The sequence below is a fragment of the Ammospiza nelsoni genome, chromosome 1 (genome assembly GCF_027579445.1).
Source record: "Ammospiza nelsoni isolate bAmmNel1 chromosome 1, bAmmNel1.pri, whole genome shotgun sequence".
Classification (NCBI taxonomy): Eukaryota; Metazoa; Chordata; class Aves; order Passeriformes; family Passerellidae; genus Ammospiza; species Ammospiza nelsoni.
The window spans coordinates 17,657,231-17,945,588 of record NC_080633.1 but is presented as its reverse complement, the minus strand read 5'-3'; the positions used below and the strand labels follow the sequence as shown (position 1 = coordinate 17,945,588).

General features: G+C 40.3%; 3 protein-coding genes across 8 annotated transcripts; 2 read left to right on the top strand and 1 right to left on the bottom strand.

The window, feature by feature from the left end:
- Positions 1-3,335: 3,335 nt before the first annotated feature.
- Positions 3,336-16,892, bottom strand: ENKUR (enkurin, TRPC channel interacting protein). Its single transcript, XM_059479600.1, has 5 exons — positions 16,735-16,892; positions 13,231-13,376; positions 11,087-11,307; positions 9,204-9,350; positions 3,336-5,796 (listed from the first exon to the last, which is right to left on the bottom strand). The coding sequence occupies exons 1-5, from the start codon at positions 16,875-16,877 to the stop codon at positions 5,623-5,625; spliced, it is 831 nt and encodes a 276-aa protein (XP_059335583.1). The 5' UTR covers positions 16,878-16,892; the 3' UTR covers positions 3,336-5,622.
- Positions 16,893-17,168: 276 nt separating this feature from the next.
- On the top strand, positions 17,169-22,467 carry THNSL1 (threonine synthase like 1). Of its 6 annotated transcripts, none has more exons than XM_059484094.1 (3): positions 17,169-17,224; positions 18,942-19,033; positions 19,531-22,467. In XM_059484094.1, the coding sequence occupies exon 3, from the start codon at positions 19,579-19,581 to the stop codon at positions 21,802-21,804; it is 2,226 nt and encodes a 741-aa protein (XP_059340077.1). In that variant the 5' UTR covers positions 17,169-17,224; positions 18,942-19,033; positions 19,531-19,578; the 3' UTR covers positions 21,805-22,467. The 6 variants fall into 6 exon arrangements, with proteins under 6 accessions (XP_059340077.1, XP_059340121.1, XP_059340086.1 ...); XM_059484103.1 differs by having other exon boundaries at positions 17,209-17,224; positions 19,528-22,467; XM_059484112.1 differs by having other exon boundaries at positions 17,211-17,224; positions 18,942-19,054.
- Positions 22,468-82,687: 60,220 nt separating this feature from the next.
- GPR158 (G protein-coupled receptor 158) lies at positions 82,688-265,717 on the top strand. The gene is made up of 11 exons (XM_059481523.1): positions 82,688-83,559; positions 97,692-97,797; positions 161,456-161,558; positions 169,136-169,353; positions 186,934-187,002; positions 215,066-215,175; positions 244,165-244,403; positions 255,469-255,607; positions 259,628-259,733; positions 261,555-261,701; positions 262,456-265,717. Exons 1-11 carry the CDS (start codon positions 82,688-82,690, stop codon positions 263,905-263,907), a joined length of 3,561 nt encoding a protein of 1,186 aa, XP_059337506.1. The 3' UTR covers positions 263,908-265,717.
- Positions 265,718-288,358: the final 22,641 nt, after the last annotated feature.

The window sequence follows — 288,358 nt, the reverse complement described above, 5'->3', positions numbered from 1 at the left end:
ATTTTAGAGGAATTGGAAAGTTTAGCTTTGAAGCAATTGCAGCATTTAAGATCTACAAGGGAAGCTTGGTCACAGTTAACCTGTACTGAGTCTGTGAGACTGACTTAGGCTTTGAAAATTAGCTGGAGTAACTTTGATATCAAGAAAATGGCTAAAAACTGCCATTCAAGATGCTAGTCTATTTTTTCAAATATTTATAACTTTCAGATCACTGTTAGGCGCTGCTTGACAGAACCCTGGGCTTTGACTTATTTGGTCTATGATAAACATCTTTAATACAAAACTACATTTTTGTTTGTTATTAATCTCACTGTGCCAAACTAGAGCAGCGAGCTTTGCTTTGCAATTTCCTGGCTCCTGAAGATACCCTTCCTGCTTTTCAGGTTCATGTTATTAATATAAAGTCCTTATAGCTGAAAGAAATGCAAACAGAAATTTCCTCTTGTCCTTCAATACTAGAATAAACTTTATATTCTTTATAATATTATGGAAATATTTGCCCTACCCAGCTATTTAGAGGTATTGACGTTTGAATGATAAAGCACAGTTGAAGGAATGCTGCTCACATCATATCCTATGACAAATTCATCATGCATGACCATGAAAACTAGTCAGGGAGTTGTAACTATATAGTAGGTCACACCCAATGTAATGTATTTAACTGTTAGAGTTTGTTTTCTTTTTAAAAGAGGTTGTTCACTTGGCTTCATCCCTCTTTTAAAATTATTTTTTCTTAATTAAATAAATCTAGAAAAGTCTGCCAGACAAAAGAATTCAAAATGTCTAGAAAAGAATTCAAAGTGTCTAAAAAAAACTAAACAAGAAGAGTTTAAGGCCTTTTTCCCCCCAGAATAGCTCAGTTATCTTTGATATAATTTTGTATACTTCACAGCTTGCCTAGAATAAACAGTGCAGTAACAAAAGTTATTGAAAAACAGAGTCTCCAGGGTTCTCCTGTAGCATAGGACAGTGAATGTTCATGGCTGGACAGCCTCTGTGTTTTGTTGCAGCACAGAATGACCCATAACCCGAGGGTGCCGAAATGCTGGATCTCGACCATTTACTAATTTTATTGTTTGTGTAAAAGACGAATCATTCCTCCTGATAAAACAGCAAAATGTGGTTGTTTCTCCCTTGTGCAGTGCTTGGGGCCACATGTTGAACACTACTGGAGGTTTTTTCCTCCAAAGAGAAATTACTACATTGCTTCCTCAGCTTGAATATGGACCTCTAAGCAACATGAGATCCTTTAGAATGGACCTCAAAGAACAGTTCTAGAGGTACTTGTCCATTTTTACAGCAGCTATTTGAATCAGAGGATTGAGTCACCTGAATTTTCCATATGAGGGCTCTCACCTAGCAAGACTAAACTAATCATTAATTTTATGAGTTTTGATTAACTGATAGCTTTTAAACTATTCCATAGTGCTGTTTAGGCTCAAATCATAGTTCTAACTTTAGGCACACATATCCTGTATTTAAAAGAGATGGGCTCAAATTGCATGTCAGAAATCCCAAAAATAAGAAATGCAGTATTAATTAACCAGTGAAAAAGCCAGGTATAAGTCATTTACATTGCATTTCAAAAACATGCTATGACAAAGACATGAATAAATCATATTGCTCCAGGGAATAAGTTAAGTGCTTTAAATCTCATTTCTCTTCCTTCAACTCCTACTTTCCAGTTGCTGAAACAAATGAAATGAGGGTTCTTGGAAAACAGATCCTTTTTGTAAACAACAAGAATCTTATTGCATGGTCTTCATGCCCAGATGATCATATTTATTATTACTGTTATTATAAGCACACAAGAGCTCTACTAACAGACAAAATTGTGTCAGCCACGAAGCAAAGAGAGAAAAACACAACCCATATGACAGATAGCTTAACAATCTAAGACAAGAAACAACAGGCTACAGTGCCAGGGGGGTTCAAGGAAACTGCACAGGTCAGCAAGATAAAGCCTTATTTCAGCTCACTAACAGCTCAGCTGCTGTTAAATTCTTGGTGAGCACCACTGCAAAGGACATTTGAGGAAAGATTTGAATACAAAGTTATTCCAGTGTTTGCATGTTTCTATAAATTTCTTCATGCTGTGGAGTCAGTGTGGAGGCTGGCATGGCATAATGAATTAACACCACAGGCTGGTACTGTGACTGAACAGAAGTTCACTCTCCTAGCAGCATCAAGACCAGCATACAGCTACTATTTGGCTATGTCTGCCTGTCTACAACTATTTGTGGAGGTACAGTCTATAAAAAATAGTGTTTCATAACTTGCTGAAATATAAGTCATATTTATATCAGCACCTTTTAAACAGTAAAGAAAAAACCACAAGAAATCACTCATGCTGCATTCCTACCATAATGCCACTTCTTAGCCTGGAAGGTGAACACTGTGAATTTACTTGTATTTTATTTACATAACTTTGCATGACAGGAAGGAGCAGGAGGAAAATATAGTATGAAAAATCCTACAATCTAGACATTTATGTGGTGATGTGTACATCACCACCTTGGATGGCCACTCATGGAAGCAAAGGCCATTCCCCCTTGGCTTAGTCATGCTCAATACACACCTGGGGTGGACAATGCTGTGGGGCTCAGCAGCTGCCTTCCTTGACTATGGGAAATGTCAGACAACCTTAATAACAGGGTTTGCCACCTGTCTCTCCTCTCATTATGTCATTAATATTATAAGCATCCTAAAGCTGAGGATGAAAGTGTGGACTAGGGCTAGCATTTATCTAGGATGCTATTAATCTGCATATATGTGAAATTTTCTTATCTGAAAGATGTCTGCCTTCATGAAGTCTAAAATTGTTAGATATATTGTGTTGCCTGAAATGTATGCCAATGAAAGGACTAGATTTTAGCTTCATGGCAGAGCCATCACAGCAGCAGTTTGCTGTACCAATTTTCTACAAAAATATACAAGGGGTCAGAACATACTCTCCCACAAAAAAAAACCTGCCTACAGAGACTATGGAAAATGAATTCAGTGGTGAATTTCTCCCATTTTTCCCACTGAATTTTGTGAGGGGAATGAGGTTACCTCTCTAGGTTTTGAAGAACTGTCCCAGACTTAGTCTCCAGGAATGCATACAGAGCCCAAAAAGCCATCATGGTCTAAGATCAGCCACATGGAGCCCACATGCTCCTGTCAGAGCTGATGTTTGCTCGAGGCAATCAGGAACTCCCTCTGTTTGTGACGATGCCATATCTGATCCCTTCCTTCCTGAATATAAATAGTTTCATTCTCAAGAAAAGCCAGTGAGATATTCATCATAATTTCACGTTGCTATTTTTAAAAAATAGATACACAGCTTTGTCATGCACAACTTCCAACAGGAAATATTTTCAGTTTGTGGGAATGTAACTCTTACCGAGTTACAATAGATTATTCATGCCCCATTTTTCATGTTTTATTATGGTTATCCAATTTAATATGGACAATTTAAAATTACCAGTTTTATAATTATGAAGTACTGAAGCAGTTTGATTATAGTCTTTGTTACTTCATTGATTATTAGTAACTGACTAGTGAATTTAAAGGATGTTTCAAATGGTAATGCTTCTTTTTAGCCTGTAGACAGACTTGTTTCTGTTAATATTTAATAGCTTTTATGGGGGAACAATTCCATCAGAACAGTTGAGTTTATCCACCTTTTTCATTTTGTTATATCAATGGTACATATAACTTGATTCACGAACATCATACTTTCAATTACTGGCATTTCCTGAACATATAAATACAGAGTTACATTCTTTGGATTCTGTAAATTTATTTTGTCAAATTTCCCAGAGAGAGCTAAAGGGTAAGAACACTACCCTTCTGTGTGCATTTTCAATGATTTTCATTATATTTTTTCTCCATAATCAGAGGTATAGGCAGGTCCCATGGAATACACACCAAAAGCCTCTCCATAGGATGACAGAAGCAATTCACATGTCTCATGATCTACCTGCAAAGAGCTGTATGAGGCTCAGGAAAAAAATGCCACAGCATTGTTGAAGGACACTAGTGACAGTCCACTCAGCTACAGAAGGACACTGGCTTTTGTCTCTTCCTCTTCTGTTAAGCAGGAATACTTTTTGCATCTCTTCCCATTCACTTCCTCATTTCCCAATAACGGATTAACATACTTCTTACAATGTTAAAAACCAGTCATTTCTACTGGTAAATGATGAATGTTTCTAAGTGTGGCCTAGCTGCTCATCCCAAGTTTTGGGATAGGCCACCACCGATTTTGTATTTCCATAAAGTTAGCACTGATGATAAGTGGAAGAACCAAATGCTGATCCTAAACTAAATTAGGCAGTCTGCAAATAAATAAAGGCTGACAGGGAGGCAGTGGGAATGCATGCTCTTGTGGAGTCAAATCCCTTTTTTTTAAATTTCAAGCTAAGAAACAGCCTTTTCTGATGACACTGAATTTCTTAAGAGGGGCATCAGGTACTTTGCTAGAAGATAATGCCACATATTATTAAGTGCTAACAATTTAGTGTAGTTTTATTAAAATATACAGTGTGTCATTCTTTTCAATGACACATTTATTTCTTTTAAATCCATATTTTACAAATCTGCAGCTTTCTTCCAGCTTATATCCTTCAAAAATAAACACGATTGCTTAACAATAAGTTACAAATAAGAAAATTCACATTCCTGCTCACCCACCTGTTCCTAGTGCATGTCATAGACAAGTATAACATGCACAAGAAACAGAGCTAGAATCACTGTGAAGCCTTCAAAGCCATCCCCTGAAAAATTTAGGAAAGGAACTCAATGTATGGGAAAATTTGGATTTTCATAGTTAATTTCAAATTTTTGACTTTATCCTTTGCTGATGTCAGATATGATGATGTCACAACAGCTGCTGGTGGTAGTGATTGACACCATACAGAAAAAGCTGTGTTCTGCTTTCATTCTAACAATACACACATAATTCCAGTCAAAACACATTTTTCTAATTTAACTGTAGATTTACTATAGCATTACAGAATTATGTACTTGTAAAAACACACATGTGGTGTCTGTATTGTGTAAAGTCTGTATTATTGCAGCTTTCCACATTAAAAATTGGTTTTGGTAACAAAAAATAAGTACACAAAATGTTATACAGAACCCAAGCTGTTTAGAAATACAATTACTCAAGCTTTTAAGTAAAGCACATCTTTAACATCTTTAAACATCTCTTTAATATATAGTCCAGAAGCCATTCCATCCTGAAGTTATATTTACCAAGCTGTCTTCAGCAGCCAATTATTTCCCTTTGTTTTGGCTAGGCAAGGAAAGATGTACTCCAAATATATGAAACAGTGTTTTACATGCTTTCTGTATGATGTTTATAGAAATCTTAGTAGTTAATAAAAATTACAAAGAATAAAAAATTAAATTCATTATTCATACTCAAAGTTTAGTTAAGCATTTTATTTCAAAATGTTTGGGGAATGGTATAGATGAGAGTTATATGTAACAACTTTTCTAAGATGCTACATGCTTAGTTGAGTATTTCCTTCTAAATAGTTGACAGTAGCATCTTCTGAGAATTTAGAGAGGCATTTCTTGGAGATGCATGGACAGGGGAAAAGGAGAAAAGAGGCCATATCTGAACAACAATCCTTACATGTTTGCAATGTAGACACATTTGTGCTTCTCAATTGCTGCTATGTCATGCTCCAGTTGTTTCAGCTTTAATTCCAGCTCTTCTTTATGCATCTGCTTGTACCTGGTGTCTGTTACTATTGGAAGACCTTGATATGCACGATTTATTTCCTCCCAGTTCTTTTTCAGTGCCTGGTGCCATTACATGAAAAGGAAATATATGAGAAAAAGTAAGAACAATATGTACATAAACTACTTTTTTTTTCAATTTATATTACATATGCTAAGTGTTACTGGAATGTAAAAATAATAGATAAGTACATGAATAATGTGTAGTCATCTTAATTGGACCAAATCAATTAAATCCTTAAGAGTTATGATACTTGGAACTCCAGTGATATTCAGCAAAATTCAGCAAAGTTTCAGGCCATGTCACCACCAGCTTAATTTTCTGTAATTGAGACTTTGTTCAGACCATGGTCACCAAACTGACACTTTAACTTCTATAAACTACTTTGAAAAAATACTGAGTAATTGCACTCCCCTTCTAATCTGCAATTACAGTAACAACTATGGGCAATTTTTTTATCATTTGGAGTAAAAACCCCAACTGTCATTGACCCTATCAACAATAATTTCAATAACTACTACTTTCTTGCATGCTGCTGTGCAAAGAATTACCTTTCTAGATAGACCATATCCTCTATATATAAAACCTTGAGAGTAAAATTCTACATTAAAAAATTAAAAGTGCTATAATCAAAACTTATTCATAGAGACGCAGAGACACCACAGACAACACTTTTATCCACCAATATACACTAAAAGGAACCAGACAGTGGTAGAAAAATAAAATTTACATCTTGTCTTTATATCTTTCTTCCAATTACCGCAACCATTGCTCTTCCTTTCTCTCCTCAAAAATATAATCAAAATCTACACATTCTATCCACATGTATGTGAGGATTTAGTAGAGTTTACCCAGTGCATCAAACGCTCCCAAGAAAACTATATGGGTGAACTTAACAATCACAACTAATAAGGAACTGAAAGAGCAATCAGAAAATAACATGCCTCTTGGTGAGAAAACAGCTCTCCAAAATGTTTATGGCTCTCAGTTCTGCCACCTTAGAGGATATCAAAATGTATCTTCACAAATAAAGAAGTGAAATTACTCTCTTGGGAACCAAAGTTTTCAGCTCTTCTCCCTAACCAAAACTGGATTCAATTGGCACACTGATTTTATGGCACACTGTGATTTCCGAACTCATGTCCTCCATTATTATTAAACATTTTTCTCACAGTCTGGCTAACTGATTAACATACTGAAGTTAAAGTTAGAGGGTTTATTTTTATATATATTTAGCTTTGAAGACTGTTGTTTCTACTTCAGAACTCAAAGGCTCTTGTGCTTAAAAACTTGTCTTTTGTTGACTCTATAAATTGATTTAGGAAAAAAAATGAACTCTCCTGACAACACTAAGAAAAATCTAATCTTTATTATGAACTAATATTTTAACAATTCAAATCAAAGTATTTATTGCATGGCAATTCATGATTTTTGCATATTCATATTAAGCATCTAAGTGTTGTTCATAAAGGTCATTATAACAATCTTCATAAGCTTAAAAACTTTACTGCTGCATGTGAAACTTAGAGCAACAAGGATATTTACCTACTGTCTGGTAATGGTTCTTGTTTTTGCTATCCAAGGCTGTAAAGTACTTTGGTAGGTTTCATAGTCTACCAGGCATCAGGTACAGTTTACAAATATATAGGCATAAAAATAAATCTCATCTTTTCAAAAACTTTCATTAAAAAGTCATTCATTGATTCTTTAAACAATTCTTATTTGTGTACATTAGTAAGAACTGGCTTGGAAATAATTGAAAACACTGAATTTTAAAACATTATAGCATACATTCATAAAAATTGCTCTATCCCTACAAAGTGGAGAGATCAAAAGCAGATCATGACTCTATAAAAATCTCCTTCACAGCTCCTCCAACAATGTAATTTTCTGACTACTATTCCTACTGCTAGATCACAAACTGAATATCCAACTCTATATATGGAATTCTAATACATGCTGGATTAGTGAGAAATATGTACTGCATTTATCAACATTCTCTTTTATTATCATAAAATCCCAACCAAAGTAAGCACAATGAAGAGTTCAAAAAATGTTGGCACAAATTACTTCCCTTTATTTTTGTAAGGTCATGAGGCTTGCTTTTGGTCTCAGGCAGCCATTGCCACGTATTCTTTCAAATCAGACAGTGCACATGTGCTCACTAGCAATGTCAATTATTTTAAAGGACAGAAGTTCCCATATGTCTACAGCTGAGCACTGGGTAGAAGCCACATACCCTAGGGACACTAATTCCTCCTGACAATATAAATGCAGAAATAAGCCCATGGAAAGGTAAATGTTTTTGAAAAAAAAATTAAAAGAAATACTGAGTTAATAAAAACAATCTAAAAAAATTAAAAATGAAAAAAATATTCCAGTACATTCCTCTATTTGAAAAATATAGAACATCATTTTAATCAAACTAAATGCAGAATGGTGAACAGCTGAACTCACATGCCTTTTTTGCACATATATTTTTGCTGCATTGTTAACTTGTTGGACCATCAGCTTGTCCTATGCCTTTCTCACCATAAAAATATGTTTTGTTCTTTATATTGCTGTCAGTGCAATACCCTCACCTCTCTCCCATACTCCTTCCTAGCTTCTACTGCCTGTTGTATATGCAAAAGACCTCTGTGCTGGACATTTCAGACCTTGCCAATTAACCAGTTTGCCTTTCAGACAGGCAAGTTAGACATTGTTTTCTCTCTAGATATTTTTTGGTGGGCATTTAGCATCTTTGAGCTGTCCATCTATCTATTAATTTGTTTCAGGTGAATGCTAAGATCAAGTTATTAAGGGACAGACTGATATACAGACATCACAGACATATAAGCTTCATTTTCATAGGAAATTTGTCTAAAAAGTGGTCAAGAAAAATTCCAGTTCTAGGTCAGATACTGGATATCTGTTTTATGCTCAACTTCTTTTATACTATAAATTCTCTTTTAAAAGTCTTGTGCAATAAAAACTGTATGAACAACTTGACAAAATACAAAATTTTCAGTCATAGTTCTATGACTATACTGCATTTTAATTCTGGGGTTTTTTGCCACATTTTAAAGCAAGTCACTATGCTTTAATCAGTGAGGTCACAATGTGAAGACAGAAACTGCCAGTAAAAGAAGCAATATTCTGCATTAGGAAAAAAAAATTTCTCCATTAATAAGTGTCACTAAATCCATATTAGTGATTTTCTGCTCTTTGAAGTTTCACTGAAATTTCAACTCATTAATGTGAATAAGATCCAAACGGAATTGAAAACTATTAAAACTGTAGCTAAATAAGTTCCTTTCAGTTGTATACAACTGTTCTACAGCTCCATCTAGTGAAAAAGTAGCCAACTGATTCATTTCACTTAAAAAACCAAAAACCAAAACCAAAAAATTTACTATTTATATGGACCTACATTACTGCATTTAATCTTTTGGACATTATACTAATTAAACTAAATCAGAATATGCACCTTCAGAATATCTGTCCTTTCTTCTTCAGATAGTACTTTCATAGCTTTCTTCTTGAGTTGCTCCAAAACATTGGCTTGGTATTCTTCCTCCTCTCTCTTCATTTCTTCATTTCTCTGTATCACATATTTTGGTAAAACGCCATAATTCTATAAGGAGAAGGAAGAAATTCCTTATATGTGCTTTTAAGAAGGAAACAAAGAGATACTTGTCATCCATCCATTTGCAAAAATAGCTTGAAATGACAATTTGTGCTACTGAGCACTAAAATCCTAAGTCACCACGTTCTTAAAATTGTCAAACATGATAATCTTTTTAGCTTGAGAAAAACATATAAATAATTCCCTTTAATTTATTTTCACAACTTTAGAAGACAACAGAATCCAGAATCCAAAATGTCTATTCATAAGAAGAGATGGCTGAGCAAGGAGTTTGAAACCTGCTCATGATAGTGAGCTATTTCACATTTTTATACAGTGTCAGCTTCTATGATTGGAAACATTCCTTAGAGAATGTCTTTGAAAGGCCTTCCTGTATCCTGATTTTTGCTGAACATTGCAACATACAAGAACACATACATGAAAATTGGACTAATTAAGAAGGATAAACTATCCCACACTGATGTGTTTCAGTGAAGAAAAAAATAACTTCTGAATATCCCAGACATTCTTGGGGAAACACACCTATTTTGCCTTAACCTTTGAAAATGAAGCTCCTCTAGCCAAAAGATATCAGAATCTACCTTCTTTCTACTAAATGCAAAATTATTCACTAATCTTTTAGTGTCAGGTAGCACCATGACTAGTATTGTTTATATACATTTTTAGCCATGGAAAAGTACTGCAAGGCCTTCAGGTTCTTTTTGGCATCTTTTCTGTCATGAGTTTTGTCATCTCTTAATGCTCTGTCATGGGTTACATGTTTAGATAAGCCAGACTCTTGACAGATCTTGTTTTCCTGGGCAAGGGATGGACTGTTCCTGTGGACAGAGGAGGTTCTCCTTAATAGCATGTCAGCTCTCCCAAGGTCTTTGCTTTCCAGAGCTGTCTCCCATGGGTTACCCTCAATAGGCTGCTGTTTGCTTTCCTGAGCAGTCAGTGCCCACCTGGCTCCCTGAACAGGAGGGGTCTGCAACTGCCACATGGTCTGTGCCTCCCAGACTACAGCTGATTATCACACCCCTGAGCAATTCTTCCTGGTTTGTAAGCAGCAGAAGAGCATGATCATTGATTGGCTCATGCACCATCTGTGAAGAAAGATGTTGCTGGCATACTTCAGGAAACTTTTTTGATTGCTTTCATGCCATTGTGTTTGTTATCCTTTCAGCAGCTTTCAAGGAGAGTGAAGTCTTCCATAAGAAGCTACTTTGTGACCTGAAGATTTCCTCAAGTTGCTTAAAGAGATTTTCATCCAGCTCCTCACCTTTTTGGGTGCTCCATTAAAAACACACTTTTGACAGTTGCTGGCCTTTCCTCTGATTCTGACCCACAGGCTCAACCAGCCTGTTGCCAATTTCGTAGAAGAACTCCATATATTTGAACAGCTCCTTCATTCAAAGAGCAACCCTCCTTCTCTTCTTCCCTGCCTGTCTTTTCTGAGCAGCAAACATTCATTCATCACAGAGTTCCATGTCTCCCCATTATACGCTCCCTGGGTTCCCAATGCAAGACATATGCCATTGCCTTAGAACAATCATTCTGCAAATTTTTTTGGCTGACAGCATAAGCAAATGAGAACAGAGCAAAGCAAGGCACAAATCTAGTGCCAGTGATTTCTTCTCCATGAATTCAAGAGATCTAACACAAACAGCCATGGTATCTATGCAACAGTGAAACTAAAATAGGCATTATGAATAGTGTTTCCAATATAATTTAATAAAACATACCTTTTTGTTAATGTATTTTGGAAAAAGTCCTGAAGGTTCAAGGAGATATTTATCTCCCTGTCTTGTATCAACACAAAAATGTCGAGGCTTTTTAGGCTCCCCTGTCATAACAGCAAGTGCATTTTTACTTATAAAATTCTTTTTAGTGCGAGTAACTGGGTGGTATGTCCTGGGTGGCACTGATAATGGGAGCAATTTTTTACCATCCTCTTCTTTTTTTTCTGTGAATAGAACATGTAAACATTCTCAGCAATAAATTTGAAGAGGTTTGCTGTTTCATATTATTACACTTTTCAAAAGGGAAAAACTATGTACAGAATTACATAAAAATAGAACCCAACAGTATCTACAATGAAAGAACTGCCTGTCAATGAACTGTGAGGTATGTTTGCTTGGCCTAACAGAAGTTTCATAACCTAGGAAATACTATGGTGTTTCAGATGGGTTTTCCTAATTTGTCACTCATTTTCTCTTAACTGCAGTGGTAGTTTTTTCAAATGTAATTATAACTACTTTTAGTAGAGGTGCTCACTATCAGAGCCCTTGGGCAATAATGGTCCTGACCGGTCTCACCTGGGGCATCCACCCCACCCCCTTGGGCTCAGGAGCCCCATCTCACCTGTCAATACCTGGATGAGCTCTCCCAGCCATGTCTGCCCCAGTCCTGCTCCTGATGGGCTGTATGGAATCAGTGAATGGACCCCAGTCCTGCTCCTGAGGAGCTGTATGGAATCAGTGAATGGACCCCAGTCCAGCTCCTGAGGAGCTGTATGGAGTCAGTGCAGGGACCCCAGTCCTGCTCCTGATGGGCTGTATGGAGTCAGGGGAGGGACCCCAGTCCTGCTCCTGAGGAGTTGTATGGAGTCAGTGAATGGACCCCAGTCCTGCTCCTGAGGAGCTGTATGGGGTCAGTGCAGGGACCCCAGTCCTGCTCCTGGATGGGCTGTATGGAGTCAGTGCAGGGACCCCAGTCCTGCTCCTGAGGAGCTGTATGGAGTCAGTGCAGGGACCCCAGTCCTGCTCCTGAGGAGCTGTATGGAGTCAGGGGAGGGACCCCAGTCCTGCTCCTGAGGAGCTGTATGGAGTCAGTGCAGGGACCCCAGTCCTGCTCCTGAGGAGCTGTATGGAGTCAGTGAATGGACCCCAGTCCTGCTCCTGAGGAGCTGTATGGGGTCAGTGCAGGGACCCCAGTCCTGCTCCTGAGGAGCTGTATGGAGTCAGTGCAGGGACCCCAGTCCTGCTCCTGAGGAGCTGTATGGAGTCAGTGAATGGACCCCAGTCCTGCTCCTGAGGAGCTGTATGGAGTCAGTGCAGGGACCCCAGTCCTGCTCCTGGATGGGCTGTATGGAGTCAGTGAATGGACCCCAGTCCTGCTCCTGAGGAGCTGTATGGAGTCAGTGCAGGGACCCCAGTCCTGCTCCTGAGGAGCTGTATGGGGTCAGTGCAGGGACCTGGCCTGTAACTCAATTTTGCCAGATGGTCAGTGGGACACACTGACAGGACAGACTTTGCTCCCCACCCTGCTCTGCTGGCCTGCCTGACATAGTGGGACTGCACTCTCTTGCTGAGGTCTTTGCCCAGTGTGCATGGTGGATACCCTCAAAGTCTGACACATCTCTCCTTAGGGAAGAGCCCTGCTCTTGCTGCTTCCTAATCCTTGTAAACAACTTCTCATAGTCCTTTCTCCAGAGAATGTAGACTCTCTTCCATTTCAGTGTAATCTTTTCTCCAAGGCACCAACAGAAATTCAGCAGTATCCTAAATAGTCTCACTTATAGTAAGCAATTAAGAATAATTATTTCCCATCATATTTCCCACTAGACGTAACTCTAATTCATTATCACTACCAGAAATAATGATTTGATCCAAGTCATCTGAGTTCATGCTCTTCTTTGGCAGTAAGTAAGTGTAATGTCACAAGTGACAAAGCCCATTCCTACAACAGCTGTGTCCTGATACTGACCCCACAACAATACAGGTACTGACTCCAACAACAATAGGGGTCCTGGTACTGACCCCACAAACCAGTACTTCTGTTTTTACAACCCAATAGTTGCCCAGAACATAGTACTGTAGGACAGGAAGATATAACTCTCTACTCTAAAAAATACATTACACTGCATATATTTTCTGTCTGCACTTACTTGGTGCTAGCTTGGGCTCCTTGGAACGTTTCTGCAGAAAATCATTTGGAGATGGCACTGCAACTTTTGCTGGCCCCATAGTTTTGCACTGAGATTTATTTTTGTCTGCTTCATGTTTCACAAGTTCTCTAAGTTTGGATAGATACCTTAGAGGTTAAAAAATATCCATAAAGAAGGGTCAGAAAATGTTCTTCAAAGAATATACTTTTTGCAGTAGCTCATGGCAAAAGCCTACTCTGTTTTGTTTTGTACTCTCTCCCAAATAAATACCATCATTCACACAGCCTCCATGCTAAGGCTAAATCTAGCAGTGCACTGATAAATCAGCTTTCTGGTTCTGAAGCTAGCTTGCTTCTTCCTTCTGCTCTTGTGTCTCTGAGGTCAGGATTATCACACTTGGGGAAATAAATACCAAATATGTATGCTGAACACAGACATTCTGAATTCCAACAAAACCTTAATTTTGTAAATAAACTTGAGTATTGCTTGCATGAATTCCTTATGCAATGATGTGATTCTTGGGGTGTCCTGTGCAGGGCCAGGAGTTGGACTCAGTGATCCTAATGGCCCCCCTTCCAACTCAGCACTATCTATGATTCTATGATTTATGCTTGAGAAAAGATGTCAAATGCAGTCAAGAATTGTACAGGATGTCCTTGATCATCAGTTTTCCTTATTAGTGTCCACTGTATCACTGTCTCAGTGTTCCAGCTGAACCATCTGTTACAGACACTTATGAGAGATGAGGGGGTGACTGCTCTGAAATAGCACAGCACACTGCAGATTCCTTATGTTACACAGACAGGAGCTGTGATCCTCTACAATGGTAACCAGGGGTGGGTCTGGCACTCAAACAGCTGATGTGAAAATCAGGGAGGGCTCAGACATGAAAAGCTGTATGAACATGGTATGCACACACTGCTGTTTTGATCTAATGTTGCATATGGCATGATAACTTCTGCTTTAATCAAAATCTCCAAAAGCAGCCAAATGCTGATCATTAGCTGATTGGCAACATCTTGCCTCTATCTGAAGGACTGAGCTGCCACAGATGTTTGCCTGAGGAAGCAGAACTCCCTGCTCCTGAAGTGAAGGCTCCCTCACTGTACTTTTATCATCTGCCCATCTTTAGAAAACATATCATGTGTGGCAGACAAAAGCTTATGAAAAATTGTGCTTCTTTTACAGAAAAAAACGTGTTTGTGAGAAAAACAATGTCATGTTTTCAAGTAAGGATAAAAAAGAACAAAAAAAGATTACATATAGTGCAGTCCACTCTATGGAAATAGTGAAATAGGAAGAAAGAAACGATGTAATCCTGGGTCACTGAACATGTATCACAGCAGCAACACTGATAAAAGCTCTTGTCCATGAGCTGCAAATGTCCCATGAATGTATTTGTACTTGATCATAACATTAGAACATGTCAGAGGACTTCATCAAAATTGTGGACTTATTTTGTTTTTTGGCAATTTGGTCTCCAAAATCAGAGAGAGGATTATCTGCATAAGATCATATATACTTCCTGAAATACTTCTAATTATAAGGAATAAAGGTTTTTTTCTTTTCATGTTAAATTTATGGCAAACAGCTATAGACACTGCACAAAGCCACCAAATTGATAAATAACAGTATTCTTCACCATTTTCTAGAAGTGGCATCATGAGCACAGGGGAGTGAAAGGCACTGGCTTTATGCAAATTTTGACCTAGTGAGGTGCACAGTCTTGGAATGAGAAAATGCATGAGAAGACACTGAGTTTCTTACATACTGGCATGAGGTGAAGCCATCATTTGTAGACAGCTATAGACACCTTTGGGCAAAGAGATGGGGGATCTTTTATCTTTTCAGTGACCTTCCAGATCAAGGAAGTGGCTCAATATCACAGGGTTAGAGAGGGTTGCAAGGAAAATACCATGGTTATGAGCAACTCAGAATCTAATCTGCTCATCATTCAGCAAGGGAAAAAGAGACAATACATCTGTAAGAAGACAGAAGATGATACCTATTCCTTAAGTGTCAACTTGAGATATCAAAGCCGGGGAAAATGAGGATGCTTGCTGTGGTTTCATAAGCAGTAGCAGTCAGTTGAGAGTGAAATACATATGATTTCATTTGGGAAAAAAACCCATACAAAAAAAGTAGATTTTGTATGCATTAGTTAAAACTGGTCAAATCATGCTATTAACCAGGTTCGATAGTCCTGTTACCAGCTGAATATTTGACACATTGTGAACCTAAGCTGCAAGTGTGGTGACAATAGAAGTCAATGGGATCAGAAGGGGATTTAGTCAGATTATATCTAAGCCAAGGAATCTCTTGCCTAAACTGAACCTAATGGTCATGGAGTATCCAAATCTCTGAACGGTATTAAGGCAGGAATGGATTTAGTGTTCATGCCTCAACATATTGTCCTTTCACCTTCCTCTGTCTTCAAAAGTATCTGCTCAAAACTATATCCATTCACAATGAAAATAAACAAAATTTAAAGACCTACTTTTACATGGGAAAGATTCAGAACTAGGAATCTCACAAGTCTGAACCTTTAACCTGAAACAGGATAACTATCTTTCTTCTAATGAGTGTCACTGATACATCTGCTTGTTCTAAAGCTATTGAGTTACAACCTACCCTTTCGCTAAAGATGTTAAGCATAACAGCCTTTTATATAAATAGGGACTTGAAAAAAAACAACACGTCTGCATAGCTCTTGGCAAAAGGCCTTTTCTTACATTTTTAAGGCAAGAGGTAAGAAAAGGAAGCAAAAGAAACAATGTCAGAGGATACAGCTGAAATATGGTAAGCATGGAAACTGGAAAGCCCACCTTTTCAGCTGCTCACTAAGTGCAAATAACAAAGATGTCATGTAATTCCTGAACACAGAAGGGGTGCTTTGTAAATTATGAACTAACAAGATGTCACTGAAGACACCAAACTTAAATCATCACTTCTTGGAGCAGACTGTAAACCCTCAGATCACAGAATCAATTAGGCTGATAAAGACCTCTGAATTATCAAGTCCAACATCATCTTGTCAACTAGACTAAACACCACATCCAGTATTTCCTTAAACATCTCCAGGGACAGGGACTCCACCACCTTCCCGGGCAGCCCACTCCAGCACCTGATCACCATTCTTGAGAAAAATCTCTTCCTAATGTCCAATCTAAACCTGCCCTGGTGCAGCTGAGGCCATGCCCTCTTGTCCGGTCGCTAACTGCCTAGGAAAAAAGTCCAACCCCCCCCGGCTACACCCTCCTTTTAAGCAGTTGTAGAGAGAGAGAGAGATAAAATCACCCCTGAGCCTCCTTCTCTCCAGCTAAACATCCCCAGCTCCCTCAGCTGCTCCTCATCGGACTCGTGCTCCAGACCCTTCCCCAGGTTCGCTGCCCTTCTCTGGACACACTCCAGTACCTCACTGCCCTTCCTAATGCTAGTGATTCCTTAGGAGGCGGAGTAACTATGCAAAAACTAGTTTGTTTGGGGGTTTTTAAAACCTGTTACCCGTTAGATGCGTTGCCTTGCCAGGAGCAGCCACCCTTGCCCGCAAGCAGCTCTGTGACACCCACATACCCGTCAGATTTGGCGGGCGGCTTCGGCTGGGGCGGCGACTCACAGGCGCCCTCCGGGGCGCTCTGCGTGGCCATGCTGCCGCCGCGGCAGCCCGGGACAGGGGAGCGCTCGCCTGCTTGCGGGGCTCTGGACGCGGGGTACCCACCCCGCTGGGGGGTTCGGACCGGGGAAGCGCCGCCTCGCCGAGGGGCTCGGGGCTCGGGGCGGGCCGGCGGCTGTTGTCGGTTACCGGGGAAACCGCCGGGGAACGGCGCCATGAGGGGCGGGGCCACCCCCGCCACCCGCTCCGGCGCCCGGCGCGGAACGGCCGCGCAGGCGCAGCTGCTGCCGGCACCGCGCGGCGCGGGGGGAGGCGGGGCGGGGAGGGCCGTTGGACTGCGCGTGCGCGCACCTGTGGCAGCGGTAACCCCCGCCCCCGCCGGTACGTGCGCGCGCCGCGCTGAGGGCGCCGGGGGGCGGGGGTGGAACCCGGCCGGGAGCAGGGGAACGGGGGTGGAACCCGGCCGGGAGCGGGGGAACGGGGGTGGAACCCGGCCGGGAGCAGGGGAACGGGGGTGGAACCTAGTCGGGACCAGGGGAATGGGGGTGGAACCCGGCCGGGACCAGGGGAATGGGGGTGGAACCCAGCCCGGACGAGGGGAATGGGCCGGACAGGACAGGACAGGGCAGGGCAGGGCAGGGAGAGCGCAGGTGGCAGCCCGCAGCCTGGGGGGACAGTGCCAGCCGGCCGACTGGGTGGGTAGGTGAGTGAGGTCCGGTCCGTCCGCCTCCCTCCCTCCTCGTCCTCCCTCCTCGTCCTCCCTCCTCCCATCCGCGCTTTGACTCCTTCAGGGAGCCGCTGCGGGAGCTTGGTGCGGGGGCTGGTCTTGTGTCTATGCAAGTAGGAAGGCCCAGTTTTCACTAGAGCACCTGTCACCCGCAGTGGTTGTTAAAATTGTGGGTCACGCCTAAAGATATATCGGTGCTGTCTATGTGGAGCTGAATAGCCAAAGCAAAACGTTACTGGAGGTATGGGTGTAAGCTCTGCCGCAACAACCCCACCCTTTTGGCGTGGAGTTTGTATCTAAAGTGGGGTGGGTGGATCATTTGGCTGCTTCTACTGTTGAAGTTTTGCCAGTGGACAAAAATTAATTTCAAAAAATGGGTTGCTTTCAATGCTTGCGGTCTTCTATGTACATGTATTTATATGGGTGAGTGCAAAACTCAAGTTGATTTTAAACTATCTATGGCCAAAATTCATAAGGCAGCCCAGATGTTACACCCATTATCTGAGTAATGCACACCAACTGACTGCAGCTCAAAGTTAACGTGAAGTGGAGCAGGCCATGGCAGGCTTGGCATGGTTTGTGTGGTTCTCACTCCCTTAGTTCACACACACAATGCTTGAAGTGATTCTTATGTTCAAGAAATAAAGTCACTAAAATCTACTGGTTTTGGGTTTATTTACTCCTGAATATAACTTTTTTACATCATGCAAGTTTAATATGAAGATCTCTTTCTGTCCCTAAAAAAAAATAAAAATACATATTTTTATATGCACCAGAGCGCTTACTATTGCAATACACTTTTAGAGCAATACTGGATATTACAATTACTCTTTGCAGTTTGTTTTTACTTTTATTAAGGGTTTATAAAGATTTCTAAAACTCTTTTTTTATTAAAGATTTATAAAACCCTTATATTGCATTTACACAGGATGCTCCCCTTATACTTTACAAGGATTGAAGAAAAAACCTGGATAGCATTATATGCCCATCTCTGCTCTGATCTTTGCCTTGTAATTACAGCATATCCTCCAGGTCACAACACTGGGTGCAGACACAGAGATTTACTGTTTGCAAACTCAACTCTGCATAGTAGTGAGCAAATGCTCTTCCCCCTGCCCCCCTCACAGTTTTAGGGAGATTTTGAGTCTTTTCCCTTTTGCTCTAAATATTGCAGACAAATCATGTGCTCCAATTAGTGCTGATATTAGTGTTTATTTCTCTAAGTAAAAAGCACAATGTTGGGAGTCTCTTACTTTGTTGGAAATCCATCCTTCTTAGTTACTTTTTTGTTAGAGAGTCCTCATGATTTCTCTCTGTCTGTCTCTTTCTCCTCCTCTTTCCATTCCCAAATTACATTCAATACAATTCCAGTATAGGAGTTCTTCAAAAATCCCTTGCTTGGTTTCCATCCCTTCAGAAGAGATTTCAATGCAACTCATCCAGCCTTGCTGTTGCACAGGACTGTGAGTTATCTGTGTATTTAAGTGAGTCTTGCATTTGCTTTTTTTAAAAACAAAGGATTAAAAATAATCAAAGTTTCCTTGGGAGGTGGGACAAATGCATATTTTGGTAACATTTTGATTACAAGAAGGTAACCTAGTTTATTGTTACTTATAAATGTGTAGTTAAAAGCAAGTCTTCTAGAAGAAAAACAAATTGTTTTTTAATTCCTATGAGCAATATTATTTGCGAACAGTATTGTAGTGTTAGGCTTGGATGTCTTTTTTTACCTTGAGGACATGGACTTTTTCATGTTGGGTTTGTCAGTGGAAACAAGCTGGAATTAAGCAGGAGGGGGAAATGAGTCTTACTCTGAAAAATACCTCCTTGGCACTGATGAGGTCATTGCTGGATTTATATTTGATCTCTTGTTCTGAATTTTATATCCTCGAGGGCTTTTTCTTAGATATTTGCTGAAGGACTAGTTACTGTTTGTTTTTTTGTTTTCTTTCTGAAGCAGTTAAGTGGATTGTCAAGTTGGAAAAAACCCACAATAACTCATCAGAAGATGTTTCCCGTTTTTCAATATCCGCCTTTAAGACTAATAACCCAAAACAGTCTTTCTAGCATGTGTTTAAAACTCACGTTTTCAAGACCTGTTGCATTTGCACAAATATGGAAGTCATGGTTCTCAAGTCATTCTCTTCTTGGAAAGAAAAATATTATCCTGATGGGACCTCCAGGTGCTGGGAAAACAACGACTGGGAGAATAGTGGGCCAGAAACTGGATTGCCCTGTCATAGACATAGATGATGATGTCCTTGAAACAACCTGGAACATGAGCGTGTCACAAAAACTGCAGGACGTGGGTTATGAGGAATTTCTAGAGGAGGAAGGAAAAGCCCTGTTGAAGTTCTCAGCATCTGGAAGTGTCATTTCCCTTAGTGGATCCAATCCAATGCATGCTGCTGGCATGCAGCACATCAAGAAGAATGGAATAATTGTGTATCTGGATGTGCCCACATCAGTCATTATGAGTAGGCTGAAATCAAAGCAGATGGATCGCATCGTGGGGCTGTCTCCTGGTGTTTCTCTCAAAGATGTGCTCCAGTTTAGGAAGCAGTTCTACAAAAGGTGGTTTGACATTCGTGTTCTTTGTGGTGGGGATGTTGCTGCAGAGGTCGTGGCAGAAAAGGTACTTGATGCTGTGAAGAGATACCAAGACTCAGAACTGGAAACTTTCATTTCAACAAGGTCTAGTAGGTCTGGAAGGAGTACAGAAGAAGACTCTAATAAATTCTATTTCAGTGATGTTGTTATTCAGGGCTTAGCCCTTGATGGGGGACTCTTTGTTCCTGAGAGAGGACTCCCAAAATTCACTGCTGAAGAATGGCAAGGTCTGATAGAAGCAACTTATGTTGAAAGAGCCCAGGTGATACTAGAAAGATGCATACATCCTGCTGATATTCCTGCTTCTAGGCTGGCAGAAATTGTTGAAACTGCTTATGGAGAAAACTTTAGTTGTTCTAAAGTTGCCCCAGTTAGGCATCTAGCAGGCAATCAGTTCCTTCTTGAGTTATTTCATGGACCAACAGCATCATTTAAAGATTTTGCATTACAGTTGATGCCACATTTATTTGCCTACTGCATTCCCAGAAGCTGCAATTACTTGATTCTGGTAGCTACTTCTGGGGACACGGGGAGTGCTGTTCTGGATGGCTTTAGTCGTCTCCATGACACTGACAAACAGAGAATTGCTCTGATGAATTTTTTTCCTGAGGATGGAGTAAGCCCAATTCAAAAATCACAAATGATTGGCTGTCAGAAGGAAAATGCTTGGTCAGTGGGTGTCAAATCAGATTTTGATTTTTGCCAGACAGCTATAAAGCAAATCTTTACTAATTCTGATTTTACTGGCTTTCTTACAGTAGAATATGGAACAGCTTTAGCTGCAGCAAACTCCATAAACTGGGCACGACTGCTTCCTCAGATAGTTTATCATGCCTCTGCGTACCTTGATCTCGTTCATCAGGGTATTATTTCTTTTGGAAGCCCTGTAGATATTTGCATTCCTACGGGAAACTTTGGCAACATCTTAGCTGCTTTCTATGCTAAAATGATGGGAATTCCTATCAGGAAATGTATTTGTGCTTCCAATGAAAACAATGTTTTGACTGAATTCATAAGAACAGGTGTTTATGATTTGAGGGGAAGAAAATTAATTTCCAGTTTTTCACCAGCGGTAGATATTTTGAAGTCCTCCAATCTTGAGCGATACTTACACCTGATTGCTAATGAAGATGGACAACTGGTGACACAATTATTTAATCAGCTGGAAAATCAAGGCCACTTCCAGCTGCAGAAAGATCTACTTGGAAAGCTTCAGCAGGACTTAGTGGCTGGCTGGTGCTCTGATGAGGACTGTCTGGCTGCCATTCACTCTGTGTACAGTACTACAGGATATATTTTGGATACACACACAGCTGTTGCTAAAGTAGTTGCAGATCGATTACAAGATAGAACTTGCCCAATTATTATTTCATCTACAGCTCATTATTCTAAGTTTGCACCTGCTATCTTGAGGGCCTTGAGGATTGCAGAAATAAATCAGAATCCATTAAGTCAGCTTCACTTGCTGAGTTCTTACAGCGCTCTGCCTCCAATCCACTGGGGCCTATTGGAGACCCTGAAAAAGACAGGAAATGGGGATCACCAGGTCTGTGCTGCTGATATGAGTGTGCTGATGTCCCATATAGAAACCTTAATTCAAAATCATTTTATGAAAGTTTTTTGAGCAACTGATCCAATGAACACAATTGCAATTCCTTCTTAACAAGCTGCATGCTTTATGAAAGCCATCATTCATCTGGCCTGTGTCCAGTCCACAGCACATCTCACAGTTTTATATTCAGTTGTCAAGTTTTCAACAGTATTTGTAAGTAACATGTGTGAGATTTCTAGTGGCAGTGAAAGGTTGTGAATCTAGAGTGTAAAAAACTGGAATACCACTTTGCAAATCATACACAGTAGAGATGCCAGCACTGCTGGCTCTCCTTGGCAGTGCTGAAGCATCCTCAATGGAAAGAGACAGATAATGAAGTCTGACCTTTCTGGAACTAATAGCTCTGGTTTTGCTGCAACAATGATGTGAACCTTTGGTCAGTGGATGTTTAATTAAACTTTAACTCATTTCACTTAGGGCACTGAAACATAATGATATAATGGTGTTCATATGTTACTAATGACAGTTGATTTCACTACAAAGATTAAAATACCCTTGTATTGTTAATCCTTGAACCATTGAATTTTGTGATCTATTACCTTCTTGTATAATGTTTTTTATGTATTGTGTTGCCAGTGTCTAAATATAAAATCTGGTAATTTTGTTTTTAATGCTTTTTTTTCACAAATATTTTCCTGTGTCAAATAGAATGCCTAATTAAATATTTTTAATATATTTGAGGTGTGCCTCTTTCTCAAACGTCTTGTAGTCTCTTTCCTAGACGTTTTTTATTTGAACTTTCAACTTTAAAATCCTTTTTTAGTACTATAGAAGAATCTGATAGTGGTAACAGCTGTCTTCTTAAATAAGAAACAGACTTCACTATTTATTTAGATATATTTTTTTTGTATTATGTTTTATCTTGGAGATCATATAGCTTTTCTTGTTCTAATTACTTATGTTTTCATACTTTTCTTAAGTTAATTTCCTTGATGTTCTATTCTATTTGAGCTTTGCATGAATTAATGTAAAAAAGAAGCTTCCCAAATTACTTGGCATCTCATCAAGGAAAGTGAAGGATGAATTCCAGTCTGATAGCATCAGAAGTGTTCATTATGTAACCCAAAATACATTTGTGTGGTTTTGCTAATGACAGGCACTTTGCTGTTTGTTTTTTTTTTTCTGAAGAAAAATTAGACTGGATTGTCCTAGGAGATCATGTGGTTGTGGACAAATGTATTCTACTAATTGAAGATTATATTTCACAAGGACATTGACTACATCTCATACTATGAGAAATGGTAAAATGATGTATTGAAAGGTTTAAGTGGCATGCAGTTAGAGGTAAAGAGCTAAGAGTCTTCAGATGTAAGGACATATAGCTATGGGAAGTTATGTTTCCCACTAAGATTCAAATAATCTGGTAATTGATAACCTTTTTTTGCTTCTTCAATAGGCAGCATTTCCTACATGTCAGGATTCACTTGAGGCTTTGAACTATTATCATATCTGACAGCTTCCTCTGTGTGCCTGCTTGTACTTTTTGCCACACTGGAAGTGAACAAGACACCATCTAGCAAACTGTTTTAAAGAATTGTCTTTTTTTCCAGCTGAAGGTAAAAGTCCCCAGCACGATATGCCTTTGCCACAGTGAATATGTATGGAGTGTTATTAAATGTAGCTGAGAACAGGGGTGTGATACAGTAGCTTTCTAGATTCCCCCATTCTTAGATACTTTTTTAGGACCATTGTAGTTCTTTGCTAAAACCTTTTTCACTATTTCTGCAGTAACTTTGAAAAATAACTTTTTGTTTTTATGGAATTGTGAACAGACCAGGTTGGAAGTGACCTGAATAAGTCATCTGGGCCAACCTTTTGTGACAAAGGGAGCCCAGATGAGATTATCTGGCATCCTCTCTGGTTATGTCATAAAAACTTCCAGCAATGGAGACTCTCCCACATCCCTGGGATATTGTTCCAGTGTTCTCACTGTAAAAATTTCTTTCTTATACAAAAATGAACCTCTCCTGGTGCAACCTTCTCCTCTGCCCCTTGTCATTTCCATATGGCTCCTTGTGAAGAGAGAACCTCCAATCTCTTCCTAACCACCACTGAAGTATTGGATAACTGTGCTGAAGTGCCCACTGAACCTCCTGTAGTATGAAAAGATCAGACTCCATGTCCTCATAGGGCAGGGGAATTTTCATCATTTTCCAAATACAACATGGAAAAGACCATGATTATGTAATTTTTAAAAAATCCAAGTCCTTACATAAGCACATTGCCAAGAAAGGAGCACTGCTTGTATCAGTGATGAGTGAGCATCCACCTTGTATTTCTCTGTTTCAATTTGATTCTTACAGTAATTCCAAGTGGGAAAAAATTTAATGCTTTCTCTAGACATGCTCAGTACAAAACCAGAATTCTAAACCTTGAAAATAAAAACCCAAAACCAAACAAACCCAACTGCCTGGACTGAATTACTGGGACAGGGCTTGGTTTCAGCATAAGGACTCTGTGGAAATCCTGCAGTACTTGGTTCCCTGGGGCTTATTGCCATTTAAATCACAGGGCTGTTTGTCACAAACTGCTACAATACTTTATAGAAACATCTTCAAAGAGCTTGTTTTTGTAGAAGAAAGGGAAGAGCTGAGATTCTAAACAAGATAAGACTAGAAGCCAACATCCTACCCTGAGATAACTCAGTGTTAGATAAACTGGTCAGAGCTAAACTAGCAGGAGATTTATTTTGGCATGACTAAATTATTTTAAAGTTTGTGGCAGTAGCCCAAGCATGGTTTGAATTTCTGGTTGCTGCTTTCCTATCACATGAGCCATTATAGCAGTCAATATAAACTAAATAAGTAAAAAAATGAGCACTTGTACTTAGGTAAGGGCTTTCACTGGGGACTTAGAGTGTCCAAGGGCAGTGGTTAATGAACACATACAATATTAATACATTTCTCAGAATGCCTAAAGGCTTTTACAATATAGTATTTACTAATTTAAAAAAATAATTATTTTTTGGACTTCAGTAACTTCAGTGAACTATTTTCCTGCACTACATCTTCTTGTGGATCCTAGTAATGAACATTATAAAATGTTGCAGTAGTGTTGTGATCCTGGATGTACACAGTATTTGAGCTGGTGCTAATGCTGTGTTCTGGTAGCTGTGGTGTACAATCTTCTGTCCTGCAGGGCTTGCAGCAATGGAAGAGAAAAAAATTTCCAGCATGCTCAGAATAGCTGGCTGTGGGTACAGAGGATAGTGAGGGAAGCAATCCTCCTTTCTTCCTAGCCCAGATTTTCTTAGTGTCAGTGATATACTGTGGCTCAGCAAATCTGCTACTGATATGGTCCTTTTTTCCCCCACCATCAAAATTATGAAAGATTCAGAAGGCATTAAAGACTCTGCATAAGTGCCCTTTTTTCATCCTGTGTGTTGAGCGTGCAGACACTGTGCACCCTGGATGCTGTCATACATTATTTCCTATTAACTTATTAAGGCAAAGTAGTGTGCCAATGGTACAGAAAAGCAAATCTACATTGTGCTGGTTAGTAAGATTCCTTAAGCCATTTAGGTTTGCTGTATACACAGTTTGCTCCTATTAGTCTAGCAGGATGTTGCAGTATCAATTGATAAAATCCAATTTGACAGAGAGTGTGAGCATGCAGAGCTACACATTTCCACTTGCTTTGTTGACCCAGAGTAAAAGCATTGCTTTAGTTAAGCTGGTATTCTTCTGTATAGATAAATCTTGGCTGAACACTTCCTACTATATGAAAAACCTCAGGGACAAATTTAACAAATGTAAGGAGAGACACAACATATATATTTACACTTTTTATTATAAGAATATTTATGTGGAAAATACTTTGTTTTGTTTACAGATGTACCAGGTGCTCATTACTTGCCTTTAGTCACAGCCCTTCTTGTCAGGGAGAAGACATGAGGTAAAGGATGAATAGAACATCAGAAGATAATTCTGTTTTCTTAGTATTTTATGATATAAAAATAATTGCTATTTACACTTTTGAGGTGATGAAATATTTTATCTGATGGAACTCTAGAGGGAAGATTCTTGTTTTTCAAAAGGTCAGCTTTGCTTTCAAGGACATCAAGAACAGATATTGCTAATAAGTGTATCATATTTGGCATACCTGAAATACACATTACTCATTTCTATCCACTGTATTTTTTCCTAAATAAACACTGCAGGATTTATATAGCACTATAGCTCTTTGTTTGCAAATATGTTTGAAAGTTCTTACCAATCTGCTATAAAGAAAATCCACTAAAATAAGTGGTTTCAGAGTTTGATATTTTTAAGTCTTGAAAGATGTGTTTCCTTGAAAGTTGGGGTATAGTTGGTGATAATGTAGTAATTCACTTTGCTGAGACTAAGATTTTAGTGTGATAATGTGCATCATTCTGGAAGGAAGGATGTGTAAAAAAGGAAACACAGATCAAATCAGCAAATGTCTAAAGACTGTTTACATTGCACCACAGACTTGTCCAGTGCTGCATGAAAGGCCTGTATTCTGAGGATTAGTATGGAAAAGGAAATCTCTGATAGTTTAATGTTTTTTATTCATGTTTAGTTCTGTGGAGAGATGAGCTAGTTGTCTGTTAGCTGATGTGGAGCAACTTTGGTACACTGCTAACATCATTTCAGGATCATGGGCTTAAAAATTACTTGAATGGTTGAAACCCCAATGAGCAGTTAATGTCAGTGAATTAATGTGAGTGGGCCATTGATTCTAAAATGTATTAGCAGCTTAAGGAGGATTTAAATGTCACTGTGTTTTCACAGCAGCTACAAATGTGCTCAGCTTGTTTCTTCAGATTTTTTCAGAATGTAGAAATCTAAAAGACAACTGTCGTGGTCTTGCTCTCCAACTTAGAGAGAACTAAATCTTTCCAAGATCTCTCAGTGTGGGCCAAGTGTCTCAGTGTGGATCTCTCAATGTGGACCAAGATCTAAGCTGTTTGCTCAGTTTACTTGAGAAGACTTTATTTCCTGATAAGTGTTTAAGATGCTGTCTGGTCTCCTTCTTGGCAGTATAGGAAAATTATTCAGTAGAATTAAGGTAAAACCTGATTTACTTGCATGTGTCTGATATTATAAAATTTAACCAAGGGGAGCAGCCACTCTGTTTTCCTTGCACAACATAGGAACACATTTTTCATAAAAAGTGTATCTCAAGTTTCACAAAATCAGTTACATAGCACAGGAATTGTTACTCTAGCATTTTATTTAGATATTTTGTCACTGGTATTTGGAATAGACTTAGATTTTTAAATAGTTCCTTTTATTTTAAAGAGTTGTTATTATAGAAACATGGAGGGTATCACCCCCAGATTTAAAATTCATTATGACAATAATTGAGTCAAGCCTGAAAGAACTCAAAATGTAAATTAGAAAGAAAAGACTGAACAGATTTGTTATGTGAGTTCACACAAGATTTGGCTCTTAACCATGAGTTTATTAAGAACATAGGAGGAAATAAATTAATGACTGTTCAAATCTCCAGATGCCACAAAACTTAAATACTAAGGAGCCACTTAATCAGAGCAAGATTAATTGCTTGGTTAGGAGCTGTAAGCAATTTGCATTTCACTCTGGCCTAAAGTAGACCTGTGTTTTTAGGAGAACAGAGGTTTGAGAACATACTTAGCAAGTTGAAATAATTTGTGATAGGAAATGCTGACTTTGAATGGTGTCTGGAGATGATGTGCATTCTCAACTGAGCATGAAATTTCAGCATGCCTTGTGGCCAAAAGGACCAGTGAGATCCTGAGGTTAGAAGTGGGAATATTGCCAGGGAAGAAATACTGCTGTCTGTATTTGGCTTTGGTGTAACCTTTTGGAAGAATATTCTGTTCAATTTCAATAGTCACAATTTTCAGTAATGCTGGGAAGCTGGACAGAAAAGTCATGAGAGCAATAAAAGTATTAAAAAGAACCACTGGCATGAGAGACTCAAAAACCAGAATCTGCTTAATTTAGTGAAAGAAGAATCAGCCTAAATGAACCATCTTTGGAGAAAAATTGATAATAAAGAGCTGTTCCACGTAGCAGAGGAAGAGTGATCCAGCAAGTCTAAGCAGAAGGACATGTTACAAAAAGAGATAAAAGTACATAACAGAACAGTAAAGGCATCCCTAGTCTGATGATTTCCTGAAAAATGTGATTTGATAGAAAGAGGACTAATTCAGACAAGTCAGACCCATGCTACAAAAGAGGTGAAACCAATCACAAGTCGTGTTTGGCTGCCCCAGGAGTAACTTGCCTTTAACAAAAGCATGAACAGCATTTCACAGAGATTTCAGAGATAGAGATTATGAGCTAATTTCAGTTCTGCTGTGGTGTGATCAGTACACAGAGCAAAATAGGCTACTGGATATGTTTAGCCTTGTTCTTTCTGTCTCTAGAGAATTGCAAATGGGCTACTAATGCATACCCTGACTTGACTCATGGCTATTAGGATATGGCTCATTAGTTTTAAATTTCATTATACAATACGCCTTGTGATGGTTTGGGCTGTATATACTTTCATTATGAAAATGAGGTGAACAGCACAGGAGGAAAGTGTCTGTGTAAATGTCAGCTTTATTGAATGTAGCTAATTATTATTTATTTTCTCAAGCTTTTAAAAGTTGGAGGTCTTTTGAAATTTATTAGATGCTTTTGGGCCCCTTTTTTCTCAGCTCTTACAAGCAACCCGCAATCCAATGGCCATTTAAAATTCATCTTCAGCTCATAATAAAATTTATATGACAAATGAAAAAATCCAATAGTTCCTTTTTATAGTTAAACTTGAACTTTTATATACCAATTAAAGCTTAGAGAAGGTAAAATGTACTAACAGGTTCTGCTCTAGCAACATATTTTGATTTAAGTATTTTTTCATTACATTTTAAACTAATTCACTAAATTATATCTAAATAGAGCAGGCATTTAGTGGACTTCTTTTCTAAGTATCTGTAGCAATCTGATTCTGTTTAAAATGCTAATAAATGCATCCCATCTCCTAATGAAACCAGTGCTCCCTGCATAATTAATTAGCATTTTATACAGATGAGCCATATTCACAGTATTTTTCTACCAGAAAGGTTAATAAAAGAATTTGATGCAGTTTTGAAACACCACAAGAGCAGCTTATTTCTGTAAAACCAGTTTTTTGCAAGTAAAAATTTTAGTGACATTTACCTGGAATCGTTGTTCCATACATCTTTTATCCACAAGGTGGCATTCCTAACAGGAGTTTGATAGACATGGTCACTTCTTGCAGTTTTTGAAGAGCTCTGAGAGGCAGTCATAAGCATTTGTAATATTATATGAGCTTTATATGATTTCATTTTTATAAAGTGTAATTAAGAGTAATTTAAGAAACCTTAATTATAATTAGGTTAATACTCATTGGTGAGTGGAGTATCCAGAAATACCTGATGGTTTCAGGTTACAAAACAGCACATTTATTCATGGCATTATATGCTACTAGACACTTTTCAACTGTAAAGCTGGAATCAATTTTGCTTTAGTGAAAGAGTCTAAAATAACAATTTAAAAATTCTTTAAATCAAGAGCACGAATAATACCATGGTCTTGTATGCAAGCCCCAGTGTTTGGTGTTTTGAACATGATGCAGCCTATGGAGCTTGTGGTGAGTTCTGGGTTAAGGAAGGGCAGATAACAGTGTTCATGGGGAAGAGCTGTATAAATTATGTCTTGCTCTGCAGGGGAGGATTTTTCATAGTTTAATGTTACAATGACCAAGCAACTTATTTTCATATGCCTGTCGTCCAGGTTGATAACAGAGCCAGTGGGCAGCTCTGCTTTTCTTCAGGCTTTATATCTTTTTCAGTTTCTTGTAGTCTTTGTATGCTAAATTCAAATACCTCTTGTTACTCTTTTTCTTTAAATACAAGCATGAAGGGAATATAATACAGCCTGCTAAACCAATACCAGTGCACTGGATTTTATATAGCAGGGACATGCATATTATACTTTTCTCCCCCATGGTTAAGGTCCTGATCTTACTTTGCTTTTTTTGCTGATTCTGTAAGATCAGACCTTAGCTAAATAATAATTTATATTTCCATTCTAGCTGGTGCCCTACTTGCATTTTGGTTTGCAGAAAAAAAGGCCTAACCTAAGGTTTGTGCTGAAACTGTAATCCAATGTAAATTGTGGAATTTTTTCCAAGTCTATTTCAAGGCAACAGAAAGGGATATGAGTTGTTTGGTTTTTGATTTATTGTTTTGTGGTAGCAAAACTTCTGTGGAGTCTTTTCTAATGTGTGTGTACATTTCCTGCTAATCCCTCTGCTCCCTGTGCTGACCCCCACTGATGCCTCAGACCTCTGGGTTTGGTTCCTTTCACTGAACACAGCTGAAAGGACAGAGCAGTGCCTGCACCATGGCTGGCACTAATGACAGTCTTTGCTGAGGTAGTGGGCACTGTTCTGACATTGAGCAGATGTTCTTTTCCCTAACATTCTCTTGTACCTCTATCATCTCTCAAAGATGGCTCTACAAGACAGAGTATGAATTCCTGTTCACTGAAAGCAATTGTCAGTCAGGAAACCCCACTTTCAGAATGATCCAGCTGGTAGAACCTACCTGCTGCTTGAATCTGGCAACAAGGACTCTAGAGGCAAACCTTCTGAGTTGGTAGTATCTCATGCTGAGTGCCAGTAAAATTTGAGGGCCTGAACATCTCCCACATGCTGCAAATTTTAAAGAAATGTGGTGAGAATTACTATTTCCAGGATATGGAAATGGCCAGACAAAGAAAGTTATATATAATAATTATGAAGTGTTAACGAGGAAGTAAATTATTTGTTATTGTTGCCTTTCAACTTAAGCTACACACTGAGTTTTCTTTACAGTAGTTAGGCATAGCACTAGGTGAATAAATGAGGGCAACATTCCTCTGAGAAGAGCAATAAATCTGTCCCACAGAGGAGGTTTAAATATAGGAAAAACCAAATGTACAAAAAAACAAATGGAAAGAAATATTCTCTGCCCTGGTGGCTGCCATGTGAAAGGGCTCATGGTCTGTAGATAGAACTGAACAGCTAGCAAGGGAACAGGTTAGTCAAGGTAAGGGCAGGGTTCAGGGTCCCCAAAAATGCTGTAATGTGTAGGGGGTGATGGACATCACCGGGAGAAATTGGAGCATCGCTGATGTTGCTTCTGGGACATCTCATGGTGTTGGATCAGATGGAAAGGTACTCCAACTCCCAGAAATGGGGTTTGCTGAGTTATCCTTTTGCCTCAGGGTGTCTCAGTTATATGACAGTAAGTTCACATAACCCAGCACTTGCAGGTAACACTGTCAGAAAAAAAAAAGTTTTACTGACTGCACACAAATAATAGTCCTGATACTTCATGATGGATCTGCAAATTGCTTTGATAGTACAAAGCACATCAGGGGCTAATTTGATGCAGTTTATTGTTTGCAAGAGGTGGATTATAAATGTTTGGAATTGCATCTTATGTAACTGCTGCTGGATAAGCATATGTATGAGTAAGTGTGAGCTGGGAAAGGAAAATGTGATACTGGGAACTGTAAGCACAAGTATTATCACTTCCCATATGTAACAAACTCATGCCTAGGGCAAGGAAGCACAATTACTGACAGAAGCTGTGTTTGCTCATGCAGGTGATTTTATTGTTCTAAGTGATTTATCACTCTGGCTAACATATTTTGATTAAAGACTTTTCTGGAATGATTGTATTACAAAGGAAAATTGGAATTGTTTACCTTCAATAGATGACCAGGTCTGCCTATTAAAAATGTTAGATTTATAAAGTACTTTTATGTGGGTTTTAAATTGGTGGAAGACAAAGGGTCAAGGTTTGCTTCCCCAAGTTAGTCACATAATCTCTTTCAGTCTCTCCCTTTCACTTTGTCAGTCTCAGAAACCTACAACTACACATGTGAGAAACTTATCAGGTACTTAAATATTTAATGTACTTCCAAATTATTTTATTTTATCTGTTATCAAAAGCATGTGCTGGATTCTCAGAATTTATATTGGGTGCTAATGATACACTGATGATTTCTGAAAATGGAAAAACTGTTCTCACTTCCTTTACAAAAGGAAAAAAGATGTTACATTTTCAAACTGTTAAATCTTGCTTTTAAGTCCTGATTCCAGGAAGTGTGCAGCACCTGAATTGCCAACACCTTTGTGCTCCTAGGTCACTGATGGTAGAGTTCTTACTTTCTTATGCATTTATTACTGTGAAAAGAGATGGTTATAAGTCCAGGTCCCTTCTTTCTCTGAGGAATCTGAGTGCTAAACAGAGTTATCCACTGTGTTACTTTGACACTAGATTTACTTTCAGTAAAGACAAATCAAACCTAATACTCAGTCAACCCCTGTTCAAAATGCAGAGTGGTGAAGCTGAGCCAGAAGGCATTGAGTGCAAAGTGAGCTTTTCAGCCCTGTATAGAGCCAGTATAAAAGCTAGCTGAAAACTACTTCACAAACTACTAAGATGTCCCAATATCAAACAAATTGTTACTAATTTCTGCAAGGCACAGCTGACAGCTGATGGAAGAAATAGAAATCACTTTTTTTATATCTATCCAAAATAAAATTTGCCTTCTGTGAGAACTTAGCTTATTGTGCTAAGCCTCAGGGTGAAGAGTGGATCTCCCACCCCCATGGTGGTGGCTCTTCAGTCAGTTCAGGGCAGCAGAAGCATCATCTTCATTTGTGAGGATTTTTTCCCTTGTATTAATTGCATGATCTGCTTCATAAATCAACTTACATTTAAATGGAACAGCTTAAAAGTAATTGTGCAGCTGAGCAACTGATGAGTTATTGTGCCTCATGGCTACTGTGGCTGTGTGGGTAGGGCCCAAAAAGACAAAAATTGGTCTCTTTAACCTCCAGTGTCCCTTAACTCTCCTCCAATGAGTTTCCTGTCACTTTAATTTAAGAAGTATTTTGATCAGCTTATGAAAGCAATTCTATGATGCATTTGTCTCCAGTTCCCCAGAAACAATGGCCCAGTCCTGTGTCCCTAAATTCCTTCCTGTACATTCCCTTTCCTTTTTTCCTTTTTTGATAGCTGTATTAAATGTTGTTAGGGATGATGCTGTGTGTAGATCTGGTTTTAGAAGATAGACAGATGAAATAGGCAACATTTGGAGTGTCATTGAGACCACTTCACTAATTTCTTTTTGTTTGCAAAGCAGATGTCTCTGTTATGCACTCAAATTCTTCACTGTCACCCATTATCATAAAGTCATTTTAGCATAACTGGTTTTTAATTTTCTAAGCCTTTTCATGGGATATTTTAAAATCAGTCTTTGTAGGATAAATTTCTCTTTATATTACAACTCAAAATACCAGAATCTTAAAAATAATCTTATAATAAGCATTTTGTAGTTAATGTAATTAAGTTCCTTTTAGGCTGGTACTTGGAATGCAAATCAAGAGTTTTATTTCCCTTTTGGAATCAGGTACCCTTTGAAATGTTCATGCTGAAGTTCTGTAAACTGTGTTGTCATTCTGTGCTGTGACACTGTGTTGTCACTGTACTTATTTCAGCAGAATTTTAAAAACTGCCATGAGTACTGACTGGAAGGAAAAGTGTATGTATGCAACAATTTTCAGTGGAAAGGAAAACCAGAAGACATTTTTTTGTTATTATAACTTAAGAGGAGAAGAGGTGCATATATGAGTGTGAGGATATTTGAAAAATTTACATCTTTCTCAGAAAGTTTGAAAGTGGTGATTTTTGCAAGATTTCAAATTGATTAGGGGATGCTGGTTTTTTTCCTCCACCTTACTCCTATCCAAATTCACAAATGAATGATACAAAAATTTTTAAAATCAGACTTCACTATGTAAAAGTCAATATGAAGGGAAAGAGTAGCAAAAATCAGATCCAGTGAATACTCAGGAGCTGGACACAAATCTGCTGAGTGTCTGTAAATTAAAACCCTAGACTGAAATTCTGACCCTTTAAACAATTCCTTTAACCATGGCCATGACTAAGGCTTCCTAGCCCTAAAATCTTACTATAAAAGTGGAGGAAGTGGAGCTGTGGTTTTCTTGAGAGATTTGTGTAAAAGCCTGCTGCAGTGAGGGTACAGTTTGCTTTTTGAAGGGGGGGTAGGGGCTGACAGGAGTGGTTCTACTTTTTGTCTGCCAATAATTCTGAGCTAAAAGAGGAAGAAAGAATTAAAAATTTTATTTAAACTTCTTTTAATTCAAAAATTGTCTTTAACATGGAATGAGGATTTATGGTTTAGCAGTCTATCTGGAGTTGTATGAATTTATATATATGCACATGTGTATATAATGTACATGCCCACAGATTGTATATGTATTTCAGTTTGTTGTGTGTGTGGAATATCATGCTTGCTGGATCAGTGTGAGACATCTTGACTGGAGCATCTCAGATCATGTATTGAAAGAGATGTGCATCCCAGCGAAGAAGAGATCCCTGTGGCTACCAGTCTGCTGCATCATCACTCCAGATGGGATCTGTTGTCCTACTCAAAGGCAGTTTGATGTCCCAGAGGGACCACAGGACTTCCCTGAGCTGTGCTGTCAGGTTCAGGGTTTCTGCAGCCCAGGGCTCAGCTGCCCTTGACCCTGCGCTGGTTTTTGCAGCTCTGTTGCCTGACCTTGGCTCACTGTCACTGAGGAAGCTGTCACTGAGCTCTGAGAGTCTGTAAACTGAAACTGTGCAAGATAAGAAAAGTAAAAACAAGCAGAACTGAGTGTGCTGAGCTGGAAACTGTCTCAGGGATTGGGGACAAATACTGACATGGAATCTCAAAATCTAAGGGAGAAAGCAAAGGCTTAGAAAATGGCACCTCTGCAACTGTGAGGACTTGTACTGATTTACTGGGGTATTTTGACATGAATCAAAGACATTTTTTATTAAATATAAAGTGTGCAACACCAATAAAAAGCAACAGAAACGACTTCATATGCTTTTCTTTTCTCTTCTCCCTTTTCCTTTTCCATATGGATCCTCATCTCATCAGCTCCTTCCTGACCTGTCTGAAGGATGCTTCTCTGATCAGCCTCTGGTCAAAAGTGCCTCTTGATAGTTTTACTGTTCTCATTTCACTCTGTGAATCACACAACCCCCAAGGCACACTTGGCATGTGGCACAGTTCTCTCCCTGCTCTTGACCCCAAGGTCCACACTGGCATGGTGTGGTGGCCCTGGAGTGGCTGCAGTGACCAGCCAGCCCTCTGGCCACCCACAGGTGCCCAACTTGGCATCAGGGCTAGAGAAGCAAGAGCAACATTCTCAGCCCTGATGTGAGCATCCAGGGCTGGGATAGGGACTGGGGACACAACATGCTCTGCACTATTGCTTATACAAGCCAGGTGAAAATAACTTTGGTTTCCAACCACAGCAGTCACCAGTCACTCCTGGGCCCTGGCAGAGGTTCCCCACCTTGAAGTCACAGCCAAAGTCACCAGCTGTCTCCAGAAGCACACTACATTTATGCATAGCAGACTCTCTGCTGCCTTCATAACCCTCTGATTAAAGAAATCATCTCATTTTGGGAGTGTCATTTTGGGAGTAGCCTTTAGAGGCTTCATGTTTGGATGTACTATTTGTATAGATGGCATTGATATGCAGCCAAAGCTTTACTGAATTCTGTTGGTTTTCCCTTGGTCTGCACATGGAGGAAATATGTGTGTGGCTTCTGGCATGTGCTCTGCAGCTCCTCAGACCAAGGAGAGATGCTGCATCTCCTTGTCTCTCGTGTCCTTTAGACCAGGCCCCTTTCTACCAGCACCGTGCTTCTTGATGCCAGTCTCTTCATCTCACTTCTGATGCCAGGTATTTAAGCAAGCAGAAGGGCACTGGACAAAACAGATGACTTGGGCAATTTAGGCTGGACTGAAAGTATACCTTGATTCCCTATGTTTTAATCTGAGGGGGTTTTGTTTAGTTGGGTTTGTTATTTCTTGACTGTTGTATTTGTTTGTTTTTAAATGAAGATGCTAACATAAAATGTTTGGCAATTTAGCTGTCCCTGAAATGTCAGTTCTGAGGACCAGATTTGGTATGGGATTTATGTTTGATTAACAAAATCAGAGTATCCATTTTGGCATACAGTGGAAGTTACATCTACTTCACTAGTTGCAATCAGACCAATCAATACCAACACCAATCAAATTTTTATTAAATCTGCATTGTGTGGATTTCAGCTGTAGATTTAAATGCATGAACAATGCCTGCTAATTGCCAACTGACATTTAAAGAAAAACCTTGGAGGTTGTAAAATAGTAACATTCAAAGAAATTAGAGATATAGATTTTACTTAAAGTGGTGAAGAAATTCCTTCTGTGTATTCTTAACTAAAGAGAGGAATAAATGAGTGATGGAGAATCAACCAAGAGGCAGAGGCAGAAGACAGGGAAGTAGTTGTAGCATTAAGAAGGAAGTTCATAACTCAGTAATGTAGGGGAATTATTTGAAGATATTAATGTTATGGTTTACAAGGGAAGTGCAATAGCTTTCTAGAGCTTTGGCAAAATTTCAGATGCGAGTACAATGGCTGCAAATAAATGGAAGTTTTTTCATTAAGTTGATAATTAGGCAAAAAACAGGGTGAAAAGCTGTAAAAAGGAGCTTCTTTTATCTGGAAAAAAAAATACAGTCATGTAGAAAGCTGTTTATTACAGAGAAAGATATTACCTCAATCTGGCCTATAAACCTTGTGCTTGGATGACTTTCTATACAACAAAAACCCCATGAATGTTAACTCCAAAGTAGCAGTGAGACATGATACTATTGAGAGGTCTCCAAAGCTGCGAAGTGTGAACTAGATACAGACAAAATATAAAAATATATCCAGTGAACTAAACTGCCCACATGGTTAAATCACTTGGGAACCTGGAGAAGTAGAATCTTGTACACCAGAAAGACACAAAGGTGCTCAGGAATAAAAGGCTTCCTAGTCATACTGTGAGCTTCTACTCTGTAGAAACTGCTGCAAACTCCTCTAAGGCAAGCAGTCTCTGGTGTAAGCTGAAGGCAGAAATGTTATTTCATGGTGTACAATAGCCTTTACCTTTGGGCATTTGCTAAAGAGGCAAAAGATACATTTGGAGAGAGACTCACAGCAGTCTATCAACTGGAAAATAAATTATCCTCTACTGCAGCCCACTCCATTATACCCCTCTGCCCTTAGCTGCCTCCTTTGAACTTGGATTCACTACATTTCCAGGCACATCTGAGCTTAGAGAACATATTATGTAGCACAAGGGAGAGCAGGTGGTCCTGTGCAGCCCTGTTTGTGTTCTGCCTAATCTGAAAGATTGGCTTTTGGAGGAGGGGCAGGGATCTGGGGGCAATATATGCAATTCATCATCACTCTTTTCACTGACTGTGAGAAACTGCTACACCTGCTGCTCTGCTTCAGATGGGCTTTGAAATACTGGCAGGCTGAAGGACATAGGAGTTTTTCTTTCATGATAAGAAAAATAAGCACTTTGTTCTGGTATCTGTAAAGCTAAGGCAGTTTCCTACAAGCAGTGATAATTTGAGAGCAGTTTCTGGCTTGCAACTGATACATAAACAAGGGTATTTTTGGAAGTGCTGGTTGCTTTTATTATTAAAAAAAAAAAAGAAAGAAAAAAAATGAAAATCACTGCTAATTTTCAGTTTTCTGAGTCTTTTAAAACATAATTTCCAAAAGAAACACTTTGAATTATCAGGCAGAATGGAAATAACTCTTTGCTGTGAGACAAAATCAGCAGTGCTTAGTATAGCATGATTACTAGAAACCATTGTGCTCTCAGAAGGAGTCTGAGTGCCTTTATGCCACAAAAAGTTCCAACACTGTTCATCTGTGAACCAGAACCCAGAATATTGATGCAAAGCAAATGCCTACTGATGTACATAACCTGTCCAAGGGGAATCAGAGTGTGTTAGAGGACTGGCATGATGCCTAAAAGTAAACTGCTGGTATGGACCCATTACACAGTAGCTCAGAGTCTGGGTTGGAAGCTCTGAGTGCATTTTCTGCATTTGCCAGGCACTTTTAGAGAAAACTGGGAAAATTCACTCCTGATTCATTGAAGGTTTTCACAAATCTGCAGATGCCAGGCCTGAGTCTGAGGTTCAGGAGAAGCCCCATGCCACATGGGTGACTGTTGTGGCAGCAAAACCAATGCGGCCCCCCCAGTGTGGAAATTGGGGAACTCAGCTGCCCTGCTGAGGGTGTCACACCCGGGGCCAGCACAGGGCTCTGGGTCCTGCTTTCCAGTGCTGCCTGCCCCATCCCATCCTGCCTGCCCCATACTGTCCTGGCCCACTGGCTGACAGTGTCCACCCAAACATCCACCCCACTGTGGTATTCACACGCCCTCTGAACAGAGAGAAGCTGTGAGACAAGCAGAGAAGAAGGAAAACACAATTCTTATCTCACTTGCTGTCCCTGTGTTGTGCTAAAGGAGAATGCAACATGGAGATTGTTTACCCCAAGGGAGGATGTTTTGTTCCCTTGGCCTATCAGGGCCTAGGTGTGTGTGTGTGTGTCAGACTGTCACAGGACAGTCACCAGAGAATCAGAGATGAGTGCAGTGTGAACAGTGGCGAGCAAGAGTGAGTGCATGGCAGATTCAGTTTAGATACAATGTACATAGTAGAGTATAATAAAGTAATTCATTAGCCTTCAGATAAGCTGGAGTCCTCATCATCATTCTCTCTCCCCTTCTTTGGGGACGCCTTGCTTCGATACCCCATCACCCACCAACCAACCAACCAACCCATCCGTTCATTCACAGAGCATGCCACACACCTTTCCTTCAACTCCTTCTTTAATCTCACCTGGCACTGGGACATCCAACCACCCTCTTCCCTTGCTCCAATGCCTCAGCTGCCTGGTCCACTCCCTGCAGTGAGTGGTTTTACCTGCACTGCTGAGAGCCTTGGGGCTACTTTGGGTGTTTAGGGAAGACAATAACAGATATGCTAACTGCGCATATAGATAAGGTAACATTATATTTGGGAAAAAAAATGCAGTTTCCAAACAGCATTTAAAAATGGATTGCAAGAAGAAGCTGAACATCTCTTGTAAATAATAAAAATTAAAAATTGTCCACTGTAAATACAACCTGTAACTTCATTGAAGTTCATTTATTTAAGCAGGTTATGAAGTATTTTGGCTTTGGCTCATCACCTGGCTGTATGACTGACTGTGTAACATTAGCATTTACATCTGTGTGGGAGAAATATTACTGTGCATCTTTGAAGATGTCAACCCTGGAATGTCAGAAAAAAGGGTTTAATTAAGTGTTGGATTTTACTTTATGGCAACTCTGCAACCTGATTCATTTCAAGTGAATCACAGAAGTGCCATGGAGTCCAGTGGGAGCAAGATTGGATTATTGCAAAATGCAGGCTTAAAATTAATTATATATTTATTAGCTTTAAAACAATTATCTATGACATTCCCTCCTAACCTTTTCATTATGTTTTACACAGACTAAAATAGCTACACATGAAGTGGCTGTAAATGTGAACATGAACAGGACATCATGCTTTCCAAAACAATTAAAATTCTCATTCACTCTTTCCATCTCCATCATGCTTGCTGTGTGTAATGAAGCTGAAAGACAACAAGGGACATGGTCACTGGAGATACTTGTCAAGTCTGTGATTGAAGCTACTGAAGTTCCCTGATAATATGGCACGTGAAAACTTAGCTGAAGCAGTGTTACAGTTCCAAACTCAAAACATTCAGCTACTAGAAAATAAGCAAGTCATACCTTCCAAGGCAGCCTTAGCTCAATTTCCCTATATATACCCTTTATAATATAGTATTTCATTACATCATCACAGAAAAGTTACTCCTGAAATTTCCTCCTAATACCTTCTCTGAGCATATGTAGCCCTATGAGCTGGGACTTCATTTCTTCCAGAGAGGGTTGTCTTAGAACCTAGCAGACAGAGATTTGATCTAAAGTCTTGATTTCCTAAAGTTTCAAAGGCAAAGTTAACCTGGCATGGCTACCTTGGTTGAGGAGAGCTGTGGGTGGCCCACAGAGGAGAGAGGAGCCCCAGGGTCTCTGTCCCACCCAGTACTCCTTATATTTTACCAGAAGTACAGTTTACTGATCAACTAAAGAAAAAGCCCCTTGCCCAGCTGGAAAGCTCATCCATGCCAGCTGAGCATTCAGGGTTTTATTTTGCTCTAGAGACAGGGAAAATGCAGTGTGGTTTTAAATTCGAAGGGTACACAGAAGATAGGCAAACATTCCAAGGAGGACTTTGGAATCAGGTTGGTCAGAGATTGGAAGGTGTCAGGAAACATCTTGCAAATCACTGGGCACGAGAGCAGAGGAGCAGCTCTGCAAGTCTCCCTTTTCCTTTGGCAGCAGCTAATTAGTCTCTAAGTCAGGAACAGATTTCCAGTGAAGAACAAAGCCCTGCACTGGCTGTTACCAAGAAATTATTCACTGCCATTCAAGCTGCCTCTGAGACAGCAGCTACTTTCTTTGAGAAACACAGGAGAAGACTTTCCATTAAGTAGTCAGTCTTGTTTACAGGAAAATTCATAAATAAATAAAGAATAGAAATAATCTATCAAGGCAAAATTTAATCTTTTTGATTTTAAGGTGAAAAATCTGAGGGAAGCCACTGATGTAGAAAACAGACAAGTTTTTTTACTCTACCTGAGGAAAAATAAAAGAAAAAGTCCAAATAATGTAAAACCTTTTTAGTAGAAGACTCACCTTATGTTTTCAAAAATTATGGTAACCTCTCCAGCTGGTAAAAAAAAAATAAAAATCACAGCTCCCAAGTTGGTGGGGGAACAAAGAGTTTGCATCTTTACTATCAAAGACTTAGTTGGTTTCAAGTGTTTCATTTCCTGATTATTTTGATAGGAAGCTTGAAAGCATGAATGTGTCTGTCCAGTGCCAGGTGACACTCTAGCTGGTCTTGCTGTGCAGCCTCAGGGTTGCTGAGAGAGTTGCTGCCTTATCTGAAGGCACGTGAACAGCAGCCAGGCTGCACATCCAGAACCACACAGACCCATGCACAGTTTAATGGGCATTTCTTTATCTGGATATGAGCACTGTGCATGCCTGGGTCTCCACTGTGCTCAATGTCAGGGTTTTTGCAGGACGTTGATTTATAAAAAGCTGGTTAGAAACAATGAACAGGACCAAGTGGAAGCGAATGGCACAACAGTGAGAGGGCCTGTCCTTGTAGAAGCGGTGGCAGTAACAGATGGAGCAAACCTGGCCTTCCCTGGCTCCGCAGCTCGGCTGGGGAATTACCCTCATGAGGAGCCAAGCCCATGATCCCGCGGCAGCACAATCGCTCCTGAACTCGATTGCTGCTCTCCTTACATGGCACAGCGTGGCACAGAGCTGCAGGAATAACCAGCCCTCCAAGAGTATTAGTAGGCTTATTTTCCGGGAGTTTTGCCACTTGTCTCACCATACTTTAGTGGCCTGAGGCAGGCTGATGGCCAGGACGGCGGCGCGGCAGCCCGGGCGGCGCTCGGGAATGTGAAAAACGCCGATCACTTGTTTTTAAAATTTTAAAAATTTAATAGTAATAAAATGGTTATAAAAATAGTAATACAATTAGAGTAATAATAATTTGGACAATTTGAATTAGGACAATATGAGACAATAGAAACAAAGAGTTACGGACATCCGGGTACCTTTTTCTGGGCAGCACAAGCCCGAAAAAAGGACACCTGTTAACAAAGGATTAACCCTTAAAAGCAATAGCCTGTTGCATATTCATACGCTTCATACATGATGCATAAATTCCATTCAAATACAGGATTCTGTCTGGTCATCATCAGCTTCTTCCTCTGAATCCTAACAGCGCCTTCGAGGCAGGAAGAAATTTGTTTCTTCTGATAAGAGGGCAATAAATTCTTTTTCTCTGTAAGATTTCAGTGTCCCGTGGCTGCTATTTCACTGCAAGTCCTTTCTTTAAAAAAAAGTATCCTACATAGCATAGTTTATATTTTAACAGTTTTTTATAACCTAAACCTATATTTAACACATTATTTAAGAGAATTAATCCAGCATTACTTTCTAACACAACACATATAATATTCATTTTAATATCTGCGAAAAGCCAATTATAAAATACGCATTTTTCACAGGAAGCAAAGGCGGCTCTGGAGCGGACACGGCCGGGGCTGGGGCTCGGGGCCGGCTCGGGGCGCGCTCCCTCCGTTCCCGGCCCGACTCTGGACAGAAGGGTGTTTGGACAGAAAGGTGTTCTGGACAGAAAGGTGTTCTGGACAGAAAGGTGCTCGGGACGGAAAGATGTCGGGACAGAAAGGTGTTCTGGACAGAGAGGTGTCGGGACAGAAAGGTGTTCTGGACAGAAAGGTGTTCCGGACAGAAAGGTGTTCTGGACAGAAAGGTGTTCGGGACGGAAAGGTGTTCGGGACAGAAAGGTGTTCGGGACAGAAAGGTGTTCGGGACAGAAAGGTGTTCCCGACACAAAGGTGTTCCGGACAGAAAGGCAGCCCCAGCACCATCTGCCGGCTCCCCCGCCTGCCGGGCCATGGCTCCAGGGCAAGCATCTGACTCATTTCCCCGGCGCTGATAACATCCTGCGGGCATTCTGCAGAGAGCAGCTGAGCTTTGCGGTGCCTCCCGATTTGTTCCTTTTGCCTTCACTGCCTAGGCCGGGTCCTCCCTGATGTTTTGGAGGGCAGAACCTGTCATCCAACGTGATGTTACTTGCTTTGCTACATCTGCCTCGTCTGAGAGAACTGGGGTGTTGCTCCTGCTGAAGACATCGGAAAATCGTCTGTTAAAGGGGCCCTACTTGCCAAATAAGATTGCACAACCTGCTATAAATGTTCATAAAACTTTGGATTAATGCCTTAAAATCATCTAACATTACTTTATTGTGGTTCGATTTTAGCCCACTACTTTCAATTATTTTATTTTATTTTATTTTATTTTATTTTATTTTATTTTATTTTATTTTATTTTATTTTATTTTATTTTATTTTATTTTATTTTATTTTATTTTATTTTATTTTATTTTTATTTATTTTATTTTATTTTATTTTATTTTATTTTATTTTATTTTATTTTATTTTATTTTATTTTATTTTATTTTATTTTATTTTATTCTTCAGCTTGCTTGTTATACTCCACCATTGCTCTTATGCATGCACACATGTTGCTGCTATTCGTACACCAGGATCAAAGATAAAAAGAAAGACACTCTATTGCTATCTCTTTTCATCCTCCCCTGAGGATGCTGTGATTTAGTCTCTGATCTGGAGGGCACTGTCATTGGGAACAATGCCAAGTGCTTTTTTCCTGGCATGTATGAGACTGAAATTGCTCATTAAAATTCTTCCCCACCTTAGTGCTCAGTGTTTGCTGTGGGCTGTGCTGCTGTTTGACTGTGTCAATACCGTCTGGCCACTCAGCTTCTGTGGCCTGGGACTGCCTTGTTATCCCTTTCTGACCCTGACTCGAAATACTTGCAGGATTGCATTCAGATACCTTCCAAGTTTCAGCATCTTCTTTTTATAGATTTAATGGCCTCACCAGTTTTGTCTACTTCTGGTTTTTTCAGCTCATTTATCCTGGTTACATTTTGTTAATTGAGACTAATGTTTTGTTGGAAAATATCTCTCTTGGTCCCCAAGCTGAGCTTTTGAAGTGGGTAAATTTGAGTAAAAATGTTCAAATGAGCTATTAATATCACCACTGTAAAGATGCTCTCTCTTCACCCATCATTTCCACATTGGCCTGGAGGGGATTCTCTTTCCTGACTGGTAGTCAAACAGTTGCCAGCATGTCTGTAAGCCTAGGCTATTGCTGACTGCTCTACTAGAGCCAGTCTTACTCCTGAAGGTGAGGCTGGTTTATATTACATTTTATCCCAAACAAAAGGAAAATAAATATTTTATCTTCAACTCCTCAGAATAATTGTATAAATTAATCTGAATTCTTGTTTGGCTACTAAGTTTGAGTATCAGCTGATGCTGCCTGGGAGCAGGAGGTAGAAGCAGTTACACATGCTGGACCAACCTCCCTCTCATTTACCATGCCTAGGAACATGTGAAAATGTGAGAGCTGCTTGGGAGATCCCAGCCCTGCCAGAGGGCACCTCCTGAGAAACACAGTTCAGCAACCTGGAAGTCTTTTTGGAGTTTGTCTGTCCTCTTGCTTGTAAGAGGACCTGCAGTTTTCTCATGTTTACAGGCTTAATGTTGCAAAGTGCATAAAAGTGTGCCCATTTTTCTGTGTTAGAAGTAGTTCTTGGCATTCCGTCAAAATGGGAGGAACTTGAGTCTGTCTAAACTCCAGATTTGTGTGGCTGGGGATGCCTCTATCACTGCCCTTTCCAGCCTGTCACTGTGACACAGAGCCACTCTCCAGCCCCTGTGGCACACACTGTGCCAGCTCCCCATGGCCCAGGCACCACGAGGGTTGGTTGCTCAGCTGCTCTACAGCTGCAGCACTCTCTGTCCAGCTGGAGAAATGCCATGTGTACCAGCTAAAGGTCTTTCTCAAATATTTAGTGGTCACATCTTTCATAGCTCCTGCTCATTTTTGTATCCTTAATGATGTGGTAGTGAATGATTAAAACTTTTCTACTAAAAGTAGAAAGATGTTTGGAAAAAGTTGAATCTACACCCCACAGAAGGAAGAATATTGTCATAATGTTTGGTCTTGCATTTGGACTGAGAAACTGGTCAAATTCTCAGAGATACAGATCAAGCTGAAAACCAAATCTAATTTCCTAAAACTGGAAGAAAACTCAATAGACTGTATTTTAAGCCAAGAAGTCAAACAAGACCCAAGTGCACCTTCAACTACCACCTATTAGAGCAAGACAGTTATGTGAGAGACCAGTCTGGAAGCGAGTTTACTGCTCTTCATGATTATATCCTCACCAAAGACACATTAGCTGAAAAGCTGTGAGGCATTTCTAAAACTTTTATCATGACTTATTATCATAGCTGCTTTCTGCTGGATATTCCTAGCTTCACAGGCCTCTTAATATTTATAGCAGCTGTCACCAAAAAGAGTGCAATGTGTCTTCAGTCTCTTAGTCCAGGATAGATGGGATGCAGAGAGCAGGGAAGGGGAAGGTGTTTCTCCTGGAGACCCTCATCTCCTGTGGTGATTTAACCTGTACTAAAACTAATCAAACAGGTTGTGTCATTTAAAAAGAATACTCCCAGGTGGAAAGGTAAACACATGCTTCAGAGTAAGGCTGGATTAGGAGGTAAATAAACATCCCTGATACTCAGGGGCATTTAATGGGAAATGTTAATTGTGTTACAGAGGGCTTAGTTTTGGCAGCATAAAATGACCAGCCAGCACTTCTAGATTGCATAGGCAAGTTGATAACAGGTATTTTACTCTGTTAATTGTCATGGATTACCATCCAGTGACATCAAATTACTGCTAATAATGCTAATCTGTGGCAGGGAGTTCAGAAGCACAGCATTGCACAGGCATGCACAAGAGAAGGGCATCCCAGGACTTGTGCTTGGCAGTGAATGCAACACATGTTGGCACAGGTGGAAAGTCTTCAGGACAAAACATTCTTCTTTCCCTTTGCAAAGTGCTTTCTCCAAAAGCGCTGCTTTGCCTTTAAGCCAAAATTTGACTCCATGTTGCTAGGAGGATGTGCTGAATGAACAGAGTGGGATAACCATGTTATTATTGGATGTCTTGGTATGATATTTATAAGGTAACATTGTATGATATGAATACCAAGAAAGCTCAGGGTCAGTGCTCCCTCATCTTGCCTTCACAGCCATGGAAGAAAGCAATCCCATGAATGACACTTGACAGAAAATAAATCTCAATATTCCCCTAAGAAACTTGTGACTGCTTGGATTTGCTTTTTAGTGCCCAAAATTAGACATCACAAAGATTTATTTAGAAATTGTTGATCATAATCCAGCTCTCAACATAAAGGCTCCTGGCAATTCTACCATGGTCAGTATGCACAGTTATATATTTAGGTATCTGAATGTTAGGACCCTGGCCATAATCTCCAAGACAACTTCATGAAAGCACACAGAATGGCTGCAGCTCAGCTCAGTCCTGCTATTTTCATGACCTTTTGTGCTCCGCAGGTATATTTGTAATGACTGAAGGAAAACAACCCTGTTTTATGGAAACTTCGGGAATGAAATAGCCTTCCTTAAATAAGACTTCAGTTTTGTTTTTTATTTTAAATCTGAACAGAGCACTGAAGCTTTTGGCCTCCACAAGTTCAATAAAGTGTTTAAATACTGAAACATTTTCACTCTTGGCTCATTACATGGGGCTTTCAGCATTGTGTTTGAAAAGGAGCTATTTATGGGTTATCAAACAACTGTGCTGGGAGAAAGGAATTTAAAGAATGTCCTTGAGCCTTTGGGGAGCTTTGCAGAACAGGAACAACAAAAACTTGTGCCAACCCTGTGTGCCTCCCCAGGCAGGGTGCCCTTTTGCACCTGCCTGCTTGCCACAGTGGGATCCTCTCCACAATGAATGGGGACAGGGTTCAGGAATGGAATCACTATATCCCTTTAAAGATAGCTCAGGTGCTGTTCCTGAAGGGTTTTAGTTGGGATGGATTCTATATAAGACCAAAATAAAGAGTAGATGTCCCACAAGAGAAAATTCTGATCAAAACAGAGCCCTGACATTATTCCTTCATACCGGGACAATATGCAGTGATGTTTAAAGCATGTAATGAAATATTTGTATGAAGCTCTTTTAAACACACCATATTTTGTAGATGACAATGACAACAAGAAATCATAACAGAAAACTCACTCATTTCAAACCATTAACTTGAGTGGCAGGCAGAAGGAAAGTGCCTCAGCTGCAGTGCAGGCTCATGTCCTATCCTGACCCTCTTCTGGCTCCTGCTCTCTTTCCCCATTGGGGCAATTTCATCAGGGAGACACAGATTGTGTCCCATCATCATGGACAGGAGAGCAAGGGTGCTCTGCCATTTGACAGATGTCTGCACAGACTCCTTGCAGAGCTGTTAGCAAATCTCAGGGACGTGTCAAGTGCAGCAAACCACTCTCCCTACCTGCTGATACATGAAAGGGAAAACAATGAGAAAGAAGAGATGTATCTATTGAAAGAGCAGTACCAGCCCACAAACTGGCATTCAGACAGGTCATACACAGAATACATTTCAGTCAGAAACCTCCTAACCCCCAGACACTGAGATTTTGCAGAAAGCTCTCTAAGATTTTCACAAAGCAAATGCTTTGTTATTTTGCCAAAGAAAAGGGGCTGGCATCTGGAAGGTATGACACAAGCTGGGCTGTGGGACAGCAGGGGATGAGACTTAGTGACCTGGCTGGTTGTTCTAGCTCTCCATTGTTCTCTGCCTTCAAGAACTTTCCCTCTCTGCTCCCCCAGTTGCTAACATTTCTAAACGCATTTATCCTCACATAAGTGCAAATCCTACACTGTCTGTATAACTAGAAAAATCATTATCCTCATCAAAACCAAGTAAATTAGTATCTTATTGCAGCACAGCAACCTAAACTCTGACGCAGACAGTTGGTATTTGTGTTATCTTGGTGTTTTGTGGCACAGCAGGAAGCAGCTACTGTATAAAGCCCCCTCTATTGAACCCAGTATCTACTGCTTTAAATATGCTCAGCAGTGCCTGAGGGATGCACTTCCCACCTTAAACTCCTCCACCCTGGATAATCACTTGTGGACAGCCTGGAAAAGCAATAGCTGCTGGCAGAAATCACCAAACCCTGCAGTCCTGCTGTAAATCTGAGGAGATATAAGAGGGATATGTCAAGAGCTCTGCTTATGTCCTAAGTCATCTACTGACGAATAACAACAGAAGACCTATCTCCCATCTCCTGCCCAGCCAAAACAAGACACCAAGGAAGGGCTGTAAATCTAGTACATGAATTTTGAATTTGTTTTACCAGCAATTACAAATACGTCTCTCCTGAGTAGGATGTGACAAACTAGGAAAAGAATTTGAACTCCAACTGGCTTCCCATGAGCCGGGGAGACCATAGAATCATAGCATGGTTTGTATTGGAAGGGACCCAAAGATCATCAAGTTCCAAACCCCCTGCTGTGGTGAAGGACACCGTCCACAAAACCAGGTTGCTCAGAGCCCCATTCAACTTGGGAACACTTCCAGGGATGGGACATCCCATCTTGTCTAGGCAACCTCTTTAGTCCCTCTCAAATCTCACAGACAAGAATTTCTTTCTACTATCTAATTTAGGTCTAGTCTCTTTTAGTATGAAGTCATTGCCCTTTGTCCTGTCACTACATGCTCTTGTAAAAATTCTCTTTCCATCCTTCTTGTAGGCTCCCTTCAGGTACAGGAAGGCCACAATGAGGTCACTCCAGAGCCTTCTCTTCTCCAGGCTGAACAATCCCAATTCTCCCAGCCTTTCCTTATAAAGCAGAGGAGCTCCAGCCTTATGGTCAAGCAGTGGCCCTCATCTGGACTTGCTCCAACAGGTCAATGTCCTTCCTGTGCTGGGAATCCCAGAGGTGGATTCAGTGCTCCAGGTGGTTTCTCACAAGAGTGGGGGGGGCAGAAACAAGTGCCTTGACCTGCTACCCATGCTGCTTTTGATACAGAGATGTACTGGAGAAATGCTGCCAGATGGAGAAAATAGGCAGGCTGTTCCTTTAAGGGCATAAAAAGATTAGTGTCTGAAAGAACAGATCTCCTGACACTATAGGGATGGCATTTGCTGTATGACATTACATGAATTTTAAGAGCATTTGGAGTGAGGTCTCCGCTTGGCTTTTACACTTCCACAGCACAGTGAGGTATTTAAAAGATGTGTAGATCTGGCACTTAGGGACATGATTTAGTGTTAGGCTTGGCAGTGTTAGATTTAACACTTGGACTTGATGGTCTTAAAGGTCTTTTCCAACCTAAATGATTCCATGATTCTATACTTGCTCAGTTTTTCCTATTGGACAGGAGGGGCACTGCCAGGGTCACTGCTGTGCACACACAGCTGACAGCATTCACAGGCATTTTCCAGCTTTCCTGCCTTAAAGCAACCTGAATTTATCACCTGGCAAACTCGGCAGTGAAGTGTAGTTTTTATCTGTCACAGAGCAGACAGCAGTGCAAATGAAGGTTCATTACTTTCTCTCCAGGACTGCAGTGCTCCCCGTTTCAGCACCGGCTGCCGTCTGACAGACTGGTCCCTCTGTTTTCAGAGCTGACAAGGGCTGCTGCAGACACCACCTCGGCACGGATCTGATTATGTCCAGATGAGGGAGGATGTGGTTCTGAAACCTTGAACGCCCTTCATCTCGCCTGCTCTGCCGCGCGGCGGCTGCTGTGCAGCGTGGGCTCTCCAGTCGTCTCCTGGATGAAATGATCTCATTAGGTGATTTCAAAGAGCTGGATGGAGCACAGCCACTTGCTTTCTCAGAAGGAGACTCTCATCAGCTCTCCTGGAATTGATAAAGCATATGTGAAAGGGATGTCTGCATCCCATGAAAACCTTACTTTAAAGACACAGCTCCAAGATTTTTCTGTTTGGAGAGCAGTGAAACAGACCAGCCCTTTGCCTCTTCTCCTTCCAATCCTTTCTCTCCCTTTTACCCAGGCTCTTTTGCTTACATTATACTTCCAAACAGCTTAGGGATATTTATCAGTCACCAATATTTTTATTCTAGCTTCTTCTATTGTATGAAGCCAATATGGATACACAGAAATAAATCCCCACGTGGAAACACACTTCTGGGAAAAGGGGATTTTTGATTTCTAATCCACAGTGGTAAAATAAAAAACAAACAAACAAACAAAAAAACCCCAAACCAAACCAAACCAAAACAAAACAAAAAAACCCCACCAAAACCAAACCTTCATCCTGGAGTAAGACCCTGTCTAGGGGTACGTGGTTGTAATCATATGCAGTGCCATGTCAGCACATGCTGGTGCAGCTCTTCTACCAAAAAGAGCTGCTGCATGGTTAGAAGTGCTGCTCCTGAGACTCCAGGAGGGTGAATTCCTGTGCCTGCCAGTGAAGTGGAATGGGTACGGCACTTGAGGAGTGCAGACTGGGCATCCACATTCCTGTCTGTCCACAGGCTGCACAGAAGGACCATTTCTGGGAACAGATGGAGGTTTGAGACTAAATTGCCTCCAGTAAGAAAAATGATAGCTCTGATGGAGATTTTTCTAATGGGAGTATCTACTGCCTCCAAAGTGGGGTGATGTTAGCAGCTCATTTAATGCAGATCATAACGTAGCTACCTAATCTGCCTTTAGATGGTGGCCTGCCCGGTTTTGTGTTGCAGTACCATTTCCCAATTCCCTTCTGTTCTGTAAAACAAGCAGTATTAGAGCTGTAACTGAAGCTACCAATTGTGGGGTGGCCTCTTATCTTTTTAATAAACACCATAGACTATTTGCTCAGCTTACAACTGACATTTTTTCACTGCAATCCTTTTAAACATCACCTGTATTCTGGAAAGCCAGGCTGGCTTTTTGCAGTGTGTGCACATCAGTAGCTGAAAGATAGAAGGCAGCATTCAGTTTTCCTGAGGATGCAAAGGGCAGACAGAATCTGCTGCTCTCCTCTTGTGCTCTGCCTTTGTGGGGCTGGCAGATGAAGCTTTTTTGGGTAGGAAAAGTGGCTGGGTAAATCAGGAGAGATCATGTACATGCAGAATGAAAGTGCCATTTCATGAGGTTTTTTATCTTAATGGAATTTTTAAAATTACAGTTGGTTTAATCTTCTATATTGCTTTTGCTTGAAAACTGAGGGGTTACTAGTTAGATTATGGAAAACATGCACTCTCATGAGATGGTTTTCTAAGACATTCTCAGAGCTATTAGAGAAAAATACCCTTTTCTCTCAGCATCATAAGTATAGTCTGCTGTCATCTCCTGTGATCTTCAGAATGGTTACTATTTAATTATTGATATTTACAACATGGCAGTAGTTAAATGTGGCTGCTGTTCTGAAGGTAATCTTCATATGCCTACATTCAGCTAGAAAAATATTTGTATTATGATGAGTCACAGGAACTGATTTAAAATGCTGCATGTAAACATCTAGACAACCTCTATCTGCAGCCTGAAATTCTTGGCGTAAGCAGCGGGTGCTGACTGAAGTCTGCAGGGTTTAACGTGGCTGTTGTTTCCCTTTGCTGACACGCAGGGAACTGTGTGCTTGCTCCTGCCTCTCCTTGTCTGGCAGTGGCTGTGCCTGGATCAGTGCAGCAGGGGAGCCCCTTGGCAGCTCCCCTGCAGCCAAACCCTCCTGCTGCCTTCACCAGATGCATGAGACACTCCTTATGGTTGCCAAACCCACTTTGCTTTTCTGCCTCTAGATTTTGGTGTGGCTTCCCTGAGGGATTTGCTTGCAGAAAAGCTCTCTGCAGTGACAGGAAAGGCACTGCTTTCCTCCTGAAAGGCATCCCCAGCCCTGGCCTTTGCTGCTGGGATTTCTCAGGGTGCTTGTACTTCCTCTATCATGGGCATTAGCAGCAGTGCTGGAGAACAGCAGCTGAAGGCACCAAGGACAGACATGTTGCTGGATGGGGCACACATCTGGGGAAATATCAGTGGCAGCAGCTCAGCCACTGCCTCTCTTCAGAGCCAGGTGGCTCCAGCAGCAGGCACTGGGGTGAGGATGATTTTGCCCTCCCTTCTGCTGGAAGCATTCTGGCTCTGGCTGCTGACAGCTGACATTCCTCCAGTTGACATTCCTTCTCCCTGCCCATCCAGCTGGTTTAGCTTTCAGTAAAAATCAGACCAAGAGACCAATTAAACAATCTCACATTAGGGCTCAGCGGTCTGTGTAGTCCCACAGGCAGGTTAGTGATGCCAGGTTTTTACACTGGTGGATGGAAGGGGACTCATTCCCTAAAACTGCCCTGGGTACCAGTGCACAGTGGTTCATGCTCTGGAAAGAGTGGGCTGTTGTTCAGAGCCTGGTGACCTCTGCTGATTCACTGCTCTGGGGACAGGCTGATGAGGATTAATTCATTCATCTGGGGCCACCAGCTTTTTCAGCTGGTTGCCACTTCCAGAGAAACGGTATTTTCTTTCCTATCAGACTTGACTAATTGAAAGCCTTTAAAAATGGCACTTCTAAAATAGAGGGACCTGCTGAGTGAGTTATTAGTCATCCTTATCTGGGAGGGAAGCAATGGCTGCTGCAAGAGCTTCTTTATCTCTGCAGCACCATGTTCTCCAGAGAGGGGGCTGTGGGACACCAGGTGCAGGGAGCTGCCAGACACCTTCCTTCAAGGGGAACAAAGGATAGAACAATCTGTTTCTGAAGGGCTTTCTCTGCACTCTCCAGATCATGGCTTTGCTTTTAAAAGCTGCTTATTTTTAACAGATTGTAATTAATAAAGCCACCTGTATTTTTCTGTTGTGTCTGACACAGGTTGGGTTTGGGGGTTTTTTATGCAAGTAGAGGAAGCTCAGTGGATGGATGATCCAGCTCTGTGTCTCAGAGCTTGCAGCAGACTCTGAATGTCTGACTGGGAATATTCTCCCTCTGCAGAAGTGTGATGCTCTGTTTGCAGGCACAATGGAGCCCAGAACACATTCTGAAGAATGCTGTGATTTAATTCACTTTGGTACGTCCTCTGATGCCCTTCCTCTTGGGTTTAAAATGGTTTCTCACATACTTTCCAAGCTTGACTGTGTTGTGACTCCTTTTCTGTGCTGATGAAGAAGTCTCCAGAAAGCATATTGAGCATGTTATATACTACTCATATGTGCAATCCACTGCTGGGAGATGGTTAGGGCTGTACCAAACTGGTCTTGTCCTAAATGAGAATGTGAGAGCATCACTTGTGTCTTCTCTCTTTAATCCCCATATGTCTCAAGAAAGAAGAAAAGAGCCTTGTTCAAAACCTCTCAGCTATGCCCCCTCACCCTGTCCCTCCCACAGCAGCCCCAAGGAACCCCGAAGAACACTGCCACCACAGCCATTCAGTGTTACTGGGAGATGCCTTCAATGGAAGTTTTGAGTTTGGTCTGTGATTCAGAGGTTCAGTCACTGGCATTTCCTATCAATTAGCAAAATAGTTGTTCTCCAGAAAAACTGGGCAGTGATCTGCCTGTCTGAAGTAACTGAATTGCTGTCAAACTGTCTCTTCCCTCCTTTGCATAATGCACTGTGATACAGAGCCTGTTTAATACAGCAGCACTGCCTAAGAAATGACATTTGGCTTTTGCCTTGACAGGGCTTTGACAGTATCTCATCTTTCCCATTATTTTCCCATTACAAGTTTTATTCCTAATGAGGCTGAGAGCAGGGGCTGCTTTGCTTTTCTCACAGAGATTGGCACAAATGAATTTACCCCCAGTCTCTTGGAAGGATCCATCAGCACCCAGTTCACCGATTAGGCTCTGGGAGTCTAATCAGCAAATTCCTCTGGTGCAGCACAGAGATGTGTCTCTGCCAAGCCTCGGCTTCTGCAGGATGAGGAGCTGCTCTGCTGTTTTCATTAGCTGTGATATCCACATAGGCATTAATGGGTCAGGTTTTGCTCCTTATCTGTGACCTTCAGTCCTGTTTGTTAGGACACTTTTTTGTTAAAGGAGTGCACCTCCCAGGTCGATAACATGGTTTGTTTTTCATGAGACATGTACTTGCATACCAAATACACAGTATTACTTGAAAAAAATTAAAATAATTATAAATTTAGTATCTCTCTTGTGTTTAAAACATTCCAGGCAAACTCTGTATAAAAAGTATTCACAATTTCTGTTTCAGAAATTTTCTTTTTTCTTCTTCCATCAGCAGAATTGACCTCATCTGGGCACACAAAGGGGACGATGTCATTGTCACAGGCTAAGGTTAGCATAAGGCTCCTCAGGCTGTTATCCTGTATGCTCACTTTCTACTGAAAGAAAAAAAAAATGCATTAAACTGGTTTAAAAATCTAATATCTAATCCAATCCCTTCAAGCCCCTCACTACAAGAAAAACATTGAAGTGCTGGAGCGAGTCCAGAGAACAGCAGAAAAGCTGTGAAGGGTCTGGAGCACAAGTCTGATCAGGAGCAGCTGAGGGAGCTGGGATGCTCAGTCTGGAGAAAAAGAGGCTCAAGGAGGACCTTACTGTTCTCTACAAGTAACTGAAAGGAGGTTGAAGCAAGTTGGGAACCAATGTCTTATCCCAGGTAACAAGAAGAAAGAGGCTCAAGTTGTTCCAGGGAAGGTTCAGACTGGATATTAGAAAAAAATTTCTTCCCCAAAAGGGCTGTCAAGCACTGGAGCAGGCCACCCAGGAAGGTCATGCAGTTACCATCCTGGAAGAATTTAGATCTCATGTAGAAGTGGCACTGAGAGACACATTTGACTGGTGACTTAGGCAGTGCTGGTTACTGGTTGGACTGGATGAAGCTGAAGGTCTCTGACAACCTAAACCATTCTATGATTCTATGAAAACTCTTCTAATTCAGAATACACCACCCACTTATTGATCATGCTACAGAGTTTATTAATTTCCATACGTTGCAAAAGGTTGTGAATAACTGATGATATAATAAATTTTGCTTCAGCACATGCTTCTGGTTAAAGTCTTATATGAAAATGCTCACAGTTTCCATTATGGTTTACAAAACAGGACAAAATGTTTAATGGAAAATTTAGAGCACTTTGCTCAGAATTTAGCTAGCTTAAGAAGTTGCTGAAAAAATACCTTTTTCATTTATACACATATAAATTCAGAGAGATTTCCATTTTAATGATAGACCAGATATGTGTCATCACAGTGACAGCTAGCTAAGTCCCCTGGCTGATACAATACTGTTTGTCAAACAAATGGCAAGGAGAGCAGGTTGCAGGAGCCCCTCTGCCAAGGAAATGCCTCCTGCCAGCACTGTAGGTGGCTGATGGACAGCTCCTTCCAAAGAGGGACAGTTATGTAATAATAACTCCACTCTGTGTCAGTGGTGATGCTAATGTAGGCAAATACTGCTATAACGAATCCAATCAGATTTCTCTGTATACAGAAATATGCCAGACTACCTGTATCTGATATCATGATAAGGAGAGAGAAGGGGACTTCAGCCCTGGGGACATCACCCCTGTCTCTGCTCCTGGAGCTGCTCTGCACTGGGTTGGGATCCTGGTACACAGCAAAACCCCCAGCTCCTGCTGAGTCCTGGTGGCTGCTGCAGCTGCCTGGGAAAAGAGGCATTGGAGCTGAGGGGATGCAGGGGCTGGCATTGCCCTCTTCACCAGGCTGCAGCAGGTTCAGAGGTACAGCTGGTGAAGGCCAACAGAGTAACAGAAACCTGTGGAGCCTGATCACCTGCTTTATATTTTCAGGACCTTGTATTTACTTCTGTTACAGAATCATAGAAGAGCCCATGCTGGAAGCAGCCACGAAAGATCTTCTGGTCCAACCACTTATGGGAAAAGGAACCCTATCTAGCACCCTGGGACTGGCCCAACTTGAAAACCTCCCGTGGTGGGGACACTACCATATCCTTGGAAAGGTTGTTCCAGTGTAAAAAATGTCTTTATTCTATCATGGATTTGTTATTGCTTTCTCTTGGTTTCATGATAAATCTCTTTGAGTGTTTCCAGCATAGTGAACAGACTGCTGTGCCAGGAGGCTGGAGGGGAAGCTGTTGGCTCAGTAGTCATGAATGAGACACTTCCAGACTTCATGAAAGAGAGGTTGTTATTTATTAAGGAAAATTTTCTTTAGGGCCTCCTGCATACTTCCTATGTTCTGGTTCCTGCTGACCAATGTTGCTGTTGTCCTGATTAATCAACTGATCTTGTGAAGAGTTTTAATCAGCTTCAATGTTCCAGGAACCAGCCCCACTTCAAGGGAAGGAAACATGACTGTCAGCAGCTGACAGGACACACAGCTGCTCATTGGGTCTGGGGTTGGATGCTTGGCATGGTACAAAGGCAGATTCTGGGAGAAGGTAAAAAGGTGTTGGGAAAGACAAGAAAAAAAAAAGGACAGGTAAAACCCCAGGAGACCATTGCTGTGAGCTGCGACTGTGGACAAGGCACTGGCACCATGAGCATGGCAACATGCAGGTAGCCAGAGGGCTGTCCAGTGAGAATATCTACTGCTTGGATTTTTAGGTCATGCAGTGAAAAGGGAGCAAACACTGCATGGACTTAATTTAGCTGTATTTATGCCATTGGCCCTGATCCCTAGAGGACAGATTCACTTAAAATCACAAGATTCTCTATGTAATATATTTGTATTCCTTTTTGTTTGTTTTACAAGCTGTGGATTCACCCAAACTCATATGCTAATATTTTCCCCTTGTGATGACAGGAGCCACAGCCACAAGCACTGTGCATGTGTGAGTTTGTCCAGCTGTTCTAAATTCAGTGAACCCGTGGGCACCGCCTCAGAGAGCCAGAACATGGTGCTGCAGGCATCTGGGCAGGGCAGCTGGCTCAGAGGTGGCAGTCAGTGAGCTGTGGCCATGCTGTGCCACACAGGCCAAAGCAGTTGTGGGGCACCCAGCTGAATGCAGCCTGTGCCCCTTTAGACGGGCACTGCTTCAGTGCTTCATGTCACATTCCTGCTCCCCGTTCCCCCAACACAGACATCAGGCTCCATCTAAAAGACCTGTTAGTTTCCCTGCTCAAATGGAGGGCAACATAAACGGGATCAGGTTACCCAGGTCCGAGCTGCACCGAGCTGCTGGAAATATTTGCTCTGATCCCCACAGGTGCAGGGTTTCTGCAGCGCTTCAGGGCATGCTGGAGCTGTTCCCCTGCACTCCCACACCCACTGGAGGTTCTCACCCCATCCACTGATCCTGTCCTAGCACTGATGCTGACCTGATGGGTGCATTTGACAATAAGATTTACCTTCTTTGTGCTGGCAGAGCAAATCCACCTGGTCTGGCTGCAGCTTTCAAGGCACAGACTGTCTGCCTCACACATCTCTTCCCAGAACTTTAACTACTGGGTGGTTAAGTTTGTCTTTCAGGGTCAATGCATTTGCATCTCTGGCTGCTGGGTACCAGCCAAGGAGGTGAAGTGGTTTCTTCTCACCCTCCTGAGTAAAAAAATGCCCCTCCCAGGGCATTCTCCCCATAGGGCTGACTCCCCATACAGCCACCAGTGACAATGAATGCTGGTCACCATTAGCACTGCTCTCCCACCATCACAGGCAGCTGTGCTGGAGCCTGCCCTAAAGCCACATCTTTCTAGGACCAAACTCCCTCTGCTTTCCTGCCTTCAGCCTGGCACAGAGTTGCAGTGTAGATTTCTTACCCTGATGAGAGCAGGAAACTGATCAGCCATGAGGTGCAGCCAAGGTTCATCCCTTCTACAATCCAGTTCCCAATACATTTTTATGATTTTTCATATTCCTAAAATGCATTTTTCTAATTACTTAATTATATTATCTGTATGCTAAATATGTTCTAAGTGGGGTCCTATTGTTTACAGCTGTTGATCTGTAAACATGAGCCAAAAGGAAGGAAGTATAGGAATGCCCTCCACAGAAACATTACACTCAGAGTTGCAGATGGAAAACAGTAGAAAAAAAATTATCTGCAACTGCTAAAACAAAAGACCTTCTATAAGGCTTCAGTACTAAATTTCTGATAACAGGCCCAGGAGTGAGACTTACAGCCAGAGGTTCTGAGCCTTACCTTCAAGATCATTCACTGATAAAGAGGCCAGTTCTCAGGCAGGGGAGAATTCTTACTAGAATTTACCTGAGCTCTGAGGAAGCTCTGAAGCAGTTTGATGATAGGAATCTTCACTTGAACACGAGCTGAGATATGGGTTGATTCCTTCCTTTTACGGCTTACCTCTAATAAGAAATTATCTCTCTTTTTAAGGCCAGCAGATATCCCTCCTTGCTGTTTGCAGTCCAGCTTCTTTCTGTTAATCTGGCAGATAGGATGTCATGGCTTACCGCTCACATCTGACACTCTTTGCCTCTAATGCCTTCCTGTTAATTTATTTCCCATTAACATTAATTAGAATGATCAAAGTCAGGCTGAGGCTTGTGGTATCATTCACTCAAATTCTTCTACCTCTCCTTCTTTAAACTGCATCTAGATTGCTTACTATGACTTAACAAACCAAGGCCCACAATAATGTTGAATATTGAAATATATTGAATAATTAATATTATCATGCTGCACATCTTTTAATGCCACACGTAACCATTTCCTGGTTTGTGTGTCCTGCTCAGTGCTCATGTGCCACAGTTGGCACACCTCAGCCTCTGCCAGCTCTTTGAGGGATCACAGACAGGCACAACACCTGGGGACTGACCTGCCCCATGCTCGAGCACACCACTGCCTCAGTGGCACACGTGCAACAACAAAGCTTCACAGATTTAGGGCTTTGAGGTTTCACTTTAGCTGATCATGTAACCCTTGACCAAGGCCACCAGATGTTTCAAGTCACCACAGTGTTGAGTAGACACTAGCTAGTTTTACTCACGTGGCCACATTCTCTGCTGGAGAAGGTTTCCTTTTGAGTAGGAGGTACATAAGGCTTTAGCAAATTTGGAATTTGCCATTTGTCATTAATGTTGGCATCTGCTCCCCAGCAGAACTGGAAGGACAGTGGCAAGAAAGGCACATTAACCTCACAAACTGAAGTTTGTGATTAAATATGTAGTTGCCACTGCATACATACTGTGGATTAATATGTACTGCCACTGCATGAGGGTTTGTAATAGAAGTTTTTAATTGAGAATAATGAATTGCTGATAGACAGATTTCCAAAACTATTTAACTTACCATCAATCTGCCAGCGTAAATGACTGACAAGGTACACAGTTGGTATAAAATTCCTTCTTATATCCCTTTTATCAGGCTTAGCTACACAATTCTGTCCATTTTCCCCAGAAAATCAATAGCAATAAATAGTTGTCACATTAGGGCCATCACAGTGTCACTAATACAGATTCTTTGCAGGGCCAAAACATTGGCTGCCCTATTTTTTCTTTCACAGAGACCATGTAGGGATTTAGAAACACCAGAAATGAGAGAATTGTTCAAATTGCTTTTGGAAGATTTCTTCAAAAGAAGTCACGGCCTTTATGAGGAGCTGGGCTAATCTTCCAGAGAACAGTCCAGCAGATCAGCATCTGGTTTTGTGCAGAAATAATTTTCTATCTAGAGTCTGGCATTTCAATTATCTTGAGATTTGCCAAGAAAATTGATGATAAAATTAAATACATTAATTTTCCTGTTTTATCTATTAAATACTCAGGCTCTATAGCTAGGCTTCTTATAAACTAAAAAACATCAAAACAAGCCTTTCTTCTCTATGCCCAGTTGGGCTGTGTGGAAAAGCCCGTGGGTAGGACTGTGCATCTTGAATGTTTCAGTTATCCCTGTTCCTTGGTGGGGAATTAACCTCCCTTTGGGCCCTGGTGCTGTGGAAGCCCCATGTTGTGGCACTGCCTTCCCTCAGTGCCTCCTGTCCCAGGTCCATGGGGTGTCTGTCTGTCCTTGGAGAAAGTTGCTGCGCAGGGCTGGTTGAGCCATGAGGTGCCTGCAGCACCCTGGTACCGCCTGCTCTCGCGGTCAGCAGCTGCCACCAAGGCAGGATTTGACTTCATTTCAGTGGTGCCCCAGGAGGATCAGTGAAGGACCTGTTCTGAGCAGGAGTGTCCTGGCACCGCTCCACCGACCTGACACAGACCTGGAAAGTGTTCTGGCTCAGAGGGCTGAGAGGTTTTGTGTGGAGACAAGGAGATAAGCCAAGCAGCCGAGAAGTAAACAGTTTTCTGGAAGGAGTTGCTGTCAATTAAATTCAGATCTAAGAATAAAACCTAGAAGTAATTACAATTGTTTTGAAAAGGCTCTTTTTCAAAAGGATACTGCAGTTTTTAAGTTGGGTGATTTAAAGGCTCTCTGGAAGGCTGCACTGGAGCTACCAAAGGGTTCAAAATGAACAGTCCTCCTGGGAGACTCAGTCATATCCTCCCAAAGATCAGCTTGCTTCTAAGTGCCATTAACATGAGGCTGGTCCTGAACACCACATTAGAGAGGTCAGTGTTGAAAGATCTACAATAAAGAAATCACATATTATTGTTAGTTTTTTAAAATGCTCCTGCCCTTCTTAGAGAGCTGGCAGCAGGCAGAGAACAAAATAGGCCTTTGGCCAAGGTCATCCAGAAAAGCATCCTGACAGTGGACTGGGCAGAAGAACCATGCCTTGCCACCTCAGTCTGAGCCCTGCAAGTGCCCTCAGCTTCCACAGGGCTGGAGAGGTCTAACTACACCAACTGCCTGAATTTCACTGACACAATGAACCTCAGCATCCTAACTCCAAGCACACAAATCTTTTCTCCTTTTCCTGTTCCTTTATGTGTAGGCAGAACCACACTACAGGGTGGTTTTGATTGTGTTTATTTGACTCCATTTGATCCCTGTAAGTCTATTTTATATTCCTCAAGTAAAGCACTGTAAGGCAAGAACAGCTTTTTGTCATTTATCACCTTGCTCTTTTATAAACAGACTCTGTGTTAGTGCTAAGTGGAATAGGAACAGCTCAGGAGAAACATCTATTTTCATGAGGGATGAATCTGAGATTCTTCTAGACAGGGTCATTGGAAAGCCCAGAAGTCCCTGCCTCAGTGCAGAGATGTGCTGTGTAGACATTTAATCTCCCAACATTTCCAACTTGTGCTGCCTGTCAGTGATGCTGATGCTTCCAACTTTCCCACAAGTGTGCAAACTGCTCAAGCTATTAAATAACTGCTGCATTTCCACCCCATACTGGCTTGTATCTGTGGTGACAGGGATATTTCCTAGGACTATAAGCCTGTGATGTATTTTTGTGCCTGTGGGTCAAGGGCAGAGGTTTCAAACTGACTCTGGCTACTGATAAAGAAGGGCTCCCAGAGACACTGCCTCCTCCTTTTCCCCAGCAGCTCATAAGCACAAATTACACAAACCAAACAGATTTCCTGGGAAAATGAATGCAGGAATATCTCACTTTGCTGTCTGCCTCTCCAGCTCCTGTCCACCTTCTTAAGGGATATGGACTCTGCAGAAGAGTCTTAGTCTGTGACTTCTGCAAGGACAACAGAACTGGAGGGGAGTGAAACTCCTGGAACAGATTATGGAGAAGCAGCACATCCGTGTGGCTGTCCCTCGACTGCACTGCTCTCTCATTGCTGTGCAGATGCTACAGGACATTGGTGGTGGCCTTGCTTGTCTTGTTCCTGCCTTGTCCTTGGGAAGAAAAGAGATAAGACCTGTTTGTATGGAGCAGGAAGAAAGGATAGGAGGCTGTGAGGAGAAACTCACTGACTGCAGTGTACTGTGGAGGAGTGACCAGACATGGAACACTTTCACACTTTACAGACCAGGCAATAATTGGTAAAGCTTCTGTGGATCCTTCAGTGCCAAGGTGCCAACAAATGAGTCAAGACTACAGGTGGTGAAAATAATTAGGAAGGCAAGACACCTCACTTTGATAATCTCATTTAATAACAACAACAACCTCCATTTCATCCTAAGAGCTAATCCAGCAGTTTTATTTCTGAGCACTCTTGAGTGTGACTTTTAAAATCTCTTCTTTTAAAATTCACTGCCTTCTATTTGTGGAAAAGCCTTGTGAGGTGCTGCTAATGAAGACAAATGAAGGAAAAGGAACTTGACCCCAGAGTATGACATTTTGCTCATTAACTTGCACTTCCAGTTAGCTGATTGATATTACTTGGATATAGATGGAGTAATTAATGACAGGAAGTAATGCAGGAGGATATGAGTTGTGCAGAATGCATCTCACTAAATCTACCTTTTATTATGTCTTGCCTTATTTATGTGCAATGTATTTGTTGTGCCACTGCCTGATGTAGTTACCACCTTCATTTGGAATTTCCTTAACTTAATGGTTTTCTTCATTCTTTTATGCTATTTTGGGAAATTTTTTTGTTTATGTTTCTGTAAGTAAGAATTTCCTAGTCTGTTTTTAGTAGCATGAGGATGCATTTTCATGGTCATATGGAACATTTCAGCATGTGAAACACTTCTTACAATAGGAATTGCTATTGAGATGAACTATACTTCCTTCCTTCTTCACTGGACAGGCTATTGGGATTGCCAGTAAATTAATGGTCACAAATCTCCTGTGTACTCTCATTCACATTATTTCTCTACCCCAAAAGGAAATGAGCTAAATATTAAATTTTTAACATTTTTGAGGAGGGTGGAGGGTGAAAGAACTTTTTTTCAATGACACATTCTCCTGGGAAGAAAATTGTCTTATGGTTTAAGCCAAAGGCTTTAAAACCTGTAAAATACCACCATAGTTTTGATTTAGCTTTTTGATGTATGAACAATATATATCACCAAAGAAAAAGATGAGCTTAGAACAGTGAATGATGTGAAATGACCTCTGGTAAAGCTCTGTAAGTATTTATGCATGGGAATAATTTTACATAAATTTACTGGGGTGATAAGAGAATCTACCCCAAAAATCTAGTTGACTTTATTTTTGTCTGAATGATCAGGCTGTTGTTATGAGCATTTTAACCCAGATTTCTCAAAGGATACTATGTTTTGTATGTTTGTCTGTCCACATGTCTTTTACCACCCCAAACTGTTTTGAGTCCTTTGACATAAACCTGGTACTTCCACTTGAGATCACACAATGAAACCTTTTACATAATGAATAGCTCATAAAATTTAAAAAATTGAACAAAAATTAACATTCTTTTATGCAAGATGCATAGCAGAAGATGGAAAAAAGTGCGTGGACAGATTAAGAATCTGAAATTAAGAATTAGTGCATGTGTAAGTAGAGGTTGTATGGTCATTCAGAACATATCAGCAGAGATTCTTAGGAGACAAAACGGGAGTTAGATCTTGGGGCTACACAGCAATTGTTTGAGCCTGCCTCTGGATTAAGGGGACTGAGACTGCTTATCTGGAGCTGAAGAGGGAAAAATGACTCACACGTCCTGTCCTGCAAGGAAGAACATTCAGATGAGCAATCATCAGACAATAGCTGACACTCTGGAATTTCCTCTAGTAACAATAACTTGATTGCTTGTATATTCTCACAGGCACTGGGTAGACAGGCAGGGAGAACCAGGTACTCCAACTACTTTAGTAGTCCCCATGATTTTATTTAGGACACATTGAGATAAAAAGTTGGAAGTGGTGTTCTAGAATTGCATTTCTGCTGAGTCTGGCCGTGTGGTTCGGGTCTGTGCTGCTTTTAAATTACAAAAGTATCTTCCTCCGTGCCAGATATGCCGTGCTCCATCCTGCTCACTTAAAACATGGACATCTAGATGTCCGTGGATGATGAGCATCATCACCGACATAAAACTGAGATCTTTCCCCCTGAAGACACCCACTGTTGTATCTAGGTACAGTCCTGTACCTAGATATGGCATTTGCTTGTCATTTTGGATTATTATGCAGTGAAGGTAGTGCAAAGTTTGCATTTCACCCCAGAATTGTCTGCATTCCTCATCCTCACTTTCTATAAATTAAACACATTAGGAAGAAAAATCCCTCTTTGAAATTACTTTATTTATTGGAACATGCTCAGAATAGTTCAAGTATAGGCTCGGTAAGTGATCTTAAAGTGATCTTGTTCTTTAGTATGCTTCAAAGAACTAATTACACCTTTACAGTTCATAATAAAACATCCTAATAATGAATATTAATCCATGAGGGCTATTTTTATGACATAGTAACAATCTGAAGTGAAAGTTCATCTTGCTGGAAATATGTAACATGGCCAAGAGAAAAAAAAGCGCTCACCATCTCCAGTGAGAACTGCAGAAAGGAAAAAGCAGGCTTCTATCATTCAAAAATTACTGAAAACATGTTGAATGTTTATTTGAATTGAGAGGAATGGCCAGCCAGCTGGCAGCCTTCTGAAAGTCTGTGTGTCTCCTCTCAGCAGATGGTGCACACAGAACCCAAACACAAAGCCTCCTCCTTTTGTCTGAGGTGCTTCAAACGCGCTTCAAGGCAGAGCTGTGGGCTGCTGTGCGACCTCTGCTGCTGTCTGCAGGGGATCGTGAGGGTAGGAAGCATTTAAAGCTGAGTAAAAGACCATTTAGTGTAGAGCATCTAATTGTTTTCCTGTTGAAATAGCTTAGAGTTGGTCTTTTTGTCCCATTAAAAAAAAAAAAAAAAAAAAGGAACAGAGACTTAATAATTCTTCTGTGTAATACTAGCAGTCAATTGCACAGTTTGTCTCTTCCAGTCTCTTCTCCATTTCCTTCGAACATCCATCTTTGCCCTTCCACACAGCTGCTCTGCTGTGATCTGCCCACATTCATTCTCTGTAACTCAAATTCATTCCAACTCCTTTGAATCAGAACTTTTACTTTTTCTCAATTTCTTCTCTAATGATTATTTATGAAATAAATTATGCACATTACAGCTTGTATGAAAATAATAAATGTTCTTGCATAATTACTATAGTAAACTGTCTGGGTAACAAGCCCCGAAAATTGCAGGGAAAATGCCAAAACATTTCATTGTATAAGCGCCACAACCTGGGAGCGTGAAGTGCCCATGCCTAATAATTGGTCTCATTAACTAATCCGGTGGTGGATGTAAAGACAGTAATTAACTCTGCAGCATTTCTGACTTTTCAGTCAGAAGTGGTGAAACCACCGTTGGTAATTAGTCACTTTGAGGGGTGGGATTAGCTGGCGGTCAGTTTTCCTCGCAAGAAAACACCTGCAGTGAACCTGACCCTGCCGCTGAGCAGCACTCGCTGTCCTGCAGGGCGCCCGAGGTGGCCCGGATAGACGGAGCCCGACCCGCCCGCAGGCCGGCTCTGCCCTCAGCCCGGTTCCGCCTTCAGCCCTCGGCCCGGCTCCGCCCGCGGCCCGGTTCCGCCCGTAGCCCGGCCCTGCCCTCGGCCCGGCCCTGCCCTCGGCCCGGCCCTGCCCTCAGCCCGGCCCTGCCAGCAACCTGACCCTGCCCTCAGCCCGGCCCTGCCCTCAGCCCCGCTCCGCCCTCAGCCCGGCCCTGCCAGCAACCTGACCCTGCCCTCAGCCCGGCCCTGCCCTCAGCCCGGCCCTGCCCTCGGCCCGGCCCTGCCCTCAGCCCCGCTCCGCCCGGAGCCCCGCTCTCCCCGCGCAGCGCTCCCGGCCGGGCGGGAGGAGGGCACGGAGCTCCCCCTAATGTTGTTTCCATATCCTACAGCCCGCGCTCTGCCCGCCGCTCCGCCTCTAGGGGGGGATGCTCGGGGTACTAAACCCGAACCGGGAGCCCTTCCTGGCACGCCCCAAAGGTGTTTGCTGGCTCCAGTCTTAAGACTGGGCCATATTAGTTTAATCACAGAATCATCGAGTGGTTTCTGTTGGAAGGCACCTTCCAAAAGCCATCTAATCCAACCCTCCTGCCAGAGGCAGGGACACCTTCAACTAAATCAGGTTGCTCAGAACGCCATCCAGCTTGACCTAGAACACTTCTAGGGATTTGCCTCTCTGGGCAATTAATTAATTAATTACTTGACTATTCTTGCTGGTAAACATCCTCGAAAAGCTCTTCATAGCCAAGCAGGTTGCTAACACTGAAGCAGGAACAAAGTGAAAACAAAATTTCTAGTTTAAGGATTAAAAGCAAACTCCATTGACATGTCAGAGGATTGCCATTTACTTTTGTGGGTCACCAACATTTTCTGGGCCCAGCCATCAGGATAGGTTCTACCCAGCAAAACTACTGAAAGGAGGGGAATGGACAAGTTTTAGAAAGACTTATTTGACCTTGTGTGACTTAAGAGCAAAACTTACAGATGAAGGAATTTTAAGTGGTGTTGCTCATTCTCTTGGATTTATCTGTCCCAAAAGTGGTATTTCAGATTTTCCAGTTCTCTCAGAGTAATGTCTAAACTAATTTTAAGAAGTGGAATAAACTCTCTGTTGAGATTTGCAAAAAACATAAGTGGAAAAGTTCACATTGTGACCTTAACCTACTCTGGTGTGTGTCTGTGGGTGGACATTCACCTCCAACAGCCCCTACCTATCACTCAGAGCAAATTCTTACAATTTATTTTACTGTGTTGCCCTTCAGGCTATCCTCATTTTCTACAGCACCCATCATGACCCACAAAGTTATTGTAGGGAAATTACAGGTTTAACATTAGCTGCAACCTTTGTCACAACAAGTTAGACAGGACTCTCAGAAAAATCTACCACAGGCAGCCAGCACCTCATTAGAGGAAAAATCTGTCCAAATGTGGATTTTTATATGAGCAGTTTGAGCACTTTGCCCTGAGGATAAATGCAAAAGGTGTGAATAAATCAAGGGGTAAAGTAACTGCTATAAAATCTTTTCTTGAAAACATTACACCAGGGATCCCAGATATTACTTTTCCCTACGCTTATATTTTTCATCCATCAGAGTTTTTCCAATATGATCTAATTCTGCAAATCCTGAAAGGTCACCACTTGTAGGTGGATTTATATACTTCTGTTATTTCAAATAGAAATACAGCACTGAACTTTGTGTGTTTGGCCCTTTATATGTCTTCAGGAAATTCTAGAAATGAAATACTGATGGATAACATAAATCCCTGCCACTAACCCCTAACACCCCTGCCATTTTAGGAAAAAGAAAACTGCTAGTGAAAATGAAATGAGCTTCTCAGCAGTAAAGTCTTGCAGACTAGAGGAATAGACAGTGAAACCAAGGGTGCTCTCAGTCCAAAGTCACTGCTAAGAGAATTAAGAGTTAGGAAAAAGCAACATTCCTTTGCTGAAAGGGTGGCTGAGGAGTGAAGGAAGCATGTGCTACATGATATCAGAATGATTCCAAATGGTCCAAAATGTTTTAACAAGAATGAACTTATGTTCAGATCATATATACAAACCACAGATCTGAACATTGAGACTTCCTCTCTAATAGAGGTAGGGAGTACAACATTTACTGGGGAATGGGCAGACTAAGAGAGAGGCAAAGGCTTCTCTTCAGTAAAGCAGTGTTAGTATGTTGGTGGCAGGAATCTGACAGGACAAGAGATCCTCAGGGACCTGAGGAGAGAGCACATGAGTGGTCAGAGCTCTAGAAAATATGACAAAAGAAGAAGATTGAAGTCCCTGTGGTAGCTCAATCCAGAGAAAAGAAACCTCGAAGTGGATGTGTGCAAAATCTAAATGGTACCTGCAAAGAGGGAGGAATGAATAGTTCACCATATCCACTGTGTTGGCACAAGAAAAATAGACTGACATTGCAGCAGGGATAAGCAAGGACAGGGAGCAAGGTTACTGGGGCAGGCATCTGGTTGCCAGGGAAGGCTGTGGAAACTCCACCACTAAGGAATTTTGAGAAATTATTTAATCCTAAAACAAGAAGTATGCTTTCAGTTGCACTTTAGTGGCAAAAGTGAGTGAGTGAGAACAGTGGTGCAAAAGCTTTATGGGAATAACCCTTTTCAAAACTGGCATAAAGGTACAGACATGGAAAAAGAGAGAAACTGAGGGCCAAAACCTCTGAGCTAGAGGAAACTGATTGGCACTAACCCCAAGGATGAATGAGAACTCTTAGGGCACAAACCTTTCTCCAGTGCTCTAACTCGTCAGGATCTGGAGAGCTGTGTGCTAAATTTAACAGTGTTTGCAATCTGGTATTCTCTAAAAGAAAATGTTGAGAGAAAATTTCCTATGGAACAGAACTAGCTAACAAGGCCCTTCTGCCTCTGGGATAAAAAGGAAGGGAGTCACAGTACAGAGCAGATAAAAATGATCTGGGGAAAGCCATGAAAGACACCAGGAAAAATAGCTGAAAACTAGACTGTGCAAGTGCAGACCAGATACAAATTGAGAAGCTGGGGCACAAGAGATGACAGGTGTTGCACTGAGATTAACAGTTCCTGCAAAGATTAAGAGTGGCTGCTGCCTCTGAAAAGGAAGGGAAAAACTCCAAAGCTTGCAAAGCTGCAGAGGGAATAGCAGGGTGCTGGCGAGCTCTAAAAATGTGGGAAAGGAAAATGAAATAGCTTGGAAAGAAAGTCAATGGAGAAGATAACCAAAGAAAAAGGAATGAGGGAGGAATAAAAGAACTGTGAGATTTAAAACCTTTACCATCACATATTTTCACTTTACAATAAAATGTGCCATTACAAGGATTCTGCCACCATAATCAACAGGAAAAAAATGAGAAGAAGGGTAAAAGCAAAGTAGGAAGTGTACTCTCCCTGGAAGAGTATCAGGGATTTACAAATTATTTAAAGGAAAGTGTTCAAATGACAAGAAATGGAAGATGGTAAGAGGTGGTCAACTGGCCAAACCAAACACAGGAAAGAGATCAATAAGGCAACATCGAAGGGCTGGCTGCAAGTGAGGATGCAGAGCAGGGAGGGATAAAAAGACAGAAGTATCCTATATAAAGGGGTACAGCTAAGCTTGAAATGGTTGAATTTATGGAGTGAAAATAGGAAAGACAAGAGCAAATTCAGACGAGAGTTATAGGCTGTCTCACACTACGAAACAGTCAGGGACCACTTGGAGACTGACTGGCCCAGTGCAGATTGCACCTATAGAGCTAAATAGACCAGAATGGGATGGATGTGACCAGAAAGCCTGTTGAAAATGTTCCCAGGTTGGCATTAATGCCCTAAAACTGCCATGGAAGGAGTGCTGGGGAAGGCCAGCACCCTCCCAGGGTCTGCACTACCTGTGCAAGCTGGATGGTGCTGCTCAGGCATGTGCCCTCGCTCCTCCTGTCACAGATGACTCCCACAGGGGCCAACATTTCAAGAGAGATGAAAGTTTAGGAGTCTACAGAGGGTGTTTTACCATTGCTACTGATAGGACCACACAAAATTTCATTATCAAAACCAAGGTGGCTCAAACCAGAAAATACTAGGCAGCTGATAAGTATCACAAGTTAAAAGGCCTGTTCAGGTAAATACAGCATCATCATGTCCCTGCCAGAAACAAAGGTAATCATTTCAGCTGACAGGAAGATGCAGAATTGAGTCCAACTGGCATAAATGTAAAATGTATGCATAATGCATATTCTTGGAGTAGCAGAAATGAAAATAGGCTTGGTATCATTCCATTTTGATAAACATGGAGCTTATCTTCTGTTTGCAATAGGAATTTATCAAGTCTGATGGCCTAGAGCAAAGTGACAGGGGAACATCTGCAGTGTAGTGAAAAGCAGTGGAAAGCACAGCAGGAGTGGCTGCACACCTTTGTGGAGAAAAAAATAAAAGTTCTGTAAGCTTCAGTCAGAGGTTGTGCCCTGGAACTTAGCTGATTTAACCCTTGCCTCTCATCACTGCAGTCTTTGTTAGGTGCTAATCTGGACATAATAGGAATGCTGGAAGGGCTTTTCCTCCTCTCTTGCCCCTTGCTCCTTCCCAGCTGTGTGAGATGCTGCACATTCCTCTTCCTGTCCTTGAAAACACTGGCTCTGACATTGCCTCAGCTGAGCAACCGAGTGTCTCAGGGCTGAAAATGTAGATGGGGGTGTAAAGGGAACATGGTTAGGACAATCCATAGGGTTTAAAGAATGTGAATGTGCGTGTGTGTGTGTGTACATACATAGTTGAATATATAAGAATGCAACAGAAGAGACAAAAACAGAGAACATTTGTATCAGAGAATCAGAGGATCAAAGCTATTCACCAGAACAAGAGGGCAAGGGAAGGAATTTTTCCCCCAGTTTTGGACTTTTTTTGCAGCACTTGGTCATTTAGTGGAGATACCTGATGTATTTGGTATGTGAAAGTTCACCAGCACAAAACCATTGCCATTCTCAGCAAAAACAAAAGCAATAGCAGACACATCTGCAGCAGCACTCCCAGACACCAAAGCTGAGCTTGTATCACACTGAATGGTGCTGCCTCCTCCTCCTTTAACTGTGCCTGGTTTCAGGCAGACCTTGGTGAACCCCAGGCAAGAATACACAATTCTGTGCTGGCATCAGGGTGGGGCTGCTGGGATACACACTCCTGGAGGATGGGTCCCACTGAGAGGTGGAAAGGCCACCTTGACACTGGGACACTGATCTGCAGAGAGAGGATCTGATGCACTTCAAGCAGATGATGTGAATTTTACCCAACAGGTACATCGCAATGTCAAGAGAAAATTTTTCATTTGGGCAGAAGTTGGGAAAGGAGAGTCCTCCTGCCTTGAATGGCAGAGATGGAGGGACCCAATGCAGCTGCCAGGCACTGAGCTTCCCAGCATAAGCTACAGTACTGCACAGGCTCTGAAGGCACACTTCCCTTCTCTTCCCACCTTTAATGGCTTTAATGGAGCCCTAAAGCCAGCTGGTCTTCATTCTTTTGATGCCTTGTAAGGCTGACCTAGAACAGAAGCTAGACAGAGGTAAAGAATAAAGTAGGTATTTATTAGAAGGCCTCAATGGATACACCTTGGGCAGTACAAGAGCCCAGCCAGGGCTACACCCCAAGATGAACCCAAAATGGTCACAAAATGGACAACCAGTCACAGGGTCTCTCACTTTTGTAAGCTCTGGTCCATTTGCATATTGGAGTTAATTGTCCAGTTTTAGTTTTAGCTTATGAAGTCCCATCCTTCTTGTTTTTTCTCTCTTTAGTCCACGTTATTTATGCTCTTGGACCTGAAATTTGGGTGGTTGTCCTCGGTCCCCAGTTAGGAAAGGAATTGTTTTGTCTACCTATTCTGTGAATAGAGCTTACCACCCCTTATTATGAAGCTCAGAACTACACACTAAAGCAGCACAGAATATGAAAAATATAAAAGCTAAAACCTAAGACATCACTTTGATCTTCATTTGTGGTGGTTATTTCTATGCAGACTTTGTGGAGATTTCAGAGCCAAAGTCATAGAATATTTTTTTGAAGAGTTAGAAGGAAAGTTATTACAGCTGCTTTTACTTTTAGGGAAAGCATGAACTCACCAAATATTGCAGCTGATTTTTATAGAGAAATGTTTTTACACAAACTAATTTAGCATATTTAATTTAAAAAAGCATGAAACCCCCTTAAGTACAATATTTCTGTCTTAAATGAAATTGCAGGAAGTCAAATGGAATGGCTGGAAGAGGAAAAAATTATCTAGTCTCATATTTGATTTCCCTGACTGCTTCTTGTTGGCTCACTGAGCACATTCACTTTTTCATCAAAATGGTCACCAAAATTTTGTTCTGCTCTGTTTGTTGCAGAGGAACACAGATCTTAGGAAAAAAAATCTATTTTCCCTCCTTCTCCCAATGCGTTTAACTGCCATCTTGTAAAATGAACTAACCTTGCAATTTGGTACTAAAATAAACTTCTATGCAAGTCATTTTTACAGCAGGATCAAAATTTAAGCAATGAATGCTGATACACCTACACAAATACACATACATGCACACACACCCACACACAGTCATCCAAAGTGAAGACTCAGTTCCAGCCTCTGTATAAATTTGATCTGGGTTGTGCTCATTTCGGATGTGGAAATCTGCAGGTTTTGTGGAAAATGCCTTGGAACAGTGTGCAGGGCAGGGATAACACATTTGAAGAAGGGCAGTATAAATAGCAGATCTGAGGTAAGATGGATGATAAGTTCTGGCTTATCAGACAGAAGATGCCTCTCCAGCTTGTGGAAGAGAAGGGATGATTTACATATCTCTTAATATAATTCTTTGATATCTTTTAGGAAAAGAAAGTAGAATGTTGTGAATTTTCCAAACCTACAGAGTCCAAGTCTCACTTTCCAAAATGATTTTTAACTAAAACATTGTGATTCAGAAGAATCAGCAGTACAGAGGCTGCTTACACTTGATGAAATTATTAGCTACAAATGACTGATGCTGAAAGAAAAGCTGAAGGTTATTTATGTTCTAATCACAGCAGGATAAAATCAAACCAGATGACATTCTTTTGCAAGTAAGTGAAAAAAAGACATTGACCTGAATTGTCCTCAGCAGAGCTATCTGTGAAGGGAGCCCCCTTTCCACAAATCCTGTCCAGCAGCATGGGATTAGATGTACTTGATCTGTCTCTTATCTAGCTGCTGTTTCAAACTTTGGAACATGCACCAAGGGTGGACAGAATGAGGGATTTATAGTGTCAAAAGCTACATTAATCCATATCTGCCATTAAGTGTCTGCAAGGCACAGCATCAGTCCAGTACAAAACTTGATGGTGCCTCTCCTTTGTCAATGTAGGCTAAAATACTGACTCTGGCAAAATCTGTGAGTGGTTTACTATTGATTGCAGTGTAAATAGATTTTAGCCTTCACATCTATTTGAAAATGAAGATGGAGTTTAGACAGACCAACTGTTTAAGTTAAAAATGGTAATATTGAATAGGGAAGTAGCACTAACAACAGTGCACTTGTCAAAACAGGTCCCTGGATTATCTTACTACCATCAGTACTTTTACTGCTCTGAAAGCTGTAATTTGTTTCAATGAAATACCTAGAGCTGGCTGGCTTCTCTTACAGCTACTGGAATTCTATTTTATGTGAAGAATTGCATGTCCTTATGTAGGTTACTCAGAATCTGTAAATTTACTGTATCTCAGTAAAGGAAAAAGAAACTTATGCTTGGTGAAAATATTGTCTGTCTATGAAAACTGGCAGACTCAGTCCTGTTACTTATGCTACAATCACAGTGGGCCACAACTTACACTCTTGGAAAAGGAGGCACTGATGTGACTTCCTTGCCTTTAGGCATTTGGTGCAGCTGAGTCAGAAGAGACACTGGTTTAACAAGTGACCTAGCTCATCATTCTCTTTCTGGAGCACAGTGGGGATCAAGAAGCACACTAATCCTGGAGAGAGCTAGCATTTGAGCCTGCACTGGCAAAAGAGAGGCATCCAGCCTGCACTGGACTGTCCCTTGCAAACACTAAATTAAAGAGAGGGGAAGGTAAAGAGCAAAGCTCTTGACACTGTAAGTCTCAAGTCCCCCCCTCTGTCTGCTTTTGGTGTGTGTTCCATAGATTGAAACAACAGCTGGATAATACTGCCAAGATAACTCAAGTACACCCATCCCACACTGTTGGACAGGATTTGTGAAAAATAGGCACTTTGCAAAATTATGATTTCTAGTAAGCAAGTATCAACAGTCTATTAGATGAAAACTGGATATGAACAAGTCCTTGAAGCTACAATTTAATGTGTAACTGACATACCTTTGTTTTGATTTTACTATTTGAAAGCCTTTAAAAAGTAATTGAGATAATCAATGCAAAAACTAAACCATTAGCTATGTTATGACTTAGAGAGAGGAATTGCAGGATGAGGTTAGATGCAGAAAAAGTTATCCTTCTTTTCTATTGCTGCAAAGTAGTTTGAATTCTTTTCATAGGAAATCATCACTCTCTCTAGAGAAGGTAAATGGAAATGTTCCTCTGAAATAGCTTTCCTCCTGACAATAATGGCTGAATCCTCCCTGTATCTCATCAGTATTAGCTTTCAATCTTTTCAGTAGCCTCTGATTTCTAGAATCAGTGGGGAACAAGCAGTTTCTGCTGAATGTCATCCTTGCTCAGTTGAAACATAGATTCAAGTCTCCCCAGTTTTACAGACATGTACAAAAATTCCCTTCTGCTCTTGAACTGACATTAATTTTGAAGATAATTCTAGAGGAAAGCTGGATTGGCTGAAGAGATTATTTCTTCTATAGGGATTTTTTTCTGAGTTCAAAGACCAAAAGCTCTTAGCCCCACAAGACCTCTTTACCATCTCTATGAATGATGTAGCTCTGTGCATCTTTATTCACTACAGGTCCCAGCGATCAGGGATCCACATCAGGAAATATGAACACCACAGCTGCAAATAAAGGGCATTGGTGGTGAGAGATCTGAAAGTGAATTTGTCAGTCTGCTCCTACCCACTGTCTGCCTTATTTCTTCATGCCATGCCTCCCTCCTCAAAGCCAGAGGACTGTCCAGATCAACCTTACAGAATTCCCACCCCAACAACTGTCTCATCTCTCATCTGCTGTCCCGGCTTTATAGGGTTTGTATGACTTGTGAAGGTTTGGCCCAAAGCTTATCTGGCCTTTGCCTTCTTGTCTATTAAAACTGCTTTCCTAAGTCAAAAACTTGGCTGTTCTGGAGCCTTGGATATAGGACAAAAGGCTGTATCATTATTTTTTTTTTCTCTCTGTACAATCTCCAACACCTTACCTTTCTCCTCCAGAGTGAAGTCTGTCTGACCTACAGTAAAGCAGAGCCTCTCTTTTTACAAGTTATGAAAAAAAGATCAGAAAAATGAAATTTCTTTGCCTTCGCTTTTCCCTTCCATCTATGGTATCACTGATATGTCCCTCTCATTCATTGTTAGAAAAAAAAATCTACTCCATCTCACCTCTTGTTTTTCTGTTAAATGTGGAATGGGGCAGATGGACAGGGGTAGAGAGAGGATAGTCTGGTTTTCTTCCACAAATCTTGTTTCTTCCAAGAAGAAAGAGAAAAAGCAGCATTTTAACTGAGGGTTTATTTTGAATATTTTGTCAGCATGAAATCAAGGGCTGCCTCAAACCTCAAGGTCCATGATCAGTGGCTTCTGCTATTTGCTTCTGATTTCAAGTGGACAGCTCTACATGAAACAGCAAAGCTGTTAAAAGACCCACTTAACAACACAGCATAAAGCAACCAAACAGAACTTATTTTGAGATTGTGATTTAGCTCCCAATTAATTCAAATTATTCCTCCCTTTGAAGTTTATTTCCATTAGCTGACATCTGCAAATTCTTAGAACAAAATGTAACAGGATGTAGGTTTTTGTAACATTTTAATGGGAATTCTATATTCTTCCTTCTGTATATGAGGTGAGTGGGCAAATACTTTTCTATATAAATTTATATAATATAATTGGCTTCAGTAAAGATATGCTAATCTAAATCAGATTTGTTGTTTTATGTAACAGAGAAAAGGCAAAATGATTCTTTAAAATATTTGGGGAAAAAAAAGTAATTGGTGTAATAATTGGGAGGGAGAATACTTCATCTAGACATAGAGTTAAATCCAAAGTAGTTACCATGCCATCATATCGTGGGTTACATCTTTGAAAGTTCAAAAAATATTTTTAATGCCATAAATCCCTAAAGCAGCAAGGAAGAAAACAATAGCCAGCAATTTACTGCTGTACACACTGGATCAGGATTGTATGCATTCAAGGTTTATTGTTTGATAACAAAATTAATTTTTCTTCAGATATTGTTGGAAGTACTATGAATGTTATTCTTGTTGTAAGAGAACAAATAAGACCACCTTGCCTGTGCTCTTCTCCCAGTGATTATTCTTCCCTGATAGTTCTTGTTAAAAAGCACTGTATTAATTTGAATGCTCATTGTAATCAACTAGTTCATTACTGAAGCCAAGGTGCTCAGAAGAAATTTAGCTACTTCATATAACATGGCCTAGTAGAGATGTTATTTTCTGATGCTTATAATGATTTTTAAGCTTTCTTTTTCAGGTGATTCTTCCTTTATCTCATCTTAGTGCATTTATCTCTCATTCATTTCTAGCCTGCTTCATTCTGACTCTGACAAGGTGCTGGATGGCTGTTGGGCTGTCTCCTCAAAGCTGTGGGTTTGAAGTTCTTGTTGAGAAGAGTCTCTACCTCTCACTAGCCATAGCAATGTTCTAGGCCCTGGCTATTAATCCAAAGATAAGCACTTCTACCACCTCTGCCTGTGCTTCAGCAGACATCCATTAATCTGTACTCAAATGCGTAAGTTAGGTGGTTAGGGACAATATTTTAAAATATTTAAATATTTTTACCCCTTGAATGAATGCAGCTAAGACAGACTATCAGGGGACTGAGCACTCCTCCTCTCCACGTGTGTTCCTGCTCACCCAGGGATGGCTGAGGCTCTGAGCTCAGCAGCTTCTTTTGCTGCAGGGGCTGGCAGTTCACGTCAGCTTTTAGGCTATGTAAAACAAAGCCAGAAACACTATTGTCTCCTTTTGGATTTAGCAGTGAATCTTCTTTTACCATTATTTGGGGCATTGCCCACTTAATGTCCTTATTTAGCACTGGAAATTAAGGGGAAGTGGGATTTGCTTTTGAAGGCAGCTCAGGTACTATGCCAGTAATTTATTCCCTTTGCTGCACACTGCCTTAATTGACACAGGAGTTTCTGGTTTACATTTGTTTTAATTTCTAATAAAGGATTAGTGGAAACTGGCTCAGGGTTCTGATTGCTTTGGGTATGTGTCCTGAGCTCAGTGCTGCTCTCAGTGCACGTTACACTGTGTGTCCTTGCCACAGAGGCACCACCAGCTCTCAGTTAATGTGCACAGTGTTTCACAACATTTACATCATGTCTGTAAAGTACAAGCAAAGTGGACTGTAGTTTTATTTGTATTTTATATGGACTATATTTAGCCCTGCATTTCAGCATCCCCCATCTTTTCCCAACTAAGAAATAAGTGAATAAGCTAACAAAGCTTTTGAATAGTATTTATTTAAACTGTAGAGTCTGCATCTGCATATTAGATACACCTGCATATGAGATGCAAGTTCTCCACAAACAATTAGGCATCGAAGTCATCAATGTGTTTTCTGACATTTTCTCCTAATCTAGAATAACATTCTCTGTTGGATGTGATCTTTCAAGCATATACTGCCACTTGCTATTTCAAGTGTTTGGGGGGGGAGATTCTAAAGTTGGAAAAAACCCCATGCTGTGTATTTTCAGAAAAAGAGATGAGAGAAATTATAAAGAAGCTAATGAAATAGATATCACCAGAAGACTCAAAAAAGAATTATTAAACCGCTTTTTAGTAATCATGTAAAAATAATAAATTGATTAAGATTAGCCATTGTGAGTTTGTCAAGAGAACTGCACATAAAACAAGCTTAATTTTCTTCTTTGACTCATAACTGACCTCAAGGATAGTGACAAAGCAGTAGACATGCTGCATATCTGCATCAGCAGCATTCACTATATATGCATCTTGAGGTTCTCATCAGTAAGCTAAGGAGCTATTGTGTAGGTGATTCATGAGTGGGTAAGAAATTGCTCCTGAACTAATTCTCAAAAGTAAGGATCAGCTGTGTACTATCAAACCAGGAAGATGTTTCTAGTAGGTTCCTAAAAGATACATTCTATAAAATAGGTTAATGGACAGATCAGCTCAGGAAATAAAAGGTCAAATCATAAGCACGAGTACAAGAAAAAAGGAGATAGTTATAAACATTTTGAAAAATGGAATAAGAACTAAATATAATTTGAAAAAAAGAGGTTGCCTAAAATCACTGGTAAAATTCAGCAAATACAAGTACCAAAAAACTACCCAGAGGTAGCAGAGCTCAAATCCTCAAATAAAAATAGATAATAGATAACTGGGAAGCAATATGTTTTGAAAGGTTATGAGGATTACTCAGCATTACAGACTTGAGTAGTGGTCAATACTGTGATGAAGGTGAAAAAGCAGACAGACCTCAATGTGGCGTGTATTAACAGAGAATTTTACATGTTCTGGAGGTGATGCATAATGGGAGGCCTTGTCTGGGATGCCTAGAGAAACAGAATGGACAGTCAAGAAGAGAACAGCAGGGCTTTGGAAAGCAAAACACAGCTTGTTTTGTAACATAGCCTCTTAAGAAATTTGATTAATTTAGCTCAGATAAAGAAAAAAATGAGGAAGTCAAAGTGGTCTTTTGCAGACAGATACTAGTTTGTGGTGATTGTGCTCTGATAAGAAGGCAAAGAAACAAAGAAAGTAAAGTAGACTATTATGGGGTCCTCTCACCCCACACCTGGTGCTAAGGCAATGAAATGTGAAGAAGGTAGTTAGGGTGGCTCTGGGGTCTACCTGACTGGAATTCTCTGAGAGTAGGCAAGCAAGCCCCTGCCAGAGACAGTTGTGCTGTACATAGTCCTGCTGCACTGCTCTACTAGACAGCCTTTGTCAGAATCCTTCTGTCCCAATGTTTCTAAGAAAATGTCCAGTGGGTTGGAATTCCTCACTGCCAGTGAACAGTAACTGACAGGTAAGTTCAGAGGACACAGTCTCAAGCTGCGCCAAGGGAGATACAGGCTAGAATTAAGGAGGAAGTTTTTCACAGAAAGAGTGGTCAAATACTGGAATCATCTACCCAGGGAGGTGGTGGAGTCACCATCCCTTGACATGTTTAAAAAAAGACTGGATGTGGCACTTGGTGCCATGATCTAGTTGAGGTGTTAGAACATGGGTTGGACTTGATGATCTTAAAGGTCTCTTCCAACCTAGAAATTCTGTGATTCTGTGATTCTTGCTGCTTCTTTTTGTCCACTTCTAAGTAAGAATTTTAGTACTCCACATTTTGACTATTCTCTCCTGACATATTCAGCTGATGGTTTAAATTCATTTGTGAGAGAAAACAAGAGAACTAACAAAGCCTGGTTTCCAGTGGATTTGTGTTCACTCTTTCTCTCACCCTCTGCTGTAATATCAGCATTTCTCCCAGCCCCCATGGACTCTCTGCATTGTTTCCTAAAGTCTCATGGCTCTATGCCCACTGTCAACAGCACCTGCAGCTCCCCCTTGTCTTTTTGAGTTCCACCCCATCAGCCCCCTTGGCTGCTCCCTCCCTGACAGGGAGGCTGTTCCACATGTTCTAGCTGTTTTGGGGGCATATTTATGCTTATTGGCCAATATGAGTGGCCAAAGGAAAGACCAAAGAGACTATTTAACTGTTGAATTCACTCTGAAGCTTTTCCCTCAGCATGAAAATGAACATGGGTTGCTTTATTTGATCCAGCTGTAGAAGCTTGTACGTTTGTAGAAGCTTGTAGATTTCAGTCAAACTTACCTGAAATTAATTAAACAGATCAGAAGTCATTGGCAGACAGACAAAAAATATTGCTGCTAGAATGTTATATGTTTAAGTAATCAAGCTAAAAGTAGGAGTACTTTTAAGAATATTTTGCTTTTCATGTGTTTTAAAATACCAGAAGCAGCAATTTGTCTCTGTTTTTTGTGAGAGAAATACAACAATACAATATTAAAAGTTTTGGCATTTACTCTTGTGTGGATTCTCTGTACACCTCCTAAACAGTTTAGGACAAATACTAAAAAATGAGTCTTTAAATATATTTCACAGCTAAAACAGTCTTTCCTTGCTCCCAACTGGTTTAACAATGCAGTAATTGTGATGCTTTTAGCAGTTCAGACAGTTCAGATAAACCACAATCTTTTTGCATAGGCCATATTTGAAGAAAGTAGGTTACTCTAGTCTGTTAATAACAGCTAACATTTTGCACTACTGTTCTTTCTACACTGTAATTAGATTAATGTAGAGCTGACTTCAGTCCTAATAGGCAATACAGTGAATTGAGATGCTTCATGTACAAGCACATTGAGTGAAGCAATTGCAATAGTTGTAACAACTCAGAGATATTCATGACAGTGGTCAGATGCCTCCTGATTCCTTGCAGTGAATGGCATGATGCAGCACCTCTGGCAGAATTGAAGCAGGAACATAAGAAACATTATTCAGTCACAGCAATCTTGTTTCTCAGGGGTCTCCCGGTCCATTTTCACATTGTCCTGGTCAGAGCTGAACAGATTTCTGACACACTCAACTGATTACATATAAAAGTCCAGAAGTATTAATGCATTTTAATATTAAAACAAAAAAATACAAGGATCACAGGTTTCTACACCTCTCCCAGTCCTTAGTAAATAAAATATTTGGTAGATTTCCTTACTCTAGGAGGATACTTTATTTCCATATTGCCACTTCCCCAGATCTGGGCTATGAATGGTAGGTTTTGGGTCCCACAGCACAGTGTTTACAAAGCTGTAAGAAAATGCACATTTGCAATGGCTTAAAATCTGTTTGTGTTTCATTTTGGAGCTGGCTGTACACAGTAGCTGTTTGGGATCAGCTCTGAACTGACTGCAGAAGGAAGCCCTGCAGAATAAAGGAGGCCTCTTTCCACCCTGTGTGGTACAGGTGTACAAGACTCAGCCATGATCCTGGCACCTGGAATGAGAAAGTCCTCAATAAACCCCTCATCCTCTCCCTCTGACTCAGAAATGCCAGCATAGAGAACAAACACCCAGAGCAGACTGACAGGACAGGAAAAAGAGAGACTTCTAATGCTTGAGATTAAGGGAGACTTCCAGCATCTGGAGGTGTGCACTGACCCATTTGGGTCTTTGCTCCTGGCAAACCTTTGGGTTAAGAACTGCAGCTTCTGGGATGTTAGTGAAGGACAGGGGGCAGTGGTGGGTGCCACTGTAGAAGGGTATGAGGAAGGACCATGAGGTGATCAGGAAATACAAGGAACTTACCATACAAGTACATTAAAGGGATAGTTGATTATCCTGACAATGTGTGAATGTGGCCACTGAGCAGGCCTAGTGCAATTCAGACAGGTATTAATAGTCAGGCTAAAGTAGGGAAAGTGAATTTCCAACAGGGAACTAACCTTTCCTTTACAGCAGCCCTTGTCTGTCAATAAAGAGAATCAGCCCAGGCACAACATTTAAAAAATATGTTTATTTATGATGCCAGTGATATCTCTCCCTGTAACAGATCCCACGTTAGTTTAGCTCTGCCCTGAGAGCTGCTGCTCTCTAAAGCCCTAGTTCTCTCTTATCTACAGCAAATGATGCATCTTTAGGTATTTGCTGAGAGCAGACTTGGAAATACAGACTCCCTGTGCTGTGCTAAACTGTAACTATCAGCTTCTCAGTATAAGCGGTTTCTAAATAACCTCACAAACTATGCACTTGAGGGAAAGCTCAGTACAAGGAAATTATTCTTACGTGTTGAATATCCTCTTCAATTGCATGCAGCAAGAGACAAAAATAATCTATAACTTTCTCTCTTAACCAGCAATATTATAATTATTAAAGGTGTCCATAGATAAAGAGAAAATGCATAGCATCACTAGGATATATGGACTGCAAATGTAATTTACATTTAGCTATCTTAGAGTGACTATTCTGTCAAGTGTCATTTCAAATAATTCTAAAATAAGATTATGTTTTAAGGAGCAGATATAACTTGTCAGTGATTTAAAATTAGATAATATATTCTGCATAACTGAAATCTGCTCCTAGGATGTGCATGCACGTGTGTGTGGGGGGGGGGAGAAAAGAAAAAAAAAAGGTCCTCTTTTACTACTCTTTTCATCTGCACTTTTGAATTCCAAAAGGGAATTTTATATTAAATGGGAATGGAATGTAGTTAGGAGATTTTGCCATGGACCACCTCCTCCAAAACTCACCCTTTGCTGTCTCCTGTCACAAATCCCTCATCCATTAGTAAGATATTGAGCAGGTGCATAATTCTGCCAAAGAAAATGTACAAAGTTAAACACGCGTTGAAATGTTTTACCAAACTAGGTTCTTATTACTAATCATGATGGCTTATCTGGAAAATCCTAACAATGTCTCCTATGCATTTATATTATTCCAAGGGGGTTTCCACAGAGGAGGAAAGCTGAGCGATCAGCCTGTGCTGCTTCAGCTCCACACAGGTGCTCTGAAGGTCAACGTTAAAAGCCACAGGATTAAGGACTTAGTTTTGAAAACAGCGGTAGGAATTAGCACCTTGGAGTTAAAACACCAAGGGAAAAAAAGATCATGGTTACAGAAACACAACGAGGCAGCCACCGTAGCTGCAGGAGAGGGAAGGCGGCTGAGCGCCCGTTCCGGGGAGATGCGCTCCGTGCCCGGGGCCAGTGGGGCAGCCCGGGCGAGGCGCCGGCGGGCGACGGGCCCGGAGATCCCGAAGGCGCAGTTGCTCATTCCCACACAAACGTCGTTCCCTTGGCCAAACTCCTCCCTCCTGGGCAGCCCGGCCGGTCCCACGCGTCCCGGGGGCAGCCAAGGATCAGCTGCGCCCCCTCCACCCACCCGAGAAACGCTGGAAGCGGGAGCGCCTTCCCCCAGCGGCACGCAGCTCTGACAGGCATCAGCCCACGTTGCAGATCTGGCTGAACTGCCTTCCCCCGCAGCGCCGGGCTTCTCCAGCTGCCCGCAGGGAGGGGGCACACGGAGCCGGGCGTTCATGGAGCCGGGCGTTCACGGAGCCGGGCGTTCACGGAGCCGGGCGTTCATGGAGCCGGGCGTTCATGGAGCCGGGCGTTCACGGAGCCGGGCGTTCACGGAGCCGGGCGTTCGGGCCACCGCGCCCCCGCTCCCGCGCTCGCCCCCGCCGCGGAGGTGCCGCCCCACGCCCGGCCACCAGGTGTCGCTGCCACGCGCCGCGGGCGACCCCCGGGCCCGGCGGGGCCCCCGCGGATTCCCCGCCCGCACTCCCGAGCCCCGGGAAAGCGGAGCGGCTCCCACCGGGGCGGGCGCCTGCCCCGCCCTCGTCCTAGGCTGAGCCGACTGCAGGTGAAGCCAGGTGCCTCGACGCCTCTCCGCGGCGGCAGCGCCGCCTCCCCCAGCATCGCACGGCACCGTTCTCCCGCCCCGTGAGTGGCTGCCGGCTGACTGACAGGCGAGGCGGCCACATAGGGCGGCCGCTGCCTGGCGTACACCTATAAGGGCCGGCGGTGAGCAGCGCCGCGCGGTGTGGGGCTGCCCGTGGCGGAGCCGCCCGGTGACCATCCGTCCTCCCACGGCCGGGCGCCCTCGCTCGCAGAGCCGAGCGCTGGCGGAGGCGGGCGCCTGTCCGCTGGCTCCGCGGCAGCAGCCCCGCCCGCCGATCCCCGCAGCAAGTGGCAGTCCCGCGCCACGGGCCCCCCTCTCCGGCAGCGGCGCTCGAAGGATGCGGAGCGGCGGAGCGCGGGCGGCGGCGGGGCGTCGCGGGGGGACCCGCCGCTGCGCCGGGCGCGGGCGCCGCCGCCCCTGCGCGCTGCGCCGGGCAGGAGCTCAGTGAGCGCGGTGGCCGCGGCGGGAGGAGGCGCAGGAGGGCTCGGCTCTGCTGTCGCCGGAGGGGCTGCGCGCCGCTCCGCGCCGGCGGTGGGGCTGTGCGGAGCCCCGCGCTGGGGAGGTTGCGGGCGGCACCGCCACAGGTGACTCGCGGGCCGGGGGTCGCGTTCCGCCCCGCTGCCGCTCGGCCGCCTCTGCGCGTTCGCACCCCTGCGCCGCGGCCGCCTGCGCGAAGCTCATCTTCAGCCGCCTCGCCGTGCCGGCGCCACCGGCAGCACCGGGGGACATGGCTTTGCTCCGGCTCCTTCTCCTCTTGTTCCTCGCCCAGCGCGGGCTGGGGTCTGCCGGCGACCAAGGGCAGGCAGTGCGCGGCCGGGAGCGAGCGCTCGGAGGGAAGCAGCCTATTTACAACCACATCAAGAGCCGGGAACCTCTGCCGGCTCCGCGGAGCCGCTCTACAGAGAGCACCATCTTGGCGCAGCGGCTCGCCGAGGAGGTGCCCCAGGACGTGGCCTCATTCCTCTACACGGGCGACTCCCGGGAGTTGCGGCGAGCCAACTGCTCCGGGCGGTACGAGCTGGCCAGCCTCGCCGGCAAGTCGCGCTTCACCTCGCACCCCTCCCTGCACGGCGCCCTGGGCACCCTCACCCACGCCACCAACTTACTCAACATGATCCTCCAGAGCAATAAGTCGCGGGAGCAGAACTTGCAGGAGGACCTGGAGTGGTACCGCGCCTTGATCAGGAGCCTGGTGGAGGAGGACCCCAACATCTCCCGGGCTGCTATCACTTTCAGCACGGAGCCTTTCTCCTCCACTCCCCAGGTTTTCCTCCAGGCCAGCAGGCACGAGAGCCAGGTCCTCCTGCAGGACTTGTCCTCCACGGCTCACCGCCTGGCTAACGCCTCTGTAGAAACTGAGTGGTTCCACAGCTTGAAGCGCAAGTGGAGGCCGCATCTGCACAGGAAGGTCTTAAACACGGGCCCCAAAACTTTGGAAAACAGTTGGAAGAGGCGGGAGAGCTTCACTGCTGATAAGAACCATATCCGGTGGTCCTCACCATACCTGGAGTGTGAGAATGGGAATTACAAACCCGGCTGGCTTGTGACTCTCTCGGCGGCTTTTTATGGGCTGCGGCCAAACCTCCTGCCCGAGTTCAGGTGAGAGGAGTGTTCCCTTTACTTTCTGTCGAGAAGGGGATGGGGGGAAGCAGGATGGGGGTTTGGTTCTGCCCCCCTCCTAGGGAAGGGCATTGTGGTCTCTGGGTGACCTGATCAACCCCAGACGCACGGGCTGCTGTCACAGCGCAGAGCAGCCTCAGGCCTTTCTGGTGAGCGGTGCCTTCGGGAGCTGTTGCTCCTTAAAAGCATCGCTGTTGTCTCCGTCTGTAAGACAGCGTTTGCTTTGCTCCCATTGGAGCAGGCGTGCATGTGGGTTACGTTCCTGGTGGGCTTGTGGGGAGAGGAGAGCGGCAGCTGCCAGTTGAAGTTTATCTGTGTCTGTAAGAGAAAAATGCTCACTGAGTTATTTCTTATTATACTGCGAAATTGAACCTAGCTAGACCTCAGCTATGCTTTTAACCTGCTGGGAAATAACATTCCCAGTAATTAATGACATTACTAGTGCTGGTAAAGTGCTGTTTCTGGTCTCCAGAGCGCATCCACTGTGGGGTGCTCGAGCCTGGTCAGTGGTAGTACACTTGTAGGTGCTGGTGACTCTTGTTCTGTCATAGTTCATGTGGCTATAAGCTGAAGTGGCAGAAGGAGAGCTTTCCTTTTGCACCTCCAGCTTTATATTTGGTACCTGGCATATGTAAAGGTTTGCTTTTTTTATTGGTTCATTTACTTTTTATTGCTTTTATGTACTTTGCCACTGAGCTGCAACTAACAGAGAGGAAGATAGAGAAAGGCTCTTTCTTGTGTCTTTGTATTTTGACCCCAAAGAGAGATTTGCTTAAATGAGAGCAACCTGTGGAGTGTGAGATGCCAGTTTTCCCCCGGCACTCTTGTAAGGGGTTCACAGGTAGCTCTGTCCAGTGGGGAATGTGCACTGCCCAGAAGCAGCTGGCGTTTCTCAGGATGAGAGAGGAGCACAGGATTTCTTTTGTGCTATCAATTAGTAGCAGGTAAAGATTGATGAGAATGTAGCAGACTCCAAGGAGATCTTGCCACACCTAGGTGGCAAGGCAATAATGTCTGCAAATGCTGTTTCTCTTGGCTTAGTCTGAAATCCAATGTAATCAAAAAGATATGAGTTCAGTAATAAATTCCTGAAAAAAAACAAAATTTGTTGAATGGATAATGGCTGCTTATTTCTCTGTTGAATTACCTTTTGCCCTGAAATTTTCACGCTTATGGGGATGATAGGGTTAAGGTAAAATGAGCTAAGCTGTAGGCTGTTTGTTGCTGAATTCCTCTTGAGACCAAAACCCAGGAATAGGTCTACTGTAGAGCTCTTCTGGACCCTAGGGAGTCCAGAGAAGTCGGGAAGCTCGTCAGAGATCATTGAAATGCAATGTTCAACGTTTGATGAACTTTGGGATGTGGATGAGAGTTAATGTAGGCTGATATTCTCTTGTTGGAGATAGAGTTTGGCAGAGCCACTAGGCTGCAGGTGTGGTGGCAGCCACAAACCAGCTCTCTGAGAATATAAATTTCGATATAAAGTTGAACTCAAAGACGCTTCAATCTTGACTTAATTGAAGAGGAAATAAACCCATGTTTTAAAGGGGAAAAGTCGAAGCTCCAATCCCAGCTCTGTGCCAAGATTCTGTGATGGCAGGAAGCATCTCAGTGGTGTAGCTTTCTGCTGTGGTAGCTTTGGCGTGCAGAACGCACCAGATCTGTTTTGGCACAACCCTGGCCAGCCACGACAACCAGTAGATGTCCTCCTGGATGCAGTACAGAGCACTGCCTTCCCTCCCTGCCTCATCTTCCCAGCCTCTGCTTGCCACCTGGGGGTCACTGCCAGGGAAGAAATGGAATAACCTGTTATGTCTCTGACACTTCAAGGGGCATTCTGAGCTCATCTGAGCTTGGAGAACCACTTCATATTTACAAGGTCATGAGATGGAGTATGCTGTGCAAGTTCAAAGTGTTGTGTTGCTGTTATACTGAACAGTTAGGGCAAAACTAACAAAGATTTGTTGTATCAACAGAGATGAGTTTGTAAGCATTTCTAAAAAAGGGGTTATGTTATTTTGCCAAACTATTAAAGAGGCAGGTAGAAGAAGTAAAATTATAAATACATACATGTTCTGGCAAGGCTGAAGGATAGTTCCTGTGTTCCTGATTTGAGGTATGCTGGATGAAAGATGGGCTTTAATACAAGGTTATGACTTGGGATATTGAGAAAGTAACTTCTCAGCGACACAGAAAATGGTATACACAAAATATGCTTCCAAGACTTGTAGTTTGTTTCAATATTTACACGATGTTTTCATTACTTAATAGGTACACAGCCTCAATGTGAGTTTTTAAGAGAAAAAATGGCTTAAAGCATGAGCACATGAAAAATGTGACATCTAGTGTGGTTACTGGAAAATTAGTTGTGTGAATTACTATAAGATGCCTCTTGAAGTAAGCTTACTTCCTCTCACTGTCAGTCTTTCAGTGACACAATATTTTGACTTTAAATTCTTATTTAAAGTCCATATGAAAAAACAGTGTTCACTACTCTCCATCTTTTGGGGCAGCTATGTTGGTTCTCCCAAAAAGATATCTTTGAACTATGTGTTAGAAACTTTTTAATGAATCAGTTACCATGCTCCTCCCATTTAGTAGTCTGGTGTGATATCATTAATGGTATTTTAGTGTATGCCTCTTTAATATTATTTTAACAGTTTTTGTACTTTCTTTCCTCCCATTAGGTTTAAGGCATGGTACTTTAGGGTGGGATACATTCCAGGAGCATGCCATATCCATGAGAGAGAGCTCTTTCACATTACAGAAGGAAAAGCCCATTGCTCCTTCTTGGTATCTCTTCTGTGGCAGTAGCAGAAGGGTTTGTTCATGTGGCATGGCAATGGGAAGAGGTTAATGAGGGCAATAGTGATACTGAATAATGAAGGCAATAATGGTAACTACTGCTGGCTGTGTTCAGTGCATGCTGCTGCTGCAGTGCTGTTGTCAGTGATGCTCCCAAAGTGCAGCACAAAGCAGCAAAGTTTTCTTCTTAACATTGTGAAGAGTTACAGTGCTTTTGGCCTGAGGATGGTAGTGTTACAGGCCAGGGGGCTCCTGCCAGCAGCTCATCTGTCTTCAATTTCACCTGTCCCCTTCCCAAAAGATTGCTGCCAAACTGCCCTAAGTGAAGACCAAGGGGAGAATGTGGTTGTCTTGCCATGACCAACGCTGTAGATAAATAGTGAGATGAAGTGGAGAAACCAAAGGCAACTTGATTGTACTGATAAGTGTGCCAGAAGCTGTTCAGGGCCACATTAGCCTAGTACAATGCCAAGCTAGCAGTGCTGGCTCTCTGCAGCTCTTTGCAGTGCTTGCTCATATTGTGTTGTCTCTGTTTGCTGGTCTTTCCACCCAAAATGCATGCAGAGAGCGTTACTGTTTATAAGGTGCTGTGTAGGCTCCCGTTCAGAAATCAGGATCCACAGAGACTCAAAGTAATCACTTGATGTTACCCATCCCTCCTGTCTAAACTGATGCCATTTGCAGCTGAAATTCACAACCTAATGTGTCTAATCCCTCTACTGCTGTAGTGCTGCAGGGGGTAGAGCACAGGAGCATCTGTCACAGGTCTTCTGTGCCCCTCCTCTGCCACTCCCTATCACATGGTCAGAATGAACCATATTTTATGGCATGTGATGACCCAACTGTCCTCCTTGCAGCCCCACTGAGAAAGTGGAAAAGTTTGAGAAGTTGCATGTGGTAAATACAATTCCTTTTCTAAAAATATTTCCTTGGTGCCTGGAGGAAGAAATGAGAGGTCTTTGTTGCTTTAGCAGTCCAGGAGACAAGTGGGAAAGGTCATATCTTAATCTAGAAGAAAGATGACTAAATAGTCAGCTAATAGGAACACACAAGTTAAAAAATGTCCTCCTGGGTCACTGAGTCAGTCTTCTGCTGTCACAAGCCCACTTAATGTCATCAGTTGACAAATCTCCATCTTTTAAGTAGGTGGGTTTCCCTCTTGACTCTTCAGTCCACTGGCATGCTGGACCTAAGGGTTGGACAACTTCTCCTGATTTCTGATCTGAATTTATTCACTTGCAGTCAGTTCTCATGCATTTGTTCTGGTCCAGAACTGTCTTCCATCTGACTTAGCACCCTCAGCTGGTGTTTACTGCCCTGATTTTATAGGCAGTGGCCCCTTCACCACCTTTGTTTACTAGACTACACAAACTGGCTTTCTTAGTCTGCCATGAGCTCTCTGTTGCCATGGTCCCTCTTCTCAGGTCCTGTTCCAGAATTTCCTGAGCATGGTTAGTCAGATTCATGTGCGCTGTTTCAGGCTTGTGCAATGACATCAATTATCCCCAAACTCTGATGAATGAGTTGCTGCTTTTGCAGTTCAAAATGTTCCCTTGTGTGCTGTTCTCATTTTCTTTAACATTGTGTTGAAATACATCTACATTTTGGGAACTGGTCATTGGTCTTTCATGATTTCTCATTGTGGAGGTCAGATTTTCTTCAGGATATGAAGCACTGACTTTCTTTCCCCCTCCCACCATATTCCAGCTGTTTTTTTTGCCAAATTCAGCACAGCATTTACTATCTTTTTAAAAGGTTTTAAGGGAGAATCCAATGCAATAATGTCTGTTTTGGCAGAAAGGTACTCAATCAGCAAGCTGAGTAAGTTGGAGGTGGCTGGGGTTTTTTGTTGTTGTTTTTGTTTTGGGTTTTAATTTAATTTTATTTTTGAATGGAGTCTTGTTCTGGATCATTTACAGGTGACTTGATTCTTAAGTTTGGCCAGATTTTGCCATATCTTAATATTTTCTGCCTCCCAGAGGTTTGCTCCTTCTCTCAGTTATTGGAAAGATATCCCTTGATGCAAAGATAATCTTTACTGCACAGTTAAATTGAGCTGTTTCTTCCCTAAAGGCAGGATAATGTAGTGATTTCTGCTGTACCATTAACAATTACTTGGACCACTCCAGTGTTGGACTATGATGGGACTCTTAGTTAAAGAAACATTACTAAAGGCAGATTAAACCATGGAGGTAGAAGTACTTATGACAAATAAATAATTTCTTAGGGATTGTATATGATTTATTATTCTGCTAACTATTTCACTGCTATTAAAATACTTGGTAAAAAAATCCAAACAAATGTAGACATGAAAAAAAGAATTTTAAAATTGGGTAATCTTTTTTCTTTTAGACATGGTTTAATTTCTTCCTTTACCCCCTTTTTTAGTTTCCCCCAATCTCTCTTTAGTCTGGGTACCGAGCTAAGAGAAAATTAATTTTAATTGTTTAAGGAGTCTTTTAAATTTTTTGTGCCATTGTGAAATGATGTTAGTTGTATAATGCAGAAAGTATTTTTAAATTGAGGTTGACATTTTTTATAACATGTCTTGGCCCTTGATTGAAGGTGTGGGTGGATTTAGAACAGGTTTCAAAAATGAAAAGGAATAATTTATTTTCTAGAATTTCTGAAAGTCTTGGGTTTGTGTTCCTGAAAAGAAGTTAAAGTCTCTTATTATGCTGTCTCTTTGTGGAAACCCTCAGGATATTTTAAGTATTTTCTAGGCAATTAATTATGTCCCTGCCAGCATTTTTCATATGAGGTCATGGAGAGGGATAGAAAACTGGATGTTGATGAAACATAGGAAGGGAACAATAAATATGGATTTCTCTTTCAGAACCATGATTCAGCTTCCTTCAGTATTGGAGAAACAGGAGTGGGTCTTGGAAGAAAGTTAAATATGGCCATGACAGGATTGAAACACATACTGCATTCATGTCCACAATTACCTAGCACATGCTAAGTTGCAATAAAAGCAATTTTTGGTTTTTTGGGTCAAACTTCTGTTTCCAACTCCTGTGTTTTCCACCCCCATCGCCCTTGGGCCACACTTCCAGCACAGCAGGTTATGAAAGCACTTTTGAAGGGGATGGGCATGTGGCAGTCCTTACTATCTGGGATTCAGCTCCAGGACTGTCATCTATTCTGTTTGTGAGCATGGGCTGAGATAGAAATGTTCCTGAATGTAAGAAAAAATGTATTGCTCTGTTATGTCAAATAAAAGGTTCCATGGCCCTTGCTCCAAAAGCAGCTTCTGGCAGGTACTAAAAGAAAATTGTCAAGTTCTTCTGTCCTGGTTATGTCCAATTTACCAATGATAAGCAACAAAAAGAAATTGTTTTCTTTCAGATTTCACCTGAATGACTGGATAGTAAGTATTCATGATTCCTTCATGAATACTTCCTTCATGATTCTTATCCATGTTTTAACACATTTTTGTCTTCTACTATGTAGTTTAGCATTGTTTTCCGTAATACATTTATATGTTCCATTATAGCCATCTATTCTGCGTTCCATAGTTTTCTATTTTAAACTCACTTCATGAATCTAAACTCATTGGGAGATCCCAGATTCTTGAATTAATACTTTCCAAAGTGTTTTACTGCATCTTTTCTGCCTCAGCCAGGTTTAGTTGTAGGTTACATTAAACATTTTTATCACTTGCAGACTTTGTTATGGCCACTCATTTGTGAAGTCCAACTTGCTAACTTCCCTGCATGTGAAACCTGATTTTTGCTGAATTGATTCTTTCAAGATAGATGAAAAGAATTCATTTTTGTCAGAATCTGTCTCGGCTCTGAGCAATTTTTGTATCTTGGTTGTGTATTGTGTTAGAGATTCTACTTCAGCCTTCCACTTTCTGAGGTGTTTGAAATGGTTTTGGTAGAGCCTATCCTTTTAACATGTGGTTTCTAAAAATATCTTGATATCTTGGTTTTGTCTTACATTCTTGTAATTTGTATGTTCCTCCTTGCCCAGGTTTATGCCTTTCAATTTTTTTTTTTTTTTTTTTTTTTGAGGTTGGCTTCCACTTTTGAGTTTTAAAATGACCTTGTTACCTTTAAGTAAATTTTCAGGGTCACATAATTTAGTATAGTTAGGCTGCAACCATCCATCCTATGTAGGATTCTTCTATTTCAAAAGCTCTTAAAAGCTCTTTGTGTTCCTAATGTATTTTCTTCTGTTGTGCTCTGTTCCTTGAGACTCTTTCTTTCCACCTGCCTGTTTGACCCCATGGATGGTAATGAAAACATTAAAAGAAAAACAGCCTGAATTTGGCTCCAAGACCTAATTTCATAGGTATAATCTAATGTAAGTGGTACTTTACCATCAATGACACCTGGCATTCCTATACAAGGTGATGCTTTGTGACAGAGTTAAGATGCTAGCAGCCACTTGAGCATCCTCAAGTGGAAAAAAACCCCAAACAAGCCCAAACTATCCCCATTCCTCAGAGTATCTAACAAACTCTCTGACTAAACTGCAAGGGTGTCCTCAGTGAGGCAGCCCTGCATGCCATAAATATGAAGGCAGATTTAATTTGAAAATATTCTTCAGACAATAGAATTCAGCTTTAAGTATTCTGCCCTTGCAGTACTGTTTCAATTTACTGTCTCTCAAAAGAGAGACTTTCTAAGCAGGTGAATCCTAATTTATGTGCCTTACTGTACCTTACTGTTCAGTTTATTTTTAGTGGAAGCTGGTTCTCCTGTGAAAATGTGTGTTGAAAAGCAGCAGTCTGCATGCTATGGCTGAGGAATTAGGGAAGTGTCTGTCCTATTAGAAAGGAGTTGGTGGTGACTCTGTGACCAGGCCAAACTCGTGTCTCGTGTCCCAGCAGCCTTTTGTGAGTCTGGCTGGTTGTGCATGGTAACAACCTTAACAATGTCCACGTGATGCAGAATCCTAAACCTTAACTTTCAAAGGCAAGCTGAACCTGCTGTTTGTCAGTAAGACTTATGGCTGAAATTCACTTGTGAATTTGACACCAGGGTTATTTTTGGGTGCTGAGTTGATGGCGCATGGGAGGAGCCTCAGGTGTCAGGTACTATGCAATATTTGAAGATTAATATTCTTGAAAGTGGCAACCTCCAAAACGAGAGTGGTCAGAAAAGTCATCTGCCCTGAAAACATTTGCTATGCAAAATACAGTGTGTATTTGTCTAGAGGAGTGGGCATTTGCAGATTTCTGATGTCTGTAGAGAACTTTTTTCTTATCTTCTTGTTTTCTGGTAAAGAGGACTCATGAAGGACAGCATGGAGGGCTGAATGAATGTGACAGCAAGTATCCAAGCAGCTGCTTAGATGTGGATGATGACTTCAGTGTGTGATAACCATCCCTTATACTTTAACTATGAATGCTCACAATGCTTACGGGCACAAAAGTGAGTGTACAAACTTAGAGGGCAAACTGTGTTTAGCTGAGCTGTGATGACCTCTGTGCCAAAAAAGCTTTTTAAGATCTAGAGCACAAGGATTTTAAGATGTAACAGTAGAGGCAAAAAAAATATTTTGTAGATAGGCTTTACAACCTGTTGTTACAATGAAATATTATAACTACTGAAACTATCAAGATAGCTAGTAGTTTGGGAAAATAAGCTTAAATCAATTTCTGGCACAGATTTCAAGGCAAGCAGCATGCCAACAAACAGTAGTACTGGAAATACAGACAGGCATTAAAGCCTCTTAAATCAAACGTCTGAACTGACAGAAAATCCTTGATGACATCATTCTTCAGTGATTATCTTATATATAATTCAACTAATTCTTTCTTAACTGCATGTTTAACATGGACATGCAATCCTTAGATATCTCTTTTGTGTTTGTAAGGACTGTAAAATTGTCTCAGGAAACAAATATCTATTGTTTCAAGGAGATTAACAAAATATACTTACCTGCCAGATGGTCCACAATTACCAGTAATATTGTTATTAACTTATGGCTGTGGCTTGTGTTGAGCCAGGCAGCATTGCTGGTGTGGATGAATGTGTTACTCTGACAAGCTGAGTCTACTCTTACACCCTTGGTATTTGTCTTGATTGCTTACACCAAGATAGCAACACTGCAATTATTCCCAATTAGTTCGATAAATATAACACAGGGAGTTGGTCCATATACATTCTAGGAGGATGTGTTCTTTCATATGTTCCATTTTCTGAATGCTGAATCAAAAATAACTGGAAATGTGGGTGGCTAAACAGGCTGTGCCAGCTACTGTATTAATCACAGATGAATTTCAGAAATCTATCGTGTACATGTATTAGTGTGCTGTGTGTAATTGTAGTGGGGTACAAGTCTGAGGTGGTGTTTTAAAATGGATCTCAAATGAACTCATGGAACTCTTGTACCATCATGACACCTTTTATAAATGCCACATATATGCTTCAAGAAACTTTGCTTTTGAAGACACTGTATCCTCAGGTAGTTTCAGACCCTGCAACTACTTCAGAACTATGATGTTACAATGAAACATGTATTGCAGAGATCTAGTGAAAAAGTAATAATAATGTGCATCATGGGGGCAACAGTTCAAATCATGTGGCAGCTTGTAACTGTAAGGAGAGATTGCTTTCCTGCTCCTGCACTGTCCTCTTTCTTCTTACTGTAGATTTTCACCCCAGAAACTCACAAAGCTCTGAGTAAAGGGAAAACCAGAACAACTTAGCCATGTCAAAAGTTCAGGTTGTGCTACAGAAGAACTGCAGGTGGGAGAAGAGTGTAGGTAAAAAAGTTTGCATTGAGTTAATGAAGATTGAGTTTTGTGAAAGACAAACATTCTTGTAAGAAAAACTTTAGTATGAGAGAAGCAAAAGGAACATGTGTTTAGTTTGAAATGAAAGAATTTTGTAGTATTTCTGGAAGAGGTATTATGAAAATATTTTTGAGCTTGGATGGCTGAACTGTGATTCTGACAAAACTGAAGCATAAATTGAAAGTGCAGGTGGAAGACGACCAGATAACCTGGGAGGAATATGGAGACTCTGTCTGAGCATGACTGTGATCATGAGTATCTTGCATCAGCAATAGTGTGGCCAGCAGGACCAGGGAAGTGATCATTCCCCTGGTGAGGTACTGGTGAGGCTGTACCTCAAATCCTATGTTCAGTTTTGGGCCCCTCACTTTAGGAAAGCCATTAAAAGGGCTGGAGCAAGTCCAGGGAAGGGCAGTGGAGCTGGTGAAGATTCTGGAGCACAAGTCCTATGAGGAGGGAGCTGGGGGAGTTTAGTCCAGAGAAAAGGAGACTCGGGGGAGATCTTGCTGCTCTCTACAACTGCCTGAAAGGAGGCTGGGGGGAGGTGGAGGTTGGTCTCTTCTCCCATGTGACAGCAGAAGAGGAAGTGTCTTCAAGTTGTGCCAGAGGAGTTTTTCATTGGATATTAGGAAAAATCACTTAACTGAAAGGATTGTCAGGCATCAGACCAGGGTTGAGTAACCATCCCTGGAGGTATTTCGAAGATGTGGCACTTAGGGATGCAGTTTAGTGGTGACTTTGGCAGTGTTTGGGTAATAGCTGGGATTCAATGACCTTGAAGGTCTTTTACAGGGTCTTTGGAATGCAAGCTGCTAAATGGAAAAGTGTACTTTGTGACAAAAGATGTTGGAAAGTCCAAGAATGGCAGGCTGATCAGTCTCACCTCATTCCCTTGGAATGTGATGGAGCAAATCATTGTGGAAACCTCTTCTGGAACACATGAAGAGGAAGAATGTGATTGGGAGTAGTCAGCATGGATTTCTGAGGGGGAAATAGTGTTTTACCAACTCAGTGGCCTTCTGTGTATAGATAGCTGGTGACCATCTGGAGGTCAGTCACTTCTGATGCACTCCTGGTGGCACTGGTTTGACACGAATCACCAATGTGTGCTTGTGGCAGAGAGAGCCAACAGCTTTCTGGCTGGTGAGAGGAAGTTTTGCTGATGGGTTGAGGGAAGTGATCCTCCCTCTTTCTCCAGCCTGGTGCCCCATTAAGAGTGCCATGTCCACTTGTGGGCTCCTCAGCACAGGAGATAAGGATGTACTGAAGCAAACCTAGTGCAAACCTGGCCACACAGACAGTTAAAGGTTGGAGCATCTGATCTACAAGGACTGAGTGAGCTGGCGCTGTTCAGCTTGGAGAAGAAAAGGCTCCAGGGGCATTTTGTATGTAAGTACCTGGTGAAAAATTATGAAGGAGAGAGAGACAGACCTTTCTCAGCCTTATTCGATGAAAGGATGGAAAGGCCAAGAGGCACAAACTGAAATACAAGAAATTTCATTTAAACATCAGAAATCTTTTGTATGGACACTGTGAGTTTGGTCAGTGACTAGATTGGATTTCCCAGAGATGGTGAGCTCTCCATTATTGAAAGTATAAAAAACCCCAGCTTAAGAGCCTACTTTGAGCTGATTGGATTCATCACAAGAGGCTTCTTCCAATGATAGTTGCTGTATGAATCTGATTTTCACATCTATTTTTGACAAAGTAATTGTATTAAAGAGCTTTCAAAGGATGTAAGTTCTTTAATCAATTCTGATGTGAGAAGCCCAGAAGTATATTCCTTTCTTTCCAGTACATGGCTCTGAGTGTTAGGATGCTCCCCTGCTTTCTGATGCTTGTTCCACTGGAATATGCCATGAATTCTCCAAATTGCAGCACTTCTGGTACAAGACCATACTGAAATGCCTTCTCAGTCTACTTAATGACCCTAATTTCTCTGGCTTGTGTGTGTTGTCTTTCTCATAAGTGTGTTGTCTTTCTCATAAGTAACCTCTAGGTAAGTTTTCTTTGGAAAATATTTATATCTTTTTTTTACTGGCACTCTGCTTCTACAAGACTTTCTTGTGATACAGCAAACTCTTAAAGCTGTTTCCTTCTCTTTAGGCAGTGATTAGTTTGTCCTATATTTGAAATCTTGTACTTCTCTTTGCAGAAATGTTTGAGGAGGGAAAGGTGAGTTTCCTCTCCTACTAGTTAAAAACAAAATGTACACAGGGGAAAAACTTCCCATGCAAAGGAAATGAAACCTCCTTCCATCAGGTGCTTCAGGTGAATGGGTGCATTTCCATCCAAGTTGAATCATCACTGCTTTTCCTACTGTATAAACTGATTTCTCTGGAGTAGTCAGGATGATGCTAATCCTTGGTATTTTTGCCAATGTCACTGGTGTATAACATGAATTAGGAGAGCAAGGAGTAGTGTTGGTCCTGGTCCTGCTGCCTGCTTTGTGCTTGTTTGCAGCCATGGGGAGAGTATTCATTTGCAGAACAGGTCCTGTCCTCAGCCCACACACTAATATTTGTATTAGCTCAAAAAGGTCCAGAAAATATTAGAAACATACCTGGTGGGATCTACACATGACCAGATGAGTGATCTGTTGTCTCTACTGCCATGGGCATCTGAATCAGGCGCCTTCTTGCCAGGTTAAATTTGTAATCCACTGACATCATCATTTTAAAGAGAGAATCTGTGCAGTATGACAGTTTTTCTTCTTGAGGTTATTGCTCACCCAGAACAAGGAAAAACAGTTCCTTGGGGTAGAAACATGGTTTGAGCAGGTGAAACTCCCTGGTGAAACTGCTGTTCAAAACAAGTGTACAAAGGCAAAAACTAAAAATATATCAGAATATTCCAGAAGTGTGGTGTGTGCTATTTTAAATTTAACTTGCTAGAACCAGCACTTAAGTATTTCAAGCAATTTCTAAATGTGCCCAGCATTATATTGTTTAGATTCTAGTCAGGAGACTGAGTGGGATTGAGTGCTCCTGTACTGTCTGACTTCCTACTGTTTGTTTTATGTAATTTTCTCATGCATTCTTCTGACCACTTACATGATGTAGTTGTGTTTTTCCATTTACTGTACAGCATACCTGAAGATGAATGTCCAAATTTAGCTGTGGACTCTTGCTGTACTGGGGTCAGATATGAGGGAACAGCATTGTCCTGGTTTTGATCAAGCTCACTCTTATGTTCTAATTTTGCTTGTACATATCCTCTCAAATACATGGCTCTGTAGCTGTCTTGTTGCAATTATTGTGTTATGAGCATTAATTAAAAGAGGGAACACACTTTGAGGTGAATGAGGTGCTTCTGAGATAGAGGCTGGGCCATGCCCTTGTTTGTTCAGTCTGGAAGAAGGGAGATGGTGGTGTTTGTAAAGTTGTGGAAGTCCAGACTGTAGAAATAAAAACATCTGTCCCAAGTGGCTGAAATGATTGACTTGAAAGGAATGGTATTCTGGATGTAAGAAATTAGCACAGAGCATTCATCCACTATGAATGAGTTTGTGTAATGATTTAGTAACTAGAAGTTGCATATTGACATTTTTGTCAAGTCTGGACTACAGCAAAGCAGTCATAGGTGACATGCTCTGACAAAATGATGCTATAAATGTCCTAGGTAATTCTGAAGAATATGTAAATCTTGAAAGGTTTTTTAAAAAAATAAAAAGATATAGAACTACAGTCTTTTACTTTCTTTCTTCTGATAATTTTCAAGTTTTTTATGCAACAGAGTGTCAGCTTTGAAGTTGGCTTATTAGCTTTTCTTTCAAAAGCATTTTTGAGGTAAACTGTTGATAATGAAACCTAGAGACTTCTTGGTATAGGACTTACACAATTTGGATGGTCCTTCAGGACATGTGAGTGTAGGAAACTTTTTTCCCTTCACAGACATCAGTGATCTATTGGTGGCTTGTGCAGCTTTCTGATGTTGCATCAGGTTTTATTGCAGGGCCAGATGGCAGAGGTGTGGGGAGAGGGCTTGGGTGCTTGCAGGAGGAGGATGTTGAGCTGCAGAAAAGAGGCCTGAATGTCTCTGGAGGCTGGGTTGTCTCCAGGGAGGGTGCAAAAAAGGCTTTTGCCAGTTGTTTTGGCAAATAGGGTTCCCTGGAGCAAAGGGGAGAATGTAGTTTTTGCTGGATGTGGGGTGAGGTGCAGTGTCTGGTACCTTGCACTCAAAACTGCCTAGGAAGGTTGTTAGCTTCAGAAAAAGTAGTGCAGCTCTTTCACTGTATTTATTTTGGGTCTTTGCTGCACAATAAAATGTAAGGGCATGACATTGTTTGAACATACAACTTGCTCTTAACTGCCACCCTAGTCTTAATGTGTTAGATTTACTGACCTCTTGTCCATAGTACATCTCAGTAAAGTCTAAAATAAGAATATTTCTTTGACCATGCTCTGGGAGCACAAAACTTTTCTGGTTTTAGACATTTTATCAAATTCCATATTTAGAAGAAAGAGGTTGTTCTGCTTTTCAGGCTACAGCATCACAAAAAAAGCTTAACCTATTTCTGCAGTTGTGTTCAAGGCTGTTTCCTCTCTGCTTTCAGAGGTGTTGTCAAAGTGGACATCAATCTACAGAAGGTGGACATTGACCAGTGCTCGAGCGAGGGATGGTTCTCAGGGACACACAGGTGTCATCTCAACAATTCTGAGGTATGTCTGTCCCTAAGGGACCTCACTTCAGTAACAAATATCTACACTTAGCACTGTTCTGCAGTATAAATGTTATGTGTTTTACTGACATTGAATGTGGTTTGTGGGGCTGAAGGAATCTTTCTGTGTGAGGTGTTATGGGATTCATGAGTTTCAGGAGTGCCTGCATTTCAGAACCATTGATGTTGAAACAGAAGCAAAGTTATTGTGAAGAGATAACAGTTACAGGGGAAAAGATTACCAATGAAATAATTTATGAGGTTCTGCTGTGCAAGTCAAACAATTATTTTGTGCTCAAAATCAAACTAGGATTTTAATGTCAGTGTCACTTTTGCTTGGATAACTTTGCAAAATCTAGTAGCTGAAACGCTAATGGTAATTATTCAGAAGTACATGGTCATTTGATAGAGTGATACAGAATAACAGGCAGAATTGGATACTGTAATTCCTTCTTAGTAGAAATGCCAACATTTTGACAGAGCTGACTAAAATGTTTGTGCTCAGCTCCTTCCTGCTTCCTCTTTCTTCTGAAGGTCTGTGTCTGGTTCCATCTGTCAGCAAATCATGGATCCTTCGGCCTGGCCTGTCTTATGTATTCAATGAAACTTCTAAACAAAATACATTTTGATTTTTCTTTTCATTCTCCTGTATAAAGGTGATTTCAAAGGCACTCATTTGTTTTCTGTGAGAGTAGGTATCTTATGCACTTCTGTACTTTTGGAAAGGACAATTAAAATGTAGGGGAAATTGACATTTGTCTACCAGAAGTCAGGAAATGCTTGCCTAATTTTCTGTAAAATGCCAATTTATCAAAGCCAAGTCTAAATTTAGAGAAGTTGTTGGTTTTGATGAATTCAGCTGCTAACATTTTTGAGCAAGAAGAACTCAGATTTTTTGTAAGCATCTTTTTTTTTTTTGTATTTTTCTCTGTGATTTTTTTCATGAAATAAACTTGAAATGCAAAATCAAGTCTTTGATAAAGACTAATTTAAGTCTAAATATTTCTGCAAGTGAAAAAATTTATTTCTCGGCTACTTTTTGACTTCTGAATTGTGAAGAGAATGCTTTTGAAGTTGCTCCTGTTTCTTCCTAGAAGAAAATACTGTTTCCCATGTGATCTGGTAAACCTTGTTTTTTAAATAAATTCTAGTTATCCCAAATGTGATAATATACTTTGGCAAGTGCTCCTCCTTCTCCTAATGTCTTATGAGCAAAACATGTCAGCAGAGGGGTGGGATTGTAAACTGCAACCCGGAATAAAAGGGGAAGAATCCAGTCCTGGGTCTCTTGTGGCTTCCTCCCAGCTGGCAGCTAAGTCCCAGGCAGTCATTCCTTCATTTCCCCTATCCCCACTGCCATGGGGTGGAGAACTGGGGAAAAAAGATAAAGCTGGTGGGCTAAGAACAGTTCAATAATGGAAACAAAGCAATATGGTAATAACAGTGATAATAAAAGGTACTGTTGCTATAATGATGGGGAAAAAAAGGAAAATTAAACCAGAGAACAACCAGTGATGCACAATATCACCTGCTGACCCATGCCTGTCCTGTCCTCCAGCAGCAATTGAATCCTGCTGCCCAGCTCTTCCCAGCTTATATCCATGCCACCAGGCAGGATGTTCCATGGTGTGAGGTATCCCTTTGGCCAGCTCGGGTCAGCTGTCCTGGCTCTGCTTGCTTCTTGTGCGGAGCTTGGGAAACTGGAAAGCCCTTGACTTAATGCAGGCATTGCTTAGCACACTGGTGTTTTGAATGTTGATATCTCACAGAAAATCCTAAACACAGCTCTGTACCAGCTACTGAGCAGAAACTACCACAGCTGAACCCAGGAGAAGCTCCCATGTGCTGCTTTCCATACTTGTTTTGTTGGAACCCACTCTGTGCAATAAGGGTGACTTACATAGTTGTGCAGCCATATTTTCCACACAGTTTTGCTTATAAATGCCAATGAAATAACATTCCTTGTGCTCTCTTATCTACCCAGGGGCAGTTAAACAAATACCTGCTGATGGTTGAATGCTCTGCCCCTATTTACAAAGTCTGCCTCCAGCAGAGTAGGAGGACAATCCAGGAGATCTCTGGATTTCCAGTTCTGCTCTAGTTAGACCCTCCTTGCTCACTTCAGTTTTGTTAGGTGACTTGAGTATTTACTGCAGCATGGCCTCTGTGCAGATAAGCCTTGGCCATAGTGAATTTCTGATTTGGCTCTGAGATGTTTACTTCATAGCCCATACCATGGGTTCAGGCCTCCAATATTACTAAACCAAAGGCATGGAGCTCAGTATTTCAGGATATTTAAAAATTTTGGAAATACAGCTCCCTTCTTTCCTAATGCTATGAAAATAGAGAATGACTTTGTGCAAGAATGGGAGGAAAAGACTAGAGTTATGGATTCATCAAAATGCTTTTATAGTGGCTAAAACCTACTAGACACATGGCAGACAAATTCTCCTACTTTCTGTGCTGTTTGAAGCGTTTATTTTCTAAATTAAAATCAGTTGAAATGAGGGAGATGGAGGTGCATGGAAACATATGGTAAGCCAGTGGTCTGTATGTGCTAGACAGAAAAAAGGGAAGGCATGGATGGGATCCAATTTCTTCCAGAAAACAGAGACTGTTGTTGAAAGTCCTGTATTGCCTCCACATAGTCTGGCACAGCAGTGCTAGGTGATGATGCTAACGGTGGCACTGGGATTTGTCTTTGGAAGGTCAATCTAGAACAACCTGATTGTGATGGAATAGTTGTAGTGTTAGTCCTTGCTTGGAAAAAAACAAACCAGTGTCAGGTTGAGTGATTTAGGAATATTATGATTCAAATAAGCAAAATGTTGAGACATACGAATCTTCCTTAAACTTCCATCTGTCCTTAGATTTAGGTGTTCCTTAGGATTGGTGGATCTTGCTTTATGTATGGTGCCCTCAAGTACAAAAAAAACCAGGAAAAAACCAACCACTAAGAACTTTGAATTCCCCATTTTTAATTCAACTAATCAAATTTCTAATATGTGTACTTGGCCTTTGTAGTACAGAACATCCCAGCTTTCCTCTCCTTTTTCCAAATCCTTCTCAGGATGCTGCAAGAAATCAGTGGCTGGGATTTTTTCCTGATTTGCTCTCTTTTGTGGGCAGTACACATACATCCCTGATTTGTAGCAGCCTAGATGAACAAGAGTGCCCTTGTTAAACCACAGGGTAACTGGACACTGCTCAACCTAATTAAGCAGGAAGTTAAATGATACTTAACACAGGAAAGCCAAATTGCAGCCATGGCTAAAGTCTATTTCAGTTGTTATCCTTTTCTCCTTTTAATAACTTGATCAGCCAAAAAGAGGTTGATGGTCAGGTGGCTTTTGTGAGAGCTGCATTCTGCTTCCTGCCTTCTACCTCGACTCCCAAATAGGCAATGGCTTCCCCAAAAGCTATTGGGCAAGATATTTGGATTCTCTGGGGCTGCAACAAATGTGACAAGTAATATCTGCAGAGTTAGAAATAATTAAGTTGGGTAGATCATAAAATGATGCAGACAAGTCTGATATTTACAAACAGAAAAAGTGTAGTTACCCAATAACAAATGCAAAGTAATTTCATTGTACAGGCAGTGCTGTACAATGTGCAGTCAAGGCAGGTAATGGGAGTAAGAAAACATGCACTTTTACCCTGTTGGAAACCCCTAAAGACTTTTACTATATTGTATTTCTTCTCCATAAATGCTGACAGCAGCTGCTGGCGCTTTTAGTAACAACTTTAGAGTCCTTGTGGAGCCAGCAGCAATAATGTCAGGGCTGAGGAGCATCTGAAGAAATCAGCTGGTGTGGCCCCCTGAGCGCCCGGGTCCTTCCAGCCAGCAGTGTCAGCCTGTGAGCAGTGGCAGCAGACTCCACACTGCTCCCCTGACCTTAATGAGCCTGCCAACAGCTTGCAGTGTGAGGCAGGCTCAGCTGACATCCCTCTGGGTTTCAGCAGTATTCCACAAATGACAGCGTGCAAAAATATCTGGAGGAAATGAGAGAAGCAAAGTAAACAAGAAGGCTGCAGTGCTGTCTGTGTACAGTGGCTGCATATCCCTGTTTGTAGAAGGATGCATAGGCCTACTGTGTGTTTATTTATTGTGCACAAACACAAAACCAACTGAGAAGGCAAAACAAATGAGCAGTGCAGCAAAAAAACTTTTTTCCATTGTTTAGCAAAACATTTTGGTCCATCATATTTTATTACACTGTATGCAAAGTTACAAGCAACTGAAGAATGAGGAGGTGGGGGCTGGTTAAAAGTAGAATTGTAATGGGAGTGGGTTTGGGGGGGTGGGGGGATCCCAGTGCTTTCCAGGTTTTTCAAGCAAGTGCTTTTCAGTGCCCTTGTCAGACTGGGAAAAGGCTATTAATGTGCACAGTCTGTGGGAGGGGAGCTGTGGTAAGAGATTAGCATCTGAAGTCATAACCCACTGGGTCAAAGTCAGTGTCATTGATTTTGCTTTTTACTTGCATGTGTTTTCTGTCCTATCCATTAGGGAAAGTGCAGTCAGAATTAGAAGAATTTGAAATCAAAACTGTTTGGTGATTCAGTCTGAGTGAATAGGTTTATGGACTATAGTTAGCTTCTAATTTGGAAATAATGATAATCATTCTTGAAGCTCCAGATTGCATTCAACGCAGGATAAGAGCAGTACCCCACCAGAGCAGAGAGCATGTCAGGATATATTTTGTCTTAGAACAACTTTATTGGTGGTAGCAAACAAATACTAAATGCTATATCACATCCTGGACTGAAGGGGGAAACTAAGGCAGAAAGGGCAGTGGCTCATTCAGTGTGCAGGTAAAGAAAATATAGCCAGCACGTCTTGGATTCAGAAGCAGACATGTTCTCTCCAGCAGCTCAGGGTATTTGAAGAGCATGCAGTAGACACAAAAAAACCCATTTTGGATGCTATTTTAAAAATAACTTTTGCATCATCTGCATTCATGGGAAAACTCCCCTTATGACAGTAAACCAGATCTAATCTGGCACTCCACCAGACACTGTTACATAAAATAAGGTGGAGGTTTGTTGGAGTTCTCAGTGATAAACAAGGTACTGTGAAAACCAGCTTTCAGTTTAAGGAAGAGCCAGGTTGCTTAGCTACAGCATCTTTGCTTTAAAGACAAAAAATTTAAATGAGTCTGTGTTTTGCAGGAGCTAATCTTGGTTATCGATGTTTTCTTCAAAGAAGAAAACCTTTGCAAAAATTTCTTTCATCCTAGCTAGCAGTCTTAACTTGAGCATTTAAATTCATCTGGGTCAGTTCTATTTGCTTCTGTTTTTCCTTCCCCCAGAGTTAAAACATGAAAAGAGGTAAATGGTTGGCTGAATGATGTTGTCTGTCAAACTAAAATAGCTGGGAGACTTTTGGTTTATCTTGCATATGACAGGTGATGTAGCATTACATCAGTTTCCAGTTCTTTCAGATCTGTGGCTGCAGTTTTTGCATCTTTCTCTGCTGAGCAGAGAAGTTCAGTCAGGCAATGCTGATTAGCTGTGCTAGTGCTTCTTCTCTTTGTGTTTGGGAAGGAAAGAGGTGAGGCCCAGAATTTTAGTTGGCTGGTGGAACATGAGAAAAATGTATGTGGTGGGAGCAAAGGGGAAGTTGCAGAGAGGGGGTTGGATGCAGGGAAGAGAGAGACTGAAAAACTGTGCCTGGGGCAAGAGAAGGAGGATCAGGGTGTATTGGGAGGCACAAAAAACCTTTCAGTGAGGAGCGTGGGGACTGGAGCCAGACTGCACCATCCTCATGGCAGGCTGGCTGTGAAATGCCTTTCCCAGAGCAAAGGGCAGAAGCTGTAGCAAACCCAGGCATAAACAGAGCACAGCTTCATTAGAGTCCTCAATTGTTATCACTGTGTCCAGAGGCCTGTGCAATGTCTGAAAAATGCCTCTAGCAGCATTAAGCACAATTAGATACATGCAATTAGATAAATATGCAGCATTTTGGTTTCAAAGCATCTGGTCCAGTCTGTGAGAGATTTGACAGGCTTATCTTGTGAGGTGATACAAAAACTATTACCCCCATTTTATAGCTGGCCCACAGGCAAAATTATTATCTCAAAACTGATAGACTGGAATTGAAGAGTGATCTCCAGGTGTGTGAATTACCTTGTCCAGAGTTTGATTTCTGCAGAGAGGTGGGCCAGCCATGTGTGCTGAGATGTGCTCCAGCCAGGGCTCAGGCTGGATCATCTTCAGAATGGGGTTTGGGGTGCATCACAGCATGTACCTACACCATGATCCAGATACTTCCAGCAAAACTTGAGCATCCTGATATATTTCTGAAACCTGTGTCTGATGAGCTTCATAGTTTTCTTAGTGATCTTGACTTGTGATAGAATTCTGGTCAAAAATTAAATCACCCAAACTCCTCTTAGATAAACACGCTGTGGCTGTCATTGCAAAGGACACAACTTCTTACGAACTGTGCAGACTCTGTTCTTGAGTTAACCGTCAGTTTACTCGGGTAATATATTGCAGAGGGTTTTTTCATAGTTAAAATAGGAAAATTCTGCTCATACATACATACTGCAGTTAATTTTTTCTTTGAAAAAAAAAATTTTTTTCAGGGCTTGAGAAAGTTAATTAAAAAAAAAAAACTTGTCTGCCTTACTTTAAAAAAAGCTTTTATCAACTATAGTAACTATTTTTCCTGCTTTTTTCATAGTTCATCATACCTACACAAGAGGCAAGTTTAATTTAGCCTGGAGACTAAAGGTCATTTGTTTTTCTATAAAAAATTAAAGTTATCTTGAAAACATATTAAAGCTCTCATGAAGAAAAACTGGAGACAATAGCTGCTGAATCTTTATATTCAAAACAATGTACTGAATCATAGTAATAACCTTAATGGAAAAAAAACTAATTTAGCTTTATTTTTAGGCACAGTTTTATAACGCTAGACATTCAAATACAGTCACTTTTGTTGGTGACTTCTGTTAAGAGGTAAATGCTTTTTTGCAAATGAAAGTGACTGCTTTTGGGTTATCTATGCTTTTGTTTAAATCTCAGTAATTTGTATGACTTTTTATTCTGGTTTCTATTTGCCAGTACCATAAATTTATGGCTATCAAGGACTGGTGTCTTGGAAATTTCTTAGGTTTTTTGTGCTTCTTTAATACTTTTTTGTCAATTGCTGTTTGAGATTATGAATGTACTAAGCATCAGTACTAATATGGGAATGCAGAACATTTGATTTTTGATCTTCAGGTTTTTGAGTATTGCTGCCTTTTTGTGTTTTGACTATTTTGTAAGCTGAGCTTCATCCTGCTGCATTTCATTATTATTCATCTATAAGGATTTTATTCTTTTTTCTATCACTGAAAAAGTAGTGAAAAGAAACACACTTCTTCCAAACATCCTATGTATATAAAATTCCTTAGATAAGTAAGATATTTATTGTCTTTGATTATTCCTTAACTTATAAAAGATGGTGAGGGAAAGTAGATATTGCTTACAGACCAATCAGACAATATTTGTTATATTGTTTTCTTCTTGCTGCAGGATCAGAATCCCTCTGAAGTTAAATTTGGTCCCCAGATTTACCACAACTATTCTGAAGGCAATCAGTTTTCATTTACTTGCATGAAATATGTAGTAGGATTTGCTTACTGAACTCTACTCTTTTTGTCAGAATGTAATAGCTACTTTTTTTCCACCACCAATTCCATCTAAACATTTTAATAATTTTTCATCTTTCAAATATGGTTGGCTACAGAAAAGAAGTATTCATGAAGAGGTATAACCGTGCATTCTAATTTAAGCAAAGTGAGTCCCATATTGTTCACTTTAACCAGATAGTCTTACTGGTACATTTTAAAGTGAAACTAACTCAGCTGGCTTGACCTGAGAAACAAATTGAACTTTCTCTAGCTAATAAACTGAAATATTTGCAACCCTCAAATATTTTTGTATGTGTTTATATTAATTTATATGTATTTACAGTTAACTTATGTGTGCACATGTGTGAACATTATATAAATGTGTGTATCTGAACATCTGTAGATACATGTATTTGGAGCTGTGAAATTGCTTGGTCCTTTGCATAGAGGCATCCTGCCAGAGCAGCTTTGTGCTGAGATGTTACAGAGGCTGGTGGGGGGACACTGGTCCTTGTTTTGCTCCTCAGCCCATGCACCAGCACAGGCTGCATTTCCGTGGGGGATGGAGCAGCTGGGAAGCAGCTTTGTGCAAGAGGTTCAGGGGGTGCTGGTGGGCACCACGTTGACCATGAGCCAGCAGGGTGCTCTTGCAAGGCTTGCACAGCCTCTGGGGCTGTGTTAGGCAGAGCTTTGCCAGCTGCTCAAGGCCTCCTCTGCTGGGCTGTGCCCACCTCTGGCCTCCTCAGTTCAGGGGACATGGATGCTCTGCAGGAGTTCAGCCAAGGGCACCACAATCATCAGGTGTTTGGGGCACTGCTTGAGTGAGGAGAGGCTGAGCAAGCTGGGACTGTGCAGTGTAGAGAAGAGAAGTTTTGGGGATTTTCTCTATGTAGAGGAGAGGCAGACTCCTCTCAGGGATAGTCAGTGACAAGACAGGAGGTAGGGCTTCAGACTGAAACAGTAAAAAACCCCTTTTTGATTACATTGTGAGGGTAGTCAGGCAGCAAAGCAGGTTGTCCATGGATGTGGTGGAGTGACCACCATTGGTGATGTTCAGATATGTGGGGCCCTGGGCAACCTGGTTTAGCTGAGCCTGCTCTGAGTAGAACTTGGGACTGGATGATTTTCAGAGGTGCCTTCCAGGCTCAGCTGCTGTGATTCTGTGGTCAGCTGCTCTTTCATCCTTTGTAGATTCATTTTTCCTGTCTGATTTAGTGCAGAAAACATGGCATCCTTTCTGAGCTTTGCATTTCCACTCTGCTTTATTTATACTTGTGTCAAGACTCTCTTCCATTGCCAGCTGCTTTTGCTAATCACTTTTTTTCTATTAAACTTCCAATAAGTGTGTGAGGATGTGCATGTAAGTTTTTTGAGAAATCATTTGCTTTAGATGCTTTTTCTATAACAAGCTCAACATTTCTTTCTTCTACTACAATAGAAGAAAGGGAATCAATATTTCCAGATTCTTATTTTCTTAGATGATAGCTGTAAGCATCTCAACTTACTTTTAAAACTTCTCTGAAATTAATTTAGAAGAGATAACATTAAATTTTGGATTGTGCTGGCTTGCTGCTTGCACAAGGTTTTAAATATTTTTATCCCTTCATATATTATCTAAGTATCTAATGGTTAAATCTTTGAGTGGATGGAAGATCTAAAATATAGATTTGGTGGTGCATTTAATTGGGCTACAAATGCTGCATTATAAATTGGGAGTTTTCCAAACAGACTACAATGGAATACTGTCCTAGAATTAGAGGATTCTGAGGGCTGTTTAGTAAATTGTTATAGGTTCTTTTGAAATTTAGACATTCTGTTACCTGTTTTCATCTGAAATGCAGTGAAGCAATATGAGCAGTGCATTTTCCTGAATGAATGTTTTTAATAAATGTAATTTTGAAATATAAAAACGTGTTTCAGGTAGTTTCTCTTGGAAATTGTATAATTTGAAAGACTGGTAAAACTTGATTGAAAATGTGCATTAATATTAATCCTTTCTTGTGGAGAGAAAATGTAAAAAGGACACTTGGAGAGGGTGCTGCTCCATAGTAATGGCTGATGGCTTTGTAATACATATTGAGCATTTCTAGAAACCTATCCTCCAGTCAAAGCCCCACCAAATGCATGTCTTTTTTTTTCCTCTTGAAAATCTAGGAAATTTAATACCATTTGTCCCGTTCCATCTCTAATCATATCTGTCTTATGATGTTGGATAGTCATGGTGATATTTTAGCTCAGCCAAAGCATCTTATCTCTCTTCCAAGAAAGGAAGTCAAAGAAAGCAACACTCCAGAACTTGTAGACTTCTACCAGCCATGATAAGACATCATTACCTTCCAATATATACAAGACATGGCACAAATTGGTTTTAAGCACATGAGAGCAAATATTTGCTCTGTAGAGCTTAAACTCTGTAATTCACGTTGTTTCACTGCCCTTCAAAGTAAATAAACTGGCTGAAGGAGGCATTTATTGGTTGCTTAGTTATACAGAATTTTTATATGGAAAACTAATATATGATGCTTGTTTAAAAGAAATGTCTAAATAAAATGCTACTGTCATCCTGATATTAATATTTGGGAATATTTTTGTGAAAAATGGTAAGACTGATTTTTTTCTTTTTCTTGGTAGTAGAATGAGTTTTAATTTTTAAATTTGGGTTTTCTCTGCAATAATGATTGCTTTCTAAGGGACTACTTTATTGCTACATAGACTGTGAATAAAAAGCAATTCTCATGAAGTATTATTCAGTGAGCTACTTAAGGAAGAAATATTTTTGCATATTTAATGCACATTTCAGCTATGTTTCATTTCCATAGGTGGTTGAGTGTTGCTTTTAATTATGCATAAGTGGATTATTCTAACTGCTTTCTAACATTGTTTTTAAAAAATGGTACATTATAGCAGTCATTTTTGTTACAAGTGTGACCTGAAAATATTTTCTTTGGTGATTACATGATGATATGGAGAGACATTTTGCATGTTTGTCATACTGCAGCAAATTTAAAAGTTTTCCTATTTGTCTATCTTTGTTGTAACACTGCTAAATGGTGAAAATGTTGAAATACATGTAATAATTGAGATATGTCAACTTTGAAGTCCTTGCTTCTCACTGAATTTTCCATAGGCTTTACATTAACTGTGTTTGAATTTGTATGTGTGTAGCGCAAGAAATGCCTGCCATGGGTCACAGATGTGGGAAGGAAAAGGAGGCTGGTGTGTGTGGGAAGCACTGTGTACATCACTGAGGCTGCAGGAGCTGTCCCCATAAACTGGGGCCACAACCTTCACAGCCCTGTCCAGGAGAGAGTGATGAGGAAGAAGAGGGCTTGAAAAGCATGAATTCCATACAACAGCTGTGCACTCACCTTTTTAGTAAGAGTTACATGAAAGGATAACATTATTATAAGGAAAGAATACCATTGTAAACTCACTTGTCCATTGTAAACATCAAGCATTTGACAGTGCTCTTGCTCCACTCCATTTGTTTTCTCCAAAGATACAAACTCTGTTACAAAGAACAGTCCTTGTGTTTTGTGAGGGATTTTTTTTCCCCTATTATTTCTTGCCTTGGGTAAGTTCCAAATAATTTTGGGTTGCAGATGTGAGAATGTTTGTAATTATCCATTCAGATCATCCATAGCTGTATGGCTTTACAGCAGTAGCTTTACATTAGGAATTGGTCTTTCAGTCTGTAGCATGCAGACACTTGTCACTAATATAATGTGAATCCTTGTTGATGCTGAGGAACAGAGGCAGTAATCTGTGATCTCAGCACAGAGGAGTGGAGCTGCTGACCTGTTGTGTTGGTCCTCAGAACTCCAGTTGGGCTTTGTTCTGTGACCAGCATTTTTGAGTGCATCCCCTGTAGAAAGACATTTTAGATCCTGGAGGGAGAGGAAGGCAGATAGAATATGTTCTTCCCTCTTGCACCAAAGGCTAATCATTCAGGGGATCATTCTCTCTATCACCTTTCCAGGTGCTATTGATCTTTATGTTCAGTTTACCATCAGTACAAGCAACGTGCTCTTAGTAAATTCAATTCTGTGGACATGATCCAAATTGTTAAGATCAGTCTGGTTTCTGGCAGACCTTAATTTTGACTTCTGGAGTACCCTTGTACAGGTTAAAAGGAGTCTTTCTCTGCTTCCTCTTTTGAAAAGGATGTTACCAATATTTTTTTTTTTTTTTTGCCTTTTGATACAGTGTCATAACTGGGACAATCAGACTCTTTTCTTTTTACCTTCTCCCCCTGTCAAATCCCACACCACATGTTGCCTTTTTGGAAAAAAAAACCAACCCCAAACAACTGTAAAAATTTTTCTTAAGTCTGAATTCTTTTTTTAATTTGCATTCTCAGCTTAGCTTTGGGTTTAGGTTGAATTCCTTGTTTTGGGAAGTATGCAGATGTAAATGCTGCAACCTGTGTGCCACTCTGCCTGGAATCTGGTTTTGCTTTTCTCCTCTCTAGATTGACTACCCACTGGAAGGCTTCAGAGTTGCAGCTTTTCCAAGATTATTTATTTTGTCTTGGTGACTCTGAGTGCAAATATCTAGCGATGCTCGGGATATTTGCATTGTTAGCCAGGAAAATCAAGTACAAATATGGCCCAAGTTCTCTCTCTTGGATTTAAATGCAGACCAGATACCTTCCTGGAAAACCCTTGTTAGCCATTCCCATGCCACTGGAATCCAGACAGAGGTATTTTATTTGAATCCGTGTGGTCTGTTGTTGTAGGTGGTCATATTCTATCATGTAACACTTGCTTTTGTCTTAAAATATACAATGAAGTCTCAGAAGTGATGAATAATTTTATCATAGGTATCTTTGGTCCTGTGCTCCTCCTGGGGAGCTCCACTGGACTGGTCACATCTCTTCCTGAAAATAGTCTGTAAGAAGAAAAACAGCAGCTAGATTTTGGATGCCTGCCTGAGGCTGGCATTTTGGCTTTTACAGAGGAAATGCTACAGGCGTGAACTGAGTGAATCTTCTTCAGGACAGATGAATGAAACGTCCCAGCTTTTTAAAAGCAGCTTGTACAGTTTGCTCATTCACCTCAAGTCACCATGGCCATCTGTAAGGAAAAAGTTCAGAGTCAGAACAGTGAGCATTAGACTAAATTTTCTTTTTTGCTATTTTTACTTGTAGGAGGTAGGTTCTGTCTTAAACTACTATTAGCACTGATCCTCTGAGAGTTGACTCAAGAAACTGCTCTAAGTGACAGAAAAAGGTTATGTACTGGAAGGTTGGTGAGCTGTGAAAACACCTAAAGATATTTAAATTGCTTCAGAAGTGACTGGCAAGTACAACCTCATTTTTAAATTACTGTCCTTATACAAGAATTAAGTTAATGGCATACCTTTCAGGGACAGAGGCTGACAGGGTAGTTCAACTACTATTAGCTGTATTAATAAATATTTTCACTGAAGGCATGAGACAGAGCAGTTACTTTCCAAGCTTCCTATCCCTTTTCCTCAGCTTGGCTACATTATACTTGGTTACCTTGTCTAGTCTGATTTACAATTACTTTTAGGGGCACTTTACTCTGGTGACAATAAATGTGTCTGGATTCCTTATGTCTGTAATGTAAAACCCATCACACTGTTTCCCAGTAAAAGTGGGCTTTTTAGGCAAGAGTTCTTAATATTTGTTTCCGCAGCTTCACAGAACTAGAGCAAATCTGGCACATTGCAAAATATATTCTCATTATCATTTCTCCTGCAGAAGCAGTGCCAGGGGCCCTTCCTGTGGAGATCAGATTGTGCCTCAACGTTCAGGACCATCAGAACTGAAAGCTCAGTTAATGGCATTCTGACAGAGACAAACAATTCTTTGGGAGAAAGAGGAATAGATAAAACCACTATTTTGAAGGTGTGATGAAAAAAACCCTCATTTTGGAATGTACATTGAAAGCACTGATGCCCAGTTTGTCAATACACCCAAGCAAATTCTGACGGAGAAGCCATTTACTATTGCTTTGTCCAACACAGCTACGAATCTTCTAGGGGACAATGAGAAGATGCTTTCTTAAGGAAAATAAACCCTAGAACTCAAAATTTACAGTAGTAAGTAAAAGGTGCTTTCATATATAGAAATAATGAGGAAAAGAGATTAGCTAAAAAAAATTAGTATAATGGAAGATAAATGATAGGAGCCTTTTACTTGTAGATTATTTGAGAGAGCATATAGTGATGATATTAACTAAATAAATCAGATGGGGAAAAAAGCCATTTTATTAAGTTGCCAATATGTAAACTGAAAAAAATGCAATTGTGTTAATGTAATTGTTTTTATTGAGACAAATGAACCATTTTTATTCAGTAGAGCACTCTGTAGAAAGTTATTACATGCAGGTTAGAACTAACTTATATTTTAGACTAAATTTAGACTTGTATATAAATCTCTATCAGGCAGTATTTTTTATTGGTGATTCCCTGGATTTAATTTTAATTTTATATTAGCTAGAATGAAAGTAATGCTGAAATTGTCCTGTAACAAGAATTTTTTTACCCAATAAATATAGTTCTGCCATTACAGGAGACAAGGATTCGTCAGCAATTTTCAGATAAAGCAGAAAAAGAAGTAGTTCCCATTGCAATGCTGATGAGCACCTGTAAAGTTGGTTTGTCCACACATAATCTCAGGGATTTCAATGCTGCCATGTGCCTGCACCCCGAAATCCTACATGAAAGTCACTGTAACAGTCTGGGCAGGCCAGGCAGCCCAGCTCAGCTGCTGGACCAAACCTCTGAGTTCTGTTGTACTGACTTCAAGCACTGTTTGTAGGACCACAGAAATTTGGCAACTGATAAATTATGTTTTGAGATGAAATGAGGGGGGAAATTATGCTATGGTTGAGGCATTATGTCTTAGTTTACCTCTTTGTCACTGATTTTTGGCTGTAATTTTTTATGACAACAGAATAGCTTCAGTTGAGAAGCAGAATATTCCTTCCCTACTGCAAAATGTCCTAGCAGAAAATTAATGCAGAGAAGCCACAGAGGAAGTGTGTATTTGGGTTTTGAGGTGAATGTCATCCTTTCAAGGGCAGTTTAAAATATTAAGAAAGGAAAAAAAGAAAAATAAAAAAGATGGGCAGTACTATGTGTACCTGCACAGGTAAAGCTGACAGAAGCTGGTCTGGTCAGGTGTTTAACTTTTCCTCATTGGAAAATGCAGCCCTTGACTTCAGCTTTGGACTGAACCTTTCACTACAGAACTTTACTGTTCAAAGGATTGAACATTATCAAACAGCCTTTGAATTAATATAGTAGTGACAATGACATTTGAAAGCATTTAGAAGTTTCCAGAGCTTTCTAAAACACTTGGAGAGAAATTGCTGTACTAAAAGTTCACAAAAGTATATGTTGTTTGTGGGTAAAAAGCCCCTAAACCTGTTAAAGTAACCCCTCTGAAATACCTTTGTTCTTCTTTCACCTGTGCAAATTTTCTCTGCCATCTGAGCACAGATGGACCCTTGTCTGCCACCTCCTGCCTGGGTGCTTGAGCTTCACTCATTGAATCAGGCAGAGGTGCCCAGTGATTGGTGTCTTCCCTGGGGAAAATCACCTGTGCTATTTAACAGGCATGCCTACAACACCTGGGAGCTCATTAGTGTTCTATAGCATCCTGTGGCCCTTCAAAGGGCAGGAGTTTCTGAGGACTTTCTTGGAAGAAGGTGGGAAAACCATTATGTTTTGGTTTTGCTCTGCCTGAGAAGTCAAAGTAGATCAAATAACTCCATTATGCAAACAAGTAATGGATGCATTATTCATCTCTGTTGCTCCCATTTCATGCATTTTGTATATGATCTATTTCCTTCCATTTAATGAAGAAGATAAAACCCCCTTGGTCTGCACTCAGTAGCTCTTTTTTTCTTCTTCCCCCCCCCCCCCCCCCCCCCCCCCCCCTTTTTATTTTGACAATGTTCTTGCCAGTGCTGTGTGGTAAGAATGTCAAATCAGGGTCAGGGTCAGTTTACCCAAAGTGAAAATGCTGGACCTACTTTTAATTCAGACCTCCAGCAGCAGATTTGTTTTACTGCTGCAGTCAGTAATGGATACATAATTGCATGCCTGGATGGAATGAGAAAGACTTGATTTGGGAATTAGGCATTCTAAGAAAGAACCCAACTACATTTCTTTGTGGCAGCAAGCATATCTTGCAGCTTGTTTCACACCTCACTCCTACCTTGATGGGAGGAATGATATTCTGCCATGAACAATTATACTGATAGGCTGATAAAGGGTTACATTTTCCCCTTGCTTACACAGGGTTTACTTGAATGTGACTGCACAGATTCCATGAACTGCTGCTGAGTTAGGCTCTGAATTCATCACCAAGTCTTATGTTCCTGGGCAATTTTACCTGAGGCATTGTTCTAGCAACTGGCATGTGTAAGGTGATTAGTTCCCCCCAAAAGTTTCAAAACATGACTCAGAGATTTTTAAAATCATTGCTTCTTCCCTTCCTTGCTGTTTTATATCTGCGCCTACTACCTAATTTCCGTGTTCATGATTTTTTTCATATTTTCTACACTCTTAACTTCTACCCATCCAAACTCAAGATCTCAAAATTAGTCTGTGTTCTGGCTTCTTTATATGAGAAAAAAAACAGGTTTATGTTTGTCCAACCATATTAGTGTATTGTATAGATACCAAGGGTTGAATTCAGAAATAAGAATTAAATTCATTTATCCACCTGAAAGTAAGTTATTTTGTCTTTAAGGTACTTGAAGAGCATTTTTCTATGAGGTTATATGTGCGTTGCTGCTAAACTTAGGGAGAAAGTTCAGGAAATCTTTCTTCATATCCAGGTCTATTGCAGGACCAAACTTAAGAATAATTTGAACAATTCAGTATTGTTTAACACTGAGGATTAACTGCAGCTATGTGTCTCAGCATTTTCCAGTCCAGTGTTTTAATGTTCCAGGTGTTGTTTTGAACTTGCTTTTCCCAAGTATTTTTATGCACTTTACCTACAGTATTTGTCAATTAATCACTAGGTAGCAATAACAATTAATCACTAGGTAGCAGTAAAGAAAGGTAAGCAAACTAATATGTACATGTAGTCTGTGAAGAGGCCACCAGGGCTTACCCTATGTGCTGACTGTACCAAGATGGAACTTTTATTTGTGAACCATTACTATAATGAAGATCCTTTCTTTTTTTTTTTTAAAGTTTGTGTATTCCCACCAGAAAATGAGAAAAGGAGGTCAGAAAGCATAACTAGAAATACACAAACTGGTTTTGGAAGCAGAGCTTAGCCCTTTGAGACTTTGAAAGTTCGGTTCCTTTGTGACAGATAGGTGCTGAGCAGTCTATATTCTTTTTCTGTGAATGTAGTAAAAAATTAAGGAATTGCTTTTCTTGGGGATATAATTACAATTATCTTTGTTGTCTTTAGTGGCTGTAGGGTAGTAAGACCTTAATGACCTTATTTTAAAAAATCCCACCATGATGAAGCAATCCTTGTTTCAGTATAACAGTGCAAACAACAGTAGGAGAAGCAGCAATAAAGGAGCCAACAATGAGGTTGGCTTTCACCCTCAAATGAAGACTCCGACCTTGAATCTTTTCTCAGATTGGTTCAAGGTCCTAGGTCAGACCTTTTCTGCCCAGAGAAGTTGTGGATGTCCCATCCCTGGAAATGTCCAAGGCCAGGTTGAATGAGGCCCTGAGAAGCCTGGTCTAGTGAAAGTGTCCCTGCCTGTGGCAGCAGGGCTGGAACAAGATGATCTTTCAGGTTCCTTCCAGCCCAAAGCCATTCTATGATTCCATGATCAGGAACACATTAGGAATAGGATAGAAGGACTTAAACCTCAATGGTATTGAAATGCCACCTTAATTTTCAACACAAGCTTAGGTGCATTCTTGATATGGAGTCTGGCTTGGGAGTGACTGTAGAAATGAGTTCAGCACACTGTAAAACTCGTCTTCAATAAGAGAAGTATACGAGAGCATCTCTTTGGATTTGTGGACTACCTGTCTTTGTAGTGAATTTTTTATATGCCTCCAGGAGGAGACTTGTAATCCTGACAAGGTTTGTTTGATAGGAAGAGATATTTTTGCACTTCACTAAAGATAAAAGTGACAAAAGTTCATCCGTAAGACAACTTTCATCTGCCTAGACCAGTTAGCAGTGGTAGCGAAGAAAGATGGATAACATGGAATTGGGGGCAGTTTACACCAATTCACACAGCTCTGTGTGCTGCCTGGTTAGGTATAGGCAGCTGAGTTGTTCCTGGACATTGTGAAGTTATGATTTCCTGAGTGTTGCATAAATACAGGACAACACATTGTAGAAGGATTTTTTAGCAGAACAAGGCCATGCTATTCTCCTACGGGAATTGGACAACCCTGGCCTGCAGATTGCAGGGTTACTTTGAAGACCATGTACTGTCCTCAGAACAAGACAGACCATGTACTGTCCTTGGATGGATACAACAGGGAAGAATGAGCATTGTGCCAAGACGAGACCAGATGCCAAGCACGTTGTGGGAACTGCTAATTTGGCAAACCTTAGCAAAAGATGCTGATAGTGTGACAGCCAATCAGTAATTAACATGTATGTATGAATATAGCTACTTAACCAATGAACATTAACCCTTAGTGGCATGAGACAGTGTGTAGAGAAGGATAAATCTGCCAAAGTTGCTTAATAAAGTGAGAATGGCATGTAGCCACATTGGTGTGATTGGTGTTACTCGGCTGACTCTCTGATTGGGACCCTTTTCACCACATCTCATAATTAATGTCCAAAAAGTATGAACAATATCAAGAGGAAAAAGCCTGAGGAAAATACCCCAACGGATGGCATAGCCTTGTCTGTGGTAATCAAATGGATTTGTCTCACTAATTGAACACTAAGTGATTTAATTATGTTTGACAGACACAAAGCAAGGCATTTTTATTTGAAGACTGATAAAGGCATACAAAGAATGCTGTGAGTGCTTATATATCATCTCTTGAGCTTGGTGGGACTCCTCAGTAAAGGAAAACCATGTTTTGAATTTGTTTCACGATGAGGACATGGAGGAAATCAGAGATCAGTTGAGCCCTGTGGCTCTCATTTGCTATCAACTGAGAATATGTTCAGTCTTTCTTCTCTGGCAAAAAATGATATCCTCCCTACTGAGTAAAAGTCACATTTTTTTTGACTTGTCAGCCTTGTCACAGTAGTAGAACTGAGTATGAGTTTTAGTAGACCAGAAAGAAATACTAGAATTTCCTTACTGATGTGGGTTACTGTCTCTACTATTGCTTGGTAGAAATATGGAAAATAGGAAATATGGAAAGCTTTTTAAATACTCAGAATGATGTGTAAATTGTATCATAGCTTTGTTGTTAGAAGCACGATGAATACAAATTTAATGAAACAAAGGACAATTTCCATTGCAGTTTCTGAGAAAAATGCTGATTGCCCTGCTCTACCTTAGTTACACCTCAGTTCACAAGCTAATGGGTATAGCAAGGTGATATTAGAAAAAAGTGCTGCATTTTAAAACATCAGTTTTTATTTAATGAGAAATTATTGAAAGCTATTTTCAAGCTTTTTTTTTCCCTTTTATCCTTCCACCTTCAGTCTCACATTTTGGCAGTCTTCAGGTTTCTTAAAATATAGAAACATTTCAGGCTGAACAGTACTTTTTTGCAAGATCTGGTATTAATTGATTCCAAGGGACTCCTTGCTGAAAAAGGAAAGAGGAATATTTACTGGGTGGTTAACACAGATAAGATCTATTGCCCTCTGCATCCACAGCTTGTCCTCATTAAGATCAGTTGGCTTGGATTGGATAAAGATTAATTGGATAAAGATTAATTTTTCATTAAGGCTTCATCAGGGCAAGAAAAATATCTAGTTTTATGAGTGTCTTTTTGGCTTCTAAAAATTTTGTTTCTTTTTTTTTTTTTTCTTTTAGTGAATAGTGATGCTGATTTATTTCTTAGGAGGAATTATTCTTATTGTCACCCTAGCCACAGCTAGCCTTACCAATCATGAACATTAAAAAGAGACTTATATTTTTAAGTCAAAAACCCCTAAGGGATTCTGTTATCCATTTTTACAGAAGGAATAGCCACATTCCATCAGTCTGCTGTTACTTTTATTTCAGATTGTTTTTCTCTCGCTCTCAGGAAAGTTTTCATGGTTGTGTATTATTGTAATAGACTGCAGCTGCTCTTTCACAGTCTCCTACTTTGCAGGACACAAAGAATGCAAGTATTTCAAGGTGAAACAAACACAAATCAAAGGCACCAACTGAATTACTGAGAGAATTAAAAATCATGGAGTGGCAGCAGGCATAGGGACTGAACAGGAACCATTCTCATGTTATGACTGAAAAGAGTACCTCAGGCTTTTTTTGCTACATGTTTTATGAAACAGTTCAGTGCAGTCTTTTCCTGAGAAAAGAAGCCAAAACCCAAAACTCACTTCTGCAGCACAGAATCACAGAACATGCAGAGTTGGAAGGGACCTGCAAGGATCATTGACTCCGACTTTTTGAGCAAGGAATCCCTTGGAATCAGCTAATACCAGGCCTTGCAAAAAGTACAATTCAGCCTAAAATGCTTCTTTATTTAAAGAAACCTGAAGACTGCCAAGATGTGAGACTGAAGGTAGAAGGATAAAAGATAAAAGGCTTGAAAATAGCTTTCAATAATTTCTCATTAAGTAAAGGGACCCAAGAGTCTCACCATGTTCCTGAGAGGGAAATCTTCTTTTAATTTTGGGTTTCAATTGGAAAATGAAGTGTTTGGTGGCATGGTATGTTTTTCAGCAAAAAAAAAGGTCTCTCATTCTGTATCTCCTTTACTGTTGGCTAACTTGTGCTATCAATACTTGAAAATCAAATGAAGTTTTTTTGTGAAAATGTGTTTAAATCTAAACTATTCAGCCTTTTTTTATCATGAAGTAAGTCTTGAAAAGCCCACTTTCTGGTGTTCAGCTCATTTTTGTGGGTCTTTCTCTGGATTTACTCTAGTGTGTACCACTGATCTGTCACAAAATGTATACATTTTGAATGAGAATGGGCACACATCCCAGAATGTGCTTCACCATGGCTGGATTCAGAGATGATGTAATATCCCTACTTCTCTATTTGGTGTTTTTTGTGGTGTTGTAGTCAAAGATTATGTTATCTATTAGTACTTCAGGTGACTGGAATGTTTGCCTTTTAGGTTTTTTACATAGTTTGACTTGAAAGTAGATCAAAACTTATGAAAGCGAAAACTCTAAAAATTGATTGGTATCCTTGAATGGAGCCTTTAGTGAAATAGGAAGTGGATTTCATAAGTTCTCTATGCATTGATATTTTAACTCAGCTTTTTGCTTCTCTTGAGAAATTAGAATATGAATTACTGCAAGTATTGTATTTGTATATCTGTAACTGATACGAAAAAGTGAAATAAATGGAAATTTGAAGTGAACTGCACTTTCAGATCCATAATGCTCCAGTATTTAGCTAGGATGCTTCCCTGAGCAGGTGGAATCTCCTTGAACCAGCTGTGATTATTTTTTTGATTGGCCTGTCACTGGTATGTCTGTTACATTGTGCAGCGCTTAAAAAGTATCACTGAAAATAGCAGGTGGAATAATACCAAATGATTTTACTTAAAATCCTTCTGGGGCAATATTTAACAATATAAGTTGCCTAAGTATCCCTTTTCCTTAAAACTTTCCAAATGTTCTTAATTCAGATTGAACTGGATCTTGTCAGCTACAATGTGTTACTCAGAGTCACTGTGCAAGTGCTTCATGTCTGGTGTATTGAAGTGAATCTTGGATAAATTGCCTGAAATCAATGAAGTTGCCTTCATGCACTTGAATTTTGAAACTTGGGAGTGAGAGGAACCACTGGTTTTGTATCACTTCAGTTAAAAAACTTCATTTGTCTGTACAGCACGTTTGTAATTACTCATTTAGTTTCAATAAGGTTTCTTTAAAGGTTCTTGGTCATGGTTGAATTTCTTAAGAGTCATCTCTTTCCAATTACAGGGGGAAAGAGGTTGTTTCAAAAGTCTCTAGCTGGCAAAAGTAATAAACTTATTTACATTTTGAGCTTATGTAACTTCAATTTCTAGTAATTGAAATGACTCAGAACATTTTGTTGGATAAAACAACCAGTAATAGAAGTCTGTCTGGCAGAAAAGTATTTTTGAAAATAATTGATTGCACCTTTTTTTTTTTATAAATTAGATTAACATTATCTCCCAGCCTTTAACTCATTCCTGTAGCAGTTTTTGACTTCTTTTATTTGTCCTTATCTTTTCTAATACTTGGATGCTAAGACAAGATGCTACCTTTTAATTATGGCTTCATGAATGCCATAATATGATATGAATGTTGTCTCTTCACTCTTGCAGTATTCCCATCTTGATATATGTCAGGATTAACTCTGCTGTGATAGCAGTCAAGAGTAATTGGTGATTATTTTTGATCACTGATTTCTAATCATCCAAAAGTCCTTCAGTGTTTCCTTTTGCTGATTTCAAGTTCAGCAGTGAGCAGATTCCTGTGGATTTTCTGAAGCTGGAACTTCAGTCATGTTCTGTGTAACTGCTTTCTCTGACACTCTTTCATCTGTTTTAGCTCCTTTAGGTGTAAAATTCAGATTGCATGCTCTGTGAACCTCCTTAACTGGCTATGAAATCCCTGTTTTTCCTAAGTAGTCTTGGTAGCACTTTTTCTTGATTATGCCTTCCTTTTAGACAGTGGTTTTCCAAGTTTGACTCTACATTTCCTAGAACATCAGGAGGAGTTTCCTGTATGTTCCTCTTTGTGAAAGCTTTTTTATATTAACTACTTATGTATTTGCAGCTAGGGGAAGAAGGTGACTGAATTTTTTCATTCAAATTAGGTGTCCTCAATATACACTGAGCTGCCTATCCAAAGTCCAGTTTTCATTTAAATATCAGAAGACTTGAGTAATGCTACCCAGACTGCTGGCCCTGGATTTCTTGCTTCTAGGAGTTAATGCTTGTTATTCTTCACAACTGAGGAAATTTTAGTCATCGCTTTGGTTAAAATTTTGTCCTGCTCATCAAGGTGGGAAATGTTTGCAGAAGTTTCTGTAGCAGAAGGGCAGCGTAGCCTATTGGACAGGTACTCTTCCCTTTGTAGTTTCAGCAGTGGCCTGGCAGCACCAGGCAGCTGTGGCACAGATGGAGCTTCATATCTGTGGTAGTTACAGGTCTAGACATCCATGTCTGGCTATTTTGAAAACAGAATATCCTGGCATCCTAATGGAAATGGTCAGGATGGTTTTGTGCTGTTTCTCAGGGCATGAGATTTTCTTTCTGCAAACTACCTCCCTCCCCTCCCTCCAGCTGCAGCTGTAGGAATTCAGTGGTTTCTGGGGCTTGAATGTGAAATGTAATCACTGCATTGGGTTATGGAACCTGACACTGAACAGGTCTCTGTCACATCCACTAAGTGGCCATAAGGAATACAGGAAAAAAATGTAAAAAAATTGAAACAGAAAAAGAAAAAGCACATGTGTTTAGTAACAGAAGACATGACTTTATATTTCTAAGGTTCTTCACTGAATGTTTGAATTGCCTCTAAATATTAGCTGTTGCTGTTCATTATAAATCTTTCTTGATAAAATGGATTATTGCATGTTCTGTGGCCTTTTAAAATTGACAGCATTTAATTTTGAAGACCTACAAATTAATAAGGTCCAGCCAAATGAATGAGTCACTAAAGAGATGCAGCATCCTGTTCCTGTCTGCTCTGTGGCCAAATCATCACCCTTTTCTTCTGTGTTAGAGATATCCATACATACTTTTTCTTTGGTCAGTAATGTGAGGGATAGAGATCACTGTAAGGGAACAATTGAACAGTTTAAGATCAGCTGTGGGAACAATTCACAGGCTGGTTAGGACTAAATATTTTCTAATTACTTTTCTAGATATCTTGGCCCACACTCCAAACGAGTAGTTGGCTCTCCATTATCCTGGAGATGCTGACCTGCTTCTGCCCTGGGCTGCTTCTGTCATCCAAATGCTTCTCTCTCTCTCCTCTGTGATACATTTAAATATTTCCAAAAGGCTAACCTGGGGGTTCAAAATAAATCTTGTCCTAAACATAAATTGAAAGCTTTATGAAAAATGGTGAATCCTTTATAGTCTGTATAGTTAGGACAGTTCTTCATCCTGATGTAACTGTTGGCCTGGGAGAAGCAGATCTGCCTCTGTTGGCACAGAAAGGGTAGATCTATGATCTTCAAAAATATTCTCAGCTTTTTCAACCAAGTGCTGAGAGTTTATTCATGTATAATAATATGTGTAATATATTTTGCTTTTAATTAGTGACCATTGCCTATGTAGAACTAGCATTTGCTGCAAAATGGATGTTTTCTATGACTGTATTTTTTGGTTATATCTGGAAACTTGCTTATTGATATTTTTAGCCTTTTCTTGTCTCTGCACATTTCTGATTTTTGCTTTATTTTCTTGCCTGTGTCTGCACAGTTTTGTTATTTCCTGCTGGCTAATGGCTTCTAGTAGGAATGACTGCTGCTGTAGTAATGGGTTTTGATAGGCACATTTCAAAACTTCAGGAAAGCAAATATGACCTGCTTAGTTGTCTCTAATGTAACAGAAGAAAGATAATTTTGTAGAACAAATGAAGGCCTTTGGTCTTATGAAATTTTGTTTTCCTAGAGCTGATACTCTGCTATGCTGAGAACAGCAAAACAGCTAACTTTATATATTAATATTCTTGTCTGTGATTTCTCTGTGAAAATTGACACACACAAAATCCTTCAAAGCTGATCAGAGTTCAGTGCTGATTTGACTGGGGTAAAAAGTCTTAGGTCCTCATCTCTGCTTGGTATAGTACATCTTGTGGGGGAAAAATTAGTTTTCTTCTGCCTCCAGCTGTGTTATAAAAAATTGTGAATTGCCCCTCCCTGTTCACTTGCTTGGGTCTGGCATTTTGAAAGCATCAATAATACCTCTAATACCTCAATAATACCTCTAGTGAAGCAGGACTTTGCCAAGCTGGAGAATCAGTGAAAACACTACTTGGAATATGTCTGGTATGGTAAACACCAGCAGAACCCACTGGATAATGTTTGAAAAGAAGAATGCACAATTTCTCATCAAGCATCATTCCGAAATTTAATCAGCTACCAAAAAAATAGACAATAATTGAAACTAAATCAAATGGGAGTAAAATCAGAATGAAAAATCTAAAGTTGTTCTTGTTATGAATGTCTGGTTCTTTTAACTATTTAAGCATTAAATTTAATTTCATGATGAAGAAACACATAGTTGAGATGCTTATGAAATGAACAGCCAGCTGAGATGGTGAGTAACTAGAAAAGGGAAGAGATTTTGGATTCCCTGGTGAACATATCTCTGTTCTTGTTTTGTATTAGTGAAAACAGCACAATTTTTCATTAGATGGATAGAGTGTTGAAAATTGCCTTGGGAATGTGCCTGATTTTGAGTGAGGGCTGTCTTTAAAACAGTGGATGTGAAAAGGCATGGCTCTGACTGTGTATATGTGTGCACATAACAGAGCTGTTGAAGATTTGCATTTCATTTTGGAGAAGCAGTTGTTTAAAGAAACATTACCAGAAAAGGATATTTATTCCTTTCTCCAAATAACAAAACAGAAAAATGCAAAAACATTAAAATTTAAAACATGATATGCAGCAAAATCAAACTGGAGCTTTATTTTTGAAATAGGTGAATATCTCTTAAGTTCAGAGATTTTTTAAAAACAGTTCTGTATAATATGGACTGGGTGTCTACAGGGAATTTTGTGTGTGGTGTGCAAGAAGTGCAGGGCTGCATTCCTTGTTGGAATAGGGGAGGAGTGCTCATGGTGGATGACATCTGCCTCAAAGCCCAAAGCGTGCTGTTCCCAAAGTGTGCTGTGCCTAAAGTGTGCTGCTCCCAAAGTGTGCTGCTCCCAAAGTGTGCTGTTCCCCAAGTGTGCTATTCCCAAAGTGTGCTGCTCCCAAAGTGTGCTGTTCCCCAAGTGTGCTGTTCCCCAAGTGTGCTGTTCCCCAAGTGTGCTGTTCCCAAAGTGTGCTGTTCCCAAAGTGTGCTATTCCCAAAGTGTGCTATTCCCAAAGTGTGCTATTCCCAAAGTGTGCTGTTCCCAAAGTGTGCTATTCCCAAAGTGTGCTATTCCCAAAGTGTGCTGTTCCCCAAAGTGTGCTGTTCCCAAAGTGTGCTGTGCCCAAATTGTGCTGTTCCCCAAGTGTGCCATCAGACTGTGCCTTTCCTGGGCTCTCAGGTACAGGCCAGCTCTGCTCCCTGTGTATTCATAGCAGTGGTTATTTTTAAGCAGAATCCGCTGTCTGTCTCCCAGGATGATATGACATTAGTGGATGCCTGTGGTGACAAAAAGCTCTGCACCTTTTCTTCTTTTTGTAGAGTGGTTATTTTCTCATTACTTTCAGCTCCCTTCCTTGGTATTAGCTCTTTATTAGTTAAATTTTCTTAGTCTGTGCTTATTGACCCTCACATATTTATTTAATTGCCTGCCATGTTCACCTGAGAAATGCAGTTAGAAGGAGATTTCTTGTGAAAATATGTTGAGCATTTGTGTTTCTCCTGGGAATATTTATTCTTTCTGCATTTATGTAAAATTCTTGTTAAGTGGCTGGATATAAATACACATTGGAGCATGCACATAGCTCCTTGGAATGGAAGAAATTTTGTTGATTTGTCTCTTGAGTGTATATAATGTTGTCTCCCATCACTGCCAAGGAGGCTGAGAGACCCAGAAACAATTCAGGTTCCTCTTTGGGTGTGACACTTGTGGCAATGCCTTGACCTTCTTACAAGGGCCAGGCAGGCAGAGCCCTGCAGTATCTGCTACTGACCACAATCACAACTACTAGCTTTAATTGTTTGCTGCAGCCTTTTGCATACAGCTCTGTCCCTATTTTTTCAGGCTGTTAGGATCTATCTTACTTTTTTTGTTTCTTCCCCCACAAGTAGAGAATAAGTACCAGAGATACTTTCTCTTTCCATAATAGTGGCACTCTGGGAAGGAAGGTACCAAAGGCATCAAGCAGGTGGCAAAAAGAAGAGAGGGTTCCTTTGCTTGCTGAATAGTTCTGCACTGAAATTCCTTGACAGGGAGCACTGTGGAGGCTAAAAGTTCTTATATGTTCAAAAACTGTTTGGACATGAAGGGAAGCAGAATCAAATGGGGAATAAATCAAGGGGGACTATGAAATTCAGTAACATGGCCTCTTCCCCCTCAGCTGGCAGTTGTAGCGGAGTATCACTGTATATTAATATATTAATCCAGACCTTACGGGCTTTCCTAAATTTCCTCCTAACCATGGGACCAGACTGGATGCTAAGTGTTTTGTTGGTCTGATGTAATGTGGCTGTCCTGTTCTCTTGACAATTTTCTTTAAAGGATACTCATAATAACAGCAGATGAGGTCTCTGGCTGCATGGAACAGAAGGTAGGAGAATTGTTGGCATGGTGTGGCTCTCTGGAGAATGAGAAGGGTTAAAAACAGTAGTGAATTTCTCTCCTTTGCTTAATTTTCTGAAGTGTCCCCTTGTTCTCTATCACCCTACCTTACTGAATCCTAAACATGTGTTGTTTTTTTAAAGAGATCCTCTTAAAAGCAAATTTTGGACAGGACACACACAACTGTACAGGGAGGTCTTAGAAGTAGAAACTGTATAAAAATTCATATTAGCATTGAAAACCCACACTACAAATTGCACAAAAATACATGGGCAGATTAAGAAATTTTATCCTTCTGCTGAGTACAGTTGTATTTCATTTTTCTGCTAAGTCTGCTGCATATGTGGTTATCTTTTGATTGTCAATGGCTAATAGCTTCTTGAGTTCTGCTGCTGACAACTTGTGCTGTCCCTCAAGCCTGGAGTGGTTCCTGATGCATGCCTGGCCCACTGCTCTGCTCCTGTGGGGCCGTGCTGCAGGTGCTACAGGCTTTTCCACACAACCTGGGTTTTCAGGATGAAAAAATGGAGTAGATGACCATTTCTTCTATTCTCTGCAGCTCTTTGAGCTGCCTGTCCTACCAGCAAGAGACCTTAGTGGCCTGTCTGCAGCCCTCACAGTGTGCAGGTACTCTGCTCTGGAGCTGAGCAGCTCCTCTGCGTGGTGCAGCTTTCCATGGCGAGCTGGGAGCCTGCTCTGGCCTTTTAGCCTCTACGATTTCAGGACCATGAACATTATCCAACAGCAGAATTCCCCCACAGATGCAGCACCTCCAGGAGCCCACACAGGTTCAGCTGTGCTATCCAACATCTTGATTTGTAGCTCTTTTCTTACCCAGTACACCTCCCCATGTATCACGTCAGGCAATTGTGACTTTTTACACTCCATGTGTCTATTTGTGCCCAGTGCAAAAGTATGGCACAATTTCTCCTTTTATTCTTTCATATCTTGTGTACACCTAAAGTCTGTAGCTATTTCAAATTATTATGGTATGCAAAAAATATATACTATCATTCCAGATCTAGTTATTTTCAGCTAAAGCAACGTGTACAGCAGTTTAATTGAAAGCATTCTATTTTTTGTTAGCTTTGCTAGATCTACCTGCTTGCTCAGCCCTGTCTGCACTATTGGGATCATCATTATTATTTTAACTTATCTATGGGTTTCTGCAATTAGCATAGTCTCCTCAGTGTACAGCAGTTTTGCCTGTTGGCATGTGCACTATATGTTATTTCAGTGTATGAAATATTGAACTGAGACCTTGCTGAGCTGTCATAATAACACAGCCAAAAATCTCACTGCCCATATGCTCATCTGGCAACATCCCTCAGACACTTGAAGTGGTTTCTTTGGATGAAAATGGTCAAGAGACCATAAGACCTTTGATGATCCTTGCAGTAATGCCAAAGTGGTGACAAATCCCTTCACTGGTGTGGAGAGATGCTCTGGGTTCTCCGCTGATCTTGGGTTTGCACTGTATTTGAATGAAGACTTGGGCATGGTTTCTCACAGAAGCTTGGATTGGACAGTAACATTACAAAATTCAGAATATCATTCTAAACCACCATTGGAACAGGATAAGATTGTTAAGATCAAAGTATTAAATAAAAAATTCTTGTTTTTTTGTTTTTTTGTTTTTTTTTTTTTTTTTTAATCTCTGTGTAGGTACTGAAGAAATAGAGACTTCAAGTTTCATGGGTAGTGGGATCACTGAAGATTGCTACAACTTCTGTATTGTTTCTATAAATTTTTAAAAGAGATTCTAATCTTTCTTTTGGTCAATTTTGAGAATCCTTTAGAGTGAGACAGAAAGTAGGGCAATTTTATTTAACTGCACAGATTTAAATTTCCTCTAGATTAGACCTGAATAGAGCCTTATATTTGTCCCCTTTTGCTGCCACTGGAGTGTGATATCACAGAAGGACTGAGTGTGGTCCCTGTTTACTTGCCTTGGTCAAATTTAGCCTTAATGACATTTTTTTTCATTACAGTGGTTACTGCACTGTAAAAGCAATGAGATAATGAGTGTATTGCAGTTGGTTACAAAGTGCTTTATGGTGCTGCTACAGAAAGAGCTTTCAGGGTATGCTTGGAAATTCTTATGTAGCCTTTGCCAGGGTATTTACTTGCTGTGAATTGTGAGACGTGACCCTTTGATATCTGCTTCTAATCTTGCCTCCTCACAGTTCAAATATAACCTAAGGATCCCATATATAACAATTTTTCTAAAGAATTAAAGGGAAGGTTAATGCTTCATAGCCTTTGAAATGTTTTTAAGCTATTTTTGGCTAGTACAAGGATCTGATTTCTATTTCTGGCTGCACTTGAATTATTGGTTGCTAATATTGCATCCAATTGAAATAAGGGGAAAGGAAAGTAAAAATGTTATAAAAATGAAGTTATGTGATTTTAATGTCTGCTGTTGTGCCACTTGCCAGGAATAGAATAAAATGCTTTCTACCATTAGGTAATTGAGAATTGCTGTGTTCCATTAGCACAGCCAATGTTCTGCTGCTGCTGGCCCATGAGATATTAACTTTCCCAGCCTTGAACGATTTTCTGTGGGGAGCTGTGGAAATTTGAGTTCACCGAATCTTGCAGTGTAACATTTAATCTTTGAGTTCTTCAAAGGCATAAACCTAATATGCTAAAGATTACAAAATCACTTAGTATTCCTCTGTCTCAAAATAATTGCAGGTTAATAGTTACAAAAATGAATGTATTAAGGTTATTGAAAGAAAATATGGGTGGGTTTTGTTTTCTTTTCCCCCATGCAATCTAAACCTGTTTGTTAATTTTACTTTAGGGCTATGGCTTGTGCATACATGAAGTGTTTCCTAAGTTTGGACTTGGATTAAACCAAAACTGAGAAACATGTTCCTGTGCAAGAATAATGGGTGTTGGGATCAGTCAGGACCTGGTAACTTGATGAAGTGTGCCACCTTAAAATTGTTCAGGATGGAGACCAGTCTGTGAAGTGAAATATTAGTTTGGAAAGTCTAGGTCACATCAAATCACATATCATGGCCTCAGCTGTGGCTCACCAGTTTCAAGGCCACAAAGAGAAAATACAAATAACTTGTCTGATCACCTGCATAATTCAAAGCACAAAATGTCACTCAGTAATTCCTGTTGGGGAGGAAATTCATCTATTCCAAGATGTAAGTAAAAGCTGTCAAGTCTGATAAATTGTAACTGAGCTCAGTATCTTTGAGAGAAACCTGCCATCTGAAATTGAAGATTAATCATTGAGAGATTCCTTAGTTCCTTTGGTAATCACTTTGTTACTCATGCCGTGACTAGCTCATACTCTGCTGTTGGCCTGAACGAAGGAATTATTTGAATGGATTAAATGTATGCAAATGCTGTCCTTTGTCCATTTCTGCCTTTTTCCTACTGCACTTTTTTCAAGCTGTAATTCTCAACTTGGTGAAAAATGCTCACAGTAATCTTAAATGGCTAAATCATAGTAGACTGAAGACTAGCAGGAAATAAAATTAGCAGAGAAAAGACAATGAAAGGAGAGAATATCAACCAAGGAAAGCACCTCATCCTGTAATATAGTGAATGTTGCAACTTCTTTGCCAATGGGCGCATCAACTGTAATAATTATGTGGTGGTGTTGAAATCACCAAAGTTTGATTGAGAATACAGTTTGGCCACTTACAATCCATTTTTAGCATATTACTCATATAAAAACACAAAGATGGGTTTAGTTTTCTGAACAGATGTTCTTGATGTTCATTTGAGCAGTCCCATCCAGATGTTCTGGGACTTCTGCTCATCATGCAGGGTATTTCTTGAAGCTCTAATTGCAAAACTCTTGGATAGGGAGAGGGATGTTAGGTCTTGTAATGCAAGTGTGAATTTAAGACTGCACAACCAACCTGTATTTTGAACTGGGAATTGTGCACAAGGTGATAGGAAGTTATCTTGCTTATCTCTTTATTGATTCAGGAAGGCTTAGCAAGGCAGGATCTTGAAAGACACATCTCTGAGTTTTGAATTTAGCAGGATTCTTCCTTGTCTGCTGTGCTTAGTTATTTTTACTTTTTCTCTAATTCTCACCTGACCTTCTGGTAAGTCTTCTGTTAATTTCTGGATACTGAGCTTGAGAATGTTTTGCAATAGAAAATACTTTGTGAGGGGTTGTTTTTCCTAATGTCACCCATCTCTCTTACAGTTCTCTCTCTCTGAAAATCTGATTGCGAATGAATGATCATGCTGTAATTCCAGCCTGCAATATGGTGACACCATTTTTGGTACAGTCACCTACTTTGTCAGAATTCATAAACTGTGAAGTGGTTTTATAGAGATAACTTCTGAATAGGACATCCTGCAGGTTTCCATAGATTCTTCCAGTTGCAGCGCAGCCCAACATCTAGGATATGAAAGATCTAGTCAAATATGATCCTTTGTCCACATACCTTTACATTATGTTCCAGCTGGCTGTCTAAACAAGAAAAATCACAATATAATCTAATACTGCATATTTTGTAGTAAGGAACATTTTATAAAAAGTATTACTTGTAATTTTCTTCAGAACATGTTTACAATTGTCTGTGTGTTATGTATATAACCAGTGTATGTACCGTTGTATTCTGAGCTGCGTTCTTAAGCAGTGAAAACTATTTACAATTTCCTTTTCTGTCCAATTTAATATGACACTGATCTAGTGCCCTAAGGTAGAGACAGATGTCTCTAGCAGTATTTATTTATTTATTTATATTCAAACATAATGCCAACAGTTGTGAGTTTAGTTTTGTCAGCAATGTTGTTTTGGAGAATTTAGATGGGTTATCCTGATCTCTGAATGCAAGGGAGATCTTTAGCATCCATGTGCTCAGCAGCCAGGGATGGGCAGAAGGGACTTAGTTTTATCCTCTTATCAAGGCTATAAATAGGTTTATAATTAAAACATACAGCCTTTGTGAGTTGAGGTTCTGAAGTAATTTCAGTGTTGAATAGTATTGATGCCTTATCATTAGATACACAGTCTGCTAATTATGTCTGATTTGAGCTGTGCCTGGAGTGTCCTGTAAGTGAGGACCATGAATTTTGGCCTTGGTTTCACGGAGGTGGTGGATTAATAGAGGCATTAGCAATGCTGTGCAGCAGCTCCTATTTCTGTTGTTGATATAACTTAGCATCTTATCAATTGCCTGCAGAGGCAGCTTGTAAAGGTGGGGTGTGATGCAGGGGATAAGAAGTGTTCACTCTTCACTCGGCATCTTTGAGTAAGTTTTTGCAGAGGGAATGACAAGAGCTAAGGGAAGAGCAAAGTTTCTTGCACTGGGAGACTGGAGGGCTCACAGATTGAGCCAAGAGCCTAATCCAGATTTTAGCTCCTGGAGCTGCTGAAGTTCTTTTTATAAGTTCTCCTTGAGAATATGTGTAAACTTGCTGAGGTGTAAGTGTGTTTTCTAAGCTACAGTGACTCCATTCAGTTCTCCATCCCAGCCTTACTTTGCAGTGGATCTGGAAGTTTCATATAAGTTATTCTGGCTAGTGGGAGAAATAATAGCAGGGGGACACTGAAGATGCTTAAATATAAAAAAGCATCCAAATTAGGGGAGAGCCACTCTGGCTCAGGAAACTTGTGCTTTCTTGGAGCAGCCTAGAGTTCAGTCCTGTGCTTGCCTGACTGCTCTGCAGAGAGCATGGGCAGGCAGCTCTGCCTCTGCTACTGCTTGACCCTTTTCCACATGTTTTGCACACTGGCTGAGAACAGCACCATTGCAACCTGTGTCAGCATGCCCCCATCACACTGACTGTGACTTCAGCACTACAGTCAGGGAACCAGGAATTAATGGAAAAAAGGGTTTGAAAGTCTTAAGGAGTTAGCATGCCATCCTGGGTGGATGTGCTGGTCCAGACTGGTGCTCTGTGCTGCTGCGGCAGCCCTGTTTGCCAGCCTGTTTGGAGATGGTATCTGTGTGCTGCACTGCGTCCTGCAGCATCAACACCCACTGCCTCCCGCTGCTTGGCTCCTCCTGTGCTCAGGGAAATAGCCCTTCTACAAATATAAACACACTTGTGTCAGAGGATTTTGTGGATCTCTAGTCAATTGTTTCTCTTTCTGCAGACAGCCCTCAAGTCACTGATTCTAGTAATGTATATAAGAAAAAGTAGCAGTATCATGCAGTCACATATATACACAGATTAGCAAGTCACTTCGGCTTGTTTTGCACTTCTGTTTTATACTTTTTCTTCTAAGCTGCAAAGGCAGCTTCGAGATAAGTGCTTTGTGGTGTGACCTCAAGCTTGTTTCTAAGAGGTAACCAAAAAGTATGGAAAACTGAGAGATCTGAAGGGCAGTATGTCTGTGTCAACTGAAGTACAAAACCTGCAAGAAGATGGTCCGAAAATTTCTATTAGGCAGTGGAAATTTTGCTGTGTCACGCCTGCCACAGATCTCCTAATGAAGAAGAGTCAGGGAGACAGATTGAATGTTTTTCCTGTGCAGAGGGACCAGGGGGTTCAGCTTCCTCCCCATGACCTGCTTCTGGGCAGAGCTGGCACTTGGTCTGTTTGTTAACAGGGCTTTTTCAAGCACTGAGCTGAGGCACCCTGGAATCAGAGCACACACAAGAACTGCTGTAGAAAATGTTACCAAGATCGACAAATGCCTTTGTGGGAGCAATAGAAATGTCAGAGTGGAGCATTACTCCACCTGCATCCATAGGAAGACAAACAATTATCTGAATTTAAGTTCAGGGAATTGGCAGATATTTCCTAGCAAAGCTTTGTAGGGTAGACTGAAGCACTGCTACCCCCAGCCTTCTGTATGTCTGTGCTGTGAGAGATCCACACTGATGCCACAGGGTGCTGCCAAGAGATTGTGGCAGGTCCATTACCTGCATCAATTTTCGATCCTGAGCTTTAATGCAAACCCACCTTTACCAGGTGATGGTGTTTAGAACATCAGTAATTCAGCTGTGTCTGAGGCAGAACAAACATCCAGGGCAGCAATGGCAGTGGCAGCTGGAGCCAGCCCTTTTGACTGTCAGGCTAAATATTCAACATAATTAACAAGATAGATTCTCCAGGGAATATCTGCAAGACCTGTCTGTTTAGCATGTTTATGTACCCCCTTTCCTTGGGAAATATCTGAACACTGCCAGCCTTTTGCACAGCCCTCTGTGACTGCTTTAGGCATGTGCTGTGAGCTGTGCCTTCAAATGTGGGTGTGGTCTCAGAAAAATGTCAAAATTATGTTGGGGTAACAGACTGCTGCTTTTTATTGTGACTATCAATCTGATAGACTCCCAGAGTGATTCAGACTGGAAGGCCCTCAGCAGTTCTTTTAGATATTCCTGGTCTTCCCAAGTGAAATGTATTAGCTTTAACCTTTTTGCTGAGGTTTTAAGTGAAGCTGCATTGCTTCATAACTTTTAAGTCAAGTATGAGGAATTGAAACATAAAAAGAAATTTAGGAGAATGGGAAACAGGTGGAAGAGAAGGGATTTAGAGACAGCCATTGATTAGTCTAGTCTATGAGACAGTGTGCCTAAAGGACATTGCCAGAAGAGCCATGGGTATGATGGTTAATTTGAAGGAAGAAAAATCAAATTTCTAGTGCCAAATGTGGCAACAAGGGCTGAATCTCAAAGAATAGAGTGATTCTAACACTGGAAGAACTCAAAAGGGCGGTTTAATAAACAGTGCAGACCCTGTGGGCAACAGTAAAAAAATGAATGAGACCATCTTCACATTGTTTAGAAAAGGAAACTGTTGCACATTGTGGTTCACAGTCTGGATCACATATGATCCATAGAAGGGAATTAGCAGGACTTCTGCCATCACATTTGAGTTGTGACTTTAGATCTTGGCAGTTTCTGATAAGCAGACATATAATTTCTCATTTATAGGTAAATTATGATAAGCAGACATATAAGTTCATGCTGTTTCAGATCATCCTGATACTTTTACTACCATTGTGTGAAGCACAGTGAATGCCCAACTATGTTTACATCTAAAACCATTGGAATTCATTACTCAATGTGTCATATTTATCCACTTCTGCTGACAGCTTTAATGAACTGCAGGTCTTAGAAGTTTTATTTGCCCTGTGGTCACTCATGAAGTCATTATTGAAGGGCCAATGGAATCAGACTACCAAGCACTTCAACAGAAAACCTAACTCCATTTAATTTCCCATAACAAGAAAAGGACGAAGCTATGTAATAAATGGAAGATCTAATAAAATATGACAAATCACCATGTAGCTGGTGGGTTTCTTTTCTTTCAATAATATACATGCTGTCTATTTACTTTTTGATGATATAAACACTCATCACTCCTTGCTCCACCCCTCCCCCTGATTCAATCTGCCCCTGTGGGAAGCTCCTCTCTAAGTTATATATTTGGGAAAGTAGGACAATTTCAATTCTTCCTCTCAGAAAGGTGCCTTCTTCTCAGGCTTCTGAGTCATCATGGCTGTGACTCACATGGCTTGCTTTCATGAAGATGAGTCACCCCAAATTTTCTGGCATTAAGACTGTCCCACTCTCTATCAGTGTGTATCTGCTGTACACTGGAAATGTTCTGAAGCACAGAGTTTAAAGTAAGCAATAGGGAGGGGTAACAAATGAGAGGGAAAATTTTCAAGTGATAGTTTGATTTATTTTCTTGGGGGAGACAGGAGGTGGAAGAAGATGATGGTGATAAAGTATAGATTATTCTGGTGACATTAGCTGATGTTCTTCCTTGGACTGCTGAGTTCCATGGACAGGAGTTCTGGAGACTGTTAAAGAGAAATTCTTTGCAAGTTAACAGTGAGAAAGATAGAAAAAATCTTTAAGAGGCTGAAATTTTCAAACATCAAACACTGATGTTTGAAAATAAGAAGCCTTTCTACCTTTCAATAGCTGTAGGAAGCATGTCAGCAGGTATAACAAAAGCCATAGTGGGATAAGGATCACGTGCTGTATAAACTACAGGAGTAAATATTTACCATTTTTGTGAGATTGTATTTCTTCTCTTCAAAGGACCTAGAGGAGAGTGGTAACAGCAAAAATGGGTTTTGCTTTGATAATATGACCACAGACATGCACTCTGAAAAGGCTCCCCAAATGCTGGGCTGGTTGTCTATTTCAATTTTCCCCCACTCGGCTTTTTCTCTCCTCTGTCCTTGAATGTGCTGAAGAGCTTCAGGAGCCTGCAAGGCAATCTGAAGTAAGGTGGGGAGTCTTGGGTGGCTGAGCTCTACTCCAGCACTGGAAATTGGGAGCTCAGAAGATGCAGCAGAAAGGGCACTGGGTTAGGAGGCAGATACAGATTCAGTTCCCTGTTGTGTGACTTCTGGCAAGTCACTGAAGGCAGCAAAGAGGTTTCTTTCTGTCATGCTGAGCCCCCCTGCATTATGGGCTGTCTTTTTTGTGTTTTCCTATGGAACCTCACCATGTCCCACTCTTTTAATTTAAAACACAGCTGGAGGAACAGTTCCAGCTAGTTTCCTTGTGCTGGAATAGCTCAGTAATTAAAGCTCTCAGACAAGAAGGAGACCAGGTTCCAATTCTTTCTGAGTTAATATAAAACCACTAGATCAGAGGAGTAGCATGCCACCTGGCTAGTGCTGTTCTTAGGAGGGACACTAACCTCGACTTGTTCCTTTTTAACCAAGGAACCAAGATGGATCAGATGGGAGAAAAGGGTTGTGGAAAGCTCTGTTCTGGAGCCAGAGAGCACACTAGATCAGGAGGAAACTTGTCCTCTTCCTCCTGAAAATGTAATTTCTGGGTCTCATAAAATGAATCTTTGTCTTTAATACTACTTCAGCTACATGGTTGAGGAGCACTCTTACCTCCTCCTGCCCTTCATCTCCTGATGTGTGCAGAGTGTGGTGATTTGTGTTTTTTCTTGGGATTTATATGGTGAGGGTTGGACCACGTGAACATGGTTTGACCATGAGGGACCAGAGGGACCCAGATCTATGTCTTACTGTGTCCTGTGCAGCTGCTCTACTCCAAAACCAGCTGGAAGAATGGTGGAGGGTGGCAGGATGCTCAACTAGGCAAGGGCAGCAGCTGCCTTGGGTGGGGACCTGTCAGCACCAATGTACCTGCCAGGTACAGCTGCAGTAGGGTGAGGAGTACCTGAGTTCTGCACCTTCCTCAGGTGTCAGCATCTGTTCAAAGAGTGTCAAACCTGGTGAGCTCTTGTTAAGGGACACTGTCAACAGACCAAGGGCCTTCGGTACTCTGTGACCCAAGTTCTGACTTTTTTTGTAGGGGATGGGTGAGTGGGTCATTCTTTGGGTTAGTAATGGAGTGAGTGTTAAGGATTGAAGTCAACCTCCTATTTTTGGGTGTTGTCCTGAGTGGACTGAGGTAATGGATACCCAGAGCTGAAGGCTGGAGAAGGTCATGTCACTCAGACCAAGAAGTTTTCAGATTTAAACATCTCTGAGCTTTCCTGCAGTATTATCTTTTCTTTAGAGCAATCTCTTCAGAAAATAGCACCAATGGAGCAAAGAAAGATCTTTGTTTGGGAATGTTTGTGCAAAAAAAGCAAAACATTTAAGGTAAAGCATGACATCATTTTGATTATGTAACACAGTTTGCGTAGTTCTTTCTACTATGTACTTGTTTTGTCATAGTCATGTTTTGGAAGGGGCTTCACAGCATTATGGAAGGTAATTTGAAAGAATTCAGTTTATTCTCAATTAAAGTTATTTGTTGCAACATGCATTTTTGTAGTTATTAGGCTTAACAGCCAACAGTTCCAAGCATATGTTGAATTTGAGTCAAACCAGTTGATAGTGTGTCTTTAAATTTATTGCAGTGCTTTAATCAAGCTAACTAGCGCAATAGTCAGTGCCATGAAGAAGCTTAAAACATGCATATTTTATAAGTGTTTCAGAGAACCGCTACACAAAAAGAGAAGTAGGCTATGTCTACAGCACTATCACTTCACCTATTCTAACCTTCTCAGGGGTTTTTTTTAGATAAAAGGAAAACTGCAGTGTATGATCACTGCAGAGCAGGGTCAGAGATCATAAAAAGTGGGAGGAAAACAATTACTTGTGTCTGAGGGCACTTACTTCTTGTCACCTTGGTGTGTGCCATGTAATCATCAAACTGTTCAGAGCTTCATTCAAAGGTAGCATTGGAGTCATTAAGAACATATGAACACCCAACACTTGCTTCTGGGTTTTGGGGTTTTTTCCCCTAAGTGGTTTGAAATGTTGGCTGGATGTTTACTGTTTTTTGTTAACTCTGAAGGCTTGTGACAGCTGGAAACCACACAGGATTCATAAGATATATATAGCATCCTTTACTCAGTTTCAATGAAGCCCTGTGAAAACAGCTTTTCCCTTTAATGAGAATGAAGGGAAAGGCTTGCTACAATGAAATGCAGTAGTTGCCTGTTTAAAAATAAACCAGCAGAGTGTGCATCCTAGAATATTTACAGGTTAATTCAGCTATAAAACAACACTAGGAATAGTAGTTTAGATCTAGCATTGGGTAAGTAAAACCAAGTGTGCAACACACCTTGCGTTTGCTAGGCCATGCAGAAATATGTGGAGCAGTGCTGTTGCATATAAATACGTAGGAAGAACTGCAGCTGTTTCTATCTGTTGGCAAAGGCAGCAGCCAGGGACAGGGGTGACCTCCACACATGATGTAGCTGGTGTGTGCAGAGAGCTTTGGGACTGGGTGGCTGTGCAGGGAAGCCAGCAGAGCTTGTTCCTGCTGCTGGGGCTGAGTGTGTCAGGGCCTGTGTGGCTGGGAGGGTGAATGAGCTCCTGGCCAGCCCATGAGGATGGTGCTCCATGGGCAGGATGCTCCTAGTCTGTGAAAAGCTGCAGGCTGCTGAGCACTCTTGGCTAACATTTATTTCAGATTTCTCATGAGGTGACCTTTGAAGGACTGTTTACACAGAAGTTTTAGAGGCACTATTAAGATAGCTCTCCCTGGAATTATTTTCCTTTGTTTGTATGCCATCTTTTCTTGTTCATGCTCCTGTCTGGCTGATCATACCATGTGTGATTATCAGACTGCCTCAGCTGGCTTCCCTCATAGCAGCAAAAAATGTGTGATTCCAATGGCATCTGTGGGCACTTGTTTCTTTCTTCTGATCTCTGCTGCTTGGTTTAACCAAAATTATTTGTGCCCGGGCTTTAGCAGATCTCTACCTCTTGGAAAACTCTTGTTTTCCACACCTTGATAGGATAGCTGCCAGGAGGGTTCAGGAGGAGTGCCCTCAGCTGCACACCTTCCTGGCAGCAGCTGTTGGGACAGGGCAGGAACTATGGAGCCATCCCTGACTGTGATGGGGTTCAACCACACAGACCTCAGTAAAAGTAACGTTCTTAATACTTCACCATACTGACATCGGACCCTTACATGCAGCCAAGAGCCTGACTTCCTGCACAGGGCATGTGAGCCTGGGCTTTGTGCTCTGGACGTGCAGAGTCTTGGCTCAGCTCACTGGCAGGGTGAGCTCCATTCTGCCAGAGTGACTGCAGTACCCTTCACAGCACGGGCTGGAACGGGAGCTTGATCTTCATAGTGATCTGAACCATGAAATCCTCCTGCAAACCCTCTCTATGGATTGCCTCATTTTCAGTGTCCTGCTCAGCTACAGCAGCAAACAAAACTAAGGAATCAGAAGGCAGGCACTGTCAGCGCTGAGATTTGTCCCAAATACAGGTCTACCCTGTGTCCTGAATGAAGAAGAGGCAGCAGCCTTGGACTTGTACAATTACAGACACTATTGTGTGATTCTTTTGCTTATCTCAATGTTTTCTGGGCCATCCTAAATTTCTCTCATTGCTTCTGCTGTGAGATAAATCAGTCATATAAGGGCTACAGAAATATGAATTTCAGGACTGTGGGGTGGAGGTAGAAGATGTGGTCAGACAGGCCATACTAGAAAGTCTGTGCTATGTGAAAAAATAAATTTTAAAAAGTATAGATAATTTAGTTTGAAATGGCAACACGATACTGCTGGATGGGACTTGTAATGGAACAATCAGTCATGGAATTCAGAGCAGGTAGATGTGTGATGTTTATGGTTTATAACTTGAGAAAATAACTTATAACTTGGTTTATAACTTGAGGAAAAGGAGCCAGTGCAGAGCATTCAGAAATGCAGCTGATGGCAGGGCTGTGAAAGGACAGTCCAGGGAGTCTGCAATGGAGACCAAGGCTGGCATGTCCCCAGGAGTGTCACCAGGTGGTCACTAGGAATGGTCCTCACTTGCTGGCATGGTGTACATCTTGGTGGGCTGTGTTGGAAAAATCAGAAAACAAGGGGAATCACAAGAGGGAAGTGATTCAGGAGGAATCACTTCTTCAGGAGGAATCACAGTTTACTCCCCCCAGCTTTCCCAGGAGCAACCTTTCTGTCTGATGTTCCCCTAGGAAGGAACTGTGACTGAGCAAGGGACTCCTGGGAGCCATGGAAGAGGCAGGGCTGGGGCTGAAAACACCCAGTGAGTACCTGCTCCTTCCCATGGGTCAGAAGCTGTGGCAGAGCTGGTCAGAGCTGGGGACAAACTGTTCACAGCTCACACTGTAGTCCCTTGAAGTGTCAGCTACATCCTGTGTTTGAGACAGACTCATGCCTTCTGCAAGTAAAACATTCTAAGTATGGGAAGATGATTTTTTTGGTCTAGAAGTAATGGCAGAGAGACCAATGATGTCTCATGTTTCTGTGGCCTGGTTTCCATGCTCTGGGATCACTGGCTCATAAACATAAACATACTCCTGGCAATTCTACAGTTGGTAGAATTATGTGTAATGCATCTATTGCTTTGCATCATTTGAATGAGCAGAGTTTCTCTGAAAACTTTCTAAGGAGGTGGTCTTGTTGCTGCCACAAATTGTTCAAATGGCAGGAGACAAAGCCCAGCATAACTGTGAAGCATTGAAGAGGTAATACTGCATTTCACTTTTATGGTGAATAACAGGATGGATAACAGCTTCTAATGGGAATGAGTAGCCAATAATGACAGAAATGATCCTGGGGCAGATTGAAATCATTCCCAAATGGTCTGGGAAAGATTTGTGATGTCTATAAATATGCAATTAATCTTGTGAGGGAAGGAAAAAAGAAAAATGAAAGAAGGAAACCACCACTACTTGAGTAACCTTAATCTAGCAGTCTAAGGTAGTGATTAAATGGGAAGGGAGTAAACAACAAACAGCAAAGATGTAATGCAACCAATTGTCTAGTAAGAAAAAAAGAAAACAGGATGCTATGAACTATTTTTCTGTAGAAATCTGTAGTGTCTTCATGTTGATATTGGTTTAAAGCATGTTTCAAATGCTGTAATAAGACAAGAGGGGTTTTATTACTAATTTTTTTTGTTGTTGTTCTTTTATTTCATCCATACTAGTTAACTGAAAAAAAAACCTGAAAAACATACAGGTTTGTTTTAGAAATTGACTTTGTAGATATCTTTTTTTCTTGGTTTTCTCCACAGTGTAATATTCCAAATTCAAGCAATCGCTGTTGGTTTTCTTGGAACATATTTGTCTCATATGTTCTGTACTCTTATTTATCTAACAAATATCCAGCTATTAGGCATTTGTCATTTGGTTTTCATTGTTTGCACCATTATTTATTTTGGTAAACTGTTTAGCTGTTTATGTGTGGGAGTTTAAATAATGGGAGATTCATTGAAGCTTTTAATCATTCCACAGTATTATGTGAAAAATATTATGAAAAGGAATCAAATTTCCATTTAATGATTTATAAACATTCTTACGAGTGATAAAGATAATGTATATTTGGAATAATAGCTATTTATTTTGATAGAGAGTTAAAGAAAGCATGACTTACTTATGAGAGCAGTACCAGGGTGCTAATATAAGCACTTTATTCTAAATAAGTGCTTTTTTTGAACTGTACAACCAAAAATGAAGAAGATATATAAAATTGAAATCATCTCAATGATAGTCACTTCTAGAGAAGTATCAGCATTCTGTGCTTTCAGTCCACATCCACTGAGAAATTAAATGAAAAACCCTGTCATTCCCAGACAAAAAAAAATTTCCTTAATTTAGCTGAAAGTGTAAATACATATCTGCTGATTAAAAATCATATTAGAGTGTTATTGGAATTTCTCAATACAACAAAAGGCAAATCTTAAGTTCAAATAGAGAGCTAAGCACAAATGCAATTGCATTACCCTCATCTTCACTGGAAGGAGTAGCAGCACATAAATCAAAGACATTTCTATCTGTCAGTAAGGATAATGGCAAAACCCAATAGTGATCTAGTCAACCTCAAACTTTATTTTACTTTTTAATTTATAAAATTACCTTAGTGAATTGACACTTCAATTCCTATGTTTTCTTGCTATTCATGTGTTTCTGTTCTGACATTGAAACTCTTCCTTAGTGAAGGCATCTAATAATTGTTAAAACCCTGGAGACTTACTAAGAGGAAAAAGAAAATAGATGTTGCCGTGTCCTAGACTCTGACTTCTATTTCTCCTAGAAATCTTTTGACACTGTTGTTGCTTTGCTTGGGGAACAGCAAAACAATGTTCTTCATATATGGGAGAAAGAATGCAGGTTCCTTGCTGTGTGCCTGTTTTTAAACATAGCAAACCAGAATGTCTTGCATTGAATCCATCAGGAAAACAAGACCAGAAAGTATATTTTTTTTGTTCATAAGCATTTCTCTGTAATCCATTCTCATATTATATCTGTGAAGTTGCATCTGCAGCCTTGGTAAGATTCAGGACAGTCTGATTAACAAGGTCTGTCTCAACAAGGTGCAGCAGCCCCCCAGCTGTAAGGAAATTTCCAGTGATTCTCAAATTTCCAGTGATTCTCAAATTGATATGATGCAGGTCAAAGCTGCTCAGTTTGCTGTAAGGCTACAAAGGTGGCAGATGAAGGATCAAATGCTGATGTGTTTTTTGGCTGGGAGTAGGGCAGTGGTACTTACCAAACTGTTTAGGCTGCTTTGTATTATCTTTGGACACTTGGATTTTAGGAGAGATTCTTTTATGCTGCAGATTAGTGAGCTCCCTGGTTGGGAAGGGTTCATGAGGAAACAGTTATGGCAATTATTAATGTTTTTGGGGTTTTTTTCAGAGGGAAGGATAGAGTATCTGGTTGGATAAATTTTGCTCAGGAAGCTGGTTTCTGCTGCTGATAATCAAATTAATTAACAACCAATAAGCAATTTGGATTGTATAATGATCCTTGCTTCATTGCTGCTTTGAAATGGTTGGAAATTATATTATGATCCCCTTGCTCAGAAAGCACATTTTAGGCAGTTCTCTGTCTTTTCAAGATGCTATCAATCAGTAGGTGCCCATCTTTCTGTTGTTGGCTGCTTGCAGAGCTATCAGTGTGCTAATGTAATGACTTTTATCTGATGTACTTCACTCAAATGGGGGTGCTGGACAAAGGAGACATGCTCTTGATTGGCTGCAGTGAGGTGACCCAGTCTTCAGCCAGGGCAGTGCTTCTACAGAATGTGGAAGCTATGGCAGAGATTCTAAGAAAGAGAATAGGTTTTTTTCCTTATGATTTCTTTAAACTGATAAAATGTCAAACATATATGAAACTTCCATATTTCTACAGTCACTTTTCTATCCAGGTTACACAGTTGAAGTCGTGATTCCAGAAATCTACAAGCTCAACAGTAAAGAAAAGCAGAAATAGAGCTCTCTTTAATCATCTTCAGTGCACCCTGGGATAAAGAGAATCAGTCCATGTCAAATTTGTCAACACATTCCAATATCACAATTTTACTAAACTGGAGGTTGGCTTGGAAGTGTTTCAGAGGTCAGCCATGCAGGTTGAGTTGGGACATCTCATAGCTCAGTGGGTAATAAGCACAACAACCTAGGTCTGTGAGTGACAGGAGCTGGGGGAGACTGTGTTACTGTTGGATGTATTTCTATTGTAATTTTAGTCTGGATTCCCATGGAAAAGATGTATTCACCAGCCATGTTGTGTCATCTCACAGAAAATTTTGAGCCATTTGTCAATGTGACAGTGAAGGCACAAATATGTTCTGGTCTTGAGTGATTTTTGAAGAGAAAGGAGTGGAGGAAAGGGGAAGCTCTCCATGAGGTGAAAGATGTGGGGTGACTTCATGTGTTTCAGGCAGGAGAAGCTGTCAGAGTCCCAGCATGTGGGGTGATTGAAGTGGAGCTCACAGTAAAAGATGAGGTACATCTGTTAAGAAACCAGACTACAGAGATTTTTTTTTAGATGGTAACAAAGGCTCCTAGAGTATCAGGATAGATGTTAAATCCTATTGCCAAGCACCCTTTTATAGTCTAAGGTCTAAAAGCAGGGACTTTATATTCTGTCAGTACTATAAAGCACTGCACAACCTGGACAGGCATTTTTCAGCAAAATGATTCCTAACAAAATTCAAGGGACAAAGCTCTGTGCCAGCCCATGAGCTTGCTGAATTCTTTCCTGCTAACCACAGAGGGTACCTCTGCAGATTGCTCTGATGGAGCTCTGTTCCTCTGGGGCCTTTTGACGATTTGCTATCCCTATAGCACACAAATGGGTAGCAAAGTGTTACACAAAGCAGCATTTCACTTGTCAGCTGCACCCCTGCTGTTGATGCTTCCCTCCAGGGAGCCATTGAGTTAAATGCTGCATCGTCAGCTGGATGTATTTTTCTTCTCTGCCATGCAATGACTTCACCTCATTACCTCCCAGGTGTAACAGGATCTGTCTGCATCAGCAACCTGCTTCTGATTTCAAAGAATGAGTTAGAATTTATGACTGTTGTCTGTGTGAGACAGGGACATTGGAGCACTAGCCTGTTTTAAATCTATTAGACCAACTTTCTGCTGCAATCACTGCTTCTGGAATTAATTGTTGGGCTTTCTTAGTCAGTATTGTTTTCAATTTCCACAGTAAAAAGTTGAAAAACATAGGAAAAGAATGGAGGGCAGCACTACAGAAGAAAATTTAAACTTTTCCCTGTGACTCCTGAGAAATGGTGCAGTATTCTTAGATGTAATGTTCAAATAGTTCTTCATTTATCAGTTTAAAAAGTGTATTGCTAAAAATGGAAATATGCAGAACATAAAAATGCATTAGGAAAAGAATAGATTTATACTGGTTTGTTTGTTTCTCTGCTCTAGCAGCTAAAGCATTCAGCTTAAACAGGCTGAATGCTTTAAATTGCCTTTGTAAGATATGTTTGAAAATTCTAAAGCAATTATTTAAAAATATGTAAAACCTTTCATTTCTATGGAGATGAGCAGTAACAAATAACAACAAGTAAAAACATATAACAAATCATAAGAAGTAACAACACGTGTAAGCTAGGATGCAGTGTATCTGAAGTTAAAAGCCTGTGCTCTCCCAGGGTGTCTGCATTTCCAGAGTGCCCAAATCCAGGCTGTCCAGTGTGATATTCCTTGGAATTCATCTCCTAGTAGGCTAATCCTACTCTGACAGCTTTTAAGAAGAAATCTTTTTTGGTTATTCTCCCTCAGCATTCAACATAACCTACTTAATGCAGAGGCAACAGCTAAAATAAAAAATAACACACTCAGCTGGTTCTGTTACTCTAAAAGCCAGTCTGGAAACTGAAGAAGTTGGAGCAATTTCACATGGATTAACAGCAGCTGCAAGCAAAGAATGAGTGGACTGAAAAAACATTCTCAAATTCTGTCCCCAGGTGTTGTTTCTTCCTTCTGCATGTGGTGCTATTTGCAGCACTGTTTCTTACAGAGCCCAGGTGGGAGAGCACTTCCCACAGAGCCCTTGGGAGCACTCAGTGTGGTGCTGCTCTACCAGCCTGCATGCCTTGTTTCTGTTTCCCTTGGAGCTCACCAGCTCTCCATTAGCAGCTGCTCTGGTGACACAAAAATGCTCTGAGAGTGACACAGATCTCTGGAGACAAAGTGCCTGGGGATGTGGACAGAAGTTGTGTGGGGTTGTAGGGAGCTGGTTCATCCTGCTGGAGGATGCCCAACTTCCCCAGCCAATGTCAAGATGCCTTCTGAGCTGCTGTTCTTTTTAGATTGTGTAGTTTCTTTGCAAAATAGCTCACATAAACCTCTGCTTGATGACTTCTTAACTCTTGAGCAATTCATGTGACCTGTGTTATTGGGAAGAGCTGTGTGTTTGAGTTTGTCCTTCATTCATTAATCAAAAGTGGTAATCATATCAAACTGATCTAACAATAGAACTGAAAAGAAGGGGAAATTCAGAAGCAGAAAAATAATCTGAAGGAAATTAAAAACTGGAAAAGGTCAGCAGAGTGATTTCTGCAGATGCAGCTCAGGACTGTGAAGATGCCTCTTTCTGAAAGGCAAGTGCTCTAGGAGGCAGAGAGGAGAGGATGCAGCACTAAGTGAATTCCCAGGCAAAAGCCTGAGAAGGGCATATCCCAGAGCTCAGAAATGCTGACACTGAGTGCTTCTGCTGTCCTGCTGCCTTTCCCTGCCTGCTTCTCCAGGCTCTGAGTTCCTTGGGCAGGGATCATGTGTCTCTGCCATCCAGTGCTCTCGTGAGTGCTATAAAATATTTCAGTGGTCTGGTGAAACATGAAAACTGAGAGGGCACCTTGAGGAGGGAAGTGTGTGATAAAAAATGTAACAGGGCTTTTGGTGTGAGGAAATGGGACACTTCAACTTTACCCTACTGAGTGTCACTTAATAAATTACTTAGAGTGCTGCCATGAGGCGTGGAAGCACCAAGGAGGTGTGAATGGATTTGCTGCCTGGTAGCTAAAGGGTGCATGTGAGAGATGAGATGCTTTTTCTAAGGCACATTTAGACACTTGAACTAAAATGCCCAGAGGTCATTATTTTACATTGAATCTGAGACAAACTACTTCCAGAATAATTCTGAGTCCTGGAGCAGTCTCTGGGGAAGGGAGATGCAAATTTGGGTCCTTCAACACAAGAGGAGGACCTGTACTTGTGATGCCTACAGTTCAATGGTAGGTGCAGGCTCTCCTGGTTTTTCAGTGCCCAGTTGGAAACGACCAGTTCTGCAGCCATTATTGAATTGGTGTTTTAATCATACAAAATTTAAGCTCTCCCTCTCCTCAGCAGTATTTTTTCACTGGAGTGGATTCAGACAGTTAAATAATTTAAATATGACCCAGACAATTCTTATTTTGCAAATAATAGTTGAAAAGTATTTGCTCAGCCCTGACCTGAAGTAGTGCTAGAGCTTTTCTTCAGCCCATATCTCATAGCTCTAAGTTAGCAAAAATAGGAACAGCCCTCATATTTCAGTGGTGGCCCTGGTTCTGCTCTCCTCAGTTGGTACAATTCAAGTATTTGTGATACATCTCTCACATGACATAGGTTTGTTAGGAAGAGTTGGTGTCACAGCTGCGTTGCTGCCACCAGCACTTGCAGGCAGATCGGGTGCACATCCATGGGACAGGGCATGAAACAGCTGAGCGTGACAGGAGGTGTGGGAAGGGTCTTCAGTTTGATCTGCTGATGAGGATGACTGCAGGAAATGTGTGTGGATAGCTGTGATGGTTCTTTCCTCCTGAGGAAGGATGGCTGCAGGTCAGCAGGGACCCCAGACAGGCAGCTGGGTGTGAGGACAGGTTCCCAACCCTCTGTCAGGCAGGAGGGGACAGGGAGCACAGGGAGGTCAGGAACATGTGTACTCTTGGCTTCCCATGTACAGGCTTAAATTCTCTTTGGAACTGAACATTTTCCCATTGCTCTTGTTGAAATAAATAATACTCACATCCCCCAGGCATGCTTTTTAGGCAGGATTCTGTCTGGTTAAACTGGGGAGGACCATGGACAACAGCCTTTGCCACTGGGTGGGACTGATGCCTCCAGACCACTTACTACCTCCTTGTGATCCACATTAAATAGGGCAGAAAGTAACATAGTGCTGTGCTAGGTATTTTTGGCAGAAAAATTGTGATTTGCTGATGGCCTTTCCCCAGTTAAATGCTGTTCAGCTGCATTCTTGTAATTAATATTTCATCAGACACTAATAGTACTTTATGCAGAATTCAGATGTGCTGGTGAGACCTTGCTGCATCTCAGAGCTTAGAGCTGTGCTGCTTAGAGAACAGTTGTGTCTATATTTTAAAATGGTACATTGAAAGATAGCTCAGCTTGCATCTCTGCAGTCAGTATAGAGGAAATGTATTGTAACCTAGGTAAACATAAATGCAGTTTGCTTTGGTCTATGAAACTTACCAACACTGACAGAAAAGTAAGAGCTCTGGGGGGGCTACAGTTCCTTCAGAACACTGGACAGTATATTTAGAAAAATATAATGACTAATGGAGTAGAACCAGCATTTAGTGTTTTGTTTGGTTTGTTTGCTGTTCTGAAACTTTTACCTACAAAATTGAAAGTTAATAAAAATTACAGTAAATTTTCTTTTCTTCCAATTCCATTCTGACCATCAGATCTCTTAACTGTGCTATTGTGCAATGTCTCGATCTCTTTCTTTCCTGAGAATAAAACTTTGGACTGCACTGCTAAACAGAAAACCTCAAAGTCAAGCTATGATTAGAATAGTCAGTGAAATCAAACTGAAAGCTACCTGTGTACAATTAAGAGAAATAATGGGGAAAATCAATCTTCCTGGTGAAGCGAGTGTTGACATAGCAGACTCTGCCTTTCAGGTTTGAATGAGACTGCTTAAAATGTTTTTCTTCGGTTGTCATTCAAGGCAATGTTAATTACACTGTGGGGTTTCCCCAATGACATGTTTGTTGAGCTCTGTGTAAGTGACAAGATGATTATGTCTAAATGATTGGTAAATATTTTGGCTTTGAGGGCTTAAATATTTGTATAAATGATTCCTCCAAATCTGAGAAATGCTTGACATCTTCGCAGGATAACAGCTTTGTTATGCACCTTCTTTTAGGGCTATATTTTATTTGTCTTGCTCTTTTTGGTAGTTTCTTACACCAGCAAAGCAGCCATGAGAATCCCAGGGCTTATTCCGGAATAAGAAGTAAATCAGGATAGGGAAGGTGGCAGACTCTCCCATGCAAAGAAGGAATTTCTCTTGTAGCCAAAAGACATATGCAGTTATGACACCTACTTGTCTTAGAGCAAATGAGGAGAAAATCTATCTGAAGTTAGTGTCTTCAAGTACAGAGTGCTTCCTACCTCTGTGAAAGGGTCTAATAGAATTTTGCACAGTTATTTTAAAGGATGATATATTGAATCCTGACTGAAATGTGAAATGTGATCCTAATAGGGAGAATATGCCCATGATTTTCATTTCTAAGGAGCTGCTGACACATCCAGTTAAGGAGATGTGTAAGGAATATGAATTCCAGGGTGGTTGCCTAAAAATGTTTAGTGATTTTCCCCAGTTTTTGTATAAATTAAGAAGCATGTCTTGGACTGAATTGAAAAGTGTAACAAAGGACTATGTGAAGTGGGAAGGAGAAAGTTTTAACTGGCACAATTTCAGCTTGTGAAGGTAGGGAAACCTCCCAAGGCAGCAAACGGGCTGCAGACAGGAGGGGGAGAGGGCAAACCCATCCTGTGCTTGGGGGCATTTCCATTTCCAGTCCAGCAGGCAGCTCTCATGAAAAATGAGTGAGGGCATGAAAAGCACAGTGCATTTACACAGAGAAGGGTGAGGATGCTCTCTGTAGGGAACTCTGGGTGATGACTGAAATGGGAAATTCTCACAGCTCAGGTGAGTGTTACTGCTGTGTAAAAAACAGCTAATTTGCTGACAGGGAAAGGGTCTGGGCTGTCAGTTCTGCCAGTGAAACTGCCTTTTTCAGACACAGGATTTTGCAACTTTATAGCTGTTTTGGTTGTCTAATAAAATGGGAGCCAGGCAGAGCACAAAAGGCAACAACTAGAAACTGATGTGCAGAAAGTTCCACCTGAATATGAGAAGAACATTTTTGCTGTGTGATGGCCATGCACTGGAACAGGCTGCCCAGAGAGGGTGTGGAGTCTCCCCCACTGGAGATACCCAAAACCATCTGGTCAGAGCCCCAGTTAATGGGAAACCTCTAGGGGAACCTGCTTCAGCAGGACCAGAGAGTCTGCGCTTGGACCAGAGACTTCCAGTGGCCCCTTCCAGCCTTAACTATTCTGTGATTGTATTCTGAGCCAGCTTTTACTGTAATCTCAAGTGATTCTATAAGTAAATATTCCAAAGGGTCTTTGGTTTTCATGGAAAGCACTCACAGAATTGTAGAACTCTCCTCATCCCTCAAAGATCCCAAAATCCACTTTTTGAGTTCAAGAATAGCTCAGAGATTTTTTTTCCCACCTGCTATCACTGAAATCCAGCTGTTTTGATAAGACTTGGCAATTGGTGGTCACCTCAAGGCGTGTTTGTATTTTACAGCAAGGAGAGGGGCTTGCTCAAGCTGTGGATTGAAAAGGAAGATTTTGGCATTCAAAAGTTTTAGGAAAATATTCATTGATAAAGCTGGAAATTGGTGGGGACCTGAGAATCACAGAATCACAGAAATTCTAGGTTGGAAGACACCTTTAAGATCATCGAGTCCAACCCATGTTCTAACACCTCAACTAGATCATGGCACCAAGTGCCACATCCAGTCTTTTTTTAAACTCTTCGAGGGATGGTGACTCTACCACCTCCCTTGGTAGATGTTTCCAGTATTTGACCACTCTTTCTGTAAAATACTTCTTCCTTAATTCTAGCCGGTAACTATCTTGGCGCAGCTTGAGACTGTGTCCTCTTGTTCTGTCTGTTGTTGCCCGGAGAAAGAGACCGACCCCCAGCTCACCACAGCCACCCTTCAGGAAGCTGAAGAGAGTGATGAGGTCACCCCTGAGTCTCCTTTTCTCCAGGCTAAACAACCCCAGCTCCCCCAGTCGTTCTTCACACAGCTTGTGCTCCAAGCCCCTCACCAGCCTCGTTGCTCTCCTCTGGACACCCTCAAGCATCTCAATGTCCCTCCTAAAGTGAGGGGCCCAGAACTGGATGCAATACTCCAGGTGAGGCCTCACCAGTGCCGAGTACAGGGGAAGAATGACCTCCCTGCTCCTGCTGGCCACACCATTCCTGATACTGGCCAGGATGCCATTGGCCTTCTTGGCCACCTGGGCACACTGCTGGCTCATGTTCAGCCGACATGTGGCTTAATGAGTGTTATTTGCTAATTGGCAGTAGTAGCAGGGCTGCCCTACTTTCTCATCCTTCTAGAATCTGCTGGAAGTTGGTGCCAAAGGTGGCACTTAATGCTGAGGTGATCTTCATTCTTTAGGTTTTATAACTTCTTAATAGCTTCAACAAATGAATTTATGTTAAAGAAATTGAATATAAATGAAAGTATAAAAGCAGAAGGAGACAAAGGGTTTGATTCAAGCATCATTATCCAGTAATTTCAGTGAGGTGACTGGAAGCACTGGAGTCACTGGAATTTTGGTTTATTTAAAATAAGGGCAAATGAGAATAGAATTAGATCCTTCTCATTTTGTCTTTCAAGTCTCTGTCACAATAAACCTCATGTGACAAAGACTGTATGTGTCTTTTGTTCTGTGCTGCTCTATGCATATTGTTGTTGTTCTAAAAATAGCTACTAATCATTTCCTGAAGAATTGTCCTTTTCAATGAACTGCTGTGTGTTTTCAGCTGCTTTTGATATGCCACTGAAAGCTGGTTTGCCTTTCAGATATGTTTCCTCAGTTCTAGTTTGGTGTTCAGCAGCACAGGATAAAAGGCTTTGTTGGGAAGATTTAGAGATTACAAGAAGTATGAGGAAGATACTGGATGGGTTCCTTTTTATATTAACTTTATATGGTTGGTAATCATGTGGATTTATATAATTCATATTTATTATTGTAAATTAACAGTAGTATTTACTTTTATTGATAAGAGATTAGTAGAAGAGGAGGTTTTTATTCACTCTCTGTGTATTTATTTTGGATTTTTATAATAGAAGCTAGGAGATGTGACTGAGGAGCCCGTGGTGTGTTTCTAGAGAGAAAGACAGTTTTAAGGATATTAATATTTTGTAAGGATACCTGGGTAAAATTTTGTAAAGTGCTGCAGAGTGCAGATGAAGGTAGTTTCTGTGTTAAATCACCTGCCTTGTAGCTGTGGGAACTGTGAGAGAAGAAGCCTGGTGGGTGCAGTGCATCCAGGCCCACCCTTCCCCTCTCACCTGGGGCAGCTGGGGGCAATGAAGGGGCGCTGGCACTGCCCTGGCTGCTGCTGGAGGGCTTTGTTCTGTATGTGGGGGTGTTTAATTCCCCACTCCCTGCTTTCCATTTGGTTCTTACACAGGGAACTTCATCAAAACTAATCACTCTACCTCAAGCCTATAAAAATGGTGCATTGTAAGTTAAAAAGGAGCCAAATGCTGAGTGCATCCCAACACATTTCCCAAATTTGCTTTAGTTTCAATAGAATTAATTTTAGTGTCTGTAACTTGCTCTGTCAGTACCAGCATCACTACCAACATTAACTGTTTGGGGTTTTTTTTTACAAGTAAGAGTAATTATAAGCAGCATAACAGTCTCAAAAGATGGGAAAACCCAAGTACAATTTAGCTTGTTAAGTGGCTTTCTGTATGTCACAGGAATACTTTAAAAATATTTACATTAGAGTGAGCAAGTTACTGCTTTTAGAGCAAGAAACCTCCTTTTTTTCTATATTTCTTTATGGGTATGATGCTGACTAAACAACCTGGTATATATAACTACTTCACCAAAACATTTCTTACGGTGCAAGGTTGTATGAAATACCTAATTTTGAGGTGTCTTGAGAATTTGAAAGTGGGATCAATCTTGAGATGTCTTAAGAACTTGAAAGTGGGATCAAGAAAGAAAGTTCCCCACCCCAGCGAAGTGCATAGATAAGGAAAAGGTGTATCATCTACAAGACAAGTGAGAAAGAAATAAGTAAATAAGAAATAAGTAAATAAGTAAAGGAAACCTTTTCCTGGTGAGAGGTGAGTAAGGATTGTTAGTAGCTAGGTCCCACTGGCAGTCTGTGGGAGCGTTTGTCCTGGACTGCCCATGCCTGTGAACTCCTGAACATTTTGAGCATAGCCAAGAACCTCCAAATTTGACCTGGAATCTTGCAGGCTCTGCAGGGCTGCCAATAGAGAGTGCTTTGCTTTTCCCTCTGATGCTCCTGAATTTTTTGAGCTTTCAAAGCCTTGCCTCTGGGTTTGAGGGTTTTCATTACATATTCTGCAGCTGACGCACTTGAAAGGTTGATGTAAGAGAGAGTAAGATTTCACCATGAGCTTCTGCTGTGGTCCATTCATGCAGTTTTGTAATTCTATAATACAGTGAATGCAATCCTATGATAAGATAACTAAGATTGAACTTTTGGATATAGTTATCATGTTATGGGATTGTATTCACTGTATTATAGAATTACAACATTAGCTTATATAATTCAGAAGCTTCCTGGAATCTGTGAAACAATGACAATATATTTTGAGAGTTTGCTCAGACTCAGGAAAATTCAATAGAAACTCTTGTCTACAAACTTCACTGGTTTATAATTTGCTTACCATACAGAACCATGTTAAAACAATTTACCTGGTGGTTTGTGTTTGTTTGTGTTTGTTTCTTTTAATAAAGTAAATGGTTGAGATGGAATTTTTCAAGTCTCAGGATAGAAATCTGGAAGACCCAGTTTGTGTCCTATTTGCACTTTTAGAAGATTGGCAAAAATACAGGTCAATGTATTTGAACTGGAAAGGCTCTGCAGACTCAATGGGCTGGTTCCTGGACTCGTGTCTTTCTTCATGAGTGTTTGAAATAGGAGTCTGTTGGAGTGAGGCAGTGCAGAGCCTGTGCTGTTCCTGGGGATGAGGGGGGAGGCTTTTCTGGGCAGCTGGGTCACAAGTCCCCTGCCCTTTGTGATGTGTTGCATTTTCCAGAATGAGAGATGAAAGGACAGAGAGGGGAAAGCAATAACAGAGAACATAGTAGTAAGGTAATTTTACAAGCCTCTGTGCTATAATATTGTTGTTCTGGAATTGTAAACCCAGGAAACTGTGAGCAATATTTATTTATAAATGTGAAACAAAATCTGATGCCTTTAAAGTGCAGGTTAATGAAGTTACTAACCAGAAATTTTCTGTCTTAACCTGTAAGTTGTTTCCTCTTCCATTGTGAACTTTACAACACCTGCATGCTACCAACTAAAATCTATGGTTGTGGGAAAGGACTTGGTTCTGCCTTGATTTGTCCCAGCTGTAGCTCCAGGGGTCTCCAGGATTTTGCTAGTGGATAGAAGTAGTAACTGTTGCCACATCTTCAAGTTCTTTCAAAATGAGAGTTAAAAAGTAATGATGGAGAGCTGGGATGGATGCCTGTGTGCACAAGCCAGTGTCACATTAAGGCTGGCTGGTCTTTGGTGCTATTTCTGTAGTGGCTTCCAATAAAAATGGATTTGCTCTGTCACATGGAAAGTAAACTTGACATTTTGTTCAGTCTGAGGCAAACTCTTCCAAACATCCTATTGTCTGCTGAGGTTTATTTGTCTACAGTGCACTGCTACCAGATGCTGTTTCACCATTTCTGAGAGCTCTGAAAACAAGAGGGACATTTCTATAATTAATAATGGAAAACAATTTCACTTTTAATTTTAATGATGTCAGAAAAGATCCAGTCCATCATGCTTTGTGAATCAGCTCCTGGCAGCTGCTGAATAATAGAGAGAAAACTCCAGCTTGCTTTCTCTTTAGATGATGTACCATGTTACTTGGTGTTCATTAAGCCCTGTTTTCATGCAAGTTCATTAAATAGAATTGGTGAGTGATAGGTACTGTACTGCCTGAAGGCTGTTTTGATTCCTGAGTTTTAGTGTTACTCTTTTACCACTCTTCTTGCCAGTGCTTGAGGAAGACATAATTACTGTGCAAGAAACTTGCTGAATGTTCTGGCATTCTTAATGATTTCTAGGAAAAGGGCTTCCAAATTTGCAGTAATGTGTGTTTCAAATAGTGTTATCAGTAGTTACCCTGTCAGGAGAAGGAATACAAAGTTCCAGAGTTTCTGGTTCCAGAGACTGTTTGATGCTTTGCTTTAGCTTTGTGCTGCAAGCTGGAACATCATTGTATATCTCTGTGGTGTGGCCATCTGCTGTTTGGGTTAGCAGGGAACTCATTTTGGAATTGGGCAATTTGTCCCAAGGTTTGGGACCCTGGCTCAAAAACAGGGCATTGCTAAACCAAGGAAAAACAGCATACTGAACAAATTGGAAAAAAAAAAAAAATTCATCCTTCCAGCCTACATTTGAACTTAACCATCTCTTTGGAATGTGTAGTGCTATACATCTCAGAAGGTTGATTAAATGTGGCTGCATTTCTGTGGTGAAGATTAGTTATACTATGGATTCATACAAGAAGAAAGCTGTCCTGGTTGGAGCTCTCACAATGCAGAAATCTGTACTTCACGTTTCTACAAGAAGAAAGCTGTCCTGCTTAAACATCTCGAAACAGAGGAGGGCTGCTACCAAGATTTTAAGCCACCTTGGCATACTTGGGAGTCTGGGCTGTTCCATGGATTCCCTGCCCTGAGAGTGTCCCAAAGCTGCTGCAGGGCTCTTGGACCAGCTGAGCTGTGGGTGATGTGCTCCAGCAGACATCACCTTAGAATTCCTGCGGGTGTGAGAGGACTCTGTGGCACAGGGACTCCCTGTTGGAGACAGGACAATTTATTGATATCTGGACACAACCCTTATTCTTCATCTCCTTGCAGGGCTGTATCAAAGCTCATGTGACACTGTGACCTTCAGAGAATGGCTTTATAGTGTGTGGCTTCCCTGATGTTAAATGGTAGAAGGTTGTACAAGGTAGCCTTGTATGAAGGAGGAGCTCAGCTTGGGCAGGAAATGGCAGTCAAGAACAGGGAGAAGTGTCTTTTAATCACCAGGGCACAGGAATAACCTTGTTGGAATAAGTGCAAACCTGAAGGAAAAACAAAGATGGACAGAAGGAAGCATCATTAAGTATCAAAACCAGCCATTTAGAATGAAACTTCTGAGGAATTTACATCCATGGCCAAACCCCCGAGCTCCAGAAGGCAATGGAGGAGTGAGATATGAGTCATCAAGGCTATATTGGCTTTGGAAAAAAGTAACAATCTAGATTTGAAATAAGTGAAGCAGGAGAATAGAGGAAATATTTTCAAGGTGTCTGTCTAGAATATGATGGCTTCATATATGGGCCTTGATCACCAACCCTCTAGCTAGCTTTAGACCTAGAAGTGGGGACTTGCCTATGGAACAGTTGCTACTCAAAGTTAGGACATTTTTCATCAAATCTGAAAAAGGTTGCAGGAAAAAAGCAAGTATTCAGAGCAAAAAGCAGGATTTCATTTTCCTGGCTGATCTCTGAGGTGTCCCAGATGAGAAGGAGTAAGCAACTAGACAGATATTAATTTATCAAGCGTGCTGCTGTTTCATAGTAGATTATTATAACATTTTGTTTCTAATTTGTTGCCCAAAAGTTTAACTGTCTTTCCCACAGCATTTTTAAAAACTCCTGTGCTTGCCTAGTGCTGAAGAAGAGGTGGAATGAGCTATCAAGCGGGTGCTCTGTTTTCATGGTGCTAGTGGGACATGCAGCACCTCTGTGGGACTTGTGCCTCATCATGAGTGAGCTCCAGGCTGTGGAGAGCAGTGTGAAGGTGTTGCTGTCAAGTAGTGGGATTTGGAGAGGATCTTTTTCTGACAGCAACAATATGGTGCTTCTTCTCACTGTGGGATTGAAAGAAATCGAGAATAATCTGTAATTCAACAGAGCTCAGATCGTGGTTAAACCCAGTAACTGTGCTTTGAACTTTAATTCTGAGGAACATTCCAACCCTGAGAATGGGAGAATTGTGCCTGAACATGGAAATATATTTGACAAGTAGAAAAACTCATATTGTGATAGTGTCTTGTAAGTAACTTTAACTTTCCCAATGAGTTGACACATTGTCAAACTGTAGAGGCTACAGTCCAGAATGAAGCAAAATTAATGAGAGACTATTGATCAAATTGTGGACAGAGCAAGCACTCTGATGCAGGATTTGGCTGTCTTAAATTAAAGAAATGTGCTTTTAAAATGCATGCTGCTGATGGACAGAACATAGCAGAGAGTTTAGTTTTACCAATGACCAGCAAATGGACAGAAAGACTCATGCAATTAATTATATCAGATTCTGTTTTGTAGTAGAAGATGCTGTGTCTTCATTCAAGTACTAGTGAGGTGGCTATTTTCCTTCCATTTCTGTCTAATGTGACACCATTATAAAAGGGAAAAATTACAAAATATATTAAAATTAGAGCCTTTATATAGCTGTATTCTCAATCAGGTTTCACACAAAATCCTCAAGTAGAATTTCAGTAAGAATTAATTTTGTAACTAGGAACATAACTTATTCAACTTTGCCCAGTTGGACTCATCTCAAGACTCCAGGAAGTCTTGAGTAGTCAAAGCCTCTGGAAAAGTAGACTGGGTCCTAAAGATGGGCTGAATACCAAGGAACAGGAACATCAGATTATTGTAGCCTGGTTTCCTAATACATTTTCTTATCACAGATCACAGAATGGGTCAGGTTGGAAGGGACCACAATGAATTATCCAAACTCTCTGCTCAAGTCAGGTTATTCTAGAGCACATTGCACAGGATTGAGTCCAGATGATTCTTGAGGACCTGCCCTTGTTGAGTTTCAGGCTGTTCTTCTCTGTCCATCTCTCCAACCTGTCAGGGCCCCTCTGAAGGGTTGCCCAGCCCTCTGGGGTATGGGCCACTCCTGCCACCTTTGTGAACTTGGAACAGAAGAGGCCTTTGCCCCTTCATCCAAGCCATTAATGAATCAGTTAAACAATACTGGGCCTGGTATTGAACCCTAGGGGACCCCACTAGTGACAGGCCTTCAGCTTCACCCTGTGCCACTGATTATCACCTCTGGGATCTGGCGTTCAGCCTATTCTCAATCCACCTCTCTGTCCTCTCATCCAGTCCACACTTCCTGAGTTTGTCTATGAGGATGTTCTGCTGCTCACTGATGGCACCGGTGCCAGATAAAGCTTTCCTTGTGACTGTGGACTGTTCAAAGACCATTCTCTGGTGTCTAATAAAAGGTGTGTCCTCATGATGTAGTGTATCCCTCAGCAGGGACACTCAGAGGGTATCTCTTCTCTAGCAGGATGCGGTTTTCATGAAGCTTGTGGGAGCTTAGCAAGTTTCTGACTCCTGCTGGACTGTGTGGAACCAGGCAGTAAGTCCAGAAAGTGACTGTGGGCTGTGAAAACAGACACAAAAGCATTGCAGATCTTTGTAATGTGGTTATGTATGTCTTGCTAGTGTGTGGAATCAGCCTAAAAATAATGTTTTAGGAATAAAGAAGTAATTACATGAATAGTTGCTAGGAAATGCAATAGAAATGACAGATACATCTGCTGGCTAGAAAATGTTGGTTGAGCAATGTTGTCCATGTTGACTTATTAAGATACCATGCACTGTTTTCCACCATTTTATTCCCCTCCTTGAATTATGTGTCTAAATGGCCTACTGATTATAGCCGCTATTTGTTAGCTTTTGGATGAACCATAGGAATTTTTTTCCCTTTCCTGCTAGCAGGGCCAGCAGGCTGTCCATGCTGGAAGCACTTCAACAGTCAGACTCCTTCCAAAGGACAGCGCAGGCTCCTGGATGTTTGGCTGTGCCCTTCTGTGGGATGAGCTGTGCAATTCCTGTGCACCCCCACCCCCTGCTACTCTTTCCTATTCCAAATAAGTTTTCTGTGCTTAAGCACCACAATTGTTTTGATGAGTTACTGGGTTTGATTGGCTATTCTAGTATTTCCTGTTGACCTTTGGAAGAAAATATGAAAGTCTGATTTTAGTACTGTAAATAAATATTTTTAATAAAATTTATAAATGTGTAAAATGGATTTCAGAATGGAACTAGTTTGCATTGTCATAGGGCCACTAATTGCATTTATTGGCAGAGATGGGCCAGCTGAAAATTTGATTAAAAATTTTCATCGGTAAGGAATACAAAGTTAGGGGTTTCTGCATTTCTTAAAACACTGCATCTTTTGTAGGGATCGGGAATAGATACAGCTTTCCTCCCTGCCCCACAATGATTTCGGAAATGACTCACATTCTTGCAGATTTTGGCAAGCTTTCCTAATCCCCTGTCTCACCGTGTGGCTCATCTTCAGGCAAACTTTGCAGCAGTTGCTGCCAAGCTACAGATGAATGCAGAACTAGCTGGCAGAACCAGACATGCAGAGGTAAAGGACCTCTGTGTGATTTGGCATTTTACTTGACAGCTTCTGGAACTGCAGATAATGGTAGATATTTCCAGTATTGCCCATGTCTAGAGCCTGGAATTACCCTAGTGACAGGAAGGAAGGGTTGTAGAGATAGTATGAGGAGAATTCTCTCTTAATTAAGACCCTGAGGAAGTGAACTAAACTTTGCCCTAAATGAAGTTTAACCTGTGCTAATGGTGAAAAATGTCTTAACTCATCTTCAAAGCCAAGGATGTCTGGCCCTGAGAAAGTGCCTTTGAATTAATTACACTGCATTATTTAATGGCTATAAAATTCTCAGTCCCTTTGGTGTCTGTTAACAGGTTCCCCTGTAATTGCAGTGCAGTTTTCTAGGAGAGGAGACATTGTAATTTTATTGTTTAATATGTTAATCAAAAGCAAAGTTTAATGTGTTCCAAAATAATATTCAGGTTATCAATGTCAATTCCAGACTATCAAATCAAGAGATTTTTATTTTTGAAGTAGTCTGATAGTAGATTGCACAGATATTTTAAGCAGCAATGAAAAATCTGTTTTAAAAAATATCACTGCTGAGAACCTATGAGTGTCCAAGCCACCCATCCTCTGTAATTGTTGTTCTTTGATCTGTCTGTAAATGATCCTGACTGTGGGAAGATGTTTGTAGCTGGCCTTGGGTTCTGCATGTGCATGGAAACAGCTGTTGATGAGTTTTCTGCTCCTTAGCCCCACCATGATCCCCATGTAACCAGCTTTCAACACTGCTCAGTTAAACTTACTCCCCTTTCACCATCTTCCAAGAAGGTTTGTACATATTTCTGATCTCCTCTCTTCATTTCTTTGCCAAATGCTCCCCTTCCACCATTATTTTTTTGGCTACTGCTTGCATATTTGTAGTGTTTGTCTACAGTGGGCTGATAACATCATCATGGCTGAAGTGAAGACAAGAAGAACCAGAAAGGAGTCAGTCCTGTGTGTCCTCAAACACAAGCTTGATCAGCCAACTGAGTCACATTTCAAAAGAGGTTAATTAGATATTAAAAACTCTACAGCCCCTTGCATTTACATGATGAATGACATTAACTTTTCTGCTCATGGTTTGTCAGTAGTCATGTGCCACTTGTCATTATTTGTGTGAATGAGCTGAGGCTCCTGTCCATCTCTATTTATTCTCATCCTACGTTTAACAAAAGCAGAATAATGAAAAATCAAATTAAAAAGCACTGAAGAATTTTTAGCAAAGCATCAAACTATAAAGGCAGATATTGTCCTGACAACTACCTTTGCTCTAAAGTGAATCAGATTAGCTGTTGCTGTGCTTTGACTGACTCAGATTTAAACAAATCAATATTATTCTAAGTCTCCTGTTGCTGGAAAACACATTTTTAACTTTAATATAAAAAGTAATTACCTCCACCAATGCCAGAAGGGAGGAGAAGATCCACAGGGGCCTGAGTAACCCTGCAGTAAAAGTATAGAGTGGCCAACCGTGTCCTGTCTCTTTGTACCAAAATGTAGTGTTTGAATAGAAAAGCTAATGAGCAGTGTGGTTGGCAAGCTGGCTGCCTCCCAGGATGTCTGGAGGCAAGCAGGGCCTTCCAGGTGATGCACAAGGTTCTGGGATGTGTGGATGTGCTCACTGCTCACCTGTGAGGCTGCAAACACACTATAACACAACACTCTGGTCTTGAAGGGTAGATGAAGTGAGAAAAGACAATGGGTAAAGCCTTTTCAGTGACAGAGCTGTCACTGTCTTAGGCAAAAAGGCTTTGGCTTTTATTTATTTTTTATTTTTTATTTATTCTTTATTTTTTAATTTTTTTATTTCTTGTTGTTGTAGGAGAGTTTGCTTGTTTTGGTGGTTTTTGGTTTTTTTTGGGTTTTTTTTGTTTTTTTTTGGTTTTTTTAGGAGTGAATGTGCATCACTTGAGTGGTAAACAGTATTAAAAAAAACATCCTCCTGGGGTTTTGCAGGACACCAACATGCTCCAGTTGCTATTGAGTGCCAGGCACAAAATTACTCTATACATTTCATTTTCTAGAAATCCCTTATGTGCTGCCCCTAACCAGAGCAAAGAAACATGGGCTTACTTGTATTATCTTTGTTAAGCTTTATCTGTCATGATATTGCTCTTACTACATGCTTTGAACAAGGAGTTGATTTTAGCAAAGGGAGACATTGCTGTATGTATGTGGAAATACAGATTTTGGAAGCTGCTCTTTGAAAAACTTGAAGTACCGAACTCAAGGCTGGCTGTATTTTTAGTCTTTTTTTTTTTTTTTCTTATATCGTAAAATTGCTGGTTTGCCCCCTCTGCTCCAGAATGCCACTGTATGGATTTGTTTCATCCTTTATCTGAATTTCTAAATTACATGTAGGACATGGTGCCACATGCTTTCTCTGAAGCTACTTGTTTGTTTTTGCCCTGTTCTCCCCCTCTGGATGTCTCACCTGCTTTGTGTGTCTGCTGAATACTTCCTCACTGGTTTCTGACTAATCACATCTGGTGAAGGGCTTTGTCTCTCTTGTGCCAGAAGATTTGGCTCAGACTTCAAATTACACAGGTTATTTGAAGGGTTTTTTCCTTTTCTTTCCAACAGAGATAATCTTTATCACATTAGATTTTACCAACTTCATCCTTTACAACAAGCAGCATAAAATTAAACCTATACAGACTTTTTAAAAACTGGTTTAGATGTTGTGTTTAAATGTGTTAGAATTTTGTGTTGATTTAGGAGTTATTTGTTCATAAATAATCTCAAGATAAATATTCATGGAATATCTAAGTTTTTTTTGAGCTGAACATATGATTTAAAGCTTACTATAAAAAGATTTGGAGTCATTACATTATACTAATACTGTAAAGCTGAAAATATAATACCAGGGAGCAGACAAGTGGAATAAATGCACTCTGTGAATTCTACAGACACCTATTACTCTCTCTTTAGCAAACATGATGATAAAGCTGATCTTAATTGTAACCAAGCCATCTGTAAGAACTGGAAGTTAAAGCAATACAAATTCAGTTTGGGAGTGTGGTGTCCTGAAGGGCATGTCAGTGAAGGATCACTCAGCAGCCACTTGAGCTTTCACTGTTTGCCCCAACACTGGCTGCTGGCACACAGGAGGTGTGATACAAGCCTAAATGGAGCTTCTGATCCAGCCTAAGGTAGCTGCTTTTTTAAATTGATTGAAGTATGATTTTTTTGGCAAAAGGTGCAAGGAGAGATGGTGCCATAGTGGCCTCCCTAACATCAGGCAGAATTATGACACAAAGCTGAGATTTGAGATAATAAGAAACTCTTAGCTTTTTTTTTTTCTTGAGTTTTTCTAGAGTGTCTACAGTACAGACTGTCCTCTCTTGTGTACATTTGATTTTTCTATACTCAGGTATTTTTTACTGAGCCTTGCCCTCTGCATCTTCCTCCTAGTCACAGGCAGATATTGAAGCATATCCTAAAGTCACAGACAGTCACAAAGAAGTGAAAAATATGGAGCTGAGAGGACAGAGGATAATTAAGTTAAATCATTCAATTGGTCATTGGGGTACTGCTAGTGTCTAGTTCATATTCATGGTACACCTATACTCATGGGAAAGGCATCTAGTCTGGTAGTATACTTTCATCTGATGAAGTGAAATGAACTGTACTGGGAATCATAATTTTACAAGTGTTTCTACTTTTGTGTTGCTGGACTGATTCTTCCCTCTATACTAGGCAAAGTCCATCTGATGTACAGAAATTGTCTGACAGTAGATGTTCTGTCATAGTAATGCGTTTTCTGTGGCTGACCTGATGTCAAAACCAAGCAAGAGTGAAGCTGAGTTTAAACAAAACTTGATTCACATATTGTTAAAAGATATTTTAAAAGTACGGGGCTCCTGTTGGCATAGATTTATTCTCTTTCAGATTTAGGTCTGCAGCCATTTTCTCTAACAAGTAGTTGTCTTTTTCTTAGCTGGGCTAGCTCTACTTCGCTGTTTTTGTGGAGGCACCAGCATGTGCTGCCAGCAGAAGGTTTGGGCTGCAGGTGTTCATGTTCTTCCTCACATAGTGTGAGTTCCAGCTGTCTGAAACCCACCTGCTGTGCTGGGGAAAAGTGCTGGAAACCCTTCAGAAAAGAAGCCACAGCTGTCTAATGTCCTGCCTAGATCAAATGTGCAAGAGTCAAATTTGTCACTTGGTCAGTTTATCAGTGGGACAGGCTTGATTATAGCTGTGTTTGCTGTTTGTTGGAGATGAACAGCAAGGCAAAAAAGCTGGAGTGATATATGACTGTGGGAAAAGCTGCTGAAGAAATACTGTCAGTCTGGAAGGAGTGCCTATTTGTTCTTGGAAGACTGTGCAGAGTATCTTGTAATGTTTTCATGCTTGAATGTACATCTGAGTATACAGTTGTGTGATCATCTGCATGACTTTCCTTTTTTTTCCTTTCTCACAGTGCATGCCAATTAAAGGCCTTGGATTTGTGCTTGGAGCCTACAAATGTATTTGCAAGGCTGGATTCTATCATCCCAACATCTTCTCAGTGAACAGCTTTCAGAGTAAGTGCCTTTGCTTGAGTTAAAAAAAAAAAAAACACAGAGCTAGCATTAATAATGCAGGGCTGCTTTTTATCCTCGTCAGGGTTATACAGTAAAATCCCAGTGGTTGGCAAGTCTCAGATTATATAATCACTTAAGGAGTTCTAGCCCTTTTGTTTGTCATTCACAATACTCTTGAGGATCCTGTAAAACATACCCACTTGAAGAATATTTGATTTGTAAATAAATTAAAAAACATGAAAAGCAGCCTTGCTAAGGGGAAATAGAGATTTCTGGCATCTGTGCTCATGCACAAGTATTCTGAAAATTAATCTACTCATTTTCTGTTTAGCCAGAGGAAATTAGAATGCCCTAGCCTCTGGCTTTGTGCAGGCTTTAATTGTTTTCATTTTACTTCATTTGCAAAGGAGAACTCAAAGGAGCATCCAAACTCTAATACATGCTGATGAGGTAATAGAGATGCCTCAAGCCTGGGAATCTGGCTGGATGTATGGATAACATGTCCAGGACACACATTGTATGGTTCTTAGGCTGAATTGCCCACAACAGGAGAAAACAACTTGGGTGATGTTAGGGAAGACAGACAAACTGCATGCCCAAAGGTGATGTCTGCTACTGTCAACATGTGACCAAATCTCTGTATGGATTTTGTGCTGCAGTTGTTGCAGTTGTACTGGTAGAGCTCAGGCTGCAGTCACAGGTGCAAAGCTGCTGCTTGGAGGTGTAACAGGCATCCTTCTCTGCCTCCTGCTTTCAGGTTCATTCATGGCCAGCTTCTTTGCACTGTCCTTTAGCCAGAGGTTCATGTCATCAGCTCTCACTGTGAGATCAGGGAATGGCAGTGAGTGACTTTGACTGAGCTTGGTCCAGGACTGTGTCTGTTATCTCCTGCCTTGTGTGAAAACAGCTGATTCTGTTTCCCAAGAGAAATACCTCTACTACTAATCATCATTTAATGTAAATATATATATATCTGGGATATAATGTCTCCTATGCATATTTGTAGAATCAATAGCACAGTTTGCTCAACAATTTATCTGCTGAGTGTTTCCATTGTCTTTTCATATGGTAAAGAGTTGCAGAAGGCAGCCTTGTGATAGTGCTGTTTCTCTGGGCTGTGTGAATCTGTTGCTAGAGTAAGGAGGATGTTTGGTTCTTCCTGAAGTGCAATGAGTTCTGGTGGAGTAGGATTTAATTCCATGAGACAGCATATAAAGAAGACTTCGTACCAAATGCCATAGAACACATGCAAAAAATGTGGCTAGAGATCAAAACAACATTGATAATTAGGGATGAGATTATCTTTATTTCCTATCAGTTGTGCAAAATATATATGCTTGGTATGTATTAGTCACCTAGGTTTGAAGTGTTGTCAGTATCAAGTGCATGGCTCCCCTGGACAGTAATTTGTGTTTAGATGGAAAACAATACCTCCATCTTCTCTCCATCTGCTATAGAATGAAGAGCCTTAAAATGGCTGTTTAGCTCCTAATAAAGTGAAATTTGTCTAAAATAAGTTTGTAAATGCTGATATTGTAGGATGTAGGGGGGCCAGTTTGATTTGAACCTTTGTTGCTGTGAGGTAACCCAAGTTTTGAAACTGTAATGAAGAACTTTTTAAATTAATCCAGATGCAGCTCCATCTGCCAAGTTGTATAGATGATTTCAAAAAATTAACAGTGAGACTGGAAATTACTAAAGTAATGAGAAAAGCCTATAGTTCAAAGGAAACTTGGTCTTGTCACACAGCTGCATTCTGTAAAAAGAAAAGAGGAAAAAATGACATGGCTAAAATGGCTGTAGTATGTGTTGGGTGGTTCAAAGTGATGTTAACATAGGAATTCTAGATACAAATTCTGCAAGCAATTTTGACAAAAACTGTCTGACCTGGAGATCTCTTTGTGGAGCTAGGTTGGTGAAATCTGAGGATGAAAGAGATGAAACTGAATAGAAATGTTAATCATTTAGTGGAAAGAAATAAAGAGGCAGCAAAGATTTGCAGGTCTCAAGATACCAGAAAGGAGATAGATAGAAAAAAAAAGACCAGCTTTGTACTTCACTCAGTTGAAAAATTGGATTGTATTGTGTCCTGAAATGGGAGCATTACTCAGTGATGCTGGGATTTTGTGCCACAGCAAAACGTGGATAACTGCAGTTTCACATTGTGCCTGAAGTATTCTGGTTTTGGGTGGGGGAAAGGTTCTGCCTTCAGCCCAGATTAGTGTTTTGGTTTGAGTCTGAAAGATAACTATGAAACAGCTTTGCAGAGATGTTGAACACTCCACACAGTTCTCTGGGAACCTGCAACGTGATGTAAACTGTAGTAAAACAAGACAACCCCAACAAAGGGGAGAATGATGCATCTGACTCCACTGATATCAGAAGGCTAATTAATTACTTCATTGTACTATATTATTCTATACTATATTACATTATATTACACTTAATCTGCCAAGCACTCAATTCCACTCAACTGAACTGAACTGAACCTTGTGACTGTCAGCTGACAGTCCCAACACACACATGTGGATTCAATTGGTCAGTGAATCAAAACACTCACACCAGAATCCAATCACCAATTCCTTTCAGGTAAACAATCTTCCACAACGCATTCCACTTGTTCCAAAACACAGGCGCAGTAAATGAGATAAGAATTGTTTTTTCTTTCTCTGAGGTTCGGAGAATGGGAATCCCAGAAAATCCTTGGGAAGTTGTGCCTTGCTTTTCTCTGTGAAGAGAAATGTGGCCACAATAAGCAGTGTCCTGTGTAGGAAAAGTTCTGCAAATCACAAGATTCTGCAAATTGCTTTCCTGTCTTAAACAGCATGGTGTTGCTGCTCCCAGGAAGGCTGCACATGTTGCAGGTTCCCAAAGAGTGTGTGGGACAGGGCCACAGCTGGAATTCAGGCTGTTCTCTTACTGAATAAGAAGCCAGGTAGGAGAGCATTTCCCTCCCAAGTCTGTGTTCATTCTTCAGAACTGACAGTGCCAAAATATGCAAAACCTCTCTATTTTTTTTTGCATGTGTTAATGAGGACCTAGAAGGGAACAAAGTTATTAGCATGCTTCCAGGGTGTCTTTTGAGGTTGGAAATTTATTTTAGAAAAAAACACATTTCATTTACACAGATTGTATTAATCTGTAAGTACTTGAGTACGTGGTTATGCACTTTCTCCTAATGGCTCATTTTTAGGTAGCACTATTAGTATAGATAGAATAACTAACTGATGATTACTTATATTTTAACATTCCTGTAACGGCCTTCTCTAAAGCACTTCTGTTCTCTGCCTTGTGGGGTAATCAGGTTTGCATTGAAAAGTCTTTAGCAGAGCAGTGGTGCTTTGCTCAGCCTTGAAGTTTGCCCTTTAGCAATGCATCTTCCATATACTGCAGAAATTCCCAGCTCTTGCTGTTTGGATGTGGAACCTGCCTTGCTTGCAATAGAAGTGGCTCTTTTGTCTGATTATGGGCCTTTGCTGTCTCTAACACTGCCATGATCACATAAAAAATTCCAAGAGGAGTTTCCAGTTCAACAGGAATTTTCATTTTTTGCACCTGCCCTTTGGCTTTGTTTCTTCAACAGAACCTGCACGTGCAGATATTTGCACCTATGAAGGTTGTCACTGACTTCAGTGATCCCTTTCTGGGGTGAGGCTTATGACCATGGCTGATGACCAGGTTTTTGTTCCGAGTTAGATTCTCACCAAGTTACTGCAATGTCCCTGATGCGACTGGAGTGTTTCTAATTTACTCTATTATAGAACAGGAGCAAAATCACTCTTTTGTTCAGCTCAGTGCTCAGCATGCACTGTGCTTTCTGTGTTCATGTGCTGAGCTCTGACTGGAGCGCGGGATGATTTGGTTTGGGACAAGGCAGTCCCTGCCCTGGCTCTCAGCAGCCTGTGGTGCCGCTCTCACTCTGCAGGAAGGTCTCAGCTGGCACTGTCACAGCTGCTGAGCACCCCCTGCGTGGCAAAGTGTCCTTAGGAGAACTGAAGCTGATGAGGAGTTACCCTCAGGAGAACATTTCAAAAACAGATGGGCCAATCAGATAGAAAAATAAGACTGGGATAGAAGAGGGAAGAGCTAGGAAAAATATGGTGGATTGGAAATAGCTGAAACATTTAAGCTTTTTGTTTTATTTTATTATACTTCATTTTAGTTTGTGTCCCTATTCCCACTTTCCACCTAATTTGCTTGGTTCTTTTCTCCTTCCTTTTTATCCTTTTTATTTTTTGGTTACCATGTTTTATTTCTGTTCTTCCTTTCTTTTTTTACACCTTCCTCATTTTCAGCTTTAACTTCTGCAGCACAGTGTTTGCTTCCATCTCATTTGTGACAGTGCTGAAACTGCTACTGCCTGACACAAAGCAGACATTACTTCTTGTCCATCTACTTTACTGTCTCTAGAATCTTCTGTCATCTTTTGAGGAGGAAAAATTGTTTTTATTCACTGCAGGAAACATGTAATCCCAAAGAACTGCTGAGATAGGACAAGGCACAATTAAACATCTAGCAGTTCTGTTAGAGGCACTCCAGGCTTGGCCTTGGGCTGTCTGTGTCTTGAATTGATGTTACATTGACTCTGGTGAGGGGACAGGAGCAGACAAAAAGGGCAGAAATGTTCAGCTGTGCATTGGGCAGCTGTGTCCTGAGAAATACAGTTATGGCAAGGGTGTGGGTGGACAAGATCCATGTCAGTGGTATATATAATGAACAGTTCTTCCCCAGTAATATATATCAGAAGGGCTGAAAAAAGTTATTTCTTTGTGTCAAGAAGGAAAAAAGTAAAAAAACTCCAAACACACAGGAATTGTTAATTGTTCCTCATTGCGTTATGGGAAATTTATTGTAGATCCAATTTTTTTGATCTTTTTTTATTAGCTATAAGGGGCAATTACATGGCATCACGGAATCCAGTAGTTTGGAAAAGACCTCTAAGATCACCAGGTCCAACCTGTGAGCAATCCCCACCTTGCTAACCAGACCAGAGCACTGAGTGCCACATCCAATTGCTCCTCAGACACCTCCACCTCCATCTGATTGTCAAAAGATACAGAAAAATCAGTCCTGGCTGGCAGTGCAGCCAGTGCAGAAGATGTGCATCAGTGATCTTCCTTTGTATATAACACACCATACCACAAAGACAAAAGATTGGAAAAGCCCTCTGAGATCTTTGTGTCCACCCAAGACCAAACACTGCCATAGGCTAGACCATGGCACCGAGTGCCACATCCAGGCTTTCCTTAAACTCCTCCAGGGATGGTGACTCCAGCACCTCCCTGTGCAGCCCACCCCAGTCTCTAAACATGACATCAGGCACAGCTAAACAAAAGTTTTCTGTTTGTTATAAAGTCATATCTGTGGGATATTCACTTCAACATGCAACTGTTTATTTACTGTTATCCCTGTCGTGTGTGATGAGCATCCACATGAAGACACTCCCACATATGATTCTGATAAGAAACTGCTTGATAAAATGGAATATACTGTATTTGCAATGACTTTCAAGGTTCAACATTTCAGAAATAAAGTAAGTGCATCAAGTTTAGAATCATGCTAAATTATCAAGCCATATTCATATCATATTTGTGACAAGTGGTCTCATAGCTGTGAGTCTTGAACTATATTTTTCTGTGCATAAGTTTTTATACTGCAAATAATTTATTTAGTTGACACAATAAAAATATATTAACAAATGGCTTACGGGGCTCAGAAATGTGAGTTTTTAAAGAGATGGGCTAATTGAAGGGTAACTATAGAAATTATAAAGGAACAGATACGTGATGGAAAAGGTGACTTGACCTTAAACGTTGAAGAAATGAATGTGAAAACATGGACAGTAGGGAATGCACTCTTGGTTTGGATATGGAATTGAGATGTGGGAGACTGTGACTTCTGTCTCTGGCAGAGGACAGTGTGGGTCTGTTGCTCTGTCTGTAATTAAGAAAGCAGGGATCTGATGTTAGATTTGGAGAAAGTGGTTTCTGCTAAAGCTCTTGGAATGATGATGGGCTGAGGTCCATGGGTGTGGGCTCTGAAGAGAATTTCCAGTTTTAGAATATCCTCAACATTAGTGTTCCTTAAAGGTTCTCCATCTGCTTGGTATGCCCAAGCATGGGTATTTTCCAAGATTTGCATTCCAGCTTCACGCAGTCTGGGTCAAAAAAGCACAAGATCTCTTCTTGCTGACTCTGTGTCTAGAAAACTGACTTGCAACATGAGTCAGCACTACTCTGCTATATTCAGGTTTCTGACATCTTAGTTCAGAATGAAGCTCCAAGGGGAAATTCATGAACTGCATGAGAAATACCATCCTGTTCTCTCCTCACTCTGGGATGTGGGAGGGAAGCATGCTACGCTCAGGACAAGGAGTGTGGCCTCTGTCCCTTTCCCAGGCTCTGCCTGGCAGCACATGTGTGTTCATGCACATTTGGACACGGATTTGAGAAAGCAAGAAGTTATTACCCTTGTAGAAAACCTTCTGCTTCAATTGCCTCAAGCTAAAATTCTGAAAAGAGTTGCATAAGCCCATGTGTATGTGCAGCATAGGTGGGATAGGATATCTCTTGAAGGACTCAGCAATGCATGATTTACTACTTTCCCTGACAGAGAAGAACTTTTATCAAAGCAATTGAAGCAGTTCTGTAGAACTGTAAAAAGTGAGAGGAGTTATCACACATTATAGCACAACCATTGATTTGGCTTCAGCCACATTTTGTTTTTTCTGTGAGCTCCTAAGGCTGTCTTGCCTGTAACAAACATTTTCAACAAATTTTTTTTTTCCTTTTATTTAACAATATTCTTTTTCTCTCCCCCATTTCTCTGTCGCCTTTTAATTCTATTCATGGCCTGTAGAGTAAGCAGCCTTACAAAGGTTTATGGGCAAGTGTCATAGATCAGAAAAATTAGGAATCCTTCTGTGTGCGCTCTTGATGAGTTCACATTGATGGATGAGATGTCAGTTCAAGAGTAATTGATTTTCCTAGACAAAATAGGTGTGTCTAGGTGTGCTTCTGTGAACAATGGAAAACCATACTTAGACTAAGTGCACTGGTTTTGCTGTGGGGACAGAGTAGTGCAAAAATGCAACAGCCTGTTGAGTAAATGTTAATTAAGAAGGTTTTAATCTAATTTGAAGCTCATTAATTCACTCAATAGCATTTTTATAAAATTGAGGAACAATCTGAAATGAGATCTGAACTTGCACTATGAACATTAGGTAGTTAATGGGTCTGCCCTTCATCCGTCTGTGTAAAATCCATTCCCTATTCCCAAATATTTAATGTAATTTTTTTCCCCATTCAAAATTCTTCATAGAATTTCCCGTGCCAATTTAGCCCACTTTAAATGTAACAGGAAAGCATTTGATATTTAAAAAGCTCACTTTCCCTCATTGGTCTGCGTTTTCTGAATGTTACAAAGGATGGTTCAGTGAGAAAAGCAGCACTGGGCGAGCTATTTTGTAACCTATTGAGAAAGCATGGGAGGGAAAGGAAGCCCAGCAGCGGACTGGTGATGAACTCCCCATCCCCTGCAACTAAAGGTGTCTCCCCTTGTGCTTCTGACACTTTCAGGAAAGGACGCAGAAAATCGCTTTTCTGGTGGTGAACTGTCAGAGGAAGTCTACACCTGCCTGCCCTGCAGAGAAGGATGCTCTTTCTGCACAGATGACACTCCCTGCTATGCACAGGAGGACAAGTATCTGCGGCTGGCCATCATCTCCTTCCAGACGCTCTGCATGCTGCTGGACTTCATCAGCATGCTGGTGGTCTACCATTTCCGCAAGGCCAAGGTAAACCCCCGGGTTCTGTTTGGGTGTCCTCCTCCTCACTGTGCGGGGCACGCTCGTTCATCGTGGCTCTACAGCTTCCCATTTTGAGGGTCCCTTGTGGTGGTGTTTGCAGGGGTCCCAGGATGAGGGAAGAGACGAGAATCTTGACTCCATGTTTCAGAAGGCTGATTTATTATTTAAGATTTATTATTTTATGATATATATTATACTAAAAGAAAATGATATATTAAAACTATACTAAAAGAATAGAAGAAAGGATTTCATCAGAAGGCTAACAAGGAATAGAAAAGAAAGAATGATAATAAAATCTTGTTACTGACCAGAGTCTGAGACAGCTGGACTGTGATTGGCCATTAATTAAAAACAACCACATGAGACCAATCACAGATGCACCTGTTGCATTCCACAGCAGCAGATAATTATTGTTGACATTTTGTTTCTGAGGCCTCTCAGCTTCTCAGGAGAAAAATCCTAGCAAAAGTATTTTTCAGAAAATATGTCTACGACAGTTTCTCAGGCAAAAAGTGCAGCTCAAGGGGAGGATGGGATTTCCAAACAGGAGTGTTTTCCTGAATAGTTTATGTGGTTTTGGGGAAGAAGAAGAAGAAAAAAAAAAAAAAGCTGAGCAATTTGTGTCTTCCAGTGAAATATGCTTGCATTTATAGATGTTCAGCAAAAATCAAGGAAACTATTTAGTAATTTTGGAAAATGAGGTCTGTTAAATATGCACATATATAAAGGGACATGGGGTTTTTAGAAACTTGGGATCATGAAAGTCTCTGCATTACCACTACTGGGAATGATGTTTGATTTCAATATATTTGAGTGAGTAGCTGTAAAATGATTATGGCAAAGAGAAATCTTTCTGAATAATTCTAGTTCCTATAGAGTTTAAATGAGATTCTCTGGTTAAAGATTATTATTTTTGCACTACAGCAAGAGCATACTAAGGAGTATCTGTAAATTGCTGATGCAGCATTTATGTACTAAGCTAATGAACTTTCTGCTTTTACCTCACTGAAAGTCTGGTAACATCTCAGAATCTCACTGTTGCCTCAGTAAATGCAGAAAATTCTCTGAAACTTCAAATTTATTTAAAAGAAATTAACTGAAGATGGCATATATTCACTACCTACATTTGGGAAATGTAGGTGTGCACACAGCATGCTACATTATTGAAATTAATAGCTTCATCCACTTTCTATACCTAGATAAGTATTCCATTTTGGTTTTTGGAACACTTGATCCCACAGTCTACCTGATCCTGCAGTGTCTGTGTTACAAATACATGGCTCATTTTGAAAGATTTTAATATCCTGCCAGGAAATCACAGAACAAGCAGTAACATTCCTTTTTTTATCTCTTCTGTTTCTGACAGTGTCTTTGTATTTAATGATATTATAGTAAATAATTCAAATTACAGACTTAATTGTATTCATAAAGTTTTTTTGTTATGAAAAGTTTGTTGTAGGCATCTGTTTAGTTGCTTGACATAAACTTCGCAGAAGAACTTCATTCTGATTTTGTGAGGTTTTAATCTGTTAATGTTACTCACTTTTAATGTCATAAACAACATCATGACAGGCATTTCTTGTAAGTAAAAACTATTTCTAGACTTAGAAAGTGATATGCAGCTATTGCAAACTGGGCTTCACTTCTTTTTTACACACCACAATATTGATTGTTTTATAGGAAATATTCATATTTTCTCACAAACAAGTTGAGAAATAGTATTCACTCTTTCACTTGTACACTTGCATATGTTCTGATAGAGATATCTGCTACAGTAAGACACAACACAGAAATCTTGTGTTTCACAAAACCTGCTAGTGATGAATAGTACATTTTTACATTTGTGTTGGTTAGTTAGTTCTCCAAAGTAGTCTAAGAATAAAGAAACACATGGAATCTGAATCTTTAATGCCAAAGCAATACTAAAGCAGCATATACACATCTTTTGTTGTCTCTGAAGTGCTTCTCAGTCATTAGGAAAAAGTTTGTGCTTTTGTTTTTCCAGATTCCCTCTTACCATTGGTAGTCATGACATATGAATGAGTGAGAATCAGTCATAAAACAAAGCATTCTTTTTCCCTGGAATAAAAAAATATGCCTTTGAGACATTGCCCTTCATTCAGTTGACCAGAGATGGATTCAGTTACAGTTTTGATACCTTACAGGAAATTTAACATTTCTCTAAATGTGTATCTCACAAGGACAAGGGAAGGAAACGTGAGACAAAAGAAATAATATGGTGATTAACAAACCTTTCCATTATGATTGATGTTTTCAAGGAATAGAAACTGATAGATTTTTCATTGCTTTTCATGTCATTCAGTTGAGTTTTTCTTGGATATTCCTTTAGTGTTTTTTATCTTCTTGGTACAGCATGAAAAAGATCTTGTGTGTTTACCATGACATGAGAAGTTGTATGAAGGGCAAACATACTGAGAACAATGATTATTTTTTATAATAAAACTGCTGGTTACATTGGGAAATGACAGAAATTTGGAGTGAAGGAAGAAAACTAGTGGCTTACTATGTACTCTCTGCCAAGGAGGTAAAATCAGGAAAAGGAAAGAACACATATTGAAGTATATTCAAAATTTCTGCCCTTTTGAGAATTTCCAACTGTTAGTGAAGCAAACCACAATTAGGTTAGTATATATGTCTGTGATTAAAGTTGCTGTGTTAAACTGCTCATTTCCATTGTGCTGTGTGGGAGGCAGGGAACAGCATTTCTTTCGATTCTCTCCCACGTGTAGCACTACAATATTCACATGGTTGCAAAAAATAGTTTTTAATGCAACATTTTAACAGAAAGAACAGCATAATGCTACTATATCAAGAAGCAAACTTTAAAGTGTTTAAGGGAGCCAAAGATGGGAGTTGAAAATAAAAGATGTTAAATTAAGGCCATTTCAGTGCTGAAAGGAATGGAGAGTAGATACATGACATTTTGATCTGTCTGTTGATCAGTAAAATCAGAAGGTAAAGGGGATAAGCTGCCTCTTTAGTAAGAGTGACTGCAGAAGGCTTCTCAATGCTTGTGCTGCATGGGGGCTCCTGGTAATTACTGCCTTCAAAAAACTAAGGTCCTGAAATTAAAGGTCTGCCGACAGAAAGCACTTGGGAAGAAACACCCCAGGCACCTTGGCAGTGATATATAATAATCCACAAAAAGAATGCTAAAGGTCCATAAGCATCCTTCAGTTTGTGATGGAGATGACAGGACATTTTTTTGTCTTAAAAAGGATCAACGTATCAGTAAGAGCAGAGAGAGATCATAAGTAGTTTAGGGAAGTGAAGAAATACCTCAGCTATTCAGATCACACTGGTTGTGCTTTTTATGACCAAGCAGTACTTAGAGTGGAAAATTGCCACAGCCTGGTTTTGTCAACAGTGTGCAATATATGGGAGATCCAGGGCAGTTGCTGAAAGCCCAACCATGGGTGAAATTGGAGCCCTGCACTGCCACAGAGCACAGCCATGAGAACAGAGACCTTTTTGACAATTACTGCCAAAGTGTTACTGATAGAATGTGATGATACAACTTTCATTTTGACAGATCATTGTTACTCACCTAGGCCATAATAAAACTCTACAGAGAACCTGGTAAATACCAGCTTGTGAGTTCCCACTCAGATCTTGACAAAATGAATGGTAATGAATAGGCAAAGCCTATAGCAAGCCAGGAGACTGGCTTTTAAAAGCCAGGCTTCTCTTTGGAGGGACTTCTACAAATCTCTGAAGTTTTAAGTCTCATATTCTAGAACTTCTTAATGTTCCTCTGAAGAATCCTCTTCAGACTTCTATCCAGAAAACTGCCAAACTATTTATTCTGTAATAAGTTTACAATAATAACAGTAGAGGAGCAATGGAAGGTAGGAAATATGACATCTGTATTTATAAAGACTCCTTATAATAGTGACAAGAACTAAAGATCAGTAGGTCCAACTTTCACACTTGGAAATTCAAAGTAATGGTAACAAATAACAAAACTTCTGGGTCCACGGGCAAATGTGGGAAGTGGTCTTTTGTGAGAATGTGATGCCCTACAAACATATTTGTAGCTCTGTGAAGGGGGATTATGACCATGTGGATATGAGAGTACTTCTTACAAGGTCTGCCATCAAAAGCTCTTAAAGTTTTGGTCTCAAGGGTCTAGGTGAGCTGCACTATTTGTAGGTAACCAAGGGGTGGCAGAGGAAAAGACAGAGCAGGAAATACAGTATAAAATCATGTACAGTAGTGAGATGTTGATGTGCAAACATAGATATCTATTCATGGTTCTTCTTAGGGTATCACTAGAGGGTTTAAGGATCAAGGGATCTCTCAAATGTTCAAAGACTCTCTCAAATGTCTTTAAAAAAAGAAGTAGTTGCATTACAAAACTTTTAAAGTTGCTTTATGTCACTCACTGCCAAAGAATGTTACAGATCCCAAACTATAAAGCAATTCAGATAGGAAGGAATCATGGAGGATATTTCTCTCTCTCTCTCTCTCTATATATATATATATATATCTTTCTATATATGTTTCTATATTTTTGGATGTTTAAACACAGTGGTTTTGGTGAAATATCTGGTGCTTAAGGTCATTAATTTTATTGTTGGAAACTTGGAGGATAGATCAGGAAGGATCACTGTGTGCTTCTTTAATTATGCAGCACAGACCATGAAGTGAGGTAGCACACTAGAGTCTAAACCAGAATATCTTTTGTTCTCTTGGCAAAAAATCATTAAGTTAGATTTCATGTCTCTTCTTGAAAACCTGGTAGTTATTCATGTAGACTTGCATATTTGATAGGTGACAGAACAAAATTTAGCTTGTTCTTCCAAAATACAGTTGATCCAAACTACTGGTACCACTGACCAGTCTGACCATTGCCAACCTGTAAATGTAAGTGCACAATAGTGACTTCAACAGTTGCTGGAATTGGCCAGAAGAGCTGAATGGAATAGCAAAAAGATACTGTGACAAAGCTCTGATCAGTGCTGTGGAATTCTTTTGAGGCTTTGTCAAACACAGGTGAAAGTGACTCAGCAGCCCTGAGATCAGCTCAGCAGTAATGTTATTTAACTGCAGGAGTCATAACTGGAGAAAGTCACAGGCAGAAAATGTGGCCCATTGTCAAGAAAAGGAAGAACTCCAAAATGATAGAACACAGAAAAATCTGGAAGAAGGCACAGAAGGAGTAGCAGAAGCTAAACTACTAGTGAAAAGATTTGTAGGGAAACACAGAAAAAGATGAAAAATATAATAGATAAAGAGGAGATGCTACTGCTATAGTGGGAAAAGGCGAAGCATTTCAGCAGGAGAGCAAATGGGGGAAATGTGCCAAGCAAAGAGAAAAGAGGAAAAATTATTCATAGCTAATACAGAAGGGAAATCAGATGTGTGGATCACTTCAAAGACATCTTTCCTGTGGGTAGCCCTTGTGCCAATCAGTAGTGAAAGCTGGAAGCCATGAACCTGGTATTGACACAAGGTGCAAGAGGCTCAAAAACTCAAGGGAGATGAAAATTTGTGAAATTCCATCAGAAAAGCTGACAGCACCAGTTTAATGCCACTGAGGGAATTGTGTGATGAAGCCTGGGAAAAAGAGATCTTTCCTCAATAGTGAAAGTGTTGAAATTCTATTTTGATTTGTCTGACAGAGTGATTTTTCTGAATATGACCTTGGGAGATGGTGAGGCTTCTGCAGTGTCAGAGAAGGAAAGGGACTCTGGATGCAAAACAAGGAGCAGGCTCAGTGCTGTTGATATTTGTGTTATGTGTCTTAGAGGAGTTTTACAGACTTAGAATCTCCTTACAGAGGAGTCTGTAAAGGGACAGGCTCCTCTTATTCCCTTGGTTGTCAAAGGCTTTGATAGTGTTTGAGTATGAGGATCTTGCAGAACAACTTTCAGCCTTACTCATGGCTGCATACAGAGGTGCAAAACATTCTCTAAGTTGAAAAACTTAGGAACAAAACAGCTCAAGGTGATGCTCACAAACATCTTTATGTGCTGTGGCATTAGTATTGATTTAATAATGCAAACATCACTACAAAAAACAGGTCCAAAAAGTATGAGGCTAAGCTAACAAAAGTAGCTGTTTAGACGGGGACAGAAATCATATTAAAACAAATATTCTCAAAAATGAGAAGCTGAACAGTGATTTTGTAAGAAAAAGCATCAACAACAAAGTAGAATTCATCTGTGCAAGCAGTGATGTGTGGACCAAGGGAGAGCACAAACAGGGAATGACCAACTGCAGCACTGATTACATACAGCGTAAGGGTAGCAAAGCTGCTGGCAAGAAACTGAACATTTAAATAACTATGAATGAAAATCAGATTTTTTTTTTTTTTTATTTTAGACTATACATAGGGATAGAAATCCACCAGAGCCTTAGAGAAAACCAGCTGTGTTTTAATCATGTTTTTGTTAAAGTACTTGACTGTGGAAGGACATTACCTGCAAAGAACCTAAAAGGCTCATCTGTTATAAGGCTGCCTTTTCAAATGAATGGAAAGAAGAGCTGAAAATAACTGACCTTTGCACAGCAGCCTTCCACCTCAAACAGGGAGCTTTGGGTAGACTACAGCTGCTGTGAGGAATTTTAAGTGCCCTTAAGAAATGCCAAGAACCTCTGCTGGCACAGAGAACACAGAGGTTGATCTCAGCCATGGAGTGGAAGACATTAATTGCTACTTTGTGATGAAGGAGAGAAATGTGCTGCCAGGCTTGACTCATGCTAGACCTTTTCAGAAGGGTCTTGTTTGCTGGGAATTCTCATTCAGATCAATGCTAAAGGCTTCAAAGTGGTTGCACTAAAGCCAAACTACTTTGCCCTCATCTCACCACCTTGTGGTGCTGCCAGGGTCTGGAAAGAGGGGAACAGAGAGCGAGCATGGGGGTCTGGGCTTTCCATCTTCCTGCTGCACCTGTGCCCAGCGTCTCTGGATGTAAATCCAGCATTTCAAGGTAAAATTGGTAGTAGTGAGGACACTTGGAGGAGGTTGTTTTCAGCTCTGAAAAATAGTGGAAGAAATGCTTAGAATTCAACAGGGTAATTTGGAATGGTGTTATCATATGGCTTTAACAATGATGGACTGTAATAGAACCCATTGGAATGAAGGGCTTTGTGCTGTTCAAGACCATTTCCAATCTCAAATATTGGAAATCTTTAACTAAATGATGTTTTATTTTACTAGTTTTCTCCACCTCTGCCCTCCCCAACCCCCCTTTTATGAACATTAGGGAACTGATGGAAGTATAGAAATATAAATAATTTTAATGAGAGGAAGAAAATATACATCTTGAACACCAATCAAGGTAAATACAGTTAACAGGACCATATATGTCTAATCATTAACAGGACCATATGTCTAATCATCAACAGGAATAAATAATTCTCCCTCTCTTGAGGGCAATGTGGCAAATAAGAGCTACAGACTGTTTTAATATGGTTTTTATTCTGTCAAATACAGATTTTCATTTTGGAGTTCAGGGTGGCTAGATACACTCTGCCACCACTACCCCATTTTTTAATTTAGTGTAAATATATTTAAGTGTTCTGCTAAATATGATTTCAAAACTGTGAAGATATTCCCTAAGCAGTGCAATTTTAAATACTGCACAGAACTGCACATAGATGGAAAGGCAACATGGAAATTTATGCTGTAGTTCCCCTTTCTAATATTGAGAAATCAAGAATGTCTTTTCTCCGTTACTGCAGCCGCAATAGGATACAGTAATTCAGAATGAGGTAATCACAGGCTATTGATGTGTGATACATCTTTAAATATTAAAGCATACTGGCTTTGCAAACATACCTCTTTTTCTAATGTAAATCAGCCAATCCTTTTTCCTTGGTTTTTTACTTCACAGTGGCATCTTGATGTGCTTATGCCTGGATGGTTTTCATCTTTGGTGCACATTCTGCTTTTTTCTCCCTAGACAACAATTTCTGACATTTCAGCTGAAGTGGAAACTTGATAGAGGGAAGATTTTGCACAGATGGAGCAGCTGCCTTTACATGCTGTGCTGGTGGGCATACCTGATAGTTCACTCAGCATATACACATTCTGTGCAGTGCATTAGACACCCTTTCTTCATCCTGTCCTAGAGCGAGAACCTCGTTTCTTGTGATTTCTCAGGAAATTTATTGTAGTCTTCAGGCTGCAAGTTTAAATGCATTGCCGATGTTGTTTTCAAAACTGTTGTTTTTAGTGGAATTCTCATTTCCTTTATTTGCATGTCCCTTCCCATTTTTCTGTGTAGTTTAGATGTGCCTTTAGGGGTGCTGTGCTTTCTTAATTCCCACGTAAGTAACTTAAGAGTGCCATATTGGCAAGATAAGAAGTGCAGGGGCCATTAGCCTGCAGCAGCAGTTGAGTCTCAGGGAGGATGTACTGGCTGCTGGAGCTCCCAAAAACAGTAGGCATGGCTGCAGTGTTTGCAGGGTATTGTGTGTGTATTCACTTCATAAGGCCTAAGGTTTCACATGAATATGAATTTGCATTTAATTCAAATGTTTAGAGGCATCAAGTACTTGTGAATAGAAAAATAAATTACAGACACTGTGAAAACTAATGAAAACTGAAGTGTGAAGAAACTAAAGATCTAGATATGAAATATGTTCATTGATTTCAGTTCAGGCTTTATAAGGAAGAGCTAATGAGAAAAGCAGGATGGTAGGAAGCAAAAAAAAAAAAAAAGTGCTCTAGATAGAGTCTACTCCTAATGGACAAGGTAGGTCATAAAATGGCTTTTCATCAATGCTCAGACATAACTCTAAGGATTCAAAAGCTGCAGTCTTCTCTGTATAGCTTTATATTAAGCCAGTGCTTGTCTCTACAAAGTTGAATTGCACAGCATCTTAGGGGGCCCAAAGGAAAACATTCATGGTTTTTCAAGGATTGTACTGCCTTCAAAGCGATGTCAATCAGCCATGGATTGTGACACAGTTGCTCCAGTTTGACACTGAAACAGGTTCCTTGCCATTGCTTTCTTAATGTTTTGCTGCATAAGACCCTGTGGACTGTGAATCATTGCTACCTTCTGTTCTACCAGTATTCAACAAAACTCTTCAGCACAGAGCCCCAAATTCAAATGAATGGAGCTGGTAGTGCACTTTCGGTGTAGGGTGCTGGCAAGGATATCACTGTCAACAAAGAAAAAGCTGTAGCAGCCTTGAAGGCCTGCGTTCTTGTAAGTCTATTACACTTTGATTTCACTTTAAAAATAAATTATGAAAAATTAAGTAATTGAATGCTTGAATTCCAGCAAATATTTTCCAACAATGACAACTATTACCTTATAGAATAATTTTTCCAAGGTTGTTACAGAGTCATCAATTAAACTGAGCAAACTGCTCAGATTTTTGATTGTCTGTTACTCTCTGATTCCTGCTAAGTCTCATATTTATAGCCCTTATAGAGTGTCTGAGTAGACTGAATGGCCTGTCACATGGTAATAAGCTTTCCCCACTGATTCTTTGATGCAGTAACTTCAGGACAGTTGCATTTATCTGGAGTTTCATTTGGGCTCCTGAATGGGCATTTACAGATTTGCTGGGAAGAGATTTCCTATCATGTCAGCAGAATAACAGCAACATTATTTATTTATCCTGCTATTTGTCTTGGAGTTGTATTCTGCTGTGAACCTTCCTTGTACAATCAATAGCAATAGCAAAGTCCCTGGTGGCTTGCATGAGGTCTTTGGCCTGCCTCCCTCTCCAAGAGCAGACCGATGTCTGAAGCAGACCTTGCTTTTTGTTTTAAGGGTCTAGTAGTAAGACCCCATTTTGATGTTGAAAAACCAGTTTAACTAAGAAGAAGCTCTGATGAAGATGAGAAAGTAGGGTTTTTTAGAAGTTTTACCCAGAGAGGAGGAAGAAGTAATGTAAGTTAAGAAGCAGGGAAAGAAAAAAACAGAAAAAAAATGTAACATGAGAACTTTCAAATAGTAGAAATAAAACTGTATCATTATTCCAGGAAAAGTCTTGCATTTTTTTACTGTATATTTGTAACTGCAAAACTTGTAGTTTATGGTAGACTGTTCAGAGAAACTTTATGCTGTTTTTAATATTTTGGTTGTTTGGTTGATTTTGGCTATATCGTGTGGTACGAGCTGAACAGAGATCACTGAGACTAAAAAATATTCCTGTTCTTCATTCTTTTCTTCACTTCTTTGGGTAAAAGTTGAAGGCTTTTAGGAGCAGGCTCATGCTGTCAGCTTCTCATTAGAACTTTGTGCTATGAACACAGTCACATTGCTGTTGCCTTCCTTGTCACAGCCATGCCTCCCCCTGTCTGGAATAAAATCATGACATTTTTCTCTGCCATCTTCTCATCAACTTCAATATAGCAGAGAAGAAACCTTGATCTCCTCCTGCTTCCCCCTAGGACATCCCAGCTACTCCTTTCATAGTTACTGTAGCAACCTGCTTGTTACCAAAGGTCATTTTGAACTCTGGAGGTCTCTGTGTCTCTGGCTGTGTCTGAGCTGAACTCCTTCTGAGCTGAACTCCTTCTGGGCTCCCTTTTAATAAATGTTTTCTGCCAGTCTGCAGCCCTGTTTGTTGTCTCAGCTTGGTGTTTTGTGTCTTGACTATTGCCATGTCCTTTCAGCTGGCAGATGCAGTCACAGCTCCTGTCTGTTCCAAATGATGCTGCCCATGATTTACTGCTCTGCCACTTTCTGCTGTCCTCTTTGCATCTCCCTCTTGACACCATACATGCGCTGTGTATCTCTGGTTTTTTCAGCTCCCATATGTGCCTTTTTCTGTCTCCTAATTGAAAAGAAATGTCTGCTATTCCTTTGATGCAGAAGTGTCAACACCAGCCTGATCTTTTTACCTTTTCCAAAAAACATCCCTTGTTACCTTTTCCAAAAAGCACCCCTTGTTACCTTTTCCAAAAAACGCCCCTTGTTCCCTTCATACTTTCCTCATGCTTGGTGGAAGCTTTTTGAGAGCATCCCCTGCTCTCCATGGCATGTCTTCAGATTCAAGTGCTGACAAAGTATTTAACTTAGAGAGGGATAATGATAGGCTGGGACTAACTACTAATTGCTAGTTCTGCAATGTGACACTGCCTTGTTGTTCCATTGCTCTTCTCATCTGCCGTGATCCATATGCTGTCCCGTGTCTTAACTTTGTGCAGACAGCACAGCCATTTTCACTAATTCCTTGTGCAGGGTCTGCACTAACATGAGGCTTCCCCAGGGCTGGGCCTTTCAGCAAAACATTGGAAGGAAGAATAATTAAGTTATGCATAACAGCATTTCTTTCAAAAACAAATGTGCTTTTATTTCAGTGAAACATAAATTCTGTGGTCTAAACTTAATGAAGGATTACTTAATAAATTCTAAAGAGCTGAAAAATCTCACCCTTTTTGGGATTAGGATTTCTCAGATGCAATCATAAAGTATTCATTTGCAGTGGTTTAGCAGTTGGCTCTTGTGAAGTAAAAGTGAATAAAATAAACTGGAGTTGGATTAAAAACCTTCCAAAGTATGAGGTTTTGACTGATCTGAAATTATTATAATGATTTTCATCTATAGTTAACTGGCCTTCTAAGTCATGAAAATAATGAGAATTTTTTTGACCTCAATCAGATTTATTCTAACGCTTCTCACATCATTTTCAGTTTGTTTCCTCTGAGATGTTATGAATCTTGAACTTTGCAGTCAGGTTGATTTTTTTTTCCTTTTACCATAAACTGTTTATTTCTGTGTGATTGAACTACAATTTATACAGGTGATTTTATTGAGCTGTGGTTTATCTTCTGTAATAGGTGAGGCCATGTTGCATAAGAAAGCTGAAATTTAGTTCAGGTATTCTGAAGCTATTTGTAACCTAACAGAGGAACATACTGAGCCCTGCCTCCTGCAATTTGGTTTCCTATTTCATCAGATTTTTTGTGTATTCAATTTAATCTCTTGGTGATTCAGTGATTAATCAATATTAAAGTGCACTTTATTCTTGAAAGTAATGTATTTGGATCTTCATTTAATTTCTCTGTTAATTGAATGCAAATCTAGTGAAACAGACACTTTAGGTGATCAAGATTTTGGATGATTGTCATTGTACATATTCATCTTTTGAATTAACCATAGATCTGTGGATAGACTGAAATTGAACTTAGGTGTTCACCTCATCACTGATTTTCTTTGATGTATATATTCACCACTATTTGAGGAGAAGCAGGTGTGTTGATCTAAGCAATATGTGCCCAAGGAAGGAATTTCTGCCCTTATAAGAAAAGATGTCCCTGGGACATTAACCATTTTTATTGTGAGGGTTCTTCACTAGCAAATACTGTTTTCTCAAATGTCTGTCTTGTAAGTGGTGTAGTGCAACTTAGATTCAGCAATGCCCATATTTCTAAATGCAGAACACCTTCCCTTCATCATGATTTATCTCAACAGATTTCGTTACTCGTATAACAGAAAGGATCAAGAGCCGCATGAATTGAAAAATTAAATATTTGGGGATTTCTTGGATGCCTGAAATCTTTTGTACTTGTAATGAAATTGCTTTTTGATTGATGGTCTTTGCGTTTCCTGATTTTTCTTTCAAGTAAAAAGTAAATATAATAATTATATTCTGTTTGAGCTCACCTATAACTAGTAATAGAAAAAAAATTGACCTTCATGTAAGTCTTTTTCAAAGGCTTGAAAGGGAAAGGAGAGAAGATGAGGATTATATTTATTTGGTTTAGGAGTACCGCACAAAACCTGCAAATGCCAGAAAATTCTGACAATTTATCAGTACAATTTAAGTGGCAGCCTGTAACTGCCACTAACCAATTTTGGAAAATTGGTCTGTGCTGTGAATATTTCTCTACTTGAAATCTTTATTCTGTTAGGAGGCTATGATTCAAATAGGTCAAAAATATTTGTTAGTGTGATCAAAGGTTGAGCAGGAGACACAATTTTCTCTTCATTATTTTACAGAGAAATTTTCAAAAGAGATTTCACTTTTTCCCCCTTGAATTTTTTTTCCTGTAGTTAACTGGGAATGATTTGTTTGAATTTTGTACCGCAACCAACAATAATAAAATTAAAGCAAAGCCTTGTTAAGGAATTTGACATTTATGTTTTCATGGGGAGTGATCCTAATCAGCCCTGAATTTATTATCAAGACAATAAATAACTTATGACACTACTGTTATAGGGTACTAACTGAGGATTTAGAGGACTCCTTCCAGTTGTTTTCATGCCCATTCTTTGGTCCCCAGTACTCTTCCAGGTGTGAGCAGTATTAGGTTGCCCACCACAATGAAATGTAATTCCACTCTTTTCTGCAGCTCCTGATATCAGTGTCTGGGAGCTGGAAGTCCAACTTCTGTTTCTTAACAGAGGAGCCAAACATCTTGCTACTGCTCAGCCTTGGGGACAGAAAGAAGAATCTGTGCATTCTATTTCTTAAAAGTGAACTTTAATGGATATAAAATTCCTGAAATTTAGTTTTTCCACACAGCTCTTTCACTTAGAAAGATGAGTGTCTTTGTGTTTGGGAAAAGGTATATGGGATAAGACAGAGGGAAAGGTTCAATGGGCTTTAGAAAAACAGCTCATGGAAATCAAGACAAAAATATAGTCATACTGGAAAAAATTTATTTATTGGGAAGGTGTATTTTAGTAAGAGAAGCAACTGGTAATAAAACATTTCTGATCATGTATTTTCAACTTGACAAAAATCTCTTCTCAATTCTTTAATTTGATAGAAATAAAGAACCCCCTGTACCAGGAATAAAAATAATTTGAACAGGAAGGGTTTTCAGAGAAGTGAGAGACAGATTTGGGAATACAGGCCTGTAAGGTCCCATCACATCTCCCATTTCCTCATGTGCAGAGTGGGATGGATCTGCCAGACCTGCGCCACCAGTGTCTCCTGGAGCACTGCAGAGCGAGCACATTGCCCTCACATCTACCTTTAGCTGCACTTTGTATTACTCTTCTTTTGAGACAATTTACATAGTAATTTTTCCAATCACCTCAAATATTTCTCTATATTTCCTTGCTTCTCTGTCATTCTGTCCTGTATCCATATGTGCTTACACATGGAGTGTAGATACACTTTCCAGTTTAATAAATATGAAGGTATTCAAAGTTGAGATTAAAGAAGAAGTGTATCTGTTTGTTTTTTTTTCCTCTAATGGTTTCTGATATACTTTATTTAACTGAAAGGCAAGCTCACATTCTGGTGAAACCACCTTTGTAAAAGGAAATTTTCTGTAAGTCACAGCCCTCTTTGGTCATTTGTTTTATTACAGAAGTGGCAAAACTGTTTAACAAAAGTGAAAAAAATCAAAATATGCCAACCTTTTCCCCTCACTAGGTTTCCATGGTACCACGCTCATATAATACACAGTGACATGTGGCCCTGGAGGAACCTGCAGTCTTCCTGGACTGACACCAAAAGACTACAGTTAATTCAGTTCAGTTAATTCAGTATTACACAATGTAACCAATACAGGATGACTTTAATTATATTTTGGCTTTTTTTTTTTTTTCTCCACTATGAAAATACTCTGACACTCATATCACTGATTTATGTGATGACATTCAGGAATTCAGTGATAATTAATGCTGTGTATTTCCTGGATTGTATTTCCTGGATTGCCTAGGACCACAGACAGTTGAAATGCAATCTCTTCTGTGCTTGTTTATACATGAATTCAGCTTTTATTTTGTTATGCTTGATGCAACTTGGGCAGCTACACTTTTTAAAATTTACCTCGTGTAGATAATTATTTAACATTTATTTATGACCCTTTAGCAGTGGCCAAGAGTCATGTATGACTTTCCTTTCTTAATGGGATTTTTCACAGAAATGGTGTTACTTTCTGAGTTTCAAGGATAAGGAATGACTGTTTATCCCAAAGGCTGCTAATATGGCCTGTATAGAATGGGTGAAAGCATGAATCAGACCTTCACAAACAGTACTCTTTGCAGACCTAGGTAAGTGCATGGTATAGGTAGCTAAGTATGAAAGTTAGAATGAAGCTAGAAACAAAATAAATTGCAGTATTAATTAGGTGTCAGCAATGTGTAACCATTGAGCAAGACAAGGAAATCCAGAAAGGACAGTTCTACTGACACAAATAAGTAAAGATAGAAATGAAGCCCTGAATGGGAGATGGACACACAGACAAAGTGGCAATAAACACAAGATGAACAGCCAGAGAAAGAAATAAATAAAATCAAAATAAGTGCCAACAAGCAAGACAGATACAAAACACTCCAAGCAGCTGTTAAAAAAGAAAAGAAAAAATAAAAAAGAAAAAGAAGACAAGTATTACATCCAAGTGGAAGAAATTCCCAGTGCATGAAATTTCAGGGCTGTGTCCTTGAATGCCCTAATTTCTGTGAATTCCATTGGAGAATTTTGCTTGTGCAGCCTGTATAGGTGGACAGTGGCTGGTGGAGACTTTAGACAATCATCAATTTCCTTCATTAATTTTCTTAAAGGAGGAAGGAGCAAAGGCTTTTTTTCCTGAGGTGTGTGGGCATATTCACTGCTGTGTATGTTGCAGATGCCCATAAAGTGCATTTGTGATCCTGCCCCCAGCTGTGCCTTAGGGACCCATATTTGCAAAGTCTGTACAGTGCAAGATTCAGTTTTTGGTGGAAACACTGTTACTCACAGACTTCTGGAAATACCTGTATATCTAAAAAATATTTTTAATAAATTAATTTTGAAACTTTATGCTTTAGTTTGGTTCTCTTCTCTTTAGTTAATCCCTGTTTTTAAAGTTTTAGTGCTGGATAATTTTTTCTTCCTGGACTTCTTGGGCTGTAGTGGTCATTATGGAAGAAATAAAAATACTTTAAAATCAACTGTTAAAATAGCTCTTTTTCTTTGCAGTGAAGAAAGCCAACCAGTTCAAAAATGTAGTTTAGGAGAATTCTTATACTTCAGTTTATAACCATTTTTAAAAATTTTCTCTACACTTATGTAAAAATGTTTGTACTATTTTGTGTTGGAGGTTTTGAGCTTTTCTTCATCATTGTGGATAGCATTCATCTCTGCTAGTATGTATATTCCATTTGCCAAGGAATCCTGTTTAGAAGAGCAGTCATATCTGTAAACATTAGGTGAAACCCCCTGCTCTCCTTGTACCAAAGACTGAGGTGAAAGTATAGACAAAACCTGGATTCAAGCCCATTTTGAATTCCAGCATTGCTCTGTAAGCCACACTTCTTTTGGGGCAGGAAGCAGAAGCACATAGATAACATTCACAGAGAATGGTCCCTACCAGAGCACAGGTGAGAAAAAATCATGGGATAATTTATTATTATGGAAGAACTGGAAATGCTGAAGTTCTTTGTCCCAGCAGGTTATCTTATGATCATACTGCCCAGAAACAAGCTTGATAAGAAAAGACTGATCAGGATGTGAAAGACTTGTTTAGAAAGGAATGTCTACATGGGAGTTAAATGGATTTTAGATGGTTTATTTAATTTCCATCTTCTCTATAATGAATCTCATTTCAGTTGCTTTGTTGGTCATTCTGGTGTATAGGGATGCTTCGTACATAATAAGAAAAGAAAACATTTTTTAGTGGTTTGAGTATTTTTCAGTCCCATGAGCTCACTGACCTCTGCCTTGTATGATGTTGGAGCCACTCGTGGAAGGGAGGGCACTGGCATGATAAACAGCATTATCCCACCTCTCAGGATCTGCTTCTCATTGGCCTCTTCCCTTATGTGACTCAAACCCAGCTTCTTGCTAAACTAAGGCTGATTTGTCCTGGTCATCCTCTGGTGCTCACAGCCTCTGCACCTGGGCTGAGCCTCACACGTATCAGCAGAGCACTCCTGCTCTTGCAGTGCTTGATTCTGAGTCATTAACCCTCAACATTTCAGTTTCTCACAAGTGTTGATGTTTTGTCTCTAAGATAAGGCGCGGTTGCACTGTACGTAAATCATCAAACTTATTGGAATACACTTAAGTATTAGGAAAAATAATGGATTTTTTTAAATTTTAAGATCTAAGAAAACCATGTTGGTTTTCTTAACCAACAAGTGGTGAGGAAATGGCATAGTATTTTACAATCCTGACAAGTTAATGAATCAACGTCTTTGTGCAAAAATTTCAGGAAAAGTAGATACGCTTGCAGGCTAAGAGCACACTCTATATTCAGTAAAATTGTAGATTATTCATACTTATTATGGAAGCTAAGTCATTAAATGAGCAAAAATATTCTAGGGACTTACTGAAATTTAAACAATGCAGAACAAATTCTACAATTAAATTCATGTATCTAATTCCCATGATCCCTAAATCTTGACACTTGAGAACAAATTTAGCAATTTCAAATCATATCCAGGTGCAATACAACATCCAGGTAGTGTCTGTTGAATAGTATTTAACATAGGAAAAAGATATTTTAAATTTAACTTTGTAAAACACAACCATTGTAATGGATGTGTGATTTAAAGAGTGTGGAGCATGCAAGCATGGCAGACAGCTTAATAAACATTACTGTGGAAGTGTTACAAAAGTGAAGGTACCTTTATGAAAATGACACACAGAGAGAATTTTCTAATATTTTGTCTTTTGTTGGTTTTTGTCTTCTAGAGTATCAGGGCTTCAGGGCTGGTGCTGCTGGAAACCATTCTTTTTGGATCACTTCTTCTGTACTTCCCAGTAAGTCAAAATATTACTTAAAAAAATTATACCCTTGCCAATGTTTTAAAACACTTTATGAATGACTCTGGTAAAAATATAAATGTAAAAAATATTTATTAATTATTAGTTGAATCTGACTACAGAATGTGCTGTGCTCTTAAAATATTCTTAAAAACACTCAAATGTTTTACTGTATTTGTAATAATTCTTCATTTTCAATTTGGTAAAAATTTCCAGTGGTTTAATTGGAAGTTTTTGGGTGTTCTGGGTTAAGATGAGATTTTGCTTTGAAAGACAATACCTCTCTGATCTATGGTATGGGGGGAAAAAAGCAAGGTATGTAAAAGGAAGACACTGATTATACCAAATATTTCCCTGGAATGTAGTATAAATGAGATTAATTATTTCAGTGCATTACTGGCATGTATTTTGATGTTTCTGAAGATATGTGGCATCTTCAACACCCTATCTTGGGAAAGTAGATGGCATTACCCTTACCCTGTAAGTGGAAAAAAAGTAATTTCATAAATATACCACAAAACTCATATAAATACGTGTCCATTCTCTTTTCAAAAGTCCCAGGAAAGCTGAGCTTGTAATTTCCACATAAACCCAAAATAATGACTAGATAAAGCAAGACATTAAAGTGTATATTGAAGAAATTTGGTAGAAAGCATGCAGGTTGGGAGACAATCAAAGATGGAGTTCTGGACTATTTTAAAATATGTTTATGTTCTCTTTCCCTCAGTAGTCAGAATTTTTTGTGCTTTTATAGACCATCATGTAGTTACTGAAAGATGAGCTGGATAACAAAACTCTTCAGTAGCTGTAGAACAAGTAGGAAATAAACTGCAGTGAAATGTGTGAAGAATACTATAAGTAAACACAAACCCTAGTGGAATTTTTATACATTCTTTCTTGAATCGTTTTCAAGTTCTAAAGAAAAGGTGTGTGCATTTTCTAGGATAGTTTTATGTATTTTTTCATCCTTCACTTTCCAGAAGTCAGGGAAATTAAAGGTTTTGGTTTTTTCATGTTGGACAAAAGTTTTTTGCAACTTGCAATAAATACATCTCCCATGGGTTTTCAGAGCTTCTTTCATATTTATTTTCAGTGAACAGAACAGAAAGCCCATGCACTGCTTCCTCAGCTGGTGCTGTGGAGCATTGGCAAAAATTCATGGCATAGAGCATTATGCAAGGGGTTTCCTTTCATGGCTGTCTCCTCTTTGCTTTCTCAGAGAGCCCTGGGCCAGGCTGGCCTCCCCAGGCAGGGGCTCAGTTAGAACCAGTCAGTGACTGTACAGCCCCAGCTCCAAAGTGTGAGGAGCCTCACCATAGCCCATCAGAATCGTGTCTGCAGTCTGCTCACCTGTCACCCACCCTTCAGTTCATTTCCCAGTTCTTGTCTTGATCCTCCATTTGTTGTGATTCATGAAGGACAAGCATCCTTTGGTGACTGGCTGCTTCAGGTGCTCAGCACCTGGGACACTGGGATATTGCTGTGGAAAAAGGCTTCTCTCAGCAGGTGACTTGAAGGACCATGGTGTTGGATGCAAGAGCTGGTGACCATCCACAATCTTTAAATGCAGAGGGAGAAGAAAGGAAGTGATCCTGGGAGGGAGCAGTTCAAGAACCCAAGCATCCCCTCAGCTCTTCACTGACTTTTAAGCCTCTTTTTTTTTTTCACTGACATTAGGATATTTAATATACAATGAGTGCAAAATGAGAGTTTGACATATTACGTGGAAAAAAATTTTTGCTGGAGATTGCTGAGTAGCCCATCCCAGATGGGATGTAGATACTTGACCAGAGTTTATCTTTCTCTGCGGAGCTCAAGCTCCCCCTGTATAAAACTGACCACTGAGAACACATCCTATTGGAAATTAATAGGTAGAGTGTAAGACTTGGCTTCTCTCTTCTAGCAGTTTTATGTTCCCACGCTCTTTGCTGGGGCACTCTTCTTTCTTATACAGGGAATTACTAATCAGGCTGTTACTCCTACAGACTCAGGGAAAAGAAAGAGAGCAATTTTATCATTTCTATTTTGAGGGTTTTAGGGGAGGGATGTAGCAAATGTGATAGTGGGAGGTCCTTTGCATTTTCAGACAGAGAAATTAATCCTGATTTCACCAACCAGAAAAGTATGGTTTTGTAAAATCAAAGAAGATTGGAAAGTTCAGCTTTCCAATATCTCTGTCCCTCAATTAACTGCAAGGAATTTTTCATCAATTTCTGATGCAGGGCAAGACAGTGAAACAGTAGATGTGTGAAAGCTATAAGGCATAGTCTTTTTAAGAAAGAAAAGCTGCAAGGTGTGAATTATGAGGGGTGGGTCCTTGGAATGTGAACTGTTGATGTTTTGCTGTACATGGACAGAATCTAAATGTGCTCACCTGCTTATTGTCTGGGAAAGGAGCACAAAGCAGAGAAGAATGACACAAGAAAGAAAACCCAAGCTTTGAAAGAGTCTTGTTTTCACCAGCTGACATTCACACACATTCATTCATAGCAGGATGTAGAGCATATATTATCAATATACATGTTGGTCATAAGTCATGGACCTGCAAAGCAGATTTTATTTTTACTGGGTTATATTTATTTACCCCTTCATGTTATTTGGTGTTTTTATTTGCTTCCAAGAAGAATGGGGAATATTCTGTGACTTAGAGATGTGGTTAAAGACATAGTAATATGTGCCCAGAGGTCATTGTTTCAGCTGTTTGATTTGGTCTTCATTTTATGCTAGAGGAGTACAATAGAACTCTAAGACTAGTTAATATAGATCTCACATCTTATACACCCAAACTAGGCTGTGTTTTCCACGCATAGTAGGAAATGTGACTTAATGTATGGAATGGAGTTCATAAGCACCACTGCAGTAGGGTGTTGTCTTCTAACATAATGCTGTTTTCCTTTGGTATCACCTCTTCTTCTGTTGTGATTTGGAATGTAAAATTAAAAAGCTTTGCTTTCACAGTCAACCAAGTGTGGAATTACACAGCTTGGCTTAGTGCATGTAACAATGTAAAGATACTTAGGGGTGGCGTTTTAGTTCTAAATAACTGAAATCTCTATTCATTTGAGGATTCAGTGCAAAATTACACTCTTGTTTAAAAAACAAAATCCACTTAGATTTTCTCTGCTCTGCTTGAAGTCCTTGGCATCTTTGTTCTCCACTCTTCTACACTTCCCTAATTCTTTCTTTCTAGATCTGTTTACTCAGTCTGGCTTGGATTGTTTTGAGAGCCTTCAGCATACAAATTTCACTGGGTCTAGAAGGGGTTTATTCCATCTCTGACTTTCCCTACCCTCCAATTAAATGAAAACCAAAACTTACTTTGTTACATTGCTGAATTTCTTTCACTAATTGTTGTTGTTTTCATGCCTACATGCAGTAATCTATTCATAGTGTAACATCATTAATTGAAAAATAATATCACCAGTCAGCTGCTTTTGGTGAGAGAAACAGCTGTTACAATGCCCTTCTAACCAAATGGGAAGTGCAAATAATGGCCTCCACCTAAATTTATTATTCAAGTTCGGCTATACTCATAACAACACTGATCTTTCCTGAATTATAAGCAGGCAGATGAGCTTCGTCTATTGCAAATGCATGGATTTTACTCAGAAGTTGCTGGGCAGCTCACATTTCTGAAGCTCTCATTTCTTATATTTTCTGCAATCTCATAGTAACATCTCTAATTTCCCTTAACTTAGTCTTTCCAATTATCAATGGATCTCCTCCAAATGAACACTAATTGATTTCTAATTGATTTTGTTTATATTTCTTTTTTCTTAGATTTTGAACAGAAAGCCAAAACCCAACCATCTTATGGATGAGTCCCTTAATTTCTGTACTTGGCATCTGAGGGGAGGAATCCCATTAATTTCCTTGTCCAGAAACACTATTTTGAAACCTTTAGACCTTTCTTGACTCCCTGTCTTGCTAATGCTTGGAACACACATTTCAAAGTTTCACACAAGTTTAAAAACTCTTTGGTTGCTACAAAGACCTTCAAGTAAAGTGAGCAGTAGCACGATGTTGTAAGAGAGTAGCCTGTTAATTGCATTGTAAGGGTGAGAACTCAGGTGATTTTAGACATCTGTGATGGACACAAGTTGAAAAATAGGAGATTCTGTTAAGATATCAAGAAACTTTTTAAACTGCTTGAATTGTCAATTACCAAAACTCTTTGTCAGAGTTTCTGAAATTTGCAGATGTCCGAACTTGACTGGGCCCAGGTCTGAGCAACGTGGCCTAGTTTTGGGCAGGGGCTGGACAAGATGACCTGCAAAGCTCCCTTGCAAATGAAATTCTGTGAGTCTGTGTTTCTGATGTGTGCATCCATAGCTGAGACAGCCACCCTCTGCTTACCAAATCCTGGAGAGGAACTGGGCCTTTTATGACTTGTTTTAGACTTGGGACTTGAGGATGAGGTGCATCATGGCCAACACTTCAGGGACTATAAATGAGGTACTTGCCTCAAATAGTGATGAATTCCACCGTAGGCAGCTCGGATTATCTGCTATATTAAATAGTTCCCATACTGCTCATCTACATTGACTGAAACTCCAAAATACATACAATGGATTGCATGATATAATGATATAAAAGAATTTCTACAGTCAGTGATTAAAGTTAAGTGAGTATGATGATGCAAAGGCCAAGGGAATAATTTCTTCCCCATCTCGTCTCAATAATTTCTTCTCTTCCTCTGTTGATATAGTAGATAAGAAGTACTAAATTTAAATTCTAGCAAGTGAAAGTTTTTAGACAGAGGCTGAATCTTGTAACAGTGATGTCAGCTAGCTGATAAGATGGACTGGCTTTGGAGGCTGCAGAGTATCTTTTTAAACACTTACAGTTTTTTCTTTCACTCTTCTCTTCCCTTCCTTTGGCTAAAAAAAATAAATCCAAATTCATTACAGCTTTCCTCTATTTTTCCAAGCTGCAAATTATAAAAAGGCAATATTGTTATCAGTTTAGAGAAATGGAGCTGTGGGTTGGGGGGCATTGACTTCCTAATGCTCATGAAATAGTTGAGTAGTGAATCCTGGAGAAAACTTTGTGCTCAGACATCTTGTTGCATGTGTTAGGAGTTAAGATCTGTTTCTAGAGTTGTCTTACTCCCTCTTTCACACTCAAGCTAAAATCACCTACCTTTTTGTGTTATGAGAAATAATAGAAATTGGGGAGTCATGGAGCTTAGATATGGATATGCATTTTTTTCCCCTCAAACGATCTGTATGTGCATTAGCATGGAAGAAATGAGCTGTGAAGTTTGGGAGCATAAGACTATGATAGGTCCATTAGTGATAACAGTCCTGAGCAGAACAAGGTCACTGGAAAGCTCTGGTTTTGACATTAATGAATGTGAAAATAGAACACTGTGAAATACTCTTATGCATTTGTCCCTCAAATAAGGGATGTGTTACAAAAGCACAGTCACTGTTTATTCCATACATATTGATGTGCTCTGAGGCCAACTGAAAAATTTGCTTTTTCCTACACATTTAGCACTGCAAGTCTGCTCTGATATCCCAGATGTTTCAGACTAATTCTTTGTCAGGATATAACCACATTGCCTTTAGTCACAAAAGAGTGTTTAAGGTTTTTAGAATGAACACTCACCATTGTTCAGGTGAAGAACAGACCTGTCTTTGGTGTTCATGTCACTGAAGTCCAAGGACACGGTGTAAATATCTGCTCTAAAATAATCACTACAGATTTCCACAGTACCCTAGGAAGATTTTTTAAAATTTTATTTGCATCACAGTGGATTAGATATCCAGCAAATGCAAAAGTCAGGTTTTAAATACCATGGTGCAGAGATTTTATATGTACATTGTATGCTTGGCATAGAGGTGAGGGAACCAGGCAGAAGATGATGCAGTAGTTAGTCTCTCTTGGTCAATGTCCTGGTCAGATGAACATACTTTTTGGAGTTAACATGCAACCAGTAAACCAGTACCTTTTTTTGAGAGCCAGCTTGCTTTAAATGCAAAAACCAGAAGTCAGCTGGTGTAGCCTCTGCATTAGAGGCTACAAAATACAGAAACCTCATAGGTACTAGAAACACTTGTGTTCTTGCCCTGAACCATGCTAAGAAAAATGTTTGTGACTGCTTTGACTGATAAGAAGCAAGCACTGAATATTTTCTGCTTTTTGAATACGTTTATTTAAAATGTCAGAAAAATAAGAATCATGGGATATTTCTTCATGGTTCTGTTGTCACTAATCTACATAGCTATCCTAAAAAATTTTGGCAGGGAGGTAACTAGAGGCTGGTGTATATGTGATTATCCACATTAAGAACTGTGATTAGGCAGAGCTATATGTCATCTGATTTTAGTTACATATTGGCATCTCTGTGTATATGACAAAAGTTTAAAGTAGTGGAAACTCAGTCGAACTCTGCTAGAGCATAGTAGAGCTTTGACATCATAAATTCTAAGAGATTATACAGGTGGAATTTGGTGAGGAGTGTTTGTGTATGTTCTCTGTGTTTGGGTGTGTCTGTGTGCTGTGTTCCCAGGTTACCTTAAGTTGGGAGGGACCTCAAGAGGCCTCTACTCCAACTTCTGCACAAAGGTCAGCTGTAGGACTTCATACAAGACAAGGTTACTGAGGCTTTATTTTTATAGGTCTTAAAAACCTTCAGGGATGGAGACTACCCAATCAGGCGGTGTGCAGGCATGCAGTAAAGTCCCATGGTTGTATTTTTTTTGGATAGTGATAAAATATGGGATGTTGCTGGACCATGTCATGGGACCTATACATGGCAGGCTGAAGATAGGTCAGTGAAGGTGCAGGTACTGATTTTACTATTCTTTCACATCTTGCTCATCCTTGTGGCATTACTTGTGATACAGTGACAAAACTCAATCTTCCCCTTCTGTGGATTTGAAGGTGCAGTAGGTATTGTAGGAGGGCATTGCTGGGTTTGTTACTCTGAGAGCTTTTTTTGAGAAGTTCAAAGGGCACATTTTTCAGAGTCTGGGTTTACTGAATAGCCAAGTATGTGTGTGAAGGGCTTGAGAGTAGGAGAGAAAAGGACAGCAGCCAGTGACCTTAGCCAACTGCTGCGTTGGGTTTTTGTTGACCCTTTTATTTTAAATTAATATCTTGCACTGCCAGCTTGTAGGCACTTATGTGGTACAGTCTTGCCAGCCCTTCATTCAGAGAAATTAATCTTGTAGAGAGGGAAGCAGAGAAAGATCTTGTGGTGTTTCCTCTTTACTTATAATTCCACTGAAGTAACTTGCATGAGTAAACTTATACATACAAGAATCCGTAGATAAAACTCTATATTAATACACTCTTTTCAAAGAAGTGATGTAAAACCAGACTGCAGTCCTGAAAAATATTGCACAATTTTTAGTCAGGGGATGTAAAATTTTTTTGATACAGCTTGAGTAGTAATGAATGCGTAAGTTAAAAATGTGCTACATTTGAAAAATGAAAGTGTGGGTAACTCTTTTCTGATCATAAAAAGCTTTGAAACACAAAAATTATCAGAGGGTAAAATGTGGGTGCATTCAAATGGAGGAAAATAGTGCTGGGACATATTCATAGTATGTTCCTTACTAAAGCCTAGAACCATGTTCTAATAATCCATCCTCATTGCTCTGCTCTCCAGAGCTGAACCTTTGGTGCTTGGCAAGCACTCGAGCAGGAGACCACAGCAGAGCCACTTCCATGCCAAAGAAATTCTGAGGAGCACCTGATTGAAAAAGTTTAATCAGTGAGAGTCTTCATTTGGCCCACTGTTTCTGCTGAATTGGAGTTAGAGAAGAGGAAGAAAGTCTTTTATATAACACTTCTATGTTTAGTCTTTTATATATCTATTACATAATTCCTGTTGGGTCTCAGGGCATATAAACTAGAAAGGAATGACTTTCTCAGCCAAACATTTTGATGACCTCATTGATCACTTGGCAAGTGAACTGAGTCAATAGCAAGATGCTTAGAATATGTTTGAATTTTTCTCTAGTGACTTAAATTTATGAAAAAATTGACACATGAAAAAAAGACACTCTCAGGTATTAGTTCAAAATCGGTGAAAAAACTTTTACAAGAAAGATATTGAAAGACACAATATTACATTTTTGTAAATTATAAAACCAAAGAGGCAAGTGGTTTTGATAGTATAGATGAGCCATGATTGAGCTGTGCCAGAAAGGAAAATATTAAAAATATTAGTCACCACATACATACTTTCAGTAGGGCATAGCCCTTGCATCAGTGGTTTTCCTTCTGTCATTAATTTAGTACCTGTGAGACTGCATGTTGGTGGGAGATAATTGTCAGTCATTCTTTTTCACTTATCCAAGTGTCTTTCATGAAAGTTGGGGACATGTTCCTTTTTTCCTATAAAATGCCTTTTCTCTTTGTTTACTCATGCTTTCATACCCAAGACCCAAGGAGCAACACCTATGGTCAAGTGAAAGGCCTCTAGGTTGTCTTTAATCTTGCTGAACTTGCTAGATTCAGCTATTACCTGCATTGTGGTTCTTGTGATCTGCATCAACAAGAATCTGAAGCAAAATGAAAGCAGAACCAATTAATGCTTGAGCAAGACTTGATAAGCTTAGATAAGCTGGTACTACCATGCTGTTTCTGGTATGAAATTGGGTGCACTTGTAAACCAATGCTGTCAGGGGGAAACTGGCAGTATGATAACTCACCATGCCTTGGAAAATGAGGTTGAAATAAGACATTGACCAGTATAATAGGCACAGGTGAGTAACAAAACATTATATCCTGCCTATTATCTTCCTTGTCACTTCACAGACTACTCTGCATCAACACAGACCAAAAGGTAAAGACAGAGTTTCCATCTCAAAGCCTGTTCCCTGTGAATAATACATATTCAGGATAATACAGGAACTGAATTATGGGGTTTTTCCTCCTTTGGTTTTTCTCCTCAGTCTCTCTTCTTTTATGTATGAATGCATTAGGTATTTCCTAAGCATCTACTCAGATTTTAAGTGTTTCACCATGAAGGGTGATTAATGGTTAATGATTAGGAGAGATAAGAAATTCAATACTCAATGGAGAAGGAGAAGAGTTGATGTTTTTGGAAGAGATCCTTAAGAAAGGAGTTTTTATCCATCAGAGATGAGTCAGCCCATAGTCATTCTACAAGCTGAGAACTGAGAAGATTCAGGCAATGGTGTCTTTCTGGTTTATAATATCAACTGCTAGAAGTTGAGAGTTTGCAGTTTGCAGGCAAAAGTATATGAGAACTAGTGAAATCTTTGCACTGGAAAAATTTTACAGAATTATAATACTGATAGTACAAAGTTTTTATTACTGTGCATATGGCTGAATCATTAAAAGCAATGTAAAGAGAAAAGGAAAACAATGATAGTGAGAAAATAGAATAGAGAACTTTCCCCCGAGAATTAAAATACAGCAAAAAGTCAAGTATAGGAACTGGAAAATTAATCCAAAATTGAGCAACCAAACAGTATAGAAATGAAAACAAGACACAAATGGCATCTTGTACCTTAATACAGTCAGGACTCTTATTGTCACGACTACGTGTTATAGAAGATATTTATAAAACCACAGATTGTACATTCAGTGCTTGTTCTTTGCTTGCCTACAGTTATTTCTCACTACTCCTTGCAAGCTTTCTTCTCCTCTCCTAAAACACCACTTACGTAATTGTGGAATATAAATCTTTTATTCTTTCCTTTTGCTTCCTCTGTATTGATGTGCGGTTTCTCATCTCATATTTAAATTATGAACCCTTTGGTACAGGGATGTTTGGCATTGCTGCACTGTGCACAGCAGGGTCCTGATCAATGAGTAAGAATCACATTACAAATGACTGTTACTAATAATAACAGTGAAAGTATTTAAAAATATTTTTTTAAGGGTGTGAGCAAGGACACAGTTAATGGTGAATTTCTCATATCTTCAGAGGACTGGTAGCATACAACTGTTTTTATACTTCTAGAGAGTATAGGTACTTTATGAGAATTATCTGAGAATATTTGAGTTATGCTTGAAAAGATAAAAATACTGATAGAAAAAAGCCTAATACTGGTTCCATGTGAAACTGCTCTGCTAATTTATAATTTCTGCTAATTACTTACCCCTTGGAAAGTAATGATTACTGGGTTGCCTGTCAGGTTTGCTCTTATATATTGCAGACAGTAGAGGGTCCTTGCTGTATATGTCCCATGTGAGATTGACTCAAGGCTGGTGAGAAAGGCAGTGAGGCAAAAACCAGACAAAAATAAATCTAAGCATTTCCTTGGAATACCTGGAAACTTTATCAATGTAACAGTAATTTGTTAAAGTAATCTGAAAGGGTCAAATGCATTGGGAAATGCTAACCATAGTCATAGCATACACACACATAAATTCTAACATATTCTGAGTGTGTTGCACTGGTGCACGTGGGCAGATCCACCACAAAGGCTGAGTGTGCTCCTTGGGTGTGCTGCAATCTTGGTGCTTTGTGGTGGCATACACATGTGTTAGGAATTTCTGTCAGGAGAGCATTCCCTATGCTGCTGCCATGGCTGGCTGCCATTCCAGCAGCAGCGCTTCATCTCTGACAGCGTTTGCCCACCGAGAGGTTGTTACAAAGAGGTTTGGCTCTACTTTGTGGTGTGTACAAAATTTGGATAAGAAATAATTTTTCAGAGAGGCATCTTAATAGTTCTTTATTTAACTTATTTTTTTCTATTAAATTTATATTGATACAGTTTTCCGGTATGATCCAAACATTTTTGATCATTTTTACTGAAAGAAATACTTAAACCTGTTACATGTGTATCACACAGGGACACTATACAAAGTATAGTATCCCTGTGGGACAGTATACAAAGTATGCTGGTACTTATGCAGACTGTGATGAAGTTACTACAAGAAATATAAAAAAGATAAGATAAAAAAAGATAAGAAATATATTGAACTATTAGTGAGTGTCCAAAGGAGGGCAATGAGGATGGTGAAGGGTCTTGAAGGGAAGCCATATGAGGAGTGACTGAGTTAATTTGGTTTGTTCAGCCTGGAAAAGAGGAGGCTGAGGGGAGACCTCACTGCAGCTACAACTTCCTTGTGAGGAGAAGAGGAGGGGCAGGCACTGATCTCTTCACTCTGGTGACCAGTGGCAGGACCCGAGGGAATGGCCTGAAGTTGTGTCAGGTTTAGGTTGGATGTTGAAAAAGGTTCTTCCCCCAGAGGGTGGTTGAGCACTGGAGCAGCTCCCCAGGGCATGGTCACAGCAGCAGCCTGGCAGAGTTCCAGAGGCATTTGGACAATGCTCTCAGGCACAGGGTGTGATTCTTGGGGCTGTCCTGTGCAGGGCCAGGAGCTGGACTCAGTGATCCTTGTGGATCCCTTCCAAATCAGCAGATTCTGTGGTTCTGTGATTCTATGACTTTTAGGAAAAAAGGTAAAGGAGGTTATGTTGGCATAAGGAAGTCCTTTCCACACTTCATTCAAGCATTGTATTTTTTTTGAACTTTGATCTTCCTTTTAAATTTTGTAATTTTCTAGAGGAAATTTGTTCTGAGTAAGCGCAGTTTTAAAAACATGGATCTATGATTTAACCTCCAGATCTCTTCTTCTATGTCAATCCAAGTGTATAAATTGTCACATTAGTCAGAGTAAAAAGACTGTATATATTCCAGCAGTATGTTGTCGAATGTATAAATCTTGCTTAATTTGTTAACAACCTAATCCCCAGCACATACTGGAATGCTATATACAGAACAAGTATTCTTAATGTCCAACTCTCTCTCTCTTAAATTCTTAATCTGGCATCACCACGTGCTGAACACTTGAAATGTGGGGTTTTTAAAAAATTTGACAGGGCTTGCTGGCCCCTAGAGTCAGCTCATCCTTTTTTCTTCCTTTATTGGTGGCATTGCCTTGACATCTGCAGAGAACTGATCTATAAAATCTGAGTGGTGGGTTATTTAGTCAGCTATTTATATCCATATTTATTAAACTTGTATCTACTTTCCAAGCCTTAAGGCATTTTTACATCTTTGAAATCATAATCAAAATAAGTTACTGCCATAGTGGCAGGCACTCTGTGTTCAAGTAATCACCAATTGTTGCTACAAGTAGGCAAAATGCTGTCATAACAAGTATTTTAAAACCCTAAGGAACATTTTTATTAACCATTAATTCAATGTAAGGCTCTGTTAGAATCACAAGCTCAGTTGTTTGAAGACCCAGGAATTTTGAAACACAGCTGAATCAGAAACATACTCTAAATGCTTAGCATATAAGACTTAAGCAAGATTAATAAGTTAATTTTTGGCAACAATAAGATACCTGCCAATTTCAGATAAAGAAAGAATACATAAAACCCAAGAATACATAAAAAATTAAAATTTTCTATTTTAGCTGCTCTTCATGTAACTTTTCTGGAACCAAAACACATTCCAAGTTACTAGATTTGCAGGATAAGAAATCTGATCTATCTTGAGCCCGAGCTGAGATGTTTTTATATGGGCTGTAATTACTGCTGTTGGTTGTGGGATTAACAAATGATAAGGAGCACCTCTTTTCTCAGGCAGAATATTTTGTCTGTTTAGGAAAAGGGACATCAGTGCTCACTACATTTGAAAAGGAAACCTATAGTATATTGTATTTTTCACAAGTGTTTGTAAACTGGGCTAACCTGTTAACATCAAAAGCCTTTCGTATCAAATGATGTAGTTGTGAAATTTCTGGTTTGACTCTCCAGTGTGCATAGCAGGCACCAGATGTGATCAAGAACTTGCAAATGTGAAATTGATAACTAATTATATTTGATACCATAATTAGTATGTGGTACTGTTAATAGTTATAATAATAATAATGGATCAAATTAAACAAAGAAGTTGACAAAATGAATTCTTGAGACAACAGTAAAGGACAGAAAAATTCTCAGTTACTTTCAACAAATGCAAGACATTTGGGACCTTGATCTAACTTCAAGTAATATTTAGTCTTAAATCATTGAGAAATAAGTTAGAGAACAGAAAGAAGTTGAAAAAAGTTGAAAGCATTCAATGTGAAAGAGAGAAAACTATATTGAGCACAGAGAAGTCCCTGTTGCTAAACACTGAGTGCTCTACTGGTCTAGAGAGCACAGCAGACATTCTTGGGATTTTGAGTTATCTTGAGTTATCTAAGCAAGCTCAAAGAAATGTTCTTTTTTTACCCTCCATGTATATCTTTCATAAAGTAGATGACATTTTGTAGCATGATACACTGAATCTGCTAGGTTTATTTCCTTAGACTGTTTAAAGTAATGCATTTTTCTCAGACATGTCACAAGCAATCCTGTCACAGTCTGCCTGAATGGATTTGTTTTAAATCATAAATACTTGTGTTATATATAGCAAATGTTCAACAACCTTGAAGAAAAAGAAGGTCATGGCCTTCTGAGTACTCACAGCTCCACAACTAAATATGAGTCTTGAAATACTTGTTTTGGGCAGTTTCACATATGGGGTCTCACCACTTGGTTGGTTTATCTGATTGCTGTCTCTCTGTCTTAGCGGCCTGACTTCTCTTTTAAAAAATTGCTGTGTTTCTCTCCCTGGCCCCCTGGAGTCCAGTTATTTTTGGTTTCTCTTTGCTATCTCATTCTTAGTTCTGGTGACAACTGTTAATTTTGCTCTTAAATATTTTGCCCTTCTGCTTTTATGCTCTTTTTATTGTACAGTTGTTTATTCAACACCGCAAGCGTCTTGGTGGGGAGGGTGAAGAAGGAAGTTCATATAAATAAATAATTTCAGTTAAATGCAGAGGTCTCCCTAGCAACAAAATGCAGTGGAATATGTTTCTCCTGCTAGAAGGTGGGTCTTTTCTTTGATAAATCAGTGAAATGTTTGGAGGACTCCCCCTGTGCTCAGGAAAGAGTGGAACATTTGAAGAAAGCCTCCTTCTGCTGTTTTGTTATCTGTTAATGAATGCATTTTGTGGACCGTGCAAGTGAGCTGTGCCAGGAATGTAAATAAAGAATCTTATTTGGCTAGGCTGCTATTTCTAATGACTTATTTTTGCAGCTGCAGCAACAGGAGGGAACCAGTAGGTTAATTATAGGTATTTTTTTGTTGGTGTCTCTCAAGGGAGGAGACCAAAGATGCTTGAATAGTTTAGCCATTAGTAGGGAACATGTTTCCTCATGCACCTTCAATTTTAATTATGGCAAGTCTTTTAAGCACTCAGCTTGCCATTGGGTAAGAGTTGCAATCACAGATTGCAGTGCTCAGTTTTGGTGCCCTGAGGTCAAGTGAGGTACTCTTTACTTGAGAGGGCTGTGTGCTCAGTCAGGGGCACAGACAGCAGCACGCCTGCTCTGCTTGCTTAGGAATGTCCTGGAGAGAGAAGGATTTGTGTTCATCATCTCCCTAGTTTTTCTGCATGGGAAGACCTCTTCCTTCACCAGGGCTGCAGACTTGAACTCTTTCCTCAAGTACACCATGCAATCTTCACTTTCGGTGGTAAAACCCCCAGCCTATGGACAGCATTTTTGTTCAATATTCCACTTGTTAATGCTTTCCTTCTGGATGTGCCACTTGGGCCTTGTTCCCCTCTCTAGTTCAGAAGACACAAACTTGTACGACCTTGAGGAAAGTTTTACTGATTTGTCTCTAGGATGCCATAGCATGGGAGGTGTTCAGCCTCTTCTGCTGATGTTGTTCCATTTCACATTGCTCCATTAAGCAGCAGTAAATGGATGTAAGCACAAGTGTTAATCCAACTGCAGAGCAGTAGGGAAGGTGTTGTACCCATTGGTTAGATTATGTATTGGTTAAAATGGGGTGACCTGCCTTTGTAACTGCTTCAGGGAATGGTTAAGTTATTTTTAGGTGTGAGCAGAAAGTGGCATATGGGCCTCATCTGTTGTCAATGAGAAAACATAGCTTGAATTTGGTTGTTCTCCAGGTTAAATCATTCTCTGTCAAGAGCTTTCCTCAGAAACCTGCTAATTGTTGCACTGCAGACGGGTGTGTTGTTTTGTCTCATCCCACTGATTTTTCAAAACAGTAAAAAAATTGCTCCTCTGATGTTTTTTTCCTTATGCAAAATAAATTTCTTTATAGTTAATGTTCATGTTTGAAATAAATGGCAGTTACAATCACATTAAACTAACCCTAAGTTACAGAGGTAGCATAATGCAGCAAAACAAACTAGAAATCCTAGGGTTGTTCTGAGTGTCTGAGCTCAAATTTCTAGGTGCTGAAAAGATTTGATACCATGTGAGGAAAATTAATCAAGTTTTTAATGATAACTGGAAAAGACATTAAATATCAAAGATATGCTTGTCTAATGCAACCTTATATCTTAAATGTTTTTGTGGTATCTCTTTCTTTTTGAAAAAGAAATTGCCCATGTCAAACAATTAAGAATTCATCAATAAGTGCATCTGGTAATGCAGTTTTCTGGAAAACCTGAATGTATGCAAAGGCTAGAAAATGCAATATGAAAATGCAATGTTTGGAGATGTTCCTGTTATTCCTAAGGGATTTTACTGGTGCCGATTGTTCAGGTCATGAGCAGCCATACATATCGTGGAGGTGTCATGAGGCTTTTGTTTCCAAGAGGAGGAGAGTTTACTACCCTTAGTTTTTCCCAGTTAATAATTTCACATTGTGCACCCTTATTCCTCTCTTTCCTGCATCATTGTACTTCAGACTTCTGATCAGCTGTGCAGTGACCTCCACAGACTCCTTAAAGTTTTTTGAGTCTACACTCAACTTCCTGAAAATCTGCTTCAAGATTCATGTCTCTTACTTTCCCCTTCCATGCAGTGTTTCCAATGGGAGATTTCTGTTCTGAGTTGTTCTGTTTAGTTGGTTGCCACCTACACGTGTTGAAGCTTTTGAAGACTGCTCTTTCAGAGTTGAGTATGTTGTTCTCAAACTCTTAAAGAAATATTCTTCTGAGGTCTGTAATGAATAGTTCTTCTCAAGCTCCTCTCAGTCCATCCAGCTGTGATGCTGATAATTGCTTGAGATTGTTCCATGGCAGTTTGTATGTCTAATCTTGAGATCAGTGATTTCCATTTTAGGACTTTTTAATTTTTCTTCTGTAATGGAAATGTCACCTGTCCATTAAGAACATGGCCCTCAATTTACTAATGTCTCTATTACTTTCTATACCATCTTATTTCTGTGTTTCTGCGTTTTTCAAGAGTTGCCTTAAAGTCCATGAAGTATAATTTTTGTTCTAGGTCCATTTCATTCCAAATCAGTTCGGTGTTCTAAAGTTCTTTTCTTCCTTTGAGACACCCAGCTTAATATAGCAATAAATATTAAATTAAGCTAAATAGTTCTGAAGGTTTTTCCAGCTTGTTCTCTTCTCTAGTATATCAGAGTTGATGGATGGGCTTTACATGGTCTGACAGGTTACTGGGTGCTGCCTGCACTTGAGAAAGAGGGAGTGCTGAGAAGTCTGAGTAAAACTTTGGAGTGGTTATTTGCAGTGCAGGGATTTTTAAAAATTATTATTATTACTTTGTTTAAAATAAATTTTAACTCTGAACATCACATTTAACCATACGCTGCCTTTAGCCTGTGGAGGGAAGTAGGCACCTCTGGAGGACAGCACTCAGGTGCATGTAGAAGGATGATGTGGTTTGGCCTCTGCCTACAGTGCTCCCCATTGAACACCGAGGGAGCTTGGGCTGTCTTGGAATTTAGTGATTAACTTGTATTTCCTGGCTCAGGTGTAGAACATCTGCCCCAGATTCCTAGTCCCAATAAAAATAGCTGGATTATAATATCAAAACACCCTCTTTGAATGTGGTGAGGAGAGTGAATCCAGAGAGTAAGACTTTCTCACATGCTGTGTGAAGGAGTATTTTATGGCTCATGTAGATGCCCTGTGAATTGTTCTGCAATAAAGTGTATTTCAGGGCTGCTTAGGATTGCAGGAGACTGATACTGATCTGTGTTGCTTTTCATAAAGCAGAAAACATTGGCACAGATACACTTAAATTATGCTACTTTGGAATCCATGCACTATAAATCAGTGTGCATGAAAAGTAACTAACTTTTGAAAGGGAATAATGATTTTACACGCAAAAAAGAAATCAAAACAAATGCACCAAATCTATTTCTGTATTTAAGTGTATCTGGATTCAAATATTTATACAAGCATGTGATTAATTTTATGATGTTTTCAAAAATCACCTGGGTGGCAGATGTGACTGAAAAAAAATGACAGAAGAATCTGATAATATTGAATATAGAAATTTATTTTGCTAAATTTGTTTTAATTTATCAGTTATAATAATTTTTCAATATCTTCTCAACACTGTATAAATACTTTTCGTGCATAGATTTCTATTAAACATTTTTTTCTCTTTTGACTAGACAAAAAATGTATGAACACTCTGGCCCTCTTAACCAAGCAAACTGTCCAAACAATTTTTTTGGAAGGTAAAAATGTTCATATCCATGTGATTTAAGAACTAAGAGTATGTCTTCCTACTGGGAAGAAAAATAGTGTTTCATTCCTATTTCCATAGTTTCTACTGTGGAGTGCATTTTGAGTTTGCAGATGTGGCTGGCTTCTTCTGGACTTCATTAATTACCCATAATGAATTAATTATGTTAATAACATAATTTGCTTGATATGATTAGTGTAGACTGAAGATTAATGTAGATCATGCCAGCAGAGTATGTCACTCATTTTTGCAATTCATCCAATTACCGGTAGCTTCAGTTTACCTAAAGCAGATTTATCAGACAGACATCCAGCCTTCGGCAGGGAACATTAGGAGCTGGAGTGTTCCCAGCACTTCTTCTGGAGGCTGGTCACGCTGTGGTCTCTGCCTTGTGCCCACTGCTGTTGTTGCTTCAGGTGCACAAGCTGAAAATGAAAAGTCAATAGTTCCAGCAGAGATGTCTGCAGTAAACTAATCAGCACCGGCTGGATTGAGATGTCCGGCTGGTATTTTAGTGGAGAGAGTTTTTCTAAATTGCTTGTTGTCAAAATAAATACCAACAAAAATTGTCCTGAGGAGGATAGCAGACAGTTCTGTCCTGCTCTTTGCTCTGGTTTAGCAGGATATTTCAAAGTCCTGCTCTGTCCCCATTACCTTTTCCAAATAACCATCTCAATAGTTGATGTCAATAAAATTCTACCTTGACTCTTGAATCTGCCAAGATGTAGTTCAGGGAGAGCATGTGTAGCAAGGAAGGAGGTATTTCTGAAGAACCTAAACCATCAGACAGCTTTTTCCCCCCAAAGTTTGTGTTAAATACTTCTCTGGCTTTGTTAGATTAAGACAAGGAGATAAGTATTTTTGGAACTCTAAATACTGTTTTCTTTTCCCCAGGTTTGACTTCCAAAAGGAGTCACTTTTTGGAAACACTCAACATCCCTCCCCCCCACCTTACACTGTATATTTGTAGGGATTTCATCTATAGTGTAACAAGATATAAAAGTCTTTGTGAGTCTGTTTTATGACCTGTGTCTTGCTTTAAGTATACTTGACAAATTGCTCTGAATAATTTAATCTATTATGTCTTGATTTAGCTGCAGCTCTTGCAAGATTTATTTTAATATAGACTAGTTTACCATTATGTTTTTAAAGGATTCCTTTTTCCTAAAATCACAGATGTGGTCTTAAAATTAATTGTTAGATTTTACTTGATTTTAATAATATAATGAAAATATATAACCTTAAAACTATTATTAAAATGTGTCAATGTTTTGACAAATGAATGGGCTGAAGAGATGTCAGGGTTTTTTCATTAGATATGGTTCAGTTTGGTAAAATGTTTCTCTTTCTGCCTCTTTGGTTGCCACGTTTCTTTTCAGAAAAGAGGACCATAATGCACCCAGTAAGTAAGTTTAGTTTTTTTTTTTTTTTCATATATGAAGTAGGACGTTCAGTTGACTTGTGATTTACCCAAGTGGTGTGTCACATGGAAGAAAATGTATCTGAACAAATGAAAGAAGCAATTGGATTATAAAAGTTAACTGGCAGAAGAAGCAAGTATTTTAGAAGATATTTTCACTTTGCAGCTTCCTTTGAATTTCCACTTTTAAATTTTGCGTCAGCGTGAACAATTTTTGGTGTGCTTATACATTGCTGAGATAAAGCATCCTGATGAAATTATTTCTATTAATTTAGAATTATGTGTTTTGAATGTAATACAAACTATGAAAATAGAAGCTTTGAATGATTAAGGAGCTTAGCTTCTCTGTATTTCACTTGTGCTTCTCTTCTCAGCCTTAGTGTGCGTGAGCCTGGAACCCTGAATGCCCCATCTGCTCATCTCTGATTTTAGTTGCTGCTGGCAGATCACGTTTAATAATCTTCACTTAAAACATGGCCAGTTGCTTGATCAGGAAACCCACATTTTCATGTATCTTTCAGTATTTAACTGGAAAGTAATTGAAGACCTTTTCATATAAGTTTAAAAAACATCAAATGAAAGAGTGCAGAGCATCAGTGCTCTTAGCATACACTGCTCTTAGCACTCTTTCAGAAGACAGATATTTTTAAAATATTTGAGTAGTTGCTTTTCAGTGAAGTCAACAACTCTGAATCTCTTACTAGCCCCTAAGTATCTTTAAAGTCAGATCACTTACTATGCATTAATTTTGTACTTTCAGGCTGTGGCTGGTGACCTACATGGGTCAGGAAAAGCATTTTGCTCTGTACGCAATTAGCTAGGTAGATTCTGGTAGGCTTTAAATTTTCAAACACAACAGTTATTGTTGCTTTTGAAGGATCTTGTTTAATCTTCTTTAAACACATTTTAAACTTTCTGAGGCAGTGTCTTGATTTCAGTGGGAACTCCAGACATCCATCTAAGTCCACATCTGGCTAGTTCAAGTGTCTGAATTGCTGAGATGAGCCAACTCTCAAGTCCTCAGTCCTGACTTCTGAGGCTTCAGGCACCTTTTAGGGTAACTGTATTAAAGACTGTGAGGCTGTCAGGAGGGAGCAAACACATGTGTGAGGGATAGACATCTGCCAAAGACACAGAAATAGCTGGCACATCAAAGCAGATGGGTAAGAAGGTCACTTGGGCCAACCAAGCTCATTAGTTTTTGGACTCCCTGAAAAGCATTTATTTGCTTCTTTTGCTTTATGGTACTGGTTAGTTAGAAGTACATTTGAGTGAGAACAGGGAAAGCATGGTGTGCAATGCAGACTTTATTTTCTCTTCTGCCTTTTATGGGACATGATTAAAACGAATAGATTTCTTTTCAGCCTGGATTTTTCAGTATTAGGTAATTTGTTCATTGTGCTACACTTAGGCATGGTCTCAGTGGAACTTCTGAGCCTCAGGCCTTATCCCTGTCTTGTTCTGCTTCTACAGAAACATCCAGTAACCAGCAGTGGTCAAGAAAACACCTTTCTTGGACAAACATTTGCCCCTAAGCTACTGGGCTTTCCACTTCCAGCACCTCAGTGCCTATAGCCCCTTAGACTGGGAGACCTCATGCTTCCCATATGATCATATTCTACCTGTTCATCACCACTCCCTGGGCCAGGACCATTGAAATCTCTCCTTGTATTTGAGAAGTTTGCAGCTGAAGTTAAATACTTTATTCTATTACACTGAAAAGCCAAGCATGATCTCTGTGTTTGGAAATAGATGCAGAGAACATACATGATAATCCAGTGTTTCAAGGTGATTTCTGTTTCTCCTCAGTTCCTCAGAGGGTTCCCACAGCAGTCTGGGGTAGAGGTCCAGTCCTCTTGGTAATACTTGTTTTTATGCTTTGTTTTTCCCCAGAGAGGGTGTAGACCTGGTGTGCTCTCTTTCTTTGCATCTCTTTTTTCCTGTTGGTTGTGAATTGACACTTGGAGCGCCCTTCAACTCTTAGCATTTATAACCAGTTCAGCCAGGGCATCCATTGAAGTCTCTCATAAGCTAATTAATTGTTTTGTGACAAAATTTTATCCTGTATTAGGAAAAAGTCTTGGATTACTCTTCTGTGCTGTGTGGGCCTTGTTGGGCATAAACATTTTTTTGTTGTGATCAGATCTGTCTACAGACTGCAAGCATCTCTCTTTTAAAGCCTTTGTGGATTACATGTTATTTTTTTATTATTTGATTTTAGAATATTATTCATTAGGCCAAAGGAAATAGGAACAGTGAAGCCGAATCATTAGTAAGGCTTAAGCAAAGGCTAGAATTTATTTTAGTACATTTTCAGGCCATGTGTTCAAGTCATTTATAAATAAATATTTCCAGAGCTGGTAGGATCTGTGACATACCACTTTTTCTCTTTAAATTGGAGGAAATACATGACAACATCTTGGAAATCACATGGATGTTTATATTCCTCAAAATAACCTATTGAGGGTGTCTTGTCAATAATTAATTGAGATCTCCCTTATGAACACCGGAAGGAAAAAAAAAAGAGGGAAAATAATTGAAGATATATCTGTAAAAAGACGTTCTAAGTGTGCAGTCTTTTGTCAAACCAATGATCTTGAAGGTTCTGTTTTCTTAATCTCCTGTCAAATCTCTCAAGGGGCTAAATGAGCCCCACTGTAAATTACGTATTCTGTAAAGAACTTTAGAGATCTGTTGTTACTGCCTGATGGAGATGAATCCAAAGTGTAATAAACCGTAGTGATAGCACAGCATTCTGATGAATGAAGTTCTAGAGTCTGCCCTTTTATTTTACACTGGGGATGGTAGTTATGTGCTTATACTGGGTCTTCTAAAAGACTTTTCAGGCAAGACATGTCTTTGCTGAAACACAGACAGGGGTTTAATATGGATTAATAGATATTATACAATAGGCAATGAAAGAAACACCAATATCTACAGTTGAAAGTATAGTGGGAGGGAAAGGAGGATTTCAGTAGGCAGAATTTCAAGCTGGACTTTGTGTGGGTGATGAAGAAAAAATTGTCATCTTTTATGAAGAAACCTAGAAGATCTTACTGAAATGGCTGCAAGGATTTTGCTTGTGTCATACATCTTATCTGAAATGCATTGCCCCCAGAAACAAAGTGCTTCCAGTGCTGTGTACTGGGAGCTTGATTAAGTTCCAATTCAGAGGCAGGAATAAAACCTACTGAGTAGTTACTGTGGCTTTGTGCAGCAAATGTGTGCTTTACAGAGGCATTTGAGCTAATGATCCATGCAGTTCTGCTTTAAAATGGTGAGATTTGCAAGGATAGCAGGGTTTGATGGTACTGTGTGCTCACAGGCCTATTATAGTAAGATGTGATGTCTTAAAAAGCACGTGGCTTAAAAAAATGGGATGGAAATGGAAGGAAATGTTCTTGCATGGTTAGGCTAAGTGTATATTCACTGTTATCCTACCTCTAAGATGTTGTGTGTAGCTGCACTGGCAATGTTTGTGGCTGGCTCAGGGCTGGGTAAGGAGCTGTGCCCTCGCTAATATTGAAGCAGATGATCCGAGCTGTGAGTCATGTTTCCAGCAGTGGTGCCCAGAGTGTGCACAGGCTCATGAATGCCTTCACTCATCCCATCTGTTGAGATGGCTCTGTGCCCGCAGAGAGGGGATGGGGCCCTTTCCTAGCAAGTGTAGTGCCAGACTGTTATCAGTTTGGATGGCAAGCTTATCTAACATTGCAAACAGCATCTCTGCTGCAGGAAATCCCTTCTCATGTTAGGACTGAGGCATTAATAGGTGACTTGATGTACCCTGGAGGATATTTGATGTGTTGGAAGAAACTGCTGAAAGATGGCAGAAGGAGGAAGGCTGCCCGTCCCTGAGCACGGCAGGACACTGAGAGGAAGTGTCTGATGGCTTGTTGCATGGCAGAATTGCCTAGAGACAGCCCTGGGCAGCTGTTGCAGTCAGGCAAGGACAGATGGTGTTGGGCAGTGGAACAGATCATATGGATCTCTTCACAGTATCTCCTAGATGCTTGTTAATGGAATTAGCCCAAAAGGCATTATCTTGTATGGCTTGTCCTGCATTGAACTGTGCTGAGTACTTGCAGAAAATTCTGAAGTTCAATTAAAAAAAATATATAGTTTCCTGTAAAGTTCTTTGGTTTAAGTGAGCACAATTTTAAGATGAAATTGATTATTTGCAAATGAGAAAAAAAATTATTTTGCATCATTTTTGTCTAAAGTGGGTGACTTGCACCTCAGATCCATGAGCAGATGATGTTGGTACTCAAATTCTAAGCTGAATTTCATTTCCATCAATATAACGTGGATAACATCTCTGTCCACAGCACTAGGAACTAGATTAAAGGTCTATTCCAACCTAAACCTTAGTATGGTTCTACAACCAAGCGCAAAAAAACAAAGAAGAGTTGAGAATTTTTGAACATTTAAGGGTTTTTGGAGTTAAGGTCCTGCTCAATTTTTTTCCTGTTTAGTTTTAGGATTTTTAGCATTGGCAGTACATGTATTCTTTTTATCTCTTTGGCTTCTGGTCTGTTGAGACATTATGGTGTTGCCCATTTCCTCTCAACATGAAGTATAGCAATTTGATGATTGTAGAGGAAGATGAGTTTTTGATCTATTCGTGGGACCTCTATGGCTTAAGAATTGAAGTAAAAATGACTTGTCTTAAATACATTACAAAATTGTTACAGCTGGCTATAAAGTGCTTGGCTTAGTCCTCCTAATACAGATTATTAATTGACATATAGTGAAGCAAATTCCCTAAAATAAATGCTGTAGTGCCTTTCCAGTCAATGGAAATGTGTACTTGAAGCCTTTAGGCCAAGCTCCTGTCCAAGTAGCTGAAGCTGAACTTTCTCAAGGTACTTGTTTTTATCCCTGGGTTATCTGTGGGACTTGCATTAGTAGGCCTGACTTACTAGACCTCCTAAAACAGTGTAAGAAGAAATTAATGTTTGATTTAGGCAGACTGAATCCCAGTCACTGCACCTTGGGGAAGTGCACAGTATTAAAGTGGTTTTGCCTGGATCTGGTGCCAAGGTGAAGGGCATAATTAACCATCTTTTAATGTGCACAGTAAAGTTAATCTGAAAGACAAAAGAGCATTTTGAGATGCGCAGTTTTGCTCACTATTATGTAATATGCTCACTATATAATAATGGTTGGTTTTTGTTGGTTTTTTTTTAAGAATCTTTTAAAATGCTGTTTATCTTCTAAGAAGCAATGGCATTGAGCCTATAAAACTCATTAATTCCCTTTTTTACTTTTGTGTGGACAAACTCTGTTATGTTTTTGAATGTTCAGTTGTTCTGTGTTAGTTCTCTTTGCACTTTTACTTTCCTACCTGTCCCAATAAGGAAAATTTGCTGTGATGTGTGAGGTGCTTTTATTGACCTCAGCTGTTGTCTTTGGAGTCTGTGTGTCTGTTCATCATGTCGGATGAATAACTGAGCTGGCTGATCGCTGTGCCAGCAGGCTAAGCCCCTCTTCCGTGTCCGTAATTCCCCAGCTCTAAACACACTTGACAGTTAGCTGGTGACCTTAGGAAGTCTTTTCATCTCTGACTCCACAAGTGGTAGCGTGACTACTGGAACAATGTTTTGGCAAGGACAGTAATAGCTTAAACCACGCTGAGTTGAAAAGCAAACATCCAAACGCATTTGTCCAAATGACAAAGACGAGTCACAGTTCAGGAAGTCTCACGCACAGCTGCAGTAACTGGGACATGAGCAGCCACTGTTTGGCTTGTCCTCTTCTGATTTCCAAATAATTTTCCCCAGATCTTTTTGTTTAAGTAGCAGAAACTGATGTCTAGTATTTAGGTGGATGCCAGGAGCTGGCAAAACTGTGGATAACACATTTCTTTATGTACAGTAAAGAGGTTTTATTCCATCCATCAGCAAAACCTCCCAGCATTTTTAAGAAGATTGTGGTCTATTGCATTGTAAATGCAAAAAGAGAAGATGAAATATTGTCAGATTTTTGGTGGGCAGGGTAGTCTTTTAGAACTGAGGGATTCCCTTGTTCTGCTGAGAGCAGCGTGGATGGTGGGTGAATCTGGTGCTCATCCTAAGCTCCTCACTTGCAGCTCAGCAACCTTTTGCTGCACATTTGTCATTTGAAGAAGACTTTGCTCTGGGGATAACAGTAAGAAATGGGGATTTTGATAAGGTAGAAGAGGCTGATACAAAACAAACCCAAGACTTCTCTGTCTTATGTTCCTCCTTTTTTTGGCTTCGTTTGGTTTAGTTGTTGGTTTTTTTGGATTTTGGGTTTTTTGGTTGGTTGGTTTTTTGTTTTATTTTGGTTTTTGGTTTATTTTGTTGGGGTTTTTCTGGATTTTTTTATTTTTTTTTGTGCTAGGGAGAGTGAAGGTTGGAGTGCATCAGTCATACTTTGGACCAGGTTCTTTGCAAGAATTGTATTCCACTTGCATTGGAAAATTGAGCAAGGCTTCCAAGGCACTGTTTCTGTAGCCCATTGGCTTCAATCCATTAAAGATTTTTCCTTTTAAAAATTGTGCCTCTAAAATTCATGGTGCTTATAAGAGATGTAATTCTGACAAGAGCTTGGAGAGGGAAGTCATCTGAACATCCTGGTGAGCCCTGATGGGAATGGGAATGACATATGCTTAGAATAGTCTTCTGCAATGCCTAAGAAGAAAGCAAAATATAAATATAGTAATTCTGACTCTTCAAAGCCTGGGTCCATGACAGAACATGTGCAGGAATAGGAAGGGACACTGGCCCTTGTGAAGGCACTCTTACAATTCTCCATCATATGAACACAGGAAGATCCAAAAGAGACTCAAGCTTGGCTGAAGTCTTATTTCTGCAGTATCCTTCACCACAGGGTGAAGGAGCAGTTAAAATTTGTCTATTTCAAATGGGAAAATGAGAACAATTTTCTCCAACAGAGCCTTGCCTCTGCAGCTTTCATGGTGAGCTGTGACGCTAGCTCACACCAGGCTGCATTTGAAGTGGTGGTTTCTTGGTTGATATCCAGCCAAAAGCCTCAGCTGCTCATACAAATGATTCAATGCAAATCAATGAGATTTTCTAGACACATGCAGTTAATGTTTCAACAAGCAGCAGCAGATGAAATTGCTGTGTCAGATTGCATGGCAAAGAGAGCTGTTGCCCTTGTTCAGAAAATTCTATGCCTGGAGAGTTTTCAGACCTTCCCATTTCAATTATCTGAAAAATTCTGCTTTCAAATCAACTTTGAAATATTCAGAGTCTCTGTATGCCAGTCTTTTTTTGACATTGATTTCCCTGTTTTGAAGAATCAAAGATGAAACATGGTGTTTTCTACCCCCCAGCAAACCTCAGGAGACAAGTTACTGCTACAGACCTTGCTCAGGCTCTGCAACTGTCCTAATCTATAAAACTGTATATTAGGATAAGAGGTCATTGCTGCCATTCAGGTCTTTCTGAGAAACTTTTTGCTGGATGCTCTGTTTGTCCAAGCATGGTCATGCATATGTGGATACATTTTGGTTTTCCAGCTGATTTCCCAAGGGAAAAGGCTGCTGCTTTTCCTCCATGGATGATTTCTCAGAATCCCAGAAAATGTCTACATTGAAGCATGTCAAATCAGGGTAGAGTTTTTCACCCAAAGGATGGTTGGGCAGTGGAACAGGCTCCCCAGGGCAGTGGTTACAGCACTAGCCTGAGTTCAAGAAGCATTTGGACAATATCTCAGGCACATGGTGTGTTTCTTGGGGTGTCCTATGCATCAAGGAGTTGGACTTGATGATCTTTGTGGGTCCCTTATAACTCAGTATATTCTGTGATTCTCTGTCAGTCCAATAACAGTGAAAAAAGCAGATTAAATTTGCAGCACAGTTTTATTCAACAAATCATATTTTTAAAAGGAATAGTTTGATTCTGCTGCATAAAAAGGCATTCCAGTGAAGCACAGCAGCTTCCATCTCTCTCAGCCCACATCTGCCATTTGTGCCCCCACTCTTCTAAAGAAGTCTATGTCACCCAAAGGATGTAGTCCTGGGCTTTTGGCCAATATCCTGAACTTGAATTCCCACGCAGAAGAGCATTTACTTAGGAAAATAATATGTGGCAGCCAGTAGGCATAATACTATCTCTGCTGCCAGAATGTACTGACTGTAAATGAAGCTGTGACAGATGGCCTGAAATGTTTCAGTGCTTTCTTTCTCTAGACCAGGATTACCTAAATAATTTTTACTATGGTGCATTGGGTTGTTTTACCAGGTTCTGGTCTGACACATTGAATGCATGGGATCCAAGTTTGCTGGACTAAGCAGGGTCTACATGTGGGGTAGGGGCAGTTTTCCAACAAATCCCTGGGACAGCAGGCTCCTGGTGGGACCAGATGAGTGAGAAGAAATATGGGATCAACCCTCAGGACATCAGGGACAATGTCTGCTGGAATGAGAAGAAATGGACTCCTGATTCAGACTGTGACTGAGTTTACTGAGCAACTCAGTTTTAGAGAAGTGCTTTACTTGATAGTGAAGCTTCTTTCTGCACTATACCTACAGAAGTAGCTTTGTTTTACTGCTTATGGAGTGTTGTTCTTGTGCATGGTCCTTGGTAGACAGGGCAAAAGGCTGGTAGGACATTTTTTTATTGTGGTCAGAGAAATGCATAGGTGAGCAAAAGGGTTATTTTCCTTAAGAAAGTGGTGATGCATAGGGAGATTTGATATAGCTTAGGTGAAATATATGAGGAAGAAAGAGTTAAGTATGTCATTAAATATTTTATATTTTGGATAGAAAGAGGTCAGTGCAATCATTTTTAGTTTGGCAGGGATAAATGAGCAGCTATCATTTTGCTAGGTTTATTAGGAGTGACTTTGAAGTGTAACCTAGTAAATACAGCCTATCAAACCAGAATTAAGCCAGCTGCATATTACTTGAATTGCTCAAGGAAAAAGTCCTTTTCTGTTCTATCCTCCTCTCTGGGTACATGTTTTCACTCAGTTAGGAAAAGTCAGTGAAATTGCATTTAAAAGTGTTGTCACTTCACAGTCTGTCACAGGGCTTTTGCCAGCTCCCTTCAAAAAGGAGTTGGTGCCCAGAACTGTGCCAGCTGGTTGATCTGATCGTCCCGATGCTTTACTAGAAAATCTAAATATACAGCAGTACGAGCTGAAATGTGTCTGCTGTCCTGTTTTGCAACTATTCTGCATTTGAATGAAGAACTACTTTCTCATGAAAGCAGTACTGAAGCTCTCTCTATCTTTCTGTTCTATAGGTTGTCATTTTGTATTTTGAGCCAAGTATATTTCGCTGTGTTCTCCTAAGATGGGTTCGTCTTCTGGGCTTTGCTACTGTTTATGGAACTGTGACACTCAAGCTGCACAGGTATTTCACATATTAATTTCCATCTCTGTGGGAGTATGTGCAATCTGTGTGGGTACTTAGATGGAAGAGCTGCAAATATTATCATAAACAAGTGCCATTTCTGATTTTAAACCCACCGTGTATTTCTCCTCAATTTTCCTGCTCAAACTATATGCTACTAATCTGAGTTGAGAGCTATGGATGCTGACAGGATTTGACGAAAAATATATATACGTTAACTGTTAAATTGTTCAAGAACCCCTTTTCACAGGAGGTGAATGTGTTTTCCTTGAATATAAAAAATACAGAAGTATTCATAGAGTGTTTAAAAGTTTCCCTGTGAAGTGTTCACAGAGAGATGCCTTTGGAGTGTTTAGACACAGCAATGGTGGGTAAAGCAACAGACTATGGTGTGTGTACTTACTGTGTTTTCTTCAGGCAGTCATAGCAGACAAGCTGCACACTCACAAACATCTGCACCTGTCAGCAAAAATATGAGGCAGATTCTGGGTTCCACGGGGTTGGCAGTGCATTCACATGTGACTCAAAGATTTAAGATTTAGAGGCCCAACTTAAATTCCCACTTCTACAGTCCCCTTAAAAATTGAAGCCTTTTCTGTGTATGCTGGATAAAATCCCTCTTTAAACTTTAATGAAAAAATTACTGATACATTCTGTAAGTATCTTTATTCAAGCAAAGAGATAAGCAGTATATTGATACTTGAACATATTGGGTGAAGTATGGTCACTTTTCTTTTTATCTTAGTTTTATTACTGTGTTGGCATGTTAGATAGAGGAGGTTTGATATTATGCTCATAAGCTGAATGAGAACTAAAAATATCTTGTGTTTCATGATGCATTATTGACTTGTCACATTTTAGGTGGAAACCCCTGTTTTCCCATTAAAACTGAGCTCCTTCTTGCAGCTCCCTTTGATTTATGTCCCTGGTTACAAGTGCTAGCTTAGGCTAGTAAACTGCAATTGTAAAATGCTGTGTCTGGCCACATCTTTGCATTGAAAATGACCAAGAAATTCCCACACCCCCATAGTATTTTCTGGGATGAACAATTTCTGATGCAAAAAGTTAAACAAGTAGAGCAGTAGCGAAGAGGGAGCTGGTGACTTTGCTTGGATGCTTTGTTATCTATAGCTCAGACAGATAAAAAGCCTGAGGCTGTGTGTGGCTCATGTTGTCATTGCAGTTCTGCTCTCCTAACAGGTTCTTTCTATGATTGTACATGATGGGAGGAAGCAGCTATCCTGACAGGACAGTTGATCTTCCATCCATATTAAGTGAGGATGGGCTGCAAAATTGGGCAGAAAGTCTTCTGCTTTGCCCATTCAGCTGTCTGGTGTTACTTGGCACCTCTGCTGACAGGGTCAGCAAACAAGACAAAATTGAATAAGAAGCCAAGAATGTACTACATGCTCATCCCTGGTCATCACAAAGCAAGGAAGGATAACAGCAGACTGGACTTTATCAATGGGACAGTGGCCTGAAGGCTGAGGGAAGTGATAATTCTCCTTTACTCAGACCATATCTGCAATGATATGTCCAGATGTCAGCAAACTCAGATGAGTTCATTGAAAGGCCATCAAAGTGGTCGGGGCTTGGAGCAGTGATCCTGCAAAGAGAGGTGGAGATAGCAGGGCTTGCTCAGCATGAAGAAAATGTAGCATTGGAGGGACCTAACATGAGTTATCCAGCACCTACGGGGAGGTGAAGCTGGGTTCTTTACAGCAGCAGTGTGTAGCAGGAGAGCAAAAGGCACTGACAAATGGAAATGGGAGATTTCAACTTTATACAACATGAATGAATATCAGGGTCGATGTTATATGAGGAAAGTTATATGGTTGATTAAGCAGTGCAGCTGGCTGCTCATGGGGTTATGAATTTCCATACTTGGACGTTTTCAAGACCCAACAGGATAAAGCCCTGAGCAACCTGGTCTGGATTCACTGTTAACCCTGCTGTGAGCACTGGCTGCCCTTCTGAATAATTCTGTATTTCTTTGTGTGACACAAAGAGGGGAAAAACCTATTTAGTATGTTAATCTACAATCACTTTGTCTATGAGTCATCTTTTGTTTTCCACCCAGATATCCTGACCATTCCTTGCCTATATTAGTGATATTGTGGTCTTTTTTGGTTTTGAATATCTCAGTCCCGGAGTGTGCCTTGCAAAAGACTGAGTCAAGTTAGATATATATTTTATTACACACATTCACAGCAGTTATGCTGTTAGGAACAATGTGATGTTAATAGAGAATTTTGGCAGATCTAATTCAATCCACAGCTCTTACAAGGCTGAGGAATGGCTTATTGCAGGCAGCACTGATACTCCTGTGTGACAAGCACAGGTTCCCTCCTGCAGCTAGGCTGTGTCCTGCCTGGGGGAAGAACCAATTGCCAGAAAGGAACTTGTGATTTTTCTGAGTTAAATGGGAAAACCAATATTGTGTAAAGGTAGCTGTTAATGAGAAAGTCTAATGCTGTAGCTCTCAACAAATGAGATGCTTTGAGAAGCATTGGAGTGTGAAGGTTAACCAAGGCCAGGCAGGAGTCACTGGACAAACCTGGGGTTTTTGTAGCTTTTTAAATTTTCCTGTAGCTCCTCACTTCCTAAGGAGGTTCTTAGAGGTTTTATTAGGGTCAAGCATCAAGGGGAAATCAGAAAAGAAGTCAAAAGCAGATGCTTAAGGAATAGTAAAAGAACAGAGAAGTGATGTACGGATTCATTCTTTGAACACCTGTCACAGCCAATTTCTACAGCGCCTCATCCTTAATTGCCTCTTTCTTATTCACTGTGCATTTTTAAAATAACGAGCTGATGTTTGTGGGGGTGGAAGGATAGGGGCATGGAAATGAGCTTAAATTAAGAAATCTAGCTGAAGAGCTATGAACTTAAAATACAATACTTTCTGTAACAATGAATTTTTCAAAATAATTCTCTCAAGAAATAATAATGTTTCAAATTTAACCTTTTGGGTTTAAAGGAGCTGATGTTGCACCTTTCCATATATTTCTGTAACTGAAGACTCTCTGTGTCCTCTTTCAAGCCCTGTGTTTTATGAACAGGTTATCTCATTATTTTTAGTATTTTGTGAACTTCTGTCACTTTCGTGTCAGGATTAATACAGAATCCTTAATTCTGGACTAAAGCATAAGAATGAAACAAAGACGTATAGACAAATACATATAGACATATGAATGCACTTGTGTGTGTATATATAGGTTAGCTTTCAGATATCTTAGGAAAAGGAAACCCAGGAATGGGGTCTCTAGTTTATGGGAATCTCCATTTCTGATATTAGTAAGAGAAAGAAAGGAGAGTGGGAAAATGAGGAGAATGAGAAGGTGTGGGGAAGGTGATGTTTCAGGTATGAGAAACATGACAATGACATAATCCCCACTTTTTTGTAGCAGTGATGGTGGGAGGGAGTGCTAGTGGGAGAACACGATGTTAACACTATGATGCAATTCTGCATTTCATCTAAATGCTGTGCTAAGATTATACTGCTGTGCTTTGCCATCTGGTACAGTTGGAGCAAGTAGTGGACCTTCCTACAAGTTTTGGAGGTGGTAAAGAAAGGAGTAGAAAAGCTGTGTGGGTTGTGTGCAGGTGTTTAGAGGCATGTTTTGGTGGGGGATATGGATTTGTGGCTCATTTGGCAGTGTTAGATTTATTGTTATGATCTTAAGGGTCTTTTCCAGTGTAAACAATTCAATGATTCTGTGGTTGTCTGGATTCTGATTCCATATCTTACTAAAGAGGAGACTCGTGCCAGCAGAGAACCCAAAGATGTCAGTTTGCTTCTTGAAGCATCAGTGGTGAGGACAAGGCATCCTGTTCCAGCCAGGACCCCGGGGTTATTGGATATCACCTCACACCACATGCAGGGGGGACCAAGGGTGGAGGGTGGGTGGCACATGGGGACCACTCACCAGTGAATTGTTTGCCTAATTTGTAACTCTGCTGTTAGTATTGCTTGTTGTTGCTGTTTCTTTTCCTATTTCATTGCTGTTTTGCTAAATCGTTCTTATCCTGTCATCTTTACCCTTTTGTACTTCAATTTCTTCTCTTCATCCTGCCACGGGGGGAGGTGGAGGGAAGTGAGCAAGCAGCATGTGGTCTGGGGTCTTGCACTGAATTTGGGAATGCCATTCCTAACCACAACACGTGGAAATATGACCTCCCCTAGGTCAGCTGGGGCTGGGAAAGAGGATACAAATGACCTTGGCTAAAAGTGTCTGGTGGGAATGTGGTGCAGAAAGGGGCAGAAGGTTCCAACCTTGGCAGTCGGAACCTGTATGGCTGGATTATTGCATGGCCAATATTTCACAGGCCAGTAGGTGACACTTCCATAGTGCCAATACACCACTACCCAGTGGTTCCATGAAATGGGACTCTAGGGATGTAGCAGTGCAGAGAGAAGTTTTGTCTGGGAGAAGTGGTTATTGTGTAACTCAGCTTAAATTGGCAAGCAAAGTGAGATGAGCATGGTCTGTAGTGTTAAACCACCCTGATTTTTTGAAATGAGTCAGGCCCTCCTTGCTCGGTTGGTTAAACACTCAAAAAAGGTGGAGGGTTTACTTCCTATTGAATTATCCTGTTTTCCTGTGGAAGGTGAGAGTGAAAAGCCTTTAGACAGATGCATTCACTGTTGTATTTTGCCACTGGATGTGGTCCATAGTAATTTCTGTAGTTGTTATCTCACATGAAACAAAAGGAGGAAAAGTCGTTTTCAAGGCAGATGTTACTGTTGCAGAAATGGAGTGTACAGAGTGCTGGTCTGATACTGCCGTGTTGAATTGCCATTGCTTGGGTTTTTACTGCTTCAACTTGACTCACAGAATCTCAGTGTATTTGCAATACAGGAAAAGAAGTGGTTTGGTCAAGCTGTAGAGGTTTTTACACTGTAGGGGCTTTCTATAACTATTCCAGCCATTTGTCTGTCTCTTCCCTAGAAGTGGCATGTTTTGGCACCTGATGTTGTATGAAATGAGTCCTGTGAAGCTTTGTGAAAAACAGTTTTGGGGCAGAAAACAGACCTTATGCATGCTTCCACAGAACAGAGGCTGAAAGCCACAGCACCAGCAGGTCCTTCTTTGCCTGGTCTGCCCTGGGTGGTCGGTGGACACACTGTGCTGGTGGCTCCCACACTGTGCCTCAGGCCTGGCTGCTGGAGTAAATAGCAGAGAAACGAGGATTTTAGGGACTGGGTACAGAGTGAAAAGCTGGGGGATGCAGGTTAGGGAGGGAAGAAGCTGGGCTTGCTGAAAAAGTGTCTGCTCGTACAGTAGGAGTCCATAAGGAATGAAGTTTCACTAATTAGACCAGTCATGGAAAAATCTGTTTTCTTGTTAGCATGCCTTAACCTAATTAATTAATTTCATGAGTGTAATTCATGCCTCATGCCTGCTGCAAACCTTTGCTACTTTGTTTACTTGTTTTTATGGTATACAACAAAACAGAGCTTTAGACAGTAAACTCCATATAGCATTCTTGCATGGTGCACATTCAAGATGAAATTCTTATTGTTGCAGTTCTTCTAGATGAAATGAGTCATATTGTTGTGCTGTGGTTTTTTTTCTCAATAAAACCTACATTATTAAAATCCTATTTCCCTCTTTTCTATCCCTGCCATTCTCATGCAATAACTAGCCTTCACTAGACAGTATAATGGTTCAGTTTCATATTTATGAATAAAATATCTATTTTCTTATGTATAAACTAGGAAAATGTAGAGCACAGCTGTTAAAAAACAGTGTAGAATTAATTTTGATAGAGCACCATGTATAATTGGGACTAATAAACATTATCTTAAAGCAAGAAAATCATCAGCATAGAATGTGTTTAAGATTAATAGGGCACTGGGATCCTGGAAAATATTCTCATACATATTCCTATTAATATTTAATTTGTATAAATTACTGTAGATACAGCTGTACAGTTCCATGGGCTGGTGTTTTAATCACCTTAATGTAGCAAACATTCTGCTATATCATAGCAGACTGAGTTTGGCTAGGAAAGTTCAAAGAGAAGATAAAGAAATTATCTGGTGTTTTAATATTCAATTACATTATCATGGTTAGAAAAAAAACAGCAGTGTGTTAGAAGGCACTTTGTAATGATCCACAGGTATCACAAGACCTCTCAGATGTCTTTTGATGGCATGCAAGAGCACGCTGGCAGATACTGTGAGAAAAGACTGGTTTTGCACATTAGGTTAACATGATAGCAGAAGGGCTTCAGAGCTGGAACTGGAATCTGTCCTTTCCAAGGATATCCAAGTCCAGGACCTCCTCAGGTGGCAAAACTCTGTGCTGTGAGGCAATACCTTCCAGGTAGATGTGCATTTGTGCATGTGTTTGTAATGCCAGTAATAACAGGTCTGCAGACTGGGTTTTCTCATAACATGGGAAGGATGGAATTGTCAGTGGAACAAGGTATTTCTGCTGGGTGGGATTATTGCATAAAAGAAAATCCAGGCATTACACTACAACACTTGAGTTACAGCTATTTGTGGAGGAGAGGGATGAGGGTGTGAAGGATGTGACTCACAGACAGGCTGATCACAGTGGAAGCAGAGATTTGCAGATCACATCCACTGATTGTAGGTGAAGAACTATGACTGGAGAGGAGGCTTCTGGTGGGCTACTGTGAAGGATCAGGAGTAAACCTGATACTATTTAGCATTTTCAGTTGCAATGAACTACCAAGAACAAAATCATTATTCACAAAATTTGTGGATAATGAAGCTTGGTGAAGTAGTAAATTCTGTTTCAGAAAGTCTAGTAATGAAAAGTGTTTTTTACTAGAATCATAGAATATCTTGAGTTGGAAGGGATCCACAAGATTCATCTAAGTCCAACTCCTGCCCCACCCAGGAATCCCACCTGAGCCTGAAGAATTGTCCAAACCCTTTTTGGGCATAGACGGGCTTGGTGCCATCACCACTGGCCTGGAGATGCTGTTCCAGTGCCCAACCACCCTCTGGGTAAAGAAAGTTTTCCTAATATCCAGCCTAAACCTCCCTGACTCAAACTCAGGCTATTCTCTTGGATCCTGCCTCTGGTCACCGCAGAGAAATATATATATTTTATATATATATATATAAAATATATATAAAATATATACATAAACAGAGATCAGTGTCTGCCCCTCCTCTTCCCTCACAGGGAAGTTGTAATGCTGTCTCCTCTCAGTCTCAGACCCAGGAGCCAGCTGCTCACCCCTCACATGATGTGTTTATCCAGCTGTGAGCTGGACATCTTGTGCAGAAGGGCTCTGTGAGAGACAGCATTGAAAGCTTTACTGAAGTCCAGAAAGATTATATCTACTGTCTTTCCTTGATCAACTAGATGAGTTACCTTTTCATAAAAGGAAGTTAGGTTTGACAAGCAGGATTTTCCCCTCATGAAGCTGTGTTGGCTCTGACCCATGACAGTGTTGTCCTTCTGGTGTCTTTCAATAACTTGCAGAATAATCTTCTCCTGATTTCTACCAGTCACTGAAGAGATACTAAAAGGCCTGCAGTTTCCTTTTTGGGACTTTGCGATGACATTAGCCATTTTCCAATCAACTGGGACCTCCCCAGATTCCTAAGACTGTTCAAAAAGCATTACAAGAGGCCTTGCAATGAATGATCCAGCTCTTTGAGCGTCCTTGGATGAATCCCATCAGGCCCCATAGACTTAGAGGGATCCAGCTGAAACAGCAGATCCTGTAGAAGTTCAGAGCCAACTGGGAGTTTTTCATTCTCACAGCCATGGTTCTGCAGCTCAAGGCACTGGGACCCTCTTACCCATCATCAGTGTTGCAGACAGAGGCAGTGAAAGCATTAAACGTCTCTGCCATGTCCATGGTGTGATTGTCTGAGTCCTAGAGATGCATCTGAGTGCAGCCAAAAGGCAAATTATGACTAGGATCTATTTAAAGACAAAAAATTATGAGAATAGGAGGTTAATCAACAGGGAATTGGTTTTACAACAGGAGACAACATCTTTGAAAGTCATATAAATGCAGTATGTTCCATTCTTGAGATTCATTTTTAAAGGAGGTACACAATAGGTAGTTGTGGTTCAGAAAGTTTTGGAGAGGTAGGAAAATTCTTGATACTGTGGAACCTAATCTGGTTTTTAGATCCACAAGAAGATTGAGAGATGACTTCTTCTGTGGTGTGTAAATGAGCAGGGAGAGGAAAAGTAGTCACAAAGGACTCTTTAATCTATTGGACTGAGGTTTAATGGACGCCAGAGCCAGAGAAACTCAAATGAGCAATCTGGCATACATTTTCCTTAGAAGGGTGTTTAGCTATCAAAAAATCCAAATAGATTAGACGTGCAAGGAGAATTTTTTGTGCTGCTTTCAGTTCTAGACTGATTCCTCTCTTGGAAGATTCTGTAGTTAAGTACTACTACAAATGGCAGGAATTTCAATAGAAAAATATAATGGTCTATGTTATACAACTGATCAAATTGTATAATTTAGTAGTTAGTCCAATACTTGGCCTTTATTTTACAAACATGCAATTAAAAAAACCATTCTTTCTAGTATAGATCTACTAGGATATGAAGCATATTTATAGACTGAAATGACAGATAGTGGTACTGTTTGTTGGAGTGCATCAGCTGCTTTGATATTCATTATTCCTCATCACTTATTCTAATGTAGATTTTAAGTACTGGGGAAAGCACTCCCTTAACCAATATTCTCACATATTAGTTGCTCTTTTCTGGATTACTATGGAGGCAAAAAATTGCCATTATGTTCTTGAAGAATTGAGTATCTGATCAGTGGCAACCAACCACTGGTGACATAAAATGCTGTGTTGCTCTGCTGTAACATACACAGGGGTAAAGCTCATTTTGCTCATTTAGCATTGTACTGCACATTGGTGACTTATCCTCATAGATGCTTTTCTGGAAGAGGCACTAGATACTCTAAGAATTTCACATGCAATATATCAGATCCATGATCTGAGCTGGAAAGATCAAGATAATATTGACTTGATTGCTTGAAGCTTGGGAATGCATACACAGTAGGTCCTGTAGAAAACTTCAGTATTAATTCAGTTGTAAGTATTAAGCTATTCCTTTTAGAGCTATTCTGTAACATTTCACTTAATATTCACTACCAAAAAAAATGTATTAAAAATTAAAACAGTTTTTCTGCTCTAGAGTATTACAGCACAGGACAGGTTTTGGATGTTCCTGAGTCCTGCTTCCTCCCTGTGCACACTGTGAGCCTCTGTTCATACTTGCATTTACTACATATGGTTCAAGCTGGAGCCTCTTTTTTCTGGCAAATCTAAAATTCTAGCTGTAATAATCAGTGTAAAATTTTGAGCGCCTCTTTCCAATGTGTGAATTAAGTTAGCTGGGAGTTCTAATGCCGAGCTCCATTACTCAGGGGTCTCTGAGTCTCTTCCCAGCCATCAGCAGTGCTCTGTTGGTTCAGGGCAACACAGCTCTCCTGGTGGAGCCATGTTCTGCTCTTGGCTCTGCTACAGCAATGTCTGCTCTTCTTCTGAGAGCTTCCTGAGCAGAAAATCCTTCTCCCCCTTGCTGGGCTTTTGGGGAGATGCTGGCTGTTGCTCCCAGGTGTGCCTTGGGGAGGTTACAGTTCTGTGTGAGTGCAGGGCTGCTCTCAGCAGGCTGTGCCTCAAGCACTGGCTTGCACAGAGTTGTTGGGAAGTGGAAGCCACTCCCGTGACCACAAACCTTACTAAGCTTTTTGTTTCTCCTTGCCTGCCTTTTTATACAACCATTAAACCTCTCTGACTGGTACCAGTCCTCACCAGTGCACCTGTTCTTATTTTCACAATTCTGTTCTAAAATATGTCAGGTATTGGCAACCAGGGTTTCACTGGTTTTGCCTTGTTGCTGTATGTGGATCAGGGCCTTTGTCATAGATGTTTTTCAGCATTTCTTTGATATTATTTTCTACTGTTCACTTGTGAATAATGCAAATAGGCATTACGTGTCTGAAATCATACTTCAGTTCTAACTACATAAATTCATGGCCTCTAAACAAAGAGGAATGTCAGAAGGTATTTCGGCAATTTCACCAGGGCTAGTAACAAGGAAGTTGATATGTATAAGCATGTATGGTACCATTGTCTCACTAAAACAGGACTAAAAATCTAAGAACTGTTTAGTTCCAGATGTTACAATCAAACTTGTTAGCACATTTTTGCAGATCTTCTGTTCTTCTCCTTGACTTGCTTTTCTAGTTTTTGCATGTGACAAGCTTTTAGAACTTCTTTCATGCTACTGTTTTGTGAAGTTATGTTTTAAAACTTGATATATTAAATTATTTTTCTTAAATCATGTATTTTCTAGCTCCCCTATGGTTTCCTTCAGTCTGTAAATGATCATCATATATTCCTGAGATATTCCTCTAGCACCTCAGAAATGACTCTCTTATTTTGAACAAAACTCTATATAGTGCTGAGAGGCTTGAAACTGATAAAAGAGCTGGAATTACACTGTCCCAGCCATCCCTTAGTAAAAGCCTTAATTGCTTTATGCAGGATCTTGCCTCAGCAATAAGTCTGCCTTCTATCTTAGACTGGACAGACTTTTTTTTTTCCTTTTAAATCGGATTAACATAATCCAGCTCTGGACTTTGCTCCTCTGTACTTTTTCAGATTCTTTGGAGAATGTGGCTGCAATGACCAAATCTCAGTTCTGAGCTTCTATTCACTTTGTAAATGATGCTTTGCTAGTTGAGAAAATGTCCTGTGTGTTGCTCTGGGATCCTTGTAGGGCGTGATTGTCAAACTTGTGTTCAAGTAGCAATTGATGGCTTCTGGTGAGTGTCAGCTGCCATTGGCCTGTGAGGAGCAAAAGCCCATTTTTGTTGTTTGGTAAACCAAGACACTGTTGTACCCAGGAAAAAGAGTCATTAACTGGTTTGCCATGTATGAATGTATGAAAATGGAGGAGTTTGCCAGAACATACACTAAGTAATGTCCAGTTTTTTCTCTGGGTCAGTCTCTTGTAATGAAATTTTGCCAGTGCATATCCTCAGAAATACTGGCTGATGCTCAGTTTGTTTGCTTCCTATGATGTTGCCTCAGGTCTGGAAGCCCAATCAACAAACTCCTACTATTTTTTGCATTTTTTATTGAGATTTGCACTCACGTGTGCTGCACAGCTGTACCATCAGAACCACAGATGTGAGCAAGGCACAAAATCCGTGCTGACCATTCTGTGTGTTTTCATGCTCTTTTTAATTTGGGTGGCAAACATGATGGTCATGCCCACTGATTATTTATACTTGTCTTTGAACTTTGTTTCTGTGCTTGCTGTTGCTCTCATGTGGCATTTTAGTATTTGTTTATCTTCGCTCACAACTCTTAGGTCTCATCAGAGATTCTCAGGATCTTGGACAATTATTATAACTGCCCTGGAGTTCTTCCTGAATGGTTTCTGTGCTAATAAATGGCTTTTATGTTTCTGGCTGAAAATTTTGTTTTGCCAAAGATAAACTGTCTTGCCCAAAGAAGAATGTATGTGCCATGCATAGAAGCATGGGGGAGGTCTACGCAAGCAAACGCTATCACTTGATTTTTTTTCCACAAGATACAACATTGTGTGGGTACCTAAAAGCCATAGAAACCTGCAGCTGTGTGCCAAACACAGAATCATAGAATAATTTAGGTTGAAAAATACCTTTAAGATCGTTGAGACCAAGCATAAACTTAACACTGACAGGATCACCACTAAACTGTGTTCCTGCATGCCACACTCACGCATCTTTTAAATACCTCTGGGGTGGGTGACTCAACCACCTCCCTGGGCAGCCTGTTCCAATGCCTGACAATCCTTTCCAGGAAGAAATTTTTCCTAATATTCAACCTAAACCTCCTTTGGCACAACTTGAGGCCAAACTGAAGAAAAAACCTAACTCTTAACAAATAGCTCAGGTGTGCATCTCACTAACATAGGAAAGTTGCTTCCAGTCCTGATACTCGTGTGCTTTTAGCTAATCCAGCAATTCTGTGCCATACCCATAATGTCTCTTGAAGATGAGAGTATTGCACAGTTGCCTTAGCATTGGCCTAGTCCATGTCCTCCAGGTTTTCCCTTTTTAAGGCACCCAAATATTTCTTTCAAATTCATATTTGTATTTAGCCTTACAGAGGCCAGGTTGCATACTTAGCTGTCTTTATTTCCCTTCTGAAGAATCAGAACTACCTACTTCCTTGCTTGTTTGTCAGAGCACCAAGTGGTTCTCTCCATTTAAGCTGTTGCCCTGTGGCCAGCAGCATAAATCACCATAAAACTACAGGTCATTTGCACTCTTATGAATGTGCTGTGTTCTGCCAGGATGTTCCTCAGTTCTTTGTTCCTTGCCTCTCCAAAGCTGAGCAAGACCAAGAATGAGGCATGCTATTATCCTCTTAATTCATACATATTTTTGTTGGTAAAAGCTATAAACTGAATAATGTCCAATTATCTATTTATCTATATGTATATTTAACTTGCCAGCTAACAGGATGTTTGATCACTAATTAACTCTGAAACTACACTTATTTTACATTAGCTGTGCATTTACTTTGAACACTAGGCAATCTTTCAGCTGCCATTTTGACTCGTGAGCCCTAAATCACCTTAAGCTTAATCTTATGATACTTTGTTGGTTCATTCATCACTCCTGTGAGCCAGCAGCATTCCTGGTTTAGTCCTGTGCAGAGTGTAAGAGCAGGCAGGCTTGTGTCACTCCTCAGCCTTCCTTCAAACAGGCATAGCTCTGGGTAAGGCATCTTTTTCTTGAAACACTGTCACTGGTGTTTGAAGAATATAGATGTCTTGTCTAGCACCATCAGATGCAGTACATTTTTATTGTAGATTTCTTCACATGCCTTTTTTCCCCACAGGTCTTCTGATCCCAAGTTCTGTTTGGATAGTTTAATTGCTGGACAAATTCTAGTGGCTGTTTGAAGGGCTGATTCTGGGATCCCAGTAATTCCTTCCTGAGCTTGTTTCAATTGGATGTCAGCCACAAACCAGGTCTGTTGCTCAGTTTCTCCACCTCAAAGGACAATGACCTTTCTCATAGGTACATTACAACCTCTCTTGTTCCCTCCTTTGTTTGAAATACCACTGCTGCGAAGGAAGCCCTGCACTTTGAAATGTCAGTGCAGCAGCTCCTGAGCTTGCTGCCACTGTCTGTGCCTGCTGCCCATGCCTCAGTGCTCCTGCTTGCACAGGCACAGCTTGCCTGGTGTAACTCCAGCACTGGGAAGCACTAAAGCTGCTGCTTGAGCTGGGAAGGGTAGATTGACCACAGAGAACTGAGAGTTGTCTGCATTTCATTTGTTTTCCTTCTGCAGTGCTCAGAAGTCATGCAGAGCCAAAGTCTGCTTTCCCAGTGGGCACAGTCAGTGTTGTGTGGCAGGAGGAGCACAGCACCAGCTGCAGCAGCTCTGCCACACCTCCCTAAAGATGCAGATCCCCTCAGGTGCCAAACAGCTTCTTGACCAGAGTCACAGGGCAGCCAGCATGTCCTGGCTGTGACATCTGCAGTCACAGGCCTTCTGAGCAGAACCAAGCAAAAAACCCAGCCCAAAGCCCTTGAGAATTCAGATGTGAGGCTTTTTAGGAAGAAAAAAGGTGACATTTATAAATCAAGTCAGTGAACTGTGTAGTTGTTTTCTGCACCTTTTTACTAGAAGCGTAGTGACAGTGACGTAGTAAAGTCACTGACAGAGGTCATTCTGCAAACCCAAACAATACTATTTATCCCAAATCCCAGAAGGGTGGGCTCATCAGTTTCTGGAATAAACACAAGACTGACAAGAACAGCAAAACTGAGTCCCCTGAAAGATATTGGAAATCAAAACCAGCAAGACAGGCTGTGTAGCTGTCTCCTCAGAGTGCAGTGAGCACTGAAGCTTTAGCTGTGCCCCAGCCTCGCAGCCTGGATCAGCCCCCACAGGCTGGGTGGGTGAGGAGCTGGCAGCACACCCTGCCCTGGGCAGCCTCAGGTCTGTCATCATGCAGCATTAGCATGAAGAGTCAGGGGCATCAATGTCCTTTGCAAGACTTATCAGATAGAATACAGAAACCAAATTATGTATCAAGACTATTTTCAGTGAAAACAAAGTGTGTGTTCTGTTCCTTTTTGTCTCCATGCTCAGTTAGACCAGGCTTATTTGTTTCATTTTCATCTTCATGCTACATGAAACACCACATTTAAGCTGTTTGTTATATTCAAGAGTCCAAGTCTGTTTCTTGTGTTGCGTGGATGTCACCAAGTCTGAATTGGAGTCAATGTCTGACTATTTATTCAAAGGGAGTCTTAATAATTCCCCCCCTTTTCCTCCTGTTTTCTTCCTTGGGTTATTTGTTCTGAAGCAAGGTCATTGCCACTGCATTTCTTAGCACCATTTGATGTCTATCTAATTGCAATATTTATTTTTAAACAACTAGTCTCTAAAAAGCAGCTTGGCTATCAACACTTCTAATGTGTATGTGACCACAAAGGGAAGATGGGACTCTGCCCTTATTATCTTTGCAGATATTAAGGGGTTTCAAGCTTATTGCATTTTACTCCCATTCTGTTCAGTCCATGTTGTTGGCAATAGGGTCCCATTACTCTAAATTGCCTGTGGGTAGATTGCCTGTGTCTGTATTTTTTTACATCTTTTACATTTGATTTCAGTGAGAATACAGGAGTGTTTTATCTATCTCATAGCAATCAACTGTTGCTCTTTTGTCCTGAAAATTGTGGCATTTAGATTAGCTCTCATTATTCTTGTTTTTCTTGACAACTAAACCTTTGACTGCAATTTAAATTTTAAGTTCTTTCATTATTTTATGGTGAAAACAGAAAACAACAGTTTGTGGAATTCAGCATGTCAGATGATGCTGTTTCTTCCTCTGTGAGGCAAAACACGGAAGATGAGAGTTAGTATTTCTTGCAGTTGGCTTTTGTAACTTGAGTATTTTATTGCAGAGTGACAAATAAAGAGAATGTTTCATTTATTTATTGAAGTTGTATGTTGCAGGGATGTATATAACCATGCAGAGGAGTCTGAGTAATTTCATTTCCCTCTTCATTAGAATGGGTGACAGTACTGTATAGTAATAAATTTGAAAATAAAAATGAAAATGTGTACTTTAGTGGGCCCCTGAGAACATAATTTGTGATGCTTGGTAGAATATTCAGTCAAAGCTCAGAAGAAGATCATAGAACAAGTTATACAAAAGTGCTTCTACTGCTGAGTTTTTAGTACTAATACAGTTCTAAAGCATATTAAATTTTAAGATTTAAGGCCTGATTAAAAAGCTTGTTACAGAAAGCATACCAAGAAATTATAGTTTCTTCCATCTATATGCCTGTGTATCAACTGCACAAAGCTTACAGAGTCACAGAAAAGCTGAGGTTGGGATGGAACTTCTGGAGATCACAAAGCCCAACTCACCTGCTCAGAGCAGGCTCAGCCAGACCAGAGTGCTCTGAGACGTGTACAGTCGGATTCTGAATTCCTCCAAGATTTTTCTTATGTTTACATGGATTTTCCAGTTTGTGCCCATTGTCTCTTATGTGACATGGGGCACCACTCAGAAGTGTCTGGCTCAATCATCTTTACTCGCTTCCCTCAGGTGTTTATATACATATTTTCTCCCTGAGCCTTCCCCAGGCTGAACAGTCCCAGCCTCAGCTTCTCCCCTTTGCAAGGTGATCAAGTCCTTCAGTCACCTTTGTGGCCCTCCACAGGGCTTTTCTCCATGATGCCCACGTCTCTCTGGTACAGGGGAGCCTGGAGCTGGGCACAGCTCTGGTCCCACCGAGGTGAGCAAAGCACAGGATCACCCCCTCAGCCTGCTGAACGTGCTCTGCCTGGCATGGTCCAGAAGGCTGGTGGCTTCTTTGCCACAAGGCTGCACTGCTGGCTCATGGTCAGTTTGATGTTCACCAGGATGCCCAAGTCACCCTCTGCAAAGCTGCTTTCCAGCCAGTCAGCCCCCAAAATGTGCTGCTTCATGGGATTGCTCTTGCCCAGCAAGTAATTATCAAGACATGTGACTTCAATTATTTTCACAAAATTTAAATTCAGACAGACATTCAGAAACCAGTTTCCAAGAAACCGTAGCTTCCTCAGAAGTACTCATGATAAACCTAATTCGCATTTTTTTCTGATTGCCACACATTGCTGAGAGTAAGCATAGTTGATTGAGCATTTACCTGGCAATAGATCATGGAAGCTTATCAAAGAATTTATTTCAATCAGATATTGCTGACACTGTACAATGATTCTAGGCTACTCTTCTTTAAATTTCTTATAACTGTATGTTTTATTTTATATGCCAAAACAGGTTTCTTTTGTACTGCTGTGTACTGTGCTGCTTGCACAAGTCAAGATGAAGCTAATCCAAGCACAGGAATCTATAGGGATGCATTTTATCAGGTGTCAGTTTTATACAACTGTGGCTTTTTGACTGCTGGTTTTTCTAGTTATTTGTCTTGTTACTATGGTATTATAAACTGAAGAAGTGCATTCTTCTCTTTCTTCTGCTTTTGACTTTGTTCTGACCAGAATTTGTTTTCTACTTTAGCTGAAAAACTGTTTTGCACATACTGATGTTCACTGTCTTACACAGGCACTTGTTCTTCCATCAGGAGAGGTGTTTGGCACACTAAAGTACCTTTAAAATCCTATTTTTGTCTGCTTACTTTTACTGTAGATTTTTTTTTTCTAAATTTCTTTGTGAAGGAAACAAGTAAGTTGGGCAATTTGTCAGGGAATTGATGTGGCTCTCAGCTTGGTTATGAACTAATGTCTGTTTGTCCTCTGTGTCATCTGTATTTAGAAGAAAAGACAGGAGTTTGGAGTAGTGAAGGCTTGGAACCTTTGTTGTTGTTGCTTTTGAGAGTGGAGAATGTAAAATAAGATGACTACCAAAGCAGGGGAGGTCGTGGTAGTACAGCAGTCTCTAACAGCCATATCTGCACCTCTATATTGAGAGATTAGAGGCATATTTTTATATGATATTTTTCCTTCATGTCAGGTATCTCCTGAGAGCTTGGAACTTGCAGTGGAAGACATGAAGCTTCTGTGGAAATGTTTGCTATTTAACTTCATGCTAGACTTTCTGTTCTACAGAGGGTCACTGCTCCTCCATGCCAGCAGCTGGCCTCTTGCTTTCCCCTGTGTAGGAGATGCTTGACACAGTCTGTTAACTCACAGCCCAACTGCACAAGGTCCTCAGGAACCTGCTGTCATTGCTCTGGCTTGGATCAGGGCTGTGTCCCTGATCCCCAAGAGAATTTCTCAATTCTCTCTTCCAACCTTGGCTATCCTGTGAATTGGTGAACCAGAGATGTAGTAACTCCCCAGATGCTTGATGAGCTTTAATTCCCTTGCCAGCATTTTCATTCCATCCCACGTAAGCTACTCCAGGTGCACATTTACAGAGGAATATTTTAATAATAACAATATTTCATAACATGGAAATTTTACTCAATGAAGTTAAAATTGTTTATGGTTTCAATTTCTATTGGTGTTGACACTGCTGTATCTTGTGACAGGTGGAGATGTTCCTGATTTTATCTGTTATAAAAGTGGTTTGAATCTTATCTTCTGCAGGCAAGCTGAAGAATAAACTTTCCTTTCAAATATCCATGAAGGCCTTAGCCATGATACCTGCAAGCACAACCACGAGATAAAGTTAATATTTATTCCACAAGTGGAAGGAGAACACAATGCTGATAAAGAGCTTCTTTTGCAGTAGAGTTGATACAAAACACTGCTGCCTTTCAATCACATTATAAATTGGCAAACATTTGTTTTATTAAAATGGGCACAAAACTAGCAAAAAATATTATAACTAAATAATGCAGTTACATGTCTTTCTGTACCACATTTCATTAACTCCTGTCAGCTTAGCATCATATAATAAAGGTGTTGGGAACCCAGCACCTCTTCTGAGCTCTGTTAAGTACAGCAGTCCGCACTGTGGATCTGAGGGAAGGATTGTATCCAGTGGGTGTGATTATTACTCTTTCTCACACCTAAAGGAAGTAAAACAGTCCAGACAAGCTCTTTCTGCTACATCTGAGCTGTTTAATTATCTGGCATGGCAATGTATCTAAGTGAGAGCACAACCCATCAAAGACTGGACCTTTCAGTGTATCCTCCTCTGTCCTCATGGTTCAAAAGAAATGCATATTTATGATTATCAATGAAGTGATAAGATTAGGGGGATAATGTGTTAAAAAGTGAAAATTTTGATGGCTTCATTTGCATATGTAAAGATGTACATTCTTCTGGTCATTCAAAATGGAAGCAATTTAGCCAGTTCACAGTAACTTCCAGCGCTGAAACACTCTGACGGAAGTGAAAGGACAAAAATACACTCCAAAAGATATAAGGGCATAAAAATGGTGGCTTTTTGCAGTGTATAAAGACAGGCTCCTGTCTCTTCAACTGCTGATGTTTGCTTCCTGCATCTTTAATAATGAATTGCCATTTTAAAGCAGTGTGTAAGAACCACATTGCACAGCAGAAAAGGAAGTAAGTGCTTGCAAGTAAATCTGTGAGGAGACAGTTTAGTGTGAAAAGATTTTGTGTGTAGTGCTTTAGTCAGTGCTTCACAGATACAGGTCTTTTCCTATTCTCCTGCTTTTTACTGGATTTTTTTCAATGCAGTATACTTAAACCAGTTTATTTTGAAAAATACTTCTCTTGAACATCCTCTGGAAATGCAGCTGGACCCACAGTCAGTGACACCTTTGCACTGTGTGCAGCTGCTCCTGCAGGATCCTCCTCTGGAAAGACAAAGAGAAAACTCAGAAAATCTGATTGATGAGTTAATCAGGTGATTTATTTTAATAATGGGAAACCTCAAAGCAATGAGATACATCAGACCAGAAATAGCAGTGCTTGTGCCTAATTCTTGATTCGTGTTCCATGCTCTTGCCAGGTGGTCTTGATTTGATCCAGTTACATGAATTTTACATCAAATTCTCCACAATCTTCTCTGTTTCTTGGAAATTTTGTTTCCAGATTCCTGCATCTGCTCCAGGGCTCCTGCTGTTACCTGCTGCTGTCTCCCAGATCTGAGCTTGCTCAGCAGTCTGTAGATAGGCAGAGAAACAGCACTTCCATCAGAAAAGTCTACGGACCCCATTGTTTCTTAAAAAGTTGTATCTTTAATGTCTTACAAATATAGATAATGTTGTCATACGGATTTTGAAGAACCACAAGAAAATCTCCTCATCATGAGAAACTTTATAAAGGAAACACAATTTGACTTCCAAGGAGAAATCAATTTTCCTGCTTTTCATCTCCTTCAAGTGGAATATTTGAAAAAAACCACTAGGTCACTGAAGCTTCTGTGATGACAAATCCAAACCCAGACTCTGTGTTTAGGTCTTGTAAATCAAGGTGTTTGTTCCTTCAGAGCAGGGTTGGGAAGCTCTCCTTGCTGGGGATGTGGCGAGCACACAAACACCTGCACTGGTCTGTGTGTTAGTGGGGTCCCAGGGATGCCAGCCTTGGTGGAAGGAAGGGCCACATCTGCCCTGCAAGCTGCAGGCCTCAGATGCTGCTCTAGAAAATTCAGTAGCATAGTTGTATGATATTATTGGAACACTATTAAATAGTTTTTCATTTTGTTAAAACAGCTAATAAGACAAAAGGAATCACATAGAAGCACATTTCATTTTATTCTGCTTTAGTGTAGAAATTTGCCATGTAATTAGAACTAAAAATAAGTAAAGGAGGAGATATTTTTAATGAAAGCTTTTCATCTTGTTCAAATCCACAATGTAGCACACCCAAACTAACTGTTACAGTGTTACATTAACAACTAGTGAAATAGGATACAAAGGGTAAAACAACATGGTATCTATCTGTGAACATGAAAACAAATAATTTATCTGTGAAATTATGATTGTTTTCCTTCAGCTGCCCACTACTGTTTAGTGCCATTCTCATAAAACAAAGTTTAGTGATCTGTAAATATGCTATGGATATATTGTTCAGTCCTCAATAAATGACTGCTAGCAGAGTGAATTATAATTCAGTCAAGTCCACTACATTTTTATTCACTACTTTTTTATCCAGTGAAAAGCCTTAGATTCTTCTTACATGGTACCTGAATAAATTATTATTGTAATACATTTATAGAAGTGGTGAAAAACACAGTACAGCTGCAGTGAATTGCTACATTAAAGCAGCAACTTTTTACATCATGCAAATGCACCAGAATATTTACCATCTTTAGATTAAAAGGAGTGGGGTATTTTGGTTTTCTGGCCACATCAAAAATGCTGGAAAAGTACTGTCTTTTTTTAAGTGGGGCTTATCATTCTCTGATCAGAAGTTCAATGCTAGTCAGTGCACCTAAGGAGGAGAAGAAAGGAAAGAAAATCACAGAACATTCTGAGCTGGAAGGGACCTACAAGGATCATCCAGTCCAGCTCTCAAGTGAATGGCCCATGAAGGGAACAAACCCTGTCCTTGGTGTTATTGGCACCATGATCTGCCTACATCAATATAAATAGCCACTCTCAAATTTAGTTTGGTTTGGGTTTGAGTTTTATCCATTTCAAGACTTTCCCTGTTTGTAGTATGACTATGTTAAGAATAAAAGTACAAGCTTTGGCATGAGGTTTTGCCCAGCTACCTTACTGATGTTGCTAGAAAATGCCTCTGAAAATTGGAAAGGTTGTTGAAATTGTCTGTGAATGTTTACAGTGGTAGAGGAGCAGTGTTAGAGCAGCACTAACTAGGAGGGGATTTTTTCGTTCCAGCTGGTTTTACTCATCAGCCTTTGTTAAATGAAACATTGTGAGCCAGTTTCACAAGGGGAGCTGCCTTTTGTACACAGAGCTGCACAACAGTCTGTGAAGAAAATTTTAGAATGAAAGCCTTGGAAATGTTCTTAACTGTTGTAGGAGAAGATTACCAGGAGGCAGTTCTTGCATCTGTTTTCACAGTGTAATCTTCCTGATAAATATTGACCTTGAGATCTTTTTTACTGCCTGTTCTGGAAGTCTTTGATAAGGGTAAAGAACTCAATGGCTTTCAATTTGCAAACAAGATACTAATCACCTGATGAATTTAAAAAAGCAAATAATTAACTTAGCCAGACCTTATATAGGCTGAATTTTTGGACCTAACTACTAGTGGCAGGAGTCTTGAGAATCTCTGAAGTAAAGTTTTTGTCACAAAATCACTACAAATTTGAATGAAGGAAAGACTTCAACAAGATTGGTTTGCTTATGGAGAAAATTGTCTGAGGAGCTGACCTCATTTTTCCCTGAGTGAGGGATGTGGTTATTTAAACATATCTGTCAGCAGGAAAGTATTGCAATGGCTGTTAACCATTCAATGGCAGACTTGGAAAGAGATGGCTTTGTGCCTATCCCAAGGACCTGGGATTTTCAGAACTTTAGGCATCCCCTTCTGTGGTTGTGAGCTCTGTGTGATGCAACCTTAAGCCCAGGTAGGTGACAAAGAGGAGACATTAAAGCGTTCAGGGCCAGCTTGGATGGGGCTTTGAGCAACCTGGTCTAGTGGAAGGTGTCCCTGCCCATGTCACCAGGGTGGAATGAGATAATTTCTAAGGTCCCTTCCAAACCTAACCATTCTGTGATATGTCACTGCTGGTTGTCTGGGGAGAGATTGATGGGCTTTTTATTTATGGGTTTATGGTGTGCTCTGTAGCAGCTCTGCCTCAGCAGAGTTTGACAGCGGAGTGTCAGACATTTCACTGGCACTCTGTAGTTCTGCTAATCTCAGCAGGATTCGTGGGGGTATTAGTGCAGTAAGTGGTTTATTAGAAGAGATAATTAGCACAAAGCAGATGAGGATTTAATAAATAAGGAGACTTGGTCTGCATCACTGAAACCTAGTTACGTGACATGGAAAGTCCCCTTGTTGAGCCTTCTTACCTCTCAGCTCCCCAGTGCTTAATGCATCCATCAGCACACATTCAGGATGGGCAAATCCTGCTGAGGAGTGCCCATTTCTGATGAGACCTACCTGGATGATATGGTGATGTGAACTTCAAAAAGCAACTCACACACAGAGGCAGAAGCTTCCATATCTCCTGCAGTGGGAGCTGGAACAGATGCAGGCAGCAGGGCAGTGAGCTGGGAGCAAGGAGGCACTGGGGAAAAGCAAAGCTCAGCTGGTCTGTCTAAAGGCTCCAGCTGCAGTTCTTGGAACTGGCTGCAGGCAGAGAAAGCTTTTTGTTCTATAATCCACCAGGAAATTGAGCTTTTCCCAGGTGGGAATTCAGACTTGCAGGTGAAAGGAGAAAATGAAACGTATGCCTAGCATGGAAAATGTCAGAATCCTTGGCTATATTTAAAGGAATAACATTGTTTGCTCACTACAGATTGGCTTACCTATAGATTGGCAGACAAAAGCTACTTCAAATAAATAAATTTTCATCAAAACAAGTAATATTTTTAGACCTTTTCCATGTTATTAAATATGCAAGAAAATGTTAGTCCAGTGCTGCTCACATGGGAGTGAGTGAGTGAGTGAATGTTTCTCATTGCAGTGGAAAATCTATTGTTGTTCTCTTGCCTCCCAATACCCAGAGCCTTTCCTTGAACTGCATGTGATTTCCCTCCCAACTTTCTCAGTCTGCTCAAACTCCTGGAAATTATGTCAGTGTTTATCCAGAAAGGGAACTTTCATTCAAGCACTGTAGGATTACCTTCATATGTGTAGCATTAAAATTATCTAGGAAACTTCTGTGCAGAGTAAGTTAGCATTAAGTCATGACACGTCTCTTTGCTTACTAGAGGTAGATTTTACCAGGCACTGAGGTAAAATGCATTTTCAAAGCTTGTTATTCTAGCTATACATTATAAATTTGCATTGCATTTATTTCCCACAATAGGAAATCACTGTAAAGCTCAAGGGAAGATGTCAAGGAAACTCTGCTTTCAGAATCACATTTTTGAAAGTAACTACAATTTGTTGCAGAAAATGTTTCTGCAGCAGAAACATTGCAGAAAATGTTTCAGAAGCAGCATTGCTTCTCCCATTACTCAATACACAAAATTATCTGATTGGGAATTTTTACTGTACCATTAAGATATCCTCACATAGTAATATTGCTGTTTATTAAACTCAGACCCCCAGGTAAGGATTTGAAATCAGGTACACTTCCAGGACAAAGGGAACAATCCTGCAGCATGATCTCCCTCCCTGTACTTCCAGGACTATTGGCACCTGTAGTTTACCTTGTGGCTGTGGAGCAAGCCTATGGTAGCATTGGTGGGCTCAGTGTGCAGAGCAGCCTTCACAGAATCAAGGGTGGGTCAGGCTGGAAGAGACCACAGTGGGCATCTGGCTCAGCCTCCCTGTTCCAGCAGGGTCATCCCAGAGCACATGGCACAGGATTGCATCCTGTGGTTCTTGGATAGCTCCAGTGAGGGAGACTCCACAGCCTCTCTGGGCCACCTGATCTGTAGTGTGATCACCTGAACAGTGAAAAGTTTCTTATTGTATTCAGGTGGAACTTCCTGTGCATCAGTTTCTGTTCATTGCCTCTTGTCCTGTTGGTTGGCACTACTGAGGAGAGTCTGGATCCATCCTCTGACACTTTCCCTTCAGATACTGATAGACCCCAATGAGGCCCCTTCCTCTCAAGGCTGAGCAGGCCCAGCTCCTTCAGCTTTTCCTCATAAAATAGATGCTCCAGTCCCTCAGTCATCTTTGCCACCCTCAGCTGGACCCACTCCCAGAGCTCAGTGTGTCTCTGTACTGAGGAGCCCAGAACTGGACATGGCACCCCAGATGTGGCCTCACCAGGGCTGAGCAGAGGGGCAGGGTCACCCCCCTCAACCTGCTGGCAAGCTCTTCTTACGCACCCCGGGACACCCATGGCATTCTTGGCCACAAAGGCACACTTGTGCTCTGTTACCCAGTACAAAATCCAGTGCATTTGGATGGGTTAGTCAATTCCTCCAAGCATTTTTTGTCTTTCATAGCGGTGTTCTTGACATGTATTGGCTATTAAAAAAATCTTTTCTGAAATAAAAAATGTGGGAGATTTCCTGTTGTTTGTACTGTAAGATGTTCCATGCATAGTGTGAAGGAAATAAGATAAGCTGATGGCTCTCAGTGATATGTGGCCAAGTTTGCTGGCTACACACAAGATGGGGGCTCTCAGAAGTATCCATACACCCACATAATTGCCCAAACTTACTTTTCTAGTTGTTATATATTTTCACTGGACAAGACATGATGCATGTGATGCGGGTCCTGCCCCGCTGCTGTTGTGCTGCTGACGTGGCCTCTCAGTCCAGGTTTGCTCAGGTTCAGTGTGGTCAGAATCAATAAAGCAAAAGATTGTCCCCTAAGAGTATTCTCTTCAATGGTGCACTTCTAGTTTGTTCTGTGCTGAGGTCTTGAGAAATCACTTAGGAAGCAGAAAATTACTAATTTGGACACTTTCAGCTGGGAGGTTGTTTAGAAAGCTGTTCATTTCAGTTGGGTTTTATTGTTTCCAGTGAAAACCAGTAACTCATGGTATGAGTCTATCTAAATATGATTTCTGAGGTCTTGGGCCTTAAGTGTTGATATTTTTTATTCAGTCATCTTTCCTGATGTGGGAATTATACCTGCATTCAGTATTTGTGTATGTGTGTGTGTCTGTGTGTCAAGTGTGAAGAGTAGGCACTCTTTTGTGTCAACATGATGCCATGCATGTCCCACTGGTACCTTTCACTTTTGGTAGAATCACATCAGTTTATTAACTCAAAGTAACTAGTGGCATATTCACTGTTAGCCCAGGAAAGTAGGTAAGACATAATCCCTGCACTGTAGGAGGGCTGTATACTTCTGAAGGGCTTGACCCATTATCTTCTGATGTAGCTTTTGTATCATACTAAAAATCACCAGTCTGGAACAGAGCAGTTTGACAGAATGACTCAGTTGAGTCACAAAATGACAGATGCTAGAAATAAAAAATAAACAAACTGTGCCAGGTCATTGCTGTCAAAGCAGGATCCTTCACCTGTAGTTCCTGCTGTTTATGCAGTCAGTGGTAGTTTGGGGACCATCTTTTTGTTGATATGACATGAAAATTTCATATGGTTTTACTTATTTTCTAAGGTTACACATTGCATCTTAGGATATAACTACAGCAGCAGCCATGTGCTTCACTTGATGTTTCCAAGCTGCTGATCCCAGCCAGTCCTGTGAACCTGAGCTCTGTCCCTCTGCTTCAGATCCACCTGCAGCATCACTTCCCTTCCCAGCTGCTGGGCTTCCCTTGGCTCTGTGCTTGCAACCAAGCCCTCCCCTCCTCCATTTATATGGAGCCAGGCACCCCAAAGAAAATCCTCAGACCATGTAGTTTAATTCTCCCCAGACTCGGTGGTGCCGCAGCAGAGTTGGGAGTTACGAGCTGTGGTCCAGGCAGTTCATTCAGCCTGAACTGCACCCTCTGTTTACTCTGTGAAGGGAATGGCCATTGCATCTCAGCTTTAATCCTGGCTGCAGCTGTCTGTGAGTCAAAGCTTTGCTCAAAGGCAGCTGTGTCTTCCAGAAAAGCAGGTAAAACACATTGCAGTGTTCTGTCTGATCTGCCTGTAAACAGAGCTGATGACATGTCACTGGAAATGATTGTTCAATTATCCAACACAGTGCAGAAAAGTGGATTGCATATGCTGAGAGGATTTAGGTGGGAGTATAGCCAGAAGATGCTGAGGGACATGGTTAAGTTTTCTGTTTTAGATCAGAGACCATATGTCTCAGACAGACCCCTGAGCTTCTACCAGGGCACTGACTGGCACTGCCAGTAATTTTGGCTGTAGATAGGACAGGAGGAGTCATCTATTCAGTTTGCCTTACTTGATACTCATAATTAAACATTAATTTGCTCAGGAACTTCAATCTGCTACATCTATATCCATAAATTAAGTAGCATCTGAGAACATTCCCTGGCACTGGGACTCCATCCTCTGTCCTGCTGAATTGTAATGCTGAAGATAATGTATGTTCTCTGCCAGTTGGCTTCAGTGCTAGGGATGACCCAGGGCATACTTGATTTCCTAGCAGCAATGCAGCCCACCAGCCCCACTTCTTGCCTCCCTGTAAGAATTCTCTTTTATTTGTTCAGTAGCTAGTTTGACCCAATATAGAGATTTTGAACTGAGTGGAAAAGGGGAGCTTGACCATTATCTCCCTGGAAATCAGGGCAGGGATTTGAATGAAGAATTCCCCTGTGTTCTGACAGAGGGTACCAGTAATCCAACCCCAAGTGTTTGCTGAGGCAGTCTGGTCTCACACTACAGCAATTCACCTTTTTACAGTGAACTTGGATTGCACGAGTCAGAGGTACAGGCAAGATAATGACCCTCCAGTCTGGGGAGATGAAGAGGGGAGAGAGGCTCTCCCCTTGGGAGAGGAACTCCTGGGCAGTTGTCTCTGCCTTGATACAGGTTCAATAATACACAGAAGATGAGAGCAGACAGAGCATGTAAGTCAGTGATGAGGTGGTGAGCAATGAGGCTTTGGATTCACATTGTGGCAGGAGAATGAGGGAATTGCAGCTTGGGAGCTTGTGTTCTGCTTGACAGCTTTTATACCACAGCCTCTGAAAAGGAGATTTGCAACATTACTGAGCTAATGCAACTTTCTTTACAGCTTTTCAGAAAAAGAATGTTTGAAAAAAGAAGTGTAAGGGTTGGCCTACATGTAAGCCTACGAGTCCAAGGTAGAAATTATTGTGTTGGGGGATGCTTATTTTTATGAAAAAGAGGAGGGAAAAAAAAAGAAATGTGATTTGATCCTAATTGGATGAGGTTTGACTGCTGTATTGCAAAATATTTGTTTCACTGTGCTTAGGTAAATAATGTAGCAGCAGCCCACACCTCTCCCTTAGCAAGCTGTCTCACAGGCAGCAGTTAATGAACTAGTAATGAAAAAAAATCAAATGGGTTCTGCCTTATTATGCCCAAAATAGGCTCACATGTTGACTTTCAGCAGAATCATCAAGAATTTACTTTGGAACCAAAATGCAAAAAGTTTCTAATAGTTCTCAGCTGGTTTGTGTGATTTCTCTAATAATTCAACATTCATAAAAATGTATGATGAGATTTTTCTCAAATGACAAATTATAGCTGTGAAATTTTCCAGTTCATTACGAAAATAATAAATTTTTCTTCCCTTCAGAGAAGCTAACTATTGGCCCGCATTCACAACAGGTAGAAGGGAAGCCTTTTCTTCCTGATTTTAGAAAAAATTAGGAATTTGGTGTTTAGAAAATGAGGGTTCACCAGTGCTGCCCTGGAACAGCAGTGCTGTGGCTGAGCAGTGCAGGGGGAAACAGCCTGGTTTTCCTCTGCGGAGTTTTCTGTCTCTCCTGGATGAAGTCTTTGGGAGTCTGCCTCCAACATAAGGCACTCAGCATCTGCAAAGGGAGAGCAGAACATCCATCAAACATGGAAAGATCAAAAACTGTGACTCCCTGTGGAGGGACTGTTGGGAGGGAAACAGCTGAATAATGTTGAACATATGCAGATCTCTGACTTCACCTAATGCACACTGTGCAGGCTGTGTTTGTAGTCAAATGCTGATTCATTGTTATGGATGTTGAAAACGAGAAAACCTTTTGTGCTTCTGCCTTTAAGACACTGCTCCATTAGTTGTTTGAGAGGCAACACTGCTTCTGCCTCCTCTCAGACAAATACAGCATAAATGTGAATCTGAGGTGTGATTTTGTATTGCTGAAAAGGCAGGCCTGGCTGTCGAATGTCTTGGGAGGTGGTTTGATGCTTGGTACACTGAAATAACTTAAGAGCTGACAAGGGCATTTAAAAAATCAGCTTTAGGGAAAAAATAATCATGATATGGAAACCTCAATGATAATTTGTCTCTTCGTGGATATCAAGACTGGACATATTCATGCCCAGGAGTCAGGAACCACTGTGGTTTTGAGGACAAAATCACTGAAACAGTTGAACTCTTCACTTTGAAAGACTCCTCACCCCAGTGTCTGAAACAGCCTTTAAACTTCAGCTCATCTGCTTCTAATGGTCTGGGTACATAAAACCTTCCATGATAGCCTTTCCTCAGTGCTCATCCTTGCCAGCTTAGCAGGGCCAAGGCAGGAGCTCTGCAATGCTCCCAGAAGATGCTTCTGGAAGATCCCATGGTGCAGGCAGCACAGAGAGATATTTTGTGCTACATGAAGAGTCAAACTGCTCCTTCTTCCCAAGGGGACTTCCTCAAATTTTGGTTGTTTTCATGCTCCTAGGAGGAACTTTTTCTGCATTAGCAGGTGGCGATGGATAGAAAAAGCAGGTGCTATTTCCTTGAACAGTTCTTGTGGGAGTAAATTCATCCTGATAATAAGTGCAATTATTTTTAAAGTGTTATGTTTCAATAGCTGTTATGTGGTATAACTGTTTGATGTGTGGTGTGGATTTTCTTATGTTGGTTCTGTCCTAGCTCAAAAAACATGTTGTTGACTCTAAACAAATCAAACCCCATTTAATTAGCAAAGTGCCTTCCATAGTTATTTCTATGATGAGTAGGTTATTTTCTCAGCAGCATCAAACTCAGTGGGAAAAAAATCTAAGAAGTGTTAATTTGTTCTCTGGAAATAGCAGGATTGGAGATGAGCAGACAGCCTCAAAACAGAATAAAATCTCACATACATGGTTGCTGGTTTATGGAAATGACCTTTCATCTTTCAAAGACAGAAGTCTTCCACTGGGAGAGGGAATGCACAAAACAGCTTGACAAGACAGCCTGTAAATGTGTGTCTCTAACATAGGCATAGCTAATATTTTCTATTATTGCTATGTAACACTCTCTGGGCAGCAATCAGTTCCATTTAAATATGATTAATATGAAAGTAATAACGTTCCAAACTTCATTCTTTTACATACTGTCAGAGGAAAGACTGCTGATTTGTTTTTTAAATAATCTGGTACTGAAATAAAATGAAAGTCTAATTCCTGTGACACTGCTACTGCTCTTCTCAATTCTGCCCTGTCTGAATTTTCCAGGGTGTTGAAGGTGTTCCTGTCCCGCACGGCTCAGCGCATTCCCTACATGACAGGTGGGAGAGTGATGAGGATGCTGTCTGTTATTCTCCTGGTAGTCTTTTGGTTTCTCATTGGTTGGACTTCTGCAATAACCCAAAATTTGGAGAGAAACATTCCACTCATTGGTCAAGGGCAAACATCTGACCATCTGATCTTCAATATGTGCCTCATAGACCGCTGGGATTACATGATGGCTGTTGGTATGTTGATTTTTTAGCTTATTTTTCATTTCTATAATGAAGCTTGATTGCCTTTAAATTTTTCCTCTTTTAGAATATCGTAAAGCTTTGTCAGACTGCCTAATATGTGAGAACTACAGCAGTAAAATATCAGCATATAGGTTTTTTAAATGGGCTGAGAAGTAAAACAAAATATGCTGACACTTTATGACTTTCAAAGGTTTGTAACTTGGATTGTAGTAACAAAGTGATGGGTGCTCAAGACATTTCATCTTTGAAGGCAGAAGGAAGAAGTAGCTGTTCTGCTATTGAAGCTCTTCAGTGGTTCTTCTGCTACTGAAGTGAGGAATTGTAACTAGTTTAATGAAGGCTTTTTGATTTTTCACCACAGAACTGGTCAGAGTTCTTGTGTGAGGAGGGAAAGAGTTTCCACCACCACTCATTCATAACCTTCCAGAAATTGGTATCAAAGTACAGGGAATAGGAAATGAACATCAAATGTGCCAACTTGATGCATTTGTTAGGTGTGCATGGAAAAGGCAGAAGCTAAAAATGACACTCTGCAGAAGTCAAATAAAGCAGAGAAAGGATTAGTTTTTGTTTCCTGAACTCTGTAAGAAGCAGTGGGTTCCCTGTGCCAGGGATCAGCTGAGCAGGGTGATGTGCTTTCCCCCACGCAGTGCCTCCACCTCCAGCCAGTGTTGCTTGTACAGCCCAGGCTAGCCACCCACTGTCTCAAATACTTCAGTGCTTGAAATCTGAAATAAATTCCTACTTTTCTGCCCTTTCCCTGCTTCTCCCATGGACATCCCACTGACAGAGCTCTGCTACTGAGGGTTAGGGAGAGGTAATGGTGGCTCCTCCACACAAGAGCACAGATGAGGTGGATAGAGGTGGTTTCTCTCAGACTGGCATACAGAAACTCAGTGTATGACACAACACTGCTGCCAGCTTCACAGAGGAGCTTCCATGGCTCCAAGGTGTCCCTGTGCTCTGCTTTCCTCTCCTTTCTGTAAGATCTCAGAGGCAGTCAGGCACAGGGGTACCCTATCTGTCAATATGCTCACTGGCAAACCATGCAGAGAAGAGTAGAAAGGAGCATGTTTTGAGATGCCTCTCAATTTGGATGCTTTTGGGGGATGTACTTTGCAGTAATAAAATAGAAGTATTGGCAGAGATGTTGTAAAATTAACAAAAAAGAATTAAATGTGCAACACTTGATGGTGTCATCTGCGCTACTTTGGATCAAAATTTTGGTGTATTTGACACTGTATTTTTATTAATATTTTGATAGTGGCGGTTTTTGAATAATGACAGCAAATGTTTTTAGTCTCTGGGTTTTATAATTCTGGTGATGTAGTGATTAACAATTCAGATCTTAATACCCAATTCTGATCAATTGTCTATTTTGGCAAAAAATTAACTAAGTTGCTGTCTGCCAAGTATTGAAAAAAACTAAGGATTGTTTTTTAAGGTATGTTTACATTTAGAGGAATTTTTAATGTTTTTCAAAATACACTCAGGGGTACTAGAAGCAAAGTGAGCTCTCAAGCCTGGAAAATAGGGCAGAATTTCTTTTGTTCAGTCATTTTGTCTTCTTTCCCACACTACCTCATAAACAGAGTTATGCAACTCTTCAGTAAACTATGCAGTCATATTAGTGGTACCAAGGGATGTGCACCTACAAGACTGTAGTAACGTGTGTGGTATATATATACATATATATATATATGTGTGTGTGTGTGTGTGTGTGTGTGTGTGCATGTGACTTCAAGATTTTTATTGCTAATAGCAGCCTCAAAAGCTTGCAGTCAGTAGGAACTAGTCCCAAACTTAGATACTTCATCTCAGAAATGGGTCAGAAGCAATATCCTTAACACAGAATTCCTTTTATTCCTATGTTAGCAGCCTTGCAAAATATAATATATAATAAATTAATTGATAGATCCTGCTATTTGATTTCAAATGCTGAAATAAAAATGGTGGATGGTAGTTGATTAAAGACTTGTTATTTAATTTAATTTTTTCAGGCACAGTATTTTATATAAATCTAGTGAGTGTTTTACAATATATTCTGTCACTTGTAGCCCTTGCTGGAACACTTCCCTATTTCACTCGGCTGTCAACACTTCACTGAAATGCAGACAGGAAATTTTCAAGGTCACAGATTAGTGAAGTGAGAATTAACAAGGCTCTGCTAGAAAGTCATAATGAGATGGATCCTTTATGCTACCAGAGATTATTGGAATTGGGATTTATGAGGCATTTTTCATACTAATCATGCTACTTAGACTCTATCTCTGGAGACTTTTATTACAGTGAATGTTTTATATTTACATTTCCATTAAGTCTAAGAGGATGGTCTCTGTGAGAGATGTAGGGACTTACACACAATGGTTATCACTGATTCTAGCATTGCCTCTGTACTCTGTGATATGCTGATGAGAAAAATTAGCATTCAGTAAATCTTACTTTATCTACATAATGTAATGTAAGTTAATGTGTATTTTCTTTTGAGTTTGTAAGTTAGTGTGTATTTGCCTTAGGGTTGGATACTTGTGAGTAGCTTATTTGTTACTCGCCTTATTGTTTTATTTCCTGTGTGTTAGTTTCTGCATCCCTTTCAAGGTCAGGGCATCAGTCTCATTGAAAATCCATGGCAGGTTGACAGTCTGAGATTGCAGAGAAAGACCTGAGGCCTTGAAAATACTCACCCACAAAGCCTTTTTCTTATGGCCTGAATATATTCTATACCTCTACCTGTCACTGTCAGATTTTGACTTAGAAAACAACTCCAAGTGATAAACTTCTGCTACCTATGGGCTTGCAGTGTCACAAATCAAACTACTGTTCTTTATCCTGAGGGGAAAACATCCTATAAGTGTAACAGATATTGTTCCAGGATTTAAGAGAGCTTCCCAGAAACTGGAAAGAGAGACAATATAATAAGTTTAATGAACAAAGCCCCAGGGAGGAGACAAAAGCAGGCAGAGAGAAAAACATGCATGCACAAGCACAAACAAAAGGCAGAGGTGAAATCTTGAGAGGTGAATGTTCCTGACTTCAGCAGGGCCAGTTTCACTCCAAATGGAAAGGCAGGTTTTTAAAAATCCCCCATACATTCTGTGTGGTTTTCAGTTTTTATTTAGACAGAAGTGAATGACAGGTATTAACTAAGCACAGGGAGATGTTTTTCCCCTGCACTGTTTGATTTCTGGCTGGCAGGAGCAGCGCTGCTCCTCTGTGCTGGGCTAGTGCCATGGCCCTCACATCTGTAGCTCATGCTTTGAGTCTTGGGCATCAGGAAGGTTTCAAATATGAAACTTCCTCATAATTACTGCATGCTTTCAGTAATTAAGCCAGGAAAAGGAACAAAATGAGTATTTTTGGACCGTTCCAGGAAGAACAGTCCACTACTACTGTTCATTTGTTGATACTTGACATACATAATCTTTGTGTCTAACGAGGGCATGAGGTGCCAGGACAGGCTCTGACAAACTGGGCATCAAGACTGCCTGTACAGTTTTGATCTAGGGCATTGTAATACATCCTTATGAGGCCCTTTTATTAAATTTTCTACAGGCCCTCTGCTGCAGTCAGTGAATGAGTGATTATTATTTCTTTTTGTTATTCCCACTTGATGTGGCCCTATGCCATATTTGGGGTGTGTTGCTCAGAGCATGCAATGAATAAAGAACTGTTCATTTCCAAATGGGCATTTTAAAACATGCTCCCCTTAACATCAATGTACAAAGATTAAAGCCAAAATTATCCATTTTCAGTGTCTGTCTTGAGACATGGAGGGACTGGTTTTCCAAAGTACTGTTCCTAGCCTCCTCTGTGGAAAGCACAAACAGGAGGTGCTTAGAATTCAGCACTGGTGTGGATCTGGCTTCATTTCTCACATTAGATACTCAAAAAATATATCATGTAAAAATAGTAATCACTTGTGAAAAGCTTATTCTAAGTGATAAAACCAGGGATGTATAAAATGTTTACAGCAGAAATAGAAAAAGAACAGTGTTTTACAAAGTACCTTCAGCTCTGTCTCTTTTCTGCTTGTAAACCTCTCCTCCTGGCACCCTGCACCCCTCTTCAGCAGCCCTTCCACAGTCCACAGCACCACACCGTGTGCAGTTTTATGGCACTCATCTCTAGGATAAGGTAAATCTGGAAGAGGATGAGGGACAGCACCAAAGATGGGGAGTGCTGCTGGAGCCCCCAGGTTCAGCGGTCTGGGTTGCATTAACATGTGCAGAAGCATTGCTTTCTCTTGTTACCTGTTATATGTGAAATCCCATATCCTTTACTTAGGCATGATTCATACAAAGTATTTCTGCCCAGGAAACCATGTTTGTGTTGCCTGGGCCATGCATTTATGTGTTGCTGAATGCCATATTTAGTTGCTTCTGCAAGTCCCCTGTGGTTTGGGAGAGGCTGGAAGGTGTTCTGACTTCCCCTTGTCTTTGCACCACTCTTTTTGGAGTCCACTACTGGTACTGCTCCAGATATTTCCACACTTTAGGTACTTTGGATGCCATTGGCATTTGCTTGCATCCTCTTTAAGATGTGAGAGAAGAGGCCCCACATTCAGCCAGTTTTCAGCTGATCCTGTTCTCCCTCCTTCATCCACACACAAGCAAAGAGGTTGATGGGGCACGTGGAGGCAAGAAGAGTGTCCAGCTGACTTTAGTGAAAACAGTGAGGTGTGGAAGTCATGAGGCAGGACAGCCTTAATTCTAGAGGAATTAAGAAAATGCTTGACTATAAGGGCTAAAAGAAGTGCAAAAATTAGAGGAGCTCCTAGAGACCCGAGAATGGCAGTGAGACTCCTAGGTCTGTTGCTCACACTCAAGTCAGTGGATATGTCTCCACTGCTAGCAAAAGCCATCTTTAGGGTACCCTGAAGCCGTGGGACCCGCAGACCATGGTCTGCACGGCCCTTGCATCACTTTGAGCAGACCTGCAAGGCAGTCTTGTGATGATTTGGGGGACAGAGTATGCTGTGCCTCCCACCAGCCCAAGGGCCCCACTCTTCTCTCTCAGCCTTCACAGCCACAGGCCTTGGAAGTTCTGTGAGGAAAAAAAGTCTGAATCTGGCACCATCAATTCTTATACCACAAATAGCTGTCTTTATTGCTGTGCATAGCTAATTAAAATGATGATGAGATATGGTGGGAGAGACAGATAAACCTCTGGTAATTTATAATTTGCTAGGAATAACTCAACACTAAAGACTTGTAATCACAGTTCATTGAAATATATGAAAATCCTTTCAGTTGAAGAAAAAAGCTTCTCCTATGACATGGTGCAACTCTCCAGGTGGGAGATTGGACACAGCCATGCAGAAAGAGATTGCGTTGGCTGGCAGCACAGGAGCAATTGAGGACACAATTTTTTTCCGGTTTTAAAATGGTGCATGCTCAGCTCCAGCTGGCACCCTGAGTGAATGAACGGATGGAAGAGCTGTGCTTCCAGATCCATAGCTCCCTTCATCTCAGTAAATGGGATTTTAAATGTAGTGAAGTGTGGTGGAGAAATAGATGAGTTGTCGTAGCTGTGTTATGGATCTAAGTAGGGTGGTAATCAGTAATTAGAGTTTAAAACATGGGAAAAAAATTGTTGGAACAGTACTATTTTACCAAGAGTGTGGAGTTCAGAATACCAATTGAACTTAGGCAAGTCCCAGCTTTAATGTCACCATCCCTGGGGAGCAGTGGCCTGGTTTTGGCCTGTGGTTGTGCTTTTTAAACAAGTAAGTGTGGTCAGACATAAAGCTTCATACAGAGCCATGAAAATGGGTTTTAATCTTTCAGGGCTGTCTTTTTGCAAGTAGCTTCTGGACAGCAGAGTGCAAGTGAGCACAGGAATGGTTGTCTTGGCTCCAGAGAGCCCACAGCCATCTTCACTGAGGGGCTGGCATGAAGAAGGGAATGAAGAGAAAGGCATTTCTGCCAGGCTAGGAGGGCTGAGAAGCAGCCAGAGCAATCTGAAATAATTCACATTCCTCTCCTGACCATGTCAGGAAGGAAGCCCACAGTTTAGGACTTAAGCTTTTCACAAATATGGATAAATTTATTTCCACTCTTGTCCTGAATGGCAGGGTGGCATTATCCCCATTTTACACAGGCAGGGCTGAGGCATAGTGAAATTAGGGTTATATGGTCCATTTAATATGGTTGTCCATGTTGCAATGCCTTTGGCTCAGTTACAGAGCTTAGTCAAATATATTTGCAACATTTGTGTGGTCTCACTGGCTACAAATACAGCCCTGCATGCTTATTTTTGCTGCAAATCGCAGCAAAATGTGTGTTTGGCACCCAAATAGCAAGAAAAATGCTCCCACTTCTGTAAAAAATGCAAACTATGCAAAGTTTGGACTGAATGAGGACCTCAAGTGCATTTTTTTTCCATATTCATAGAATATGAGAATATGAGCCTGAGGCACAGGCAGAGTTAGAAGTCAGTTGTGCATGTGTGCTAGACCACTTTCCCCCTTGCAGTCTTTCCTGTTGTTCACTAGACATCCAAATGTCATTTGCAACAAATTGCAGAGCCTTCTTCATTAGGCAGCCTTGATTAGGTGGAGTACAGACATCTGCATAGCAGGAGTGACAGCAGCAATGGATTAACATGGGGATTTGCTTCTTCTCGCAGCAACACAGACCACTGCATGTTTAGCAAAACTAGAAAATATTTTACCCCAGATCTTTTGAGAAAGTTTGATTAAGTCAGTAATAACAACCCTGTGTCCATCCTTTTCTGTAAAGCAGATACATACCACGAACTATGGATATATAGCATTGTTCTTCATTATCAGAAAATGCAGAATATGAGCAGTGGCCTGAAAAGATCTCAAGTGAGTGGAGATGGCTCACTCTGCATTGTAACAGGTACTGGGCAAGTCTGGCCCAGTGTGTTGGGTGATCAAGCTAAGTGCTCCCAATTGCTTCCTTTTCCAAAACCATAATCAGCATCATGAAGACAAGGAAGAATCCTGATTTTTAAGCACCAATAATTATACTAAGCAGGTTGATCAGATAATGCAAAGACCAGATAAAAGGTTCTGTGGATAAGAAGTAGGTAGTGACTAAGAAGAGAGATTTAAAGACTAATTCATTTGTGCACATGACATATTGAGGTCACTTTACATTTTCATCTCCTACCTTCCATTCATGTCTGCATCCATTTATGCCTTTAAAGCAACTGTGCCTTTTCTTAACCTCTTATCTATCAGAGTTTTTCTCCCAAGTCTTAATTCCTGTTTTGGACCATTATTGGGTAACTGCTGCAAGGTGTTTTTTCAGAGCTCTTTTATGTTTTATTGTTTTGACTCTGCATTTTCTGTCCAGAGAACAGCTGACAGCTCTCTCTCCTAGGAGTTTCCATAATTTTTTCAAAAGGGAAAAGGAAGGAGTTTTAGGTTTTGTGCTTAATACATGAAATGGGATCATTTATAAGCCTTGTGCTAAATCTGTGCTAAATCACAGAAACAAGATGAGGTGTTTTGAGCTTTGAGTTTTCTCTGGACAGGTACGCAGTATGCTAAGATATTTCTTTAGATAGAAAGTCACTTTTCTATACCAGACTTTTAGTGGAAAATTATTCAGCAAGCCAAATAGGAATTTCATATCACATTTCATAGATTTTGACCATTAAAGATGTTTGGTGCAAAGCAGTCACTAGTGTCCCATAAACAATCTAAGAGAGTGAATTGTACATTAGAACCTTGCTGCATGGTGGCCAGATATACTCAATTATCTATCTATCTATCTATCTATCTATCTATCTATCTATCTATCATCTCTCTATCTATCAGTTATATCTTTGTTATTCATTGCAGTAATAAATACATTAATATGTTACCTTACTTTATGTTGCAAATGTAAAAAGGCCATGTAGGAAAAAAATACAGCAAAAATATTTAACACCTTCAGATTTTTGTTGCAAATTGCACTAACCATCTGTAGCTAATTATAGGAGTTTGACTTCTCCCCCAAACACAGCTTTTACATCATACATTTAATCTGTTTAATTAATGGTTGAGATAATAAATTGGTTTTCTATCAGTCTGTTTTGTCATTGCTGATGAAATTATTGTAATGTTGGACTTAACAAGTAAAGGAACTCTGTTATTTTACCTTATGTTTTAAGAGCTCTTCTGTATTTGTGTTCCATACCAGATGTCACAGTAATTATTATCTGCAGACAGGAATGCCAACTCTGCTCTAAATGTAAAGCTTTTCTAAAAGTATTATGCAGTGAATGGTACAAACTGCTGTTATGCTCCAGTATATTAATACTTTGAAATTGCTTCTTGTCTTAAGAACTCCTTGCAACTATGATTGTGAAACTGAAAACTGAAATTTTCAGAATTAATCAGATCTGCAGATCAGATGTTTCCTGCATTCCTACTTAGCCTAGCTAATTAAAATGCTTGGGTTGTGAGGGTTTTGTTGTTGTTTTTTTTTAAATGGAAGTATGACTTTTTCATTTTTACTTGCTCTGTATGCAAAAAAAAGAAAACCACAAAAAAGCCAACCAAAAACCACTAATTCAAAATTACAGCAGTTTTATTTTTTCTTCTAAAAGTAAGCAAAATTTGGCCCTCACTCTTTAGTTCAAGTAAGAATACCTTCAGCAAATGAAATTTTACATTTTTTTTTATTTCTTTGAAAGCCAAACCTTTTCACACTCTCAGCCTCTGTTAGCACTTATAACTGATCTTTTTAGTTACAAACAGACTTGGGGCTCTTCTCACTTCAGCTGAGAAAGAGGAAGAAGAACAGACCATGGGTAGTTTTGTGGAGTGTGCCTGTTATTCACAATTAGCTCATCTATTCAGTTCTGCTGCTCATGTTGAGGAGCAGGGAAAGTTTGAATGAAAGGCAAAATGTGAGGAAATAGGCATTGTCTGGCATGTTAGAGGAGCCCTGCTGAACAGTGTTAGCATGAAGGGTTTCCATAGAGGACAGGACAGTAAAATACAGTGATCTGGCTTTAGCAGCCTAATTCCAACAATTTTCTGCTTTTCAATTTATTCTAAATAACTATGGAGCAATGAAAGCAATAAATTACAGTCATTTGAGGAGCAATACATTCCAGTGCCATTATTCTGCATATGTGAGGCAACTACCTAAAGAAAAAACCCCAAACGCTAAGATTTGTAAAAAAACTTTATTCTTATTTTATTGAAGCCAAATTTGTATTCCAGTTTTGTTCAGGAAAGACTTCAGGATCAAGATGGCTTTGTAAGTAATTTTGTGCAGGAGTTTTTAAGAAACCAGAATGATAGACTTCATTTATAGCATAGCTAATTTTCTAGAAATGAAGTGGAAGTTACAGCCAGTTTGCCCAAATGTATGAGTAATTTGGGAGAAACATACCTGCATGTGTTTTTGCTGAGCTCAAAACAGACTGGGACACAGAGTCTCAGAAGATTCATACTTTTTTTTTCATTTTGACACTCAGTAAGGCTTCAAATCATACTATTACTTGGTCAAAAGATCAAAAAGTTTATTACTGTTAGGATTTGGTGAGGAAGATCACAAAACCAGCAGTATGGATGGATTATGCCCCTTCAGATGTTTGGGTTTATGTAACTACTGTGTCTATGAAGGCTGTGTTCTAGTAGAAATAGGATCTTGGAGATAGGACATGTATTTTTCATTAAGAAATGTGCAAAGTGTTGTTCAGAGTTCAAACTGAGCTCTTGTCATAGCACAGAGATCCGTGTAACTGAATTAATTTTATCCAGATTTGTCTCTTATTGATTTTAGCTGGAATTAATAGCAATATTTGAAGTTTCAAAATGGTATAACAATGTATTATAGATAAGTTACAGCAGTCATGGACTACTAAAAGTGGAGGAATCTGGAGGGTGTGTTCTAATGATATATCCAGTGCTGACATAATATTTTTGTCTGCTGGTAATGGTGGGGTTTACAAGCATTTGTGTTATTATTGAAACCAGACCAGTAATTATTTGCTGACCAGTTCCACAGGGTGATACCACTGATCACCAGGTTTAGTTACAGTATAGAAAAATTACTGCCAAAAAGAAGTCTGAAAAATAATTTATTTTCTATTATACTGCATTTAAGTGTAGTTTCTATTGCAAAAATCCAACAAGACAAAATCAGTGTATGAGTAACAGTGGGATCACAGTTTCTGAAGCTGTTCTGGAGCTGTGCTGTCATTGCAGGGGTCTAACAGGACCTGCACATTACTGGGTGACACTCAAACACTTCCAGCCACTGGCAACCCAGACTGCAAGGGCCTGGCACCAGCTCTATTCCCTACAGCATGACAGAGCTGTAGGGTGTTTTTCTGGGAGTTTTTTTGAGGTGGTTAGGAAATCACCTCGTTTGTATCAAGGTCAAAACAATGTCGCATCAGGCTGTCCACTGGAAGCTGAAGTCAGTGTACTGCTGGGTGCAGATGAGCTGTCTCTATCTGAATTGTTTAGGCTGATCCAGACACCCTACTTTTTCTCCTTTCTTCCTTTACTCATTTTTCTCCTAAAAGAAACACATCATTGCTTTAGGTGCATTAGACCCTCAGAAGTGACTTGTCATATTATGGGTACCAGGAGAATTAACTGTCTTGAAAAGAGGAATTTTTTAAACACAAAATGTCTTGTTTTATCTAAGTTATAAACCTTTGAAATGAAAGTGTTGTCTTAAAAAGCATATAGTCTGGTAGTAGCACTGTATCTGCCTCTGTAACAAGAACCAGTGCTACAATTAAAAGTACTTGTTATTTGAAGTGATGTCAGACTCCTGTAGTACTGATTATGAAATCAAGCAAGACATTTTTAGATATTGTCTCAAAGTTTGTCAATTGGTAAACTGAAATACCATGAATGCAAGGGTTCCTGATGTGGAAAAAGATGTGTAAAATTAAAACCAAATATATCATGTACAGTGACAATATCCAAAAGAGTTTGACTGCCTATGTGTGTACTTATATACATGTGTATTGTCTTTGCATAGATACTCACACATACAGAAGATACTGTAGTGCTTCAAATTTCCTTCCATCTATAAAACTAATTGCAAATTATTTCTTTTTGTTCTTCTCACAGCTGAATTTTTATTCCTCTTGTGGGGTGTTTATCTCTGCTATGCAGTGCGGACAGTCCCATCAGCATTTCATGAGCCACGTTATATGGCTGTTGCAGTTCACAATGAGCTCATTATCTCTGCTATATTCCATACAATTAGGCAAGTGATCTGTAGATCTAGTAATTAACCATTTATCTTTCAGGTTTCCTATGTTACAACTTAGAGTGGGTGAATGGGATAGGATGCATAATGGAAGGTCTTATAAATATTTGTTTCTGCAAATTAAGTGCTTACTAAACTTAAAACTATTCCCATGGGATCCAAGAATATGAAATTTTATAATTAGGGGGTTTTTCAGTATAGTTAGGTGATATTTTCTTAGATCAAAGTTCAGTATATATGATAAATTAGGTGTAGCAATGCCACTGTCTGTCTTCAGTCATCTACATACCACTCACTGTTTTGTATCCCTAGAAAAACAGCAGGTAAGAATGTTGGTTTGTATGAACTTTGCTGATGTGTAACAGATTGGTGAGCTGCAGCTATGTGTTAAGATTATTGTACTGGTTTGGGCATGAAGCATAGTGTCTTATATGCTGACATAAAAAAGTTGTTACACATATAATGCTGTATCAGTAATATAAAGCCCATGTTTCTTCTGAAGTCTGTGATGAGCTCTGCATTTCATACTTGTAAATTATTTGGGTAGTAACAAATAAATAAGGGTCTTTGCTAGAGCTACATGAAAATTTACTGAATCTGGCTTTTACAGGCTTTCCTACCGAGTACCCTGTAAAAATGAATTGGTCCCAGGAAATGCAAAAGAGGAAGATAACATGAGTTTCATCTCATCCTGTAAAAACTCTTAAGACTTTCTTCTAACATTTTCACACCTTCTTTTACCTCCTAACAGATTTTATCTACTAAGTTGTTTGGGGTTTTTTTACATTACTTCATTGACAGTCTTCAAATACTCTTCTCTGTTCCTTGATCTGTCTTGGCACTAACATTTCTCCTTGTCTTCCTTATTTTGCTTTCATGTTTTTTTCTGACTAAACATCAGCAAAGCAAATCCTTCATCTCTGTTCCTTTCTGGTGCTCTTTTCTCTTATCATTGTTATACAGTTCACTGCATTTTTCAGACGTGCCATTTCTTTCCCTTCCCCTTCTCCTAACCCTGTATTTCAACACCCACATACACTCAAAATCTATACTCCCTAATACAAACATCTGCAAAGTTATTGTTTAAAATCTTTATTTGATGGCAGCATTTTCCTTTTCATTCCTGATAGATGTAAAATTCACTTACAATACTTTTGAGTTTATTATTACCAATATTACAATACATACAATACAATTACATTACCAATATGATGGCTTCTCAGTCAATTTTTCCCCCATTAATATACATTCCTAAACTGTGTGTTGAGCCATGTTAGAAGATACTGTTCAGAGGTATTTTTGTAGGCTCCAAGTTTCTTTTAACAATAGAACAGGAGGCAAGTAACCTTGGATGAAAGAAAGAGGAAAAGGAGAAAATGTGGCATTTTAATACATCCCTTATGAAGGAGATACAAAGGGATTAAGTCTTTCAGTTTGTCTTACTGACAGTCCTGTGCCTGCAGCCTAAGGTCTCTAAGGTGTGCTGATCCCATTCTTCCTTTTTTCCCTCTTTTCTTTTTTTTTTTTAATGTACATTTTGTATTGATTCTTTCCCATCTGTCTAATATATATACTGGTTTGTTGAAGAAATATTGTGTAGTGTTTATAGATAAGACTGAAAAAAATGTACACAGTCCCTCCTGAGATTATGTCCATTTCTGCATGCCCAACTCTTAATCCCTTTCCTTTTTTTTTTTGCTTCTAACTTCCCTGCCAAGTTCTGGATGCAACTGAAAGGGCGGAAATGTAAAACTTAGATTTATATGACATACCTGAATTGTCATGAAGTTGAAAGTACTGACTGGAGCCTTGAAGGACACTTACAAGGCAGCCATCCAGTCTGAAAACTCCCAAAGCTCATGGAAGATTGATATGAGCACTAAATAAAACCTTGAACTGTTTGCATTTTGTTTTTGTTTGAAAGTATTCTCATTTCAGAGACAAAGGACTCTGGATTATCTTCAGATAATCATAGTTTATTGTTGCATAATGCAATTCCTGCATTGCTCATTCTCTTATATTACTGAGAAAACCAAAATTTATATGTAAAAAATCTCATTCAAATAGAAATCCCATCTTTGCTAGGGCTGAATGGCTACTACAAATGTGGTTTTGCATTCAGAGGCATGGTATGACATGGATACCTTAATCAGTCAACGTCTCCAGCATAAAGGAAGCAAAAAAGCCTTCATAGAATCTGAGGATTAGATCTGTTAAAGGTTAAGCAAAAGTAGTGGCCATCAAGATGTGGGTGCTTTCTCCCATGTGTCTGATGGATCTGGCTGCTGCTAGCTCCATTGCAGGTTGAGCAGATCCCCCCTGGGGCAGTCACACAGACCTGGCTGCCCACAGGGGCCAGTGCAGGTCCCACACACAGCCTGGTCCTGTTCCTCCTCTGCAGCTGGGCCTGGGATGACACTTTGGGTCTTCCCAGGGGCCACCCACGTGCTGCCTGAGGCTTGTTCATCAGTTGCACACAGGCACCATGCAGAGAGTGGTATCACACATAGCAAGGATTTAATGAGAAGATGGGAGATACGTCAGGTACCGAGCTCAGTGACAACTTGCTTACACGTCACTAACCATTTTATCCCCCCTTCTTTCCATGCTTTTTCCCTCCTACCTTATCATCTACCTATCCCATTTCTTGTCTTCCAAATAAACAACCAACCCTCATTATTTTTTTCCTATTGGTCACAGTTTTCCTGCATCTGTCTTCAAATTTGGCAATTGTGATGCCGTTATCTAGGTAATCATGATCTTATTTTCTGTTGCTGATATGGTTACACCAGTGCCACTGACCTTGCAAGTTCTGCTCCCTCAAAGGTCCTTCAATTACCTGTGAAGTTTGCCCATCTTTCAAATTACTCCCTATTAACTACCTGTGAAATCTTGCTATCCCTTATAGCACCGTCTGTAACTTTTGTTCACCTTTTGTTCTTTATTTGTTGCATCCATCAATTTCTCATGTCATCTTCATCAGTGCAGTTGTGTTCAGTTTGCTAAATCTCAGGCCTAAGCCTCCTCACGTTCTCTCGCACCCCAAAGCAATAGGAACTCTCTAGGAATTAGTTAATTGGGATATTTTGTTGTGTTCATAAAACATTGCATTTATGAAGTATTAAACAAGTAATTATGACTGTATTATTACAGCATGTAAGCCAGTGTTTCATGCCAGACTATTTCTGTTAACAAAAGCTTCTTCAAAATGCATCTGTGAATTTGGATAAGTTGCAAATGTCATTTCTATCTGAATGCTTTTTGCTAACCTGGAAATTGCAAGCCAGCAGTACATCCGCTCATCCGTTGCACTGCTCACTGCTCCTGGCTTTGGGAGCTCACTAAGGCAGACAAGCCAAGCATGCCTCAGCTTTAACTGCACTGCTTCTTCTACCACTCCTTTAGAAAGCTCAGCAAGGGACTGTTTTGTTTGACAAGTTCAGCCACTCATTTCCAAGCATTCACAGGCTCTTGGATCCCACTGCAGTGAGCTGGGCAGTCCTGCTATAAAGATCATTTCTCTGCTCCCTGCTAAGATGCATTTCAGTTCAGTTCTCCCTTGGATGGCTTATCAGCTGTACTCAATAGCTGTGATCTGTGGACATCCTGTGTTTATAAAGTGCACTGCAATTCATCATAGTACATGTGCTTAACCTAAAACCATCCCTTCAGCTCCTTAATGTATGTAAGCTGCCATAACTCAGGGCAAAGAAACTGTGACATTATAAACAAAACAAAAAGACAGCTCAATGGAGTGAGAAATATGGAATAAGCAGTATAATTTAAAGTCTGTTTCTTTTTATATTTTGGTTTGTTGGTTGTTTTTTTTCAGAGTTGTTTTGAAATTTTAGCATAGGGAAAGTGTGTAGATGTAATTTTTAGTCTGTAGAAAGCAGTACAGAACAAAACCAGTTGTGTTTGGCCATTCAGTGAAAAGAAACCTAAGGAATAATACAGATATTAAATCTAATGCACTGGAAAAATGCAGTGAACTGCAATCCTGAATTCTATTTTCAGATTCATTCTTTCTTCAAGACTTCAGTCTGACTGGATGCTGATGCTGTTCTTTGCACACACACATTTGACTGTGACAGTCACTGTTGGGCTACTTCTGATCCCTAAGGTATTTGAGTCTGCTCTCTGTTTTCTTTTCCCAAGTCTGAGGAAGATAAATGTTGTCATGCAGAAGCATTTCTGTGTAAATGTAGCAGCAACTGATAGAAAAGGAGGATGTAAAATTTGGCTGTTTTTCCTTGAAAGCTGTATTGTTTTTATTTTTAAAAAGTGTACATTTTCAAAGTTTCTTTCAGCTTTCAAAATTCTAGGAGTTTAAAGTACTTAAAATGTTGATATGATAAATAGAAGAAGGAAATAATCCTGCCTAATTGTGCTTTTTTTTTTAGGTATTTGTATGACCATGCTGCTGCTAGAGTTAGCTGAGAACAGACAAAATTTAGGCAAGGGTGTAGAACCACTGGGATCAGGAGGCTGGACTAGCCATGAGATGGGGAGGTAGGGATTTAAACCAGGCAGTTACAGGCTGAAAAAGGAGAACCCTTTGCAAGTCAGAGCCTGGACAGGATCAGGGAAGGGCAGAGAAATCCCCTGAGCTGCAGCCCAGACACCTCCTGGAAGCTCCAGTGTCATCTCACCAGGGGCAGGAGATGTGCAAGTGGCTCCCCCTGTCCCTAGCAACAGTGCCCAGGAATGGAGTGGAACTTCCTCCTGAGGACAGTACCCCAGCAAAAGGAATGACTTTCTAATGGGTTTCAAAATGACTAAACTTATTAATCAAAAGCTCAAGAGTCAAAATAGCAGTAAAGGTGAAAGCTACATATGAAGAAAGAGCATTAAGCAGTTCAGGTTGATAGAATTTTCAGGTTAATGAAGCTGCTATTCCTGCCTTTTTCCTGTGTGTCAGAACAGGGTATGCTGATGACTGTCAAATATATGTACATTGAACAGTCATAACTAAGGACCCATTGATGCAGCCTTAATACTGCATAACCTTGTTTTATTTTAAATTACTTTTCTGGTCTTTAGCAATAATCTTATATTTTCTATTTTATATTCATGCACTTTATTATATATCTTCAGAGATATTACACATCTTCAGACGTGTCTTTTTAAACTAGCCTAGAAAATTTGTTGACCTTTCTGAAGCTGACTCAGAACTACTGATCAGCATTTTCATTTTTAGCTTATTATCTGTGTTTCACCGCACAGACTTTTCTTCCAACACACGAAAGAATTCAGAGAATTAAGATTCACAAGGTTTAGTTCTATTCATAAAGTCCTGAAGACAGATGACTATGTGGACAATAGTAAATTCAGATGAGTGAATCAAGATGACCAAAACAATAATGACAACCTCACTCCAACTCCTGATTCAAGGACCTGGTGAAACATAGAAGAAAAAAAGTTGTTTACTTTTTCATTAGTTTCTTTCTTTTTTTCCCCCTTTTTTGTGTTTTTTTTTTCCTCACCTTATGTCTTCCTTTTCAGGATTAGGATCTAAAATAGGAGAATTGCTTTCTGCAGGATTATTAAGATGTATATTGTATAAAATAGTGACTTACTGGTTTAACAGCCTTATTGGAAATAATGTCTGAAAGTCTGTTTTCATGCCAGCCTAATTAAAATGCCATTTAAAGAGGTTCAAACAAATACCAAAATAAGTAGGGACTTTTTTTTTTCTTATGCAAATTTCTAAGATTTATCATGTTAAGCCATCATAAATAAGAGTTCCTTCCATACAATACTGAGTGAGACTCTGTGGGACACTACTTAAACCAATGAAGCTTAAGTAATATTTTGAGTTTGAGAATCACATCAAATCTGTACAAGGGTCCTTGTACCGTAAAAATTGTTGTAAGCTCTTGCACTGATGTTGAAGTAAATTTTTGCACTCATGGCATTTTTTTTTTGTGAATACTTATTGCAGTTTTCACATTCAAGCAATAACCCAAGAGATGATATAGCTACAGAAGCTTATGAAGATGAGCTTGATATGGGTCGGTCTGGATCCTATCTGAACAGCAGTATCAACTCAGCATGGAGTGAACACAGTTTGGATCCTGAAGATATTCGGGTACATAGAACTCATTTAAATAGCATTCCTTTTCAATAACACTTTTTCCTAGAAGGAAACTCCAACTTGCATGCATTTGTTTGTCTTTGCAGATACCAGCTGGAAAATGCCAGCTTAGATCTTTTAGGAATGTGGTATCAGGTCATGTAAACTCTCATGTAGTATTTGCTAGTGTGAAGAGATGCTGCATCACTAGTTGTAGTAAAAGTCATAGTGGTGGCTAAGGAGGAGGAATCATCCTCAGCAAGAGTTGTTACTCAGTTTACATAGATTCTTTGACTTATTTTGAAGTGCAAACAGCTTTTGGTTTCAGTTTAATTAGTTATTTGTACGTAACACATACATAAGCATACGTAACTATAAAGATAAAAATTTTAAAAGTTGAATAATGGAGAAAATTACTTTCTTCTTACTTTACATGGTTAAAGGCCTTATATTCTCAGAACAAAAAGCAGCTATAGAGTTCAGCAGGAAAGCACACACTATAGCATTGTGAAATCTGAAACAGCATAAATGAGTATGAAGTGTGCATGCTATGGAAAGTAACATGTTTGTGCATGAGAGTTGAACATTTTTAAAGTGGAAAATAAATGGGATTCAAGTTGATGGAGAAATCGCATATTCAAGAATTAGAAAAGACAGTGAAATGAGTTTAATGCCCTTTCTAGAGCAATAGGTCTTGCATTCGTCTGTCTGCTTGTTTGACTGTAGTCACTCTGTAAATACTAGTTTTGCCATTCACTTTGCTTTGCAGGATGAGTTGAAGAAACTATATGCTCAGCTTGAAATCTATAAAAGGAAAAAGATGATTGCTAATAATCCACATCTCCAGAAAAAAAGGTGCTCTAAAAAGGGCTTGGGGCGCTCGATAATGCGGCGTATCACAGAAATCCCTGAGACAGTCACCAGGCAGTGCTCCAGGGACGAGAAGGACCTGATGGAGCACAGTGCTGTGAAGAACTTGGCCACACTGAAGAAAAACCCACCAGATTCCACAAGTTCTTCAAAGCCAAAAGAAGATACTTTGAAAAACAGAGTCTTTTCCTTAAAAAAGTCCCACAGCACTTACGATCATGTTAGGGATCAAACAGAAGAACCAAATGGCTTAACTACAGAAAGTGCAGAAGTCATAGCTTCTGAGAAAACACTTCTGGACTCCTTGAATGATAACAAATTAACCAAAAATGCTCCTGAAAAGGTTGAAGCTGTCTCTACTGAATCGGTCCCTTTGGTGTGCAAATCAGCAAGTGCACATAATTTAAGTGCCGATAAGAAGCCTCTGCACCCAAGAACATCTGTGTTACAAAAATCCCTCAGTGTTATTGCTAGTGCCAAGGAAAAGACTCTGGGACTAACGGGTAAAACACAAAGTCTAGAAGAAAGCACTAAATCTCATAAATCTCAGCAGAAGGGTAAGGAGGCCACCAAAAAGCATTCAGCCTCCGATAAAGGGGAACATAAGGATTCCCACCGGAAAAACTCTACCCAGTCTGAGGAAACAAAGAAAACACATAAATCTGGAATTATTAAACAGCAAAAGGTCAGTCAAACACCTGCAAATCCAGACACAGGGCCAGGTAAGTCTCTACACAAGGAGAATTTTGACATAGGAGAAGTTTGTCCTTGGGAGATATATGACCAAGTTCCTGGTCCTGTGCCTTTTGACTCTAAAGCTCAAAAACATGTGTCTATTGCTTCCTCAGAGCCAGAGAAAAACCACCCTTCCCAGCCAAAGGGGAAGACTCATCATAAGCTGAAGACACCTGAGGGGCACCAACAGTCAAATCAAAAGAGTTCAGAGAAGGTGGAAGCCACTCAGGAGACACAAGAGAAGCAGATCTTTGAAAATGAGAAAAATCAGTCAAATTCCAAGTCCCAGGTGTCTCCTGGGCTGAAGTGTGAGAATGTTAATAGGTATACACCTAATACCCATCCTGGAGAGCGAGAAGAGCTGCCCCAGAAAACAGCAGAAAAGGAAAACCTCAATAAATTGGCTGAACAGAAAAAAATTACCTCTTCTGAGGGAAACGTGCTTTCATCTAACTCCCATAAGCCAAGTAGTTACGTACAGCAACCTTTAGCATCTCGAGCTGAAGTCTGCCCTTGGGAGTATGATACAGCAGATTTACCAAAAGCAGAAAGAAGTGTAGCTTTATTGAACACCTCTGCTATAAGTGCAAATAAAACAGCAGCACCTCGAAAATAAGAGGCTTTTGGACTGAGGAGAGTAGCAACATTGAGAAGAGAGACAACAAGAAAGACAGAGGGGACTTAGGCCAAAAGGATCTGAAAATTCATAAGGAGCATCACTTAAATCAAGGGAATCAGCACTACAAATATGTAGGAGTTAAGCAAAGTAAATTATTGTTATTGTTGTTATTATTTATATGTTGAGTGCCAACAATGTGATTAGCAGTGCCCAGAATATGGTCCCTGCTCCAAGGATTTTACTGTGTCAATGAAAGAAATCTGCCTTTGTGAAATCAATTTTTCTTTTAAAAGAAAAAATAATAAGATGATAACAAACGCACAGTATAGATCTTAACCAAATTATTTCTGGATGCTGTAACTGGCTGTAACTTGCCCTTGGGACTTTAAAGATCCAGCAGAAGTGGGACACAGAAAATGTCCTGATGGCAAAAAGGGGTACCAAAAAGCAGCTTATTAAAGTGATGACTTTTCACTTTTCATATTTAATCTAAATAGCACTGCTAACTCAATGCATCCCAAGAATATTTTATAAAATGATTGCTTTCATTTTCTTATTACTGTGTGTTTAAGTACATTGTTGTGTCTCATATTAAAGCATTCCAGATTGTATAATTTTTGCAAATAACTTTGATATTATGTGACACAACAACATATTTATGCAATCTGCAGATACTGTCTTCTAATTGCAAGTTAAAATACCTGCTGTAGACCTTTTTGTTTATATGTAGAATTGCAGTAGTCTTTCACTGGCTGTGGAAGCCATAATTCATATTGGGAAATTCTTTTGGGCTTTGGAGATTATTTGTTTTTTCTTTCCTGTAATTTATATAGTCTTTTATGTTTTGTTTACTCTCTGTTATTTATATTTATAGTTTGATACTGTATTATTCAGGGGTTTTATATGCAGTAAGTTATGCACTTCCCTCTTAATGCTAATAGACTTTGTCAATAATGCAAATTCAGTTGTCTTAGCTGCATATACTGGTAGGACAACTTATCTGGGTTTTTTGTTATTAATTGGAAAATATCTAAGAGACAAAAAATCTTACTTTAAACATCGATGATGATAATCTTGTTCAGTATTTCATACTGAACCTATCCTGTTAAATAAGACAAGCAAGAATGACAATGAATATACCCCAGAAATGATTGTGTTTTACTAACACCAGACAGCTCTGGGAGATATTTTATTTATGGAACAACACTTTACTGTTTACCCCTGTTGGCAAACCTCAAAAAATTGGCTCTTGGAGTGAGAACTCCAAAATATTACTCTTCCCCCACATATGCAAATGTAAGCGATACTGGGAACGGAAATGATGGCATCTCTCTCCAACTGTCCAAAATGCTTTGACTTTTTTTAAATTTATATGTACATTTACAGTAAAAGTTGGTGTTTGATACAGTGCTACTTTTCAGCAATAGCTACAGTCCTCATCGTGCATATGAGCTTAATTCATAGGTGGCCCATTCACAACTATGAGTCTTAGTGACAGTTCACCATCAGGGCCTGAGGACTTGTTGAACTCCTCTGAGGAGTGTCAGCAGTAATTAAACAGCCCCAGCCATCTCAATGCAGTACCAGTAAAGTGCTGTTCACAGGAATTGGCTGTACCTGGTGTACTCCAAAACAAAGACAGCTCAGTCCTAAAGAACTTGTGCAATTTGAGAGAAGTGATGGGATTCGGTGGAACATGAAATGTGGATGACTGAAAAGAATGTGTTGTTTAATATATATAATATATATAAAAATAGATATTTATATATGTTTAATATATATATATATAAATGTCATATCTAATACACACATGCACATACACGTATGTAGTATAAACTGATTTTTGTGGCATCATAGAAAAAGTGGCTTAAGATAAAATGCAATGAGCAGAGGGACTTAAGACAACCTGGGCATGAGGATTTTTCTGTCCTTTAAAAAGGAGAGGAGTCTATGGGCATGTCTAGACTGACAGATCAAGATGGATCTGATTTTCCTACTGCCACTGCTAAGCCCAGACCTGACATGTGCCAACATCTGAGCCAGCTAGGGACAAGTTGACTCAGGTCTTGGTGCTGTCTAAACATGTTACCTCACTAATAAATTCTGCTTATTAGCTCCAGATTAAGTGACTGAACTGCCCCAGCCAACCTGGTTATCCAGGATAGTGCTCAGTTCCACCATGGGGATGTGCTGACTTAGGTCTTTACTACCCTGGGCTTGTCTGACTCTCCCATCCCTCTTTTGTAGGGCATAATTATGGTCTAGGGGATCTGACTGGGACCCTTCAACCCAGAATCCCTGTTCCACCCATGAAAGGGAGTCAGGCATATGAGTCTGGGTGCTTTGGACATCATGCACCCACTTTGCACACACAGGGCCACTGGCATCCTATGTGCAGCCCAAATCCACCTCTGTCCTTGGTGTGGAAAAGAGTTGAGGTTAGACCTGGTGCGCTCAGATTCTCCCTTCCCAGTCCTAGACACTCATGGGATTGGTCTGTAACTTGTCTTGTCAGCTTCAGTGGGACTTGGTCAGCTTTTCTGAGAGAAAATAACCCTGAATTTCTATGGGAAGAAGTCTCTCCTAGGAACAGAGCTTTTTGGGAGACCTCCAGGAGCACACTGACCCTGTGTGTGGAGAAATACACGATTTTAAACGTGCTGAAATGGTGACAATCTTACATCTCTCCTATCCTTGAAGGGAAGTTCTGCAGTCTCAGCAGTGGTTTTTGGGATTGGGACAGGGGGACAGCTTATGGCAGGCTGCCCTGGCTCATTTACCGGAGCTCGACTGTGAGGTTAGAAGCGACATCCACGGAGGGATGGGGGAAGGAGATCTCTGTATGTACTCACTGCCTCTTGGAGACAGATGGTTGCAAGGAGCAGGTACCAGCCTCGTGCCCTTGCTCATCTGGCCCTCCATCCTTTATCTCAGAGCTGAGCAAGGCCACACTGCCCATGCCCTGCTCTGCAGGAGCCCTGTAGGGGTGCATCGAGCACCGAGGACGGGGGACTCACATTGGCAAAGTGTCCACACTGCACCACTGCCCCTTGCAGTCCTGGCAGGATCGAGCCCGTCGTGCATGACTGTGTCCGTGCCACCACTGTATATCTGTACTTGCTTGGTTTCCTTTCCCTTTCTTTCTGTTTGGAAAGATAACTTCATTAGAAACACAGAAACAAAGGCCACTCCTTGGCTGGTGTAAAACAGCCCAGCTGCACAGAAAGCAAAAAGCAATGGCTGGTTAACCAGGGAAGGCATTGGCTTGTATATTCTTGTTTGGTTTAGATTTCTTTCGTCTTGACCCTTTCCCTCACTTCTTAAAAACTGTCTGTTGTGGTTCTTTAGGCTCATTGTAGTCACATCCCCTAAGACTGACACAATTGGAAAACTTTCCTTTAGAAAACAAAAAAGCTTTCCCCAATTTATTAAGCAACTGATCTTTGGGCTACAGATTCAATTGGGACTTAAATTATTTCACTTTTAAGAAAATGAGGGGCCAAACTTCACTCAACTATCCTATCGCACTATGATGCTGCTAGAAGCATTGCTTAATGAAGACATACTAAGTTAGACATAAATAATGTTTTGTGTTTCATAGGTTTTTCTCCACCAGCATATATTGACTAGATTGCTTAGATGTCTTTTTCTGGAATTTCATTGTCATTGTTTAGCCAAGAGAAGTGCAACTCTAGAGTAAAGATGTTATAAAGATGTTCTCTAGCAGATCTGTTAAGAGAAAAGACAATAAATATGAAGGTCACAAACATTTGCTAGGTTGTCCTTCTAAATGCATGTGCAAGCTGCATTTCTCCTTCATTTCTAAGCCATGGTTTATAAGTAATTAGATTTATACCAATCTTATTAGACTTGTATAATTTATGCAAGATTATGCGCTTTAAAATATAAATCAGTGCACACCTATCATCAGCTTTGGTGGCATCATAGACCTGAAACCAGACAAGACATTTATATTTGCTCTCCTTAGGCTTTTGCATGCATATGACAACAGGCAGGCCTGAGCAAACACTGCCTTTGACTTTTAAAATTTTAGCTACTCCAAGTTGTAGAGTATATAAAGCTGTAAGTCTCTTCACTTTATAATGTGGTTCTTATGACAATGTTATCTGGCAACCAACAGCATCCACCATGAAATACTTGATAGATTTATGTTGTAATGTGTTGCAGCATGTAAATAATGTAACTTCTCTGCAATAAAGCACATTTATATTAAATCTGTCTGCAGGCTTTTGTGTTGTGATTTTCGGAAGTCATTATTGATCCAAACTTTACGGGTTTCCCATCAAACTTGTAAAGTTTTACAGCTTCTTTGATCCGATCATGGCATTATCATTTTCTGGATTTTTCCTTATATTTTCATTAGAGTAGATATGCACTATGTTCAGGATTTTATGTTAGGGAAGTAGCTCTGTTTGCTCAGTGGTTGCAATTTTGAGGTCAAAATTGTAGAGTCCATTCTATATTCTTTTGAATTTAATGGTAACTACAATGTTAGAAAACAAGGGGAAATAAATAGACCACATTTTACTATGTCATTGTAAAATCCTATAGCTCCTCTGTACTATGTGTGCACATGCCTGAGTTTCTCATCTCAAATGTCTGTCTGACAGGTATAGAAAAGATACAAAGAATGGGAATAAAAAAGATGAGAGGCAGAGAATGGCAGCTGTGTAAATGCAACTTGTTTACCTTGGGAGAGAGATGACTCAGAAAGAGGGATGAGACCTATAAAAATTGTGAATGATTCAAAGGTAATTAGGAGTCTGGAATTTGCTGGATTTTGTTGTGCAGGAACTATAGAACACCCAGGGTGGCCATCATGCACCAGCTTAAAATAAATGAATTTTTCCTCTGCATATGTCATGAATGAATTGTGGAGCTCATTTTAATAGATTGCTGTGCATATCATGGGTTCACAAAGCATTGGAGGGCTCATGGAAGATAAATCCATCAAGATCCCTGAACATGGTGGATAGAAAATTCTTAAATCCCTAACCTCTAGATGGCTGATAAGTAGTATAATTCTCTTTGCATAATCACCCAGTTCTCTCACCTTAATCACCCACTGCTCAATATGGTGCTACATGAACATTTCATCCAGCACAACCTCTGTGCATTCTTATGTCTGCATGAATACAGATAGTTTAGGCTCACTTAGTTTATTTTCAGTTGTTAGCCTGGTGGTTTTTAATGACTGATTATTGATGTGCAAGCCCAGGTAGGTTCCTGCATGGGCATATGTGTGTGTTCACATGTACCTGTCCCAGGGTCTCCTCGGTTGGAAAGCTGCCATTTGGGGAACAGTCTGAGTCAAGCTGTCAGGTGTCATGGAAACATGAGATGGAAAGAAGGGAAGGGAATTACTTATGTTCTTTAAATGAACTGTGTACAAGTGCTTCGAAAGCAAGAAGTCCAGATACCAAAAAATTAAGGCCTGGAGATTTTTCACTGTGCTACCTCAGGATGTTCAGCTCAAACTGAGGGCAGCTTTGCTCTTTCAAGTGATGGGTGCCTTTTGAGCACCACTTCTAAAGTTTTCGCTGGTTTTAAGAAGTAAGGAAATTATTTCCACAGTTTTGTGGCTTTGGAAATCATCCAGAGATGTATTTGCACACACCCTCTTGCTTCTCCTGTTATATTTCATGAGAGGAAAGTGTGTCTGCACATGCACAGCCATGAGAGCCTGGGGTGGGGTGTCCCTCTGTCAGCCTGGCACCCAGGGGCAGGGGATGGAGAGGACAGATGGACGCTGCACGGTGGGAGGAAGAGAGACAGGCTTGAACAAGAGGCTCAGAATGAATACTCAGAAAACTTTTTCACCATGAGAAGTCAAACAGTGGAGAAGGTTACTCAAAGGTCGTGCCATTCCCATCCTCTGAGCTTTTCTTGGACAAAGCCCTGATCTTGTAGCTTTGGGCAGCAGGTTGGATTGGAGAGCTCCTGAATGATCTCACCATCCTGCAAAGAGTGTTCCCTACCAGAACTTACTCTTCCCATCATCCTCTGGAAAGCCTGTGGGCAGATTCCAGGCAGCTCCAGCTCCTGCCCAGGAGCACAGGACACACATTCATTTATAGCATACATACCTCTGGGCAAGCCCTCCCAACAAACACCAGCTGCTGAGATAAAAAGGCATTTGGCTTTTCCTCTGACCCCACAGCCCAGAGTTACCATGGTAACAAAGGGACCAGGAAAATAATTTTGTTTAGAGCTGGTTGGGAAGAAGTTTTCCTGCCTGTGTTTAGTGAGTACTTGAGCTGGTGCGCAGCTGAAAGAAACCCTATAAAAATTGTAATGTTTTTCCCTAACAAACTGAGGATTTTTTTAATGTCAGTGCTGGATCGGATTCTGACGGAATCATTAAAGTAATTCTAAACTTTGGGGAATTTGGTAAATGCAATTCTTCAAAAAGGCAGTTTATTTGATCCAGGGTTACAGGGTTTCAGGGTCTCTGCCTGTCTGCAGAGAAGTTATTTCAAGCTGAATCTGGTTTTTTACAATAAAACAGGATTTCTGACAGGCTGAAGCCAACTTTTCCAATTCTGTAGGACCTTTTTCATCAACTTGGAAATTAATTTTAGCAATGCTTAAAATTTAGTAAAACATACTGATTATTTCACTTGGTTGGCAGGCTGTCATCATGTTGCAATGTTCAATCTTCTCATTCTTTTAACTCCTGGAAGATTATACATTGTCTCTCCATTTATGCAGATGATTTTTCTTTTTTTTCTGTTTCATTTATTTATGAGTTAGCTCTTTTAGTCACTGAAAGCATACAAACAAATCAAACCCTGGACATTTTACCATGAAATTACTGGATTTTAGATTTCTGGATATGTATGAATTAGGTTGAATTTTGCATTGTATCAAAGCGTGAAAAGACATTACATTGTACCCAAAATAGCCATATATATTTTTGAAATGTGCATTTATGATTTTCTGTATAATATAGATGTACATATCATATATATATAAGGCACAGAATCATTCCTGCAGCCTTGTAGCTGCAGAAGGCAAGGTTTTCCAGTAGACAAGTATCTGCTTTTAGAAGCAATTAAAAGAGAAAATTGCTAAGCCTGCATAATGGGAGTCTTTTAATGAAATGCAAACTGCTGGGTGTCTTGGATCTATGGGTATAAAATGTGTGTGAAGTTAGGGCTTGCCTGTGCCTTTGCTTCGTGGCTGCTGGGGAGATGTTCAGAGGAAGAGCAAATGCAGATGTGTCTCTGGTCCCACCACAGCGTGGGGTGCCATGCCACATGTGTGACCTCTCCTGCTTACTGTTCACCTGCTGTGCCCTTTGCTAATGATGCTGAATCGTGGAGTAGACTTTAAAACCTGGTTTTGGCTGAACACCCAGCCCTCCCTGCAGTGCCTCTTCCCCTGCTGCTCTGCAGAGGTGACAAGAGGTGGGTTTGGACACTGCAGGGTTGCCAAAGTGGGGCAGGGTGGAGGCTGCCTGACTCAGTTTCAGCACCATTAGTTGTACTGCTTGACAGATGATGTTGGCAGGGAGTTTAGACTGGCTGCAGTACTACAGATAAAAACCAGGCTGGTTTGACATAATTCAGTGCTAAAAATAGTATCATATAATAATGTCTTTGTCATGGAAGTTTTTTCTGAGCTGCAGGGGGGTAAGAACTGTGTAGTTCCAAAGCAGTCATCTTGGAGACATCATCAAAGGAAAATCACAGCAGCGCTGGAGAAGCCACCTGTCCAGCTCTGTTCCCACATCATGTTGGCAAATGCACAGCATTTGTGTAAGCCAGCAAAATTGGCTACTGCTACTCTGTATGCAATGTATTGTACGTTTATATTCACTTTAATGCTTTTGGTTCACAACATTTAGGTTTCACTTTGTTTATAGCTTTGTTATCACTGTGATATTTTTTTTATTCTTTTACAGGAACTTGCTAACAAACTTGATTTGCATCTTAGTGGCTCCATTGCAAGGCCAGCATTATCCCCACAAATTTTTTTGTGTTTGAAGTCAGAAAGAATAGTTTCACAATTCATAGATTTTTCCTTCAGAAATAGTTAAATATTTTAAAATATAGATTTCATTATTTTTATTCTAATTAATTATTTATTCTATTTTCATGACCAACAAACTTGCAGTAAGTAAGAATTGCTAACATTAAGCTACATTCTTTACTTTCTAGGTATCATTTAGATGCATTTTTCCTTCTAGGATTTCAGATGAATTGTAGATTGCCATTGTGCATTGCATGACCTTCCCATGCAACTGCTTGTTGTCTGCATTACAGCTAGAATTGCAAAGTCATTACAAACAATCATTGCTTAGGTAGGGATTGGTTTTTTTGGATTTGCCATCCCATTCATATATGACAATAATTTACAAACAAGCTAAACTGCTTGCTTTGGTGTTTTATTCATTGCCTTGTAAATGTAGGTAGTATTCTTAATTCCTTGGGAACAACATTATAATTCAATATAATGGGCAGGCAAATAACAAGCAAAAATTGATGAGATAAAACTGCATAGTCTTTATTTTGATAAAAATGTGAGCATGAAAATCTGAAAACCTTGGTCTCTCTGAGTAAGAAAACAGAATAAAACAATGAGGATTTTATTTATTACTTTCACATTTGGAACCAATTATTGTAGTACTAAGGAGCTTAGAGAAAATTTGTATATTTCTGATGATTGATCAAATACTGCTCTGTACATTCCATCTGCTTAAAATACTTGTGATTTCAGCTGAAACAAGTATGCATCTTGTAGTTTTTACCCCAAACTCAATTTTTACTAAGGATAAAAATTACCCAGTGGGGATGGATGTCAACAAAGGATGCAGAAACCACATGTGTGTGTGTGTGTGTATATATATATATATATATATATATATATATATATATATATATATATATATATATATATAAGTTCCATGCCTGCTTGTGATTTTTGGGCTTTATGCATCATTTTATGCTGTTCCTGCTTTTACCTTACAGAAAATTGCCTTTTTCTGGAAGTAAATAAAGTAAATTATTTGGATATTGTTTCTTCAAAAGTATGTGCATGTTTGAAGTGTCAAGCAGGTAGGTTATAAACGGAAATACATTTACATAAAACAAACACTGCAGCATTTTAGGGGCTGCTTAGTCAGAGCTCCCACTTTTCTCTGTTTATTTGTTGTCTCCTCACATGGAAAACATATTTTCTACTGCAACTTAATATGACCCAAAAGAAGACCTAGGAGACAAAGAGGTTATCAGTTACTGAATAAGAGCTAAACTAAAAGTTAATTCTTAGCACAGAAATTACTGATTTTCAAAGCCACCAGAGAAGGAATTTAGTCCCCAGTTCTCTCTGAATTCAATAACTTCTTTGAAAACTCCAGTCTGACAGACTGGATTATTGGTTTGGATGCCGTGCTGAATCTACAAATGGCAATACCAAATCTGCAAAGTCAGCAGAAGAGTCCATTCCCTTGTACAACCCCTTGGAGAAACAAGCTGATGGGAAGCCAGGTGGGCTCTTGGCATGGGAAACTGCTGGTAACAACACACAGGACCATGCATTAATATCCAGAATTAATTTTGCATTACCAGGAATGAGTTATTAGAGGCAACCAGGAAAGAAAACTTTTGACAGCATAAACACCTTTTCAGCCAGACAGGGATGGAGAGTCCACAGGCTCATACAAACTAGGCCAGTGAATAAGCTGGCCTGTGTTAAGTCAGGATCTGGTTCATATTCATACCAGGGAACCAGAAACCTGCTGTCAGCAATCCACCTGATACAAAACTCTTAAGGAACAGAAAAGCATCATTCATCATTCCAAGAGCTGCCAGTGCCCCTTCACTTCCCTGCTTTCCAGCTGGTGGTCCCACCAGGTGCTTACTGCCCTTTGTCCCCTGCAGGTAGTACAAAAGGTTTGTCTTTTCATTGGAAATGTCGCAGCGGCTTATGCTTGCTTCTGCTTGCTTCTGCTCTCTTTTCAGCCCGAGGCCAGAAGCATTGTGCTGCAAGTAAAGCTCTTTTCAGCTTTTTCTCCTGGCTCTTCAGCTCCCTTCAGCTCCCTTTAATCACTTTCCCCAGCTCAAGTCCTGGGCAGATAGCAGCACTATTATCCTCATCTCCTTCAAACATTCCTCTTTATTTTTAAAAAATCATGCTACCATACAGACTAAGGCCATCCTTGTGAAATACTTCACCCCTGTCCCAGACCAGGACAAAGCCACATACATCCACTTTTCTGCCCAGCTGTAAATTCCCAATGTAATATTTTGTTAACCATTAAGGGGCACATTTTTTACATTGGTACTGGTCTGGCTCCCAGACTCCCTGTGCCTTGATTTTCTCTCTTTGTGTGAGGAAGACCTGACTGCTTCCTACCGATGGGAAAAAGGATGCAGATAAAATCTTACTGTCTTCAGGTACTTTTGATAGCATTAAGAAACCCATGTATGATGCTGCTCCTCACCTTCTTCATGAGAAAGGAATATATAGCATTGAATGACAGCAAAAGGTGATTCACAAAGTAGGTTATTATCAACTTTCAAGTTATGGAAGCTTGGTTATTGAAAGCCATTTTACACTGCGAAATTTCTTCTTGGGTCTTTAATAATTTGCATTTTTTCTTAGCAAAATAGATAAAACCTAGATGAGCTCAAAGCTGAGGTGACTCGACCTTTTCCTATATGAAAATTAATACAGTCATCCTGCTTAGATGTGGGAAATGAATACTTGTTGGTTTTAGTACCAGTGCAGGAGTTTTCCAGAATTCCCCCTGCCCACCTGCACAGCTTGCTGGTGCTATTGCAGCATTCCTGTGTACACATGAAGAGCAAATTAAAAATACTCCTTGCTTCTTCAAATGCTATCCAAATGTCACAGGAAGAATCTTGGGTATTTGTGTCTCTGGTACATCTGGTACAGTCTGATATGTCTGTTTAATTTCAGCAGGTCTTCACCTCTGTTCAGTTCCATGGAGCCAGGTAAACTCAAATAAATTATATCAAAGGCTGTTCCTCTTTACATCCTTAACTAAAATAGCTGGGCTGTGTTAAACAGAGCTGACTCTGCTCAGAAGAAAAGCAAGTTGTGACACAATGTGGGGATCAAATCTGTTATAAGCAGCCAGTTAGTTTGTTTTTAATGTCACTATGACAGCTTTCATGCATAGTAAGTCAGCTCTTGAAGAAAGCTTTAGGTGCATTTCCTGATCCTCCTTTCTAGTGTTCTCTACTGATCTTCCTCAAGGGCTGCATTTTCTCCCCCTTTTCTCTTCCAAAGAGTGATCACAACAAGCTCATGTACCAACACTGGCTCAGATGCACTGATGTCTCCTGGACTTGCATATTTCTTTTGTAACCCCTTTAACATGCCTGATGTCCAGCTCTTGCTCGGCCTGACTGGAGCTCTTCTCCTTCAGGGGGATTTGTCAGCTCAACATTTGTTGCTTCCAAGTAGGACACTTAAAACAAGAGAAAATTAAAAACCCTAAGAATTTAGGTGTTCTCAAAAATCTTATTTACCTCATCTGTTCCACATGATTTTATTCTCAGCTTTTCCATCAGACACAGAAACTTTGTGTTATCGTTTTCCTCTGCCTTTTCCACTAGGTCTGTGCTTGTGCCTTTGATAAAGCCCCTTATTTTTTTCTGTTCTTTCAGCTTCAAAATAATTTCCACCAGCGAAAACCATGTGCTCCATTCTGACATCCCAAATATTCATCACCTCTCACCTTGGCATTTGCTCTGAATTCTCTTCTCCCCATGGACACTGCTGCTCACCTGAGCAAACCCCCTCTGCCTCATCCTCCCCAGCCTTTCTGAATTCCCTGAGCAGCACAGGCAGGAGTGACAGCATCATTGCATACATTTAGGTTGTGCTGGGAACTGTACAAAAATGCACATGCCAAATTAAGTGTCATTTTTATTCTTTTTTTAGTCTTTGCAGCCTACGATTATGGGAAGACAAAGACAAAAGCAGAAGAGGAAGGGGGATGACTATCACGTGAGTATAATGAACACATCACTGACACTAAAAAAACATATTCTGCATTTTTTCAGCTATATTTGTCTATTAAGATATTAAAGATCCATAAAAGGTATTTTTCAGGGATAAGTAGAATGCAAAAGAGATAAAAATAATTTTAAATTATTAAAATAATTCTGTTGATGAAACTAAATTCTTCATGTATCCGTACTGATTCATGAACCAGGAACTCTACAATAATGTAGGAAGGCTCCATACTTGTTTATTTACATAAACGACAGATTCATAAAAGAATTTCGTATTGACAGATTTTTGTATTGATTTTGGATTGAATTCCTTTTTCTAAATGCTTTGTTGACAGTAATGCAGCCATGTGCACAGACTACTACTTCTTTCAGGTCCAGCTCCCAAACCCACGATTTTCCTTTCCTTGGACTATGCTGGATTAGGATTTGCTTTGTTTAGAAAAAGCTGTTTCAGTGGCAGCTGGCTGCAGCAGGGGCTGTAGTTCTGGTAAATTAATCATGCTGAAGGACAAAATCTCTGCTGCTGTTCAGCTGTACCTTCCAGATACATCCTTTGAGTGTCTTGGATTTAGTATTGAATGCTCCTTTGTTGCTATTACTACCAGGAGGAGGAGTCCTTTTACCTTGCTGCTGTTGTCCCTCTGCTGTGTGATGTTCTGATGACACTGTTCACACACTCTGCTCTTCCCAGACTTCTCTGCCTTGTTGCTCCTATCCAGATCAGCTTTCAGGATGAGGTACTGCCTGTTTCCTGCTACTTTGCAGTGAATTTAATGCCTTGCTCTTTGGAGTCAGTAGACACCTTTTATACATGTCATGTAAGTGTGGTTGTGGTTAGCAAACTGTCCATTTAACTGAACATTTTCTCTTGCATGCAGCCCTACACGGGGTTTCAACATGGACTGCAGTGTACAGTCTACTCATTGAAGGGTTTTGTGCTTCCTCGGTGTCTGTGGCAGATTCAGCTTCCTCAGGGGTGAATTACCATGGTTTGGCATTGCCAAGGAGGGATTCTGCCCATTTTGGTGGCATTGTGTACTGCCAACTTTATGTTTCCCTTGCCTTGTGGTACCCAGCAGCAGATGCCTTTTGGGTGTTTGGGACTGCCTTGAATGTATCTCCCCATGTAGAAACTTACATGTAGATGATTCTACTTTGGGCCCTTGTATGGTCAATGGAGACTTATTCAGTATATTCCATGCACTCACTGGTGCAATTCCTTTCACACTAAAGGCAGTGCCTACAGGAGGTAGTTGCCATCTATCCATTTTCTGAGGGAGATTAGGATGACTATCTCAGATTTAGAGGTATCCAAGATGTCTCATACTAGGTGAGATGTGGGATCCCACATAGGATGTGATTCATCCTGTATTGTATATATTGGCACTGCCAATGCCTTAGACTTCTTTCCAGCCTCCCAACTTTTCATCAGGCAAGGATAATTCAAATGCCTGATCTTACATCACTGGTGACTGTCTGAGTAAGGCAGACTAGACACAGGCCAGAAAAAATCCTTCACCTTTAAACAGAACCCATTGTACCTGATAGTATTCAGTATGGAGTGGTCATGTACACAGAAATAATGCATTTCTTATCATTAAAAAGGAGTTCTGTTTTTTGTGATCTCTCCCAGGAGCTGAATAGGGTTTTCATTAAATTGAAGTCTGTCCATTTTGGTACTGCTCACTCTGTTTATTGCACACTTTGTATGGTTGCATGTTGTATGTATACTCTCATTTGGTCCCTTGTGCCCAGCGAGTGGACACCAGCCTACCCTTGGGGATCACCAAACCCCCCAACAAGTTCAAACAGTGATTATTCCCCTCTTTCTGCAGCAGGGAAAATGTTGTGCTTTCTGCAGTAAGACTTTTCTGAAGGAATAAAATGTAATTACAGTTCCACCTAGAGCTTGGTCAAGCTCCATCTGTCTTGCTGAGATGAACGTTGCTGCTAAAGACTGCCAGGAGCTGATGTGTAGGAGTCTGCCTGAGTTACCAGCCTGTTGTCTGCTCCTTTCATGAGTGTGCTTCTGTTATTTAGTGGCACTCTGATAGAAGCCCAGCAAAGCCACAGGCAGTTTTTCCACTGACTTAAGTAGGTTTAAATTAGGCCCCACAGTAAAAATTCTCTCTTTAGAAAACAGGATATAACAGAATGGTGAGGAGCTGTGAGTGGCTTAATCATTACATTTACTCAGCTTTATGACTAATGCCTGTGTCAGTTAACAAGTTTTATTAACAATACAGTGACCTTGAAAACTCTGTACATCTGACTAACTCATTCTCTTTTATGACTAAATGCTCTCTGTATTGATCAAGGATGTAATTGAAATGATGTCATGTAAAGTGACTGGAAGCTTAAAATTATTTAAATAATATATGGATTGCAATTTCACTTGAAATTGATATAGTTTTTAAACATTGGAATAACAGTCTAAATTACTCAAATTAAGGGAGTCAGCATACTATCAGTATCAAGTAAAACGTATGTGTATAGTGAGATGAATATTAAGGCTATTAATCATAGGTATGAAGTGTTAGGTAGTACAGTATTATTCCAGCACTGGAAACCATTAAATGTGGATATAATGAATTAGGGGTCTATAATTTGCCACAGTTGAAAATCTGTAGTGAAAATGGACATCCATGAAGTGTATGGATTATAATGCTGATTTTGTGGCAGGTCATGCTTAATATGAGGTGAGGCTTTAAAGATGCTCCATGCACAAACAAGTGCAGAAAGCTGGACAGTTACTGTGAAGTTATGAGGAGCAGCTGAGATTCACTGTATCAATGGTGAGGGTAACAATTGTACATCATACTCCAACCCACTCAGAGATGCAACCCCTTTGTTCTGCCCCTGAAATGTCACTTATCACTGAGGTAAACCAGCACATCTACTTAGCCATTTCAGTTCTTTCTCTTCCTCAGAAACTTATATGCCATAGCACAAGTGTGATATATGCAGTGTGATCACACCTCCCAAGATGCATAGCTGGTCTGCTTGCTGTTGAAGCCAATCCTCTACACCACTCAACAAAATAACATTCTTTCTTTGAGGAATGAATATCCATACATTTCTGTGTGCATGAATGCTGTGGTTTGCCCTGCATTATAGCTGCAGTCCATAGCAACCATCAGTGTAGTAAACTATTTGCATCAGGAATGCGCTGTGGTGGAGCACCATGATTCCATGTAACCCCAATGACCTCACTGACTCAAGAAACAGACATCAGAGCCATCACACACAGATGAGACCTGACCTCCTTCCAAACACTTTCTTACTAAACCCTCTATTTAACCCTGCTTAAATGTGCAAGGACAGCTCTCCTGTGCCAATGCCTTCATTCAGGAGTACAGTAATGGCTCCAAATGTTTCTGAATGGCAGCAGGACTCCACAGCTTGGGGTGTGCTCTGTCATCACAGTGCACAGAGAGGCTCCTCTCACCTCTTTAGCACATTTAATGTGGGCTTGGCATCATGAACTGGTGAAGGGGCTGAGTCCACTGCAGGCAGGTGAAATGGAGCTTTCTGTCAAACCTGCTGTACAGATTGCAATGGGTCACTGAGAAAACCACTTTTCACACCACATTCCAGCAAATCTGTGCTGGGAACCAATGAGCAAGATGGAGAACTCCACCATGAAAGATGTGTGGGAGGGATGAGGGAGGGAACTGGGAAGTACCATCAACTTACTTTGCAAAGACTCACCAAAATAGTATCCGTTGAGTAAGAGCCAGCATCTCTGTGTCTCCCTGGGTCCCCTTTACAGACATAGAATTGATAAAGTTGATCGAATCTGGGACACAATCAGTCTCCTCTTAAACTCCATATCTAAGACATCAAATAAAACACCCCCCAAAATTTCTTGTGAAGCATTGAAACAGTCTGCCCAGAGAAGTGGTTGAGTCACCATTCCTGGAGGTTTTTAAAAGATGTGTAGGTGTGGTGCTTAGGGACAGGGTTTAATGGTGGGCTTGGCAGTGTTGGGTCAACAGCTGGACTTGATCCTAAGGATCTTTCCCAACCTAAATGATTCTGTGATGGGATTAGTTTCTCTCTTGCACATGAAGGATGCCAAGGTCCAAGTTCAAACTTGAATGCTTGACAATGCTGACGATGCACAAGTCTAAAGGCTAATTGGGATGAAAGCCCCACTGTTGTGTTTACTTAGAATGCCATATTTTCTTCCCTGAATGCTGTTAAGCAGGAATGAGGGTAAAAACTCCTTTGTGTGTCCGGTTGTCAATAACTGTAATTGCTAAGTTTCATTGAACTTTAGCAGGTATGCTGTATTCTTTTCCCCAATATTCCAGAATGATAATTATTCGTTTTAATCTTATTTAGAATATACTTGAAATGCTCCATAGAAGTTTGTGGGAGTCTCAACTTTGCACCAATGCAATTAGGTTGCTATCAGTAGGTGAGTGAAGCCCTTATTCTTTGTGCTGTCCCTGTGCCTGCAGTCCCTCACCACCTGCCCCCTGGCCACCCCAGGCTCTTCACTGTGCTGTGCTTTCCTGCCCCATGAAGGCTGCTTTGATTTCAGCCAGATTCCATCTGGGAGGATTGACAGTAGGTGGCCAGCATTGGATCACAGCTCTCTGCCTAGAGTCTTCAAGCTCTCTCGTTTCTCTCATACTTGCATGAATAGCCAACCAAAATGCTCAGCAATTTATGTGGAAAAATAGATTGTGCATGTGTTTATATATATATATACATGTATGTATATGTCTATATGAGGTGTGTATATATATATATATATATATATATATATATATGCATTTAAATACACACATAGGCAGACATAGAATCACACACAACTATATCCAGCTCTCCCTGATTTATCTCCTAGGTGCTGCCTAAAGACCCTGACATGTAACAGCAGTTATTTTTTAAAATTCCAACCAAAAGCTCTAAAAGCAGGAGGCTGGTACTGCATGGTAACTTTCTTGTTATGCAGATGTATCCATCATCACTGTAGCTGCAAATCCATCAGGCTGCACCTTTCTTCCGAGATGTTTACGCAATGCTCCAGAATTAATTGATCAAGTAAGATGACAGTCAGTCCATGTACATTGAATAAATGCTACTTTGGAAAACTGTGACTCAGAATGAAGTGCTGTTGGGGAGGTTTTCTATCCGCTAAAGTGAGTCACTATGGAGTGAACTGCTGCTTTTTGCAGGCAGACCTTTAGACAAGAGACTGAAATATCAGAAGCTCTGAAACACCAGCCTTGTTCTAGAAATCCTTTAATGTAAAAAGAAGCCTATCAACTCCAATGTACTCTGGCATGAGATGCTAATCCAAGTGGGCTTCTGGCTCAGTTTATTTGGTCATACCTGGCAGCGTTTTTTCCAGAGTACAAGGTTCTGATGGTGTTAATCTTCCCATTCAGATGTTACCAGTGTACAAAATGAATGCACATTTGTACAAGATTATTGTAGATGAGTTTGGTATTGCAGCTCTAGTCTTGATTGATGCTGGCAATACACTCTATTCTTAGGATTGTACTGAACATGGTTAAGGTTCATCATATGTGGCAGCAGCCTGAAGAGAACTAAAATATTTAAGTTACAAGAAAACCTGTGACAACTTATGAATCCAGCCTGTTTTTGAAATCTAAAACATGAACATTTTTGAAAGTAAAGCAATGCATAGCTAAAACACCTTGGAAACCCCAGCTCTGCCCCTCTAGCAACAGCAATCCAACTTCCTTCTTTCTGACAGAGCTTCTCCAAGATATCTGACTTTGAGTGGACACACTGTGTGTTGCCATTAGGGATGGACTAAGGAGAGCTGCAGAAATAAAAACTCTATTCTATGGGAAGTGTCTTTATTGCTTATTTGTTTGGGTTTTTTTCAAGCTTAATTTTAAAAATCTGGGAAGAATGATTGCAGCTTGGAAATCATGGCAACATCCTGGAGTGTTGCCATCTCTTGTTTGACCACGTGTTCATTATGAATTCAAGAAGCTCCTGCTGGGGAAAGGTACAGCAGTACATTGTCATCAAAACATTCAATGGGATGGCATTTTCCAGCAGCAGTATGAAAGGCCTCATGAAAAATAAACCTTAACCATCTCAAGTGAGGGTGTCCGTGCTATTGTCCTGGCACAATGAGCATCCTCTGTAGCTTACCTTTTACCCTTTGATATGCTGCTTTCAGAAAGGCATAAAAAAGCTTCCTGTAGCTTTTGCTGCCATCTCCCACTAAGCCACATCTCTGTGTGGCATTACTTCTCTTCCTCAAACTTAGTGCTGAGGAAGTCAACAATGCTGAGAAAGTCAACAATAAGATGAAAAAGTGATCTTAAAACTGTGTCCAAGAACCATTGTTTGCTAGGGAGGGAGCTGGAGGGGCAGCTTCACTTAGGTTTTGCACCTCTGTGTTTGAATCAGAGAGAAATGCATTCCTTCCCTCTCCTCCTCCTCCTACACCCTTAAGTAATAATGCAGGAAGACATTTGAAATAAATAGTTCCTTCATAGAAATGTGTATCTTTAATTTCCTTACTTAAATGAAGGGATTTATTAATTGGAAAAAGATCGACTTTTGTTTACATGAATTTTTATGAAATAAATAGCTGCAAGGAGGACCATAAAACCATGAATCCTAAAGGCTCAAACATCAGAGGCAATTAAAACTTTAAGCTTTGCACATACAGAAAGAAAGAGTGGCTATACAAAAATAACTTTGAGGAGGATATTTCCACGACAGAAAAGCAGCTAACTCCTACATGCAGCAACACATAGATACAGCCTACTTTTTGTCAGGAATGGATTCCAGGGTCCCAGGGGTCCTGTGTGAATATTGTCACTCTGCATTCACAGCTTCACACACAAGAAAATCTACTGCAATGTGCCCTTAATCCTTTACAGGAGCCTGGGAAACTCAGCCTGGACTTTGCTACATTTCAGAAATCTTCTTACAAATCTATGTCCATCCCACTGCAGGTTTCAGAAGGACTCCTTCACTGCACAGGTGAGTTAATTCTTCTCATCTCCTCCTCCTTTTCCAGTAGCACTGGTCTCTGGGGAGTAACAATTCAGTAGTAACTGAAAAAATCTTTCTTTCATGCAGTGTTGGATATACCTGGGTGAGTATCTAGGCCACCTAACAATATGAAACTGCACTGCTCCAGCCCTTTCCCACACAGCTGGGGCATCACTGATGTTAGCTGCTGAGTTTTCAGCATCTCTAAAATACTCTTTTTACATTCTTTCAGGAAGAAAACCACAATAAACACTTCAGATTCCTAGTCTGATTAAAGTATTCATTGAACTCTATTTAAATCAGGTGCAAAACAACAATATCTCCAACACCAGCGACTATATCAATTAGTAAAAGATGATATTTTAAGCAGAATTCTCTGTGGGAGGCTCCATTTTCCCATTAGAAACTTCCTGATCCTTGATTATTTCTCCGTCATCACTGGTGTTTATAATTCTCCTCATTTGCTGAGAACATCATTAATATTATGCACCAGATAGGTAACAAAGTGACTTTTAAGAAAGGGTAAACTAATTCACAGTAGGAAGCCAGAAGTGTACCAGGCTGTGGATAAATCTGTAAAAAGGATCTCCAATCATGAGGCCAGCACCTCACAGCTATGTATATGGATGTGTACTTACAGCTGTCTCTTAGTAATTTATTTATTCTTTCTCTGAGCCTCAACTAATGTTACCTCCCTGTGAGGCTGTGAATGCATTCATATGTGAATGCATGAAGAGTGGGCATAAACTAGGGAAAAAAGTTGTCCCAGCATGTTTCCATCCAAAGATGTGAAAAACTGATTATTCATTAGGCAAGAAAGAGCAATAATAAAATCCCTTTTCTTGTACTAAAATTAAAACAGAAATGCAGGAAAGAGCAGCTTGCCACCAGCCTGATTGTTCCAAGGGCTGCAGTTTAGGCCAACTCTGAAGCAAGTGTATTTTTAAATTATTTGTAATTTTAAAAATAATGTAATTATTTACCTTATTCTGATGGGAGACTATCAATCCCTCAGGGCTTGAGAAGCCAGCCTCCTCTCCACTGTGTTTTCTTTATTTCTCTGTAAGTTTTTTACATCCAAGTTTGAATCTGAAATTTTTTTCTGTATGGGGTTTGCGTATATTTCAGGTTGTTTTGTTAAATGAATCTTCCTGGAGCACCACAATACAAACCACCATGTTACAAAGAAGCACTTGATGCTCTTGGAAATTTGGGGTAAAAATAGATCCTTCTTATCCTTGGGCTTTCCATTTGGCTGTTATTGCTTCCTTCCTCCCCTTCAATAGGGAGCACCAAAATTCTGTGAATACCATGTTTGGGTCACTTGCTGAAGAAAGACAACCTGGAAATGCAATTTCTCTCTTTACTATGGCAATTACTGTAAGTCAAAACATGACTGGTAAAAGATGTGAGACCATTTACTCACTCAAGACAAATGTATTGTTAATAAAGAAAAAGTTTTTACAGACTTTTTTATTTTACAGAATAAAAATATAGTGTATCTCTGATTTGCAGTTTTCTCTTTTAAATCCTCCTAAATAAAGCATCTGTATAGACAAATTATATTGCACACATAAAATCAGTGAAAATATCCAAAGGAGATTGATGAAATTCCTTCTATTTTGTGACTCCAACAGTTAATATGGATATTATCTTCAGAAAATAGAACACAAGATATACCAGTCAAAACTATAATAGGGGTTGGAATAATGATGTTTAACGTGAGTGAACCTTAATATAGAAACATAAATCCACCTCTGACTGAAAGTTCTCAGGGAGGAACCAAGTGGGGAATCCTAGAGGGAGAACACAAACAGGTCATCACTGCTTTCATGGGGCATTACAGAATGAGCAGCCTGGCAGCAGGCAGCCCCCACTCACAATATCTGTATCTGACATTCACTCTCCTGTTGTTAAATCCTGCTTTGTTGTGGGGACCAGATTTTAATTTTTCTGGTCACAGACTGACGATTTGTGATCTGCAAAAACAAACTCCCAGAGCAATCTCTTATGCCATTTTCTTTTCCATTCTATGATTCTTCCTACTCTAATTCTCCCTGCTGCCACTGCATGCTGAGCTGTAGGGAAGCCAGTGCCAGGCTTGGGGTCCTGCCTGTGCTGGGAAGTTGTGGAGCCTGGAAGGCCCCTCAGGGAGCAAAGCAGAGCAGCTGCCACAGCCCACTCATGGTCCCCCTCAAGCTCCTGGACTGAAAACCTAGTTTTTAACTAGCACAACTAATTCAGATTAACACAAACTCCAGTTACTCCTGCCAACCACCACTCTCTGCAAGGCACGTCCCACCTCATTGCTCACCCAATTTTGCTGCAGTAAGGCTTCCCGAACTGTTCTCCATTTCTTATATTTTAATGTAAATATTTTTGGAGGGCAGTGTTATCTGCAAATGATCTCATTTTATTGTACTTTTCTCACATTACTTAGTAAGCAGATTACATACCATTCCTGTAGAGAATATTGTAGGTTTGCCTTGTGCCTGGCTGAAAAGATATGTATTCTGATTGTTTCATTAACTGCAAATTATTCTGGTGGAAAAAGAAACAAAAACAAAAACAAATCACAAACACAAAACCCAAACCACAAAAATCCAACAAACTTTTGTAAGAGAATCACAGTTATTCTTCATCAAAGTGCTGGCAAGAACCTCCTGATACCATGACTACCTAACAGTTTCACCATTTCACATTTAAAATGATTGTTACAGTGAGTTATATAACTCTGAAAATAACCCTGGGTGATGTATGTTTCTCCTGAGTGATCCCTATTTGTTAATAATAAGGACAGACACCTGTGGCTGTCTGTTTCCCTACCACAGCCATTGCATTTCAGGAGCTGAAAAAAGCCAAGTGGGAAGTGGGAGATCCCGACAGCACGGAGGTGTTCAAGCCCACTGCAGCTGGGCTGTGTCCAAAGTGAGACTGTGAGCAGACATGGTGCAGACAATGATTCAGATCCTGCTGGTGTAGGACACAGGGCTGAGCATAACATAAGGCTATAAGGGAAACAGGTAACGCCCTACCCCTACTAAATACAGTACGAGGGATACAAAATTTAACCATTAAGTGTATAGTGGTGACACTTGACTGAAAACATGCAAGATATACAAACCAGGACATTTTTGTCAGTCTATTTGTTCTGCATTTTTTGCTATCTGAATAAAGCAAGCCTGAGGGGATATCCTGTATGAAAAACACTGCTTGCCTTGAAAGTTCAGTTCATTAAATCAAATTCTGACCTTTCAGAGTTTACGCTAGCTGAGCCTTTCTGGTCCCTGGATAGCAAAACTGTTGGTTCACAGATCTGACTTTTTATCAAACATTCCTCACTTTCCTGACCATTAAATAACCCTCCTTGTTCTTGAAGTGTTTTCTGATGCATCAAAATGCATACAACTAAAGGGCATCTATGAAGCAACTGTTGAAACAACATGGCTTCAGTTCTAAATGAACTTCACAAAGTAAAATTGTTCCTACAATCACAAATTTCCTAATCAGCACAAATGCATAATTTTTGCATACATTTATAGGCACACATGTACTATATAAAATATATATGTAGCCATGTGCACACTGAAGCAGAAAAGACATGCTTTAGCTGGCTGTGTGGCTGTACTGGGGCCCTCACCTGAATGTATCCTGTACCTTTAACTCCAGCCCAAGATTAACGGATTGCTGCCTGAATGGAGCCTTTTTATAGCGCTAGTCCATGGGGAAATTCTTCAAAAATGCTTTTCTGATCACATTTGCAATTCATATATTCTAAGAACAGGATTCTATTAATTGAACACTGAAAAACATTCCTAATTATTGCATATATTATTAACAACCTTCATGCTTCTACAATAAGCAAACCAGCAATGTTCAGTACCAATGTATGTCCTGAGAGTTTTCTCACTGTGGATTCTGTGCAACTGCTCCTCAAATGGTTATTTTTTCCTAAGGATTTCTACATTTACATGACAAATCAAGCTTCTCTAATCGCCAAATTGTATCTGCTCCTTCACCAAGAGACACCTTACAGAGTTTCTGAGTCAGAGTAACCAGGCAACCCTAAGCCTCTAGACTAGGAGGCAAAGGAAAACGTGTACTCCTACAGCAAGCAGAAAAATTATCATTTCAATCTCTATTCAAAAATTTGTCATAATAGAAATAATGTTTGCTGTGACTCAAACATTTCAAAGGGTGATATAAATCCTCAAGCTCAAGATGTCCCAGTTAGAAGCTGAGGAGTTTCTTTACAGTTCTCCCAATGCTGCTGAGCAAACTGGAATCCTGGCAAGAGCTGGTCAGACAGCTCTGGGCCTCTGAGCTCCAGAATGGTAATTTCTTTTGATTCCTGTTAACTATGTAAAGTCATACCAGGGAGATAATGAATGCCAATCTGTTGTTTTTCCTGGGGAGAAATCCCCTGATGGTCCAGTCAAAGCCAAGTCTTTACAGTGCAAATTTCTGCTAATCCCAATCATGACTGATGGGAATTGAACTTCCACCAAGGTGGGGTGGGCTTTGTAACCCTAGCTTTGCCTTGACTCCCTGAGGCTTATCGAATGACCTGGCAGAGACCACAAAATCATATTTATAACAAAAAAACTCCAACCTTTAAAATAACTAAATATGCATATATATGTGCATCTTGGAAGAAGAAGCCAGAGGAAAGGACCATCAGCACTGGTCAGAGTTCAAAAGGTGGCTAAACTGAGAAGCCAGGGCATTTTTTCTGGTGCTCCCCCTTTGTGGGAAATGCAAAGAACAGTGCTGCCATGGCTTCAGCAAGGAAAGCAGTAGTCTGGAGGGTCACATATCCCATGGTGATTGTGTGCATGTCCCTCTCTCAGAGCATCTCCCACAGCTGGGAGACCTAGATGAGATCCACTTTCCACAGAAGCAGCAGTTAGGCCATCAAACCACTGTCCTGATTGCTTCTGATCAGCTTGGCTGCTGGATGCAGAGTGCTAAAATAGCAGCAAAGTGACAGATACTCCTCTCCCCAGCTCTCCAACCTTCCCTTCTCTGCAAGGATGTGTGTGCTTGCTGATGCCCAGCCTCCTCCCTGCTCCCTCTGGGGAGCTTTTCCCCCAGTTGTGGCTGTCAGTGAGGTCTAGTAAGTCTCTTTTGCATTGGCGGCTGTGTTTTAAAGCCTTTCATTGCAGCCTAAAGAAATGCTCTTCTGCGTTTATAAAGCTGACACAACACCCCCAGATTATTCAACAGTACTTAGGCACCACAGTGTGCCTCAGGTTCAGGAACACAAGACCATGAAATGTCTCAGCTACACTTCAGACAATTCCCAGGGTGCAATGATTTGTGCAAGTGAACATCAGACTTCCTTTACCTAAAAATGGAAATGAAAACTAAACACTGGAATTATCTTTGCATATATGTGTTGCATTTAGTCTCCTGTTTTCAGTGCTGAAGAGTTACCTTAT

Coding starts and splice junctions, on each gene's coding strand:
- ENKUR (XM_059479600.1), bottom strand. CDS start 16,877: ATGGCCACGCAGAGCGCCCCGGAGGGCGCCTGTGAGTCGCCGCCCCAG. Junction 13,377..16,734: donor CAAGGCAACGCATCTAACGG/GTAACAGGTTTT, acceptor TTAACCTCTAAG/GTATCTATCCAAACTTAGAG. Junction 5,797..9,203: donor AAAGGACAGATATTCTGAAG/GTGCATATTCTG, acceptor TAATGGCACCAG/GCACTGAAAAAGAACTGGGA.
- THNSL1 (XM_059484094.1), top strand. CDS start 19,579: ATGTTTCCCGTTTTTCAATATCCGCCTTTAAGACTAATAACCCAAAAC.
- GPR158 (XM_059481523.1), top strand. CDS start 82,688: ATGGCTTTGCTCCGGCTCCTTCTCCTCTTGTTCCTCGCCCAGCGCGGG. Junction 161,559..169,135: donor CTCAGTGAACAGCTTTCAGA/GTAAGTGCCTTT, acceptor TGACACTTTCAG/GAAAGGACGCAGAAAATCGC. Junction 261,702..262,455: donor TGGATCCTGAAGATATTCGG/GTACATAGAACT, acceptor TTTGCTTTGCAG/GATGAGTTGAAGAAACTATA.